This window comes from Cynocephalus volans, chromosome 16 (genome assembly GCF_027409185.1).
Source record: "Cynocephalus volans isolate mCynVol1 chromosome 16, mCynVol1.pri, whole genome shotgun sequence".
Taxonomy (NCBI): Eukaryota; Metazoa; Chordata; class Mammalia; order Dermoptera; family Cynocephalidae; genus Cynocephalus; species Cynocephalus volans.
Genome location: NC_084475.1, coordinates 2,403,130 through 2,645,050, shown reverse-complemented (window position 1 = coordinate 2,645,050; position 241,921 = coordinate 2,403,130). Strand labels below are relative to the sequence as shown.

At 45.1% G+C, this 241,921-nt stretch overlaps 7 protein-coding genes and 1 pseudogene across 18 annotated transcripts; 5 read left to right on the top strand and 3 right to left on the bottom strand.

Annotated features, from left to right (window-relative positions):
- Positions 1-4,057: 4,057 nt before the first annotated feature.
- LOC134365086 (phosphatidylinositol N-acetylglucosaminyltransferase subunit C-like) lies at positions 4,058-5,220 on the bottom strand (annotated as a pseudogene).
- Positions 5,221-8,167: 2,947 nt separating this feature from the next.
- Positions 8,168-108,046, top strand: GPATCH8 (G-patch domain containing 8). 7 transcript variants are annotated; one of them, XM_063080462.1, is made up of 13 exons: positions 8,237-8,252; positions 33,987-34,061; positions 35,088-35,122; positions 40,263-40,280; positions 42,572-42,644; positions 60,076-60,120; positions 62,135-62,202; positions 62,871-62,957; positions 86,144-86,287; positions 89,545-89,581; positions 98,279-98,328; positions 99,487-99,617; positions 101,814-108,046. In XM_063080462.1, exons 7-13 carry the CDS (start codon positions 62,176-62,178, stop codon positions 105,697-105,699), a joined length of 4,362 nt encoding a protein of 1,453 aa, XP_062936532.1. In that variant the 5' UTR covers positions 8,237-8,252; positions 33,987-34,061; positions 35,088-35,122; positions 40,263-40,280; positions 42,572-42,644; positions 60,076-60,120; positions 62,135-62,175; the 3' UTR covers positions 105,700-108,046. The 7 variants fall into 7 exon arrangements, with proteins under 7 accessions (XP_062936528.1, XP_062936529.1, XP_062936532.1 ...); XM_063080461.1 differs by lacking the exon at positions 60,076-60,120 and adding an exon at positions 43,383-43,480; XM_063080460.1 differs by lacking the exon at positions 60,076-60,120.
- Positions 108,047-112,160: 4,114 nt separating this feature from the next.
- Positions 112,161-125,241, top strand: ITGA2B (integrin subunit alpha 2b). Its single transcript, XM_063081273.1, has 31 exons — positions 112,161-112,302; positions 112,479-112,581; positions 114,357-114,553; positions 114,642-114,739; positions 114,848-115,013; positions 115,257-115,306; positions 115,383-115,428; positions 115,522-115,650; positions 116,016-116,063; positions 116,233-116,276; positions 116,375-116,428; positions 116,567-116,619; positions 116,818-117,029; positions 118,399-118,581; positions 118,836-118,881; positions 118,986-119,090; positions 119,175-119,230; positions 119,325-119,476; positions 119,666-119,791; positions 120,186-120,253; positions 120,392-120,539; positions 121,300-121,392; positions 121,829-121,908; positions 122,244-122,324; positions 122,449-122,548; positions 122,646-122,798; positions 122,929-123,048; positions 123,488-123,601; positions 123,821-123,922; positions 124,134-124,250; positions 124,999-125,241. Exons 1-31 carry the CDS (start codon positions 112,161-112,163, stop codon positions 125,053-125,055), a joined length of 3,243 nt encoding a protein of 1,080 aa, XP_062937343.1. The 3' UTR covers positions 125,056-125,241.
- Positions 125,242-128,834: 3,593 nt separating this feature from the next.
- Positions 128,835-138,342, top strand: FAM171A2 (family with sequence similarity 171 member A2). Its single transcript, XM_063080215.1, has 8 exons — positions 128,835-128,952; positions 132,387-132,614; positions 132,836-132,928; positions 135,368-135,526; positions 135,606-135,785; positions 135,891-136,007; positions 136,127-136,253; positions 136,860-138,342. Exons 1-8 carry the CDS (start codon positions 128,835-128,837, stop codon positions 138,340-138,342), a joined length of 2,505 nt encoding a protein of 834 aa, XP_062936285.1.
- A 600-nt stretch (positions 138,343-138,942) lies between these two features.
- GRN (granulin precursor) lies at positions 138,943-146,466 on the bottom strand. Of its 2 annotated transcripts, XM_063080928.1 has the most exons (13): positions 146,409-146,466; positions 142,868-143,012; positions 142,618-142,743; positions 142,420-142,504; positions 141,838-141,950; positions 141,603-141,738; positions 141,376-141,485; positions 141,013-141,136; positions 140,625-140,722; positions 140,289-140,534; positions 139,818-140,051; positions 139,488-139,718; positions 138,943-139,397 (listed from the first exon to the last, which is right to left on the bottom strand). In XM_063080928.1, the coding sequence occupies exons 2-13, from the start codon at positions 143,003-143,005 to the stop codon at positions 139,260-139,262; spliced, it is 1,779 nt and encodes a 592-aa protein (XP_062936998.1). In that variant the 5' UTR covers positions 143,006-143,012; positions 146,409-146,466; the 3' UTR covers positions 138,943-139,259. The 2 variants fall into 2 exon arrangements, with proteins under 2 accessions (XP_062936998.1, XP_062936999.1); XM_063080929.1 differs by lacking the exon at positions 139,818-140,051.
- A 15,561-nt stretch (positions 146,467-162,027) lies between these two features.
- On the top strand, positions 162,028-166,915 carry SLC25A39 (solute carrier family 25 member 39). 3 transcript variants are annotated; one of them, XM_063080633.1, is made up of 12 exons: positions 162,028-162,222; positions 163,620-163,719; positions 163,851-163,910; positions 164,034-164,078; positions 164,327-164,436; positions 164,789-164,856; positions 164,989-165,113; positions 165,315-165,488; positions 165,803-165,912; positions 166,149-166,230; positions 166,311-166,391; positions 166,470-166,915. In XM_063080633.1, exons 2-12 carry the CDS (start codon positions 163,635-163,637, stop codon positions 166,583-166,585), a joined length of 1,056 nt encoding a protein of 351 aa, XP_062936703.1. In that variant the 5' UTR covers positions 162,028-162,222; positions 163,620-163,634; the 3' UTR covers positions 166,586-166,915. The 3 variants fall into 3 exon arrangements, with proteins under 3 accessions (XP_062936703.1, XP_062936702.1, XP_062936704.1); XM_063080632.1 differs by lacking the exon at positions 162,028-162,222 and adding an exon at positions 162,633-162,769; XM_063080634.1 differs by lacking the exons at positions 162,028-162,222; positions 163,620-163,719; positions 163,851-163,910; positions 164,034-164,078; positions 164,789-164,856 and having other exon boundaries at positions 164,348-164,436.
- Positions 166,916-167,919: 1,004 nt separating this feature from the next.
- On the bottom strand, positions 167,920-176,955 carry RUNDC3A (RUN domain containing 3A). 3 transcript variants are annotated; one of them, XM_063080638.1, is made up of 11 exons: positions 176,834-176,955; positions 172,997-173,112; positions 172,486-172,634; positions 172,216-172,301; positions 170,979-171,068; positions 170,797-170,877; positions 170,503-170,668; positions 170,239-170,396; positions 169,337-169,474; positions 169,122-169,228; positions 167,920-168,119 (listed from the first exon to the last, which is right to left on the bottom strand). In XM_063080638.1, exons 1-11 carry the CDS (start codon positions 176,938-176,940, stop codon positions 167,977-167,979), a joined length of 1,341 nt encoding a protein of 446 aa, XP_062936708.1. In that variant the 5' UTR covers positions 176,941-176,955; the 3' UTR covers positions 167,920-167,976. The 3 variants fall into 3 exon arrangements, with proteins under 3 accessions (XP_062936708.1, XP_062936705.1, XP_062936707.1); XM_063080635.1 differs by lacking the exon at positions 167,920-168,119 and adding an exon at positions 168,681-168,700 and having other exon boundaries at positions 176,834-176,940; XM_063080637.1 differs by lacking the exon at positions 167,920-168,119 and adding an exon at positions 168,681-168,700 and having other exon boundaries at positions 172,486-172,619; positions 176,834-176,940.
- Positions 176,956-220,387: 43,432 nt separating this feature from the next.
- Positions 220,388-231,140, top strand: SLC4A1 (solute carrier family 4 member 1 (Diego blood group)). Its single transcript, XM_063081037.1, has 19 exons — positions 220,388-220,402; positions 220,528-220,618; positions 221,654-221,715; positions 222,485-222,665; positions 222,765-222,900; positions 223,330-223,453; positions 223,609-223,693; positions 223,817-223,998; positions 224,527-224,737; positions 224,936-225,148; positions 225,325-225,473; positions 225,566-225,760; positions 226,728-226,901; positions 227,357-227,446; positions 227,970-228,136; positions 228,601-228,854; positions 229,826-229,995; positions 230,080-230,253; positions 231,060-231,140. Exons 1-19 carry the CDS (start codon positions 220,388-220,390, stop codon positions 231,138-231,140), a joined length of 2,754 nt encoding a protein of 917 aa, XP_062937107.1.
- The last annotated feature ends 10,781 nt before the right edge of the window (positions 231,141-241,921 follow it).

Genomic DNA, 241,921 nt, shown 5'->3' with positions numbered 1-241,921 from the left:
AGTTACCTCCTGCTGGAACAGCCCCTCACTTCCTTAGCGAGGCAGGATTTGGGTCACAGACCCAGATAGCAACCCTAAGGGGGCTAAAGGGCATCCAAGGGAGTCACAGGGCCTCTCCTCTCGGGATATTCAGAAGTGCTGCTGTGCTTCTGACAGACTGGACTCCACCTCTTCCAAGCTGAAACATGAGAGACCTTCTTCCCCTTGGCCATACGGCTTCCAAGAAAATGTCAATGTGAATGCCAAGATTAAGCATTAGCCCTGGTCTACATTACCAGGTAGCTGGATTATCCTACCAGTTTGTATGTCCCTCTAACTCCTGTCCCTTCCCTCTTTCCCAATAACACCAGATTAATATTCCCAAAGTGGTGCTTTCATTACTTTGTTCTGCTCAAAAACTCTTCTGCTCATATAAAGTCTATTCATTACCAACACATTAAATTTAAACTTCTCAGCCTGGATGTTAATCTCCCTACAACCTGCTTCTGCCTGGCTCGTAAACCTTCTCTCTTCTTCCTGTCAATCCCATTCTGGCCACTGCTATAATATTCTACTGTCCTCTTTGTTCTCTTCTCCCTAAACCCCATTCTCAACTCTGGTCTTTGGCTCATGCCATTCCATGCCAAGAACATTCTTTCTCTTCTCTGTCAATTCAAACTCTTCCCATCTTCTACGGCTTTAAATTGTACTTCTTCAACAAGCCTTTCCCATTTTTCTAGCCTGCAAGGATCTCTCTTTCCTGAATTCCTTTATTATTACAAGGGTACTTGGAAAACTTCATGGAAAAATATAATTAAAAGATAATATGAACCTTTCCACAAACTTTTTAAAGTACGCTCATATCTGCACCATCACATACATATTGACTTGCCACATTATCCAATTTTTCCTGTTAAGCATTATTTTCTCAATGAGATTAGACTCCTCCAAAGATTAGGGGTTATGTCTTTGTTCCTCAGTTATGCCACTTGAAAATGCCGTGTCTTACCTGCCAGGACCCTGAATGATACAGTCTCCTTTCTTGTCTTACTCTTAAATGTCTTGCTCTCTTTTCCTCTTAATCAGGCACATGAGACCAAAATATATCTTACTGGTTTTTCAGAGAACTGGCTTTTGGATTCATTGATCACTGTCTTGCACTATGTTTTCTCTTTTGTTAATTTTTATTTTTACCTATATTAATTTCCACCTCATAGATTTTTGTTTATTCCTTTGTGGTTGCTCCTCCCCCCACCCCACCTAGGGAGGGGTGCTTGGTTTCTTTCTGGCTTTCTGCTTTAATAATGAAGAAGTTTAATGCATCCTTTTAGTTTCATTATGAGGAGTTCTCTATTACTTTCTACTAGATAGCTTGTAATTGATGCCAGGATTATCTAGGAGTATATTTCTTAATTTTCTTTTCTTTTTTATTACATATAAATTTTAGAGTTATGATCACATGTGTCCTCTAAGATGTTAAAGAGAATCTTTATCTTTTTAAAGTTTTTATTATGATCTTATCATATTTTTGTAAATCTGTAGGTATATGAAAAATGTCTAGTCTCTAGAGAACTCACTGAGTTCTATATATATTAGGAAACCAAGTTTATTAGTTGTATTATTTAATTCCTTTATGTCTTTAATTGTATTTTGTCTACTGGATCTTCCCATTTTTAAAAGATCTAAAGTCTGAGGTTTATAAAATTGCATTTTTATAAAATTCTTCTCACATAATATTCTTTGCTTTATGTTTAACTGTGTGGTATTTACAGGTTTATGACTGTTATAACATTCTTCATAAGTTTTGCCTTTTGATATCCCTCTTATTTACATCCTTTTGATGCTTTAAATCTTACTTTGTTCAATATTACTGTTGTCAGTATTGATTTCTTGTTTGCATTTGCCTTGTATATCATTGCCCATTCCTTATTTTCAATCATCTTTATTATTTGACTGAAGTATATTTCCTGAAAACGTCATATAGCTGGATGTTTGAAAACCCATCTGACAAATTTTCCCTTTAATTGGGAAATTTCAGTTTGTTCAGACTTGGTATAATACTGCATATACTTAATTATATATGTTTCAATTTATTTTATGTTTATTATTTGTTTTCCACTATTGTTTTATCTTTTTTTCCTCATGCTTAGTATTACTGGTTTGTGCAATTGTCACTCATTATATTTGGTTTCTTCCTAATTCACTTTGAAGTTCCAGAAGGGTTTCTCATTCCTGTAATTCTTCCATTCCCTTTCCTCTCATTCACTATCATACTGACATATGACAACTACGACTGGCAACAAAATACTGCTTTATTCCCCCTCAAGATATCCTTTCTCATCAGATACTTTATTTCACCTCATCTCTTCCCCACCACACACACACAATCCCAGGAGGCCGAAACTGTGGGAAAACTCTTACTCCTTTCACCACTTCCCCCGATCTCCAGCTTGAGATTTTTGGAATATCTTTACTTCCCCAAAAATACGTTCCCAAATTTCACAAACAATCAGCTCCCAGGTTTTCCTGAGGTAATTTAATACATATTAGAATTTCTCTTATATCATCTCTCTTCTATCTCAAGAGTTGTTATTTACCACTTAATATTCCATATTCTACAGCAGATTACTTTTGAACATATAGAGAGGAAGGAAGCTTCTGTTCTGGCGTCCCTGCACCTTCACCACCTCAGGAGCACGGACATTTCTGTTTTCCTCCTTCGTGGCCTTTTAAGAGTCATGGAAACTGGGAACACCCTCATGCTGGCCTTTACTGACCTTCATCAGGGTCTTCAGGATTTCAAGTGCCAAGCTCTTTCCAGCCGCTTTCCAGCTCTGTTCCCACGCTCTGACACTTCTCTGGTGTTTCCTAGTCCATGTGGGACAGAGTCCCGTGACCATTTTTCCTCTAGGGCAAAATCAGAGCTCAAGGCTTGACATATCCCTAGCAGCCTGTAGAAAACAGTATGTTCAACTATCAAAATGCAAACAGCCTGGAGATGGTAGGAAAAGGGACATGAGCCATATTCACGTCTTCCTATTGCAGAAGCCCTTCCAAAATTTTGATTAAAGTAAACATAAAAGAACAAGAATAACATTATAGGTAAAGGAAATTTTCTGTTGTCACACAGAATGTTTTAATTCCTGCTAATAGATTCCTCCTCTGTCGAGGTGAATTTGGGATAATTTAATGGAAGAGAACTCCCTGAGGGCCTAGTTCTCAGTGGAAGTCCCCAATTAAATGCCCTATGGTAGCGAGCCCTTTCATCTTGAGTCAGAATTTTCCCAGTTATAAACCAGCTGGGCAAACAAAACAACAGAAGGATAAAGTTGAATCCTCACCCTAGCAACCCATATACAAAGCCAGACTAAAAAACAGTAATCCCCTTCAAAGATCCTATCTTTTCTTCCACGATGAGCTTGGTTACCAATAATAGTCCAGTGGAATCAACACACATTTTCCATACTGTCCTGTCCTACAGCTGGTGTTGACACAGAAATTATTAGATGCCAGGAATACTTTAAGTGATACAGATTAAAAGTCTACAAATTCTTCTCACCACAGAGTTAGCAACATTACTGACATTTGATATACTTTTCTGGCCATTCTACTGGTACTTTGTGGGTACTCAAAAAGAAGTTTGTTGATTTGCAGCAAAAAAAAAAAAAAACAAGTGACAATTAAAAAATGGGCAAAGGAGCTAAATAGGCATTTCTCTTTAAAAAAAATTTTTTTTAAATAAATATAAACCACATTTGTTACAGTGAATAATAAATGAGAGGCAATAATTCAAGAGGGCCACAGAAAGCTTTTTCACCCACAAAATAACAAAGGATAAACACCTTCACCACCAAGCCTTTGGGTAATTTTCTCTTTTTTTTTTTTTTTTTGTCTTTTTGTGACCGGCCGCACTGTGCTCAGCCAGTGAGCAGCGCACCGGCCATCCTTATATAGGATCCGAACCTGCGGGCCGGAGCACTGCTGCGCTCCTAGCACCGCACTCTCCCAAGTGCGCCACGGGGTCAGCCCTTAATTTTCTCTTTTGATCTCTGCTCTCTCACCCACAATAGCATGCTGCTTCCAGAATGGAACTCTGCTTTCAAATTTTATACTAGTTAGAAGAGTAGTCTATCAGCTTTCCTTAATAATATAATGGAGGTCCCTAACTTAGCTAAGGAACCTGAACAAGTCTTCCTTGATTTCAGCTTCATCCCAAAGCCCATGAATGTTTTCTTTAAGGGCTGGCCCCGTGGCTCACTGGGGAGAGTGTGGTGCTGGTAGTGCTGAGGCCGCGGGTTCAGATCCTATTTAGGGATGGCCAGTGCACTCACCGGCTGAGCGTGGTGCAGACAGCACCATGCCGAGGGTTGCCATCCCCTTACCAGTCAAAAAAAAAAAAAAAAAAAAGCTGCAGGCAAATGAGGTAGAAAGGGCAAAGACATGAAATGGAAACCAGCAGAAGGGCAAAGAGTGTAGTTCCCACAGCACTAGTGGACAGCAGGCCTCCCAAGGCTGAGAATGCAAAAGGCAGTGTGACCCCCACACAGCTGCAAGGAGTACATGCCTTCAGTTTCTTCTGCAACATGGGCAACTATCTGGATGGCAAATGTCACCATGATGAAGGCATGCAGGGACGGGGGAAGCCATGAAGCCAGGCAGACAAACAAAGATGGCCATATTCAAGGACAGTGTGCTGGATATAATGGCAGCATTGCACTATAGTCGAAGAAGATGAGGTGGCCAGATAGCATGAAGACTGACACAGCATAGATGGGGTCAGTGCTAACAGACTCTGTCAGGGTCTTTAGCACTGGTGAAACACCATAAGTGAAAGTAATGAAGACTAGGGCACTCTTCAAGTCAGCCCACTGGGTCTACCTGCTCTTCTTCCGCCCTTCACCTCCATCAATGAGATCAAACAAAACATACCCAATCACTGAAGAAGCCAGGCCAGTCCCAAAAGCCAGCGGGGGGCCAGAGACCCTCATCCATATACCATCATATAACCACAAACACACAGATGCTGCACAGCTGCTGTATCACCACACTGGATACAAATACCACAGCCCGATATTGGTATTTCTGGGCACAGGTGGTTGTCCGGAGCTCCTCCAGGAACCTCCGGTCCACGTAGTTATCAGGGAAGGGCTGTCGCTCATACAAGACCTTCTGCCACTTGGCCTCCTTGGTGTTAGTTACAGGTTCGGCACACGTTCCCCTCGCCTTCAAACTCAGGCCAGTTCAACCTCCCTTGAAGAAGTCCATGTGGCTCTCATTCCTCATGAAGTTTTGAAATAAGACCTCTCTGGAAATTCCATGCTGTGCTGCGTTGATATTCTACCAGCCTGTCCTTGTTTTCAAAGGCAGCAGTCCAGGCTAGGCCTGCAATAGATGAGTTTGTTCTTTGAGGCAGGACAACACAGCCACATTCCTCATTTTTTCCACGGAGACCACAATGGGTTTTGCTTCACCAACCAGACACCCTGAGAAGCCCTCTCATTGCAGCAGGGACCCCAGCTCACCATCTCATGGCCACAGCCGGCACTGGAGGACTCGTGGCGCCGAAAAAGGCAACACTCGCCTGCAGGGTCAGGAACAAGGGACGGGGCTGGACGGGGGTAAGTCAGGGTGTCCCCAGCATGCCCTACTCACCCTCCCAGCCTCCCCTGCCCGCCACCGCCCCTCACCCAGGCTTTGGGCTGCCGGGGACAGCTGAGAAGAAGGCCAGGAAACACTGACTCTCACACGGAACCCACCAGCCAGAGAGCTCCCGGGGTGCACAGCTGGGGGAGGGTGGCCGCCTGCCTCCTAAATAGGCATTTCTCAAAGGAAGATATACAAATGGCCAAGAGACACATGAAAAAATGCTCAACCTCACTCAGCATCCGGGAAATGCAAATCAAGACCACTTTGAGATACCATCTCACTCCAGTTAGGATGGCTAACACCCAAAAACTGATGGGGCACCAGGTTCTTCCAATTCCTGAGCTTTCTCATGCCCTTCAGCATTAATTAACATCCTTCCTGTCTTCCCTTACTCCATGACTTAGTTTTCTCCACTGTACTAAAGCTATTTCCATATATCTATAACCTGTAGCTTCCAAAATGTTGTTGACATCTCTTGTCTGCTGTTGTCCCTTCTCCACGTCTCTTTGTTCGTGTGAGTTTATGCCCTTCTAATTCCTTTACTGTCATTTTAGCGGGGTTTTGAGAGGGAGAAGAGGTGTGGTGTATATCCATGTGATTCAATCTGCCACATTTACCCTAAAGTCTCTTTACAATGTTTGAATTGTGTGCCCTGTCTCCCTGTATTAGTCTCTTTTGTGTTGCTATAACAGAATATCTGAGACTGGGTAATTTATAAAGAAAATGAAATTTATTGCTTACAGTTTCTGAGGCTGGGAAGTCCAAAGTCCATGTGGTGGTGGTGACAGTGATTCAGGGATCTCACATTGCAAGATGGTGGAAGCAGATAGAGCAGAGAGAAAGAGAGAGACAGACTCTCTTCCTCTTTTAAAGCCCTCTGAACCATGCCCTTGACCACCATTTTTAATCCATTCACTACTGCACTGTCCTACAATTCAATCACCTCTTTAAGCCTCCACCTTTCAATTACTATAATAGGATTTCCTACCCTTTCAACAGTCACAGTGGGGGCCAAGTTTCTAATACATAAAACTTGGGAACACAATCCAAGCTTCAATGAGTTTGGGGGGGCATAATTCAACGCACTACACTCCCCTTAGTTAGGGAGCTCTTACTGTATTCTGCTTAGGCTAGGGGTAGGGTGGAGGGTAACAAAAGATTAGAAAATACACACCCTTCCTCCAAAAAAGTACACTTCATTTGACTCAGGGTAGGGTAAAGGCTATTTTTCCATTGTGTGATTACTATCACCTACTCTTTTCAAAACCAAGGAAGCCCTGCCACCCTTCCCATGTGTTTTATGTATTTTGGCTAAGGGTGCTGAAGGGTTGGGTGAGGTTCTCAGAAAGGTCATAGGATGACCTTTTTCCATAGGATGGAAAAATTCAAAAAAATTTTTTAATTTAAGTTTTTTGGTTTTTTGGTAGCTGGCCAGTATGCGGATCTGAACCCTTGACCTCAAAAATCTGACTCTGGACCTACACAAAGTCAGTGCTGGGCAGGAGCAGGAGAGATTATTAAATTCAATTTCCTTATTTCATTAAAAGTAAACTGAAGCCCAGGGAGATGTACTTGATTTGGATCAACTTCGGGACAAAGGATTGCTCAAAAATAGGCTCTTTGCAGTCATTGGGCATGTGTCTAACGTTCCCTCTACTCCAAGGCTGTAGGCTTCTTGCTGTGCCTCAGGTCAAAAGTCGTTTTAGGGGCCGGCCCGTGGCTCACTCAGGAGACTGTGGTGCTGATAACACCAAGGCCACGGGTTTGGATCCCATGTAGTAAGGGGATCGCAACCCTTGGCTTGGTGTCCGCACCACGCTCAGCCAGTGAGCGCACCGGCCATCCCTATATAGGATCCGAACCCGCGGTCTCGGCGCTACCAGCGCTGCACTCTCCCTAGTGAGCCCCGGGGCCGACCCCCATTACCGGTGACCTTTTAAAAAAAAAAGTCGTTTTAGAGGTTGTACCTCTCACCCTCACCTGCACCCAGTTTTATTTTTTTGTGGTAGTCGTTAACACTAAAATTATATAATTATTTTATTAGTTATCTGACATCTCCCCTATGAGATAAGGGCCCTTTCCTGTCTCGTTCACCGTTTAATCCGCAGGGTGAACCGAGATTCGATACTAAATAGTCTGGCTGTAAAGTCCGCGTTTTCAAGCACTACATTAGGCTGCTATTTAGCGAATAAAGTAGACGATGGACTTCTGCCTACACAGGGACGCAATGGTGAGAAAGGATCCTGCGCACGGGTTAAGCGAAAAACACGCAGAGCCGTCCACACAGCGGCCCCTCCGGGAGCGCTTGACCCCCCCCTCCGGCGAGTGCGCACGCGCGGCCGCAGGGTTCGCTCTCGGCCGCCCGCGGAGCCGGGACGTGAGGGAGGGTTCCGCCTCCGGGGCTGGAAGGCGCCTGCGCCGGCGGGGTTCCGGTCCTGACGCGCGTTCTCGCTCACTCCCTCCCTTGGCTGCGCGCGCCCGGTGGGCGTGGGAGGAGGCGGGGAACGGGGGAGGGGGCGGCTGTCGCGGGAGGAAAGGAGCGAACCGGAGCGCGTTGTCCTGAGAGGAGCGGAGGAGGCAAAATGGCGGATCGCTTCTCCCGCTTTAACGAGGACCGAGACTTTCAGGTAAACACGGGCGTCGCTGCAGATCCGGGGAAGGCGTTGGCTGAGCCCGGAACTTCCTTGATCCCCGGCTCCCAGCTCTCTTTCCTTCCACGCTCTGCTCCGGCTCGCGAACCGGCTGGCTCTTCTCCCGCCTCGGATTTCTGAGGGGCCTCCCAGCTTGAGGCGAGGCCGCATCTCCTCTCGCCTCTTAACCTCAGGCGGCCGGGCTTGCGGCTGCGGCCTGTTCGGCCTCGCGGTTTGGAAGCCCAGCCTGGGTGCTCGTGAGGGCTGTGCTCTCCTCGGGTCCGCGGCCTGTGCGGGCGTGGGGCTGGCTCCCCGGGGAAAAGAGGGTCGGGCTGGGAGGGCTGGGGCGAGTGTCATTGGGAGGCCGGCGCTTCTGAAGCCCCGGATTTTGCCCGCAGGGACCTTCTTGGGATCCTCCCGCGTTTCCTCACTGTGCTAATCAATGTCCTTTCATCGTCTGTTTTCCCTTTTCCTCACCTGGGGAAAGGGTGCCTTCGTTATCAGACGCCTTTTTGGCTGGTCAAACATGGAGATTTTCCCCGGCATAAATGTTGCTGTTGTTATTAGGCTGTTAACTGGGCTTGGCAAACAGCAAGTTACGGGATGGTGGTCCGACGTAAACTTAACTTCAGATCCTACCTGGAACGAAGGTTTATAAGGAGCCTCATGATACGGGCTTTCCGAGCGTGTGATGACTAGTGTCAAAAGCTCGCTTTTTCTTTCTTCAGTTGCAGATGTTGATGTGCAAAAATGTCTTTGTGATAGCAAGCATTATTGAGGAGTACGTAAAGGCCAACTTAAGTAGCTCCTCTTTCGGCTCTTTAAAATCCCTGGCCGTGGAGCACTGTTACCGCGGAAATCTGGGAGACTGAAAGGGGGTTAGTAGAGATTGGCTATTTCTAGGTAAGATACATCCTCAGAGTCTCAAAGAAACCGCCGCATACTACGGCATCTCCTGGCAACAGCAATTTGGGTCAGCGGATGAACCCTGTTGTTGTCCCGCTGCAGATCTTCCTTAAAGCAACGCGGGACACTCTAGATATGTTTCAGAAGCCAGTTTGAAGAATTTGAATTCCCTGAAGTGATTGGGTTGGTAAACAAACAGGTAAAGCAGTTTAACAGTTTTAAACGAACACTGTTAACAATCTAGTACACAGTATTTATGAGAAGTTTTTGCAGCAGTGAGGCTGTTGAAAAGCCTGTGATCATGCGCCTGCTGTGTGGCTGCAGCACTGTGCAAAATCTCAAGGTGTTTAAAGGGTATAATGCAGACCCACCAAAGTTTGAAACAGTTCATATTAACCATTTGATCCCCGAGAAAGATTGTTTAGCAAGCACCATAAAACTTGAGTAGGCTGTGAAGAGTGTGAGCTTTACTGGTAACCTTTAAAGAGAAATATTGATAAAAACCCTCGAGTGCTTTCTAGAGGAGAGAATTTCAGGGTGACCTAATAAAATTACAAGTAGGTAATATGGATAATTTTGAGGAAAAAATGGCTGTCGACCACAGAATTCCAGCAGGCTTAACAAACAGTATTTGCAGTGACTTGAATGAGGATTTTGAACACTGTGGATAGCAGAATGAATGCTGTCCCCTGAAAAAACTTGAGGTTAGCTTCTACCTTTTCAATACCCGTTTTCTAAGTAAGATGACCCTCTGTTCTGAAGTTTTAGTTGCATTAATGTGAGAACTAATTTCGGTTGCTTGGTAGTCCTTTGAAGATACTACATACATTTCAACTTAATTTTCTGCTTGTGTTGAAATATCCAACTTCTGCTGTATTGGGTCAGCCAGGAAAATGTTGGTTTTTAAGAATTCAGATGTCCTAGCATTTGGGGTAAATAGGGTATTGGGAGTGAAACCTTTTACACAGTTATAAGATGTTACAACTTTTGTAAATTATTGTGTTAACATTTCTAAAAAGCATTTATTTAAAAATACTTTTAGTGGTAATTTTTCTGGATGTTTTAATAAAGGGAAAAATACAGTTGACTTTCATTAATGACTTTCTTTGATTTAAAGTTTTTGGAGAGTGTAATGTAACAGGATGCTCCTGTGAATATTATATCTGAAACATTTTTCAAGCTCAGGTTATTCAGAATTAAATGTGGCCTCCTTTTAAGGTTTAAGTGATAAATGAGGTACGAAGCTACTAACTGCAGTTGAAAAACAAATCCCAAGTAGGTTTCCAGACACAGTGGACAGATCCTGTTGCTTTAAACAGATCATCTTGTAGCACTGGAAATTTCTCTGTTCATCTTCTTTGGTAAGTTCTAGATGACGATCATTTTCCTTGCCTTTAATCTGGCAAGATAATTTGAAATAGTAGAATTTCACTCTTTTTTTTGGCAGCTGGCTGGTACAGGGATCTGATAGAATTTCACTCTTTTGCAGTTTATCACCAAGTGCAGATTTTGGAGAATTTGAGTGTTGTCTCTTGAACTGAGTTTTGAGTCAGAGATTTGGCCTCACTCTTAGAATTTGTGAGCACCTAAAGTTTCCAAGGTGCCTTGTATATAATACAGTGAGAAGCTTAACTGTTGAATGCCACTTGAAGCGTTTATGAATATAGAGAGTAATCATTATCAGGGATATAATATTTTTTAAAGATTCGGTAACTTTATTATAATAATAAATAGGCTTTATGTGTATGCGGGTACTTCAAAAAATTTGTGGAAAGATTTGTATTATTTTTTAATTCTATTTTTCCATGAACTTTTTGAAGTACCCTTGCATTATTTCATAATCTTCACAGTACCCTATGAAGTAGGTACTGTTATTACTTCCATTTTCAGATGAGGCAGCTGAGGCACAGAGTTAAGTAACTTGGCCAGGTACACACATTTGTTAAATGACAGAGCCTGGATTCAGACTGGCTTTTTGACTCCTGAACCTGTGTTTATGACCATTATCTCTGCTGGCAATGATATTTTATATAGCTGTAATCGAGACATCAAATATGGAGGATAAGCTTATAGATTACAAAGAATAAGTGAGCTTTTATTTATTTATTTATTCATTCATTCATTCATTCATTCATTCATTCATTCATTTATTTATTTTAATTTTTTTTTTTTTTTTGTCGTTTTCGTGACCGGCACTCAGCCAGTGAGTGCACCGGCCATTCCTATATAGGATCCGAACCCGCGATGGGAGCGTCGCCGCGCTCCCAGCACCGCACTCTCCCGAGTGCGCCACGGGCTCGGCCCTAAGTGAGCTTTTAGAAAGGTAATATACAGTTATGTTTTTACTCTGTTCTGTCCAGATGTATTTCTTGTTGGTCTCTCTAGGGTTTCTAGGGAGGCTTCTGGCTGTGATAAGTTATGCTGTCCTAGAGGATATGTTGTTAACAGTTTTAGTTTAGACATCCTTTTTTCTAGCCTTTGTAAGTGATATTTTATCTTAGGAAATCTTTGTAATCTAAGCTGAAGTATTTATTTTTTTAAAATGTTTTAAGAGTTTTAACTACTGTTTTAAGAATCTAACCTCAATTTCTGAATGAGACCTTACTTCTGCCTGCATTTACCAGATTAAGACATATTTGTTCACAGATTGAAGTGTTACACAGACTAATGGAAAATACATAATTTAAGATACAGGTGTATTTACACTTTGGATTACAAGTTAAAGTTTTATTTATACAGTGATGTACAGCTATAAGGTGCTACTGACATACAGTGCTTAGTGTTTTATAATTGTGCAGCTATTAATGGTGATGCAGCTGAATGCTAGTGAGGAAATGTTTTTTAGTATGTGTTACCTGCCGAGGACTGATATATATTATATATATTTGGCAGCTGGTGGGTATGGGTATGATCTTGGTGTTACAAGGCTGTGCTCTAACCAGCCAAGCTAACTGGCTCAGTTCTTGTTCTGAATGTTCTCTGCGTTAGGTTTCTCATGAAAAGGAACTAAAATAATAAATAGATCAGTGAGTGATAAGGTGATGAGAGAAACAAGAAATATTATCTAAAGGTCATAATAATATAAAAATTGTCCAAGGACTGTCTACAATCTATATAAGTAATCATAATGGTAAATAACAATAAGCAAGTGATGTATTTTTTTATGTAGTATGTTTATAGGAGTCCTCTTTATGTTTCATATATGATACCAGAATGTGACCCTCAGGAAATTCTTACTTGAGACCATTAAGTGAGGAGATTCATACTTTTAAGATACTTAGGTCACAGAAGCATATTCGTATATTTTCTGTGTGGTACTATGTGATAAAGTTGGCATTCTAATGCAGGCATGCCAGAGATGACACATGGGCGGCGAGTGTTCTAATCTTTGTTTCCTTAGTCTCTCCTGTCATCTGGAAGAAATGCCACAAACTGTGAAAGTCAATGTCAGCTTTGCTTGGGATACGAAAACTTGTGCAAAATTATTACTATTCTCTTTCCCATAGTATGATCGGTGGAAAGGATTGGAACCAAGGCTGTACCAATTTGAAAATATTAATGATGAATTGACATGATTATTAGCAATTGCAAAATGATATTGTTATTTGTTAATATATTTTCAGGGGATCAAGAGTGACTACAGTAAGGTCAGCATAAGGGGAAGTTCCTTGGAGGTGATTTGAAGGGTAAAGGGTATATATTTCAGGCAAAAAGCACCTAAAAAGCGTCAGACATATCAAGGAATAACATCACAGAGAAAGATATTTATGAGTTGCATTGGGGGAGATTGGGGTTGGGAAGAACTGTGATCAGAGGGCTTCATGTGAAGGTCACTTATGTATTTGTTTTCAAAGTGGGCAAGGGAGGCCAAGAAGAAACAGATCTGGATAAATATACTGTGAGGGCACTTCAAAAAGTTTGTGGAAAAATAGAATTAAAAGATAATATGAATCTTTCCATGAACTTTTTGAAGACCTCTTGTAATAAGGCTGATTATTGTTTCAAGGCTGTTTTAATACAGTCAAAATTATAGAAAAACAAGGGTTCTGTTGTATTTTTCCTTTCTTCTATACCTGTCACACAGTTCTCCATTAGAGTACTGCAGAGGGGTTCGGTCATCACATTTTCTCAGGTCTTCATGATAAGTTAGTTATATAATCAAAGCTCTAATTTATGACAAAATTTTAAAAATATGTAATTAGTTATCTTAATTGTTCTGCTTTATAGCTGAGATACATTTTCATGTGATTTCTATTTGGATACATGATAAAAAATTTAAAAGGACAATCTGTTTTCTTGATGTTGTCAAGATTATCATTTTCTGAAAACGAGGTAGTAGAAGTTTATGAGATCTTGAATTATGGGTCTGAAACCTATATAAAGGTTTCATCTTTGTTCTTTGACTTAATCAGTTTATAATATTTTATTAGTGAAAATGGATTCTAGCTTGAGGTAGATATCCAGTGCTTAGATTCTGTTAAAATTCTTTCCCTGAAACAACTTGGTACTTTTGCTTGTATGTCTGGCATTAATTCTCTTTTCATATTAGCATTGCCATTTAGCATTAAGTGAAAGCAGATGCATGGTAATTGCCAAAGGAATTACAAATGACCACCACAAATACTGAAAGAAGTCATTGATTTAATATTGCAGTGAATAGCAGAAGATGTTGTAATGATTTTCCACTTATAAAAAGTGAATTGTTCATTTAACTGTAGAAGTCTAACCAAATGTGCTTAATGAATGTTGTATTAGTTCAAAAAGTTAAATATGCTCAGCTTGAAAGAAGGAGTATACTGTTTTGTCATGCTTATACTAAATTATTTTCTTGGGAGTTAAACAAATATGTTTAGTATTTTATACCTAATTTAGGAATGTGTGGAAGAAAAAATTGCTCTGGCATTGTACACAGGTTGGTAGCGTGTATTGTTTTAGTAAGCACTATACATGCTGAGGAATTAAAGTTGTTAGGGAGCAAAACAGGAGTTTCCTGTTATTTGCCTTACTTTTTCCTTTTTGTGACAATTTTGAGGTAAGATAAATCCTGTGTTGTGTGTTACTCAGACAATCAGAAAGTGTCTTCGTGATACTATATTTGGTTTCATCTTATGAGGTTCCAATTATTTGTTGTCATCCTTGCCACTCTTTGGTAATTACATTGATTTCAAAGAGGGATTCCAATTCGTCTCAGTGGCTTTATAGCACTGAAATTCAAAATGGCTTTCCAGGTTTAAAGTTGTAATAGGAAAATGTCATTGATGGTTTTTTGTGTCTCCCCCACCGTAGCTGGTGGGTGCGGGGATCTGAACCATCGACCTTGGTGTTATAACACTGTGCTCTAACCAACTGAGCTAACCAGTCAGCCTCCATTGATTATGTTTCCTGACTGACATTTTAATAATGATTTTGGAAAAGTCAGTACCTATCTTATGGTCCATGTAACATTATTTTTCCAGAGTTAATGAAGGAAGAGAAACTTAACTTTTTTTTATCCTTTTTGTAGGCAGAACTGATCAAAATCAAGAAATTAATTTGATATTTGGACCAGCCCGTGGCTCACTCGGGAGAGTGTGGTGCTGATAACACCAAGGCCATGGGTTCAAATCTCTATATAGGGATGGCCAGTTAGCTCACTTGGGAGAGCGCGATGCTGACAACACTAAGTCAAGGGTTAAGATCCCCTTACTGGTCATCTTTTAAGAAAAAAAAGAAATTAATTTATTATTCTAGATCTTGACTATAGCAGAAGCTAAAGCTGATGTTTGTGGATTATATGCTATAGTGTCGATAATTTCTGTTCTTGTTATGAGTAAAGCTGTAAGTAAAATTATGAAGTATCTTAAAAGAAAGGGCAATAATGGTTGAAAATTTAATTGGTTTAATATTGTTTTAGGGTATCACCTGTACAGCAGATACCATGGGGTATATTTACCTTGAGAATAGTTCCTAGAATACGGACTCATTTTTGAAAACTTGGTTAAATAAAACAGTACTTGAACAGTGATTGTCCTAAGAAGTGCGTATAAATATGTCTGTGGGGGGAGTTGGTTAAAAAGTGGGTTTTTTTCAAGGAGCTTTTGTTCTACATGGAGAGATAACAAAAGTAACAGTAATGTTTAGTTTGTTACTCAGAAGACCAGCATGATTGTTAGATGAATAGTATAGTCAGTAAATGCAAAAACTCTAGGGAGAGAACCCTTAAAGTGGGATGACTGGGCATACCTTTATGAAGAAGTTAGCATTTAAGCTGGATCTTGAAGGATGGGATTGCCTCCTTGTAAAGGAAAAGAGCGGGAGGACATTCAGTTGGAAAAAATAGCCAGGGCATAAATATAGAAGTGGAACAAGCAGAATTTGTTTGTTTAGGACAATTAACAAACCATTGGGCAAAGGAAAAAGTGAAAGCTGGGGCCACAAGTAAGCTTTATTTTAATGCTTTAAGCAGGAATTCACTAGCTTTTAAGGTACTTAAGCTGAGGGATAGACATCAAAGCAGTCTTTCTTATGGGAAGATTGATTCAGATATAGTTATGTTAGATATGCTATACCCACACAGTTAAAGCTCTGACAATCAGTGTCCGATAGCCAGAGTTACTGTGAATGGGGGCAAGGGAGTAGAGGGTGCATACAAGGGAGTGATTACAATAATGGACTTGTGATTTTAAACTTGGTAAGGAGATAAATGAGGACTTCTGGGGAGAGGGTGGTGGTGGTGGTAAGAGGGTGAAAAGTTGGTAGGATCAATAGATTGTAGATTTGGATGGGGTTTACATTAGAGTGGGAGTACTAATAGGAATGAGCTGGAAAGATAGAAGGTGGTTGTTGGAGAGCACAATGTTTGAAATAGAGAGCATGGAAGGGTTCAGATTATTGTCACTGACCATGAGAGTGAATGGCTCAAGTGGAATGGAGGACAAGATCATTGTAGGAAAGGAAATTAAGGAACAGAGGTACCAAGATGTTGTAAGATCATCTAACCTGGATATGAAAATGATAATGTTGTATGATTGTATGCTGTCATGGTTTAATAAATGCTCTCATATACATTCTTTCCTGATTCTTTTAGTAATTCAGTGAAGTAAACAGAATAGGTAGTAACCCTATTTTATAGATGAAGAAACTGAGGCCCAGATAAATTAAGTGTTTTGCCTGGTGCAGAGCTGAGTTTTGAACTTTCTGGTCGGAAATTTTGATTTCTTTTGTAATGTTCTTTCTTCTGCAGTATACAGACTAGCCTCTATTCAAGGAGATGTGTTGGTATTGTTTCTCTTTAATACATGGCAGCAATTTTTACCAGTTAACTAGCTAGTAGGAAATAGTTGGTATGCTTATCATTAAAGATTATATATTTGTTTCCGAAATATCTCAGTGTTGTATACTTAATCAATCGTTTATATCTTCTTGCTGGTCTTTTCACTGTGTGTAGGTCTTGCAGACAATCCCATTCCATTTCCCAAAGATTATTGAGTGCCCATTTGTTAGCTTGGCATCATAAAAGGATAAGAAAACAAGGAAAAATCAGTCCTTGTTCCAGTAAAAGAGTAGGTTGGAGAGAATGATACTTCTGGATACTGTCAAGTTAAGGTACTATAAACTTATCCTTGACCAATACAACATTAAACGTTCATTGCTGTGATGTCTGGTCAGGATAATATCAGCTACTATTTGTTGATTACATGTTATATGTCAGGCCCAGTGCCAAGCATTTTGGAGATATTTAGCTAATGCATGTAACCCTCTAAAGCAAGAGGTGGTATCCCCCATTTTACAGATGAAAAACCTGAGGTTCAGAGAAATTGAGGCACACAGTTAGTAAACTCAGATTTCAAGCTTGATCTCTCCTGAGATGTGACTTTCCCTATAGTTCCTAATGTCTTAAGTATGAGACCCAAACTCACTAACTTGGCTTATAAAACTCTTAACCATCTGGTGCTGTTGCAACAGCTGTATCTCTTTTCTCATTGTCCTACCATCCTGCAGTTTCTGTTGTTACCTGGACATGCTAGGCTCTTTGATTTTTCTTGCTTTCATGTATGTTCCTACTTTTCTAGAATGCTCTTTTCTCTAGCAAGTTCCTACTCATTCTTCAAGATCCAATTTGATATCACCTCTGACATCTTCTCTAGGCAGAATTAATTGTTTCATTTTCTGTGCTCCCACCGCGCTTTGGTCGTATTTCACTAATAGCACTTTTAGTAATAGTAGCACCCAACACTTAGTACACTTAGCACTTACTCTGTGTTAGTTACTATTATCTCATGTATTCCCCAGTAACCCCATAAAATAGGTTCTGTTATTATCCCCACTTTACAAATGAAAAACTTACCCAAGGTCACAGAGCTAGCAAATCAGAGCTACCTTTCAGGTAGTTTGGATCAGTCTCAGCCTTTTAGCCACTGTGCTGTTCTACCTCTCCTACTGTATACTACCTTCTTATAATTTATCTTATCTCACTGGACTTAGAACTTGAATGCAACGTCTTTCTTTTCTTTTCTTTTTTGGCGGCTGGCTGGTGCAGGATCGGAACTCTTGACCTTGGTCTTCCTTCCTTTCCTTCCTTTTGACCTCAGTGTTATAACACCTCACTCTAACCAACTGAGCTAACCAGTTAGCCCCAAAGACTTTCTTGTTTTATTTATTTTTCTAGTATTGAGTCAGGGTTTGGCACATAGAAGTTGCTTAGATATTTGAATTAATGGTTGAATAAAGGCAGGTCTGTTGGTAAAGAGGCTTAGTACGTCTGAGAAGAACGTCCAGACTTGGAGTCAACTCCCTCTTGTGCTGTGGGTTATCTAGATTGAACTGTTAGTCTCTGTAATACACTATAAAGCTAGTTGAGGGATATTTCAATTATGAAGTTTGTGTTATAGGTAGTTATACTCTTTATTGTGTATAATTACAGCAATAACCTTTTAGTTGTGTTTCCTTTTGTGTGAAACATTGTATATGCACTTGGTTTTCTGTGAACAAGTGCAGAATTGTTGTCAAAACATCAGAATAGAAAGGAATCGGTCATACCAGCCAGTGGTAAGTGAAATAATATGCCGTTACTATGGTTCCAGAGGAATTCTTTTTTTTTTTTTTTTTTTTTTTTAAGGTGACCGGTAAGGGGATCTCATCCCTTGGCTTGGTGTTGTCAGCACCACGCTCAGCCAGTGAGCCAACCGGCCATCCCTATATAGGATCCGAACCTGTGGCCTTGGTGTTATCAGCGTCACACTCTACCGAATGAGCCACAGGCCGGCCTTCCAGAGGAATTCTTAACTATTATTTCCCTACCTTTTTGAATGCCGTAAGAATCATTTGCTGTATTTTGGATGCATTTGTAAAAAAGGTTGCTTACTCCTATGGAGTTTTAAAAAGTTAATAATTTTTCAGTGTAGTGTTTTTTTATGGAAACCAGCCCTTTCTTGTCCTAATCAAATTATTCAGAAAATTTGATATGTCATTATTCAGAAAATTTGATATGTCAAACAGATGTACGTGTATTTTTAGACAAGTGTGTGATATGCTCCTACCCTTGACCCAATGTAATGTGTTTTCAAGTTCCTAGTTATTTTCTGGGATGGATAACCATTGTCTTTCCTACCAATTTACATAAAATTAAATTTACTTAGTAAGTGAAGTTTACTCCTCTGGGTTATTGACTGGCCTCAACAGTGCTTTAAAATAATAATTCATTATTTTATACCTCTTTAAACCTCACAACCTATGCCGTAACGCCATAGTGTATTCTGGATTTTATAGCTGGGGAAACAGTCCTACAAAGAGGTTTGGTAATTTGCCCAAGGTTATAGAGGTAGCAAATGGTAGCATGACAATTAGGTGTCTGGTGTCTCTGGCTTCAGAGAGCTTTGATTTTTATTATAATACAGTGGAAATTGTTGTAAATCAGCCTGTATGATTATAGCAACAACAGTGAAAAATGGGGGTTTATGAGGAATTGACCACAATGATGTTTCTACCTTCTAATTTGAAAAGAATTTTAGATATACTAGTGAGATGCCACCAATAATCCCCAGAATGTCCATTTCCTTCTGGATAGGTTTTTCCTCCTGGGACATTTTCTTTTTAAATTCCATTGTTTTGGCTAATACTAGAATTAGTTTATTTGGAATGTGTACGGGAGAGCAAAACAGAAATGATGTCTCACAGTTATTTATTTGGTGATAGAAGAGGACTGGTTTTGTTCTGAGATGGAATATGAAGCTATCCTGTATGGTACTATCTGCTAAACATACCAGTTTTTGTCCATGGCAGGTGAAATCAGCATCATTATATATTTTGGATTTTGAATTTAGAAAATCCAAATTATAAACAAGTATGTTACTTGAGTTCTGAGGAAAGGCTACAATTATTATATGTACTCAATGATATTAAAAAACCTCTAAGGGAATAATGGTACATACAGTACAAAAGAAATTTTAGTTGGGGCGATTTGGAGCAGGGAGAGACAGGAATGTCTATAATAAGGAGCTTAGTAGCTTGAGCCAGCTGTTAAAAACTAGGGCTAACATGAGTGGTACAATATACTGCCAATGATAAAACTACTTTAAATTTGGTTCAGAGCTAGTGTAGATGGGAACAGTCAGACAGGATTTAAAACTGCTCTGTGTAATCTGCATATTAATAATTTCTTAATCAGAAACTTTGGATCCACTGAATTTGACTACGAATAATATTTTTTATTAAAATTTTAAAAATTATATTAAATTTCAGTACTTACAGGAAGGTGGAAGAGAATAAGATCAGCTCTTTAGAGTTTTGATATTATTATGTTTTGCTATTTGAGATTATAGGCTGTTGGTTGTGATCTTTAAAGAGTTGTCCTGATAATTCCTTTTTCTCCAGCTCTAATTTCTCCTTATATTATCATATAGTTAATCATGGAAAGGGTACAACTGTGGAATTATGTGAATGCCAAAATCAGCACCAGTTAGCAAATAACAAGATTCCACTTATATGGATAAATTTAGGGCAGTCCTTGTCTCTATTTATATTTAAGTGATCACCACAGCTAAATTTGTAATAGAGAAGTTTCCACATTTGTCCGGTGTTTGGAAGCAGAATTCTTGACCTGTGAGGAACTGGAGCTACTGTGTACTTGTATTTTAATGATGTTCAGGGTAGGTCAGCCAGGTTCTGTTCGACTTGTAATTAGACCTGCCACAAAGGTCTAATTTTTCTTGAGAGGAGGCAGTTGAAGGAAAATAAGCTGAGTGTATGTATGTATGTGCAGTTTAACACTTTGTTTTGTAAAAGTGAAATTGCTTCCAGGCTGATCCTTTCTGAATTTAAATTTTTGATCAGCGTTAATGAAAGCTGTGTTTCAACTCTGAAAGTATTTAGAAAGGAATACTTGATTTAGACAATGAAATAAGTATTCCAAGCAATCATCCTTAAAACTAAATTTTTAGGAATGCTCCAACATAGGATTTGTGAATTTTTACTAGGATGACCATATGTTTAACCTTTTTGTCCTGGAATAATTTTTAGCACCCCTTTTTACTCTCAAAGTGCCCTGGTTTGTGCAATACATTATGTGATCATCTATCTCTAATGGGATTTGAGAGATCTAAATGAGGTTTTGAAAGCAAGATAAAGCAGCAGAAATATACTTCTGTTGAAGTCTTGTTGAGGTCTTCAGATAATCAGATGCCATATTGACTTTTTGGAAAGAATTGATTCTAATAAGTCTAAGTTCATCAAAATGACTTTAAAAAATTTGGGGTGATGGGGAGGCAAGAAATAAACTATTTGTGATCACCACCATCATCATCATCATTACTACTACTACTGCTACTACAGTTTGTGTCCTGGGGAATTGAAATCACATTTTATTTTCCTTCCTTTCTCTTTTTGCTTTTCTACTACAACATTCAAAAGGCACAAATGGATTCAGAGTGCAAAGTAAACCACTTAGTTAATCTTCTCAAAGGCAACCACTATTTCTAATTACACGGGGGTTCTTTCACAAAATACATTATGCATATGCAGGCATTCTCCACTGTACTTTCCCAAAGGGTAGCATGGAAGCACATTTTTCAGCACTTTGATTTTTTTTTCCTCTTAATAATGTATTTTGGAGATTATTCCATAACTAGAAGGTTTTTGTTTTTTATTTTAAAATAATTTTAGATTTATAGAATAATTGCAAAAATAGTACAGAAAATTCTGTGTACCCTCACCCATCATCCCTTACTACAGTATCCATACAGTAATCATAGTGCGGTTATCAAAACTAGGAAATTAACACTGGTGCAATATTATTAACTAAACCACAGACCTTATTTGAGTTTTACCACTTTTTTCAATAATGTCTTTTTTCTGTTCAGGTTCCCATCCAGGATTTCATATTGATGGCATTTAGTTATTCCTCCTTTGTCTCCTCTAATCTTAACAGTTCCTCAGGCTTTCCTTGTCTTTTAATGGTAACTGGAAGATTTTGATTAACTCTGTTTTCTATAGAGAATATTGTTTCAGAATTATGGAGGCAAGGTTATTATTTTTCTAAACTTTGGGTCTTATACAGTACAGTGGTGGGAATATGGGACTAAGAATCAGAAGGCTTTGTAGTTTGTGACTTAATATCTATATCAGTTTTCTAATTTGTAAAATGGAGATGATAAGGACTCTGCCAAATCCAACTGATTGCCAGATCCTGCATTATCTCACAACTTGTTAGAATAAGGTTTCTAAAGATATTTTATAAAGCTAAAAGAAGCTGTATCTAGTGTGGAGGGGAGAGTATAACGGTACTGACCTTTCAAAAAGCCTTTTATTTTGGGACAGTTTTAGATTTACAGAGAAATAGCTAAGATAGTAGCAAGAGTTCCTATATACCTCATACACCCTGTACCCAGTTTCTCCTATTATGAACATCTTATATCACTATGGGACATTTGTTACCATACTAATGAAGCAAAATTGATACATTATTATGAACTAAAGTCCGTACTTTGTGTTCCCCTAATGATCTTTTTCTGTTCCAGTATCCTGTACAGGAATACCACATTACATTTAATTGTCATGTTTCTTTAGGCTCCTCTTGGCTGTTTCAGTTTCCAAAAACTTTAAAAAAGCAAATGTTTAGTTAATATTAATGTTGTAATTGTCATGTTAATTTTGGGTCTAATTTAATAATATTTCAATTTATCAGAAATGCTATATATACTCTATAGCATAGTGGGACTCTTAATTTTTATTATCTGTTTTTTTAAGCAAGCACTTTGACTTGTAGGTTTTTGTTTGTAACATTGTTAGACACGGTCATTATTTGGCTGATTTGATAAAGCCTTCATTGGGAGCATGGATCTGAAATTTAACATTGTTTCTACTGGGAAAAAAAAAGATTTGCTTTAGAATGATCTGATTTCCTACTTCCAGGAATGCATTTCAGCGGAAACCAGGGATTGCTCGCTTCTTTGGGTTAATAGAAAGAGGCAGAGTTTCATATGTTTTCCTTGACCACCTTAATGGCCAATAAATATACCCATTCTCAATTCCTTTCTGGGGTTTTTTTTTTTTTTTAAAGATGACCGGTAAGGGGATCTTAACCCTTGACTTGGTGTTGTCAGCACCACGCTCTCCCAGTGAGCCAACCGGCCATCCTGGGATCTGAACCTGTAGCCTTGGTGTTATCAGCACCACACTCTCCTGAGTGAGCCATGGGCTGGCCCTGTTTTTCTTTTTTGAGGATGGAGCTTTCTTAATCTTTAAGATAATTAGTTAATTAATAATTAAAATTTTAAGATAGTTTTTAAGGTAATTTCTTCCAAATCTCTATTGTCTTTGATCTTCTCCAACAATTTTCTCCTTTGTTTTCTGTATATTCAGTCCCTTCACCTTTTTAATCCTAATAAACAGTTTTTAAAAGCAAATCTTATTATACCACTTTCTTAAAGACCTTGAGTAGCTGCACACAGAGTAAATTATAGATCAGACAATAAATCCTGTGCCCTACAAAGGCAGCCTGTACCCTACCATTCTCTTAGTGGGAGAGTCCCACACTCCTCCCCTACCCCCAGCCTAAGATCCAGCTCACCTCCACTTTGAAGTCCTGCCTGACCTCCTAGTCTGTGCTCCGCCAGCTTTCTGTTTACACTTCTAGTGTGACACTTATATTGTAATTCTCTGTTACCTGTCTCCGTCATAGGCATGTTCCTTGGGTCCAAGTACTGTTTCTTCATCAATATGTTCTATACAAGAACAGTTCTAAGTAGATGGCAGAAAATTAGTGAATATTATGTGTTGGGTTAGAATAACATATCCTTTTTGTATAATAAAATGTGAAGCATCTGTCTTATACAGGACTTTTTTTTTTTTAAGTTAACTACTGTAAAGACTCAGTAGTTCCACATCCTTTTTCTTGCCCCTCAATTTTTTCAGTCATTTTGAGGTGATTTGCACTATTTGAATTAATTCCCATTAAGAGCATGTTTTTGGTAAAATGGTTTTCTCCAAACATTTTGGTAGGCTGAACTCATAGGTAGAACTTTTAACATTTTGACATGTTACCTAGTCTGATAGTCTCTTGTAACAGGTGAGGAAACTTTGTGCTAGTAATGTCTTTAATTTTTTTTTTTTTTTAGAACATCATGGCTCCCCTTATTAAAAACAAGTAAAAGTGGATATTATTAAAAGTTTAGACTACATCATAACAAGTGAGAAATTAGAGAAAGCCTTCCTTTCTCTATTTCATTTCTTAGAGGTAACCATTGTTATGAATTTATTACCTTTCCATTTTGTAGTAAAGTTTTAAAATAGACATACTGTTTGGAAGAAATGTGTTAGAAATGTTGAAAATGAGTTTACTCTATTATTATTATTATTTTTTTTTTTTTTTTTTTTTTTTTTTTTTTTTTTTTTTTTTTTGGCAGATGGCTGGTGCAGGATTGAGCCCTTAACCTTGGTGTTACAAGGTGGTGCTCTAACCAACTGAGCTAACCGGTCAGCCTAATTTCCATGTTTTTGTTTACTTTAAAAAAAAATAGACATTTTATTTTTTAAGCAGTTTTAGGTCTACAGCAAAGTTGAGCTGAAAGTGTAGAGTTCCTTCCCATATATCCATTCTCTCCTTTACAGATACAGCCCCCACCATCAACATCCTGCGCGTTTCTTATACCTGTAATACATTTATACATTTGTTACAATTCATGAACCAACACTGACGCATTATTATCAACCAGAGTCCATAGATTGCATTAAGGGTTCAGTCTTGTAGTTCTGTGGGTTTTGACAAATGTATAATGACATGTATCCACCATTATATATCATGGAGAATAGTTTTATTGCCCTAAAACTCTTCTGTGCTTCACCTATTCATCCCTTCTTCCCCCCACACCCCTGGCAGCCACTGATCCTTTTACTCGTTTCTTAATTTTGCCTTTTCCAGAATGTTATGTATTTGGAATCATATAGTATGTAGCCTTTTCAGATCGGCTTCTTTCACTTAGTTTATGTATTCAAGATTCCTCCCTGTCTCTTTGTGGCTTGATAGCTCATTCCTTTTTAGTGCTGAATAATATTCCATTGTCTGAATGTGTCACAATTTATCCATTCACCTACTGAAGGACATCCTGGTTACTACCAGGTTTTGGCAGTTACAAATAAAGCTGCTATAAACATCCGTGTGCAGGTTCTGCGTAGACATAAAATTTCAACTCCTTTGGGTGAATATAAAGGAGAGTGATTGCTGGACTGTATGGTAAAACTGTATTTACTTTTGTAAAAAACCGCCAAACTATCTTGTCTTCTCATTTTCTTGACATTGTCTTTTGCAGAGCCAAAGTTAAATTTTAATGAAGCCAATTTATCAATTCTTTTTTTCATGGATTATGCCTTAGGTATTGTATCTAAAAAGTTAGCACCAAACCAAAAGTCACTTAGTTTTTTGTTTACTTTTACTTATTTTTCACATCATTGTTATGAGGCTATATTTCTTTTGGGGATGAAAAATGTTTTATGCTTCACTACCAAGCATTATTCCCCATTATGGTGAAATTAAGATTTTGTTTTTGAAAAAGAAAAAAGATTTTGCTTTTGTGGGAGTTTATGATCTTTACGTTTTTGTGTTAACAAACTTTAAAGAAATCAAAGCCTTTTTCTGAAGGTAAATTTAATTTAATTCAGTTTAAATTTGGAAATTCATGGCATTTTAGACCAAGAAATAAGAATATCTAATTCAAGTTCTTCATTTTATAAATGAGGGCACAAAGGGCGAGAAATGACATGATTTGCATCAGGTCATACAGTGAATTAGTAACGAAAACAGGACTTAGAATTGGTGATGACTGCTTTAGAGAACTGAGATGAAAGATGTATTGATAGTTTTTCTTGTATGAAAAGTACTTTTTTTGATGATAGGTGTTTATTTCTTATTCTTTGTGACTGTGTTATGATTCCTAATTTTTAAAATGGTAAATTTTAAAACAGGGAAAAATATAAAGTTTTTTTTTTAAAAAAAGATGGCTGGGGCCAAGCCTGTGGCGCACTCGGGAGAGTGCAGCACTGGGAGCGCGGCGACACTCCCGTCGCGGGTTCAGATCCTATATAGGTATGGCCAGTGCACTCACTGGCTGAGTGCCGGTCACGAAAAAGACAAAAAAAAAAAAAAGATGGCTGGTAAGAGGATCTTAACCCTTGACTTGGTGGTGTCAGCACTACGCTGTCCAAGGGAGCTAACCCACCATCCCTGTATAGGGATGCGAACCCATGGCCTTGGTGTTATGAACACCACACTCTCCCAAGTGAGCCATGGGCCGGCCCTTATAAACAGTTTTTATATTTCTTAAATGTTGCAACTAATTGACTGCCTTGTTTATTTTATTTGTTAGGGCAAATCAAACATACTTATGTAAATGTTAAGAAGTAATCTCTCAATTTGCTAAGTTAGTTATGGTCATTTGTGTGGAATATTTCTTTTCAGGCTTTTTGAAGTGAACTGCCATCACTAAAATCAGCAGATACTGGGTTGGCCTGTGGCTCACTTGGGAGAGTGTGGTGCTGATAACGCCAAAGCCACGGGTTTGGATCTCTGTATAGGGATAGCCAGTTAGCTCACTTGGGAAAGCGTGGTGCTGACAACACCAACTCAAGGGTTAAGATCCCCTTACCGGTCATCTTCTAAAAATAAATAAATAAATAAAATAAAATCAGCAGATACTTAAGTTTTTGAAAAACTGTATGTTTGTTAGATGTCTTTCTTCATATACACACACATGTAAATGCACATACACACGTATACATATATGCTTAGTAATGAAACATGGACTTTTTTTCTCTTAAGCTCTAATGCTTATTTTTAATAATTGAGACTATATTTTTTGTTATTTCACTACCCTAACACAGCTCCTGTCAGATTTGCAGACCCACTGCCTAATTCTTGTCCACATAAATAGGCTTGCACAATTGCAATCAGTTAACCACCCTTTCTCCTTCCATTGGATTTAAAATTAATGTATTTCTATATAGTTTTTAACTATTTTGATGACTCCCTAATAGTTTGTTGAATTAATAAAATAGTATTAAACTTTTTCCTATTGGACATTTGTTTCCACTTAAAAAAAGAAAAAAAAAATATATTTACACACACATGCATGAGGGTAGTTCAAAAAGTTTGTGGAAGAATAGAATTAAAAGAATGCAAATCTTTCCATGAATTTTTTGGGTTTTTTGTTTTATTTATTTATTTTAAAATTTTTATTGAATCATAATTGATTATACATATTTTGGGGGTTCAATGTTGACATATGTTGATCAAATCAATATTACTAGCATATATATTGGTTATAAATTGTACTTATTCTTTATGCCCGTTGTCCAATCTCTCCCTATCCCCCTCTCCCTCCCCCTCCCACCACTGATAACCCTAGATTTCTTTTCTCCCTCTGAAAGAGTAATGGTTACTCTGTTGATTTGTTGCCTAGATGATCTGTCCAATGCTGAGAGGTGTGTTCAGGTCCCCCGGTATTATTGTAGAGCAGATTCTTCTTCTGTCACTCCGGAATGGGCTTTATTGAGAGAGACATATTCCTTTCTTTGGTCTCTGTTGGTGACTCTCCTTGTGTCAGTGGACTGCAGTGGCTGGTGGACCATCTGTGTGGTGGTCGTAATGTCTAGCTGCCTTCGCAGCAGCAGTAGTTACTGTGGTGGCTATGGTGGACCACCAACATGGAGGTGATGTTATTGGCATGCTCCTTGGCACTGGCAGTGTGCCTGGTTGTGGGGGGGGGGGTTCGTCTGGTCCCTGGCTCCATACCTCAGGTCCCTGGGCAGGTTCTGAGGTGCTGGTGGTGTGCCTGGTTGTGGGAGGGGGGGTTCTGGCCCCTGGCTTCATGCCTCAGGTTCCCTGGAGGGCCCCTAGGTACTGGTGGTGTGCTTGGGCAGGAATTAATTTTTTCCTTTGCTTCTAAAATGGGGAACTTCCTGTGGGAACCAGTACTTGAGCTCTGTGGTTGAGCTAAATTGCTGCTTTGCTGCTTTTTCCCTAGGGAAGGCTTTTTGTGCAGCTCAGGGTTTAATGGTTGACCTTATAGGTACTTCTGGCTCTCCAGAGAGCCGGTGCACCTGGGTTGTGTAGAAACTCTGATCTGGGCCTGAGTCTTTCATCAAACTACACCCCATGCAATTCTTTATTCTTGACCAGTCTCTTTTCAGTGGTCTTGCACTGACTGGAGGGGGGCGGTGGATGGCTGTCCTTGCTCTGTTCTAGTGTTCTCCTGGTAGGCCTGTCTCCCCGACTTCCCACGCTCCAAATACTCCCCATGGGTCGGGCCATCACCAGTCCCTTGTAGTGACTCACTGGCCTCTGAATGGCTCCTTTTTTTCAGTTGTTGTGGTTTCTTGCTCCTGTGTGTGTCCACGGGAACCCTATTAGTGGTCTTGCTGTTGCCCCCTTCTCCCCTGCCGCCTCCAAGCACCTCCATCAGAAGGGCACAGCTGTGGCTTTTGCCAGCTCCTGCTTGTGTGCCCTGCTGCTCCAGCCTTAAAGCAGCTGTGGCCCAAAACACTCCAAGCAGTTTTTTCTTTCTCTCATTGTGGCTTCTCCCGCCTTCATGAACTCTATAGGTCTCTCCTCCTCTTCCCCTGAGCTCTAGAAGCCCCAGCTTGGCTGCTGTTGCTTTTTTACAGTTGGAAATTGGTTGATTTGTGGGAGAGAGTGACTCCGGGGACCATCTATTCCACCATCTTGACTGAAAGCCTCCATGAATTTTTAAAAGTAACTTCATATTAGAGGAATGCTGCAGTGAATACTGTCTGCATTTTAAATTTATAAAAGCTCTGGAAAATGATGTTCTTTTCCCAGTTTTCTCCCTCACCTTCCCTTGCCTTTTCCTCCTGGAAAAAAAAGAAAGTCACAAAGTAGTATAGTAGAAAGAAAGAGCATGAGCTTTGAAGTTATAAAAGTTTGGGTTTGGAATTTGGGCTTTTTCCACTTACCATTTAAGTAGCTTTGAGCAAATTTCTTAACACCCTCAAGTTCTACATCTGGCAGTGGAAGGAAATAATGAATGATACCTACCTTGTTGGGTCATTGAGAGGACTAATTGAAATGATGATGCCTGTGAAATATGCAGAGCCTAATAGCTATTAATAGGTACTCAAAAGGTAGCTGTTACAAGTGTAGTTTAGCAAGATCGCAGGAGTAAATTGTTAAAATTGAGTTCATCTCTGAGTTTTCTTTTCTAAACAGTCTCTAATTTGGAATGTGAGTTAGTAAAAATGTCAGCAGTGTACTTTTACTTTTTAATGTATAAATTTGATTTCATTGAAAAGATCATTTGGTTAAAAGTTTTTTTTTTTTTTTTTTAAAGATGACCAGTAAGGGGATCTTAACCCTTGATTTGGTGTTGTCAGCACAACGCTCTCCCAAGTGAACCAGCTGGCCATCCCTGTATAGGGATCTGAACCCATGGCTTTGGTGTTATCAGCACCACACTCTCCCAAGTGAGCCACATGCCAACCCTGGGTAAAAGATTTTAATTTCTGAATCCAGATGGTTTGATGTCTCTCATTATTGTTATTTTTCCCCATCCTAATTGATTAATTTTTAAGTTGAAATTTATTAGAGTTGGGATTACATTGTGGTTGATTGGTACACGCCCATTTTTTTAATAGCTATCTTCTCAACAGCAAAAGAATGACTCTGGTCACCCTCTATCACTTTAGGTTTTACATTTAGGTATGCAGTGCATTTTGAGTTAGTTTTTTGTTAGGGTACAAAGAATGGATTGTAGTACTTTTTAAAAGCACCACGTATTGAAAATACTGTCATTTCTCTGCTGAATTGTGTTTGTACCTGGTGTCAATTATTGACATGATTGGCAAGAAAATGAGGTGAGCTTGTGACCTGTTGTAATGTTTAAGCTTAAAAAAAGTTTTAAAATAGTGTCCTAATAGTATGATCTCACTTTGTGTTTATCTTTGAACTTTTAAAAGAAAACTACATATATTTTTGAATCAACACCATTAAACATAAATTTCTGATGGAATATTTTAAAATACAATAAAACCCAGAAGGAAAAAAAATGCAGTTAAAAATAGGGTCTCCCTCTCATCTCTTGTCTCTTAGGAATGCAGTTCTCTCAAACAGTTAACTTCTACTACCAGGTTCTTATATATTCTAGAGCTGTTATATGCATGTATTTTAGTTTGTTTTATTTTTGATTTAAAAAAAAATCATATAGTAGTGTTGACTTTTTGTTTGTTTATTTATTTTGGTGGCTGGCTGGTGTAGGGATCAAACCCTGGACCTTGGTGTTACCAGCACCATGCTCTAACCAACTGAGCTAACTAACCATCCAGCTGACTTATTATTTTTATTTTTTAATTTTTTAAAACATTTTTAAAAATTTATTTTAATTGACATAATTGTACATATTTATGTGGTACAATCTGATGTTTTGATACCTATATATGTTTTATAATAATGGAGTCAGGATAGTTTGTGTATCCATCACCTCATGCATTTATCATTTATTTGTGGCAAGAACATTCCTCTAGCTATTATGTAATATACAAAACTTTTAAGTATTTACTTTTATTTTGGTGTGCAGGTCTATGAATTTTAGCACATGTAAAGATTCACATAACCACAACTGTAATCTGCTTACAGAGCAGGATTTATACTTTTTAAATGTTTAAAAAATATTTTTATGGGGGAGATGTAGAAATAATGCCTTTTCCTGCCCTTTTTTAAAAAACTAAAGTATGATTAAGATATAGTAAAATTTATCCCCTTTAATTTACAGTTTGACTTTTGACAGAACGTGCCATAATGTCACCACCATCACAATCAGTATATAGCCACTGGTAACCACTGATCTTTCTTTTCTTTAGTTTTCCTTTTTCCAGAATGTCATATAAAGGGAAAGCCTTTTGAGTGTGGCTTCTTTTACCTAGCATAATGAATTTGAGATCGTCTGTGTTTATTGCTTGTGTGAATAATTCCTTTTTATTGGTGAGTAATATTCCATTGTATAGGTGTATCATAGTTTTTCAAATCCATTTCCCAGAACAGACATTTGGGTAATTTCCGTTGTACACATAAAGCTATTACAGTATAAACATTCATAGACAGGGTTTTTTGTGAAAATAGGTTTTTGTTTCACTTGGGTAAATACCTAGGGACAGTATTGTTGAGTTATGTGATAACTGTATGATTAATTTATAATAAACTGCCAAATTGTTTTTCAGAGTTGGCTGTATCATTTTACATTCCCACTAGCAATGTATGAGAGTTCTTGTTCTTCAGTTTCATCAGATGTTGGTATTGTCAGTTTTTTTAAAAAAGCCATTTTAATAGGCATGTAGTGGTATTGTCTTGTGGTTTTAGTTTGTATTTCACTAATGATTTATGATGTTGAGTGTACATGTCTTTATTTGCTGTATCATGCACATGTGCTCACGTGCTATATATCTTCTTTGATGAAATGTCTGTTTAAATATTTTGCATACTTTTAAAATTGGGTTGCTTTTTTACTCTGTTTTGTGAGTTCTTTATATATTCTGGACACAAGTGTTTTTTTGTTTTGTTTTGTTCTGTTTTGTTTTGTCTAAATAAGGTAAGAGATTTGTAAAAATTTTCTCCCAGTCCAGTTTATCAGTTTTTGCTCTTATGGGTTGTGCTTTTGGGTTGTGTCTAAGAAATCTTTGTCTAGCCTGAAGCCGGAAAGATTTTCTTATAGAATCTTTATTTTTTAGGCTTTACATTTAGGTATGCAAATACATTTTAATTTTTTATCATTCAAAGTATGGATTGAGGCTTTTTTTTTTTAGCACTATTTATTGAAAATTCTATCTTTTCTGTATTGAATTGTCTTTGCACCTTTGTTGGAGATCAGTTAATCATAAACGTGTGGGTCTTTTTGTGGACTCAAACTATATATGTAGTTGTGTATTTTCTTTTGTTTTTTTGGCAGTTGGCTGGTATGGGGATAATTACCTTTGACCTTGGTGTTATCAACATCGTGCTCTAACCAGTCAAACTATATTAATCCTGATTTATATTGATAGATCCAGAATGATTTGAAACTTTTAATTAGCTATCTGTATTTAGAAACATGTTAAGCATCTTATTTGGAACCTGGTGTTTGCTGATAGTAGTTTGTAATCTACAAAAGGATTTTCTTTTCTTTCTTTTTTTTTTTTTTATGATGACTGGTAAGGGGATATTAACCCTTGACTTGGTGTTGTCAGCACCACGCTCTCCCAAGTGAGAGAACCAGCCATCCCTATATAGGGATCCGAACCTGTGGCCTTGACGTTATCAGCACCGCACTCTCTCAAGTGAGCCAGCACTCTCCCAAGTGAGCCACGGGCCGGCACTTCCATAAGGATTTTCTAAAACAACTTTAAAGTCTAAGATTAAGAGAAGATTTTGGTAGTGGTTCATTATCAGTTTGGAAAAACAAGTAGTGATATTTCATCCAGCAAGGATGAACTGGAATGGCTTTTCCTAGAAGATGCCTCTTTTTTTTTTTTTTGTAGAATTACTTGGTAATTCTCTAATATCTGTAAATGTGCTCTTATTATACATATTTGATAGTGATAAATTTGGGTGCAATTCTCTTTATTTAAAACAATCACATGGTTATCCTAAGTTAAATACTCTAAAGGCTTAATTACTTTAAAAGTGGTATACAATTATTGTTGGTAGGTTGAGATTATTCTTTTATCATTATGGAGCTATTGAGTGAAATTATGTGACTTGGCTGTACGTCAGTTTTCTATTATATTGTGAGGTTTCAGTTAATCTAAGTGTTGGGATGTTTGTTTATTTTTGGCAGCTGGCCAGTATTGCAATCTGAACTCTTGACCTTGATGTTACAAGGCTGTGCTCTAACCCTCTGAGCTAAGGAGCAGCCTGGGATGTTTATTATCTAAGAATTTAGAAGTATTTTGCAATTAACACCTTTTAATTAACTGTTAAATTTTTAAATTTTAAAGTAGAAATTAAAATGCCAAGAAGCAGGTGTTAAATTTTTAATTTTTATGTTTTGTTTTTGTGTTTGGAAAACCCATTCCTATCCCGTTATTCCTTTTTTCTTTTGGATAGACTCTACTATACAATTTAGTTTTCTTATTTTTATTTGGATAAAATACACATAACATAAAATTTATCATTTTAATCATTTTAAAGTGTACAGTTCAGTGGCATTAAGTATATTAACAGTGTTGTACACTGTAATCACCACCACTATCTAGTTCTAGAACTTGTTAATTACTACCACACAATTTTAGCCCCTAATTGTTCTCTGATGTTTAACTACCATATTAAGTGTTTGGGTTGTAAGAGATAAACAAGACTTAGTTCTTTTTCTTAAGGACATCACAGTCTGGTGAGGGGAACCTAATATTTATAATACAATATGGCAGATTACGTGATAGAGCTCTCCATCATCAAGTCTTATTTATTAAACTACAATTTTAATTTTACCTTGAAAAAGCAAAGTAACTTTTTGTTAGGTTAACAATCAAGTTGTCATATCATTCTATACACTGAATTAATTTAGGCTATACTGAAATCTTTAGTCTTTTGACATAGGTCAGTTCAGGACTCAAAAATCCTCCTGCCCTCTACTTTGGAACAAGAAGGGAACCAGGAAATTGATATTTTGATTTAAAGTCAAATTATAAGCTATTCCTTCATACTGTAACAGGAGATCCAAGAAAACCCTGATTGGAGAGAATTTCCTAGTTGTCTGCACCTATCCTTAGTTGAACTGTTTAGCAGTGACAGCTTGCTTGATTATGATCAAACTTGGCATTATACAAGCATGTTTAACTCTCTTGGCAGGTCATCTTGAGGAATAGTTGCAGTTGGAAACTGTGTCAAGAGATTGTATTTTTGTATTATTTGAAAACCTGATGGTAGCAATTGATGATTTAAAGTTTAATGTTTTAGTAGTTTCATTTAAAAGTAATGTTATCAGCATTGAACAGTATTATAATATAGATTTTATTTGCATTTTTCTGATTTTTTTCTTTAGTATTAAAAATTTAATATAATGTTGTTTATGAAAGAAAAACAGCATAGCCCTTTGTTTTTAAGATTCTGCAGTCTTCCTAATATAGTCAATTTAAGAAAGAGCTGATGTTCCAAATGGTTGATACTGTTTTAGTTTACAATTTCAGCACTTATCAGAAGAAGTAGAGTTCAGATTGCCAGGCCTAGACTCCTAGTAAGTTGTTGTTATAGGTTTTTTAAAAATCTGAATTTGCAGTATGAAAAAGAATGGAGAATTAGAAATGCCTAGTTTGGTTAGGCTATTAGTTTTGACATTTATTATTTTTTGAAATATAACTGTAGCCCTCTTTTTTCAGGGTAATCACTTTGATCAGTATGAAGAAGGACACTTGGAAATTGAACAAGCATCACTCGACAAGCCTATAGAATCGGTAAGATAATCAGTGCTGAATTTGGGGTTTTAGCCAGTTAGTTAGGTAATGTTCGTGTGACACTTGATGTGAATGAAGTTAAACTTATTAATAACTGATAGTACAGTTTAGAGCTGTTTTCTTGCATGCCCTACAATAATCAAATAGAGTTTGGGAAGTAATCTAATAATTAATATGTTAGGAAATAAGTCCAAAAAAATCTAGAAACAAATTAGAATTTTGCTGGAAAAATATTATTTTGGCCTATACTGATAGTCTGTTAAAGATAGCAAGTTAAAGTTTAGTGTTTTTATAGATTGAATAAAGGAGTAAAATGTATTTTGATCCTTTAATAGCTTCACCTTTCCTGGGCAGCATAATCATGTGTGAAATGTTCCATTAGAAACAGTTAAAGAGTAATATGTTTTATTCACCAGACTTGTGAAACATGGTAAACTTGGTCTCTGTAGCTTAAGATATATCTGGTTTTTGTCAAAAGTCAATTATTTCTATTACACTCCTTAGTTTCAAACATTCATGATACCAAGCAATAGAAGAAGTAGATGTATTTTCCTGATTCTTAATTTTAAAAAACTTCTTAATTTTTGAACATCATTTTCATTTTGAAAAACCTGCTTTTTTAAAATAACACGGTCCGTTGTTAAACTGTCTAAACTTGTCATTATTGTCAGCATTTAATACTTGTGCTTAAGTGTACATATTTAATGAGGGTTTTAATGAGTTACTGGTAAAACTCAAGTAGGGGAAGAAAATCAAAGAGGGAATCTTAATCTTTATTAGCAGTCAAGACAGGGCCCCTTCCCCCTTTCAGAAACACTTAACTTCTTCTCCCTTGGGAAAATAAGAAGGCAATTTAGAGAGCACATATATTTTAATTTTAGCATTTATTTTAAAAACTGTAACATAGTAAAGGATCAACATATATTTATGTTCCTAATTAGGTTGGTGTTGTGTGTGTTTGTGTGTGTGTTTAGATGTTTACAGAAATTTACACAACTTGGGGTGTTCGACATTTTTCTTCCACAGCAGTTGGCCCATATTAGCTAAGCAGCCATGATCTGGTTTGTATTGCACGGTCTGCCTTTTTTTTAATTTCTTCTCTAGGGTTTCTTTCTCCCCACCTCCCCTTCTTATTTCTGTCCTTTTGGTCCAGTGAACACTGCATATAGTACCTTCTGTCTTAATGTGCTGGCATGATGCTAGACTTAGGCATGGCAGTAATTGATGACGCATGTGATAATGCTGCAGAGGGAGAATTCACATCTGATGTTGTGCTGAAAGTCAAGTCTTGTGTTTTGACGTGAGGGTAAAATGCCAAGCCCACTTTGCCAAGTTAAAAATCACTGAAGTTTGTGCCTTGTTCTATATCATCTTGGGTTTTATCACAAGGCAGAATTTTGTAATGAAATCTGTAGGTTAGACCAGTATTTTATACTTGAAAAATAATTTAATTTTTCAATTTTAATTTAACCATGTTTCTTTGGGTCAAAGTTTAAGAACAGAAAACCATCAGAAGCAAGGCCCCAGTACCGTATACTACAAATGCATGGTTGATTAATATTCTTATATAAGCTATAATTCTGTGGGTACTCTGACTCGACAATAGTAGGAAATTTAATTAGATTAAATTTTCTGCCTAGTATTCATTATTGCTATGCCAAACAAAAATTTTTAGAAAGCACTAAATTAAATGGTATTTAACATTTTTTAAGCCTTCTTTTATGGCTACATTGTAAGATTTTTGGAAAACTCATTCCTGTGGCACGTGAGGTTAATGCTGTTCTACCTCTCACAATGTCCAGAGATTTTTCCAGCATATGTCATAGAGAGAACACTAGCAGAAGACAGTCTGACTGAGTAATCATTGTTGAGTAATCTCAGTGAGTAGTAGCAGAATTGATATATGCCTTATTTATTAAATAGTGTTATCTTCTTCACTTAAAATAGCAAATGGTATAGTGTCCAGACTGGATATTTAATTTTTTAATAAATAAATTTATGTTCAGAGATGTATATTATATTAATAAATTATACTTCAAATGAAAATTTACTCCTGAAACACATAAATAGATGCATTATTTGTGATGTAGTAGTTTAGGTAGTACAGTAGGAGGAGGAGCTTCACAGCCTACATTGTGTTAGATAGAAGTGGGACACACAAGATAGGAGGGATCTTATTTCTGCTTCCTAATCATTTGTGAGTAAAATTTAAAAGTTTTAAAAGAAACTCCTGCAATGATTGACATCAAAGTAGTGCTCCCTCCTCTCCCCCCAAAACAAAAGAAGTGTCCCCTATCACCTACTTGGTGGGAATGCCCACCAAATAATAAGTATATATTAAGTTATCTGGCTGGCTGGCTATATTTAGCTGTTTTGTTCTTAGGGGAAAATGGCATTGCTTCTGACACAGAAAGAGTCTGCTGAATTAAAATCTTTCTCTGCAGCAATATCTATTGAGAGGTGCTGACTGTTTTGCTACAGCATGCAACTCAAGAGTGGCTGGAAATATGCAGTTTTGGGAGTCTACAGATCATTGCAAGAGCTAAAGGTCTAGTCATTTTTCTTTTTATAACAAAGGTGATCTGCAGAAGCTGGTAACCATGGAAGTCTGCACAGGTTTATGCCAAGAATATGCCCGTTTGAAGGGTTATTGTGAGTATAGGATTAAGGTCTTTTTGCTTTGTAATAGGGTAAATTTGATGCAAACCAGTAAGATGAGAAATGAAATACAGAGATGTAATAGTGCATTATGCTTTTATTGAACTTCTGAAGCCTAGACTTTTTAGTGAGATGGTACAGGTATTTCAGTTTCAATAGGCAAATGTTGAAAACACTAAAAAAATCAGCCCTCGTAAAGAATTTAATAATATTTGTTATAAAGTTTTTTTTCCCCTTCTTTATTTTAACCAACCAGATATCTTTTGATGAAATTTCTGGTCAAGAATAAAACACCTTTCTAAGAAAATTATGAAAGAATTGCTAGATAACTTCGTTATTTGAATTAATCAGAAGGTGGAAAGTATTAATGTTTTATTGTTATTATAACAAACTTTTTTGAACTTAAATTTTAAAAGTTATTGTTTTATGAGTTTTTTAGGTCCCAGCCATTATAATTATGACCTCCACAATACCTTAAAGATAAAATATTTAGAAAACAAATAACACTTGATCTAAAGTCATAGCCCAGGCTAGGATTTTATCAGTTATATGAATTAGTTGTTGTGATTTAGGATTTATGGTTGTTTATGACCTTTATCATAGTTAGAAGATGAGAAATCAGTTAAGAGAATGATTTTAAGCTATACAGAAGGCAAAATGCCTGCATCATAGACTTAAAATATGTTGTCATTGGTGCAATTGGAAGTGTAACTGCCCATCAGCCATTAGTTGGTCTTTGCACTACCTGACTGATTAAACTGTCTTTATAGTTGTCAGGTTGACCAACCAGGTTTAAAAAATTAGTATAAGTTTGAAACTCCAGTTACAAGTGTTTAGTTTGCCCATCTAGGGATTTAGAAGTACATGTGTAATTGGGTTTTGTCATGTTTCATATCTGTTTAGATCTGTGGACTCCACTAATTCCAAACTGTAACACTATAAGACTGCTGACTTGACATTTAGCAGTGACCATATGTGGACTGCACTATAAATAATGTGCTTCTTGGAGCTGAATGGTGTAGCATTACTATATGGCTTTTCTCTCTGGTCTTCATTGTGTCATCTATAGTGAGCTATAGATTTTTTTGTTTTGGGATTTTTTACAACTTGTGGTTTGCATGGGTTCACCTAGTAGCATTTGGTTCTTGCTTACAGAGTCTTTAATACACAATCAGCAAAGCTTACAATCCACTCAAGAGACTTAACATTTTTGTCACTGTTGAAAATGGGCTAGATGGTGTAAATTGAATGTGGCTGTCAACTAAAAGAAAATTCAGTGTAGAATTAATATATTCATCCAGTTACTGACATACCTGTAGTATAGTTTTCTTTTGAGAGATGATATTATTTCAGAAACTTGGAGTCAGCCCTATACAATAGGTGAATTTTTATCTGTGTTTTGGCAGGCTCCCATCATACACATTGGTGGTGCTCTTGCTAAAATGATCATTGTTACTGTGGTGGTATACAGCTTCATGGAGCAGAGATAAGTTCCTGGGAACGTTTTCTACTTAATTAATAAATAAAAGTGTAGAGTAAAGGCTGAGACAGTTAATAACGAGTTTTCTGGTTTTTGTTTTTATTGCTGGTATTGTTTTCAGAATATTGGTGGTGGTTAATAATACACATTTCTTGCCTTCAAAGATCTTCCCATTTTAAAAATTACATTCCTCTTTCCCGCATGTATAATAGAGTAGAATGAAGGAGAAGGGTGTAGCATTTTAGTTAGACATTTAAGTTTAGAAATTAAAAAAAAAAAAAAAAGGCCAGCTGAGGTAATCTTGGTGAAAAAATTGCGTTTTTAGTTCAACTTTATGGTTGAACCAGAATTAGAAGAACTTTGTTTCCAACCAAAGAACATGCCATACTGCCACCATTTTGTGGTTTTGAGCGCAGAGCATAATAAACAGGTTGTGTGAACTCTTTATGAATCACTTGGAAAGCCAACTTTTTCCAGTTGCCTTATTAATTACTTTAAAATTAGGATTTCCTCACAATTCTTCCTGTACGTTTAAAGTATGAACAGCCTACCACTTATCATGCATCTTTGTTATTTGAAACCAAACTATTTTAAAGAATTTTTTCTACAATTTATTTTTTGTTCTATGAGATTATAATTAAGCCCCAAATTATATATTTTATTTAAAGAACAAAAACTGAAAGATTTTTAGTCACTGTTACAGGTTGAGCATCCCAAATCTGAAAATCCAGAGTGCTCCAAAATCCAAAACTTTTTGAGCACTGACATGATGCCACAGTGGAAAATTCCACACTGCTTCATACACAAAATTAGTAAAAATATTTTATAAAATTACCTTCAAACTATGTGTATACGGTGTACATGAAACATATATGAATTTCATGTTCAGACTTGGGTCCCATCCCCAAGATATCTCATTATGTATATATGCAAATATTCCAAAATCCATGAAAATGCAAAATCTGAAACACTTTTGGTCCCAAGCATTTCAGATAAGGGATACTCAACCAGTTTAGTGCTTCAAATAGTAAAGAGTTGCTATTTTATTTAAAAAAATTTTTTTCCCTAATAGTTACTATTTTAGAAGTAAATTTTGTCCTCATTGCCCTTGTTCTGTCTAGATTATCTGTTTGAGCTTATAAATTACTAGTGCCAACATACTGTTATAGATAGTATCCATGGGCACAACTGGCAAAGCCACAACCCTAAACAGAGAAAATACATTATTTATTTTCTGCAGGCTGGTGATTGATTGAGTCCCTTGTTCTTTTATAGTGAAAGTTTTGATCATTTCAGAGATAGACTAATCTGCTTTGTTCTACTTTGCTATAAAGTATTTTGGTTTGCCTTCCAGTGTTAACTATCATCCTTTTGGATTTTTGACAGTGTTTATAAAACCTTTTTTCTTTTTTTTGGTAGGAAAAGGGATCATACCGAATACTAGCTCTTTCTGCTGAGTCACAGAGCTGCTTTTTTTCCTCTAAAAGCAGGTAGTTTGAAATGGTAGGAAAGGTTCAGTTTTTTCTGTATTAGTCATTCATTTACTCTAGGAAAGGGAAGAGGTTCTGAGAGATGTGTCCATAGTTCCTGTTGCCTTTGTTATAATTGGAAGGACTTAGAGTGGTTAAATATTTCAATATAGTCCTCAACATTTCATTCTCTATTCATACCTGGGAAAGTAGATTTAATTAAGGAACAGTTTTAACCTAAAGTTTTAAAAAGAAATGCCACTACCATTTTGTATTAATAGCTTTTTTAAGGTGACAGGCATCCTCTTGAGTGGTTTTGTAAAAGTCGTGCTAATGTGTATAACCTAAATTTTTCTTTTTTCTCCCTCTCCCTTTAACATTTGCTTTTCCTTTCACTGTTGTCAGTCACAACACGCTGCTGTTGAATCTCTCAGCTGGTCTTGACTCGTGAATTTACTTATGCTTTCACTCTTCTTTAATAAATACATTACTTGCAAGCAGTGAATTGAAAACAAGACAAAAAAAAAAAAAAAACGACCATTAGTGATTGGACAGTTTCTTACTTTGTGTTACATTTAACTGTTCTTTTGACAGCCCAGTTTTTAAAGCCAGGTTCGTATGGAAATGCTTTCACTCCACTTGCACTGCTTTTGGAAATAGCATACTGCTTCATCTGTCTGTTTATTTAAGTGCATTCATGATATAACACAGTCAGCATAATGTCTCATCTCTGTTTAGCCAAAGATTTGAGTTTTCTCTTAAAAAAAAAAAATGCAACAACAAAAAACAAAATGGGGGGGCAACAATTTTTGTCAGCATTGTTTAATACCCAAATCTTGGTGCCAGGTATAGTTACAACAATAGTCTATTAAGATATCAAACAATAATTTAATCAACTACATACTCTTAGAGTTATTCTGTTATCTTTGTCCTTTCCAGAGTTATTCAGTTGTAGGAATTATTATATGAAATAAGGATTTTATATACAGGTAAGTTTGTTTTCACAGTAGTAAAATAAGGGCCTCATTACCTTTTCCATTTTCTGGTAACAATACTTATATGGAGACTTTTAATCTTTTTTTAATAATAAAGTTATTTATAAATAATTTAACACTGAGTACTGGATAAGGGAATACTTCAACTTACAATTCAGTTGAGAGGGGAGAAGGGAAGACGTCGCAGCAGCAGCAGTAGTACTGTTAGGTTATGTTTTTGTGATGTCTAATAATGTGGAAGTCATCACTTGAGATTATACACTCGATAGCCTTTTCTAATTCTTTCAGTTCTTAGCAAAAATAATTTCTGGTGACCTTTTGTGTACCATAATGATTATTTATATATATACACATATGTTTAAAACAAGAGCCTCTTGCTTTAGAAATAAGTTTTTGATTATAGTTTGCCTCCACTTTTTGTTTTTAAAAAAGTATCCTCATCTTTCCTTCCATAAACAAAATAATCAGCTGCTCAGCCCAGTTTTTCAGTTTGCATTCTGTCATAAATTTATAGAAGGAAATTGTCATTTAAAAAAAAAAAAAGCATTGGGGAAGCTTAATCTTCTTCTAACTTCCTGTCAGAGAAGATAAGAGTAAAATAATGTTTTCTTTCCCACCTCTATGGTTTCAAAGAGCATTTTATCATTGAATATGGAACTGGAAGATACATAATTTAATATGAAATGTTTGGTTTTAATGCAGAGATTTGTGGTTTTGTTAGCTTTATAAATTGATTTCAGGAAATATGAGATTATTTTCAAATGGTGATACCAGATTAATTCCATAAATTACATTTTAATACATATAGAACACTTTGTGTTTATGATTTTTAAATGTTTTCCTTTGGACAAGTACCATCATTTTTTCTGATACAGTCAGTGGTTCTTTTAGCTTTATGTTGGTATTTAACAGTAACTGTAAAAAGCAAAGAATTGGACAAAGTGCTTCAGAAGTTTCTGATACCTTGACCACTTACACAAAAGCTGACACTTAATTGTTGTTTCTGGTGTCTTTTCATACAACTTAATTGAAATACATATTTCACCTTTTCCAGTGTGCACCTAGGAAGATGAGACATTATGTATGTTGGGTTTTTTCCCCCTACATGCACTAATGGTTCTTTACTGTTAACTTATTGCTAGGCCTGTTTCATTCTAACATCTTAGCATTTTTATTAGACTACATGTTGAAATGCATCACTCAGTCTGTGCTTGAGCTCATTTTATTTTTCTGTTTAATCAATTTAATTTCTTGTTTTACTAACCTCACTGTTTTTTCAGTTTAATATTGGCTGCATGCTAGTTAAATATTTATATATTTTATATATATTAAAAAACCAATCAAGTCTAGCCTGGATTTTGCTCTGATTGTTTTTTTTGTTGTTGTTGGGGTTTTTTTGTTTTTTTGTTTTTTTGTTTTTTCATTTCTAGTGGTGGGGCAGTCTTACACTTATAATTTACTTTGTATCATGAAAGCCTGACACATAAATAAAATAACTAAACACAATGTAGATTTTCTTTAAGAAACAAATCTTAAAGTGGTGCTGTCTAGGTGGTGGATATGATTGTTTAAGTACCTTGATTTTATGCTTTTTAATGTTTAAAAGTTCATAAATGCATTCTCCTTTTCCCATCCCCTTTTTCTCCTTTTTAAAGTGTTATGTACAAAAGTTGCCCAGCACACCATCAGAAAGGACCCTTACCCCGTATGTTCTCATATAAAATACTAGCCAGCATTTCTTTTTACATTAATGTCCCTTTTATTGGGCACATTTCCTCTAGTATTAGCACATTTTTGCATGCATATATGTAGTACTATCTCTTGCTCAACACCTGTTTAAGTGTCACTAGGAAGGGAAGAATATATTATTGGAATATTTTTGGTTTGTCTCTCTGTTCTGTCTGTCAGGATAATATTGGACACCGCTTACTCCAGAAACATGGGTGGAAGCTGGGCCAGGGATTGGGAAAATCTCTTCAGGGTAAGTTTTTACAATTTACCAGAAAGAAAGAAAGAAAGAAAACAATGTTTTTGATGCAGATCTTGTACCTGAATATATTTGCTGTCTTTTTAAAAAAGCATTTGGGTTTTTTCCTGCTGCCTTTCCCCCCAAGAAGAGTCTATTTTTCCTATAACTGTATATTAAGTCACTGTTAAGCCTCCATATTTGCTAGTAATTTGCAAGAGTAACTGCTGTGTCATTAAAACTTTCAGTCAAACATACTGTATATAACTCAACCTGTTTTAATTTTTTTTTGGTGGAGGTGATGGGTGGGTGGAATAAAAGGAGTGCCACAGTGTGCTTTCTTTGTGCCATTTAGTAATGTTGTATTGTGGCTTTGGTATTATAAAGAGAATCATCCAGTGGAGTTTAACTTTTGTTCTTCCAAATTCTTCCTGAAGCTGGTGATTGCCTCGTCTCTTTTGGTCTGCATTCAGAATCCACGTACTGGTGGAGTGAAAAATTAACCCTCAAAAAACATAAAATGAGAGTAGAGGTTTCCTAGGGCTCTCTGAGCAGGGCTGTCATTTCCCAGGTTCAGATCAGGCTCTGGAAAATGTATGGCTTAAAAGTTTCCATTGCGTCTGTTTTTCCTTTTAACTATGCTGATCATTTGGATCACGTTTCTGCTTCCGAGTTCTTGCTGGTTGGAAACCAACCAACTGCATTCAATTTTTAGCTTTCTCAGATTCAAGAAATACTGTTTGTTCTTTGCAGATTGTGATGTGAATGCTGCGTCAGAAATGATGGGAATCATTTTGCTTCTACATCTGGTCATGGAGGGGCTCATTGTACAAAGGGATCTTTGGAGAGAGGTGTGCTACTGTTGACTAATTCTTTGAATTTTAGAAATGGATTTTCACAGTTTGAATGTGAAAGTCTATAGCTCAAGTGTGTTAAGAACAAGAAAGAGGACAGGGCATGAAATAGGACATTTCAATCATTAACACCTTTGCTTTTTAAATTCTACTTCTGCAAATTCTTTTCAGTGGTAACACATAGGAGATGCAAATATATTTTGATACAGTATTTATTGCTAAGCACTAACCTGTTCTTTTGAGGACATAGATTTGATTACTATTAAACTTGTTTTTCAAGTGGCACAAGAATTCTTTGCAAACAATACAAAGAATATTCTACAATTAAGAGAAACTTGTATGACATAGACCATAGATTATGAGTCCAGAAGAGAGGTAGGGCAATCAGTACTGAAATAGAAATGCCTTTTTGATAGAATTTGTCCCGGAGGTTTGCATAGTTCTAAGTGTTGGGTTGAATTGAATGGAAGGAAGTGATTGCACATAAGGTCCAGAGACTAGATTTGATCTTTCTCTCCAATTAGAGACATCTCTTCTTCTTCAGGATGCTCAGGATCATTGTTGATTGTTATTCTCTGGCAGATCTGTTTGAATCTCAGAATTTTTCATTTCAAGCATCAGAGACTTTAAAGTACAACTAGAACCTGCAGCAGGGCGGGGTGGGGCAGGGGGCGGGGGGACCCATGGAGAGAGGTTGAGAGAGATAGTTTAAGAATGGATACTCACTTGCTTTAGATGAACCAAAATTATTACATTTTTTGTTTTTAAGAACACTTTAGAATTTTGGTTTTTTTCAAACTTTGAGCCCCTTAAAAAGAATTAGGTTTCATCCATATTTTGCCTACATCTCCATAGTAACAGGCATATAGTAAGTACTCTGTAACTTATAAATATATTATTATTTTTAAAATACAAGGGAAATTTGAAGCCCATTTGAAGTTTGTTTCCTTTTTATTTGTGGGGGGAAAAAAACACAAAATTATCTTAACCATTTTTAAATGTACAGTTTAGGGGTATTAAGTATATTGATATTGTTGGTGCAAAGCCCATCTGTTTTAAATGGCTAGTATAGTGCCTTTACCCTTCAAAAAGAATGAAACCTTATTCTGTTTTCAAAATTAAGGGCTGAGGTTAATTTTTTTGTGAATGACTCCTGTTTCCTAGTGTTAGATTCAGTAGTGTGCAGGCATTATGCTGGTTTCTCACACATAGCTCTTTCTGTAATACCCACATGATTTAACCTAGACTATAACCACATTTGTGGCTTTTTTTTTTTTTTTTTTTTTGTCTTTTTCGTGACCAGTACTCAGCCAGTGAGTGTACCGGCCATTCCTATATAGGATCCGAACCCGCAGCGGGAGCGTCGCTGCAGCGCCGCACTCTCCTGAGTGCGCCACGGGCTCGGCCCCATTTGTGGCATATTGAGGCAATTTATAACGGATTTTTTTCACCATACCAAAGCTTTGCTATAAATACCATTGAAGAAAGCCTTGTTGCTGTAGTGAAAGTGATTAACGCCTCTTTGGTATTGTATAGACCAGTCACTGCATGTCATTTCTAGGCTCACACTTTATAAGTTCTTTGCATTTACTAGTTTATTGTCACCTTTCAGTTCTCTTCTTGAATTTAGGACTCTAATGTATCTAACATGCAACCACCCACTAAAATTTAAACCTGGTATCTTTGGGCTTTTTTGCCAAAGGTTTGAAAGTTATTTTGACCCACTCAGGGCCTTTATAGATAGTGCCAGTCGTTTTGGCTCCAGTGCAGTTATCTTGTCACTGGATAGGTTGGGTGTTGGGAAAATAGGATAGTTTGTCAGGGCCCTCGCCTGGGGTCCAGTTGGGTCTGGTTCAGCATCCTTTGTAAGCAAATTGTGTGTGTGTGTGTGTGTGTGTGCGTGTGCGCGCGCGCGCGCGCGCGTGGAGTTAGTGCACATGTGCACCAGTGTGTATTTCTAGTTTTGTTCCTATTCTTGTGTTCTTCAGATGAGAAAGGAGAGAGAAAGAGAGAGTAGAGAGGAGTCTGGTGAGGTTTTTCTAGACCTGCAGCTTCCAAGGACCATGTGGCCAGTTACCTAGCTCATAGACCTGCGTGAAGGGGTCTGGTGACCCAGCCTGGCCTGGAGTGTGTGGGGTCTGGTGACCCAGCCTAGCATGTGAAGGGTTTGTAAACCAGTCTGTGAATGGGCTAGAGGGGTCTGGGAGCTCCAGACCCAGCCCTAGCTCAACCATCGGCCCAGCTGGTGCAGGATTACCAGCAGGTAAAAGATCCCAACAACCGGCGTGGTTGCCTAGCTTTACAACTGGCGTCACGAACAGGATTAAGAGCTAGACAATTGGCGCTGTGAGCAGGATAGGCGACATCAGCCTTAGCCTTAGCCTCGCAGTAGCCAGACAAATTGGCGACATCTGCAGGATTCTGACAAGAGCCAGAGTGCCAGACATTGGGGAATAGAGCATGCTAACTCTGGAATGAAGTTATCTGTGGCAGGATATAAAATTGTACTTTGTAAACTGGTTTTATTTTTGTATTTTAATTTTCTTATTATTCACCCTTTGTTCTCTCTTAGTATTTATTAAAATATTTCAAAAGTTAAAAAAAAAATTTTTATTGTCCGTGGCAAATAAGTGTTAGTATTAAAAAATTAAAGACCTGTAGAAAGAATATTTTGGCAAGGTTGAAGGAAACAGCACAAAGAAAGCCCTGTTGATGAGAAATATTATAGGAATTGCTTATTGTAGAGGCAGAGGATGTATTTAATATGGAATAAAGCAATAGTGAATGACAGCTGTATTTTGTGGCAGTTGGACAGTATTTGGTTCTGGAAATTGTTTGATAACCTTTTGACAGCTTTGAAATGTAACAGAGTGTAGCTCAAAATCTTTATTTCACTGTGAAGTGTGTTTACTCAGTAGGTGTAGCCCAGAAATGGTGCCTGAACTTCCTCTGTTTCATTGTCTAAGAGCTATTTGATGATTTAGCTGGTTCTTTGGTAACAACCAAAAGTTCAGCTCCTGGGAAAAATGAGTGGGGTCTGATATTTTATATTTCACTCTGTGTAGAAGGTTCAACCAATACATTTAAACAACCCACAGATATTTACCGAGCTAATAACATATTCTAGTTATACCTGTTGTAAGTAGCGTTAAGACATGGACAAAGTAGATAGGACATGGTTTCTGCCCTTCAGGTTTATTTTCCAGTTCTCTAAATGCTACTTTTTAAACTACTGTAGGGCTTTGACGGTTTCTTGAGGAAAGTGACTATGTTTTATACTTCTATGTACTCCTTCCATGCTTAGAATTAAGTGTGTGATCTGTTTGAATATTTGATTGATAAATTACTTCAAGCTCCTTGAGCATAGGGATTCTTATTTATTTTTGCGTAAAAGTACTTGGTGTGGGGTATGATGGCATTGTGTTAATAACATTTGGAAGCATAAGATCTAGGTTTGAGTGTAGCACTGCCATTTCCTGTAGGTAAAGGGACAAGTTACCATCACTGAATTATTTTCCTCAGCAGTAAATGGGAATCAAAATATCTGTCCATCTTCTCATAAAGTAGTTATGGGGACAAAGTAAATTAATGTTAGTAAAGTCACTTTATAAAAACTGTAAAATGCTGTATAAATGCCTATTGTTATTAACACCTCCATTGTATAGTGTATATTCTAACTGAATTAGCGATAATCCATCTTTACGTCTTAATCAGAAACCTAAATGTCATAAAAATCATAAATAGAAACTTCTGTCTTGTTACTCTCTATTTCCCAGAATTAACAACAATAGAGGCTAACATGCTTTACATGTGTTAGATATTGGACTCCAGGATCTGTGCTTTTATATGTAGCACCACACTCTACCCATCTGAGCTAACTGTCAGCTGTGCTTTTAATGTTATATGTTTTTAGGACTCCTAAATTCCTAATTTTGGTTTCTGTTTCACCGTTCCAAGCTCACTCGTCATCTCTACTTCTGAGTCTAATTTACATCATCTAGAGGGAGCCTCAGTAACTCAATAGTGGTGTTGGGACAACTGGGTGGCAACCTAGAAGAAAAAAACTTGGATCCCTATTGTCATATTTTACCCCAAAATAGATTCCAGTTGGATAAAAGATTTAAATGTGTACAAAATTATTAGGATGAACAATAGGAGAATTATTTTTTAAATCATCTTGGAATAAGAAACCTACATGCTACTAAAAAAAGGATAAATTTGGCCATATTTCATCATAAACAAAGTCAACAAACAAGTAAACTGGCGAAAATATCTGTAATATCTCATAGGCAAAGGACCAATTTCCTTCATGTATTTATCAGTATGAAAAAGACATTACCTAAATAGAAAAGGGGAAATGACATGAACACTGTACAGAAAAATAATGCAGATGGCTTTTAAACATATGAAAATATTCTCAACCCTTCTCATAATAAGAGATGTTCATATTAAACTACAACAAGATACCGTTTTTCACTTGGACTAGAAACAGTTAAAAAAAATTATTGAAAACAGATACTTACGTCATAGCTGTGAGAGTATAAATTGGTAAAACTACTACAGAGAGCAATTTGGAATACATAAAGATTAAAATGCATGTATCCTTGAATCTAGCAATTCTTATTTCTAATTGTCTATCCTGAACTTATTCTTGTAATGCACAAAATAAGGTATGATTGAGGTTATTCATTATCTCACTGTATCAACAAAAGATTGGAAACAATCCACCATATTTCATTCATTCTAAGATGCATTTTTTCATATTTTAATAAAACTAAAATCAGATACAGCTTATCAGTGGCATTGTAATTGGCAGCTTTTTAATTTCTTAGTGACATATAAAATAATAATGTGTTTTATGGTTAATGGCATTTTAGATTTGAAGAAATAGAATACTAAAATGGTATAAAGGAAGACTATGTAGCTTTAAAAGGATTAAAGTAGTTTAGTATGTACTCAATATGTGTAGAACAGTTTCAAAGATACAGTAGGTGAAAAAGAAAGGCGCAGAACTGTTTATTATGGAATAGATACATATGTATCTCCTACTTAAAATCATTATTTTGTTCCTGAAAGTCAGATTTCCTGTATGAAAACCCTACCTGGAAACCTATTTCTCATTATAAATGGATTACATGTCAACCCCAGTCTTTAACCAGTTTCTAAAACCTAACTGAAACACAGAAAGCTGACTATTCATGAAATTTTTTAAAAATTTTATGATATATGATTCTTCCTTATTACCAAATGATTAATATGGTGGTTAAACATACAATTGCTTTCTGTACATCCCTTTTATTGATACTGAAGCAGCTTTTCCAAAGTTCTACTAGGCTTATTTGGAATGTATCTCCAGATTTCTCACACATCTTTTTAAAAAGAATGTTGTATTAAGTTTTTGAGATGAAACATAAAAATTTTTACTATATAAAATCATTGGCCAAAAAATGTGTAAAGAGAGGTGAACATCCTTTATAGTTTGGGTATTAAAAATGAGGCATTCTACTGCAGAATATTAAAAGAGTACACTCTATAAGTATACAGGACCATGTCTGTATATTTGTGTTCACATTTGCTTGACCGCAGAGAGAAAAATCTTTGTAAAGGTAGACTCTGGGAAGGGAAACCGAGTTGCTTTTTACTGTTGTGTGTGTGTGTGTGTGTGTGTGTGTGTGTTGCTTTTTACTGTTGTGTGTGTGTGTGTGTGTGTGTGTGTGTGTGTGTGTTTGGAATTTGATAGGTACTTGTATTACTGTTCAAAACAAATTAAGAAAATAATTGTTTTGGAAAAAGATAGAGTGGGGAAACTCAAAGCAGAGTAGGGTTGGGGGTGTTTCAGTTAGGAAATGAATGGCAAATGTAGTAGGGTAAAGCCTGCAATTAGATAAGTCCCAACAATGTTTATACTACATTTTATAACTGAAGGAAAACTATACTTGAATTCAGTACAATAGAATAGAAATAAGTAGTGTTACAATTTAGCCTTTATTGTTAAATTAAATTGTTGATCTTTAAAACTTCACTAACTTCTTAAGAAAAATCCTTCTTTGATTGAGAAAAAATAGTTTTCCCCTAATATAGTGACATAGATACTTTTTTCTGCATAAGGTCTTTGGAAAAGCTAAGTGTCCTTCTACCTTATTTTCCCTTTGAAATTCATGTTTTCCTTTAGAAAAATGAAATAAAGCTTACTTAGTACATATTATGTGCCAAATATTGATCTAAAATCTAAATGTTTTACATTGGCCCACTTAATGAAATGGCTGTTAGTATACTCAATTTTATAAAGTGAAACAGGTTTGGAAAGCTCATACAGCTACTGAGTCTCTGCCATTCAAACATAAACTGACTTTGAAATCAGCGTTTCTACCTTTATAACTTTTCCGTTCTCAGAAAAAAATGGCACTGAAAATAGTAAATTGGGGGAAGACAGCAGACATGTAGTCCCCCAAGTCACAAAGCAAGGTATGGATTGTCAGAGAGACTTAGTTATACATGAAGCTGGTCTAGCCAAGGGAGCATATAGCTATGATGGCCTCTGCTCCCCACTAATTAAGTGGGCCTTGGAATCTTTATGCAGTTGCCAAAGGCAAGCATAATTTTAGTAATTCACAAATTACTAAAATTTAGTAAGGTATAGATTCTATAGAGCCTTTGACCTTAATGGAACTTAGTATATAAACAAAAGAGGTGAAGCCCAGATAGTAAACAGAATTAGTCAGAATTGGCAGTCTGTAGTAATAGGTCTAGGTTTTAGGGCTAAAATAAAAAGGGAGAAGGATTGGGGGAGAGAAGAAGGTAAGGTGGGATGGTGAACTCAGATGCTGTATAGAAAGAGACTACCTGTTTCTCAGTACAGAGACATTTAAAGGATAAATCAGAAGATATTAAATACATGTTAAGTTCATGGCAAAATAACAATCAGAAAAGAAGGGCACAATTTTCAGATAAAGATTTAGAACCGATAAGTGAGGCTATTTTATCGCTCTCGTACCTATTTTATTTATTTATTTATTTCCTTTTTAAAAATTAGTATTTTTTACATTCTACGTTGTCACGGAGCAGTTGGGAGGGAGGGGGAGAGGGTAAAGGAGAAGGAAATGGGATGGAAGAAGGAGGTAGGAGGAAGGGCTGGATTGAGCCTGTGGCACCCCCCTCATTCCCACAGGGGGCTTCCAGCAGTGGCTGGGTCATTGCCAGGCTGGGTACAGATGTCGGGGGTGTAGCAGAAGCCCTCGCCCCCCACCACTCCAGCTCGGGACCTGGGGCCTTTCATCCTGGTGCTCGGTGGTCATCACTGGGCTGGTTGCATGGGGTGGGGGGTTAGGTATGTACCTATTTTTAGTTAGAAAAGATAGAGTGAACCAGTTAGAGAAGCAGATTAGACATTATTAAGGTAGATTACTTTAGAAGTGGCATTCACTGGTAAAGAATTAAATGGAATTAGTTGCATGTTTATTAAATACTTACTATGTCCAAAAGACTACAATAAAGGGGATATATAATAAGATACTGCTCTTACTCAGAGAGTTTGTCGTTATTTTAGGAGGTAAGACTTGAAAATCTTAGGAGTAAAAGGAGGAGGATTTGGGTTGAAGTAGAGTTCTTGGTCTTCAAGAACAGTTTGAAAACCATTAGTAGAAGGCAGTAATGGGAGACTGGTTAGAATAGGCACAAATCTCATACTTAAGTGTTTATTATGTGCAAAATACATAACACATATCTTATTTAATTCTGATAAACAATCCTGTGAGATAATTACTTTATTCCCATTTTGTAGAAGAAACTGAGGCTTAGAGAAGTTTAGTAAGTTGCCCAAGGACAAGCAGCCTGTAAACTACAGAATTAGCATTCAAACCTTGGTCTTTCTGGCTCCAAAATTCGCTCTTAACTACCACACTAGATGTGGAAGTCTTTAATGCTGATCCAATTTGGAATTTTATTTTGTAAGCCAAAGGCAATTTTTGATAGGGGAGAGGTATAGACTTTTATAGCAAGAAGATATATTAAAGATAATTAATCTAAAGTTCATTTTATAGACGAAGAGATTTAGGTTTAGGTTTCCAAAATGTCTTGGTGATAGTGCTGCAACCCAAACCTAAATTCTCTGATTTGTAATCTAATGCTCTTTTCATTATACCAGCCAGACATTTGTGGTATAAGTAAGTACTAGTTTGGACAAAGTATGTTTGAGGATGGAGATGGGAAACCCTTCAGAAAGTTGCCTGGATATGAGTAGATCAGAGCTTGGAATATAGTGATAGCAATGGAAAGGAAGAAATAGATACGAAGGATGATAAAACAAGTCAGCTATGAAGCACAATGTATAATCAGTTCATGCATGTGTCCAAATAGCAAGCCTCTGTTCACTGGGTTTAGGGTTATCCTTTATAATAGCTTACTGAGTGCTTGCATATGGATTATTTAATTTAAATCCTCTTTGAGGTAGATATGATTCCCATTTTGCAGAGGAGGAAATTGACATTCTGAGCAATAATTCGCCCAATATCTTACAGTAGATAAGTGGTAGAATCATGGTGTGCCCAAACCTATGCTTTTAATCAATATTCTATAATGTACCCAGGACTGTAGGTGTTGGTTCACTTCTGTCTCCTGGAGAGAGAGGATGGTGGTAAGAAATACCACTACTACAGAATTGAAATATACAGTAGTTATTCTGGCTGAAAACATTGGAGATAGCTCTGAATATGGTTTTCTCAGGGCATGTGAAGTGGTCATATATATTCTTCATGATTAGGACAAATTCACTAGAAATTTGAGGCTAAATTGATTGGTAAGAATCTTGGCCAGATATTTAGGAATTGTCTCCAGGGAAAAAGAAAATACTGTAACTTATTTCTTCTTATACTTTGTATTTCACTCCTGTGACATTTTAAATATTCTGTCTTGTATAATTTTGTTTATTTATGCATCTCTTTTGCCATCATTAGACTATAAGCTCCCAAAGGATAGTAATTACTATGCATTTATGTATTCTCTGTTGTTGGTTTTCATGTTTCTATTCTGCATATGTTTATTAAATCCTTAGAATGTGCCAGATCTGTACTAACTAATAAATGTAATGCAGTATAATGAGTATTATAATTAGGAGATTTAAAGGGATAGTGGGGGCTTAATAGCAAATTGAACAATTTTAACTTAGAATTACAGTTTATTTCCTTAATGATTTAACAGTGAAAGATACTCAGATTGTGAGAATAAGGAAGCAAATAACTATTTCACATCTTCCCAACCATACTTGCTGTTGATACATGGAGCACAGGTACCTGTGGGTTAGTGGAATCTCTTCATTCTTCCATGAGAATCGCTGGTATTTTAAAGTAGGATGAAATGTGAAAATGACAAGAACACAAAATAAACAGTGTGTTTTATAAGAAATCTATTTTATTTTTTTAAAAAAGCTTTAAAAAGTTTACTAAAAATTACCAAAATTCAAAATAAAGGGACTTATACATTTAGAAAAGAGAACAAAGTAATATTATCTTCCATGTATAAATGTATTTTATTAGTTTTAAATCCAATCTTTCCTCTCTCACTAAATCTTCCCAAGCCTGTAGAGTAGATAGCTACCAAGTGGGAGTTACAGAGAAAATCCAATGGGAGCTCAGGAGGAGGGAGCAAAGAATGTAGACCTTGAAGTAGGAATTGGGTCAGGTGGTAACATGTGCAGTTGAAGCCCTTTAAGTGTGAGACAATAGGAAGTGGTGTGAGCTGTGCCATGTTTAGGGAAAAATAAATGCCACTCAGCTCCTGCTGATTGTTCCTATGTGGGAGTATAGTCTCAGTGTTGCCAGGTCTTCTGAATTTTTTGAAGGAAACTAGAAATCCAGACTTTTCTGTGAAATTTCCTAATTGATAAATGTTGGCTCAAAGTGTAGAATAATGTAGGAAAGACAAAACATATATCAGGCCTGTATTTGACCTACAGGTTACCACTTTGTGACCTCATTTGAAATCTGACCTGGGTTTAAATTCCAGCTTTCCAACTGTAATAAGAAGTGTGACCTTGCTATACCCTCAGTATACTCATTTTTAAAAGATTTGGGGGTTGTTTCAGAAATTAAATATGACGGGCCGAGCCCGTGGCGCACTTGGTAGAGTGCTGCACTGGGAGCGCGGCGACGCTCCCGCCGCGGGTTCGGATCCTATATAGGACTGACCGGTGCACTCACTGGCTGAGTGCCGGTCACGAAAAAACGACAAAAAAAAAAAAAAAAAAAAACCATTTCGTGTCTTGGGCCGGCCCGTGGCTCACTCGGGAGAGTGCGGTGCTGATAACACCAAGGCCCCGGGTTCGGATCCCATATACGGATGGCCGGTTCGCTCACTGGCTGGCTGAGCATGGTGCTCACAACACCAAGTCAAGGGTTAAGATCCCCTTACCGGTCATCTTTTAAAAAAAAAAAAAAAAAAAAAAGAAATTAAATATGATAGTATATGTATTTTATATACATGTGGCAATCTCATTTTCCTCTGTGGTTATACAGTGGGACATAATGTCACTTAAGAGATTGAGGTCAAACAGCTAAGGATAGGAGCTATGTTTACCACACAAATCTTCTGACCTCTACTTCCATTAGATTTATGGTTCTCAGCAGAATCGTCTTGGGTACTTGCTGAAAATATAGATTCCCGACCAGCACAACTCACCAGGTCTGGGGTGGGGTTCAGGAAATTAAATTTTAAATAAGCTGCCCCCAAAATTCTAATGCAAATGGAATGGACTGTAACTGGAAAAACATTGCTTTGGACCATGTGAATGAAATAGGCTTCTAAGAAAATGACTTTCATTACAGCAAGTAGGGTGGCCAGTTGGTTCTTTTACCCAAAATGTGTTAGTGATTTTAGATCTGAAGTAGTATAATATATTTATTTTTATTTTTAGTTGTATCTTTAGCCTGATTTACATTGTTTCCTACCTCATTACTTATAGACTTCTTGCCCTGTTAATTTGCATGATTAAAATGAAACTGGCTTAGTAAGATACTTAGGCAAGAAAGTGGAGTGTCCAAGAAACTTTTTAAAGTGAACAGTATAGAGTGATAGTGGTTTCTTTGTAAGTAGAATAGTCCAGTCAGATGGAAATAGTTCAAAATATAAAAATTTACTAGTTAATCAGTATTTGATAAATAGGAACTAAGAGGAACAAAACTGCTTTCAAAGGTGTATGTAATCATAGAGTTTTTAGAACTGGAAAGGAAAATTTCTGGGGATGACCTAAGATCCCTGGGTGCTTAGCAAAGGAAATAAGGGGAATTGTTTTTTAGTAATTTAAATCTATTTGACTTTCTTAATTTACATACTCTTATATTCTGCATGGACTTCATCTATTACACATTTGATGTACCATGGATTAATATCTTTTGCCACTCACTGCACATACATAAGTGCTATTGTCTCCCTCCAGGTGATGGTAATAGTAAATAATAGGCATTTCAATAATGTTTAATTTATGTTACTTAAATTTATTTCTTAGGTGAGCTGTATTATATGTTTAATTTCAAGAAGGTCTTGCTAAAATTATGCTTTTATAAATTCTTTTGGCACTAATTTGGTTAATGGAATGATACATGGGAAGGACTTTTGGGCAAAACTTGAATTATTGATCCTAGATAATAATTTTGCTCGTCTGTAAGTGGGGTTGTTTCATCACCACCAAATCATATGTGAAACTTTAGCATTTATCACAGCTTCTGTTTTAGAGTATCTTTTATTTTAAGTTCATTTTCAAAACTACCAAGTTTAAAAATAAAAGGAACAATATATTTTATTTTCTGAAGCCTTGAGATAATGGTTGTGTTAGAATTTAACAGTTTTCTGTATAGCGATTTATAGTTTACAAAGCGTCTTCCATTTGTTCTCTCTTTTGATCTATATGCCAGTTCTGAAGTCTTCATTTTGCAGGTTGGCTACTGAGACTTAGGCTCTGGTTGTCAAAAGTCACACAGGTGTTTAGATATTATCTCTTATTGCATAACAGATTTTGTAGCCTAGCTTTTTTTAGGGACAACCTAGGAAAATATAGAAAGAAATTAATTAAAGATGAAATGGCGGCTGTGGGTGCTGGTGGTGGTGGTGGTTACTGTGGAAAGTAAAGGAGAAGCAGTTTAAATGAAGCTGGAAAGTCTTTTGGGGTTATAGAGTGATCCTAGAATAATAAAAAATTCTCAGTGTAGTTATGAAAAACTTAACCAATAGTAAGAGAATACAACTTTAAGAAGGCAGTGGATTGTTGAATTATTACAATACCATAGGATTGGCCACCATCTGTATAAGTGCCCCGGAATATTTTCTATTCCAATATTTTCCACTCTTCAAACTTTAGAATTGAAGTGAACCTTATAGACTATTAAGTCTAACTCCTTTATTTTTGTATCATGAAACTAACGTAACTAATATGTCTCATGTCCAATTAGTGGTAGAACTAGTTCAGATCCCCTGAGTTCCAGGTTACCATTCTTTACCAGCACATTCCTTTGTAATTCTTCAATTAAGAGCTATCCACATAGACAGTAATCCACGAGTAATTTTTGGCCCACCTGCGTATGCATAGGCGTATACTAGGTACTTGAGTTTAGGCAGCAATTAATTTTCTCTTGGAGCTGTTTTTTAAAAAGAGGAAACATGTTTTCAGAATTTCTGATAGACCACTTGCCATAAACGAATTTCCTGCAAAACACCATTATTATGAGGGCTGAAGTGAGGTTTTTTCATCACTTAAACTGGTTATGGCAACTTTCCTGTTTCCCCTCGACTGCTAATGAGTGAGAACTGATAAAAGAAATTGAGTAAGCCTCTAATGAACAGTAATGCAAAACTGAAATATTTCATTATAACAGCTTGCATATTTTTTGATATAGAACACTGTATAAATAGTCATATGCTCTACTTGATAAAATAATTCCTTGATTATGAGAAAGTTATAATATCATCAGTGTCTTGTGGTATTAAGGAGAAAGCACCATGATGACTAAATATTTACACCTGCACAAGTTTTAGATACACTGTGAACATGTTCATTCTCTGAGTCAACACATGCTTTTTAATTAAATGTTATTCTGTCCCACGTACTGTTTGAGGTATTCATAAGTTAAACTCAGGACGCAAAAGTACTACTGCCCCCCTTTTTTAAACTGAAGACCTTTTATTGTTTTCCGTAAGCCCCTTATTATAGCCTACTTTACCCCAAAATTGAATTTATTAAGTTGGTTTTCACATTGAAGAAATAAATTGATCTTATCTTAGCATAGTGGTTAGCATGAGACAGCCTTCAGTGAGTCAATGTAATTTTAGCCAAAATAGTCTTATCCAGGATAAAAGTATTTCCTTTAGGTGATTTTTTTTTTTTAAACACCTCATGAATTCTCTTTATTACCTCTTTCTAAGGATTTAAGGATCTCATGTCATCCCTGGATGAGAAATCCTTTCCAGGGTTAATGTTATGATTCCATAACACTTTTACTAAAGCCTTTTTATCTCACCTTTGTCCCTACTTATCAATATATTAGGTTATATGATTAAAATTGAACTATTTTATCTTAGAAAGCCAGCTCTGCTACTTTAGGAAGTATCAGATGGAGATTCTTTGAGATCAGAGTTAAATTTCTATAATTGAAAATCAAATTAATCTCATTGTTATAGAGGTCACTACGTAGGCTATGGCAAGGATTATAGTTAGCTCTTGTAGTACTGGATAATTTGAACTCTATTTTGAGTAGGAAGTCCTCTTTTGTTTTTAACCTTAAAAATTCTGTGGGGAATAATTAATGTGCTAAATGTTTCCTGTTAGTGTTTTCTGAGAGGTAGCATATATCATACGCATATGTTATAGTTACTAAGAAAAATATCTAAGTGATGCTGAAAGTAGTCATCGTTTTTATGTCACTGAAGACTAGCATTTTCAGGAGAAATTTGCAGAAGTGAAGCTTTGGTTTGAAAATAGATGTACCATTTTTTACTTAGAGTTTCTGAAAATTGTATATGATCACTGTTTTAGCAAATGGAATGATATTTAAATGCACTAATAGCTTATTTTAGAATCCTATTTTGAATACTTTTGCAAATCAGAGAATAGTCATATTCCTAATTTTGTATTATTCTTGATTTTTACATATGTATTTGAGTTGCTTAAAGTAAAAAATAAATAGCTTTAAAGATGTCAGGGTAGGTCCTTGGCCAAGTGGGTTTTGTGACTTTTTTATTTACTTCTGCTTTATTAGGGTCAGTCTATAAAGACAACTTTAGACATCTTTAAAAGATAACTTTAAACATTTTAAAGCTTTTTGAACTGCTTATGCATTAGCTCTACAAATGTTCTGTTTTCTTCCCCTCTCATGCCAGAAGTTCAAGCTGGTTTAAGATTATTTTGCCTAAATATAGGTAATTCATGGGGCACTTTTTTTTTTTTTATATATCAGTGGTATATATCCAATGCCTAGAACTGTGCCCGGTATGTAGTAGGAAATAAATAAGTATTTGTAATAAATATTTGTATTGAATGACTCTCTGTAAGGGAAAAGGCAGCAAAGATAAATAGTGGTGTTCTTATGTCTGTTGACAATCCAGCCAGTGTTTTAATCACTTTAGAAGCTTCTTCATTTCTAATTTATTTCTATAGGGAAGTCATATGTCATCTGTTTCTAAAGTGTGGTTGATTACCATATTGTGGTTGTCCTTTAATATTTTCTGCCCACTTTTTCTATTCCTAGAGTTGTCTCTTTAAAAGTAGTGTTTCTCAAAAAAAAAAAAAAAATCTCCATAGTCAAGTTCTTTGGGCCAGTTTTGTAGATTGGTATATCCTACTGTTTTAAAATCAAACCTGATTCTTGATAGATTGTTCTCAGATAAAGAGTGGCTATAGACAGTAAATGGCTTTTCCTATTTGACCTTATTCTCTTTTTAGTAATATGTCATCATGCCTTCACATTTTAGTAAGACCAGCATATATATTAGAGCATTTAGGAACTTGTATCATTGTAGAAGTAAAACTACTTTTTAAAATATAAGTAATAAAATTCCTGTTGGTTAGTGAAACATTTAAAGTTTTGATTTAGAAAATATGAATATCAGTTTTTTCCATTAGATGAATACATCAATATTGGCACATTCTTATTTGGCATGTGTTTTTTGTTTTTTCCTTTCACTTCTGCAGTTGACCAGACTACAGTCATAGTATCTATTGATCTTTTGCTGAGGAGGACAATTTCTTTTTAGGACAGTGTTTAGTGTTCTGGTTGAAGTTGCCTCCTTTGGAGTGAAGTAAACAACAAAAATGTTCTTAATAATTTAATAGATTTTAAATAATATTTGTCCCACTTTAAAAGAAACCAAGAAATAGAGAACCTAGAAGTTTTTAGTTTAAGAATTTGAGTTTTCCAGAGAACTCATATTAACAGACATTCTGTTGCTTTCTACCTTTTGAAAAGTCATCACTGCAAATTGTTATTCGGGTAGTCTAAGTGGTATATTCTCTCCCTCTCCCCCTCCCCACTCTCCCTCCTTTTTTGTGGCTGGTCAGTACAGAGATTGAACCCTGGACCTTGGTGTTGACAGCACCACTCTCTAACCAACTGAACTAACCAGCCAGCCTCCAAGTCATATTCTTTGTGTTAGGATTTATCATTGATAGCAAATGAATAAATCGAGATTTGTTTTGTTTTGTTTCTTTTTAATGCTGCAAGATTTTCCCGTATATATTGTTTGGCATCTTTTCCCACTGGGGTTTTCCTTGGTCTGTAGCCTCTTTAATAATGTTAAGAAATTACTATATGGCCCAGGCAGTAATGTCACCTTTAGATTATTTTGAAAGTCAATCTGTGGATTTTCTGTGCATTTGGGTGGAATAATTGTCAGTGTGACAGCTCTTTTGATGTCATTTTCTGTGGAGTTTCTCTGGAGCTTTCCTTCAGTGGTTGGCTTTGTTGTGCAGAAAGAAAGATGGTGGGTCTGGAAAGTCTTTATTAACAGGAAGCAATGTTCTGAGGAGAGTTATTTAAAGAGTTTTATTCATTCATAACAGAATTCAGAGGCACAAAGTTCTCCAATCACTAAAGATCTAAGTTTATTTTCTAGACCTCTTAATTATTAGAGCAGTCTGGAGGACCCCACCACCCCACCACCCCTAAAGCTCCTAGAGTTCTTTTAGTGAAACACATGACTTGATCACTGCCCAGTTGATCTGACTGAGTCTTTGATATGATTTCTTTGAGGAAAAGTTCCACCTGGGGACCTGAATACTGATTTACCAGAATGAAATGGTTAAATGAGAGATTGGAAGCAAGAGCAAGTTCTCTCACTTTAAACTGACACCCCAACCTCCCCCACCCCGAGCCCCTGCATTATTGAAGAGGAGGGCGCTCATGTTCTCAAGTAGCAGTACAAAAATCTCACACCTTGGTCCGACCAGTATGAAAACAGCTATGGCAACACAAAATTTCCTTCCTCTATCCCCGTCTAATATTGGGGGAGGGACAAAGCCAAATTGTTACTTTACCCCATCCTGTCTGCCTGCTAGAAGGCCTGTTTCCTACCCTGATGGTATCTGCCTAACAAATGGTGTTTCTTTTTTACAGCATTATGATCCTGGACTTGTTGTGGTGATGGTAAACTTAGCAGTGGTAATTTTTTATTTTCAGACTGAATTACTCCTTTTGTCATCAGTGCACCAATGTTAGGCTTACTTTCTCTGTTGTAGCCTTCATCCTTCTGCTTGGTCTTTTTCATTTTCCTTTCCTTTCCTTATGCAACTTGTCTGATCCTTGTTCATTTAAGGGTAATGTTAAGAAGGGATGTATCTGTTTGTGTTAGAACTGCCAAAAAAATCAGTTAAAACATTAAATTCTAATACTGTCAAAAGTTGATTTCCCCACAATGTAATGGGCACTAGCACTTGCTACTGCATTTTATAAATAAATTAAAACAAACTTTGACTGCCTTAGAAGGCAAAAGAACTAATGCAGAGTTTATAAACAGGGGTTTACAGAGGTAATTAATTTGTACCAAAACTTTCTTGATTCATGCAAAACAAATTCTGACAGATCAAAAAGGATTCCAAAATAAATTCCTTTGATATTTCTTTTCAATTCTTTCATTGGACCATTTGTTTTTTACCAGTAAATCCCTGATGAGACGTTATGAAAGTGATATTGCACCTAGGAAGTCATTTTTATAACCTGTCTTTAATTTGGTCCTTTTGCTAAAGGTTGCAGTCACTGCTTATTTATTATACCATTGGGCATAAGGTAGTAATGCATTTATATTTTGTTTTACTGGCAGTCTTTGATATTATCTAAAAGAAGAAGTATTCTAGAAAAAAATTTTTTCTTTTTTTCTAACATGAGATGTTCTTTGTTTACTTAAACATTTTTTTTTTTTACTATGGTAATTATTTCTAATTATCTTCCTGTTTATTGTTAACAAACAATAATGGGATAATGGTGATAAATAGTTAAACTTCTGAATTTGTTTTTCATTCTGTTTTTAAAAATATATAGAGCAACTGGATAAAAGTGGTTGTTGGTCATTTTGAAAATGGTTTCTTCTTTTATCTGCAGGACCAAAACCAGTCACAATAATGGCATTTAAGAAAAAAAATTTTTTGGTAATACCTCAGATTTAGCCTGAGAAAACTAAATTTTCAGCCCAAAGGTATAATATATATGTGTGTATAACAACAACCAAAAAAACAATTGTTTACACTAGCATAAGTGAGATGATGATGAGGGAAGTAAACATTGTGTTTTTTCACTAAAGGTGTACAACGGATAAGGTAAGTCCTCTTTTCAGTGGGCTTACATCACAATAAACAGCGCAAGTTGTGATGTAAAACAGCTGTGGTAGTAAAGTGCTTGTCCTGCCCCATTTTGCTTTGTTTGGCTGGTTATGAGTGGATTAAATATACATTTATTTTTTAAAAATTTCCAGCATAGATTGATTAGTTTAAAGTCAATTTTCTTCGCAACTAGTCCTTTTCACAGCTTACCGGTTACTACAGTTAAATCCCCTCTGGGAAATGAGACGGCAGAGCACCAGTTTAAAACTATTTGTTGTCCCTAAGGGCAACTAACTGTTGCTTTTTATTTACATTTTTCATAGCCCCATTTAATTGTAAAGCATCTTTGAAAAACAAAAAATAAAAAAACAAAAATAAACATACTGAGTTGTAATTACAGAGTTTTACTGCATCATGCTTGAAAATGTACTTTTTTGACTTAAACATATCAGTTCAGATATTTATTACCAGTTTTAAAAGTATTTGTGGGAGAATATCAGTGGCCAAAGTGAAGTAATTCTTCGTCCAAAGTTATTCTGGGGATCTTTTAAAGAAAAAGGAACTTACGAAGTTTTAAATTTTAAACCTCCTGGTGCCATTGTTTAGAAGTGCTTTGTTTTGCTTACTAATTAATTTTGCCTTAGTAATCCAGAATTATCCCCAACTGGAAAGTCAACCAAGGTAGTTGGTTAGGAAAGGAAGGTTTGGGTGTAAGCTGTGAGAATGGCTTATGTTTGGTTCACTGTAGCTTTCTGGTCTCTGCACTCCAAGGCAAGATCTCTAACCACCCAAACACGATGTGTAAAGTGAGCTGTTGGCTTGGCTTTGCATCTTACCTTGATTATGTGTTCCTGTTACAGGGAGAACAGATCCCATTCCAATTGTTGTCAAGTATGATGTCATGGGCATGGGTCGCATGGAAATGGAGGTAAATGATCAATCATATTAACTCACTCATTTTATTGGGTATTTAAAATTGGTATTAATTCCAAATTCAGATGCCAGTGCATCTGAATACATTTATCAGATGGAATCTAGTTTTAATACTTTCTGGACAATTAAAAATATATTTTACATTCTTATTTAGTGCTACCTTTGAGGCACATAGGGTGTAAATAATGTTCTTGTTTTAACTGGGGCATAAAGAAGTTGAGTGGTTTACCCAGGGTGAAAAAGCAAAACAAGATCAGACTGAGACCCAGGCCCTGGTGCTTGTTTCAGACAACAGTGTTGCTCAACTCTTAAAATATTTGTTGAGGTAGAGGCTTTATGTACAGCTGTCATCTGTGATACCTGCATTTCATTGCCTAAAATATTTTTTTCCATTTACTCTTAGTTCTTTGGCATTGAACATTGAAGTGAAATCTGTTATCATCAGTAAATATACCTGTTGGGAGCCAGCAGCATGAAAGGATTGATTAATGAACTGTCCTTGCATGCTATTTTCTCTGCAGGATGACAAAAAAGCAAGAAGTAGCTAAGCAAAATACAAGTTTTTTTGTTTCCAAACAATACTGTAGTTGTGCAAATGACTTTTTTATAGCTAATATTGGGATATGTTAGGAATTGAGACTAATTACAGGTATTTGTGTCAAGCTTGATTATGCTGAAGATGCTACCGAACGGCGCCGTGTCCTAGAAGTGGAAAAAGAAGACACAGAAGAGCTGAGACAAAAATACAAGGTACTTAAATGAAGCCATTCCTTTTTTTTTTTTAGTTAAAAAGTTTTTTTTATTGAAGCATAATTGATTATACATATTTTGGGGGTACAGTGGATGAAACCATTCTTGTGTAGAGTTTGCTTACACTAAAGAAAAAAAAGAATCTATGTTGATGATAACATTTGTTTGACATTTGGTGGTGATTAGTAGTTGATCTCGGGTTTCTTTTACTTTCCTGTTTATTGCCTTTGTAAAAAGTATAGAGATAATAATACCTATTCATAAGTTTGTTGGGAAGATTACATTAGTGTTTGAAAACACAGTGCTGGATGCACAGTAGGTAGTCAAGTTAGTAGAGCCATAAAAATTGAGTCCTTTGAGAGCTTGACAGCAATTGATAAGGCTTTCCTTTTCTTTTTCTTTCTTTTTTTTTAATTTTAAGAACAAATTGAGAACTTTTTTTTGTTCATAGTTAATTAAATCAGTTCCAAAGCAGAGATTCGTCTTGTCCTATGGAAGTATAAGTTGAACTCTTTCAGTATTTTCCTTTTTTAAGGTGCTAGTTATAGAAAACTGCAATTTAGGACATATTATCAGTTAGCTTTCAAAAAGGCTGACTAGGGGGCTCGCTGGTTAGCTCAGTTGGTTAGGGCACAGCCTTATGACACTAAGGTCACGGGTTTAGATCTCCTTACCAGAGAGCCACCAAAAAAAAAAAAAAAAGACTGACCAAGGAACATGCTTTTTAAGGTGTTGTAGTGTGCCCAGTCTCTACTATAAAATAGCTAAATTTGAAAAAAAGAAACAAGCTTAGTCAAGACTATCATATAGAAACTGATTTTGGTTATGATATTTAAGGTGGGAAAAGAGAAAAGGGTTTTATTTTTAAAAATCTGTTCTCCCATAAGAAAGAGAAGAAACGAAGCCATATCCTTTTGTGCAAGTTACCCAGTGATCTATAAAGGGACCTTATAAAAGTCTCACAATTTGTTTGCACTGCCTATAAATTTAGCCTAAGTATCTTGAATTCCCTAAATTGGTGAGGAAGAGTTAAAGAGGTAATTTTCCAACTTGAAGCCATAAGAATCAGTTGTCATTCTTGGAAATCAAAGATCTGTTATTTCTTTTTGTTGTTAAGATATATAAAACTTCGGTATAAATTAAGGTAACTATCTAAAGACTTGGAGACATTTGCTTCTGTTTTGAATTTTTAGTGCTGTCTAGATCACTTTTAAGTGATTATAGGTGTTGTAGAGGGAGTGAAAATTGAGTTAACTTTACCTATTTCAATATTCTAAATGATTATGAGTGAAGAAGTAGGCATTTTCCGTGCCTCATTGTTATGTCCCAAGCAATGATGGAAAGAAATTGTAGGAAGTAGCAGCTGTGGGATGCAATTTATTTCTTTAATGCAATTAGTAGGCTAGATGCCCTCTCCTTTCTCCCCCACTTTATATGTGATGACTATCTGAGCCTCCTTGTAGCTTTCTGGAACTTTTTTTTCTGACTTTAAATACTGAATTTGAAAACTATGTTAAGAATGGTGTCTTTAGTTATTCAAAGTCTCTTACCCAAGCACAATTTTTTATCATTTAATCCAATCTGTGATTGCTAGGTGTGGCAACATTATTTGCCATTCATTCATTGGATCTTAGAGCTTATTTTAGGTCATTCAGCAACTTGAAACAGTCACCCCAGGTCCTATTATCAAATATCCTTCTTTTCTCACTAGTGAACCAGAGAATTTGCAAAAATATTGATTTTTAGCTGTGGATTAGGTGGGAAAGGTATATATTTTCTAATGCAAAATTGAAAATTGAATTTATTTTTTTAGTTCCTTTTTCATTAGCATCATCATTTTTAGTACCTGTAGATTTTAGTGACAAAGTACATATGAGTTTGAAAACAAGAATTTAACAAAGGGTTACAGTTGAAAATTCTTAAACCATTAAAAATATTTTGGCCAGTCATCTACTGAAAACAGCTAAAAATGTTAGATTAAAAAGAAAAACTTCATAAAAACCTCTAAGAGTGGGCATGATAGGAAAGGGTTAACAGGACAAAATCTAATGAGGTAATCTGAACACTGAAGTCATTTTTTCCCTGAGAGATTGGCATTTTCCAAACCTGGCAAATTTGAGCTTTTACTTTTCGAAGCCTCAGGAGTGATATAGATAAGAGATTGGAGTTCTCTCTAGTAGAGAACCAAAGGGCTACAGTCTTACTGTACAGGTCTGGGACACCAAAGGGCTGTGGTCTTATTGTACAGGTGTACCACGGGTTAACCTGCCTCACCTCCATTTTACTGCAGAAGTACTAGGAGGAAAATTATATTGTCTCTTAAGCAGAACAGGGGTCACAGGACAATTTTTTTGTTTTTGTTTTTGTTTTTTAAGACTTTATAACCACAGGTAGTCCTCACTTTGGGATCTGAGATCCAGATTCACTGGATAGTTAGAAAACCTCAAGTTGTGAATTTAGTTTAAAGTGGTCCCAGACTGGTGTGCTTGATAGAAACAAATGCAGTTGTAAAAGGGAAGTTAAGAAAAATGGAATATAGAATGAAAAGTTCTAATATAAAGACTAGAATTCTAGAAGAAAGGGTAAGAATGAGGCAGAAGCAGTGTTTGAAGATAATGGCTAGGATTTTTCAGCACTAGAAAGATTCCAAAATACAGATGTGAGAAGTCCAAATAATCCCAAGCTGAATAAATTAAAAAAAAAAAAAAAATCCATGTCTAGACACATCCTTTTATAACTACAGGACACTAAAGTCACAGAGATCTTAAAAGCAGTTTAGTGTAAACATGACTTTCTCTAAAGAAATAACAGACTGATGACTTCTCAAAAGCCATCTTCTGAAAGCCAGAAGATAGTGCAATGATGTAGACAGAGAAAGTATTTGCCAACCTAGAATTGTATGCCAATTGAAATGGCTTACAAGAGTGAGGGTGAAATAAAGGTATTTTCAGACAAATAAAAGCAATTAGAACTCACTAAATTTGGTGATATCCTCACTAAAAAGAATGATAAAGGGTGTACATCAGAAGGAAAGTGATCCCAGGAAGAAGGTTTGAGATACAAGAGTGAATGATGAATACAGAAAATGGTAAGTAATTAGGTGGACTTAAAGCATTTAATTTCTTGTGGCATTAAAAAAAAAGATAAGAATTAAAATTCATGTAAGCACCAAGGTCAAGAGTTTGTATCCCTGTACTGACCAGCTGCTGAAAAATAAAATTCACTGAAGCAATAACATGAGTTTGTAAGTGCATAAATGGAGTTAGGTCCTTACATTCTAAGGTCCTTACTGTCTCCAGCAGGAGTGCAGATATTAAACTAGGGCACTGAGAAGATATTTAAGCATGTAGTTATTTCAGGGTAACTGTTACTGCATAACTTTCAAATTGGCAGAGGGAAATAATGAAATGAGAAAAGAATCTCCTGAAAGAAGAAATGAAAGAAAAGGAAATTTATTATACCTGCCATAATTAAAAGCATAAAATGAGATGGTAGATATTAACCCAAATATATCAGTAATTATGATAAATAGAAATAGATTAACACAGTAATTCCCAAACTTATGTGTACATTACAGTCATCTGGAGATGTTTTTTTAAAAAAAATGCCAAAGCCTAGACTACACCGCTGACCAATTAAATTATAATCACCAGTAAATTACAATCTCCAGGAGTGTGACACAGGCATTACTATTTTTTTAAATTTCCCAGGTGATTCCCATGTGTAGACCAGTTTAGAAACCATTGGACTAAATAAATACTCCAGTAAAAGAACAAAGATTGTTGAATTTAAAAAAAAAAAAAAAATCCAACTATATGCTATTTACCAGAGATATACCTAAAACATAAGCTTACAGAGAAGCTGAAAATAAAGAGTGAAAGAATATATACCAGGCAAGTCTAAACAAAGCTGGTTGTAGCTATTGTCAGATAAAATAGACATTTAGGTATATAGTATCACTAGAGTTTACTTCACCAGTAGGATAAACGCTATTAAATTTATATGCACTTAACACTGCCTCAAAATACATAAATCAGAAACTGATAGAATTGCAAGGAAAAATGTTACATCCACCATTATATTGAGAGATGTTAGTATACCCCTCTTAGATGACTGTTAGAAGAAGCAGAGAAAAAAAATCAGCAAAGATATTTAGAAGATTAGAACAAAATAATTAACAAATTTTACCTAATGGTTATGTAGAACTGAGTACCTCATCACTTTGAAAAGAATAAATTTCAAACATGTGGAACAAGGGCTGGCTGGTTAGCTCACTTGGGAGAGTGTGGTGCTCTGTAACACCAAGGTCACTGGTTCAGATCCCTAAACCTGCCAGCTGACCAAAAACAAACAAACAAATATATATGGAACATTTATTTAAACAATTTTAAAAATCATATCCTGGGTCATAAGCCAAGTATCAGCAATTTTCAAAGAACTGAAATCAAGTTAAAGTAATTAATTTTTTTAAAAAAAAGGAAAACCCCTTTGGAAATTAAGACACATTTTTGTATAATCCTTCATTCAAAGAAGAAACCACAGTGGTAACAAAAATATTTGTAAACATTCCTCTCAGAAAGTTAGAAAAAGAATAACAAAATAAACCCAAAAAATGTAAAAGGAAAGAAATAATAAAAGTAAGAATAGAAATGAATGAAACAAAACAAACATACAACAAAGCCAAAAGTTAGTTCTTTGACATACTTGTGATGATACCAAGGGGAGAAAAAATGGAAAACCAATATCAGTAATAGAAAAAGAAGACTTCATTCAGATGTAGCAGGCAATAAAAGGTAAGATGAAAATATTATGAATAACTTTATGGCGTTTAATGCAGAAAGTAGGTTTAAATGGACAAATACCTAAAAATATATAATGTGCTAAAACAGACTCAAGAAGAAATAAAAAACTTGAATAATTCTGTTACTATATAAGTTGAATCTGTAGCTAAAAAAAAAATCTTTCCGTAAAGCCCAAATAACTTCACCAGTGAACCCTATCAAAATTCATTGAAGAAATAAATTCAGTCTTAACCAGCAATTTCTAATTTTCCAGAGAATTGAAAATGAAGAAACACTTTTAGCTCATTTAATGACACTAGTGTGACTTTGATGCTAAAACCTGACAAGGACAATATGAAAAGGATAATTATATGATATTTTCATTAATAACACAGATGCAAATCATAAAACACAAGCAAAACAAAAATCTATTAGGATACATCATGACCACATTGTGCCAAGAATGTAAAATTGACTTGTTAGAAATTAGTTTGATGCCACATTAAAAGATTAAAGGAAAAATTTTTATATAATCACCTCAACAGATGCAACAACCAAAAAAGCATTTTATAAAATTCAGCATTTGTTAGTGATGAAAAAGTCTTGCCCAACTTGAAGAAGAAAGGACCTTCCTTAACTAGATAGAATGCTTACAAAAACCATGTAGGAGACATTATACTTAATATTGAATTGTTTGAAACCTTTCCCTTAGAGATGGGGGGAAGGGGACATAACAAGGATGCCTGCTATCACTGTTTGTATTAAACACTGTGCTGGAGGTCCTAAGCAGCACAGTAAGGTAGACAGGCAGAAAAAAACCAACAAAGATATAATTGATAAAAGAAAGAAACAAAACTATTATCCTTCATAGACGTGATTATGTCCTTAGATATCCAAAAGAACCTGCAGATAAATTACTTTAATAATAGAATCTACCAGGATGCTGGATACAAAAAGAATTATAAGTTTATATTTGTATATCTGTATATTAACAGAAAGGAGTTAGAAAATGAAGTTTAGCAAAATGTCATCATTTGTAATAATATAAAAGTGTAGGAAGCACCCAATGAGATGTGAAAGGCTTATGGCAAAAATTCTAAAACATGATTAAAAACAATTGAATAAAAAGTGAGATTTTAAAAAATTATTTGTTCATGAATTACCAGATTCATTATTGTAAAAATGTCTGTTCCCCCAAATTTTCTGTATATTCAGTGTAATTTAATAAAAAATTCAACAGGATATTGTGTGGAATTAAACAAACTGATTCTAATTTTTTTTCCTTTTTTTGCGGCCGGCTGGATTCTAAAATTTATATAGAACTGCAGAGGGCCAAGAATAGTCAAAACAGTTTTAAAGAACTTTATACATAGAAGGACTTGCTCTGTGAGTTATCAAAATTCTTGTAAAGCTATGGTAATTAAGACAATGTGACCTTAGTGCACGGATAGACTAATGGAACAGAAAAGAAAGCCCAGACACACACCCTTACATATTTGACCACTTGATAAGACAAAAATGGTATTGCAGATAAGTAAAGGAAAGAATGAACTTTTCAATAAAAGCTTCTGAGATGATTGGTTATTCATATGGAAAATAATGGATTTGGACCTCCTACCTCATACCATACAATAATCAATTATAGGTCGGTTAAAGATTTAAGTGTAAAAGGAAAAACCATAAAACTTTCAGAAGATGGTATAGAAGATTCTCTCTTCTAGCTCTTCCTCACTTACTATTTACTTATTTTTCATTTCAGTGATATTCTTCAACATTTTATTATAAAAATTGTCAAACATGCAGAAAAGTTGAAAGAACTGTGCAGTGAATACTTATGTACCTACTGTCTGTATTCTACAATTACAGCTATAAATACTGTTTTATTACATATCAATAACTTTTTTCAAAACAGCTTTCTTGAGGATCAATGCTTTTTTATTAAAATTCAATGTCTGTTTATTTCAATAATGCCATGCTCTTGCTTTTTGATTATTATTCTTGCCTTTTTTCTTTTGAACATTCTAAACGTTATTTTATTTTATTTTATTTTATTTTATTTTATTTTATTTTATTTTATTTTATTTTATTTTATTTTAAAGATGAACAGTAAGGGGATCTTAACCCTTGACTTGGTGTTAGCTCCACGCTTTCCCAAGTGAGCTAACCGACCATCCCTATATAGGGATCCGAACCTGTGGCCTTGGTGTTATCAGCACCACACTTTCCCAAGTGAGCCACGGGCCGACCCTTAAATGTTCTTATTTTATAATTTTAAAAAACCCTTCTATTATGTGTAGTGTTTGATGTGTTTTTATAATCTGTTGTTTCTCCTGACTTTCTCACAGTGGTTTGTTTCCTTGTGTAGTTTGCAATTTTTGATTGTCATCTCATCCTCTGTGAGAATTCCTCACATCCTGGATTTTACAGGGAGTCCTTGTGAGTCAGTTCCATGTGTGTACCTTGCCCAAAGCTTTTGGTCTTTCACTGGATATGGACTGGTTTTAGAATGTAGATACTTAAGCCGAGGGTTTCTGCCAGTGGAATGTGTAAGTTGTTGAGATCCACAAGAGATGATGATGCCAAATTCTAACTTCTTATATGTGACTCTTTCCATCTATATCCTGGTATACAGTGAATTCCTTAATGCTTTCAAGGAGTAGAAGTTAATGACAGTACAGTTTTTCTAGCCTCCCTTTCAAGGAAGGGGTCAACCCTTCATATCTCTGAGCTTTTTGCAGGGAGAACCTAGTTAGCTTTCTACCATGCTAGGTCCTAAAGCGGTGTCTTCAGGCACCTTGGGATTACCCTTTCTTGTTTTTGAACTGAGCTGTATATTTTCCTGTGTTTTACTATATCCAGAGTTATAGTATTGTGAAATTTCTTTCTCCCCTACCCCTTTTTTTTCATTCCCATTTTCTTCTCAATACCCCTCTCTTTATTCACTCTTCAACCCATTTATACTGACTTTAGCACTTTTTACTGAACCACTCTATTCAAAGGCACCAAACACCTCTATTTGCTAGATCCAATAGACCTTTTAAATTTTTATTTTATTTCATATTCTGTTTCTTGGCAGTATTCAATACAACTGAAAACTCTTCTTTTTTTTTTTTTTTTTTTTTTAAAGATGACCGATAAGGGTATCTTAACCCTTGATTTGGTGTTGTCAGCACCACGCTCTTCCAAAGTGAGCTCACCAGCCATCCCTATATAGGGATCCGAACCCGTGGCCTTGGTGTTATCAGCACCACACTCTCCCAAGTAAGCCAAGGGCTGGCCCACAACTCTATCTTCTTTAACACACTTTTTCTTCTCTTAGTTTTGAAGATTTTATACTTTCCTAGATTCCTCCCCCTTATCTCTTGCTGCTTCTGTGTAGATTCTTTTGTTGGCTCCTTCTTTTGCCTGAACTTCAGCTGTTGGAGTTCCTCAGGTTCAGACCTGGGACCTCTGTTTCTGTCTACACTCTCTAGATACAGGAATGGTCATGACACCATGTTTCATCATCTTTCACATGATTGGTTTTTATCCTTTAGATTTTAACTTAAATATTACCTCATTAGAGACCTTACCTAATTTCCCAATTTAAATAATCCTCCATTCTGCCTTTTTTTCCTGCAATACCTGGTTTTATAATTTGTAATTATAAATTGTTGTTAGTTCACTTATTTATGGTCTGCTTACTGTACTGGTCAGGAAGGACGAGAAACTGTCTGTTGGTCTGCCAACATATATCTTGCATGCAGCACAGTGCCTGGCACATAAGTACTCAATAAATATTAGTTGAATGGATAAGTTCTTTGAAATAATGTGAAAAGCTAGATTGATTTGGTGTATTGTTTGAAATGCAGACATTTTAAATAATTCGTTATTATTATCTTTAGAGTAAACATTATACTATAAAGTGAAAAATAAATAAAAGAAACACCTGAGTAATCCATAGCCTCATAAGATTATGTATTTTATTTTAAAGCCCTTTCTTCCTCCTAAAAAATTATTTCTCGTTTGAACTTTTTGAGGTAGCTAGAGCAAGAATTACTTATTCCCATTTTACTGATCAAAATATTTACTCAGAAACCTTGTCAACCCTGAACTATTTCTGTAATCTTAAATATTCTATTATCTAACCACAATCATCTTTTTTTACTTCCTGCTGTCACTCCTTTATTCCACTATATTTTTTTGTCAGTTTCACACGACTTTGGAACTTTGACTTTAGTATCTTAGCCCCTCTTTAATTTGTGCTTCTTTTTTCCTCTCCAGCACCATGGTCATTTTTACCTCTCTCAGCACTTTGATCCCAATTCCCTTCCCTCCTAATTCTTCTGTTATACTTACTTACCAGAAGGCTATCCCTAGTAAGAATAAAATGTAGTACTTGCATTCTTCATTTCTACATCCTTTCTGCCAACTTCACTGGGCCCTCAGAACTGCCAAGTAATCCTTTTATTTGTCATCTCCCTGTTAGTCCCCTCAGCTGCCATTCTCAAACATTGGTTCTTAGCCCTCATCTTTCCTCAACCATTCTTGTCCTATCCCTACAACTTCCTTTACTCATAATAGAAAACTTAACAAAGGAAATTTGTACTATCCGGTTTTTGTTTTTGTTTTTAATTAATTTATTATTTTATTTTTAACATTCTAAGATGATGTTAAAGAGCAGTGGAGGTGGAGGGGGATAGGGGGAGGGGGAGGGGGTGGAAGGAGGAGGTGGGGTGGGCGTGATCAAGGCCCATGGTACTCCCTCACTCTGGCAGGGGAGCCCAGGGGTCTTCTGGTAGTGGCTTGGTAGTGGCTGGGCTAGATGCGGACTTGTGGGGGGTGGGGGGGGTGGCCGAGGCCCTCGATCCCGCCCCACCCTGGGAGCCTGGGTGCTTCTGGCCACAGCTTAGTAGTTGTTGCTGAGCTGGATGTGGACATCAGAGGTTGTGGCTAAGGCCTTCAGCCCCCCACCCCCTGGCTCAGAAGCTCAGGGTGCTTCCCGCAGCAGCTAGGTGGTTGTTGCTGGGCTGGATGTGAACGTTGCAGGGGGCGTTTGTAGCTGAGGCTCTCAGCTCCCCTCCACCCTGGCTTGGGAGCCTGGGGCACTTCCGGTGGCAGCCTGGGGGTTGTTGCTGGGATGGATGTGGATCAGCCCTCTCTCCATGCCAGCTTGGGAGCCCAGGAGCCTGGTCTTTCTAGTTTTTATAGGTGTTCTTTGGTGGTGTTAGACCTTTACTGAGACCTTTGTCTCTAATCTGTGGGTTTTTGTGTTTTCTTTCACTTCTGTGTTGGATTATTAGCTACCGCCACCACTTAAACTCTGCACTGGAACTAATTTGTTTTCCTTTGCTTACTTCTAAAATGGGGGAACTTCTTCTGGGAACCAGCACTTGAGCCCTGTGGTTGAGCTAAATTGCTGCTTTGCTGCTGATTCTCTGGGGAAGGCTTTTTGTGCAGCTCAGGTTTTAATTGTTGACCTTTTAGGGCTGGCCAGTGGCTCATGGGAGAGTGTGGTGCTGACAACACCAAGGCCAAGGGTTTGGATACCTATATAGGGATGGCTGGTTAGCTCACTTGGGAGAGCATGGTGCTGACAATACCAAGTCAAGGGTTAAGATCTCCTTACCAATCATCTTTAAAAAAAAAAAAAAGTCCTTTTAAGTACTTCTTGGCCTTGTGAGGTCTGGTAAACCTGGGTTGTGTGGAAACTCTGGTCTGGGCTTGAGTCTTTTCAGCAAACTGCACCCCCTGCAGTTCTGTATTCCTGACCAGTCTCCACTGAGTGGTCCTGTGCTGATTGGAGGGCAGATCAGCTGTCTGTGCTGTGCCCCAGTGTTCCCCCAGTGGGCCAGCCTCCCCCAACCCTCAACTCCAAACACTTCCCATGGGATGAGCCATGTGCCAGTCCCTTGCAATGACTGACCAGCCTTTGAGTGGCTCCTTTTTTCAGTTGTCTGTGGCCCCTCACTCCTATGTGGTTCCACAGGAACCTTGTTAGTGGTCTTGCTGGCCTGGGGGCCACTTCTCCCCTTCAGCCTCTAAGCAACTTCATATGAAGGGTACAGCAGCGGCTTTTACCATCTCTTGCTGTGTGCTCACCATGGCTAGCCTTGAAGTGGTCAGGACTCAATCTGGTAGGAGTGGTCCTTTTTTTCTCTCATCGTGGTTTCTCCTGCCTTCATGAACTCTGTAGGTGTCTTCTCTTCCCCTGAGCTCTAGTGGCCCCAGGTTGGCAGTCGTTGCTTTTTAATAGTTGTAAATTAGTTAATTGTGGGAGAGGATGACGCTGGGTACTATCTGTTCCTCCATTTTGATCGGAAGTCTGTCCTATCAGGTTGGAGTGCCTTCATCTACCAGAAATATTCTCTACCAACCTTGGATTCATCTACTCCCATCCTTAAATATTTCTCTTGTTTGACCGTCTGTCAAATGATAATTCATATGTACATCTGAATTCTGCATCCTAGCTGTCCCTATCTTATCAGGGACATTCCACTTCTTTCCTGTATTGGCATCATCTTTTCCTATCACCATGTTCACATGCTTGAACATTTCTTGGGGAGAAAAATTCAAAAACATTAAAAAAAAAAAAAAAAAAAGGAAAGAAAGAAAACATTATATTGACTCTCTCTCCATATAGCTGTCATCTTCTCTTTTTTACTCATCTTTAAAACCAAAATTTTTAAAGAGAGTAGTCTCTGAACTCACTTCCTTTTTCATCACCTTTTATTCTTTAATTTTTATTCTTTAATTTTTAAATTTTTATTTTTATCAAAGTTGTTCTCCTGCATAGTCTTAAAGCCAATTACCTCTACCAGGCTTTTAAAACAAAAACTGCAGCCCCATTTGACACCCCTGTTATTTTATTTAATATTGATGAGACATTTTTAAGATATGTATAAGATATAAAGAAAAACTACAGACACTTGTGTTTCTTCCACTCAGTTTAAGAAAAAGATCATAATGAATAACTTTATGATCCCATCCCATTTCTTTCTCCTTTAGAAGTAAGCTCTGTCCTGAATTTAGTGTTTATCATACGCTTGCATTTTTAGGGAGATTTTTGTGCTGTTCTTTGATAAAATTCACATAACATGAAATTCACCATTTTAACTATTTTATAATCATATAATTCAGTGTTGTTGTTGTTGTTTTTAGCATATTCATAGTGTTATGCTGCCATCAACACTAATTCCAGCACATTTACATCACCCTGAGAGGAAACTCTATATCCTTTAGCAGTCATTTTTCCTTTTTCCCTTCCCCATTCTTCTGGTAACCACCAGTTGAGTTTCTATTCCTATAGAGTTGCCTATTCTGTATGGATACTTTATATAAATGGAATCATACAATATGTGGCTTTTTGTATCTGATTTCTTTCACTTAGCACAATGTTTTCACATATCAGTACTTCATTCTTTGCTATGGCCAAATAACATTACATCGTGTGCATATATGACAATTTATTATTCATCAGTTGATGGACTTTGGGGTTCCACTTTTTAGCTATTAGGAATAATGCTGCTGTGAATGTTCTTGTACAAGTTTTTGTATGAATATATTTTTCACTTCTCTTGGTGTATTCCTAAGAGTGGAATTGCTGATCATATGGTAACTCTATGTTTAGCTTTTTGAGGAGCTGCCAGACTCTTCCAAAGCTCCTCTACCATTTTACATTCCTACCAGCAGTGTAAGTAAGATGGTTTCAGTTTCTCCACATCCTCACCAACACTTGTCTGTCTTTTTATTATGTTTTATAGCCATCCTGGTGGGTTTGAAGTGGTATCTCATTGTGGTTTTGATTTGCAGTTCCCTAATTACTAATGATGTCAAACATCTTTTCATGTGCTTATTGGCCATTTGTATATCTTCTTTGGAGAAATGTCTATTCAGATTGTTTGCCCACTTTTTAATTGAATTTTCTTTTTATTGTTGAGTTGTAAGAGTTTTGTGTATATTCTGGACACAAGACACTTGTCAGATATGATTTGCAAATATCTTCTCCCATTCTGTGGTATCTTTCAGTTTCTTGATAATGTCTTTTGGTGCACAAAGGTTTTGAATTTGATGAAGTCTGTTTTATCTATTTTTTTCTTTTGTTGCTTATCTTTTTTTTTTTTTTTTTTTTTGGCGGCTGGCCGGTACAGGCATCCAAACCCTTGACCTGGGTATTATCAACATCATGCTCTAACCAGCTGCTCTAATTGGCCAGCCCATGTTGCTTATCTTTTTGACATCATGTTTAAGAACTTGTTGCGTAATCCAAGGCCATGAAGATTTACACCTTTGTTTCCTTCTAAGAGTTTTTATAGGGTTAGCTCTTATATTTAAGGTCTTTGATCCATTTTGAGTTAATTTTTGTATATCATATGAGGTAAAGGTCTAAATTCATTCTTTTCTATGTGGCTACTCAGTTGTCTCAGCACCATTTGTTGAAAAGACTACTGATCTTTGACAAGGTGCCAAGTCAATTCAATGGAGAAAGAAGTATAGTCTTGGTGCCTTTGAAATTCCTTATGAATTTTTGAATCAGTTTGTCAAGTTTTACAAAGAAGTCAGCTGAGATTCTGATAGAGATTACATTGTATCTGTAGATTAGTTAGGGGAGTATTGCCATTTTAGTGTTAAGTCTTCCAATCCCTGAGTATGGGGTGTTTTTCCATTCATTTAATCTTCAGTTTTGCTCAATACTGTTTGATAGTTTTCAGAATATAAGTTTTGTACTTCTGTTAAATTTAATTCTTTTGCTAGATTTAACCCTAAGTATCTTATTCTTATTTTGTACAGTTGTGAATAGAATTCTTTTTTTTTTTTTTTTTTTTTTTTAATGATGACCAGTAAGGGGATCTTAACCCTTGACTTGGTGTTGTCAGCACCACGCTCACCCAGTGAGCAAACCGGCCATCCCTATATGGGATCTGAACCCGTGGCCTTGGTGTTATCAGCACCACACTCTCCCGAGTGAGCCACAGGCCGGCCCCAGAATTGTTTCTTAATATCATTTTCAGATTATTGATTGCTAGGGTATAGAAGTACAAGTGAATTTTGTATATTGGTCTTGTATCCTACAACCCTGTGGAACTCATTTATTAGCTCTAATAGTTTTTTCATATGAATTCTTTAGGGTTTATTATATTTGACATATTGCCTGTGAATAAAGATAGTTTTACTTCTTCCTTACCAATCTGGATGTCTTTTGTTTTTCATGTCTAATTAGAACATTATAACTTTCAGTTTTAATGTTGAGTTAGAAGTGGCAGGAATGGGCATTCTTGTCTTATTTATGATCTTGGGGAGGAAACTTTTAGTCTTTCACCATTATGATGTTAGCTGGGGGGTTTTCATAGATGCCCTTGTCAGATTGAGGGGGTTCCTTCTATTCCTAGTTTGTCGAGTGTTTTTGCCATGCAAGAGGTTGTTGGATTTTTGTCAAATGCTGTTTTTGCATCTATTAAAATAATCGTGTGTTTTCCCCTCTTTATTCTGTTAATATGGTGTATTTCATTGATTGATTTTTGTATGTGACCCAACCTTAAGTTCCTGGGATAAATTCCACTTCATCAGGTGTATAATCCCTTTTTTTTTTTTGACTGGCTGGTTCAGGGATCAAACCGCAGACCTTGGTGTAATCAGAGCTATATGCTCACCAACTGAGCTAACTGGCCAGCTGAATAGTCCTTTCGGTGTGCTTCTGGATTCAGTTTGCTAGCATTTTGTTGAGCATTTTTGCATCTATACTCAAGAGATATTAGCCTGCAGTTTTCTTGTGAAGTCTTTGTATCAGGGTAACACTAGTCTCATAGAATGAGTTAAGAAGTATTCCTTTCCCTTTTATTTTCCCTTGCTTTTTAACATAGTTTTTCAATGTGTTTTAATGTGTTAAATATGTATAGTTTAGTTTTACATATTTCTGAACTTTATATAAGCAGAATCATATATTTCCTGGTATACATGTATAATTGTTTCTTTCGTGTGTGACTTTTATTTATTTTCACTTTTTTATTGCTCTCAGAAGTTAAGCCTGTGTGTTTTCCCTGAGCACTGCTTTAGCCATAGCTTGTATATACTGATGTATAATGTCTTCATTATCATATTTTCCCTAAAACTCTACAGTTTCAGATTTATAGAAGGGCCTTTTAATTTTTAATTTTTTGGTGGCTGACCAGTACAGGGATCTGAACCCTGGCCCTTGGTGTTGTAACACTGTGCTGTAACCAACTGAGCTAACTAGCCAGCCCTAAATATTTTTAATTCCTAATTTTATTTTACTGTGTTCATATATGTTGTTTATATTACTGCTTCTTTTGGGGATTTATTATGGTTTCCTCTGTAGCCTAATATGGACTTTTTGTGAGTGGGAATGTTCTTAGTACTTTTCAGAAGGTACATGCCCTATTTTCAGGCTCATCCCTTATTAATATATTATTAAGCTGTTCTGTATCCTGTTTATTTTTATCTGTTTGACGAGTCATGAAATGAGAGATGATTTGAGGTCTCCTAGCTTTAATTTGTTCATCTGTTTTAAGTCACTGTGTGGTTTGTTTTTTTCTCGGTGAGAGAGAATTATATTTTTGTGGTACTAGTTACCTTTATAACAATAAAATTACCCATGTTCTCTCTTTCTTTTAGATAGTATACATTATTTCCATTCTATAAACAATGAAAAGTTAGCTTGTTTTCTCTTTTTTCTCCTTCCTTTTCTTTTCATCCACCACCTCATATTAATAAGTAAAATGGTCATTCTTAATGAGTATGCATCTTCATACCATTTAATGTGGTTTTACAGTACTTCTGTTACAGATGCAGCAGTAGGCAAACTCTGATTCCCATTTGCTTCTCCCTACCAATCCTGTTTTCTATTGGCTGTGTCATTTCTGTTTTCTGAGAGCATATAACATGTACATTATGATCTGACATCTAGCAGCCCCATTTCTTTTAACCTCAGTTATACATGTAAACATGTTCAAAGCACAAGTAAATGTAAAAAACAAAGTGTTCAAAGCAGCCTGCCAGTTCTTCTGCTGAGTTTTGCTCTGTCGTTCCTGCAGTTTGCACCCTAGTAACTTCTTTTAAAAGGATTGTGCAAATGATATTTCTTGAATTATTTTTATAGGCTGAAAATGCATATAATCTCATATATTATATATATTTTTAATATATTTATATCTAATTTTGAACCTTTAAAAAAATTCAGGAAATTACATATATAAAAATTATGTTCATATGTACACACACACGTATGTGGATATATACGTGTGTGTGTATCTGTGTGTATGTATCCCTTATATGTGAAAGATACATATAAAATATTTGGTTAATACTTTTTTCTTTAAATATTTTATAGTACTGTCCCACTGTCTTCTGGAATTGAATATATACATATATATATAAAATACTGAATAAATCAGAAGTTGGCCTGATTTCCCCCTTGCTTGTTTTTACCTAGCTGCTCAGAGGAGTCTGTCTTTAAGATTCAGTAACTGCACAGCCTTGTAACACCAAGGTTAAGGATTCAGTTCTGTATACTGGCCAGCTGCCCCCAAAGAAGAAGATTCAGTAACTTTACTAAGATGCTGATTATTACTGACCATATGTTTTGGGACCATTTTCACTGGCACACAATGTGCCCTTTCAACATATATATCAAGGAATGAGGTTGCATTTTCTTGGCCTGTGTTTTTTAATGGACCTTCCTTTACTGGATATTTTTTGATGGCCTTTTCTAAGATCTGCCATAGTTGGGCAGAACTTTACATTTTTCTCTATATATATTCTTTGTACTACACACATATTTCCTCATCCCCTTGTATTAGTAAGGGTTATCCAGAGAGACAGAATCAATAGGATATGTTATAATTATATGAGAGGGATTTATTAGAGGAATTAGCTCACGCAACTGTGAAGAAAAGTCCCATGATAGGCCGTCTATAAACTGGATGCTGGTAGTGTGGCTCAGTCTATGTCCAAAGGCCTCAGAACCAGGGAAGCTGATGGTGTCCTTGGTGTATGTCCTGGAACCCAAAAGCTGAAGAGTCTTGAGCTCTGATGTCCACAGACGGGAGAGAAGAGTGTATCCCAGCTCCAGCAGATCAAGATATTTATCTTTTCCCTCTGTCTTTTGTTCTCTCCAGACCCCCAGTGGGTTGGATGGTTCCCACCTACATTGAGGGTGGGTCTTTCCCAGCCAGTCCACTCAGACTCTCATAGTAATCTCTGCTAGAAACACCCTCACGGACTCGCCTAAAAAGTTAGCTTTACCAGGTTTCTCAGCATTCCTTCATCTAACCAAGTTGACACCTAGAATTAACCTTCACAACCAGCCCTTGTCAACTTGGTATCCATACTATCTCCTTAAGTCACACTTAATTTTCAAATGGTACAGTAACACAGTAGTTTCACCTAACATGATACACTATCCTGCGTACAACCGGAAATGCATTAATCCATTTCCAAGAAGAAAAAGTAAAGTCCTCAGATGATATTTACCCTTCTCCCAATATCCCATACCTCCCAGTTTCTGCTTGTATGAAGTAGAAAATTCATTTAGTTCTTTTGGAGTGTAACAGACCTTCTCATGGGTCACACTATGTACCTCACCTTTAAGGGCCTGCTGGACCTTGAGTCTAGTTATTGGTCTAGAATCAAAGACAGGTGGTGGGGGTGGGTCCTAAGGAGAATCAGCATTATCTTGCCACCACAGAACCAGTCTCTAAGATATTCCAATCTTCCCCTTGTCTTTTGTCTTCTTCTGAGTTCTCCAATCTCCTCCAGCCTCTCCTCAATACCCAGTTCCAAAGCCATTTCCACATTCTCAAGTAACTGTTATAAGCAACACCCCAACTCTCTGGTACCAATTTTCTGTATTAGTCCATTTTATGTTGCTATAGCGGAATACCTGAGACTGGGTAATGTATAAAGAACAGAGGTTTATTTGACTTATGATTCTGGGACAGCTGCATCTGCCACTTTCAGCCATGAATAAGAAGCAGCCTTAGGCCCGCGCCAGATGGACAGAAATGCATTTTTTTAAAAAATGTATCCAGCAACCTTTCATTACTAGTATTAATAAGAGTTTATCGTCTGAAGAATTCGTTGAGTTTTCTACATTTACAATTATATTCTCTGCAAATAATGATGTTTCAGTGTTATCCTTTCCAGTTTTTATTTCTTCTTCTGCTTCTCCCTCCCTCCTTCTCCCTGGTTAGACCATCCAGTACAATGTTGAATTGCAGTGGTGATCGTGAGCTCTCTTGTCTTAGTCAGTTCTCTGTATGCGTGGTTTTCGCATCCACGGATTCAACCAACTGCCAGTTGAAAATATTCAGAGGGGGGAAAACAAAAAATAATACAAATTTTAAAAACCAGTATAAGTATAGTGTTTATTATAATAAATTAAATTTTAAATTATAATAAAAAATAACATTAACATTGTTTTTTGTTTTGTTTTGTATTAGGTATTATAAGTAACTTAGAGATGATTTAAAGTATACAGGAGGATGTATGTAGGTTATATGAAAATAGTATGCCATTTTATATAAGGGACTTGAGTATCCGCTAATTTGGCTATCTGCAGGGTGGGGGTCCTAGATCCAGTCCCCTGAGGATACCAAGGAACAACTGTATATCCTTTATCAGGTTAAGGAAGTTTCTTGTATTCTAACTTTAAGAGGTTGGGTGGGGTTTTTCTGTTTTTTTAATGAATGGATAATGAATTTCAGTAAAGTGTTTTTTCCGCATCTGTCAAGGTGTTGATAAAATTTTTCTCCTTCACTTTGTGCAGTAAATTATACTAATGGATTTTATAATGTTACATCAACCTTCCATTAAGACTATCTTGGACATTGGTATATTATCTGTTTTACACATTGCTAGATTTATATAACTGATATTTTGTTTAGGATTTGAATTTCTGTTCATGAATAAGGATGACCTTCTACTTCCTACCTTGTAATGTTCTTGCTAGGTTTTGATGTCAGGTTTGCTTTAGCCTCATAAAATGTGTTGGGCATTGTTTTTTACCTTTCTCAACTCTACAGTAATTTGGACAAATTTGGAATTATTTCTTCTTTTAAAGACCCTTAAAATTGCCATGACCTAGTATTTTCATTGTTGGGCTTTTTTTGTTTTGTTTTTGGGGAGGGCTTGCTTGCCTCAGATACATGAAAGTGAATTAATCACAGACCTTGGTTTTTGAAATATTGTTATCATTAATTTGTAAATTTACAAATTTACTGGCAGAAAATTGTGCGTCGTATCCTCTCATCTTTTAATCTCTGCACCATCCTAGCTTTATTTCTAAAAGTTTTTGCATCTTTCATCTCTTGATCAGTTTGAACAGAGGTTTGTCAGTTTTATTATTGTCTAAGAAGGAACTTTTGATTTTTTGAGTCTGTCTTTAAAATTTTTTTATTCATTTCTGCTGTTTTACTATACTATTTGTTTTTTCTGCATTTTCTAATTTTTTTTTTTTTTTTTTTTTTTTTTAAAGATGACCGGTAAGGGGATCTTAACCCTTGACTTGGTGTTGTCAGCACCACGCTCAGCCAGTGAGCGAACCGGCCATCCGTATATGGGATCCGAACCCGGGGCCTTGGTGTTATCAGCACCGCACTCTCCCGAGTGAGCCACGGGCCGGCCCTGCATTTTCTAATTTTTAAAGTTACATGTGTAGTACATTCATTTTCAGCTTTTCTTCTTTTCTAATATAATCGTTTAAGGCTATAACTTTCCTTTCATTTCACTATTATTATTTCAGCTACATCTTACAAGTTGAAGTATTTTTAATTTCTGAGTGTGTGGTTGGTATTTTTCCCTAGTTATTGGTTTCTAATTTAATTGTAGTGTGAACAGAGAATAGTAGCAGTCATTTGAAATGTGTTTATTTGGTCAGTTTTTTAAAAACATTCTCTGTTTACTTGAAAAGAATGTGTATCCTCCATTTGTTGAGTGTACTTTTCTACATAGTTCATTTGTTCAAGATTGTTAATTATTTGAATTGGGTATATTCGTAATGAATGATTTTTGTCTTCTTGAACTGTTAATTACTGAATCGGGCATGTTAATATCCCACCTATGGTAGATTTTTCCTTGTAATGTTTTTCTCTCTCTCTCTTTTTTTTTTTTTTTTTTTTTAAGATATCCCAACCTAGAGATCCTTGTATTTTTGTCATTTTCGCTTATATATTTTGAAGCTACATATAACTTCACCACTTTTAGTGGGTTGAACCTATTATTATGAAGTGACATTTTTGCCTTAAAGTTACTTTTGTCTAATATTAAATTTTGACACCTCAGCTCTATTTTGGTTTGTGTATTTCCTGATCTGTGTTTTTCTAGCCTTTTTCTTTTAGCTATTCTGTATGCTTATGTTTTAGAAATTTCTTACAACCAACATTTAATTTTGGATTGTGTGTGGTTTTTTAAATCTAGTCTTTCAATCTTTTGTTCTTAGTGAATTAATTGGAGCACTTAGTCTCAGTATAGATAGTTCCATTTTTTATATATTTGGATTTAAATCTTCCTTCTTATTTTGTCCTCTCTTTTTGTTCTGAGTTTTTTTTTCCTTTGTTCAAACTGATTATTTTTATCATTCTTTTTTCTTCTCCATTAAATTAGCAATAGTTTACTTTCTATTATTTTAGCGGTTGCCTTCGAAATTACAAGCTAGATAATTGTGTACCTATCACATTTTATTTCACCTTTCTTATAGGCAATAGAACATCACAGAATATTTTAATTTCATTTTAACTACCTTCTGTCTTACACCAAATATTCAAGTTTGAGATGTGAATCAGTGGGTGGGTGGGAGGTGGTCTTAGCAAGAGATATAGGTTTGAGAGTTATCAGCATGTAGATGACTCTAAAGTCATTGGAAATGGATTAATTCACCCAGCAAGAAAGTAAAAATACAGTATCAGAGATCAAGAATTCTTTCAGTGAGCTTATCAGCAGACTAAGCACAGCAGAAAACAGAATCAATAAATTTGAAGACAAGCCAATAGAAACTGTCCAAACTGAGCCAGGGACCAGACCCCTGCCCACAACCAGGCACACTGCCAGTGCCTCGGGGGCTGGCAACCAGACCCCCCCACCGCTGCCCACAACCAGGCACACCACCAGTGTCAAGGAGCATGCCAAAATCATCGCCTCCATGTGGGTGGCCCACCACAGTAATCACAACTGCCGCGAAAGTGGCTAGACGTCACAACCACCACACAGATGGCCTGTCAGCCGCCACTGGAGTGCATTGACCCAAGGAGAATCACCAGCAGAGACCAAAGAAAAGAATAGGATATCTCTTTCCACATAACCCATTCCAGAGTGACAGAAGAAGCATCTGCTCTATGATAATATTGGGGGACCTGAACACACCTTTCAGCATTGGACAGATCATCTAGGCAACAAATCAATAGAATAACCATTACTCTTTCAGAGAGAAGAAATCTAGGGTTATCTGTGGTGGGAGGGGAGAGGGAGAGGGGGATAGGGAGAAAATGGACAAGGGGCATCAAGAATAAGTACAGTTTGTAGCAGTATACATACTAGTAAATTGATTTGATCAACATATGTCAAAATTGAATCCCAAAAATATGTATAATCAATTATGATTCAATTAAAAAAAAAAAAAAAGGAGGAAATATGATTCAGAGAAACTGCTCCTGGTATAGCACAAATAAAATGCTGGGGAAAGTATGAAAACCTCTTTTGATGAATGCTTAAACTAAAAGAAAAAAGATTATCTAAACTAAAATTGAAAGAAAAAGTGAAAAAGCAGAACAGAATATTCAATATCCATGGGACAATATTATGCAATCTAATATGCATGTAATTGAAGTCCCACTAGAAGGAGAGAGAAATGGGACAGAGGAAATATTTCAAGAGATAATGGTTGACACTGAGTATGTTTTCAAAGAATGTTTAACCATAGGAGAACGGAGGGTGAGTTCAGGACCGACTGAGGCAACCACAGGATAAAAACTGACAAACAGGGTTGGGGGGAAATTAAATAAATGTTAATCTTATCCAGACACACCCAGAATAATGTTGGACTAAATATCTGGGCACTCTATGGCGCAGTCATGTTGACACATAAAATCAACTATCACATCAATGTATCCAGAACAGGCAAATCACTAGAGACAGAAACCAAGGGATTAGGGGAGAGAAGAATGGGAAGTTATTGCTTAATGGATATAGGGAGATTTAAAAAGTTCCAAAACTAGTGAGAGCTGGTGGTTGCACAACATTGTGAATGCACTAAACACTACTTAATTGTGCACTAAATACTATTGAACTGTATACTTTAAAATGGTTGATTGTATGTTCCATGAATTCCATCTCAAAAATAAAAAAATTTAAAAATTTTTAAAAAATGGTTGGAGTGTGGTGTTAACACCAGGGTCAAGCTGCCAAAATAGCGAGAAAGGGAAAGATGAAGGTTGAGAATTTTCCAAATTAATTAAAATTTAATTGTCAGGGTTTTTTTCTTTTTTTCTTTTTTCTTTTTTCTGGTGGGACATAAAATAATCAGTGACTTTCTGGGGACTGGGGGCAGCTGGCTCATAAGGGGATCCAAGCCCTTGACCTTGGTGTTTTCAGCACCACACTCCATCCAACCAAGTGAGCTAACCAACCAGCCATCAATGACATTTTAAGAGTAAATGAAATACACTAGTTTAAAGTGGTCTCAGACAGATAATGCCCATAGGATGAAGCAAATTCAAACTTCTCTAGAGCAACTTAGGCTTCAAAGAACTCCTAGACAAAGCTCAAAAAAATATGAGACTATATTCAAAATATCATGAACCCAACTGAGGAACTAGACATTATGGGCTAGAGTCGGCAGGGGGAATCAATTAATCCATTCAGACTTAAGATATTGGAATTGTCAGCTTAGATACAGTGTATAAAAGAAGCATATTTAACATGTTTAAAAAAATAAAAGGGATTGAAAACGTTAGCAAAGGGCAAGAGACTGTTTTTATATAGTAATAGTAGATTACATAAAGCTGAATATTAAATTACAGTACTTCTGAAGAAATATGCAGAATGCTGCAGAAGGTGAAGAGAGGGAAGGCAAAGAGAGAGATGAAAAATATATGAAAGAGGTTAAGAGTTAGATAATAACAAGTTCTGAAGCCAAGGATAGGAGTAGGGGATGCCAAAGTATCTAGTCTACCGTATTGCCAAAGGGAAGTAAAATTAAAATCTTTTATTTTGTTTATTTTAAGACAATTCTTAGTACAGCCACACAAATTATCCCATCAAATTGCCAGTTGTGTTTCATCTAGCGTTTATTGGTAACACTAAATTTTATGAAAAGCCCTTTTTTCTCTCCTCAGGTAAGATTTTTTTCTTTATAACGTTCATTTAAAATTCTACTCGTTTCATTTTTTGTTTGTTTGTATTTTGTGGTTCCTACAGGATTATGTTGACAAAGAGAAGGCAATTGCCAAAGCCTTGGAAGACCTCAGAGCGAACTTTTACTGTGAACTCTGCGATAAGCAATATCAGAAACATCAGGAATTTGACAACCATATCAACTCCTATGATCATGCACACAAGCAGGTGAGTTAACTTGCTAACAAAGAAAAAGATACATTTTCTATTGTTATTACTATTGAATTTTATGAAGTGTACCCAAAAACGTTGGTGATTATGGTTTCTTGTGTCTGCCAGTCTTTATCTGAGGTCATCTGACATAACAGTTGTTTCCATGGCAGAAATCCTGACATACACACCTCCTTCCTCTGCCTGCCACCCCCCACCCCAATTATTTTAAGTATAATGAGGAGTTGTGAGTTTCATAAATCTTGTATAGTGTTTTTGGCTCTGAGTGATTTCTAAATTTTTACTTTATTTGGTAATTCAGCTGAGGATCACTAGATAAGTTTTGTTTTCATTTCTTTCCTTTTCTGAATATGTTAGACTTTCAAGAGTTATTCCCTACTGTGGTCTTTTCAACGTTTGTATGTAAGAGTTCATATTTTATTGGCTATTTCCTATCAGTAAGTCATTTTGTTATTTAGTATACCTTGGAGGAAGATAAATCTTGAGAAGGAAAATAAATGAGATGCTGTCTTAACTTTAACAAAAAGCTCTGAAGCTGCATGTTGAAAAGCTGAGAAATGAATTACTTTTTTTGCAGTCTTTTCCCCCCATTGATTTAGAAAAGAAACTTGTACCCAATTAGTTACTATATACAGAAGATGGCAGTAATTACCGTGGGGGATCTTAGGAGGGGGAAATTCATCTTTAGATCTGTAAGATAGTTCTGGCTTTTTTGTTTTTTTCAGAGGCTGACCAGTACAGGGATTGAAGCCTAGACCTTGGTGTTATCAGCACCATGTTCTACCCAGCTGAGCTAACTGCCCAGCCAGTTCTGGCTTATTAAAGAATTTTGAGCCATTTGATCTTGGGTGACTTTATCATAATTTGCTAGGTCTTTGGGGGATGGAGAGATACAGTAGCTGTATTTGTTGTTTGTTAAACTTGTAAGCTTTCTGAGCATTGCCGGAGTGATATCTCTTAAGCTGGACCTGTTGAACCAAGATTTAACTTTTCCTTCATCTTCTGACCAACTATAAGATTTTCAGTGCACAGGTAAAATGCAAGCTTTTTTATTTTTTTCCTTTGGTAAAAGGCAAGCTTTGACCAAGTTTTACTCTTACTGGCACAGAGAGTTTGTAAGCTGGTTATTATACTGTTTTGCAACAATCTCTTCCACATTTAACCACACATAACCAATTTAAGATTCTTCTACTAATAGAGTTGTATTCAAGGCAGCTTTTCAACTTATTACACACCTTTGGACATTGTTTTAATATATTGTCAGCTCTGCTTGATTCCCAGAAATTTAGAGAGCCTATATATGGACAAAATATATTGGCAGTTACCTTTACTTCTTCAAAGAACCATCTTTCAAGAAAGAAAAATGCAGTAGTGAATACTGCTTCTGCACTTTTCCAGTTTTTCATTGTATTTATAATTTCACTATCAGGATATTCTTTTTTTATGGAATTAACAACAAAGACATTTAGATCTAAGTGCATACCCACCTTTTTGGGTTCTTAAGAATTTTTTCAATTAAGAAATGTCTGTAACGTAGTAAAAGAACCCAGGAGATACTTTAGGCACAAAAGAGACATTTAAAACGTTACATTTTTGGGCCGGCCCCGTGGCGCACTCGGGAGAGTGCAGCACTTGGGAGCGCAGCGAGGAATGGCCAGTGCGCTCACTGGCTGAGCACGGTGCAGGCGACACCAAGCCAAGGGTTGCGATCCCCTTACCAGTCACAAAAAGACAAAAAAAAAAAAAGGTTACATTTTTAGTTGATGAGAAGTCTTTTGAGTAAAGTTTCAACCAGAAAAAAACCAAGAAAAGTGTAACTCAGACCTTAATAATGTATAGACTTGCATTTTAAGGGAAAACAATTCTATCAAAGCAAAACTGATTTACAAATTAAATCTGAACAGGAGTACTGAACTAATAAAATTCACATTGACAACATAAATTTTATGCAAAGTATGATAATATTCTATTAATGTTGCTTTCAGCCTGAGTGTAGCAGAAATTGTTACAGCTTTGGTTCATTTGAGTTCGACACGTTTATTCTCCTGCACACCTTGTATTGACTCAGTTCTCTCATCACTTTTCTCTTTTGCAGTGGTTCTCACCTAGGGAGGTTTTGTCCCCTAGGGGGCATGTGGCAATGTGTGGAGACATTTTTGGTTGTCACAGCCAGAGGAATGGTGCTATTGTCTTATAGTGGGTAGAGGCAGGGGTGCTGCTAAACATCCTACAATTCACGGGAAAGCCCCTCGAAACAAAGAATTACCTGGCCCAAAATGGCAATCAGTAGTGCGCTGAAGTTGAAAAACCCTTTTTTATTAGACCTACTGCAAAACTTCCAAATATATATATGACATTGTGATATCATTTGGCCTTTGTTTAGTACAGATTATTATCATTTTACATCCCCAGTTATGCTGTGAACATTTATAAAGAGCTTGTGTAGATGATACAGAATATTCACTTACTACTCTTTTTTAGATTATCATTGAAATGAAAATACAGAATTAAAGATTTCTCAAAGAGAACTCATGGACTACCTATCCATTGATATAGAATATATCTGTGATCCCTGGTCTGGGAAAAATCTTTAGCTGGTATAATAAATACATGTGAGTTTATTTCTTCACCTTGATCAAAAGCTCATCTTAGGTTTTAAAAAAAAGAACAGATGTAGTATGACTTTGTTTTTTGTTGAAGTGTTCTTTATTTGGTTGAAATGTAGGCTTTTCCACCATTCTTCATAGTGCTGTCTTGATGCAAATGATAGAATCTCGAAACAGAGTGTTATAAATACAGGTTGAGTATTCCTATCCGAAATGCTTGAGACCAGAAGTATTTTGGATTTTGGATTTTTTTGAATTTTGGAATATTTGCATTAAACTTACCAGTTTAGCATCCAAAATCCAAAATGCTTCAGTGAGCATTTCCTTTGAGCATCATGTTGGCTCTCAAAATGTTGCAGATTTTGGAGCATTTTGGATTTCAGATTTTTGGATTTGGAATGTTCTACCTGTATATAAAAAAAAAAAAGCATAGTACTAAATTTTTTATTATTTAGTTCTTCCTGGCACTTTGAATTTCTGAGGAACCTTTAATTGACCTTGTTACAACAGAGCTAAATAACCCCCAACAGGTGGTAGAGCATATTTTTTATTCCTCTTTGATGGACATGAACTTGCCATACAAATGGACCTGCCATTTCCCCAAGCTCTTGCTCTGAAATCATAAAGACACCCTGTCTTGTCTTCCAGGAAGGCACACAGGATTATTATGAATCTGAGATAACAGGTAAGTACTTTCAACCCTATATTAGTAATCCCTAGTTTGCATCTTCCATCAAATTTTCACCATTAAAATTTTTTGGAGAAATAATCTATTATGTTAGTGGTAAACCACTAGTAGAGGCAGGATCGTGAATATACCCTTGACTTTATTAAGGACAAATAATCTGTCAAAAAAGAGGTACGTGGTCACCCTTATTCATGGTGATTTCATTTTTGGGGGCGGGGGGAGTTGATGTCCCTCTCCGTATTCACTAGTTTTTCTCAAGTTTTCTAAGGTTTTGTGGAGAGTCGTTAATACAAAAATATGAAGACAGCTTAATCTTCAAAAATATTAAAAATGTTGGGCCAGCTTAATCTTCAAAGATGTAAGAGCTAATTAGACATTTTGGCTCTTTTCAGCAGTATAGTTTTAGTTTTTATGTGATCAATTTTAATACATTTTGAAATCTCCAAGAGTAGGCCTTTCCATTTCTCGGGAGATAATCCAGCCTGCGACTTCTTTTTATCTAAGTCAGTGTTGATGTGCCTGTCTGCTCAGTAAACATCAGCACTAATCGTCTCCTACCTTTGTCGGCTTAGTCAGAAGTTACAGTTAAATTTAAAAATAAAGATGTTCCCATCCCTACCTCCTTGCCTGGCAACTTTAATTATTTTTCATATGCTTTTTAAAAAACATGTTTGCTAATGGATATGACAGTGGAAACCATTTTCTTTAGTTTTTCAGTGAGCCTAAAATTTAAACTCAAAGAATATTTCTTTCCCAGAAGTAAATTTGTAGTAGCACATTAATAGTCAATGCCTAATTTATGTTAACACTTTTTTTTTTTTTTTGCTTGTTTGGTACCTTGTTACCTACTCAGGATTCTCCCAATCTTACCTTCTTCTATTTGTGCCACTAAGGGCCTTTCTAGTACATAAACTGGAAATTACAAATTGTCTCACAGATGTATTTTGTGTGGCCTTCATGGTGTTAGTTTTTCCCCTTTTCGGTTGGTTCCCAATTTTTCAAAATTAGGAGATTTTATGTAATTCAGGCTTTGGCTTGTCTTGAAAAATTGAAATATCTGATGACATTGGGCCTACATTTCAACATAACTAAAGCTTAGTAGTTGCTGTCTCTTTGTTTGCTGTCCCATTAGCTATGGTTTCCACTTCATCTTTTCTTTTACACCAATCTGTGTGACTCATTATGTGCCAAACCCCTCTTAAATATTTGAGTTTATGACCCAGGCATATACCTTTCTTTCCTCCCCACACAGGTTTTCATGGGTTCTGACTGATCCTGGAAAAGTAGCACATTGAGAAGTTACCTTCTTAGTTAATGTTGGGACCAACTTTCTTGCAGTTTCAATCTGTGGTAGTCTGATCCAGTTAGCAAAATCTGGTACTGTAAAGGAGCTTCAGAAATTCCTTTAACTTGTAGTATCTTGGTCAGAGGAACGAATGCTTTCAGTTTACCTCTTCTTTCTGCTAAAAGAGCCTTAGTACGAAAACTCCTATACTTTTTTCATTTTCTGAAGTCTTATTTAATACCAAGATCTGTTTCAGCTGTGAATAAAAGTAGTCGTTTTCTGAGCTTTAAAGAGATGAACTAAAACAGATGAAGCCTGTAGCAGCCACCAGTGACTTCTCTATTCTGTTGTACAGAATAGAATCTGTCAATACGTGATTTAGTTAAACTTGTCTAAACTGTTACAACTGCTTTTTGACAGCATTACTTACCCTTACTTGACTATTTCAGTGTCCAGTAACATATATTACCAAGGAACAGAAATTTTATTGTTTTCTTCATTATTCAAAAATGAAACAGGTTCTGAATTGAAGTATTTTCTGAGAAATTTGTTGATGATGGGAGGAATGATCATTTTTGGACTTTATGAGGACTTCATTGAAGTTTGGAGTGGTCACTTTCCACTCAGTTTCACAATTTACTGTCTGGGTTTTTGCCTCTCAAGATATTTTACAATATTTGATCCTCTGTATGCTTGATACATATGGTATCAGTACAGTTAGCACATCAAAACCAAGTGGACCTCTGCGAAGTCAGTGCAGATTTTGGGTTTTTTTGTTTTTGTTTTTGTTTTTTTAAAAAAGGTGACCAGTAAGGGGATCTTAACCCTTGACTTGGTGTTGTCAGCACCACGCTCTCCCAAGTGAGCTAACTGGCCATCCCTATATAGGGATCCGAACCTGAGGCCTTGGTATTATCAGCACCGCACTCTCCCGAGTGAGCCACAGGCCGGCCCTCAGTGCAGATTTGAAGAAATGAAGACTGGGTTCCTTTTTCAGCTTTGATATTCAGTGGGGGAAAACCCGGCAGTAAATAAAAAGGCAAGGTGAGAGAAGATAATTCTAGTACTAAAATAAAAAGAAAATGATATTTCTAAGAAGTAAAACCACCAAGGTTAGACACCTTTGAAGATTTTCCAGATGTACTCTATATTTTGGGTGTTTACAAAATGTTTATCCTTAGAAAGCCATAAAGTGTTTATAGGCAAAGATTTTTTATCCAAACTACAGTGGGATACCATTTCACACCCACTAGGATGGCCAAAATAAAAAAGACAATAACACATGTTGGAGAGAATATGGAGAAATTGGAATCCTCCTACATTGTTAATGAGATAGTAAAATGGTACAGCCCTTCTGGAAGACAGTTTGACACTTCCTTAAAATGTTAAATATATACCCATGAGAAAAGAAAACATATGTCCATACAAAAATATGTACAAGAATATTCATAGCAGCATTATTCACAATAGCCAAAAAATGGAAACAACCAAAATGTCCATCAACTGATAAATGGATAAAATGTGTTATAGTCATACAGTGGAATATTATTCAGCAATAAAAAGGAATTGTTTACTGGTATACACAACATGCATGAACCTTGAAAATATGCTAAGTGAAAGAAGCCAGTCCAGAAGACCCCATATTGTATGATTTCATTTATATAAAATGTCTACAATTAACAAATGTATACAGACAAAAAGTAGATTAGTGGTTTCCAGGGACTGGGTCGAAAGAGGGAAAGGAGAGTAACTCCTAATGGGCATGGAGTTTCTTTTTGGAGTAATGCAAATGTTCTAAAATAAGTGACAGTGGTTGCACAACTCTAAGAATGTAGTGAAGCCCACTAAATTGGGCACTTTAAATGGGCAGATATTAGGGTATATGAACTATATCTCAATAAAGTTATTGTATAAAACTCATTATACAGCTTATATTTTCATGGTGGTAGTGAAAATATATACTATATATTACATATACATACATGTGTATATATATTCACTTATATATATGTATGTGTGTGTATGGGTGTGAAAATACCTTAAAACAGGCACACCTGGTGCTATTAAAGAATATACCATACTTATAAGGCTTTTTGCTGAATTTCTTTTTTTTTAATTATAAATTGTCAATTTATAAAATTAAAAATTAAAAATATAAAAAACCAAAAAAGTTAACTGCAGTATGAATCTGAAATCTTAAGACCAACTTTCTGTACTCTGTTACATTAAAATCCAAGAATCCATCTTGAAATTTGAAGGATCTTTTTTTTTTCTTTCCAACTTATCAATATACAAATATAGTTGATTTTTGTGTCCCTATACCAATTCCTCTTTTTCCTCCCTTTAATTTCTGAACATAGCAAAGTATTACATGGTAATTATATGACAAATTAATTTGATGTCCACCTAATGATATTACAAGTCATTGTGCTATAAATTGGGCATAAATGGTAGGTATTGTTATAAATGACTAATTAGTACTACTCTTACCCAGCTAAAAGATTTTATGCTTTTCTTTTTTTCTCATTTTTTTCACTATCTGTAATCAGCATTAGTGTATTACCAGATGTTTGATTTTCTCTCTTACTGAATAAAATTAATTTTCATTGCTTACTGATCTCCATGTGCTAAAAGAATTTACATCTGATGTCCAGTAATTTAAATTTCCTTGACCATTCACCTGAAAGCTTCCTTCCCTGGGTAGTTTAATGCTGAGACTTTGTGTATTTACTCCCTGTCTTTTCCCTCACTCACCATGTGGTGATGTCCGGATGGTCTCATTCAGAAGCATCAGACACTGAGGCTTGACTCAGGGTGACCTAGCCAAGCAAAGGCTGCAGCATGACTACTTCAGTTTGGGAGGGGAAAGGAGACCCACACTGATGTTATGTTATGAGAGGGAGACAAAAAAACTGTGGGAAGAAGAGGCCGTAGATTTTTAATATGCAGGGATTGTTGACAAAAGAGGAGAAGGAGTGGTCGAGGTTCAAAGAAGGTCAGATTAGGCTTCACCAAAAAAAGAAGTCGAGGTGCAAACAACCACCCCTTCTTTATTTCCCATCTCCTCTGTTCGTAACTAACAAGTGCATAAAAGTGTGTGTGTGTTTCTTCTCCCAACAGCTCATTTTAAAACTGAAACCAGTTTGGTAAAAGTTTATCGAGCCTCTCTTTTTTGCCATAGACAATGGTGTGTGCATTGCAGGATTACTTGCAAGGGAAGACTCAGCCTCGTCTCTGTGCTGGGAGAGTGGGGTTGCTATCTGGTGAGAAAAACCAGGAGTGATCTTTTCACCCTAAAGAGACAAAACCAGCTTTTCTCTTCAGAGTTGAGTAAATACAGAATATGTAATTTTTAGTGGCAATGGGAAATAACTCTGCTTTAAACTCTACCTGCTTTCTGATTCCTGAAATTCACTTCACATGGGAACAATAGTTTTTATTCTTTAAATTTAGATAATTTGAAATACTTGAGAAAGATAATAATCAGACTTTTTTTTAGTTGACACGTAATAATTGTACATATTTATGGGGTACCAAGTAGTATTTCTATACATGTATATACTGTGTGGTTATCAAATCAGGTTAATTAGCATCTCCATCACCGTAAACATTTATCATTTCTTTGTGATGAGAACATTTGAATTCCTCTCTTTTAGCCATTAGAAAATATACAATAAATTGTTAATTATAGACTCCTAGTACTATTATCAAATACTAGAACTTATTCTTTCTATCTAGATGTAATAATCAGACTTATTTTCAGTAATGTATACTCAATCAAATATGAACTCCTAGTATCAAATTTTGTTTTGATGGGACTAGCCAGTTAGCTCAGTTGGTTAGAGTACAGTGTTATAACACCAAGGTCAAGGATTTATTTGGATCCCCATAGTGGCCAGCCACCAAAAAAAAATTTTTTTTTATTTGTTTTGATAGAAGAGAGAAGGGTAGCACCAAAAGATAACAGAAAAAGATTTTATTAGACTCAGATTCGTACCATCTTTTGTTGTTAGGGAAAATTATGTGTAGAAATAGTTTTGTCTCATTCATTCCCACTCAGACATTATTTAGCAGGAAGAGCGTTGCTCCTCACTATTGACAAAGCAATAACTGTCTTGAAATTTCTAACCACTGTAGAAAGAACCTATATTTTCTGAGGGCCATTTTAAGGATGACCTTCTATAAAGCCTGATTGCCAGTTTCTGTGTTTTAGTAGACACTGTGAAGCAGAATACTTCTGCTCACGAAGTCTACATTTATTTATTTAAATTGATTTATTTTTTAATTGACACATATTGATTGTACATATTTATTAAGTACAGTTACATTTTAATACTTGTTAAAGAGAAGTAGGTGGCTGCTGGATAATCCTTTTCTGCATATTTATTACCTATATTAAGATTTACCAGATTCTTATTTCCCTGGCTTAATTTAATTTGTTCAGAGTTAATAGTGTAGGAGTTTGTGTCCAGAGTGATACACTTTCCTGCCAACCTAATGCTGCTTACGCTGTTTTAAGATTTACAATGTCGTTTGCATTTGAAGTGCTCTTTGACCCAAAGAGTTAATGTGGATGGATATTTCAAGTATTGGATCATTCTTAAAGATCTTTCCTCTCTTCTGGTCTTTTGGGGAAGTTTAATGGAAATCCCACCCATCATGTGATTGAGGATCATTGGGAAATGTTCCTTTCATTCTGTACTATGCCATAATTGTATACTTTTTAAGAAAAATACTATTGATTTTTCAGGAAAATAGGATCTTCAAATCCTTTCCTTTACACAGGGTTCAGTCTCTTCCTTGAATCAAAATATTTTCCAACTAAAAATGTGTTATATGGCTTAAATTTTAATAAGCTATGTAGTTCAATAAAATAAGCTATTAGCAACTCTTCAGAAAGCATATCTTATAATTTTCAGAGTAAAGGTTATAATCGTAGGTTTTGAGCCAGTTGAAACGATTAATTATATTCATTCAAATTAGTCTGTGTCCCAATTTGGAGTCTAACTTGAATTTTTATGTATGGTATGGAATTTGCTCAGCCTTTTACAAGAGTGTTTGGATTGATGACACATTTGCAATTTTGGGTATTGCTCTATCTCTTCTCAAGTAGGCAGGCATGTTGCTCCTCTATTCCCACCTGAAGAAGTTATCTAAAGTTGTGTTCCTGCTTAGAATTTAAGAGGAAAGTTCAAGTACAATAACAGAGAGAATTTCATATCGTCATTCAGTGGCAAATGAGCCAGGCCTGGTAACCTTTTGAAATAAAATGGGCAGTTTTGGAAAATCTGACTCTGCTTAGGGCCTTGTAACTTTAATAAAAATTACTATTTAGATAGGAAATGGGGAAGAATTACTATTTAGATAGGAAATTGAGAAGTTTCTGGTCAGTATCTTTCTTGCCATTTGGCCCAGTTCTATCCAGAAATGTGTTTATAATTTTAGGCCTTTTGTTTCTCTAAATAATGAAATGACTTTATTATCTGAGAGTGATAGCTAGGAAGATCATTTTATATAACTTGAATATGTCCCTAGTGAAGATATGAGAATATTTCATAACAACATTTCCTACAAATGGTAGAAAAATTTACCTGGGGAATAATCAAGGAATTAATGTTTAAACCAAATTATTCACCGGACCTTTAACTGAAGCCTTCTATAGACAGTACTGCTCCATGCACTTCAGGGTTAATTATAAAGATAAGCCATAGTCCCTGCCCACACAAAGTGGAGGCAGTATTGAACAATTGTAAATTATTAAATGCTTTACATGTATTTTGATATTTAATCTTATAAATCTATTGATAGGTAGCCCTGTTTTTCTAATGAGAGAACTGGAGCTCAGAGAGGTTAAATCACTTGACTAGTAATTAATGGATTTGAACCCAGGTCTTTCTTTCTGACTGTGAAGCTTCACATATACTGCCCTTTCTGAAAGACAGAAATAACTTAGTCAAGAGCAAAATATAGTGTTTGCTAGATGAGTGCTATGACAAAGTGCTGTGACCATTCAGAAAGAATAATCCTATCTTCTTATGGGGGATTAATAGAGACTTTGTGAGGGGAATTTACTTTGACCTTGAATAGGAAGGAGAGACTTGGAGTTCGGCATCCATTCTAGGTACGGGAAAATGTAAACCATAAAACCCCTATTTTGGGCTGGCCAGTTAGCTCAGTTGATTAGGGTGTGGTGCTGATAACACCAAGGTCCAGGATTTTGATCCCTGTACCGGCCAGCTGCCAAAAAAAAAAAAAAAAAAGGTTTTGCCATTTTTATCAACCGAATGTCCTCATCTAAGGGAGGCCTCAAATATACATATTGGGTTTGGGAGGGTTTGCTGAGCCCTCTTTTCAAGTTTGGGATTAGAAATCTGGGGTTCCCAATTCTACTTTCAAGACTATAAAATTTGTAAGGTGATGTGCGAGTGTTTGTACACCTTAGAGTGCCAGGATGGGTTTACCCAGAAGGGGCCTGCAACTCAGATTTGCTTTGTTGACCTCATCCCATTTTCTTCCGTGTCTACCTCCAACTATATACCTGTGTTAGGAGTCTGAGGTAGGGTGACGTGACATGGTCTTATTCCTTACCAAGTGGCTGCTGAGTGACAGGAAAGCCTAACTCTGTCTGACTCAGCCTGGAGACTCCAGAATTTGATAAAATGATTGCTCTTTTGGACAATGCCCTGTAATTTGAGAAATGCCTCCTAAAAGTGATGAAATATTTGTAAGAGGGGAGGAAATGACTGGGCATGGGGAGACTTTCCAGGCTTATGAGGTGGCTAGAGAGAAGATGGCAGATATGAAAAAAACATATGTTATATTTAAATCTGGGCTGGAGAGACTGTTAAAGTGTTTGGGGAAGAAGAAAATAGGTTTGTGGTCCAAAGTAATGGTATGATAGGCCTGATGGGCCCTTTCTCTCTGTACCATTCCTCTTAGAAGGAGGAAATTGCAATTCATATTTACTCAAAATATGTTAGTCTCTTTCCTAAAGGGGTTTTTATAAAAATCTTAATTGTGGGCAAGCAGTCTCAGTATCAGTTCTGTCAGCTGTTGGTTACTTGAATTTTCCCAAAATAAAGGTGAATGAAAATAAGACTAACTGCTCTTAAGCAGCAATCATCTTTTCTAAAGTTCTATAACCATTTTTCTGGAAGTACAGATAGTTCCATTTATCTTGGTGGTATTACTGTGTCAGTCTGTGTGTGTGTACACATATATGTGTTGTACAGGTACTTCCCTTCTCCCCAGTCCTTTTAGAGTTAATGGCTCTGTCCCTGATCAGTATTATAGTTTGCGGATTCACTAAGAGAGCTTGTGCAGTAATGGTTGCTTTATTTATTTATTTATTTCTCTTCCACTCTTGTTTTATTTTTTACTTTTTTTTCTTTGTGATGTGACATTTTCAGCTGATGTATTGAAAGCAAATCCTTCTAATTTGGGAGCCCAGATCACAAGAGTGAGTTTTTCTACTAGTGTCTTTAGCTGTATATCTTTTTGTGTATGTGTCTTTCTACCCTTCCCCCCTCCCAATTCAAAAAGATTGAAAACACATTTCATAAGTATTAGGTAAGCAAGTTCCTCTGTCTGTTGAACATCATTCCTTTCTACAAAGCAATGTCCACTTTATATTGGGTTAAATTCCTTTTCCCAATGCTGTTGTAAAAGTATAGGCTAATGTATATGTTTTGTTCATTTGTTTTTTATATTATCTAGTGTGTTGAAAATAATTTTAGTTCTGTCTCCATTGCAGATAGATATGTCTGGACTTTGTCACCAGTGTGACGTGGCATGTTATTTTTTGGTTGTTGTTGTTTCTTTTCTTTTAAGGAAAATTATACAGTAGCTGCTGAGAATAAACAACCCATTTTGGTATCTAGATTTTAAGTAGTAAAATTGTTGACTTATCTTTATTCTCCCTCCTCATCCCCTGGATGTTTCTCTCAGGGTCATGAAAGAACGAAAAGCTGCACATATTACTCTCTAATTTCAGCAGATTGACCAGATGAAAGTGGTCATACTGGTGAGCTCTGACCATGCTAGCATTGGAAGACCTCTCTTGGGTTTGTTTAATAGTTACAGGAAACCTCTGTTCATGCTGAAAAGAAATAACACCTTTTTATGGTGAAATAAGAGTATGCTTTCTGTTTGTTAGTTCTCAACTAATCTCCCATGTAAGCTGTACATTGCTTTTAAGATCTTACACCTGGGCAATTTTCTGTACTAGCCTAACCCCTTTCTGTTCTCTTTGGCCTGTGTTATTACAATTTATCTCATGTTCTATTTGTCTAGTTTTGCATCCTGGAAGAACAGGTGATTAAATAGTCCCTTTTCTTTCCTCCCGGTGTTCTAAATTTGCTTGTTGCTTCTGAAATCATTTTGTTTTGCCCAATAAAGCAAGTGATATGCTATCCTAATTAGAAATGCAGATCCTTCTGGTGTTATACCCAAACTAATCAGCCATTGTGTTTTTAGTTACCATAAGAGAGTATAATAATGTATTCTACACTAGTACCATAACCATTGACTGAGAGTAAATATTCGAAAGTCTTTGTTTTCAGATCCCCAAGTCACTCTAAATCACCTATCCTCTGTTCATTTCTTTCTGTTACCCTAGAGATTAAAAGATCTCAAGCAGAGAGAGTTTGCTCGAAATGTCTCTTCAAGATCCCGCAAGGATGAGAAGAAACAGGAAAAAGCCCTCCGGCGGCTCCATGAGTTGGCAGAGCAAAGAAAACAAGCTGAATGGTGAGGATATCTTTTCTCAAAAGGTTCTACAGATAATTATAATCCATAAGATTAAAGATTATAATTTAAGATTTAAATTAAGATTTAAGAATTATAAGCATTAAGATTTTTAATATATCCTTCTTTCAAACTAAAAGCTTATCTGTACGTGGAGTATAATATACTGATTAAGTGTGTGCACTTTTGAGGCCATATCCTGCTTGCTATTCGTGTGACTTAATCAAGTTATATCTAAGCTCTCTATGCCTCAGTTTCCTTATCTGTAAGATGAGGATAATAACAATTTGCTTATTTAGAGAGAGCCTAGCACATTGAAGATGCTCAATAAATCAATAAATGATGCCATTATTACTATTATTGCTGTTCTCCAACATTCTTCTTATGTAGAAAAGCACAGTATTCTGTTTTACAGCTAAGAAGTACTGGTGCACAGATTCAAGTGTTGTAACAGCCTATTAGAAACTATAGAATTAGTACCAAATACTCTAAAACCTATGGAATTCCATCCATTTATTTTTCTGCAGGTTTTCTGGCTTCTTGAGTGTTCTTTTTAATGTTCCTTCATGGTTCTTGCTGATAATTTTTTGGTTGGTATTTAGCCTTGGGTAGAATTTAAAACTTAGGTCACCTTGTTTGTTTTTAATGGCTGTCCAGGACCAAAGGAAAGAACTGGTTACAGTAGAAAGAGCACTATTATTGTGGCTTTTAAAAGTTTTCAGCCAAGTTGGCATCAGAGTTCCCAAGTTCCTAGACTGACTAGCTTTATTTTGTCTCTGGATCCTTTTTAATTTATTTACTTGTGTTTTGGAGGAAGATGGAAGGGAGAAAGCACATCTAGTGTAAGTTTTCAAACAATTAACCTATGAGCTCCTTCGAGTTAAACTGGCTATAAATTGGTTCCGATTCCTTCTTTGGGAATTCTGTGGTAATCATTCTCCTTGACATGTTGCAAGGGCACCTCCTTAAAATATGTATATCAGGCCACTTTCTAGTTAGGACATATTTTAATACATGTTTTTCTTCAGAGATGACTTTTAGTTTTCAGTTTTATAAATGAGCAGTTAAAAGATGACCGAGTAATCTCAGGAGAATAAAGGAATTTTAATCCATCATCAGGTATTTTACTGTCCTAGGAATAATGTATGACCTCATAGTAAGTATTATTGAAGTAACATGGCAAAGACTAAGCAAAAGATCAGAATGAATCCTCTTTTTATTCAGTTTGAGGTTTTGGGGTTTTTTTTGCTGTGGGGTAGGTTTCATAACACAGTGTTAAGTATTCTTGCTATTCAAATCTAATGGGTTCCCATCTTCCAATAACAGCAGTTCAGATAGCAAAAGATATCACATTATCTGAATATATTTGGTTCCTGAGTTGAGGACAGTAGTAGCTAGAGTTCAAATAACAAGGACTTCATTCATATAGGTATCTAATTCTGTTCAGTTCTTGAGTCTGGAATTCCAGAGATACATACTGTAAAAATTTCAGGCAAGGTAAATGTTTTAAAACACTAGCATTGAGGATCCTCAGTGTTCCTTTTGTCAAAGCTGAAAGAGTTACTTGGTAGCGTTATGATCATTATACTGAATGCCTGGAAAGTATCACAAAACCAAAGCAAATGCTTGGGTGTGGTGGCCAGGAGATAGGCACAGACCTTTTAGTTTCTAAAACAGACATACCACAGACTGCCATAGAGTAGCACAGTGGAGGTTTCTAACTGTTTAACTCAGAATGTGCATATTTTTTAAAAATGAAATTTGAAAGGGGAAATTAGATTTTTTTTCTTTCTCTGAATGAAATACAACTTCTATGAACAGATGTACAACCATATGTTTGATAGCATACTGATGGGTAGGGTGATACAATAAGAAATGAGATCAGAAATAGGTTAGGGTAGACTATCAGATAGTAATTACGGGCTATTTGAGTTGTGAGATAAGCCTTATTTTATGTATTTTAGACAGCTTAAGAACAAACAGCAGTAACTGGCTGGCCCTAGGAATTTGGCCTGGAAGGTTAATGGAATGAGACTTCGCCTAACCTCCACTGAGAAAGTTCCATTCGTTAGCATAGGGTTAACCCTAGTTAGACCTGCCTGTGATGAATGATAGAACATAAGAGATGAATATTTTATAAGATGTGTAAAATGTACCTCTAAATCTTTTTGTTTTTCATTTTTCTAAACCATTGTGTAGTGCACCTGGAAGTGGTCCCATGTTCAGACCAACTACAGTGGCTGTAGATGAAGAAGGTGGAGATGAGGATAAAGATGAATCAGCTGCAAACAGTGGCACAGCTGCCACTGTCACTTGTGGTCTGGGGTCTGAATTCTCCACAGATAAAGGAGGCCCTTTTACTGCGGTACAAATCACTAATACCACTGGACTAGTACAGGGACCTGGGTTAGCCTCCCAAGGCATCAGCTTTGGCATTAAGAATAATCTGGGGACCCCACTGCAAAAATTGGGAGTGTCATTTTCCTTTGCCAAGAAGGCTCCTGTCAAACTTGAATCAATAGCATCGGTTTTCAAGGACCATGCAGAGGAAGGGACCTCTGAAGAGGGAACAAAACCTGATGAGAAGGGTTCTGACCAAGGACTACAGAAGGTGGGAGACTCTGATGGTAGCAGTAATCTTGATGGTAAAAAAGAAGATGAAGACCCTCAGGATGGAGGGTCCCTTGCCTCAACATTATCCAAGTTAAAAAGGATGAAGCGAGAAGAAGGAGCTGGAGCTACAGAGCCAGAGTATTACCACTACATCCCTCCAGCACACTGCAAAGTAAAACCTAATTTTCCCTTCCTACTCTTTATGAGAGCCAGTGAACAAATGGAAGGTGATAATAGTACACACACAAAGAATGCCCTAGAGAGCAAAAAAAGTAGTTCTCCCAAGCCTAAAGGCTGCGTCAAGATGGCAGCAAGCCAAGGAGCAGAAAAGACAGTTAGTGAAGTCTCTGAGCAGCAGAAGGAAACTAGTGTGGCAGAACCCTCAGAGCCTGCAAGCAAAGTTGAGACAAAGAAGGCCTCAGGAGAGGATGTAAGTGATCAGAGCTTAGAGAGTCAGAGTCAGAATGCTTCAGAGATCCAAATGTGTGACTCTAACCCTTCTAAAGAAACCTCTCAAGCCACCCCAGCAGGGAAAGAAAGTCAGGAGGGATCCAAACGTCCTACTGGTCCCTTCTTCTCTGTTTTGAGCAAAGATGAAAGTACTGCCCTCCAGTGGCCATCAGAACTATTGATTTTCACAAAAGCAGAACCCTCCATTTCATACAGTTGTAACCCTTTATACTTTGACTTTAAACTTTCAAGGAACAAAGATGCTAGAGCTAAAGGGACAGAAAAGTCAAAGGATCTAGGAAGCTCGTCAAAGGATCATCTCCAAGGCCTTGATCCTGGTGAGCCAAATAAAAGCAAGGGAGGGGGAGAGAATGTAGTACATCCCTCAGGAAGCAGAATGGATGCACCTGCTTCAGGGGCTGCCTGTAGCAGCCTGCACAAGCAGGAACCTGGGGGGAGCCATGGGTCAGAGACAGAAGAGACAGGGAGAAGCCTTCCTAGCAAGAAAGCACGATCTGGGAAATCACACCGACACAAAAAGAAAAAGAAGCATAAAAAGTCCAGCAAACACAAACGGAAACATAAGGTTGATACAGAAGAGAAAAGCTCTAAGGCAGAGTCTGGGGAGAAATCTAAGAAGCGCAAAAAACGAAAACGAAAGAAGAATAAGTCATCAGCCCCCGCAGATTCTGAACGAGGACCTAAACCAGAACCCCCTGGGAGCGGCAGCCCTGCACCACCAAGAAGAAGGCGGCGAACTCAAGATGACTCCCAGCGGAGATCCCTCCCTGCTGGCGAAGGGAGCAGTGGCAAGAAGGATGAAGGTGGGGGGGCTAGTAGCTCCCAAGATCATGGTGGGAAGAAACACAAAGGTGAACCTCCAACTTCATCCTGCCAGCGAAGAGCTGGTACCAAACGGAGCAGCCGGTCTAGCCATCGGAGCCAACCCAGTAGTGGAGGTGAGGATAGTGATGATGCTTCATCACACCAGCTACACCAGAAGTCTCCATCCCAATACAGTGAGGAGGAGGAAGAGGAAGACTCGGGCAGTGAGCATTCCCATAGCCGCTCACGGTCTGGCCGACGCCATTCCTCACACCGTTCCTCCCGGCGTTCTTACTCAAGTAGCTCAGATGCTTCTTCAGACCAGAGCTGCTATAGTAGACAGCGCAGTTACTCTGATGATAGCTATAGTGACTATAGTGAACGATCACGAAGACACTCTAAGCGCTCCCATGACTCAGATGACTCAGACTATGCCAGTTCCAAGCACCGGTCCAAGCGGCACAAATATTCATCTTCTGATGATGATTACAGCCTCAGTTGCAGCCAGTCCCGAAGCCGATCTCGGAGTCATACCAGGGAGCGCTCAAGATCCCGGGGCCGCAGCCGCAGCAGCAGTTGTAGTCGCAGTCGGAGTAAGCGGAGAAGCCGCAGCACCACAGCCCACAGCTGGCAGCGGAGCAGGAGCTATAGCCGGGATCGCAGCCGCAGCACCAGAAGCCCTTCCCAGAGATCAGGCTCTAGGAAGGGATCATGGGGTCATGAGAGCCCTGAGGAGAGGCGTTCTGGGCGTCGGGACTTCATTCGCTCTAAGATCTACCGCTCTCAGTCCCCCCATTATTTCCGATCAGGCCGGGGAGAAGGTCCTGGGAAGAAAGATGATGGCAGAGGAGATGACAATAAAGGAACAGGCCCACCCTCCCAGAACAGCAACGTTGGCACAGGAAAGGGGTCAGAAAGTGACTTCAGCCCTGAAGACAAGAACTCTGTCACCGCCAAACTGCTACTGGAGAAAATCCAGTCAAGGAAAGTGGAGAGGAAATCCAGTGTGAGTGAGGAGGTGCTGGCCACCCCTAATAAAGCTGGGCTGAAGCTCAAGGACCCCCCACAAGGTTACTTTGGACCCAAGCTCCCTCCTTCTCTTGGCAATAAGCCTGTCCTTCCACTGATAGGGAAGCTCCCAGCTACACGAAAGCCCAGCAACAAGAAATGTGAAGAATCCGGCTTGGAAAGAGGGGAAGAGCAAGAACAGTCAGAGACAGAAGAGGGGCCCCCGGGGAGTAGTGAGGCCCCATTCGGGCATCAGTTCCCCTCAGAAGAAACAGCTGGCCCCTTACCAGACCCACCCCCTGAAGAGCCAAAGTCTGAAGAAGCTACTGCTGATCACCCTGTGGCTCCACTAGGCACCCCAGCACACTCTGACTGCTACCCTGGGGACCCAGCCATTTCCCATAGCTACCTGCCTGACCCCAGTGATGGAGACACCCTAGAGTCCCTGGATAGCAGCAGTCAACCAGGCCCTGTGGAATCCAGCTTGCTGCCTATAGCACCAGACCTTGAGCACTTCCCTAGTTATGCACCTCCCAGTGGGGAACCTAGTATTGAATCAACAGACGGGGCTGAGGATGCTTCACTGGCCCCCTTGGAGAGTCAGCCCATCACATTCACCCCTGAGGAGATGGAGAAGTACAGCAAGCTCCAGCAGGCCGCTCAGCAACACATCCAGCAGCAGCTTCTGGCCAAGCAAGTAAAGGCCTTTCCAGCCTCAGCTGCCCTGGCCCCAGCTACACCAGCCCTGCAGCCCATCCACATCCAGCAGCCAGCTACAGCCTCTGCCACCTCCATCACAACTGTTCAGCATGCCATCCTACAACATCATGCTGCAGCAGCTGCTGCTGCCATTGGCATTCACCCTCACCCTCATCCCCAGCCACTTGCCCAAGTGCATCATATTCCCCAGCCCCATCTGACCCCCATTTCTTTGTCCCACCTCACTCATTCAATTATCCCTGGCCACCCTGCTACCTTTCTCGCTAGCCATCCCATCCACATCATTCCCGCCTCAGCCATTCATCCTGGGCCATTCACCTTCCACCCTGTCCCACATGCTGCCCTCTACCCTACCCTCCTTGCCCCACGGCCTGCTGCAGCAGCTGCCACTGCCCTCCACCTTCACCCACTACTTCATCCCATCTTCTCAGGTCAGGACCTGCAGCACCCCCCCAGCCATGGCACATGAGTTAGGGGATGGGAACCTAGGTGGGGCCAGGGAAGGTGACCCATAAATCTTCCCTTTGGGGTGTTGAGCCATTAATGCCAGTAAGTAGAAGATGGGATGGGCAGTGTCTGACAGCCAAAGAATCGAGTTTTGGCTTGCAGGGATGGGTTTAGATTTGAGGTTTGCTTTGGGTTCACTATCAGGGACTTTTTTTTTTTTTTCCTTTTCTCCTTTCTATCTGTTCCTCCCTCTCCTGTGTTTCTAAGCTAGGGAACACCAGTAAGTGCTATACACGCCTTTGCAGCAACATCTCCAAACTGTCAAGTTTAGATAGTCCCCTCCTCCCTCTACTTTTTATTCTCTGCTCTTCCCTTCTGTAAATTTTAAAACATTTTCTCCCTCTCTGGCTGGTGGGTTGTCACCAAAGCCCTTGCTGTGGGCACATCTGTTCCTTCCTTCTCAGTGCCACAAAGGCGGCCAAGCTGTTTCTCCAGCGGTGAAAGCACCACTTTTGGGCATTGTCTTTGACTATCCCTTGGTAACCTTATGATATCCCAGGTGAGGTGGAAAGGGAGTCTGACCTGGAACCAGATGCAACTCAGGCTGCAGTTCGATCCACTTTCCACAGAAACAGAGACACATATTTGGCACTGTTGTCCTCATGTCCCTCATCCCAGAAGAGGCATCTGCATATCCCAGAAAAGAAGATTCTATCATGAATAGAAACTATGCGGAACATAGAGTCACCCGTGTGCTTCCCCAGAGAGGAGCTCATGTGTCTGAAGGGTATATTTTCTTCTGTCATGTTGATGTTTCCCTCTTAATTTATAGGATTTTTTAATGTAAAAAATTGCACTGAACTCTATAAACATAAATGCTGCTTTTTGTAGCTCATATAAAAAAGGTTCCATATTTGTAGTATACTGCAATAATATTTTTTACATCCAGCTCTTTAAGTGATCCTTGTTCTGGTGGCTTTGTGTAAATATGTTTGCCCTAGTTGAATTAAGAAACTTTAAAGGTTATAAAATGAAAACAAAAAAAAATAAACTATTTGTTTTCTGCTAGATGCAAAAATGAGTAAGCATGTATATTTTATCAAGCTCATGTATTTTTTGAAGTTATGAACTATAAAAATGTTAAAACATTTTTTGCTGGGACAAAATGTTAAGTAATTTGCATTAAATGGTGCCCCCAGCACTGGGATTTTTGAGCTAATGGGCAGCAGACAGCTGGGGGTGTCAGTTTTGACAGTCTTGCTCACGTGCTTTGTTGTTTTATACAGAGAAACAGGTGGATCCCACAGAGGAGGAAGGGGAAATTCAACAGCTTTATTCTCTGGAAGCAGTGAGATGCAGTGATTGGGGGTATTCCTGGGTTTCCCTGGATACCTTGTTCCAGGCAGTCAATTTGCCTTCCTAGTACTTTGCCCCTCTGACAATTTTTTTTAATGTGCCTTTTGGGTTGGCTAGAAACTGAAGTAAAAGTAGACTGGAGGATGATAGAGTTGGGACAGTTTTTTCTCGTTTTGTTGGGAGGTGAGCACATTTATAGATACTTAAAATTATTTTGCTTCATAGTTTCCATGCCTTCTGTCCAGCTCAGTTTAGGCAGTGAAGTTTCCTTTTTTTCTTTCTCCTATGACACTGATCAGAGGAATTACCATCTCAACCCGTCTTCCTCTCTTCTTGCCTTTCACCCAAGCTCTCTAATTAACACATTGACCCAAAGGTGCTTGTATTGCGGGTCCCATCTCCATTGGTGTAGTTAGTTAGCAGTTACCTCTTTGGCATTTCCCTACCTATTCCTATGGCTAGAATTGGTTGGGTGGTCACCTGACAGGAAAAACAAACTATAGTTACCTGGGCCAAGGCTCTGTGGCTGCCTTCTCAAGTTCTCAAAAGAGAAACCTTTTGAGTTTATGAGAAGCAAGTGCTGGGCAAACAACGCTCTAGACTGAGCCCCCCTCCTACCTGTTCAGTGCTCCTCGTCTAATTCAGAAGCATTACTTATTGGATAACTAGCACTGGAAAAATGAAATATCTGTTTGAAGTGAAAGAACTCATTTTTCTTTGCTTTCAGCCCATGTAAATACTTAAATAATACAGTATTAACATTTTTGTGCTGCTTCCCAATAGTTTGTAGATTGAGCCATACTCTGGCCACCTCTCTGCCTTCCTGGGGGCAGTTTTCTTTAACTTCCAGAATAGTAATTTTAAAACAAAAAAAAAAAGGAAAACAAAATAACCTATCCTTACTTACAGGCATAACAGATTGTATTTAACTTTATCACATATGATAGAGATATATATGCTGTAAAATGAGGGAAAGGAACTTTCTAATAAACCAATGATTTGTGGAAACTTAACAGAGTCTGTCGTGATTGCTGCCCCATCCACTCAAGTTGGGAAGGGTTGGAGTTTGGGGTTACGAATAACATCTTGTTTGAAGTTATCAAGGAATAGATTCTTGTGAGCCAGTTTGAGATATGGGAATTGTGCTTCTGAAAGCTCAGGCTGCCCAAGGAGAGGGGAAAGATTATGGCTGTGGGAGGAAGTAATGGTAAAATTTCTCTCAGTCTGGGTGGGCCGGCCCGTGGCTCACTTGGGAGAGTGTGGTGCTGATAACACCAAGGCCACGGGTTCAGATCCCATAGGGGGATGGCCGGTTAGCTCGCTTGGGAGAGCGGGGTACTGACAACACCAAGTCAAGGGTTGGGATCCCCTTACTGGTCATCTTTTAAAAAAATTTTTTTTTCTCTCAGTCTTAGGTAGATGTCTTGGAATGTGGAATGTGCACCTCCTTTCCCTCAAGAATTTTCTTGTATTCTCTTTTTTTAAATTTTAGATGTATAATCTGTGTGTAGTAGAATATATGACATGTAGGTGCTCACTAAATTGCTTTGGAATTTCTGGCTTTGATTTTTAGGATTTTGGATTAATTTAAGGGCAGTGAGATTACAGGAGTCATCTGCTTGGCCTTTGCCCTCCACCTGGGTTCTGTATACCAGGCTCGAATTACTCTCTTCTGCCCTTTAATAGCACTGCAATGTTTGAGTGCCTCTACCTGGTATAAGGAAATATGCCCTAATTGTTACTGAGGAAATAAAATCCCCTACTCTTCCATATCAAAAAATCACAAAAGATAGGGAAAGTTTTAACATGGAAAGCTACCATAGATTTGAAGTGATAAATTCGTTTCCCCCTCTTCTTTACCCTTTCAAGGAGTTGTGCAATTCCTACTTTCCTCCCGTCTGTGATACAACTGTGTTTTCCCCTCGACTACAGAGACGCTATTCAACTTGAACCTAGGGGTGGGTGCTCAGATATGCCTACTTTCCTAAAATAGTAAAGATCCCTTCCTGGAAAGAGAGAATGTTAGAAAATAAAAGGTGAATTTCTTTCCTTTTTTTTTTTTTTTTAAGATGATCGATAAGGTGATCTTAACCCTTGACTTGGTGTTGTCAGCACCACACTCTCCCAAATGAGCCACGGGCTGGCCTTAAAAAGTGATTTTCTGAGAGCATGGAAGGTGAAAGAGACAGATTGGCCCATGTGCTGTGTGAAGTTGCGTGCAGCTGCCTGGTTCTGATAAGGCCTCAGCCACCTCCGCTTGAAACATGGAAGTACTCCTTGTTCTACACTTAATCACTAATTCAAGCCTTGTCAACTATTCCCATTCTTATTTGCGAGAGATACCTTCATCTTACCCTTATCAATTTATGTCTGAATTATTGCATCATTTTCCTGGCTAATCTCCTTGACCTGGGACCTAATTCCCTGTCTTATGTAAACTTACTGGCTTATCAAAATCTGAGTGCAATTTATTCTGTATTCATTGCTCCCCATCCCCAGTAAAAGTGTGAGCTCTGAGAGGACAGGACTGATTCTTATTTTTATTTATTTATTTATTTATTTTTCTTAAACCCCTTAGGATATCTTACATAGAGTTGAGTACATAGTAAACATTTTGATTATATGTTCAGGAAAGATAATGAGCAAAGTAAAATACCGTTGACTGAGGATTATGCATCAAGATTTAGCAAGGAAACATTCAAAAATGATTTTTAAAAATTTCTCTAACCTGCACATCACCTAGCTCAGTGCCAGGCACATAGCAGAAGTTCAATCATTGTTGACTAAATGAAGCCTTAACAGAACTCTGAATTCATTGAGGGATTCTAGGACTCTGGCTGATGGGATAGGAAAGTGGGAACGACGTGTCAGCACTCCCTTGCCCGCTCTTCCAGAAGGGGGATCAACTCAGTTCTGACACCAAAAGAACACAATCCATGTTGAATACCAAACTCTTCCTCCACCTTCCCCCCCAAAACCTGATCCTCCCTCCACCTGTGGTTAATTCTAGTTGGTGGTACTACTGTACCATTAGCAAAATGGTACCAGCCAGGCACCAAAGCTTTGAATTACATTTAACGCCTCCCTCCCACATCCAGTTAGTGATTCTGTAATTTCTGCCCTCTCTTTTATTCTTTCCATTAGTACTCCAGTCAGGCTTCTTCATCACCCTTAACCCAGAGGATTGCAGTCACCACCCATCTGGTATTCCCTAAGTCTTGTCTTTCCAGTTCCGTCTATCCACAGGCAGCCAGTGTGATCTCGCAAATTGGAGCACAATTGATCATTGGATCTCTTATTCCCACACTTAAGAAATCTTTATGTATTTCCATCTCTTATGGATTAAAGTTTAAGTTTTTAATATGGCACTCGAGGACCCCCAATGATTTGACCCCAGCCTGCCTTTCCACCCTCATTCCCCACTCCACCCCTTCAGGCACTATGCTGAGTCAACTACTTGCCTTTCCCTCTAATTGACCTCTGAGTTTTGCTATCCACTAGCTTTGTAAACTTGGACAATTTGCCTAAAATTTTTTTGTGCCACAGTTTTTGAGTTTATAAAATGTACTTAATAGTACCTGTTGCATAGGGTTGTTATGAGGAACAAATGATGTAAGCGACTTTCATAATCTATGTCTTTTTCAAGGCATGCTTTACTGCCCTCTGCTGCAGTTATATGGGTTCATGTCTTAACTCCCTCTGAACCAAGTACACTAAGGATCTTTGAAGGTTATCTTTGTATCCCTTATCAACACAGTGCCTTGAGCTGAGTAAGTACTTAATGAAAATTCGAGTTAAATTTAAGTTGATATTGGACTGTACAGAGTATACTGGTAATACTGATACAGTAACCACTCAGTTGAGGACAATGGGAGGTTGGAGGGTAAGTGGAGGACTGGGTTAAGTATTCATTCAAACAAATGTATTACAGGCCTACCATGAAATTGGCATTGGAAATTCAGCCGTGAAGAAGGCCCTTAGATAAGGCTTTTAGCTGTGTGCTGAGGTGAAGTATGAAGAGGGAGGAACCGAGGGGAGTCCAGAATGGCACAAGGTGGTTGAGCAGGATAAGACATCGGTTAAGTTTGATCAGAAAATAGAGATTAAATGGAGGATGTGGCTATGTTCCTGTACCCCTAGCAGACTGCTTGAATCTCCTTCCTGAGAACCTACTCTTTTGGGAAGGCATACAGTGCCAGTAAGACTTAGCACTCCTGCTCTTTATCCATAGAAAATGACTGCCTTTCTGCTTGAAATTCATCTCTTTCTGCTTTGTCATTCTATGTTTGCATCTTCCATCCTTAGTGCATGCTTCCATTCAGTCTTTCAGCAATACCTGCTACACGGGCTCTTGGCTAGGCCCTGAGACTGCCAAAAGGAACCTTGCTCTCAAGGGATTTATTTACACAATCCAATGAACAGATTATGACTAAACAGTGTGATCAGTGCTGTGCCCATGTATGTTAGCCTAGGTTGCCAGCCTGAGGAGCCAGGGGAAGCTTCCCCAAACCAATGACCCCAATGAGAATCAAGTCTCGATAGTTCAAAAAGAGCTCTGTCACCCAAGGAGGCGTGAGGGGTGCATGATATCAGAGCTTGTGAGCCAGAACATCCTGGAATGATTCCACTTTATCCCCATCGCCTTGCCCCTTTGGCCAAGATCTATTCACCACCCTTTCCTCAGCACCGGCTGCACTGCTGTGGCTACCGTAAGACTTGGCTCAAGATGGAGGAGGAGTGAGGAAGCTGCTGTGCCAGTATGGTTGGTTGAGGCTGCCCGAGGCCCTAGAAGGAGGAAGTTGGATAAGTGCCTTATCCAAAAGGATATGGCAACCTCAGGTCTTATCAGGGAGCAGCAGCTTCCTTACTCCTTCCCCCACCTCTGGCCAAGTCACAAAGTGACACAGCAGTGCAGCCAACTGGATGGGAGAGGGAAGAGCTGTAGAACTGTGGAGTTGTGTGGTGTGGGCCAACTAGTTCATAACTGAACTATCTCAAGCAGAAAGCGATGTTGGCTTTGACTAGCCCACTAGAAGTAATAGAGATGGGATGAAAATTCGAGAGACAGCTGAGAGGCAGAACCAACAGGACTTGGTGATAAACTGCTCTCAGGAAAAGGGAGGAGTCATGGCTCTCAGCCATAAGTCTTCCCCTGCTGCCCCCGCCCCCCATGGCCTCACGTCCTTCATGGCAATCCTAGAGACCATATGGGTCCAGGGACTGGAGCCCTTTGCCCTGCCCACTGCTCAGCAAATTGCTTTGGGTTCCAGTTTGATAAGAAAAGACTTCCTGTGGTGGAAACCGAAGGGAAGTGGAAGGAGCTGGCCCATTCTTTCCTAGGAGGTTGTGAGAGAAGGAAGATGACCAGAGCTTTGTGTCCACTGCATGCTCTCTGGCTTCTGGAGTGGGCCCTGCTGCTCTTGGGACCTGGTGCTACCCCTCTAGCCTGGGCCTTGAACTTGGACCCAGTGCAGCTCACCTTCTATACAGGCCCCAATGGCAGCCACTTTGGGTTTTCATTGGACTTCCACAAGGACAGCCATGGCAGGTGAGCGCTGGGGGAAGTTTGGGTATTAGGAAAGAGAAGTACCCTCCCCCCCATCATTGCTTCTGTGGGTCTCGAGTTCCCCATTTGTGACAGCAGTTGAACAAGGTGACTTCTGGGGTCTATTTGGGTTGAGCTCTTGTCAGGAATGCTGGGGAGGGTTGACTCAGGTGAGGGTGTCAGGGAGGGGCACCAATGGGGGGATGGACAGTAAAACTATAGAAAGAACAAAGGGAAGGCAAAAGCTGATGCCATATTTTTTCCCCCAAGGGTCAGTTGTATGACCCACTGCACCCTCACCCCCTCAAAATAGAGAGGAGCATGTGTCCTAAATTGATTTGCAAAACTAAAATTGTCTACACATCTCCACCTTGCTTTTCTACTTCATTCCTCTCATCCCAGTCAAAATTATAGGTATTTGAAAAGAAGCAATAGATAATTAATGGTTAGTATTGATCAGGCTTTGGAATCGAACTGTCAAGATGAGAGTCCTGGCTTCTTTACAGCTGTGTTATCCTGAGCTATTTATTGTGCTGGACAGTGTGATGCCCAGCTTCAGAGAGTGGCAATGGCAGATAGCCTTCAAGTGTCAGCCACTTGGGGATTTTCTCTGCTGAAGAAAGCTACTTCACTCAAAGTCAAGTTTCTGTCCCAAGGTGGCTGAGATCCAATAACCGAAGGGGGATGGTGAGGTTTAGCGTCCAGCCATCTACCCTCAATTCTAACAATTCTGAAGGATTCTACGTCCAGCGTTCCTGGGGTATTGGCTCACAGCTGTCATTGGACCTGAATCTCAGCTTAATTCCTTCCTCTGCACACTCCTGCTTCTTTCCCCTTGTTTCTACAAGTAGTGGTCCCATGGGCACCACTTAATAAACATCCTGCGTGCTAAAAAATATTATAGCATTTTTTCAAAAGCACTTTTTATGTACTGTATCCGGCTAGGACCGTGCTAAATGTCCCTCATGCATTCATTACATTTACTGCTCCTAACAGCATTGATTGGTTTGTATTATCCCTATTTTACATATGGCAGAATTGTGATTTAAACCTAGATCTGCTAGGGACCTCAGCTCTATCAGCAGAGATGCCCTCATTTGTCACCATTAAAGCCAGCTCTCAGGACGGGATCTGGTAACAGTCTAAGTAGACAGACGTTCTAGGGAGCATGTGAACCCCTGGTTTTTGTTGGGAGTGGGAGGGTGGAGATGGTGTGCAATGCTTAGGTGGTCTTTCTCCTCGAGGATATCAAACCAAATGATTTTTTTTTTTTCAAGAGTTGTAAAGGTGGAGAATTTTTTTTTTTTAATTTTATTTTGTCAATATACAATGTGGTTGATTATTGTGGCCCATTACCAAAACCTCCCTCCCTCCCCCCTCTCCCACCCAACAATGTCCTTTCTGTTTGCTTGTCGTGTCAACTTCAAGGAATTGTAGTTGTTGTGTTTTCTTCTCCCCCCCCCCCGGTTTGTGTGTGTGTGTGTGTGTGTGTGTATTTATTAATTTTTATCTCCCACCAATAAGTGAGAACACGTGGTATTTCTCTTTCTGTGCCTGACTTGTTTCACTTAATATAATTCTCTCAAGGTCCAAAATGGCTATAAACCAGTGGTTGTAGTCCCAGCTTTAATCTCCACTCGCTGGGTCATTCAGGCCCGTGATCTCTCTCGCTGAGAGTCAGTTTCGCTGTCCGTAAAATGAAGAAGCTGGCCTCGATGGTCTGTGAGGTTTCGCTGAGGAAAGCTGGCCCGGTACCCCCCTCCACACCGCCTTTCCAGCAGCGCTGGCAGTCCGGCCCCGGAGCAGGGGATGCGCCTAAACCTGCGCCGCGCTGACTCGGCTTTCCTGCGCAGCGTGGCTATCGTGGTGGGCGCCCCGCGGACCCTGGGCCGCAGCCAGGAGGAGACGGGCGCTGTGTTTCTGTGCCCCTGGAAGGCCGACGGTGGCCAGTGCAACTCTCTGCACTTCGACCTTAGTAAGTCCCAGGCAAAGGGGAGAAGGAAGGGATTAAAGGGACGAGGACGGCCGGGCTTCAGCTCCCCGCCCCTTCTTGTGCACCCCAGGTGATGAGACCCGAAAAGTAGGCTCCCAAACTTTCAAAACCTTCAAGGCCCGGCAAGGCCTGGGAGCGTCGGTCGTCAGCTGGAGCGACGTCATTGTGGTGGGCGTCGCCGGACAGGGCACCGGGAACAGTCGGGGGCAGGGACACGTGGGGAGAGGCGAGCCCCAGTCTCGCGCCTTTCCCCACTCTCCTATGGCTCTGCTCCAGGCCTGCGCCCCTTGGCAGCACTGGAACGTGCTAGAAAATACCGAGGAAGCTGAGAAGACGCCCGTAGGTGGCTGCTTCGTGGCTCAGCTTCAAGACGGCCGGCGCGCGGAGTACTCCCCCTGTCGGGCCAATACCATGGGCGACGTTTACGTACAGTATAAGTTTAGTAAGCTCCGCCCTCCCGGCGCCGTCTAGCCCCGCCCAGCCCCGCCCTTAACCTGTTCCCTCCCCCAGCGATCCCGGGCCTGCTCTCAACCCAGCGTCGCCCAGTGGCCCCGCCCCCGGCCCCGCCCCTCGCGCGCCGATTTCAGGCCCCGCCCCTGCAGGATTCCGCCGGCCCAGGCTCCAGGCTGCAGTGCACGCTCCTTCATCAGCCCCTTTGCTGACCCGTCCTCCTTGTCTCCTCTAGGTGGCGACAGGCGCTACTGCGAAGCGGGATTCAGCTCCGTGATCACCCAGGCAAGTAGGAAGCAAAAGCTGCGTGGGGGCAGCCTCCGAGCAGGGCGCCCTCTCACCTCTAGGGCTTCCCTTTCAGGCCGGGGAGCTGGTGCTTGGAGCCCCTGGCGGCTATTTTTTCTTAGGTACGTACCTATCCGTCCGCCTCCCTCCCTTCTTGCGGCCTGGGGAGACTCCAGGCGTCTGGGCCCCCACACCCCCTGTCCCTCGCGCCCTAGGTCTTCTGGTCCGAGCTCCAATTGCCAATATCGTCTCGAATTACCGGCCGGGCACCCTTTTGTGGCACGTACCCAACCAGCGCTTCACGTTCGACTCCAGCAACCCAGAGTATTTCGACAGCTACCGGGGTAACCCTGGCACCTCCCTTCCAGGCTTCCCAGCACTTAAGCGGCACTGCCCACGCCAGCTGGTCGGGTCCTTGCGGGAACCTCCATGCCAACCCAAGCTGGCCAGCCCCAGCGGCTAAGGCGCCTCTGCCCTTTTTCCTGCAGCGTCCCCCGCGGGCTGCGCTACTCCCATGCGCCCCGCTTCGCCCTTCGCGCCAGGGACTCGCAGAGCAGCTTAGGGCAGGTCTTGGCCTCTTGATGGCCTCAGTTTCACCATCTGCACGATGCAGGGTGGGACTAGGTGGTCTGTGAGTCCCTTCCTTGCTTGCCCTCGGCCTCCCCCTGCTTCGTCCTCCCAGAAAGACTAATGTAAGCAATGTCCTCAGGGTACTCGGTGGCTGTGGGAGAGTTCGACGGGGATCTCAGCACTACAGGCAAGAACTCCATCTAGGGGCGGGAGTTGGGGAGCCCAGCCCGGGGAGCAGCACCTCCCCGAAATCTCCTGTGGGTGCAGAAATCTCCCCAGCACCAACACCTCCCCTGGGTGTGGGCTAAGGGACGAGAGGTCTCAGGACCTCATTTGCTGAGCCCGGCTCTCCCCAGAGTATGTCGTCGGTGCCCCCACGTGGAGCTGGACCCTGGGAGCGGTGAGTGTCCCCCGCCCCCAACTCCTTCCCTTCCTCACCTGGAACGGATGGCCGTGGCAGGAGCAATAATGACGCGCTCCCGTGCGCTGTCGGTGCAGGTGGAAATTATGGACTCCTACTACCAGACGCTGCACCGGCTGCACGGAGAGCAGGTGAGGTTGGGTCGCGGTGCGAGTGGCCAAAGCAGGGGACGGAGACCCCAGAATATCTCGCGGGACGTAATTGCTGCTGTCTCAGAGAGGGTGCTGGGTCTGGAGGCGTGAATTAAGGGGCTCCTCAACTTCTTGCAGATGGCTTCGTATTTTGGGCACTCAGTGGCCGTCACTGACGTCAATGGGGATGGGTGAGGAGGGGGACACCCCACCCCTACCCAGTTGGTTCCCAATTACCACAGGCAGGAGACGCCCTCGGTTTCTCCCTCTCCTAGCCCCCCACTCACGTGACTACCCAGGAAAGCGGAGGGCGAGAGTGGGTGAGATTTGGCTCTAGCACCCAGGATCCCCACAGCCCGCCCCCATGTAACCACCCACCTGGCCCGCAGGAGGCAAGACCTGCTGGTGGGCGCCCCGCTGTACATGGAGAGCTGGGCGGGCCGCAAGCTGGCCGAGGTGGGGCGTGTGTACTTGTTCCTGCAGGCCCGAGGCCCCCACGCACTGGGCACCCCAAGCCTCCTGCTGACAGGCACACATCTCTATGGGCGATTCGGCTCGGCCATCGCGCCCCTGGGCGACCTCGACCGCGATGGCTACAATGGTGAGGGAAAAGAGGATCCTCACTTGCTGCAAAGGGGTTACCAGCCACGCCAGAAAGTATGGACTTGGCCTGAGGGCAAGCAGTGACCTTATTACATATGTAGTTTAGACATGCAGTCTGCTGAGTTAAAAGAGACCAGTTCCAAGAGATAGCGACCACCTGCATGTGGATTTTGGCCGTAGAGTTAGAGATGAGGGTGACTTCACAGGTATTTAGGCCTTAGATTATTAGGACTTGATGAGAGACTGGATGTGGGGCTAAGGGAAAGAGAGGAATTGGGTGGGTGCTGGTGCTCTTCACTGACTGGAACTCAGGCCATGGAGCAGGTCTGGGGTGGAAGGACAGAGATCAGCAGTTCAGTTCTGGACCTGTTGAGCTTAAAGGGCTTGGGAGCATCAGGCAGAAATGACCAGAGAAAACTTGGGTGTTACTTCCCCCACTTCCACGAGAGAGATCTGAATGGCAGGAAGGGGATTGGGGAGGGTAAAAGGAGAAGATGCCCAGGATAGAGTCCTGGGAAGCAAGAATATTTAGGGGACTACTAGAGGAGGCGAGTCTGGGAAGGAAACAGAGAAAGAGTGTCAAGAGAGATAGGAGGGAAGCCAGGAGATCTGATGGCTCAGAACTCAAAGGAAGAGAATGCTTTAAGCAGGAGGAAGTGGGCCGGAGGGCTCAGTGGTTCTTGATGCTGATGAAAGGTACGATTAGGGCTGGAGAAGATTCATGGGCTTTAACAGGAAAGAGGTCATTGGTGACAGTGATAAGAATCGATTCTTACAAAATAGTAAGATTATGGTGATTAACAAATACATTTTCAAAGGTGATCTTAGAGGTTATTGGTGATGGGCTGGCCGGTTAGCTTAGGTGGTTAGAGCACGGTGTTATAATACCAAGGTCAAGGGTTTGGATCCCCTTACCCGCCAGCCATGAAAAAAAAAGTTATTAGTGATAATGAGCCCATGGGTAGCTCTGAATTTGCATGATGGAGGTGGAATGGAGTGAAGGTCCCTAGGGGAAGAGGGGGCCAGTATTTAATAGGTCTCAGTTACTTAATCTTCTGGTACTCAGTTTTCTTATCTAAAATGGGAATAATAAGGCCTAATTTTCAGGATGAAATAAAATCTTGTCAATATGTTTTCCTCAATAAATAGTGAAGACTGTTACTATTTTGTAACAATCCTACTTGAGGGGTCTCCTACCTGATTGTAAATTCCTTGATGGCAGGTCACTTGACTCCTTGACTCAGACTTTGTACCCCTTTCCTGGTCTCCTGGGGTCTTCCCAGAGAAGGAGCTCAGGAAAGTTTTACAGAGTCATCTGGGGGAGACTGAGTAACAAACTTCTACTCCCTTTCTCTTACTCCTTCCAGATGTTGCAGTAGCCGCCCCCTACGGGGGTCCCAGTGGTTGGGGCCAAGTGCTGGTGTTCCTGGGTGGGAATGAGGGGCTGAACTCACGCCCCTCCCAGGTCCTGGACAGCCCCTTCCCCACACGCTCTGGCTTTGGCTTCTCCCTGCGAGGTGCTGTAGACATCGATGACAACGGATACCCAGGTGCCCCTGGACTGCCTCCATCTAAACGAGAAAGACCTTTGGGCATTTGTTGGAAGTGCTGAGAGATACAGCAGGGGCCCATGCCTGACCTGGTGCCCCACTGTGGGCTCTGAGCTGTCTGTACAGCTGGAATGCCAGGGGGGCTAGGTCAAACTTCCAATGGGGGAGGTGGTATAGGAACCCTTAGGAATATGAGATGAGGACCCTATGCCCTCTCTAATTGCCAGTTCTGACCCCTCCCCCATTGTCTATAGACCTGCTGGTGGGAGCTTACGAGGCCAACAAGGTGATTGTGTACAGGTGAGCAGTGGCTCCAGGAGCTGGCTGGGGTGGGGGAGGGCCCACAGCATCAGGGGAGGCTGGACAAGGAGGGGCCACAATGGCAAGCCTCGCCCATCCACCAGAGCTCAGCCGGTGGTGAAGGCCACTGTCCAGCTGCTGGTGCAAGATTCGCTGAATCCTGCTGTGAAGAATTGTGTCCTGCAACAAACCAAGACACCAGTGAGCTGGTGAGGAGGTGAAGGGAATGGGCCAGGCCGGATCTGGGACCTTGGGGAGGCCCTAGTCTCTGAGCCCCACTCATGTCTTTGCAGCTTCAACATCCAAATGTGTGTGGGAGTCACTGGGCACAACATTCCTCAGAAGCTGTGTGAGTGGCATACAAGGGGCAGGAGGGAGGTGGGCCTGGGCTCCCCCCAGAGGCTGGCCAGGGAGATCCTGACCCTTTCTGCTTGCCCTGCCAGATCTAAATGCCGAGCTGCAGCTGGACCGGCAGAAGACCCGCCAGGGCCGGCGGGTGCTACTGCTGAACTCTCAACAGGCGGGCTTCACCCAGAGCCTGGACCTGAGCGGAAAGCACAGCCCCGTCTGCCACACCACCACGGCCTTCCTTCGAGTATGCCCAGGCTAGGGATCAGCAGGGCTGGGTGTGCAGAGTTCACCTACCAGACTTGTTCTTCCAGCCCTGGGGCACTGGGCTAGGTGCTGTGGGTTTAGTAGTGGTCAGTAGGGAATGGTCTATACTGGCTAGGAGAAGGTGTGGTATGCATGGCAGCAAGATGGCCTGACTCTTGTCCCCTCCTAGGACGAGGCGGAATTCCGGGACAAGCTGAGCCCCATTGTGCTCAGCCTCAACGTGTCCCTGCGGCCTGAGAAGGCTGGAACAGCCCCTGCTCTCATGCTACATGGAGACACCCATATCCAGGAGCAGGTGGGGCAGGCAGGGGAGGTGCAGGACCCCTGACAGAAAGTCGGGGTTTGAGTTAGTGCCTAAGTTGTAATGTGGACCCCAAAACCTTGATGTTGCCGCGACTATCTGATGTCACTCTTAACCCTCATGGAACCCCAGAATGTCAATATCCCCTAAATTCTGATACAAACCCGTAAATCCTAATATCACCATCAAAACCCTGACATTATCCCAAACCTTCATATAAACCCCAAAACCCTGATGTCATCTCCAAACTCCTTTTCATTCTTAGATCTCCTCACTCCCTAAGTCCTGATGTAAATCCCCAGTCCGTTGCTGTTTTCCTAACCCCTATGTGATCTCCAAGCCCCACCTGCCCCCAGCTTACCCGCCCGCCCTCATGTGCTTCCTCTAGACGCGCATCGTCCTGGACTGTGGAGAAGATGATGTGTGTGTACCGCAGCTGCAGCTCGCTGTCAACGTGTGAGGGGACCTCCCACTCTATCCTACCCTGGCCCTCTTTGCGCCATTGAGACCCACTCTCCACCTGAGTGCCCTCATCTCCTCCCAGACCCTAGGCCTGGACCCAGCCTCGCTGGCTTCACCCCTTTCCCCCCACAGGACGGGCTCCCCGCTGCTAGTTGGGGCTGATAATGTGCTGGAGCTGCAGATGGATGCAGCCAACGAGGGTGAGGGGGCCTACGAGGCAGAGCTGGCCGTTCACCTGCCCCCAGGTGCCCACTACATGCAGGCCCTCAGCAACATGGAGGTGAGGCCCCCACACTGGTGACATTACCAGAGACCTGGCAGGTACAGGAGCCTTGACTCTTGTCTCTCACCCCAAGAGTTTCCACTTCTCTTATGCTTTGCTTAAAAGATGTAATTTTTATTTCCTTTTAATTTGGAAGAGGAGTCTTGCTAGTGGCACAAAAATTTGAGCAGTCTATTATAGCCTCCCCCCAACCCACCCCAAAAGGCTCAGGAGCCAAATGTTAACAGGAACCTCTGTTAACATTTGGTGGATTTCAGGCCAGCCCGTGGCTCACTCGGTAGAGTGCGGTGCTGATAACACCAAGGCCACGGGTTCGGATCCCTATATAGGGATGGCCGGTTTGCTCACTGGCTGAGCGTGGTGCTGACAACACCAAGCCAAGGGTTAAGATCCCCTTACCGGTCATCTTTTAAAAAAAAAAAAAAAAGATTTGGTGGATTTCCTTCCAGTCATTTTTCCCAACATTGACTGGCACTTACATAGGTATATGTTTATTTTTTAACATAGTCTGTAACAATTGGGTCATATTCTATGTAACGGTTCATGTTTTTTATTTCCAAGATGAAAATTCATTAAAAAATTAATAATGTGCTACCGCAATGCATAAAGTAGAACGTGATGGTCCCTTGAAATCCCACCCCAAGGAACTCCCTTCCCCACTCGGGGCACAAAAGTCTTTTCCAGACTTTCCAAGGGAGCTTAAACACATGTGGGATGCTCTGTAACCACCTTCTTTCTTGCAACTGCCTTTCTGAAGGGCTTTGAGAGGCTCAGCTGTAACCAGAAGAAGGAGAACGAGACCAGGGTGGTTCTGTGTGAGCTGGGCAACCCCATGAAGAAGAGTGCCCGGGTGAGGCTGCCGAGTCGTGGCTGCTGCCTCCGTCCCATCAGGGGCCCCTGGACATCCAGGCTTTAGGGGCTGGGTTTTAGAGGCAGGTAGCTCTGGACTGGAATCCCGGTCCTCACACTCCCTAGCTCCGTATTCTTGGGTAAGTGATTTTCCCTCTGAGTGGGCTTCTGGATAAAATAGAGATAATAGTGACCTTGGAGCAGGAGAACTGGAGGCCACATTCAGAGCAGCGCTATATGTAACAGAACAGATAAATGACTTTGGCTGGCCGGTTAACTCAGTTGATTAGAGCGCCACCTTGTAACACCAAGGTCAAGGGTTCAGAACCCTGTCCCGGCCAGCTACTGAAAAAAAAATCCCTCTGGAACAATATGTAACAAAACAGAGCAGGGCTGCCCAGGGTGGGCGGTGACTTTGGCCCCTCTCTATCTCCCAGATAGGAATCACGATGTTGGTGAGTGTGGGAAACCTGGAAGACGCTGGGGAGTATGTGTCCTTCCAGCTGCAGATCAGGAGGTACTGGACTGGGGAGCCCTCTTACCCAGCACCCTTCCCCTGTCTCTGACCCTGAGGCAGAGACCCTCAGACCCCTTCCATACAGGAGGGTTTTCTGAGATGCCTGCTCTTCAGACCTCCCTGTTCTCTTTCTTCCTCAGAGACTTGTTTCTGAGTCTTGGAGTCCTAGAGGAAGTTCTTTCCCAGGTCTAACTTCAGTGTGGCATGCTGTTTGTAAAATTAGCTCTCTCTTAGCCCTCTAAAATTCTGGCCCCACCCCAGAGAGTCACTGGGCTGGTGTCCCTGACCTGCTTCTCCTCACCTCCCTACCTACCCCCCCACACCCACTCCCCCAGCAAAAACAGCCAGAATCCAAACAGCAAGACTGTGCTGCTGGATGTACCAGTCCGGGCAGAGGCTCAAGTGGAGCTGCGAGGGTGAGAGGCCAGGGGTGGAAAAGGGAGATGGTAGGCAGGGCTCTAAAGTCCAGGGGGCCCTGGGAGAACCCCCACAGCCCAGGCAGGGGATCAAACTGACTCTGAGGCACTTGGGCATCTGCAGGAACTCCTTTCCAGCCTCCCTGGTGGTGGTGGCAGAAGAAGGTGACAGGGAACAGAACAGCTTGAACAGCTGGGGCCCCAAAGTGGAGCACACCTATGAGGTAAGGAGGAGCCTCTGGATGCTGAGCTAGAGTGAGAGGGTCCTAGGAGCTGCAGGCTAGGTGCCATCCTGCCATCATGCCATCCCCTCCCCTCCAGCTCCACAACAATGGCCCTGGTGCTGTGAGTGACCTCCGCCTCAGTATCCACCTCCCCAGCCAGTCCCAGCCCTCTGACCTGCTCTACATCCTGGATGTACAGCCCCAGGGGGGCCTCCAGTGCTCCCCACAGCCCTCTCCCAACCCCCTCAAGGTGAGAGCCTGGGTGGAAGAAAAGGCTGTGGGGGAGCCCCCAGACCAACAACCAGGATACCTCTGCTGGGGACCAGGGGGTGGGGGGAGATGGGCAGACCAGGAGCCTGACTGCTGCTTTGCCTCTGCAGCTGGACTGGGGGCTGCCCACCCCTAGCCCTTCCCCCATGGCCCATCACAGGCGGGAGCGCAGACAGGCATTCCTTCCGGGGCCCAAGCAGCCCTCAAGCCCTCAGGATCCCATTCTTGTGGTGAGCAGGCTCTGTGTTCTCCAACTGGGGCCTCCCTGGGGCCCAGGGGGAGGAGGGCACGGGAGGCAGGGACAGGTGCTGTGATCGATGTGGGCCTGGTGCTGGCCACCGTTAGTCCCATGGAATACTCCAAGTGAACATGAAGGATTATGGCTTGTATCAGGGGTGGGACACTTGCATTTTCTTAAGCATCTCAGTACATTAAAGAAAATGAAACATGCCAAAGCAAGGTTACACAAATTCTGGATATTGAGCACTGTATGATGATCTACCTCTTCCAGTCCTCTCCCTGCATCTCTGGGACTATGTGAGCAGCCTCAGGTAGAGAGGACATGTGAAGCTTGAATCTGAGGCCCTTCCCTGACCCTCTGTGTTGGGTTCTTGGGGTGAGGGGGTGATGGGCATGGAGGGGCTGAGGACTTATGACATCTGCCCTCAGAGCTGCGACTCGGCGCCCTGTACCGTGGTGCAGTGTGAGCTGCAAGAGATGGCGCGTGGGCAGCGGGCCATGGTCACCGTGCTGGCCTTCCTGTGGCTGCCCAGCCTCCGCCAGGTGGGGCTGGATGCAGGGTGGGGCCTTCGGGAGGCGGGGTCCGAGGTGGGAGGCCGGAGTTCAGGGGACGGGAAGAGAGCCAGGGCGAGGTTTCCTTTGGGGGACTGGCGCGGGATTAGACCAGGGACAGGGCTCCCCTGCCCTGAGTCTGGGACTTGGACTCACACAACCAATAGGCCCTGTGTGGTTCTAAATGGCTTTCATCGTCCCCCTGTCTAGAGGCCACTGGAGCAGTTTGTGCTGCAGTCGCACGCTTGGTTCAACGTCTCCTCACTTCCCTATGGCGTGCCCACTTTAAGCCTGCCCAGCGGGGAAGCTCTGGTGAGCGTGGAGGGAGGGTGCAGAGGAGATGAGCCCTGCAGGACCCACTGGGCTTCTTGTGTCAGTGCCCGGCCAAGATGGGGTGGGGCCTCCCTGGGTCTGAGGGATGGTACAGGTGGGTGGCTTGGCTGGGGGTCACCAGCTCCAGGTTTGAGTCTTTATGAAAGGCAGGTGTCAAGGTAACTAAGGAGACACGTGGATTTACCCCCAGGTGCAGACACAGCTGCTTCGAGTCTTCGAGGAGAGGCCCATTCCAATCGGGTGGGTGCTGGTGGGTGTGCTGGGTGGCCTACTGCTGCTCACCCTCCTGGTCCTGGCCATGTGGAAGGTGAGGTGTGAAGGATAGTAGAGTCCCCAGGTGGGCACGAGCTTGGCCCTGCCCTATCTCACAGGGAGGCGGGGAGAGATGTGGCTCAGGTGGGTGATCCAGAGCCCATAGGATCTACGTCCCCACTATAAGAATGTCATTCTCCAGAGGACCTCCTCCAGGGCATATATCTCTGGAAGGGGTGGCAACTGAAATCCTAAGACCTTTAGAAGGCGCGCGCACACACACACGTGCACACAAAGAGTCGGAGGGAATGAGCACCGAAACTCCTGTCTGCCGAGGAGGGTGGGGTTCATCTCTTTCCAGCTCTGACATCTCCCCTGAGTGAGGCAGGAGACCCAGAGACTGTTCCTCCCTCCTCGTGAGGCCCTGGAGGGTCAGTCGCTCCTCTGTACCTGGAGAACAAGTGTTCAAGCCCTAGGAAGACATGGTGCTTTTAGGGAAAACCATACAATGTACCTATAATAAACATATACATATCATCATGTGCTTAAGTCACGTGGAGACACAAGCATCAGTATTTAAGAAAAATTCAGGAAAAAATAACACAAACAAAACCCATCTATTTGTTACATGCATTATCTCTAGATGGGGAAAGGCCTCCATTTGTGTATACAGTGGGTCCGTATTCTGTGCTGGTCCAGGGAGAGACCCTGATGGCTGGCTGGTTCCTAGCATACTTCCTCACTGATGTCTGGGGCCTCAGGATCATCACTGTACCCTGAGCCCAGTCCCTGTGCACCCCCAGGTTGGCTTCTTCAAGCGGAATCGGCCACCCCTGGAAGAAGATGAAGAAGAGGAGTGATGGTGCAGCCCACACTGTCCTAGCAGCGAGGGCGGGCGTAGTGCCTGCTTCCCCCTCCTTCTCCAATGAGTCGCCCCTTAGCTCTGACACCCACGGGTTGGAGCTGTTCCATGGGGGCCTCTTGGTGTCTTTCCCCTCTCAACAGAGCTGGGCCACTCCCTTTCCTGCTGCCTTAATAAACAGGCTGAGCCCCAACCCCCAGCATGCTGCCTCCTTTTGGGGTCAGAGAGGAGAGGACTGAAGGCATATTTGCGGTGGGGACCTAGGGCTGGAGAGGGTTTCTGCCAGGGCAAAGGTTGTAAATCACTCTCTTTGGAGAGTCTCAGGGAGTAGAGAGTGGGAGTGGCAGGCTGAGCAACGAGGGAGATAGGGCCTCCAGGTGAGGCTGGAGGGGGGTGGGTCAGTGGGGGTTGGGAGCAACAGAAAAGGAAGGATGGGTCCCTGGTGGACAGCTTTAAATAGTATGTTTTTCATGATTTGGGGTGGGTAAACCTCATAATGACCTGAAGCTTGGGAAAATAACATGCTCTCTCTGCCTCCCCCCCAGAAAGAACTTTAAAGCTGCGTTTGAAGTGAGGAGGGGCAGAGAGAGCTGGCAAGCCCTCCGCCTGAGGAAGGCAGTGTCATGCCAGGGACAGGAGAGCAGGCATTGCTCCCTGGCCACCCTGCTGCTGCTCTTCCTTCCCCACCAAGGAGAAGGGTTCCATTAAGAAAAAGGGCAAGGAGGGGAAGACAACTCTCTAGCTGTGGTGACTGGAGTTGGGTGACAGGTGTAGGGAGGTCCCCCCTGGAGTCCTGCGGGGTTTATGGACTCGTGTTCAATGAATATTTATTGAGCACCTACATGTACCTGGCACTATTCCAGTGCTGGAACAGAGCAGTGAACAAAGCAAAGTCCTTGCCCTCATGAAATTGACATCCAAGTGGAAGTAAAGAGTAAACAAATAAATAAATGCACGGGTAGTGGTGGTCAGTGCTGTAAGTGGAAAAAAAGGTAAGGAAATAGTGACAGAACATACACGGCTGTTTGGAGGGGGGCTGAAACTTTAGGTTGGGTGGTGAAGGAAAGTCTCTCTGATGAAGTGAGTAGAGAGATGAATGAATGAGCTATGGGGCCACATGGGGATAAAGTGTTCTGGCTAGAAAGAGCAGCCAGTGAAAAGGCAGGAGCAGGCTTAGAGTGTCAAACAAAAGCAAGGAGGCCCATGTGCCTGGAGGCCAGTGGGCTAAGGGTCTGGGAAATTAGGTCGGGGTTGGGGGACAGGTGGCAGACACACCTCGTGGCTGTGGGGAGGCCTTTGGACTTAATGCTAAAGTGTTGGGGGAACCCATTGATGAACCAACTTACCTCACAAGAGCTACTTGTATTTGGTTTTACCCAAAGCGGTAAATGGTAAATTCTGAAAAGAGTAATTTGACATCCATGCAGGGCAAGTTCCAGGGCAGGTTTCTAGGTGAGTGGCTATGAATATTTAAGAAAAGATTAACAGTTGGTTAGAGTGCAGTGTTATAACACCAAGGTCTCAGTTCAGATCTCCATATTGACCAGCCACCAAAAAAAAGAAAAAGATAGAGAGAGAAAGATTAAGCTGTGATCCTTGAACACCAGCCAAATTTCTTCCCCCCACCGTCATTGCAACTGGATGGCCAACTTATCTTGATCCAGCAAAGCATTTGGCATTTGCCCATAGGCAAGACAGAAATGTGAGCTGGATCGTAGAGACTCGGATTTATTCATTTATTTTTATTTATTTATTTTTGGCAGCTGGTGGGTACAGGGACCAGAACCCGAGACCTTGCTGTTAGTAGCACCATGCTCTCCCAAGTGAGCTAACCAGTCAGGCAGAGACTCAGATTTAGACCTGAATAATTCTGATAAAGCTGAAGGAGACCTCTATGGAGGTACCCCGAAGCAGTGTCCCAGCCCTGGGCTGCCTGACATTGTCATGTGTCCCTTGAATAAAGTCAGAAGAAGCCACTCTTCATCCTGTGGATGGCTGCTAGCTGGGAGGGAGTTCCAATACAATGGGTTACTGAAGCAGATTCAAGACAGCCTTGACAGATTGTCAAGCTGGGTTGAAACCAACAAGATGAAATTCACCAGGGATGAGCGCTAGGTCCTGAGTTGAGCTTCCAAAAAATTAGTTACATAAGAATGGGACTGGGAAATCTGGCTAGATGGAAATTTCTGTTAAAAAGAGAAAGAATAAAATAAAAGTCAAGTAAAAAAAAATTCTCATAGTAACTCTGTGGGATGGATAACTAAAATGGACATTCTGTGTCAAGACAGGTGAAATAACTTGCCAACAGCCACACAAGTAGGAAATGGTAGAGCTTTAAGTTTTAACCTAGGCAGTCTGAATCCAGAGGGTGTGCCCATAACCGTGAGTCCTTAATTGACAAATAAAGATGAAATATATTTTAAAAAGAGAGGAAAGGAAGAAAATTTTTAAAAAGAGAGAGAGAAAGGAGGTAGGAAGGGAGAAAGGGAGAAAAAGAAAGAAGGAAACAGGCAAGAAGGAAAGAAAGGGAAAAAGAGAAGAGAGAACGAATCTGGTATTGTCCACAACTCACAAAGAGGTCCCCTTAAGCCGGGAGACCCGGCCAGGAAGGAAGCCCGCTGTCATCTACAGGATGGGGTCCTTGCCCTAGATATCCAGTCCTTTCCTGGGCACCACACTGTGAGAATGGCAGAAAGACACGGTGACAAGCCGGAGAGAACCAGGGGAGGAATGCCAGATTAGCTGAGGACTTGGCAACGCGGAAGCTGATGATGATGGTGACAACCAGAAATATTCAGCTGGAAGGAAAGGGAGCTTGGCTGGGGCGAGGGCAGACCAACAGCTGTCTTCGAATGTGGGGTCAGTGGCTGAGGAAGAAGGAAAGGACGGCTTGTCGTTCACGAAGCCAGAACCCGTGGGACGTCCTGGCGACTCCCAGCGGGAGGGAAAGGCTGCTTCCAGTTCTGGAAGGACGTCCTAACCACTGGGCTGCCCAGCAGTGGCCGCGCTACTTGAGCGGAGGGGAGCCTCCCCCTCCCCCTGGCCAGCCACAGCACCACTGACTGCACCGCTGCCCCTGTCAGGGCTGTGCTGGACCCTTTATATCCTTATCTCAATCGCTACCACAACCGGATGAGGTAGAGATTATACTACAATTCTCATTTTGGAAGAAAACTGAAGCCCAGAAGGCTAAGCGACTTGTCCACGGTTTAATAAAAGGCAGAAGCTAGACCAGAAGCCAGATCTGGCTGCTTTCGAGGGGCCTGCGCTGCTCCCTTCCTAACACGCGCGGGTGTTTGTGCAGAAGGAGCGGGACAGTAGAGCAGGGAGTTCTCACGCTCTTTTTGAGACACTCACGACTCCCTTTGGGAGTGTGTTGTAAGCAGTAGTCATTCTCCCCTCAAAAATTTTGCACTAAATTTCGGGGGCTCTCGAACCCCAAGAACCCCGGTGATTGGACCCCAACTGCTACACTTCCTTGCAGCTCAGCGTCTGAGGGCGCGGGGTGGGGGCTGCGGGCTGAGCAGGGCGGGCGGTGCTGGGGACTCGGGCGGAGCAGGGCCGCGAGGGGGCGGCGCCGGGAGGCCCGCTGTGCGGGACGCCGCCTGCAGGGGGCGCTGGCGGCGGCTCTGGGCTGAGACAATCGCGCTGAGCGGGCGCCGCAGCCGGAGCGGGAGCCTGATCTGCTCCGCGCGGCGCAGAGCTGGGGCTGAGCGGTGCCGGCCGAGCGGGGCCCGGCTGGAGCCATGGACCGCTAGGGCTGGGCCGAGCCCCGCGATGCCGCCGCTCAATGGCCCTAGCGTCCTGGCGCGGCTGCTGCCGCTGCTGGGCTTACTGCTCGGCAGCGCCTCCCGTGCTCCTGGCAAGTCGCCGCCGGAGCCCCCCAGCCCGCAGGGTGAGTCTCAGCCGGGAGGGGCCGCGATCACGGGCCTGCGCCCCCCAGCCGGGCCCCCGCCCGCCGGCCCCCCTTGGCGGCGCTCGTGAATCGGGGGATATTCCGTTCCCTTGATTTGGGTGGGGGGAGCTAGGCGACCTGAGATCGGCGCTCCTGGGGGAAAGTGGAGGGAGGGACAGGGCAACCGTCCGGGGCGGGGGTCTCGGGGAAACACAGTGGGGAGGAGGGGGGTCCCCAGGCTCGGCGCCGCTGCCCCCTCCCGACTTGTTTGTCTCCCTCCTGGTCCTCGAGGCGCTGCTGCCTGAGCCATTGTCTACCGAACACACCCGCCCAGGGGCGGGCTGGGGCGGGAGCCGGCTCCGCAGCCGCCTGCGGGTTTCTCGCTCCCGACCCCGGCTGGGTGGGGGCGCAGGCGTCGGCTGCCACCCCAGGCTGGGACGGGGGCCGGGCGCCTAGAACTGGGTTTGACGGGGGGAGGGGAGTAGGGGGAGTGGGTGAGGCTGTGGGCGGGATTGACTGCTCGAATGCTGTTCTTGGCCCTGGAGCCTGACAGCCCCCAGCCGGCCCCCCAGGTTTGGATTTGGGGTGCACCAAATAAATGCTGATTAGCCCATGATGGAGGAGGAGCGGCAGTCGGGGGGCTCTGAGAAAAGGGGTACATCGTGATTCCCAGCTCAAGGCGCATGGCAGGGCTGCGATCTCGGAGCCATGCTGAGCTGGCTGGCTGTGGGCAGTGCTGGCTGGGAGGGCAGGTGCCTGGGTCCCGGTCCAGGAGACCTCCTGTCACTCCTGCCCACTGCCCAACCCCAGATCGCCCCCTCCTCATCTCACCTCTCCTTCGCGCTGGAGACCCTCCCAGCGCCGCCTCGCCGGGCCCTGGTGGGTGTGTGAGGTGGGGGTGGGGCCGGCTCCTGCCGCGGAAGAGGGTGAGACCTTCACGGCACACCCGGTGCTCGGGCGCTCGGGGGCCTCCAGCCCCTTCAGCCCTGCGCAGCCCTGCGCCGACCTTCCAGCCTCCTGCCCCACCACCCCTTCTGCCCTCGCTTCCCCTGCCCGTGGGCCCCATGCCCGTCTGAAACTGTTCTCCACTCCTCACCCCCCACCCCACCAAGGAGCTGGCAGGAAAAGCGGGGGGTGCGGGGCAGGGGGACCTGGATGAGAGAAATGGGGTCCGGATAAAGGGAGGGGGGTCGGATTTCCTCCTGGAATGAGGCAGGGCTGAAGCCAGGAGAGGTGGATACTGTATGGAATGTCAGGTTTTGAGGAATAGTGAAGGCTCTCTCTCTGCCTCAGTCTCCCCTGCTCTCTGGGGGAGGAGAGGAGGCTTTGCTAGATAGGAAGAGGCCCTCCATCAAGTCACTGCACCCCAGGGGAAGGGACCCAGTGAATTGACTGGAACAGAGCCAGGATAGGGGGATCTCTCAGGCAGCTGGCTGGGAGCCCAGGTTGAGGGAAAAGGGAAGGGAATCTGCTAGGCATCTGCCCCTGCTCCTCCACCCCTAACCTCCAGCTTGGCAGTGATGCCTCCTTCAGGCCTTACCTGCCCACCCCTGTCCTGTTTCCCCAGCCCCCCTCCCCTCTTCGGAGACTCTGGCCCTTGAACCCAAAGCATTCCCTCAAATGACCATATTTCAGACTCCTGGGTCCGCTCTTCCCAGCTGCTCTATCCAGCTGCTCCTAGCCCGGGGTAGGAGTGCGGAATAGCCAGGCCCTTCTAGCTTCTCAGAATTCCTACTGGGTGGTGGAAGCGGGGGGGGGGAGGCTGCCAGCTCCTTGGAGAACCAGAGAGTGGGAGTGGATTGAGTGTGTGCACCCACCCTACAGGGTAGGGCTCTGGCCTGCGAGGGGAGAGGGAGGTGGACTCGGGCAAACAGCCGGATGGGATGCCAGGGGCAGGCGTGGCGCTGGCCCTGAGTTGGAAGCCTGAGACAAGACACCTGTCACCATGAGTGTCAGGATAAAGCCTTCCCCCTTCCCAAAGCCTCCATGACCCCCTGACCTCCCGGTGCCCTGCTGGTCTCAGCTCCAGACTCCCCTAGGTTTGCCTCGAGCACCCAGCCCACTCCCCACCTGTCTCCTGGGCCCCACACTGAGGCCTCTGTACTTTGCCAGGCATGACACTCGTTATTAGCAGCAAGGTAGGGGTCAGCCGTGTTCTTGAGCAAGGGGCATGCTGACTGGGAGGGGTTAGATGGCGCTGTGCATTAGAGAAGTTGCCTGGGAATCCACAGGAACAACTCAAGGCCTAGGCCCTCCCCCATCACCCCATCTGAGCTCAGGACACCTGCAGGCCCAGCCAAGCTGGACTATCTCTTGGGGCTAGGGGCAGAGGCAGTCCTGGAAAGCAGAAGACTTGGGCTTTCCTTCCCAGCTCCCTCCGCACCAGTTTTCTTGGGCCTGGGTCGCCATTCCCTCCCCCCCCAACTCCTTCCCCTTGCCAGGGCCCCAGCTCCCTGCCAGATCTCCTGGGAGGAATGAGGGCGTTGCCATGGTGACTGACTTGTAGCTGACCAGCTGGGAGGGGGTGGGCTATACATGTGAGGGGAGGGGTCAAGAGGTATTTGTTTAAGCTTAGGGGTTGCAGTGAATTCCTAAATCTGAAGGGCAACAAGCTTGTGCAAAGGGTTCTGGGAAAAGGGCAAATGATGGGAATGACCAATTCCCTAGTGTCCCCTTCTCAACTTTTTCCTGAGAACCCAGACTCTGATTTAGCCTCCAACCTCCCTTCCAAACTGCTGAATCTTGACCTCTCTCCTCTCTACCTGCAGGCCCCTGGGTCTCCACTTACTCATCCTTTCTCTGCCCTCCCTTGCCTCTCCTCTCCCCAGAGACTGGTCTCCTAGGGTCCAGTGGTTAAGAATTTATGTTCCAGGGCTGGGTGGATAGCTCAGGCTAGACTGTGGTGCTGATAACACCAAGGTCCAGGGTTCAATCCCTGTACCGGCCAGCTGCCAAAAAAAAATTTATGTTCCAGAAACAGACTTCCAGGTTTGTATCCCAGACCTGCCACTTAACTGTAGTGCAAATATCTGAACTCTTTTAGCCCGTTTCCTTATCTGTGAAATGGGATAAGTGCATATTTTCTCAAATCTAATACACCATTGACTATAAGACATTACCATTATTTCATCTACCAGTCAGAAAGGAAAAAATGCTGCCAATTGTAATTATGACATCATTAATCATAAGCATAGACTGAGTTCAGAAATGTTAAAATGTGAAACAGCACCAGTGTTAGACTTGATAAAATGTGGTAATAGTACCAGCTCACAGGCTGATGTGAGATTTAAATAAGGGCTCTATGAATTCTGGCTCTTATTATAATACCTTCTCTAGCCTCAGTCCCCAAACATCTCCCAACCGACAGCCCCCTCCTCTGACCGTGGGGCTCCCCCAGTTCTCTTACCCCGCTCCTCACCCCATCTTGCCTACAGAGATCCTGATCAAGGTGCAGGTGTATGTGAGCGGGGAGCTGGTGCCCCTGGCCCGGGCCTCCGTGGATGTGTTTGGAAACCGGACCCTGCTGGCTGCTGGTACCACAGACTCAGAGGGTGTGGCCACACTGCCCCTCAGTTACCGCTTGGGCACCTGGGTGCTGGTCACTGCTGCCCGCCCTGGCTTCCTCACCAACTCTGTGCCCTGGCGTGTTGACAAGCTGCCCTGTGAGTGCAGGGGCAGGGGGAGGGGGCAGCAGCGGACCCTCCATTAGCCCCTTCTCAAAATAGTCCTTGGGGGGAGGGGCTGGCTTTCCAGCAGCTGCTGCCTGGGCTGGGGTGTGCAGAGGGGGCTGAGGGAGTATGAAGCCACTGGGCTTCAGATGGAGGGGCTGCCTGGCTGGGGGAGAAGGGTTTTTTCTGGAGCTGACAAGCCACCCCTCCTGCAGTGTATGCGTCTGTCAGCCTCTACTTGCTCCCCGAGCGGCCAGCCACCCTCATCCTCTATGAGGACCTTGTGCACATCCTCCTAGGCTCTCCTGGTAAGGCTCCCTGCTCCCCCATCCCACACCAACTCTCTTCCTTCCCCTGACCTGGGTGTAGAGACCTCCGCCCTTTCACATAGTAGCTGGGTGCCCTTGGGCAAGTCATTTAGCCTCTCTGAGCCATAATTTGTTGGTTTGTGAGACGTGGAAGGATAGCATCGACATCATCAAATTGAGTTAAGGATTAAATAACATCAAGCGTGCAAAAAAACAGCACACAAGTGTTCAATAAATGTGTATAGTCATCGGGGCTTCTTGTGGTTTCTGTTTTTCCTCTATTCCTACCTCCCTGCCACCTTTAACTTCAGTGGATCTACAGATATTTGCTGTGTACCTATTGGGCCTAGCTATGTTAGAAGGCCATGAGGGGTCCTTCCACAGGTATTGAACACCTGTCAAGTGCGAGGCCTGGAGCAGTCCCCCAGCGGTCCTTGCCTACCCACAGGCTTCAGTCTCACCCAAGGAATACTCGCTTCGGGCACTGCGGCTGGTGCCTGGGAACAGTGGTGAGGAAGCATAGGCCCACTCTCTGCCTCGTGGTCACAGACACTATGCAGACAGACAAACAGATCATTGCAAACCCTGAAATAGTCACAGAGCAAGCAGGACAGTGGAGTAGAGGGCAGCTGTGTTCAATGTGGAGCCACCCCTATGCTGCAAACGTAGCCAGGCAGGCAAGAGAATCTGGTGGAGGGAGCAGCAGGACCGCGTGGACTTGGGAGTCGAAGGGGTAGCAAAGGCACCTTCACCGGAGAGGAAGGCCTGGGGGAGTCCCTGAGGTGCAGGTGCAGAGGGGACAGTGAGGGTGCGGGAAACGCTCTGGCGTGGCCATGCAGGTGCTGGGCAGACTCCGTCCGGCTGACACCAGCCACAGGGGTTTTGGAGTGGAATAAACCCCTCCTCAATTTATATTCTCAGCTTGAGCCCTTGTCACCAAATTACTTGTTTGCTCATCTTCATCATTCTCATCCTGAACCAGAAGCTTCTAAATGCCCCCCGGAGGTTTCTAAAATGCCAAATGGACCCTTTGTTGCCCCCTAGCTTAAAGCTCTCCATGGCTCCCACTGCTTTCAGTATAAAGCTGGAACCCCTGCAGAGCTGATGGCACCCCCAGCATCGCCTGCTGTGGCCTTGCCTGCCTCCCCCTCATCACTGCGCTTGCAGGTCCCTGAACTTCAGCGCGCAGCCTCCTGCCTCTGGGTCTTCCTCACGCCAGTCCTCCTGGAAGGCCTTCCCACTTTCCTTCCTGACCTAGGCTGACTCATCCAGCAAGACTCCACAGGGCTTTCCCCGAGCTGAGCGGGCCAGCTCCCCTGATACCCTGCACCCCTCCATTTTAATAGTGAGACAGGATGGAATGGTGGCTGAGAGGATGGGCCCTGGCGCCAACCAGCCTGGGCTTCTACGCAGGCTCAAGGGATGTAACCTCGGGCAAGTTACTGAACTTCTCCTGCCTCCATTTCTGGACCTACAAAATGGGGTTGATAATAAAGGCACCTACCTCAGGAGCTGTTGTGCTAATTACAGGGGTTAATACAGGTTATAGGTAACCTGCTTAAAACAGTGCGTGGCATATCTTAAAGCTCAATTAATGTTAGCTATAACCATTCTGTATTGGAGTAGTCTTACGTCTGTCCCCTCCATGCCAACACACACACCCACACACCACCTAAGCTGTCTAATGCAGTAGCCACTAGCTACTTAAATTGTCTACTTAAATTGTGTCTACTTAAATTGAAATAATTTAAAAATGTATTAAATTCTTAAAAATTAAAAATAAGGGCCGAGCCCGTGGCGCACTCGGGAGAGTGTGGCGCTGGGAGCGCGGCAACGCTCCCGCCGCGGGTTTGGATCCTATATAGGAATGACCGGTGCACTCACTGGCTGAGTGCCGGTCACAAAAAAATTAATTAATTAATTAAAAATAAATCCAGTGCCTCAGTTACACGAGCCACATGCTTAATAGCCATGTGTGTCTAGTGGGTACCATAATGGGCATTATAGATACAGAACATTTCCATCACAGCAGAAAATTGTAATGGATACCATTAGACAGCACTGCACTAGACTGTGAACCTGAAGGCAGGGAATTGTGTCTTATTCATCTTTACATCCTAGTACCTAACCCAGTGCCTGCCACACAGTAGACAATACTGTTTGAGGACCTGAACCTCATTACTTTATAGATTTTAAGGAAACAGTGTTTCAGAGAGAGCAAGTAACTTTCTGAGGGTCACACAGAGATTTCAGGTCCATGTCTCTTCCAGCAATGGTTAATATTCTATGACTGCCCAGTTCTCTCAAGGCACCACCCTCCCCGGTCTTCCCAAGTGGCCTGACCCCGTGGCTCCCCTTCTCCTTAGACACTTGCTTTCTGCTCTGGTCCCTGGGGAACCTTGTCCCTGGCCAGGCTACTGATCCCCTCTCTCCACCCAGGTTCCCGCTCCCAGCCCTGGGTGCAGTTCCAGCGCCGAGCTGCCCGCCTGCCTGTCAGCTCCACCTACAGCCAGCTCTGGGCCTCACTCACACCTGCCAGCACACAGCAAGAAATGCGGGCATTCCCTGCCTTCCTGGGCACTGAGGCCTCCAGCTCAGGTATGCTGGGTGCCAGGCATGGAAGGGGTCTCCCCCACCCCAGGATTTAGCTCTCAGCCCTTGTGACCTCTCCCCTCAGGCAACGGCTCCTGGCTGGAGCTGATGCCCTTGGCTGCCGTAAGCGTGCACCTGTTCACAGGCAATGGGACAGAGGTGCCACTCTCAGGCCCTATTCACCTGTCCCTGCCTGTGCCCTCAGAGACTCGTGCCCTCACTGTGGGCACCAGCATTCCAGCCTGGAGGTTTGACCCCAAGAGTGGTAAGTACCTCAGGGCATTGCATGTGTTGGATTTGGGGAAGGAAAGTGGGACTTAGGTGTGTGGGGGGGGGACATTGAGTTTGATGAAACCTCTGCCTCTCTCAGGGCTGTGGGTGCGCAATGGCACTGGTGTGATCCGCAAGGAAGGCCGGCAGCTCTTCTGGACCTTTGTCTCCCCCCAGCTGGGCTACTGGGTGGCTGCCATGGCCTCCCCCACGGCTGGTGAGAGTGGTGGGTCAGCGAAGGCAGGGGGCAGTGGTGGAAGGGGAAGCTGGGAGAGACGACTCCTGAAAGGCAGGAAGGGCACCCACACCTGAACACTAAGCCCTTACCTGGCACAGGGCTGGTCACCATCACGTCGGGTATCCAGGACATTGGAACCTACCACACCATCTTCCTGCTCACCATCCTGGCTTCTTTGGCCCTGCTGGTGCTCATTCTGCTATGTCTGCTCATCTACTACTGCCGGTGAGTGTGTGGGCCTCCCAACCCACAGCATCCCTGATGCCACCCTCCGCCCTCAACCTCCTGTCCTCTGACTGAGGCCTGCTCTATGCCTGCTCTTATGTTGGGCTCTGGGGCCCCAAAGATGCATAAAACACAATTCTGATCTTGGAAAGAACTACATATGCACATATAAAGAGAATGGGGGCTTAAGACAAGGTGGGGGGTGCAGATAGGAGGCAGGACGTGCAGGCCAGGCCCCTCCAGAGACAACCTGCCGCTGCTCCTACCATCCCAGCTCTCACTCCCAGGGGACGCCAGGTCAGACATGCCCTAGTTGGCTCCGGTGCTCTTCCCAGGTTCTCAGGGCACCTCCTACACGCAAAGGAGTGCAGACTTTGCCCTGAGAAGAACCCGAACACAGCTGCTGGATGTGGGGCTCCTGCAGGCACCTAGACTTTCCACCAACTTCTCCCATGCCCCAGGCTACAACCCGCCCCTCCTGAACGTCCCAGGCGTTCTCCCCACCCCATCCAACTGTATTCATCCTCATCTTGCGACAGCGGGGTCAGGGAGCTACTACGGCCCTCACCCTTTCCTGAGGGTCCCCGTCTGCTCCCTCCTCTCCAGGAGGCGCTGCCTGAAGCCAAGGCAACAGCACCGAAAGCTGCAGCTCTCCGGGCCCTCTGATGGTAACAAACGAGACCAGGCCACCTCGATGTCCCAGCTCCACCTCATCTGTGGAGGACCCCTGGATCCCGCCCCGTCGGGGGACCCCGAGGCTCCGCCTCCAGGCCCCCTGCACTCGGCCTTCTCCAGCTCCCGGGACTTGGCCGCCTCCCGGGACGACTTCTTCCGCGCCAAGCCGCGCTCTGCCGGCCGCCCGGCCGCCGAGCCTTCTGGTGCCCGCGGGGGCGACGGTGCCGGGCTCAAGGGCGCCCGCTCAGTCGAGGGTCCCGGCGGGCTGGAGCCCGGCCTGGAGGAGTACCGGCGGGGGCCCTCGGGGGCCACGTTCCTGCACGAGCCGCCCTCGCCGCCGCCGCCGCCCTTCGACCACTACCTGGGCCACAAGGGGGCGACCGAAAGCAAGACCCCCGACTTCCTGCTGTCGCAGTCGGTGGACCAACTGGCGCGGCCGCCGTCGCTCAGCCAGGCTGGGCAGCTCATCTTCTGCGGCTCCATCGACCACCTCAAAGACAACGTCTACCGGAACGTCATGCCCACCCTGGTGATCCCCGCGCACTACGTGCGCCTCGGCGGCGAGGCCGGCGCCGCGGGGGCGGGAGACGAGCCGGCCCCGCCCGAGGGCGCGGCCCCCGGCCCGGCGCGCCCTTTTCCCCAGCCCGACCCCCAGCGCCCGCTGCTGCAGGGCCACTCGGGCGCGGGGGGCGAGGGCGGCGGCAGTGGCGGCAGCGAGGGCTGGGGCGGCGGGCGCTCGGCGCCCGTCAGCGGCTCCGTCACTATCCCGGTGCTGTTCAACGAGTCCACCATGGCGCAGCTCAACGGGGAGCTGCAGGCGCTGACCGAGAAGAAGCTGCTGGAACTGGGCGTGAAGCCACACCCACGCGCCTGGTTCGTGTCCCTCGACGGGCGCTCCAACTCGCAGGTGCGCCACTCCTACATCGACCTGCAGGCGGGCGGCGGGGGCCGCAGCACCGACGCCAGCCTGGACTCGGGCGTCGACGTGCACGAGGCGCGACCCGCGCGCCGGCGGCCCCCGCGGGAGGAGCGGGAGCGCGCCCCGCCGCCGCCGCCGCCGCCGCCGCCGCCGCCGCCGCCGCCGCCGCCCGCGCCCCCGCGCCTGGCGCTCAGCGAGGACACGGAGCCGAGCAGCAGCGAGAGCCGCACGGGCCTCTGCTCCCCCGAGGACAACTCGCTGACGCCGCTGCTGGACGAGGTGGCGGCGCCCGAGGGCCGGGCGGCCACGGTACCCCGAGGTCGGGGCCGCAGCCGCGGGGACAGTTCCCGCAGCAGCGCCAGCGAGCTGCGGCGCGACTCGCTCACCAGCCCGGAGGACGAGCTGGGGGCGGAGGTGGGCGACGAGGCGGGCGACAAGAAGAGCCCGTGGCAGCGGCGGGAGGAGAGGCCGCTTATGGTGTTCAACGTCAAGTAGCGCCCCCGGCCGGCCCGGCACCGCCTCCGCCCGGGCCCGCCCCCAGGGTGCGCGCCCCCGGGGCCTGCAGCGGCGCTCGCTCTTAGCCCGGAAAGGTGCCAGGGGCCTGCGGAGCTGCTCCGTGGTACGTGCTGGGGAACGTCTTGGGAAGGGACCCTGCGTCTGCCTCCAAGCCGAGGGAGGTGCCGGGGAGGAGGGCTGGGTGGGGGAAGCAGTGCCTGCAAGTAACTGGCTGTACATAGAAAGCTCTACTGTGGGAAGCTGGAGGGGCCACCCGGCCTCAGCTGCTAGTGTGAGGGCTGGGAAGGGAGGGGCCTTCTCCGTGCACCCTGGGAGGGGAGGGGGTGCTCCTTGCTGACTAGCCCACCTCTGGGCTAGATGTCAGGGGCTGGTGGCTGGGGACGAGGGAGGAATGTGATGGGGCCGCTGTGAGCAACAGCAAATATAAAACTGGTGAGGTGAATGTGGCGTGTGTCTTTTTGTGGGGTAGGGGGAATGCTGGCGCTGGATGGGGACTTTGCTCAGGGGTTCCCTGGGGAGGGTAGGCAGGGCGGCCAAATCAGACACTGTTAGGAAAGTGTACAAACTTTATTGGAGCACACACATACATACACACACACACACACACACACACACACACACACAACCCCTGTGGATAGGGGAGAGCACCTGACCACAGGGTCCACAGAAATTGGGGGAGGGGATGGTAGCACATACGTGGCTTTTGCCACAGCCCCCCTTCTGATAGGGAAGTCCCTAGATTGAGACCCCACATCCCATGACTATGGGAAGCACTCAGACTGGGGAGGGGTCAGGGAGAATTTGATGGGGTACAGGTGCTGGGGAGGCCTGAGCAGTGGGCACCCTCTGAGCAGGGTCCCGAGGGCCAAGGAGTGTCTTTAGTCCTCAGTCTCTCCTCACAGCAGCTGTCTCGGGGCTGGGTGCCTCAAAGGGGTGTCCCAGCGCAGGGTCTCCTTGCGGAAACACTTGGTGCCCTTGGCCCCACAGCGGAAGCCACTGGGACAGCAGTGACGCTGATCGGCACAACAGACACCCTAGATGGTTAGAGGGGGGGTGAGAGAGTTGGACAAGGCAGGACCTGGCCTTGCCCATACCCAGCCTCAGGACAGGAGGGTGGCTCTGACCTGGCGGTAGGGACAGCAGGCCCAGCCTCCTCGGCTGTCTTGGCAACAGGTCTGGTTATCATGGCAGTAGTGCCCTGCCCCACACTCCACATCCCTCACACCTATGTGAGGGCCATGAGCCAGGCGGGCAGCAGGATGGGCAGAGTCCACTTCCTTCTCACAGGATTGAGCCTTCACATTGCAGGTGTACCCAGCCGGGCAGCAATGCTGGCGATCCTCACAGCACACAGCCTGACCGGGGCGGAATGGCATTATACTCCTGCACACACCTCCCCTGAACCCCCCACTGGACTTAGCTCCCTATACAGGGACAGGCAGAAGGGCACTCACGTGGGGCAACTGGCAGCAGGCCCAGCCCCTTCTCAGGCTTGGGCAGCAGGTCTGCCCCACTGGGCAGCTGGTGTGCTGGTCACAGCCACTGTCTCTGGGGTAGGACAGGGAAGCCCCGCGGGCAGGAGTCTTCTCTAGTCCAGCCACTATCTTGTTCCCCCTCTGACACTGCCCCTCCACCGTGCACCTGTAGCCCTGGGGGCAGCAGTGCTGGTGATCCGAGCAGCAGACAGCCTGGGGGGTGGGCAGAAAGGGTGGTCTAGGGAGCTACTCCATGGGGCACAGTGCTTAGCCTCTGTCTAAGGCAGCCCCTAGCCTGCCTCTCCTCTTCCAGCTAGGGACAAATCGGATAGAGCTAGCTGCCACCATGGCTAGGCAGAGTGCAGAAGCGCAAAGCAACGGGAGTCTGGGCCACCCTCCTGCCCAGGCCAAGACACTGTACCCCCCAGTCCTGTCCCCTTTCCCATGTACCTCTGGGATAGGACAGCAGCCCCACTCCCCGGACATAAGTTGACAGCAGGTCTGGGAGGGGGGACAGCTGGTGAAGTTATCACAGGGGACATTTCTCTCCATGGCTTGTGCGCCCGGAAGACTAAGGTGGGCTGGGACCTTCTCTATCCAGGGCACCTGGTTGGTCCCCTGTTCACAGGTACTCTTCTCCGTGTCACACCTGTACCCCGCCGGGCAACAGTGTATGTGGTCCTCACAGCACACAGCCTATGGTGGATGGAGAAGGGCCAGTGGGCACAATGGCCTAGCTGGCTGCCACCCTCTGCTCAGCCCAGCCCACCCACCTCTCCTGGGTACCTGGGTAAAAGGGCAGCAGCCCCAAGCTCCCGACTGGAGGCGGCAGCAGGTGTAGCCATCTGGGCAGCTCACTTCTGAGTCGCACTTCACATCCTTCACTGTGAGGTAGGCAAAGAGGACAGGTCAGCAGTGGGACTGGGGACCCTCAGGGGTGCCCACCCTTGTGGGCTTCACACCTGGAACCAGATGTTGAGGGTGGAGAGTACCCATCCTTCTGCCACCCTGCAATGATCCTAAGGCAAGGCCCACTGTGGAAAAAAGGGCTGCATCTGCCTGGCCTCTCCATGTGGCTATCAGCACCCCACCCCATGTCTGTTCCTTGAACAGCTTGGTGTGAGCCCCCCCTTGTGGTAGGGGGAGAATGGAGAGTGTGGCCTGCCTCTGGTACCTGTGTGTGCAGGCAGCTTGGTGAGGAGGTCCGTAGCATTCTCCTTGGAGAGGCACTTACTCTGGATCAGGTCACACACGGTGTCCTGGGGGCAGCAGTGCAGGTGGTCGGAGCAGCAGATGGCCTGGGTGGGGACCCGGGGGGTGGGTCTTTGTGACTTCCAGTCTCAGTTGAGCACAGGGAGTAGCCAGGCTGATGGCTGGCACTGCCCCAATCCCCCACTAGGGGGTGGCACAAGTCCTGAGTCAGCCAGGCTTCCAGCAACCAGCCAGCCAGCCCCATCCCCTGGAGCCCCTACAAAGTAGGTGTCCTGGCCAGAAGGCTGTGGGCACACAGCCAAGCTGGCTACAGCCCCTCACTCACATTGGGCATTGGGCAGCATCCATACTTCCCACTGGGAAGCTCGCAGCAGGTGGAACCATCAGAGCAGAGAGACCGCCCATCAGGGCACAGCACCGAGGTGGGCAAAGCCACTGGAAGAGAAGCAAGGCATTGCGGGTGTAGCCAGGGTGGAGGGAGACTTACTCCCCTCTGGGAATCAGATGAGACCTCAACCCAATCCCCAGCCTGATGCTCTCCCACCTCCTCACCTGCCCTATTAGTTCTTTGTGCAGGGATCTTCTTGGCTAGGGGGTGGGTACCCGTGGATGTGAGGCAGCGGGTATGAGCCAGGTCACAGGTGGCACCATGTGGACAGCAGTGCACCCTGTCTTCACAGCAAGAAGCCTGAGAAGAGATGGTCCTGACTCCATCTTTGCCTCCCACCCCCACCCCTAGCTGTGTCCCTGCCACCCTCCATCTAGCCCCATCACCCCAAACCTGTACCTCGGGCAAGGGGCAGCATCCCCAGGAGCCATCTAGCATAATGCAACACGTAGAGGAGTTGGGGCATTCGAACTGGTTACCAGGGCACATGAGAGCACCCAACAGGTTGTTATCTGTGGACAGAATAATCCAGAATTCCACTAACCCAGTCAGTGAAAGTCATTCCCCCCTCACTCAAGGCCCAGCTACAGGGGACTTGGGGGTTGGCATTACGGCTCAATGACCTCCAAGGCACCCCTAACCCACTCTCCCCACAATCCAGTCCCTGCCTTAGCAAAAGGACATTGGGCAGGGAGTTCATTAACAGAATGTTGGCATTTTAAACCAGACTAGCTTGGCCTATCCCCCTCCCCACAATGCATGGACCTGGGCCTGGAGTCCTGCATTCTCTCCTGCCCTCTCCTATCCCCAGTGCTGCCCCTCTGTCCACAGCAGGGGGTTGCTCAGTTCAGATGCCACATGAATGAGGAACAAGGGCAGGAATCAGGGCTGCCTAGCTGGCTGGGCTTCTGGCTGCTCCAGGCTTCACAGGTTGCCCATCACCTGCCCTCCACCTGCCCTCCACCTGTGCCCCTGCCGCACCTGAACTTTGGAAGCAGGATCGGCCATCGGCAGTACAGTGGAAGCCCCGTGGGCAGCAGTGGTGGCCATCCGCACATGCCACAGCCTGCGGGACAGAGAGGCCTATATTGAAGAGGTGCTTTTACCTGGGGGTGGGAGAGTGCAGGCAAAGAATAAATGCAGATCTAAGCCCTTCCGTCCAGCTCCTGGCACCCTCACCTTTGGGAATGGGCAGCAACTGGAAGTCCCTGAGACAGTGAGGAGGCAGGAGTAGCCAGCAGAACAGTGGGCATCAGTCTGGCAGGGTCTGCCCAGACGCCTGGCCAGTGTTGTGCGCCATTTTTCCTGGAAAGAGAGGAGAGAGGATAAACCAAAAGACCTGTGCCTGGTTTCCGCTTCTGGCCAATCCAAGATGACCCACTGGGGAAACCCAGGCTGCCAGCTCTTGCCTGGGTTGAAGGGCACTCACTGGAATGGGACTGCAGCAGCTGTAGCTGGCTCCTCCTGGGTCCAGGCAGCAGGCCTCGGGGCACAGCTGACCATCAGGGCAGTGTGTGCCAGCCACCAGCCCTGCCGCAAAGGCCATGCAGCTTAGCAGGGTCCACATGGTTCACCTGCAAAACACCAAGGAGTGTTTGGTACCCAGCTTAAGTCCATGCCACCCTCAATTCTGAGGCCATTCCCTCACCCAGCCCTAGGCCAAGGTCCAGGCCTGGGATTACCTGAGTCTCCCCAACAACTCCCTGTTCAGGAAGGCAGAAAAATGTGGAGCTTGAGTCAGCTTCCTCCATGTGTCCTCTGTGTGTGTGTGTCACACATGCACCAACATGGGCACACCCATAAGCATGAATGCTGACATGAGTATATGTGTGGATCTGTATCCGCAACACATGGCCTAACACCTGAGTCTCTGTGAATGAGTGTATAGGTATAGGTTTATGAGAGTTAGAAAGATGTGGTTTTTGTGGGTCTGATCTGTGGGGATGTGGGCCACCTACAGGGACTGGTGGGAGATATCAGTAGCCATGGGAGAGGACAGGGCTGAGATGCATGGAGGGGGTCCTTCCAGGAAAAGCCAAGGTTCCCGTTCTGCAGCTGGCCCCTCCAGATGCCCCCTCGCCTGACACCATGCACTCAGTCCTGCACCCTACTAAGGCCTTGGGGGCATGGGAGCAGTCACATGATGACATGGGAAACCACAAGGTTGAGAAAGTTGTGAAAAAGGAAGCACAGTGGCCAGTAGAATCTGAGCTGCCTTTCCCAACCACTCAAGATTGTCTCATCCTCACCCAGGGAAGGGGACACAGAGGCTGGGTCAGCCTTTGAGATACCTGTGTTGGACTGGCCAAGATGTGTTCTGAGGGTCCCCCAACACCACCAAGGCCCTTTCAGATTTCCCAAACATATCACCCCTCCCTCTCCCCCTACCCTGGAAGCAAAACTCAGCCACATATAGAGAGAGACCACGTGTGCCCACTGGGCTGCCCATCTGAGTCAGCAGGAGGAAACGAGCCTCTCACTTCCTAAACAACTCTTCCCCCAAGCTCAGTTTGCCAAGCTAGCTCAACTGGGGGGGCCCCAAGAGATGTCACCCTGCCTAGAGCAGCAAAACCAGTATGTCTGTGAGCCTCTTAGGAGCCAGTTACAATACTAATACTCTTCATTATTTTATTTCTTTGCAACCACCATCCAAAGTAGTAATTATTACCTTTACTTTCCAAAGGAAGAAATTGAAGCTCAGAGATGTTAAGTACAGTTGGTCTTCTGTGGTCCTGAATGCACAGATTCAACTAAGAGCAAGTCAAAAATATTTGGGAAAGGACTGGCCCGTGGCTCACTCTGGAGAGTGTGGTGCTGACAACACCAAGTCAAGGGTTAAGATCCCCTTACTGGTCTTTAAAAAAAAAAATATATATATATATATATATATATATACATATATATATATATATGTATATATATTTGGGAAAAAAATCTCACAAAATGTTACATTGTTGCTGATGTGTACTACGTAGTTAGGCCCACAGTGGTTGTGTCTGAACTAAACGTGTACAGACTTTTTCTTATCATTATTCCCTAAATACAATATACCAACTTATTTACATAGCATTTACATTCCTTAGGTATTAAAAGTAATCTAGAGATGATTTAAAGTATACGGGAGATATGCATAGGTTATATGTAAATACTATGCAATTTTGTATATGGGACTTGAGCATCTGTGAATTTTGGTATCGACGGGGGGGGGGGGGGGGGGGTCCTGGAACCAGTTGCCCATGGATACTGAAGGATGACAGTAATGTGCTCATAACATACATCAAGTCATGGTCATGACAGGCTTTGATGGCTCCAGAGCATATTGGACCTGGGTTCATATCACACGTGGCACACTGGATAGTGCCTGGGAATGATCCCCAAACCCAAAGGGGATACAGACTTGAGATCCTAGTGGAGGGAGGGGGACAGAAACGTTTCCTGGGCAGGTGGGCCAGGCAGGACAGAAGAGGGGGTACAAGGGCTGTCTGGAAATTGCGCTTGGGTCCTAGTCCTAGAATTGCCATCAACTGATTGTGAGGGCCTCAGAAGTTGCTACCAGGGCTGGCTGGGTACCTCGGTTGGTTAGAGTGTGGTGTTAGAACACCAAGGTAAAGGGTTCGGATCCCTATACCAGCCAGCTGCCAAAAAACAGTTGTTGCTCTCTGCCTGTGTGCCTCAATCCCCCATGAGTCTGTGTGTGGACATTGCTGGGGAGGTGGGGGAAAGGAAATCCTTTCTCCTTCACCTGGTTTTCCTCAAATACCCCCGCCCCTAACTCAAGAACACCCCTGACAGGCCATCTCTTGGCTGGATAAGTATGGAAAGACTGGTCCTGGACCACTGCCCCTTTCACCCTCTCCTCACCCCTAGAGCTCCCAGGCAAAGCATCTACAAGTCATGGGCCAGCCCATGGCTCACTCGGGAGAGTGTGGTGCTGACAACACCAAGTCAAGGGTTAAGATCCCCTTACCGGTCATCTTTAAAAAAAAAAAGCATCTACAAGTCCCCACCTGCTTCTCGGGTGTCCAACCTCAACCCTCAGCAGGCTGTCCCACTACCCTGGCTTAGTCCGGAAAGGCTGCCTGTCTGCACGGGAGTACTGGGCACCCTGGTGATTGATTTGTGTATATTTTCTTTACTGTTTATCCCGAGGTTAGGGAGTATAGTCGATGCAGCTACTGAATACACACGCACGCTCACACAGAGCCAGAGATGGGGACGAGGCCCCCCAGTTCCCCTCAGTAGGGTTTTGAGTGGCGGCCCCTTTCACCCCCACCCTACTTGGCCAAAACAGCCAGAGAGGACAGGAGCCTCTTCAAGCCCCTTCAAGCTCCATCTTCCACTAGGTGGCACCCTCCAACTCTGAGTGCCAAGGGGAGAGGAAATTCCCAAAAGGTGAGCCAGCCCAGCTGTGAATGAGCAAGAAAAAGTGACGGGGAGAGGCGGAAGTTAGCTCGTCCCACCCCCCACCAGAGGAAGTAAGAGACAGCCAGACACAACCCAGGGGTTCAGGCACCACTCCCAAGTCCCTACCACCTTTCAGAAGCCAAAGCCTCAAGCCCCGCTCCGGCCCCTCTCAGCTCCGGGACCAGGGCAGCGCGTCCCTCCCGCTCCAAGCCGCCTCGAGGACCACCCGGCACCACCACCGGAAGGGGCAAGAGCCTGCACCTGCCGACAGGGAGTGGCGCTGGCTCAAGAATGGGGTGGTTCGTACTTTGGGAAAAGGGCTGCAGCCTCCTGGGATGCTGGGGACGGAGCGAGCCCCCTTCTAGTGAAGATCGCTGCAATTAACCGCTTACTCCTCCCGCCCCGATAAAACTCCCTGCAGTGCAGCAGAAACCCCCAAAGGAGTTTCTGTAAGCGGGTCTTCCCTTGTCTCCCGGCTGAGACTCCAGAGGAGCCTCAAGCCCACACGTCCCCGGCTGGGCCCCTGGGCAGGAGCAGGCGGGAGGTCTGCGCGGCCGCTCTCCTACCTGCGTCCGGGTGCGAGCTCCCTGGGTAGCCGCGGTCGCTCCGCTCACCGACTAGCACCCTCGGCACGATGGCCCGCCCACCTCGGCTTCCATTGGCCAGGGCTTCGGGCTGCCGCGCTCCCATTGGCTGCTCTTCGACATAGAGGCGGGGTCATCTTGGAATACTGTTTCTTTCCTACTCGATCTGCTCTCCTCCCCCAGTTCTGTTTCCCCACACCCCATTTCTAAGGATCATGTGATTGGAGAATCATGTGACGCCGTGGCCTGCCTCAGCCAGGCAGCCTGTGCTCGCCTCGCCACCTTGTCCCATGCTGCCGGCGCCTGGGAGAGGTTGCTAGAGATGAGGCAGCGCGTGTCTGGGGACGCTGCCCGCCGAGGGGGCTGCCTGTGGGGGTGTGTTCAGGGGTCTTTACAGGATGACCGCTCCTGGACTGCGGACGTTTGTGCATTCCCTTTCTATTCTATTCAGCGAACTCAGATGAAATGCTAGGCAGCCTGGCAGTTGAGGGACGGTTGTGAGAAGAAATATAAACAGCTCCCAGGCCCTTTCTACGAGGTGCTGGGGTTTGGAGCCGGGGGTTGGTGGGGGTGGGGAGAGACAGGCTCCGACTAAATCTCATTTAAGGTGCACGGTCGTGGGCCAGGTGCTGTAGATGTGTACAGATGTGTAGTAGGTTGGTCCAAGGCGGGAGGAAGAGATTTAATTCCATCATGGGAGACCTCCTTGAGCTGAGTCTGGAAGGATTTTAACTGGCAGGTGGGAAGGGTTCGGAGAAGTGACTAGACAGGGGGTCTCGGGCAGAGCACTGGGAAACCAGATGGGAAGGGCAGCCTTGGGCAGGAATTGAATGCCACGTTCAGTGCAGGTGAGCTTGAGAAGCTGCTGGGTGCCTGGCACAAGGCTGGGCTGGGCGTGGGGGCAGTGAAGTGGCTTCCTAGTTGCAGTTGATCCTGCCTTCGAGGAATTGACATGGCAGGCGAGGAGAGAAAATTTATCACACGGAACAGATTAGCCAGCGACAGGAACCAGACTGCTCAGCACCAGAAGGCCTTGGCCAGGAAGGAGGAGAGGCCCAGGGAAAGCCTGGAGCTGGGCCTCGGAGGTCGGAGGAAGGGCCGTGTTTACGGAGTGGATGGAGAGCACTGAAGGGCAAGCAAAGACCTTGGGCTGAGGGGTAAGGCTGGGGCAGGGGGACAAATAGCCACCCTCAGAGGTGGTGGCGGTCTGCGCAGGGAAGGAGTGACAGAGTTGTGGAATTGTGTGGCAGGGCTCCTTAGCCTGGAGCTAGGGAGGCTACAGAGAGTGGACAAGGCTCCTGCTGAGATTCTAGGGCTGTTCTGCACCCTGGTGACATGTTTGTGCATGTTTTCTTTCCTGCATATCCTGAAGGTAGGGAGTATAGCTTTTGCTTCTGTTGAAACACACACACACACACACACACACACACACACACGATTTTCATGAAATGTTAGGCAAATCAATAAATGAACCTATTAATCAAAACTACACAGAACTAGAAAAAAACGCACGCAGAGAAAAAAAAACCTAAAGTGACTGAAACAAACATCACAAAGTCGAATCTTCAAAACAGTGATTCTCAAACGGGAGATTTTGCCCACTGGGAACATTTGGCAGTGTCTTTAAGATATTCTGGGTTGTCACAACGCTGGGGGGAGGGATACTGGCATTTGGTGGGTAGAGACCAGCCATCCTGCTAAACATCCTACAATGCATAGAACACACAACAAAGAATTATCCTGCCCAGAATGTCAATAGTGCTGAGGTTGAGAAAGCCTGCTCTGAAGGACCACAAACTTTTTCTATGAAAGAGCTCAAAGTTTTCCTCACGTAGAGCCTCTTTTCTCTTATTATGTATGCTTTTTTCTTTTTTCATGTACTTTTAATAAATGTTGTTATCTGACTTCCCAGCAACAGTATATTACAGAAAGATCAGGGAATGTATGCACTGAAGTTTCTAGAAGGAGTTGCTTTGAGTTTAGCCATAGGAAAAATTGCAAAAAGCAGTTTGAAGAACTTAGGAACAAACAGTCTTGGATGCTTAAGGGCATCACTCTTAAAGGACAGTAATTAATAGTCAAGGTATGAGCCTGAACATTCAGAAAAGTTTGAATCATATGCAGTTACTCTTATTACTATGGCAAGAAAGTGTGAAATACAGTCGTACCTCAGTGTCCATGGGAGATCAGTCCCTATATGCCGTACCCTTTCCTGAGCCCTCCCATGTTCTACAATCTGCTCTTTACCCTTAACGATGTGTTTTGGCGATTGTTCCATGTCAGCACAAGTAATTCTGCCAGTTTCTTTAGTTTTCCTTTTTCTTTTTTTTAAGGCCAGTCAAGTGAGACGGGAGTGGAGAAAGAACAAAGAAATCTGTAACTGGTTGTGATCAATTAGTTGTAAACACCACTGCACTCGGACCAACCTCTTTTGTTAAATAACTGCTTTATTGAAATATAATTCACATACTGTAAAATTCATCCTTTTAAAGTGTACGGTTCAATGGCTTTTAGTATATTCACAGAGTTGTGCAACCATCACGACAATCAACTTAAGAACTGTTTTTTTGATGTTGGGTGGCTGGCCGGTATGGGGATCAGAACCTTTGACCTTGGTGTTATCAGCACCACGCTCTCCCAAGTGAGCTGCCAGCCAGCCCCAATTTAAAAACACTTTTATCTGCAAAAGGTAGCCCCATAAGCCTTCAGCAGTCACTCCCTATGCCCCGCAACCAGCCCTAGGCATCCATTAATCTACTTTCTATCTCTATAGATTTGTCTATTTTGGACATTTCATATAAATGAATTTTACAATATGTGATCTTCTGTGACTTGCTTCTTTTACTTAGCATAATGTTTTCAAAATTCATCATGTGGCATGTTTCACTACATCATTCCTTTTTATTGGACGAGATCAGACGCGTTCTGGGGTACGGCTGCAGCTATCATCCCTTTTTATTTCCGCTGTATGGATATGCTGCAATTTCTTTTGTCATTCATTAGTTGATGAACATTTGTGTTGTTTACATTTTTTGGCTATTATGAATAATGCTGCTGTGAACATTATTATACAAGTTTTTGTATAGACATGTTTTCTTTTATCTTGGGCATATGCCCAGGAGTTGAATTATTGGATAATATAATAACTCTATGTTTAAACTTTTTTTTTTTTGTCTTTTTGGGACCGGCCGCACCGCGCTCAGCCAGTGAGCGCACTGGCCGTCCTTATATAGGATCCAAACCCGCGGCGGGAGCACTGCTGCGCTCCCAGAGCCGCGCTCTCCCGAGTGCACCACGGGGTCGGCCCATGTTTAAACTTTTGAGTAACTTCCAGACTGTTTTCCAAGGTGGCTACGCCATTTTACATTCCCACCAGCAGCGTATGAAGATTTAATTTTCTCCTGATCCTCACCAACATTTATCTCCTGTTAACATCTGTCTTTCTCATTACAGGTTAAGTATCCGTTATACGAAATGTTTCAGATTTCAGATCTTTTCAGATTATTCACAGAATACATACCAGTTGAGTACCCCTCATCTGAAAATCTGAAATCCAAAATGCTCCAGTGAGCACTTCCTTTGAGCATCATGTCTGAGCTCAAAAAGTTTTGGATTTTGGAGCATTTCAGAATTTGGAGCATTTTGGATTTAGGATTTTCAGATTAGGGATGGATGCTCCACCTACATGGCCATCCTGAATCTTTAGTGTGGGTTGGCAGGTTCAAGATCCAGGAGAGCTGGTGCTGCAGCTGCAGTCCAAAGGCTGTGAGCTGAAGAAGTCCCTCTTGCTTGGGGAGACCCATCTGTTCGTTCTGTTCAGGGCTTCAGCTGACGCTCATCCATGTTATGGAAGGCCATTTGCTGTACCCAAAGTTCACTGATTTAAATGGGAATCTTATCCAAAAACACCATCTAGGTAGACAGAAATTCAACAACCACATTATCTTTTGCTCATTTTTCTGCAATGTTTGTCTTTCTCTTGTTGAACTGAAGGAGCTGTTTTATATTCTGGATATTAGATATGAGGGCACTTCAAAAAGTTCATGGAAAGATTCACATTATCTTTTAATTCTATTTTTCCACGAACTTTTTTTTTTTTTTTTTCTTTTGCAGCTGCCTGGTACTGGGACCTGAACCTGTGACCTCGGTGTTATAAGGCTGTGCTTTAACCATACATGAACTTTTTGAAGTACCCCTGTATGTTGCAGATATTTCCTCCCAATTTGTGCTACGTTGTCAGAAATCTATTGACCAATCTTGTCTTTTGTAGCTTCTGCTTTTTTTTTTCTCCTGGCTTAAGCCTCCATAAATGTGTATAACTTCTTATACCTCTTGGTCCGTTTCTGTTCTGCTGCAGCCCCAGCTGGACTGGGCATCAGATGCTGACCTTGCCCTGACTGAGACACCACCAGTGACAAGAGGTCCCGCTCAGGAGTTTAGCATGGAGAGGCCCCTGGGGGTGAAATCGCGCCCTCACTCCTGTCCTGTGTGTCCCTCAGGCTGAGTGTCCCCCTGGTCAGCCTGATGGCTGCTTTCAGAGCTAGTGGTCTGAGTAAAAGGTAAGGGATCTTTTTCTCCCACCTCCTTCCACCTGATTCTTCCAATTTGCCCCTTCAGGGTTTTCTTCACTCAGAATTACTACTCCACCCCCATAGAAGAGCCACAGCTGCCACGGGGCAGGGACTTCCTCCCCACCCCCAGAATCTTGAGTTGCCAGATAAAATATAGAATGCGCAGTTAAATTTGAATTTCAGATTAAGTGCATTTTTTTTAGTATGAATGTGTCCCATGCAATATTTGAGGCCTTCCTAGACTTAAACTTGTTTGTTGTGTATCTGAAATTAAAATGTAGGGCTGGCCATGGCTCACCTGGGAGAGTGTGGTGCTGCTAACACCAAGGCCACGGGTTCAGAACCCTATATAGGGATGGCCGGTTAGCTCACTTAGGAGAGCGTGGTGCTGACAACACCAAGTAAAAGGTTAAGATCCCCTTACTGGTCATCTTAAAAAAAAAAAAAAAATGTAATGGGCTCCTTGTATTTTTATTTGCTAAATTTGGCAACCCTAGAAGGCAAGGGTTAGAGTAGGGTACAGAACGGCCGCGCTCCCCACCCCCACCTGCTCTTTCCCCTTCCTGCCTGAGTCACCTTGGCCGTGAGCAATTGTTGCCCCAGTTCCTGAGGCGCCCGCCCTCATCACCAGGCACCTGACCCGCGTGCCTGCCGGGCTCTGCTGGGCCGTCCAGGCTGTCTGCCCCAAGCAGGCATGAGGGGGAGGATGAGTCATTCCCTGAAGGCCTAGCTTGTTAGAGCAGACCCCACCTCCACTGTCTGAGCCCAGGGAGCTACACAGTCACCTGTCCTTTCTGGACTTCTGAAGGATGGGGTAGGGGAGAGGGATGGAGACCAGGAAACCAGGCTGTGAGGGCAGCACTGGGGAGATTTTGGGTGTGGGAGCTTTAAGCTGTTCCAGAAAGCCCACCTGGAAGGGAGGTTGGTGCTTGATGCTCCCACACTTCACAGGAGAGGAAACTGAGGCTCTAGAGAGGCTCACGCCAAGGCCTCCCGGCTTGAGGGCTTCTAAGATCAAAGTAGGCACCCCAGGATTCTGGGTCTGGGCAGGGCCAGCTTCTTGGGCACACAACCTGGGCCCATGCCTAGAAGGGACCTGTGCCTGCTTAATGCTCTGCTGTTGCTGTCTTGAAATTCTTAATAATTTTTGAACAAATGACGTAGCATTTTTATTTGTGCTAGACCCTGCAGATTATATAGCCTGTCCTGGTTCTAGGCCAAGGTCACTGCTATGGATTGAATTGTGTCCCCTGGTACTAGAAACTTAACCCCCACTGTGACAGTGTTAAGAGGGTAGGAGATCCTATTATGGTGATTTAAAAGTGGGGCCTTGAAGAGGTGATTAGATTATGAGCACCATGCCCAGTGAATGGATAAATTCATTGATGGTTTAATGGTGGCCATGGTGTGGTCCTGGTGGCTTTAAAAGGAGAGTGCATGAGAAGCATCCCCCAACCTCAAGCCATTCGCCATGTGATACCCTGTGTTGCTGTGAAGCCACCACCAAGAACAGGGCCCTCGCCAGATGTGCTCCCTGGACTCTGGATTTCCCAGCCTCCAAAAGTGTAAGCAATAAATAGTTTTTTTTTACAAACTACCCAGTTTCAGGTATTTCTGTTATAAGCAACAGAAACGGATTAATACAGTCACTCTCAGCCTCTGTCTCCTCAATTTTTTTTGCGGGGGGCGGTGGGGGGCGCGGCTGGCTGGTACAGCCAGTGTTATAACTGTGGTGTTGTGACACCACACTCTAACCAGCTGAGCTGACCGGCCAGCCCTGTCTCCTCATATTTTAAATGCAATGCAGATTCCCAGAGTTCCTCCCTTGCTATTAAAGATCGAATGGGATTAGGGATAGAAAAATGCGGGCCGGCCCTGTGGCTCACTCGGGAGGGTGCGGCGCTGGCAGCGCCAAGGCCGTGGGTTCGGATCCTATATAGGGACAGCCAGTGCACTCATTGGCTGAGCGTGGTGCAGACCACACCGAGCCGAGGGTTGCAATCCTTTTACCGGTCCAAAAAAAAAAATGCTTTGTCAACCAAAAAATTTCTAAAAGCAGCAGGCAGGGCCGGCCCATGGCTCACTTGGGAGAGCGTGGTGCTGACAACACAAAAGTCAAGGCTTAAGATCTGGTCATCTTTTAAAAATAAATAAATAAATAAATAAAAATAAATAGAAGCAGCAGGCATTTTTTATTTCAAAACAGACCTGGGACTCATGACCAGGTCTGCAGAAGCCCCTCACACTAGACGTGACCCCCTGCCCCCCCGTGGCTCCATCTTTCTGGCCCAGTTCCCACAGGATGGGCAGGTGGAGACAGCGGGAGCAGGCAAGGCTGTGTCCATCCCAAACTATCCCAACCCACAGTTGGGGCTGGAAGTATGTTCCATTTAAGGACAGGATGTCCCTCTTTAAGAAAAAAGGGAAACCAAAGCTGGGGTTGGGGGTTACTGGACTATATAGGTGGGTGATGGGGGAGGGAGGCAGAACAGGCCAGTGCCCAGGCTAGAGGCTGCGGCAGGGTGTTTGGGAACAGAGGTACGCGACGACGTCAGGAGACCTGTGCTCCTGCCCCAGCATAGGCCATGAACTTGCCCAGTGACAGTGGACAAGCGAGTTTCCTGTTTTGTTTCTTACTCAATTACTGCTTTTGACAAAGTGGAAAAACTCAAATAAATTGTAACCAAACTATAACACAAGCAGCACTCTTGTCCTCTCTCCTTTCCCACCTCAGACAGGACAGGAGGCAGGTGCCAGAGTTCAAGAGTCAGCCCTTTTCTGCAAGCCTGGCTGGTGGCCTGGGATCAGAGCAGCCAGACCTCTTCACTGCCTGCTGGGCTCAAACTCCAGCTCTGCTTCTTACCAGCTGGGTGGCTTGGCTTATTTCTTTGACCTTAAATGCCTTCTTCTGTGAAATGGGGTCATCACAGTGCCTGCCCCCCAGGGTATTCAGGAGGACTGAAGAATGTGGTAAAACATCTAAGGAAAGTGCCTGGCACATAGTAGTTCCTCAATAAACTGCCATTTCCTTCTCCATCACTCCTCTGTTTGATTTTTTTTTTTTTTTTTAATGTGGCTGGCTGGTATGGAGATCTGGACCCTTGACCTTGGTATTACAAGGTTGTGCTTTAACCAGCTGAGCTAACTGGCCAGCCCTGAAAGAATTTTGACAAGCAAATTGCATTTCTTCAGGACGAAGCAATTTATTTTGATTAAACTTTACAAAATCAATGGCTTAAAATCTCATCCCAGTAGAGTGGGGAAAAAAATCCCAACCGAACCAAAGACAGGGGCTCAGGTTATCCAAACCCTTCCCAAACTTCTCCACGATATAGCCCCTGGGCCCACATCTAAAGACATCGCGTCTTTCCCCTGGAAGAGGGTGGCCCTGCCTGGTGTTCCAGCCAGTGTCGTGTGTCCCAGTGGGTGTGTGGAGTACTCTTCCCACCCTGGACCCTTTTCTGAACTTGAGGTCCATGGTCCCTCCATTGCTTGTGGACTCTAGGAGTTGGAGCCCAGCTCCTGTCAAGGGTAGCAAGTGGTCAGTTTGCATCGTTGAAATGGAAGGACAGCTTGGGTTGTGGGCGTGGTTGACTCTTTGAGTGTTAGAGCTGGGAGCTAATGAGCTTAGAGAGCCAAAAGCAAGAGTGGAAAGAACAAGAATCAGGACTTTTTTTTTTTTTTTTTTTTTGGCAGCTGGCTGGTGTGGGGATCCAAACCCGTAACCCTAGTGTTATAACACAGGACTACATTTTGAATGCCTACTCTGTACTGCATCCCTCAAGTTCTTAAAACAACACTGCAGAGTATTATCTCCATGTAACAGATGTATGCGATACTAAGGGTCTTATCCAAGGTCACCCAGCTAGGAAGCGGTGGTGTCAGTATCTGAGCCCAAGTGAATCAGATCCCTGAGCGTTTGCCTGCCTCACCAGGCTCCCCTGGATGCTGACCCCAGCTCAGCTTGTTGCCCTGGCCCTCCCTCACAGCCCTTCCAGCCCTCCTGAGCTCCCCTGGCCCTTCTCCAGGCAGGCCCGCAGGAGTCAGGAAATATCTCCTCCAAATGACTTGGATAGGCAACTTAACTCCTCCGAAACTCAGGTTCCTCACCTATCAAATGGGTATACAATAACGCCTGCACGCCCTCTACACAGTCATGTGAGGTTCAAATGGGATGATGGATATGAAGAAATCTTGTAAACTGGCGTATTAAAAACAGGAGGAATTCTTTGTAGGACATCAAAGGGGTTTCTCTTGTTAACCTGGTGACCTATCTCAGAAGCAGTGGGCCAGGGCCTAGGTGAGGAAACCCTCCCCAGACAGCTCAGAGAAGTCAGGTCAGAGTCATCTCCAGGAGCCCAAAGAGGAGCAGAGAAGAGGCAGCTGCAAGGCGTTTGTCAGGGCAGAAGGACCTGCCCCCCAGGGACCCTTTCCCAGTCACAAGCCACCCGCACACGCCTCATCTCACACCTCAGCAGCCCTGGGAAGGAAGGGGGGCCAGGAGTATTACTCTTTCCATTTTAAAGATGAAGAAACTGAGGCCCAGGAAAGAGACAAGGTCCCCCACCAAGTTAGCAGAGAAACCTGTGCTCAGATGCACATCAGAGGACCATAACGCAGTCTTTTAGGACGATTGCTGGTACACTTGATTTCAGTGTTTTTAAAAAGTATGTCCTGGCCCGGGGCATGGAGCCGGGGACCAGACGCCCCCCCCCCCCCCCCCCAACCAGGCACACCACCAGGGCCAAGGAGCACGCCCAAAACATCACCTCCATGTGGTGGCCCACCGCAGCCACCACAGTAACCATGGCTGCCGCAAAAGCAGCTAGATGCCACAGCCACCACGCAGATGGTCCACCAGCCACTGGGGTGCAGTGACACAAGGAGAGTCACGAGCAGAGATAAAGAAAAGAGGATGTCTCTCTCCACAAAGCCCATTCCAGAGTGACAGAAGAAGCATCTGCTCTGTGATAATACTGAGGGACCTGAACACACCTCTCGGCATTGGACAGATCATCTAGGCAACAAATCCACAGAGTAACCGTGACTCTTTCAGAGAGAAGAAATCTAGGGTTATCAGAGGGGGGAGGGGGAGGGAGAGGGGGAGAGGGAGAGATTGGACAACGGGCATAAAGAATAAGTACAATTTGTAATGATATATATACTAGTAATACTGATTTGATCAACATATGTCAACATTGAATCCCCAAAATATGTATAATCAATTATGATTCAATAAAAAATAAAATAAAAAATAATAAAAATAAATAAAAAGTAGGTCCTGAAAATTTGTATTGAGATTTCAGTTGTGCCAGTTTCTGTGCTCAGCTCTCTTTTATTTTTAACATAACACTTTGAGGTAGGTAAAAACTTTATTCCCATCTTATAATGAGAGAACTAGGATTCAGGGAAGTTAAGCAACCTTCCCGAGGTCACACAGCTGGACTGAATCTGGGTCTGCCCAGAGGCTTTGTAACCACCACCACATTTTTTCAATTTCAGTTAATGTGTCATCCCCAACATCTCAGTTGAGTACCTCCCTTCACCCCAGCCTGCTCCACCTTCTCTGGCTCTCACTATGGGTTAATCTCCATCAACGTTCCCAGACCCCCTAGACTCCCTTATTTCTAGCTCATCCCAGGCTCTATCGCGTGACCCTCTCTTATTGCCCTCACAGATGTCCCCGCTGTCTGCAACTGTCTTATGTATTTACTTGTTTGTGTCTCCTGCACTAGAGTGTGAGCCGGGGCACTATGTGGCTTATTCCCTGCCGTATTCCAGTGCCTAAGACAGTATTTCACTCACAGCGCTCAAATATTTTAAAAAGACTGGCCAGCTGCAAAAACGAAACAAACAAAGAAAAAAACCAAAAAAATTTTAAAAGAACAAAAGAAAGAGAAATGTTCAATAATCAAAAAAAGAAAGAGAGAGACACACATGGGCCCACCCTTACGTCCATTCCCAGCTGGGACATCTTCTCCTTCTTTTTGGTCACTGCAACCTGGGCTCAGCCATGGCTTGGCCATGCTGATCTGGTGGCCAATTTACTCCGGGTAGCCCTGGTCATGCTGAGAAGCCAGAACTTGTAACTCCCAGAAGGCATGACACTGAACGGGACTGGATGGTGCTTGGTGAGCTCATGGTCCCTTGTGAGGTTCTTAATAAAATCACAGCCAAAGTCTGCTTTTGAAGGCCGGCCTGTGGCTCACTTGGGAGAATGTGGTGCTGATAACACCAAGGCCATGGGTTCGGATCCCTATATAGGGATTGCCAGTTAGCTCACTTGGGAGAGCGTGGTGCTGACAACACCACATAAAGAGTTAAGATCCCCTTACCAGTCATCTTTTTTTAAAAAAAGAAAGAAAAACAAAGTCGGCTTTTGGTCAGACCTGTTTTGTAGCTCTGCTTTAATATTCAGAAAAGAAATTCATAGACAGCATGATTTTCCTACACACAATGTTTTTAGAAATCTGTATAAAGTTCCTACTGTAATATAGAGGAAAAATAAAAGGAAAGTAATTTGTAATAAAATAATGAATCTATGCACGTAAAAGCTCAGGCTCAACTACACAAGAGAACATAAGCTGAAAAATGCACACAATCACCGGCCATGGAGAGTCCTAAATGCCCACTTGGTGCTGGAGTGTTGATGTTAGCAACTCAGCTCACAGGGGGTCAGGTGGCCATCGGGACAAGATTTTGTGAAATGGTGAACGATCCTTGGTAAAGTTCTAATGAGGACAAAGTCCAGTCTTCCAAAGGATTGCATGGTGATTTTATTCCTGGAGAATTCAATGTGTAGTATATTAAAATTGTTCCAAAAGATGTGGGTAAAATAGAGCTAGCCTCCAGGTCCTATAATTATGAACAGGGTTCTCATGCATGTGATTGTCCAGAAAGAGGAAAATTGAGAGATTTGTCCTTGTCATTGGAAGTCCTTGTTGTGTCAGACTGCCCTACGCTTTACAGGACATTTAGCATCCCTGACCTGTCATCCATCAAACGCCAGAAGCCCCAATCTTGTGACAACCAGAAATGGAAACGGCCTCATAAATTTCAGAAATGTCCCCTAGGGGGCAGTGGAGCTCCTGCTGGGAGCAACTGTACAGCACTCAGCGCCCTGCTGTTTAATTTAACTCTGTCTGTGAGATAGTTTCACATCTTAATAGAAGGATCTGCATCCCTTCCAAAGCTACATGGTATTCATTGTATGGAGATACTGTCTTCACTTACCAGTTCCCTTCGGTGGGACATTCTGCTGTTACAAAGGCTGCAACAAAGAAGGCCAAGTTCAAGGGCAAGTTTGTATGTTGTTTTGCTCTTGTGTGAGCAGATGACTAGAGGAATTCTTAGAAGTGGCCTGGCCAGGTCAGGGGTTTGGGCATTTAGATTTTTGATAGTTATGGCCAAAAACTGCCTTCCGCATAGGTACATTTAATCCAGACTCCCCCAGCGGAGCAGAAGTCTGGGAGCCAGGCTGGGGGCCAATTCTGAAAGGTCTTAGCCAGGACCCTCCCCCTCTCCCCCTCTGGGGGCTGGCCTTCTCAGACCACACCAGGGCCCTCCCGAATGAAGCCTTGGGTGTCCACAAACTCCCCAACCCACCTTCTCAGGACGTGGGGGGAAGGGGAGGTAGGGAGGCCTTTCCCAGCTGGGCTGATCCTATAACTTTTTTTTTTTCATTTCCAAAACAAAGACAGTTTTGCTTTTTCTGATTCTATCAGTAATACACCTGTATTTTGGGGGGATGGATCCCTTTCCCTACCAACTTTTTATTTTGAAAAGTTGCAAGAATGGTACAATGAGCATCCATATACCTTTCACAGTGATTCACTGAGTGTTAACGTTTTGCTACATTGGCTTTATCTCTCTCTCTCTTTTCTTTTTCCGGAACTTATGAGACTAAGTTGCAGACTTCACAACACTTCATTCTCCCCTAAACACTGCAGTGTGCATTTCCTAAGAATAAAGGTGGGTTTTTTGGGGGTTTTTTTGGTGGCTGGCCAGTAGGGCAATCAGAACCTGTGAACTTGGTGTTAAAGGCCATGCTCTAACTAGGGTGTTCTCCTACAAAACCACAGTATAGTTATCATACTCAAGAAATTTAACATTGATAAAGTAATATCTACCACACGGACCTCATTCAATTTACTCCATTTGCCCCAATGAAGTCCTCTGTAGCTCCCCCACCCTTTCCCACTCTCAGGATCCAATCAGAGCTCAGGCTTTGCATTTAGCTATGGACCTGGAATTTGGATTTCTCCTGGGAGGATGGGGGGGGAGTGGGCGGGGTGGTTAAGTGGTTCTGCAACCTAGGCTTTGCCTCTGAGTCTACCCTGGATGGGGACAGCACTGGCCCCTGACTCAGAGGTGCTGGTAGGGTCCCACCTGTGGACCCCCTGAGCCCCTATTGAGTCCCATAAATGTCTTCCTGGCCCCTGGGGGTGCAAGCTGGAGGGAACACTGCCCCTGCCCCAGGGCTTGCCCTGGAAGAATTCAGCCTCAATCAACTAGCTCCTCCAGTGTCAGGCGAGGACTTGTCTATTGGTTTCCACAACCACACCAGCAGCTGAAACTTTTTTCTTCTCTTATAGTTGGAAGGAGTTTCTGTTCTCCCATCTCTACAAGGAGGCTGCTGATGGCCACACGGGGCCACATACTGCCCCTAGAAGGACCAAGGGGTGCGTGGTCAGTATGAACTTTCACTGAGTCAGCCAGGCCAATGGCCACCTCCTCCTCAGGCCTCCAGGCTTGCTCCTCTGGGCAGGCATGTCTGGCCAGGGTTCCAGAGCTTCCTGGGTATCTTAAGGCTCCTGCTCCACCCTGCAGCCACCACAATCCTTGGGAGACTTTATCAGCTCCAGTGGTACCTCATTGCCTATGGGTAACCTCTCTGGTGTGCCCAATCTGCTGCCACCCTACTGGGCTTTGGTTATGCCAGTGAGGTCCCATGGTTTTCTAAGCCTCAAAATATTTACACGCGGGTGGAGGAAGGGACTATGAGCTACTCAGTTCAGGGTCCTTGGCAGGGACCACAGAACCGTTTATTGACTCCTCATGAAACTTTCACGGATGTGATTCTAGCTGAGTCCATAAACTAGGCAGGACAAGTGATATTGTTCTTAGTTTCAGATGAACAACTATGTAGAGACAAATCTCAAAGGTATCCTGTTTAAAATCATTGCAAAAAGAAAACCAGAAAAGTAATGCAAGCCCCTCATTCTACTGTTGAGGAAACTGAGGCCCAGTGGTCACCAGGCTTTATTCCTGGCTATGCTACTTTGCTCTTGGGACCTTCAGTCTGGGTATAAGGAGTTATTATTATCCACAACTGCATACTGGAGGCAGGGGAGGGGCCAGGACCTGGCCACAGGTCCTGAGAATTTTCTGTGCCACAGGTCCTGAGGGCAATCAATAATAATAGTAATAGTTATAACACCAAGGCCAAGTGTTCAAATCCCCATACTGGCCAGATGCAAAAAATTTATATATACAGTCATAGCAGTAGTAATCCTTGCCCGATGCCAGGCAGGGCTCAAAGTACTTCACAGCCATTAACTCATTAAATCCTCACATAATCTCTACCAGGTAAGTGTTATTATCACCAGTAGCTCATTTTATAAATGGGGAAACTAAGGCTTAGAGGCGTTAAGATACTTGCCAAAAGTCGCACAGCTACTTTAAGAGGCATGGGACAGGGTGGGAATCTGGTTGGGTCGGGCAGGTGGGGGTTTGAATTCTGACTCTTGACTAACCTTGAGGCGATTTGACCTCTCGGACCTCCCTTCCCTCGTTTGTAAAATAGATTACGTGGGGGAAATCTGAGTTCTACTCGGCACTGGGAAAGCCATCGCACAGGACCTCCGCCTCCACCTCTGTAAAACGGGGAGAGTCATCTCTCGGCTGAGGTTGTAAAGGACCTTAGCTGAGGCTAGGATATCGCCATAACCAACAGTTTATGAATTGATTTTGTATCATTTCATTTTTATTTATTTATTTTTTCTTTTTGGCGGCTGGCCGGTAAGGGGATGGCGATCCCGTGAAAAGAAGGGGACGCTCTAATCAACAGAGGTAACCCGCCAGCCCTTTTTTCTTTTTCTTTTCCGTTTTCGATGTTGTGTCATTTCTGAACTCAGTTTGAGGTGGAAAGGGAATAGAAAAGGCGCCTTCTCTGGGGCCCTTTTGACCAGGGGCCACTTTACCAGCCGCAGATCGCACTCTCCCGGCTTCCAAGCAGCAGAGAGACGCAAGGCCTTTTCTCAGGGAAAGCTGACGGTTGGCCCCTAGGCATCCACGTGCTAACCCGGTAGGCGCCTGCAGGCTGGGCGGCTCCAGAGCCCGCCGCGACCAGTAGGGGGCCTGAGGGGCGGTGAAGGTAGTGACGTCAAAGTCACGGCCTACCCTTCTTAAAGGCATAGGCTCTCACACCGTGTTCGTTTTTCCGAGTTCGGACAAATACGCGATGCGACCAAAAACTTAAAGGCAAGGCGGGTGGTGGGGTCGCGGGTGCGAGACTAGCCCGGGAGAGAAACGTGTCTCCCTGAGAAGCGGGACCGGAAACGTCAGCGCTGGACTTAAGCCGCCTGTCACCCGGAGAGCAGCCCGGTGCAGGGGAAGAGCACCCGGCCGGATCGAATCCCGGGCTCTACGTTTCGATCTCAGTTTCGTTTCTGTAAAATGGAGTAACCTATTTCAATAATAACCAAGTAAAAAAAGCTTTGAGGGGCCGGCCTGTGGCCCACTCGGGAGAGTGTGGTGTTGATAACACCAAGGCCACGGGTTCGGATCCCATATAGGGATGGCCGGTTCACTCACTGGCTGAGCGTGGTGCTGACAACACCAAGCCAAGGGTTGAGATCCCCTTACCGGTCATCTTTAAATAAAAAAAAAAAGTTTTGAGACTTGGAGGAAGTCACGATGTGAGAGTAACTAATACAAAAACGTCGGTTCCTTCTCCCCAATTCAGTGCTCACACTGTGCGCAGGCGGAATCCGAGGCCCAAAGCGGTGCCCAAGGTCACACGGAGGTGGCGCCCGGGTCTCCCAGTCCGCCCAGGTCTGTCCAGTCCGCCCGGCCCGGGCGACAGCTCATCTAACCCAACCGCCACACTCCCACGGCGCCCCGCCGTTCATAACTTGGGCTCTGGAGCTGCAGGCTCGTTCCACCCTCTGCAAAATGAGGCACGTCGCGGTGAAATGATAAGAACTCAGCCAGGAGACCGGCGGGTAAATGTCTGCTGTTACTGTTTGATCACCTGGCGACCTTGAAGAACGGACTCTCACCGCCACCACCCCGCAGATGAGGAAGCAAGGGGCGGTGGCGCGTTACCTACGCCGTCGGGGAAGTTGGTGGGAGCGCTGGGACTCCCGGTGCAGCGCTCCGCCGGGACGTCGGCGGGGTGGGGCTTATGAGAAAACGCTGTCGAATGCGGTGCTGCCGCCAGGTCAAGCGCAACGTGGAGACGGCGACCTTGGCCCGCAGGCCCCAAGGAGCACGGGGCGGGCGCGCAAGCGACCCACGCAGGCGCGGCGCAGGGGCGGGACCACGGCAGGTGGAGGGAGTGGGCGGGGCCGGCGGCACTCCGGGCGTGCGGCGGGTCGGCCCGCGGGGGCGGGGCCTCGCGGCGCGGCCGAGGGTCGGGGTTGGCTGGGCCACTTTCGGAGTCGGCCTCGCTGCGAAGCGAGCGCGCGCGTACCCGGCAGCGGCCGCGGAGGCGCTATGGGCCCACCTGGCCCCGGGCGCCGCACCGTGCGAGTCCCGGCCTGGAGCCAGGTGGGCGGAGCTGGGTCGAGACTGGGGGCCGGTGGGGGGAGGAGGCGGGAGCCGGATCTCTGGGGGTCCCACGGAGCCTGAGCCGGGGCTGGGGGCCTAGAGTCGCGGACTGTCGGGCCGACGTCGTCTGCCTCACCGCGCGGGCCGCTGCAGGGAGTGTCGCCGAGGGGCCAGGAGAGAGCCTGTTTCCCTGTTCCTGCTTCCCGCCCTCTCGGCTGAGCCCCGGCCTGTATTTTGAGGAGAGAAGGCAGAGGTGGTTCTTCCATCCAGGCCCCGGGGCTGGCCGGTCCGGCTTCGGGAGGGGGAGGCGGGAGGGCCGCCTGCAGTCGCCAGGAGGCGGACGGACTCTTCGCCCTCATCAGATTTGTTTACGCGTTTCTCTCGATGCCCGGCCTCACTTCTCCATGCCCGGTGACTTGGGACTCGTGTGTGCCCGCGCCGGGGCTGGGTGCTGGAGTTGGGGGCAGAGGCGGGCGGCTCAGGTGTATTCATCTTGGGGCCACCGGGGCCAAACCCGGCGCCTGCACTTGGAGGACTTAGAGGTGCACAGCAAACATGTGGTGTGGATGAGGGATGGGCCACGATGCCGGCTTCTTTCCAAATTACTTCCGGCGTGACCTTGGGCAGGTCACCTCACCTCGCTGAGCCTTAGTTTCCTCATTGGCGAAGTGAGACTGACAATAACTGCTTTTAAAGGTTATTGTGAGGATTATTGAGGCAACTAATACTTGGTGAATGACAGGCGGTGAGGGTCGTGTTAAAGTCAAAGTGCTTCTGCCTCGTGTCTGTCCCTCCGAGTCCTGGTTTGTGAGTCAGTCTGTGCTCCATTTGACTAAGGTTTGTTTTTCAGGATTGAAGCCACAAGATGGCTGATCAGGACCCTGGGGGCATTAGCCCCCTCCAACAAATGGTGGCCTCAGGCGCTGGGGCTGTGGTCGCCTCCATCTTCAGTAAGACCTGGGGGAGTGGGAGGCAGGCAGCTGGGAATTGGGGCAGAGCAGAGACTGGAGGCAACTTGGTTCTGGGGGAGGGGGTCAAGGGTGGAGTGCTGATGAGTCTTCAGACCTTCCTCCTCCCCCAGTGACACCCTTAGATGTGGTGAAGGTCCGCTTGCAGTCTCAGCGCCCTTCGGTGGCCAGTGGTGAGTGCCTGGCCCTGGAGCCATTGGGGGGTGGTGCCTGGGCAAAATGAGGATCTCCCTGTGATGGGGTCCCTGGGATGGGTGGGGGGCATGCCTGACTTGAGGGGCTGCCTTGTATTTTAGAGCTGATGCCTCCCTCCAAGCTCTGGAGCCTCTCCTACACCAAATGTAAGTTCCCCAAGCCCCAGGGAGCCTGGGAGGGTCTATGGGAGGGGTGTCTCAGGGTCCCCATGGGCCCCACAGCCATGGACTACCACATACTTCCATGTAACATCAGCCAGCCCTCTGTCCTGCACAAGAACATCCACACAGGGACCCCAACGATGTGGGCCTACTACCTCCCTGCAAGGTTCTAGGGCCCTGTCAGTCTAATGCCCCCTTCCCTTCCCCAGTGCCTTCCTCTCTCCAATCCACAGGGAAGTGCCTCCTGTACTGCAATGGTGTCCTGGAGCCCCTGTACCTGTGCCCAAATGGTACTCGCTGTGCCAACTGGTTTCAGGACCCTACCCGCTTCACTGGCACCATGGTGAGGAGCAGCTGTGCCCTCAGCTGTGTCCATAGGTGATTGTGAGGGATTCAGTCTGGTTGGGCAGCAGACCCAAGGAAGAACAGGTGGTGCGGGGCATGTAGAGGTAGCCAGTTCAGTTTGGGAAGGGCTTCCCAGAGGAGGTAGTGCCTCCATGAGGTTTTGAAGGGTGAATAGGAGTCCACCTGGGGCCAACTGGGAAACTGCATGCATGGAGGCCCTGAGGGGCTGGCTGCCTCCTAGCAGGACCCAGGGCTGAGAGCACCAGGCAAAGGCCCGGGTGGGCCGGCTATATCACAGGCCTTGCTCAGGCCCATCTTCTTTCCCCCTGGGTTGGCACATGCTTGGCCAGGATGCCTTTGTGAAGATTGTGAGGCACGAGGGCACCAGGACCCTGTGGAGCGGCCTCCCAGCCACCCTGTGAGTAGCCCAGTCCTGTGGATTGCCTTCTTCTGGTACCAGCTAATTCCTTGTTTCCTGTTGGCTGGCTGGGGCTCTTGAAATGTTTGGGAACCCTTGAGAGTCCCAGCTAATCTCTGTCCACACCCCCAGGGTGATGACTGTGCCAGCTACCGCCATCTACTTCACTGCTTATGACCAACTCAAGGCTTTCCTGTGTGCTCGAACCCTGACCTCTGATCTCTATGCACCTATGGTGGCTGGCGCGCTGGCCCGCCGTGAGCAAAGCCCTGGACCCTAGATCTCCCGCTGTCCTCACCTGTGCCCATGCCCACTCAGTCCTGGCTACCAGCCCCAACCTCTGCCAGCCTGGGGGTGGGGTGGTGTTCTAGGCCTCCAGATTCTGGGGCAGTAGCTGGGTGCTGCCATGTAAGACCTGTGACCTGACCTCTCCCCATTATCTTCCCTACCCCCTGCAGTGGGCACAGTAACTGTGATCAGTCCCCTGGAGCTTGTGCGTACAAAGCTACAGGCTCAGCATGTTTCATATCGTGAGCTGGGTGCCTGTGTCCGGGCAGCGGTGGCTCAGGGTGGCTGGCGCTCACTGTGGCTGGGCTGGGGCCCTACTGCCCTTCGAGATGTGCCCTTCTCAGGTAAGCACTCAGGGGTGCAGCACATGGGGTAAGGGAGCCCTTAGATGATGCACAAGGGGTTTGCAGCCAAGTGCCGCCTTGTTACTAGTGACTGAAGTTATTTAACTCTTCTGAGCCTTGAATTCTCATCTGTGAGATGGGCCCAGCAAACAGGGTGTTTGCCCAGGTTTTAATGAGATCATTTCTGCAGAAGGCCTATCACAGAGCGTGGCATACAGCTGGGAGGGAGTGGTTGTCAGTGGAAGCTGGGAAGTCTGGGGCCCTTCTCACTGTCATCCCCATCACTAACAAGTATACCCACTCCCCCTCCCAAGCCCTGTACTGGTTCAACTATGAGCTGGTGAAGAGCTGGCTGAATGGGCTCAGGCCAAAGGACCAGACATCCGTGGGTGTCAGCTTTGTGGCTGGTGGTATCTCAGGGACGGTGAGTGGACTGGGTGGGGGTGAGGCCAGTGGAGGTGTCCTTGGGGGCCCGGGGGTTGTTGGTGATGGCCTTGGAGAAGAGTCCCAACATAGTGCATCAGCTGTCTGTCTGGTAGTTTGCTCACTCTCCCTAGCAGACCCCATGTGGCCTTCATCCTTCCCAGCCCTAAGAGCCAGTTGGGATACAGGGTATAGAGGTCTCGGGAATGGGGACAAGCCCTCTCCCCACCTCATCAGGTGGCTGCTGTCCTGACTCTACCCTTTGATGTGGTGAAGACTCAACGCCAGGTCTCGCTGGGAGCGGTGGAGGCTGTGAGAGGTGAGGGCCTGGGCTGGTGTGGGTGGGGGGCAGGCAGGGGAAGGAGTGGGGTCTTACTGAGCCAGACCTCCCATTTGCAGTGACTTCCCCACATATTGACTCCACCTGGCTGCTGCTGCGGAGGATCCAGGCCGAGTCGGGCACCAAGGGACTCTTTGCAGGTGAGCGGGTGTCCGTCAGTGGCCTGGGGGGTGGGGGGGGCCCTCTGGGACCCTGATCCCAACCTCCCTTCCCATCAGGCTTCCTCCCGAGGATCATCAAGGCTGCCCCCTCCTGTGCCATCATGATCAGTACCTATGAGTTCGGCAAAAGCTTCTTCCAGAGGCTCAACCAGGAACGGCCTCTGGGCCACTGAAAGGGGCAAGGAGACGAGGACCCCATCTCATGATGGGGAGAGCAGCCCGAGGAGACTGAGCCAAGTGCCTTTTCCTCAGCACTGAGGGGAGGGGCCTTGCTTCCCTTTCCTCCGGGGCTGCCCCACTGCCCTCTGGGCCTTCCTCAGACACAGCTTTTTTCCTGCTGCTCCCAGTTCCCATCCCCCAAGTTCAAGACCAAATCTGCTAACTGCCCTCTGCCTTTGTGTTTGCTGTAGCTGGGCCTGCCCCCAGGAGTCAAGAAACCCTGGGCCTGGCTTAGTCACCCTTACCCCTGTGAATTCCTTAAGTCTAAAGATGATGAAGTCCTGCCCAGCGCCTGTGACTATGGGGGTCTGGGGTGGGTGGGGAAGGTGGGCCTTGGTGAGTGAATCGAAAGAGGAGGACTGGGAGTGGGTCCAGGGTTGGGGGCAGAAAGACACCTGGTAGTGTGGTCCCTTCAGGGCGGGCCCACTGTTTTAGCATTAGGGTAGAGGGTGGTGAGACCTTTCTACAAGGGCCCACTTAAGTGACACCAGAGGAGGGAGGGTTGCTTAACTGCCAGTCTCTGGCCTAATGGAAGGGAGGGTCTGCTACATCGGGCCAAAACTGAATTGCTCCGGCCAGTGGCAGGGAGATGGTCCTGCGGGGGACCACCTCCTCTCTGCTTGGGCTTGAGCAAGTTAGAATGTGAGGTTGAAGGGGCACTTACATGTCCTGGTCCTGCCCTGGGCAGAGCTAATACTTATGACACTGATACAAAAGCCTCTACTCCCTGAATTATTACGGCCCATCTGCTCCCACAGTGCACAGGTTAGTTCCTGTCTGACCCAGCGGCACCTTGGTTATGGGCCAGGCACTGGCTCCACCGGCTCCTGCTGACCTCAGGATGGGGCCATATCCCAGCCCCCCATAGATGAGGCTGCCCTCAGTCTTCTGCTTTTTATTTGCCTAATCCCCCCAGAGCCTCCACCCTGGGGGCTGAGGAAGGACTGACTCCAGGGGATACACAGGGACAGACAGAGGCATGGGAGGTGGGGTGCTGAGGTGGGGCCACCAGCTCCTGCAGAGGGTGGGGGAAATGAGCAAGAGAGAGTCCAGAAAGAAGCCAGCCAGGCATAAGGGTCGCCAGAAGAATAGAGTAGGCCTCCCAGGGGGCTCCCTATGGCCTTGGTGCCCATGCCTCCTGGCCCAACCAGCTTGCCTTTCCCGCCCCTTCATCCTCAGGCAGGAAGCTAAAACAGGCAGGAGGCAGTGGGTTGTCTTTCCCAAGAGACCTCTGGCTGGGTGGGCAGCCTTCTCTGAAAGGGTGGCCTGGATTAGGGGACTAGAGGAAAGGTGGCAGGTGTCCGTGGCCCCCAGCAGGTGGGTCTGGCACTGCCCCTGCTGCTCCTCAGCTGGGGCTCAGTGCGGGGCTGCCCTCAGGACTGTCGCTCACCAGGCACTCGTTGGATTTGAAGCTCGCCAGGGACTTGCAGCTGGGGATGGAGGCCAGGGAGCCGCAGAGGCCCAGCATGGAGGGCGTGGGGTCCTTCCCTGGGGAGAGAGTGCAGGTGAGGCCGGGCTAACCAGTCTTAAAGTGTGTGAGCTGGGAGACAGGGTGCGCAGGGGGCAGGCAGTGAGATTTTCTTGATCTCTTCTGGAGTGTTTGCCATTTCCTATTAAACCTTTATTAAGCACCTACCTATGCTATGCACAGTGCTGGGGACACTGTATTGTAATCGTCAGCTTATGTCTCTGTCTCCCCCTGAGGTTCATCCTCTCTTTGTCCGTTTATTAAACACAGTGAGCACTTGCTCTGTTCCAAGTACTGGGGATACAGAGAATGGACGAGACACAGCCCCTGCCCTCATGGAGCTCACAGTCTGGTGGTGGAGACAGACACACAGTCATAAACACAGTGTGGTGGGGTACATGTCCATAGCCTGCTTTGTCTCAAAGATTGGAGGTGATCCAATACAGTGTGGTTATAAAAAAGAAAAGACAGGAAATCAGGCACAGGGAAAACTAAGATGGGAAAAACTAAGATGAAGCCAGGGGTGAGGTCAACACAAAATGCATGCATTGAAGTCCTGGGCATTCAGTCGAAGGGAGCCACTAATTTGGCTCTGAGCTTCCTGGCAGCCAAAGAAAAGGGGGAAACAATGGTCAGGCAAGCAGTTCATGGCGTGCATGAGATCAGCGCAAATTAGGCAGAATTCCTGAGAGTTTGTGAGCCCCTTAAGGATGTCATGATACCAAAAACCCACGGAGCCCTCACCAGATGCCCACGCTGGTGATTTTTCTTATTGACACCCCCATTTTACAGATGAGAATGGGGCTCAGGCAGGTGAAGTGATTGGCTAGGCTCACACAGCCAAGGAGGCACAGTGGGATTTGTACTTGTTTCTAACACCCCAAACCGAGCTCTTAACTGCTGTGCTAAGCTCCCAGGAAGCGCTAAGAGAAAGGGAATTGGCCAGGGCAAGACTGTAGGCCCCAAGGCCTCGCCTTGGCCCTTCCTGGAGGGAGGCTGGGTGCTGGGTTGGGGAAGCTCACCCATGGTGCCCCAGGGCTCCTCGTCCCTCTTGCCCTCTCCCAGGCGCTGGGAGTCAGAGCTCAGACTGGCTTCAGCTGACAGTGGCTCCGTGCTCATGAAGCTGTGTCTGTGGCAGAGCAGAGAGCTGGGGTGTGGGCAGAGATCTACAGCCTCCGATGCCTTTCTTCCCAGGGAGGACAGCACTCAGGCCCAGCTGGGCCTGGCTGGGGCTTACCTCCGGTAGAGTTTGGAGTTGTTGGCACCCTCGGCCCCATCGAGCGTTCCCAGTGAGGGCCATTGGTTGACCAGGGGCGTGGTGAGCTCCTTGGAACCATGGGCCAGGGGGGCGTGGTCACCAGGGATCAGACCTGTCCTGGGAGGGGGAGAGGGGATCAGACCTGGCCGGGAGGAGCAGGAGGGGATGGGAGACTCAGCAAGGGGTGGGGGGAGGGGTTAGGAGTGAAACCTGAGTAGCAGAAACAGGAATACAATGTTGGGGTCAGTGGGCAGACGCTGGAAGGCAATGGAGGCGGTACTGGGGTAGGGGTGATGGGGATTGGCGCACTCCTATTGTGAGTTAGAATAAAGGCATGTTGTAGGAGTCAGCTGGGGTGATGGGATGGTCAGTGGAGAATAGTGTGGGAACCCCTGAAGGGTAATGGGGAATCTTAGGGGATCATGCTGGAAGATCCAGGTGATGGATGAAAAGGTTTGAGGAAGAAAAGTTACAGGAATCAGCAGGAGTGAGGTCGGGTGACTGCGGGTCATGACGGTCACTGGGCCGGTGATGCAGAGCAGAGGCGTGGTGAACAATGGGAAGGATGCAATCACGTTGAAGATTGCTGAGTAACATTAGAGGTGCTTGTGAATAATGCCGGGTCTGTGCAGTGATGTTGGATGGCCACTCTAGCTGATGGATGAGTGAGGGTGAAGTGCTGGGGATCACTGGATTTTATGTTGAGGCTAATGTCAGGAGGTCATTGCGGGGGTCTTGGAGTGGAGGTGACCGGGTGAGTGGGTTGGTGCTGGCGAGTTGGATGCTGGTGTCAGGAGGGGAGAAGCTAGAGTCAGTGGGGATGATCACGGGGTTCACCGGGGTGGCGGGGGTGCGGGGTCAAGGCAGGTGGCGGCGCTCACAGCTGCTCCTGCAGCTCCAGGATCACGCCTTCCAGCTCCCGCTTCTCGCGCTGGTTCTGCGCCGCCGCTTCCTCCAGCTGCAGCCGCAGCCGCCGGTTCTCCGCCTCCAGGTCCTTCAGCTGCGACTCGCGCAGACGCACCAGCTCCTCCAGGTAGCCCTGCGGGGCGCCGGCTCAGCCCGGGCGGCGGGAGGAGGCGCCCCCGCCCTGCTGTGCCCTGTGCCCCTCCCGCGCCCCGGGCCCGCCCCCGCCGCGCGTCGCGCACCTTCTGAGCGTAGACGATGCGGAACTTCTGCTCCATCTTATGCCACTTGCTGTACCAGCTGTCCTCGTCGGTGACGAGCGGCAGGTACGGGTGCTCGGGCGAGTTGTCCTCGCTCGTGCTGCTCTCGGCGCTGTGCCGCTCCTCCTCGTCCGTCAGGTAGTCGTAGCTTGAGGGAGGCAGAGTGGGCATGACCGGCCCCTGCCCCGCCCGCGCGTCTCACACCCACTCCCGTGGGCAGTGGGACCGGGTGCCCCCTCCCCCCTCCGCCCCCGCCGCAGTGACGGGGCTGCTCACCTCTGGGTGAACTTTAGGTAGGGCGTGTAATCGATGACCACGGGGGTCTTCCCGTCCAGCACTTCGCCCTTTAGGCAGAAGCTGGGGCAGAGGAGCCACAGGGTTGGGGGCGGGGATGAGGGTGTGGGCACTTGTGGGGGATACAGCGCCCTCCACCACCGCCACCACGACGCAGACCCCACCTGAAGTCGATGGCGCTCAGTCCGATCAGCATTCCCATGAGCACGGTGGCTTCCTCCCGCAGCATGATGGCTCCGGCGTCGTAGAACCGTCTGTGGACAGAAGCGGGGGGCTGACGGCGTAGCATCCCCCAGGCATCCCCGCCCTTCAGGTCTTCTCTTGCTGGCTTCCTACAGACCTTTCCTAGAAGAGGGAGGGATCAGCTTCCTGCTCACCACTCAAGTGTGGATCTTGTCCCCTAGACTGGGGCTCACTGGGCTAGTGCTTGTGTTCTCACCTACTAGAATGGTTGTTCTCTGAGAAGAGAACCCTCCCATCCTCTGAGCTAGCCCTTCCCCACCAACTACTGGTCCCCCAGATGCTTCCAATCAGGAAACAGGTCTTAAACATTAGTTCTTGGCATACTGTAGGTGCTTAAAAACTATGTTGATGTGAACTCTAAAATATGCAGACTAGGGATAGAATGCAATAAAAATATCAGATTAGGTGTGGTCACTTGGGTGGAGGAGGTTTATGCCCCCCATTGTACCCAGACAGCTCCAAACACACCTTCCCACACTGGCACATTCTGCCATGTGACCCCTGCCCCAGAGACCCAACCTCCCTGTAAACCCAGTGCAGGGACTGAAGCTCTGCACATTGGGATTCTGTGTCCATGGGTAACAAGTACAGAACTACTGCCATTGTTTGGAGAGCTGGTAGGGCTGTGTGTTGCAGGTCATGATGCCAGACCAACAGGTAAAATGGTACATGGCTGAGGCTTGTTCAGAGGTGTGTCCAGGGGTAGAGTTGTGCGTGGTGGAATCGGTGCTGGGCAACGATGGTGGATAATGGGCACTAGAATTTGACTGGAAGGAATGGTGGTGGTGCTGAAAGTGTGTTCCAGGACTTCAGGCCAGGCTGCCCCGTAGACTGGAAGATGGAAACTAGCAGTGCATGCTGGGACCTGTAGTCCAGGTGCTGAAGGTTGCCACAAGAAGTTAAGGGTGGGCCGGCCCGTGGCTCACTCAGGAGAGTGCGGTGTTGATAACACCAAGGCCCCGGGTTCGGATCCCATATATGGATGGCCGGTTCGCTCACTGGCTGAGCGTGGTGCTGCCAACACCAAGTCAAGGGTTAAGATCCCCTTACCGGTCATCTTTAAAAAAAAAAAAAAAAAAAAGAAGTTAAGGGTAACTGTGTTTAGACAGTGAATATGCACATTGGGAGCTGTGGTCCGAGCTGCCTGACAGGTCTGACCTGGTGGTCCGCATGTCCCGCAGAGCCGTGTTGATGTATTCCGACATGCGCTTCTCCATCAGTGCCACCCGGATCCATGCCCGGCCCTGGAAAGCATGCTCACCTTTACTTGCTGCCCTTGAGCGACTCGTGTCCAGCATCTGGTGTGGCCCTCCTGTGGCCCTTCTCTCCAGTGCCATGGGCATGGGGTGAGGACCAAGAAGCAGGCAGGCCCCCTGTGTCCACAGCAGGGAGCAGTTGCCCTGGCCCTGCCCGCCCCAGGCCCCTCACCTTGGCTCGGGCTGTGCTGATGTTCTCCATATTCTCGATGCTGCTCACACAGTTGTTGGGCACTTTGCTGCAGGCCAGTCGGATATAGTCCCAGAAGCCCCGCTGCCCGTCTGAGCTGAACCAGCTCACTGGACCTGCTGGGGCACAGGCTGAGCCAGGGCAGGGAGGGGGCTCAGCAAGACCAGGAGTTTGGAGAGTCCACGTAATGGGGCACTTACATGCATAAGTATAAGCAGCCATGCACACGCAGCACCTCCCCCAAACATGCACACACGTGTGTATGCAAAGGGCACACCAGCATATAGCTGCATGCCCGTGGATGGGCCTTGTGGGCAGAAGACCCCTCCCTCTTCCCAGCTCTGTACATGAGCTTCTGTGCATAGCTCATGGTGAAGGCCAAGGTCAATGAGGGGGTTCAGAAAGCCATGGAGTATATCAGAGTGGGGTGACTGGAAGCTAAAGGCTGGGAGTTGCGAGGGCTGAGTGATGAGGGGCAGGAACCTGGGCCCACCTTTGAAACGGTGGCTGAGGATCTGCTCTAAAATGGCTGCGAAATTAACAAACTCCTCAGATGAGTCATCGATGGGCTCCCCTGTGTACTTCTCCAGCAGTGTTTTCACAGAGAACCTGGGTGGGGGGGTAGGCAGACGGGGCAGTGGGGTATCAGGTGAGAAGATGGGGTGATGGTGGTAGAGGAAGGGTGTCAGGCAAAGAGAGGGAGTGGTGAACAGAAAAGAAGTCATGAAGGGCATGGATGTGGTGGGAAGGCAGAGGGAAAGTGGGAGACAGGTGAGACAATAGTGACCACAGAGGTGCCATGTCATGGGGAGTAAGAGGGTGGGGGGGGAGGGATGATGATAGGTGGGAGACTGGTTGACAGAGTTGGTGACAAGAGAGGTGACAGCCAGTGAAAGGAAGCTTCAGGAACAAGGTCTGAGAGGGGATGAGACAATAGGTAGAAAGATGAGGCACCAAGAGCCAGGGGCTGTCGCTGTCCCAGAATCCCTTCCTCCTTGACCACTGTCAGCTGCACTCTCTATGTGTGTGAGTTGGGTGTGAACTAGGAGTCAGAAGCTGGTTTGTGCCCCTGTCCTGAGCTGTCTTCTGCTATTACTGGAACAACTTTCAGTCTCTTCTGGGGATGGGGGACCACCTGTGCCAGGGCATGTGAGTTGGCCCTGTGCACACGGAGCGTGGGCATGCACGGGTGGCCAGGTGGGCTCTCAGCACACGGGTTCCCCCCTTCCCCCTTTTCCTTCCTGGCTTGGCCCCCCACACACCAGCTGCCCAGAACCAGGCAGTGCAGAGCACGGTGGGGGGAGGTGCGGGGTGTGGGTCTCACACACATACTGGGTGGGAGGGGGCATTAGCAGCAGATCCCTGGAAGGGGCTTGGGGGCCCAGATACCTGGCTTCTTGGGGAGGAAGGGAGCCAAGGGAAGGCGGTGGGGCTGAAGGACTGGAGCCAAGCAGCCCCCATCCTTCTCTCTAATCCTGCTGAAAGCCTCAGACCCCCTCTGCAGTCCCTACCCCTGCAATCTCCATGTGCCGTCCCTGCAGTGGGATGGAGCAGGGATGAGGACACAGCTCCTCACATCCCATTATTGCCCTGTTGTGGGTGGCAGAGCAGGGGCGGGTGTCCACAGATATGCGAGCTGCTTGGAATTGACCTTTGTTTGTTTCTATGTTTATCAAGCCCTATAACAAGCCAAGCATGATACTTTGCATGTACTCCCTCATATATCCTTACCACAGCCCTAGGAGGTAGGTCCTCTTGTTATCACCATCATCCCCATTTTACAGATAAGGAAACTGAGGGTCCAAGAGGTGGACTGATCTATTCAGAGTCACATAGCTCATGAAGAGTCAGGCAGGTATGTCTTACTCAAAAGCCCTTGCTCCTTCTGCTACATCTTGTGGCCTCCTGGCAGCTGTCACAATTACCAAGGCCCTGAGCAGCCTCCTCCAGCTCTGGAGCACTGGCCTCTGAGGCTCTCAGGCCAATGGCACAGCTGAGCCCATGGCCCCTCCCTTTGGGCTTAGAGTTGGTCTGGCCTGAGATGAGAGCCAGGTTAGTGTTGGGGTTGCACTAGGGGGAGGTAGCCTGCTGGATTCAAATCCTGTTTCCTTGTGACACTTACATGGCCTTGGGCCCCTCTTCCCAGATGCAAACAGGTATAATAATACTTGCCTCATTAAATTTTAGTTCATATCATACGCAGGGGTGGGAGAAGGTGAGCGTGTACAAGCTACTGGGCAGGGGTGGTGAGGAGCTGGGCCATTAATGGGAAGGCCTGCTCTGCCTGGTAAAGCCTGTGTTTAGGGCATTATGTACCCTGTCCTCCTCAACGTGATGATTTATTCTGGTCATCTGGGTTAGATCTCGAATGGGAGACTGGGGCTGGTTCAGTGTGGCAGCCATCTGCCATCTGGTCTCGGGTGCTGCAGAGCTGGTCATCACCCCCAAGAACCCCATAGTGTGCTCCCTGATAGAAGGTGCAGTAGCTGCTGCTGGTTACCATGGAGACAGGAAGGCCAGGGCCCAGGGGAGCCCATGGCCTGCTAAAGGGAGCTGTTCTGGGAGCTGGAGGTGAACCATGTGACAGTGATGAGGCAGCAGGGGCCCGAGGGGTTTCTGAGCTTTTGTCATGTCCCCGATCCCCCAAAACTATCGCTCACCCCTGAGCTCTAAGCTACCTCCAATCCACCAGAACCTCTGCTTCTCCAACTTAGGCCAAGGAGAATTCCCTCCTTCCTCCCCACACTCAAGAGGCTCAGCTATCCTGGCAGGCAAGAGAAATAAGAGGAACCTAGGAGGTCAGGAGTGCAGTGAGGGGCAGGAAGGGTGTCATCAGGACAGAGCCATTTCTGTGTGCCAGGCACCAAGCTAGGCTCTTACATGGATTATGTCATTACCATTCTTTGGTATGGCTGTCACATATAAAATGGGGATGATAAAGCATCTAAGGCCCAGAGTGATTAGGAGACTTCCCGAAGGTCGCACAGCTAATAACTAATGAAGTAAGAGTTTGACCCTAGGGCCATCTGGCCCCAAAGACAGGAATCTTTATTTTACACCACACTGGCAGTGCTTGGGGGGTTGAGGATAGAGGTGGTGGCCTGCACTTTGGGCTGGGCCATGGCTGCACTCAACCTTCCATAACATCCCGGGCGTTTTTACAGAGGTCTGATGTGCGCAGCGCTGTGCTAGGCACTAGGGGGGAAATGGTGTGAGAAAGGCGCAGTATGGTGTATGTCCAGGAGCCTGTAAGGAGCTATAGGAGACAGGAGCCAGGGCATTATGTGGACGCTGGTTCCTGCGAGAAGAAGCTAGGCTGAGGCCTATGTACAGGCAGATGGGGCTGGCAAGGGAGGACAATTGAGCCCCGCACCGAGAGCACCCTGCCCCGGGAGGGCAACACCTGGTGGGAATGGGGGGCACGGGAGATTGCTAGTGGAGAAGGCAGCTGACATGGGGACCCCAGAGGGAGAGGCGAGTGCAGGTAGAGGCTACAGGGAGAGTGGCTGAGCAGCTGGCTGTTTCCTGGCTTCAGGGCAGGACAGGGAGGGTGAATCACTGCAGGGTTGAAGTGGGAAGGATCACTTCCTGGGCCCCAAGAAAGCAGGCAAATCTTCCCAACCCTGTGACAGCCTCTCAGGGACCAGTGACCCTGCCCTCCAAATCTCCTCCCCTTGAACCCATGAGACAGACGCAGGCTTCTGGTGCTAGGTCTTTTGTCCTTCCTACAGCATGGGCGGTGAATGACCCTCACCCTTCCCTGCGTGGATTCAGCGGCTTTGCCCACATGCGCAATTGATCCTGCCACAGGCTGCAGCTGCCCAGAGATGGAACAGGACACCATTCCTGCTCCAGGATTTGAGCATCAGAAAGTCTCCCAGGAAAGCCCCACCCCAGAGAGGCCAGGCTGATAGGGTTTGGTAATGAGGGTATGCTTGGAGGGCGTTCACCCCCCTCACCCCCATGGGTTCCCTCTGCCCACCCAGCCTGCTCCCTACAAGGAAGCCAGCCATCCCCCTCACCCCCTCCACGCACAATGTCACTTCCTGGTTCTCACAGGAAGCTGCAGTGCCAATTAAACACCCCTTACCCCCCAGGCCCCAAGCCCGGCATAGGCCTGGCTTGGCCTACAAGGGTAAGGACCAGACTTCAACCCCCTCCCGGTTCTGGGTCGGGGAGGGACAGCGACGCGCTCTTTTAAACCCTTTGCTTCCCTTCCTTTTCTCCGCAGCTGCTGGGCATCCTCCCGGGGCCCGCTCAGGCCAGGTTTCCGCAGCCCGCCCCAACCCCTCTCCCTGCCCACCGCACCCCGCCCGCCAGCGGCGCCCACCTGCACACCGTCATCAGGTTCCTGCGCTCCACGGCCACGTTGCGGAAAGACGCTTTCTTGGAGGACAACCCCAGAGCCATGGTGGTCTGGACAAAGCTCGATTCCATCCAGATGTGCGGCCGCTGCTGCCGCCGCTGCTGCCCCCCACCCCACCCGGCGCCCCGGCCCCTTCGCTGGATCAGGGCTGGGCCCTCTGTCCGCCGGGCCTCCTCCACCCTTCCGCGGCCATCCCCCTGCCTCTGCGCCCGGTGCCCGGCCCCCTCGCTCCCTCCCCCGGCGGTGATTCCGGAGCAAAACAAGGCCGGGGAGGGAGCTCTCCGAGGTGCTGAGCCGGGGCCCGTCACCCCCCGCCAGCCTCCCTCCCCCCAACCAGTGACGTCAGGGCCCTCGGGCCCCGCCCCCCGGCAGGCCGGGGACCAATCCGCAGAGGGTGTGGGTTCTGTGCGGAGGGGGAACGGCTGGGGCCCCGGGGAGGGTGGGGGAGGTCCCCGCGAGAGGCGGAGATTGGAAGCAGGTGGAGGGGGTCTGTCCGCCACCCGCGCACTCAGGGTCCGGACCTCCTCGCCTGGCGTCTGTGAGCTCCGACGCCTCTACTCCCTTGTTTGTGACCTGCAGTCGGTGGTGTCTATCTCTGGTGTCCTCCCGCTGCCTGGGGAATGGAGTCCTCACCGCCTGCACCCCCATCCCCGCCCCCACCCTCAGTCTTGGCATTCTCGGCGAGGCGGGGGCTGAGTTCAGAGAGTGCAGGTGGCCCTTGGCTGCTAACCCAGGAGGCTGAGGAGCAGCCAGAGAGACTGCGTGTCTGTCTGTCTGTGCTCGGGCTTGACTTGTCTGCACCAGCCTGGAGGAACCAACCTCTTCTGGGGTGGAGGATGGGAATCCAGAATAAGCCATAGGAGCCGAGCCCAGCGCCTGGAACCATTCAGGACAGAGTGGGGATCAGACTGGCAATGAAGGACCCTGGGCTCTGTGGTGGCTCCCAGCGGTAGAGCTGGTGCCCACAGTGGTGCCAAGGCAACAGGAGAGAGTGGCAGCCATCCCCCTCACACCATCCCAGTGCTAGCTGGCCTAAGGGTTAAACCGTTGGCTGCCCGCATTGCTGCATGGTACCATCAACCCTCTCTGAATGGGGTCACTGATCCTGTGCGAGGCCAGGAGGGCCCTGCAAAATTGGTTGCAGCTTTTACCCGGCAGTGGAGGAAATGAGGCATAGTCTGGCTTCTCCATTGCCCTTGGCCTCTTTTTGCTTTATCACATCTCTGCTCCCACCTGCTCCATTCCTCTATTCAGCCTCTTCCAGGATTCTCAGCTGGGTCTCCTTTTACTTATTGAAATCCCCAGCTTCCACAGAAATCCTTTCTATGTTGATTAAAGGCACTCCACCCAATTTCTCCCTCTGCCCTCAGGAATGTCCATCCCAGGGTTCAGCTCTTACCTATTCACCAACGCTGCCTACCCACTCAGTTCACCTTCTGCCCTGCTAGTGGATGGACAATGTCTCTGCATTGATTCAGATGTGCACTCACATCTGAACATGACCAAAAGACAGGGACCCTCTGTTAGCACAAAAGGAGGAAGAGATAAAAGAACCATAGAAGTCCCTGACCCTGGTCTGACTCCCCAGGGGCTGCCAAGAAGGTCCTGACTCCCAGCATGGGAATCTTATGCATACACAGCCTCAGCCTTGGTCTTTTCAGTCTCTCCTCTCTCTTCCTCCTCTTGCCTCACCTCTTATCCTCCTGCGTCCAGACCTGCAGCCAGTAGCAATCATGGTGTTCTTTGGGGGCTTTTTTTTTTTTTTTCCATTTATTTCTTATGGTGGTAAAATGCCCATAACATAAAATTTACCATCTTAACATTTTTAAGTGTACAGTTCACTGGTATTAAATGCATTCACAATGTGCAACCGTGACCACCATCCATCACCAGAACACTTCATCTTGGAAAACTGAAACTCTGAGCCTATTAAACAATAACTCCTTATTCCCCCTTCCCCCAGCCCCTGGCAACTACCATTCTACTTTCTGTCTCTATGATTTTGACTATTCCGAGTGCCTCATATAAGTGAAATCTTATATGGAATCTTACAAGACAGTATTTGTCTTTTTTGTGACCGGCTTATTTTTACTTAGAATAATGTCCTCAAGGTTCGTTCATGTTGTAGATACTGCAGAACTTCTCTCCCTTTTAAGGCTGAGTAATATTTCATTGTATGGATATACCACATTTTGCTTATGCATTCATGCATCAATGGACACTTGGGTTGCCTCCACATTTTAGCTATTGCAAATAATGCTGTGATGAACATGGGCATAAAAATATCCCTTGGGACCCCATTTTCACCTCTTGGTTATATACCCAGAAGTGGAATTGCTGAATCACATGGTAATTCTACTTTTAATTTTTTGAGGAACCACCATTCTGTTTTCCATAGTGGCCATACCATTCTACATTTCCACTGACAGTGCTCAAGTGTTCCCATTTCTCCACATCCTTGTCAACACTTGTTATTTTCTGGATTTTTTTTTTTTTTTTGATAGTAGCCATCCTTACAAGTGTGAGGTGGTGTCTCATTGTAGTTTTGATTTGCATTTCCCTAATGATTAGTGAAGTTGAGCATCTTTTCATGTGTTTATTGGCTATTTGTATATCTTCTCTGGAGAAATGTCTAAGTTCTTTGCCCATTTTTAAATTGTGTTGCTTGTTTTTGTTATTGAGTTCGAGGACTTCTCTATATATTCTGGATCTCAATCCCTTCTCAGATATATGATCTACAAATATTTTCTTTCCTTTCTGTGGGTTGCCTTTTTTTTTTTTTTTTTTTTTGTCGTTTTTGTGAACGGCACTCAGCCAGTGAGTGCACTGGCCATTCCTATATAGGATCCGAACCTGCAGCGGGAGCGTTGCTGCACTCCCAGCGCCGCACTCTCCCGAGTGCGCCACGGGCTCGGCCCCTGTGGGTTACCTTTTTACGTTGCTGATATTGTCTTTTGATGCACAAAATTTTTAAATTTTTTAGTACAAATTGTCTATTTTTTGTTGTTGCCTGTGCCTTTGGTGTCATATCCAAGGAATCATTGCCAAGTCAAATATTGTGAAGTTTTTGCCCTGTGTTTTTTTCTAAGAGTTTTAAAATTTTAGGTCTTTGATCTATTTTGAGTTAATTTTGAGTTATGGTATCAAATAAGGGTCCAAATTAATTTTTTTGCATGTGGATATCCAGTTTTCCCAGCACCATTTGTTGAAAAGATTGTCCTTTCCCCATTGAATGGTCTTGGCACTCTTGTCAAAAATCATTTGATCATATACATAAGAGTTTATTTCTGGACTCTCAATTCTATTCCCTTTGTCTGTATATCTGTCTTTATGCCAGTACACTTTTTTTTTTTTTTTCTAATTTGGTATTGTTTCTTTAGGCTTGCATTCTTCTAGAAGAAAGTTATTCAGTGTTGTCCATGACTCCATATAGGCAGTAACAGTTCAGAGAAAGTGACATGTTCTAAATATGAGTCTAAATAATACAGCTTAAACATTAACTCAGAGAGTCTTTGGGAGTAAATAGTTCTCAGAAGGTATCTGCTCTCTCCCACTGAGGCAGTAAAGATCCTCTGCAGTGGGCTTGAGCAGATTTGGTGCACTAGAGCGTCAGGCATGAGCACCATTTTCATGCTTAAACTCAAACTCCACATGGTGGCAAGTTCTTCAATAGTCCCTCATTCCACAAAACATGACAGCAAATTCATTTTCTAAAAGGTTTTTTATTTTTTGCTTTTTTTTTACCCACTCAACAGGAAAAAAAAATTAGACACACAGTAAAATTTATAATTGGCAGTATCATCTATTACACTGTCTGTACTATCAGATCCTACATTTAAAGCTCAGCATTATTGAGTACCACACTATTTTGATAACTGTAGCTTTGTAGTAAGTTTTGAAATCAGAAAATTTGAGTCCTCCAGCTTTGTTCTTTTTCATATTCTGACTTTTATGATAATCATTTTCTTGTTTTTCCTTATAGTTTTATGACCTAGGTGTGCATCAATACAAAATATACTTTGATTTGCCAGTGTTTAAGCCTTATAGAAATAGAGTCATACTACATGAATTTCAGGTGTTTCATTACTATATTGGGGAGATTCAATATTATATTTGGGAGCTTCATTTTCCTTATATACTATGCCAATTATGTCTATACTACAATTTATTCCGATGGCAATTTTGTGTATCAGATAGGGCTGAGTCAGGAAAATAGAAACCACATTATGTCTTTCAAATAGTGAGAACTTAATACAGGAAATTGGTCACACAGGAATTGGAGGACTGAAAGAGCAAAAAAAGGGAACACTGAGACTAAGCAGAACTGGTAATCACAGCAAGCAGCAATGGCCAAGGAAACAAAAGGGAAGAGGTGGGGTTACCGTGACCTAGGAGCCCAGAGGTGGGCCCTGCAGAGTTGAGAGGCTCAGAGTCCAAGAAGAGCCAACTGGTTCTTGGAATGTGGAATAAAGGTGAAGGCTGGAGCCAACTTCCAATGATACAGTGACTCTGAACAAAACCAAAAAAAATGGGAAGCTAGTCTCTTCTTCCTTCCTCCTGCCTTCCAGTCTCTCTCTAGTGCCTCCTGTTAGCAGAACCTAATGGAAAGACAGTTAGTGATGGAGTCCAGGAAACTAGTTTGCAGAGTCCCAGCTTCACCCAGTACAGAGAAAATGAGAATGGATTTGGCACTGAAAGATGCTGTCACCATCTACCCCTTTTTCTACTCAGCACCTACACACCTTTCTATACATGTTTGAACAATAACAACTTCATGCCTTTGGCCAACAAGGCGCAACTGTCCTTTGCACAACAGTGCAACACTGGTGGCATCCATCTCTGTGTGATGTTAATACCTCTCCTAGTTCAGCCATGTTTCCTCTACAGTGTTCTGTAATCTAAAGACAATAAAGTTCACTTCCAATTACAATTCTCATAGGAAATAATAAGGGAAAAGGAGAGGAAAATTAATATTTAAAGAGAGTATGTAATACAAACAAGCGAGAGAAAACATTCCCATAGCTTCTACAATCCTCATTTCTATAACTGGCCAGAAGCAGATATTTACAACTTTCCTCTTCTATTGCTTATTTCATATTTGCTTTGCTCCTAGCCAACAGCTCAATTTGTTGTTGTTGTTTTAACTGGGTCGTGTGACCAAATCTTCATTCTTGAAGAATCTGAGTCCTCCGAATTAGCTTGTTATAAATTTTCTCTTACACTGTTGGACACGGAAGTAGGAAGAGGCACACCAGAGAATCCCCAGTGCTCTGGACGTAGCCCTCCCCACCTTCACTGTGTAGTTGCGTCCCGATTTCCCCCTGGTATCAGTCACCTCTGACAGTAACTCTCTTCTTGGCCCTGAGCCCAGGCGATTTCCAATTTAGTGGAATGGTGGTTGTATCTCCAGGTGAAAGGATTTCTCCCCTGGTATAGTAGGTGCTGTCAATTCCTTTCCCATATTCCCTAAACACTTGAGCGCACTGGATGAATTCCAACTGCCAGAACCTGCCACTCTTTACCTAAGGGCTCTCTCTGGCTACTGGAGCCTGCTGGGCAGGCTGAAAGTTCTGAGGATTTACACTCCCATCCATAGCAACCTTCAGCCAGTAACAGATGGGGACTGGTGGATAAATACCCCAGCTCCCTCATCCCTCAGGTGGATGGTTCCGCAGCTCACATTATTACTGGCTCCCTGAGTTCTCCCACGGGATTAAGATCCCATTGCCCACATCTTTTAACTTACTAACACACCCTTTATGAGCCTCCTTTCCTTCCTGTGTTGCTTTCCCACCCGCTTGCTGGTGGTTCCTAGCATCACTCCTCAAATAAACACTTGCCTTTGAATTCTTAGCTCAGGTTCTTCTTCTGGAGGGAGACCAAACCAATACAGTTGGTATCCAAAGTGGTCCTATGAAGCACATTCCCAGGATAGGATTCTGGAATTGGTTCTCTTATCATCCAGATGTCAGCAAAGATTCCATTGCTGCGGTAAGTTGTGCTCATACCCCCTGGAGTGCTGTGCCACCCCGATTACTAAAACTCTCACCATGGTGAAGTGGGGTGGTATACAGAAGTGAACTGCCTATGCAATAACTCTAGTACTCGAGTTATATGAAGGAAATAGTCATTATAAGGATTGTGGAGTTAATTGGTTGCAGTTAAATGCCATCCAAGTGCCAAAAGAAAAAAAAAAAAGACTCACGTCAGCCAACTATCAACTCAGCATACAGTGTAAAAGCCAGAAGGCCTCCACGGCTGCATTCAAGGAAACTCTCGTCTGCTGCAGCCTGTGCAGGGCAGACCGTGCTGAAAATCAGTTCCATAATCTGGTCGGGAGAGTGGCAGGGTTATATACTTAAAGCCCCAGCAGGTCAGGGCCCTGATAGGGAAGATGTAGGACCCTGAGACCTGGTATGGAAACATCCCTCCTGCAACCCTCGGGTTATGTTTTGGGCCAACAGAAGCAGCCTCGCTCTCCTGGTGGAAGAGCGCAGCCTCCCCTTGCCTGGATAACGTGTAAAGTCCTGCCCTGGGGCAGATGCCTCACAAAATGACACTCGCTCTCTTTAGACCTAACCCTGGCTCCCCTTCGTGATTCTAGACCGATAGCTATGGTCAAGACTCATCATGCACCAAGTGGGGAAATACTGTCCCAGCTGTGGAAAGAAAGGGATTGTTCACCAAAAGAGCTGCAGGAGCTGGCTAACATGTACCAGCAGAAACTGGGAGAACATGCTTGGGAACAGATCTTGAGCCTGCTAGACTGGGGTCAGGGGGTTGATATAAGGCTGAATATAAGAATAAGTATAGAATAAGGCAGAGTTTATCAATATGGGATACTCTACCATGACTAAGGATTTAACCTTTTAAAGCTTGGCAAGGACATCTGAAGCCAGTTGCAATATGTCACTGGGATAGATCTTCAAAATTTGGGAAAATCTATGGTTACAGCAAATAAGGTGGAGAAATCTGAATTTCCTTGGGGAAGGGGTCAAAAGGTTCGGAGAGGTGAGCATGCCAGATGAAATTATTATGTAAGACCAGAGAATGCTCCAACCTCATGTTCCTCATGAGGGCCCAGAAATACTCCCTTCAGTAAAGTGATAAGAAATGTGAGTTGGTGGAGGACCACTGGCCTTTGCAGCTAAGTGGTGGATGCTCTGCAGGCCAGCATTGTTAGTGGAAGCTGCTGTAGAACTGGGCTTCCTAGAGACAATGGGTATGACAGAAGTCCAGAACAGAGGCTAGGTGACAGCACTTGGTTAAAGTGGACATGTTACCATAGTGGGCAGAAAGACCAGAATGATAAGCAGGGATCTATTGTGATGACCAAGAGACCACGGTGTTCCTAGATAAGTGGATAGCTAAGGAAGACTTTTGTTGGGTTTTTTGGGTTTTTTTCAGGCAGCTGGCCGGTACAAGGATCTGAATCCGTGACCTCGGTGTTATAAGGCTGTGCTCTAACCAGCTGAGCTAACCAGCCAGCCAGTTAAGGAAGGTGTTTCTTGACTTATATAAGCAAAAAGGAGAATGAGAGAGCAGAAATTTCGCCGATGTCTGCTCTGCAAAGGAAAATCACAACCCCTCGTCCAATTTCCAGACGCAAACCACTTTTCAGATATAGAGCCCATTGACTGAAGGGGAGACTAGCCCCCATCAGGAAGAATCTTGCAGTGGCACAGCAAGTTTATATTGCAGTAGTTCTCCCGCTCTTCCCCCAAAGGTCCTTATAGCTGTTTATCAGAGCAACTGTACACTGGAGAAAGCGGAATACTCATCTTTCAAGGCCTTTGGATACAGAATCTGAGCTGACACTGATACTAGGAGACCAAAATGCCATCATGGACACATATTAGAGTTGGGTACACAGAGGCCAGGTGATAAAAGGAGACCTGGCCCCTAGACCCACCTGGTGGATATTTCCCTGGCCCCTGAATACATCATCAGAATAGATGTACTTAGCAGCTAGCAGAACTCTCACATTGGTGTCCAGAAATAAGAGCCACTAGAGTAGGAAAGCCAAGTGGGAACTGTCTCCTCCTTCTACCAAGACAGTAAATCAGAAGCAACTCCCCATCCCAGGTGGCATGGCAGTGATGACAGTCACTCACAAAGGATACAGGAGTGGCGGTTACCATTATATCTCCATTTAATTCACCAATCTGCCTTTTACAAAAACCGGATGTATCACTGTTGATGAGGGTGAACATAACCAAGTGGTAGCCTCAGTGGAGCTGCTGTGCCAGATGTGATAGCTTTCTTGAAACAGGTCAACATAGCCCCTTGCCATTTAGTATGTGGCTGTTAATTTCGTGAAGGAAGGAAGATTTGAAGCAGTTGCTTCCCCTAGGGACAGACAGCAGTACACATTCACGGTCACTCCCCAGGGCTATGTTAACTCTCCTGCTTTCTGTCACAATATAGTCAGAAGGGACACTGATCATGTCGGTATTCCACAGAACATCACACTGACCCTCTATACTGATGATGTTGAGTTAATTGAACCTGGTGAGCAGGACGTAGCAAGTATTCTGGATGCTCTGGTAAGGCCCTGATTGTCAGAGGGTGGAATATAAGTCCTACAAAGACTTGGATCTTTGTGAAATTCACAGGGGTCCAGTGGTCTGACAGCACCATAACCTCCTACTACTGAGAAAGAGGCACAGAGTTTGGTAGGCCCCTTCAGATTCTGGAGATAGCATATGGCACACTTGAAAATACTGCTCCACCTTATTTATCAGGTAACTCAGAAGGCTGCTGGTTTTGAGTGGGGCCCAAACCAAGAAAGATTCCTCAGACCCAGGCCAAGATGCAAACTTCCCTGCCTCTTGGGCCCATATAACCCAGCAGGTGCCATTTATCTGTGATGCACAAGGATGTTTTGGGGAGTCTTTGGCAAGCCCAAAAGGCTCTGGAGCAATGCCATACCACCTGCAGCAGAGGACTGTTTACAATTTAAAAAAAAGACTCCTGATATGCTACTGAGACCTGACCATTAGACAGGTGTGATTAGGTGGCGGAAGCTGCCCATCGTGAGCTGGGTGTTGTCAGATACACCAGGTCCTAAGGTTGGGTAGGCACAGCAATAGTCCACCATGTGATGGAAACAGTGCGTTCACCATCAAGGCTAAGTCCAAAGGGCACAGTGAGTTCCATGAGCAGGTAGCCAGACCCACAGGTCACCTACTTCTGTTGCACTGGTGCCTCTCCTCAGCCACACCTTTGGCCTCATGGGGGTTTCCCTACCACCAACTGACAGAGGAGGGGGAAAGCCTCGGCCTGATTCACAGATTTTTATCTCATATGTTGGTGTGGACTAAGAATGAACTGCAGCCACATTACAGCCACAATCAAGGGTGGCCCTGACAGGGCGGGCAAATCCCTTTGAGGACAGGGCTTTGAGCATTAACACCTGGTGACCAGCATGGAGTGCAGGGGAAACAGATCTGAGCTGTGGATGGTATGTAGACTACTAGGCAGTAGCCGGTGGCTTGTCTGATAGGTCAGATACCTAGAGGAGCAAGGTTGGAAGATCAGAGACCGGTTTTTGGGGGGGAGAGGGAACATGGATGAATTTATTAGAGCAAGCCCAAAGTTTGCAGATCTTTGTGTCTCATGTCAATGCCCACTGGAGAGCATCCTCTGCAGAAGGGGCACTAAACAACCAGGTGGACAAGATAGCTTGGCCAGTAGTTGTCATCCAGCTTCTAGTCTCAGCCACCCCAGTGCTAACTCAGCATGCCCAGGAACAGAGTAGCTGTGGGATGGAAGATGGAGGATTTGCACGGGTTCAACAGCAGGAGTTTCTCTCACTAAAATTGGTCTAGTATTGCTGCTAGAATGTCCAGCTTGTGAGATGCAGAGACAACTCTGAGCCCTTCACGTGGTCCCTTTTCTCAAGGAGACCAACCATATCCAGATCTCTCCATTCTGGATGGGGGAATAAATTGCTCTTCTGGAATTAGAATGTAACCTGATTATGGGTTTGCCTTTCCTGCCTACAGTATCTGAGCTAACACCACTGTCCACAAGTTCATAGAGTGTCTGATTTATCAATGTGGGATCCTTCGTTAACATCACTGTGGATTAAAGAACTCACTATATAACAAACAAGATTGGGCAGTGGGCACATAACCACAGGACACACTGGTCCTGCCTTATACCACATCACCTGGAATCTACTGTCTTGGAGTTGGGATGCTGTCCTTAAAGATGCAGTTTCTACTTTGAAATGGTCATTATAGGGTGCTATGTCCACAATAACCAGAATATATGAGTCTAGGAACCAAGCAATAGAAGTTGAAGTGGCCCCCCTCACTGTCATTACCAGGGACGCACTGGGAATTTGTGTTTCCCACCCCCACAACTTTATACTTTGGTGGACGAGCAATCAAGACTCCCACAGGTGGGTGGAGGGAATGCTCCTACCAGGACGCTCAGTAAGGATTCCACTAAACCTAAAGCTATGGCTGCCTCACGATCATTCTCAGCTCCTTGTGCCAGTAGGCCAGCAAACAAGGAAGTTACTCTACTGGCAGGACTCTGGTCATCATGAAGGCATAGGATCGATGCCATATGATGGGGGCAGGGAAGAATACATCTGGACCTCAGGTGACGAACTGGGACCTCTCCTGCTGATTCCATGCCGATGATGAATGAAGGGGAGATTGCAGCAAAATCGTAACCTGAGTGGGCATGGAAACCAGGAACTCAGGCCCTTCAGAAATACTCCACTGGGAAAATATCTTTAACTTATCACAGTCTATAGGTAACATTACAGCAGGTCACCTATGATATAAGACGCCTACAGTTCACAGCAGCATTATTCACTATAGCCAAAAAGTAGAAACAACCCAAAAGTCCAACAACTGGTGAGTGGACAAACAAAGTGTATACTACCCATACAATGAAATATTATTCAGTAATAAAAAGTAATGAACTACTGATGCACGCTACAACTTGGATAAACTTTAAAAATATTATGCTAAGTGAAAGAATACAGTCACAAAAAAGACCCTATCTTGTATGATTCCATTTATATGAAATGTCCAGAACAGGCAAATCTAGAAACAGAAAGTAGATTACTGGTTGCCTCGGGCTGGAAGTGAGGGAGTGACTGTTAATGGGTATAGAGTTTCTTTCTGGAGGAGTGGGAATGTTCTAAACTTAGATAGTGGTGGTTGCAGAATTCTGTAAATATTAGAAGCCATGGGATTGTGCATTTTCAATAGGTGACTTTTATGGTCTGTGAATTATATCTCAATAAAGGTATTAAAAAATAACCTTACAACAGTTTAATTCCATTTCCTCTCTCCCTGACTTTGAAAATCGTTGGTAGATATTTTGCTTTAGTTGGTATTCCCATGCTTATTAATGAGATCAAGTATTTTTTTCAAATGCTTATTGGTCATTTGAATTTTCTCTTCCATGAAGTTCCTCTTCAAAGTATTTTGGTCATAGGGCCGGCCCGTGGCTCACTCGGGAGAGTGCGGTGCTGATAGCGCCGAGGCCGCGGGTTCGGATCCCATATAGAGATGGCCAGTCTGCTCACTGGGTGAGCGTGGTGCTGACACCACCAAGTCAAGGGTTGAGATCCCCTTACTGCTCATCTTTAAAAAAAAAAAAAAGTATTTTGGTCATTTTCTACTGTATCGTTTTTTGCTTCTTAATTGCTTTATAGTTCTTTTTTTTTTTTTTTTTTTTTTTTTAAAAGATGACCGGTAAGGGGATCTTAACCCTTGACTTGGTGTTGTCAGCACCACACTCAGCCAGTGAGCAAACCGGCCATCCGTATATGGGATCCGAACCCGGGGCCTTGGTGTTATCAGCACCGCACTCTACCGAGTGAGCCACGGGCCGGCCCTATAGTTCTTTATATATTCCAGATATGAATCTTTGTATATGTGCTACAAATATCTTCTCACATTCTGTGGCTCACATTTAGTCCTTTCTACAGTGTAATTTCATAAACAAAAATTCTTAATTTTAATATAATCAAATACAGCCATGTTTTTTTCTTTATGTGTTTTTTTTTCTCTTGTTTAAGAAATTTTTCCTACCTTAAGGTTATAAAGTATTTTTATAACCTTATTTTTATACATTATGTTACAAAAGTTTTACAGTAGTGTTTTCCTTTAAAGTCTATGATTCGTCTGGAGTTAATTTTGTATGTGTGAAAAGGAAAAGAGGCAGAAAGAACTGAAGTGATTCCATGTTCAAACTTTAAGTGACTTCTTCCTGATGGCTTGAGAAACTGACCTTTTACTTGAATTTATATTGACATTGGGAAACCCATTGATTAGACAAAGATAGGTAACATTTGACTTGGTACCATAAACAAAAGTAACTTTGTTCTATACATCAAAATTGTCCTAAAAACCCAATGTAATCACTTACCTGTTATGTTTTAAAACAATATTTGGAATCTTTACTGCTTATACTTTTCTGTACTTTTACTATAAAAACCTCTTGCATTTTACTGTTTAAGTGGGCAGACTTTCGCCTCCTCTTGAGACGTAGTCTTCCCCAGTTTGCAAACCTTATCAACACCTCCTTAAAATTTCCTTACAGACTGAAGTGTTTTGCTTCAACATGTGTGGGGTCCAATTTCATTTTGGTCCAGCAACATTTTTTTTTTTTTTTTTGGCAGCTGGCAGGTAAGGGGATCTGAACCCTTGACCTTGGTGTTATAACCAGCACCATTTTTTAAAAGTACTTTTCCCCCTGCCTCTCAGTGACCTCTCTCTCGTAATCAAGTATCCATACTTGTGTGGGTTTGTTCATGGGCGCTGTATTGTGCTGCGGTGTATTGTCTATCCCTGCACCAAATCACACTGTCTTAATTATTAAAGCATATATTAATCATGACAACTGGTAGAGCAAGTCCCTCCTATCTTAATTCTTCTTCCGTAGTGTCTTGGGTTCTTTTGGCCCCTTGCACTTCCTTAATATTTTTTAAATCAGCTTATAACTGCAACAAAAACAAACCAACTGTATTAGGGTTTATTTTGGAATTGTGATTGTATTAAATCTGTAGCTTAATTTGGGTAGAATTGACATCTTCCAATCTTTGAATCTTTTTTTTTTTTTTTTTTTTTTTTGGCGGCAGGCTGGTAACAGGGATGAAACCCTTGACCTTGGTATTATCAACACCACACTCTAACCAACTGAGCTAACCAGCCAGCCCAGCATCTTCCAATCTTTGGATATAGTATATCTCTCTTTTTATTTAGCTTGTCTTTAAAATCTATCAATAAAATTTTATTTTCTCCAAAGAGATTTTATACATATTTTATTAGACTAGGTTATTCATAAGTTTTATGCTATTTTATTTATTTATTATTATTTTTTTTAAAGATGACCGGTAAGGGGATCTTAACCCTTGACTTGGTGTTGTCAGCACCACACTCTCCCAAGTGAGCTAACCGGCCATCCCTATATGGGATCCGAACCCATGGCCTTGGTGTTATCAGCACCGCACTCTCCCGAGTGAGCCACGGGCTGGCCCTTTATTTTTTTATGCTACTTTAAATGATACCATGTTAAAATTTTATTTTCTAACTGTTGCTGCTATACACAAGCAATTAAATTTTTATAGTGTGAAAATATAAAATTGGCCATTTTGACCATTTTTAATTGTACAATTTAGTGGCATTAATCGCATTCACAATGTTGTACAACCATCACCACTATCTATTTCTAAAATGTTTTTATCACCCTTCGTCATGCTGCTATGAACATTCATGCACCAGAGTCTGTGTGAGTCCCTGTTTTCACTTCTTTTAAATTGCTGGGTCACATAGTAATTCTGTGCTTCTCTTTCTGAGGAACAGCCAAGCCGCTTCCTACCCATCTACGTTTCACCAGGAACGTACCAGGGTTCCCATTTCTCCACAGCCTCACTGACGCTTCGCTATTTTTCTTTCTTTCTTTCCTCTAGCAGCCATCCTAGCAGGTGTGAAGCGGTGTCTCGTTGTGGCTTTGGTTTGCATTTCCCTAATGACTCGTGATGTTGAGCATTTTTTCCATGTGCTTCTTGGCCATTTGTATATCTTCTTCAGAGAAGCTCTGTCAAGTCTTGTGGCCATTTTTAAATCAGGTTGTTCGTCTTTTTCTGCAGTCGATTTATAAACTGATTTTGCTAATTTACTAAACATTTCTGTAAATTCAAGTAATTAATCTGAAGCTGCTTTTGGATTTTCTTCCTACACAACTGGGTCATTTGCAAATAACAGATTTGTTTCTTCCTCCCCAATGTCAGGTATCCTTGTCCTTTCTGACTGCAAAGGAAAGATTTCACTACTAAGTGTGATGTTTGCTAAAGGTTTTTATAGTTACCCTGTATAAGTCAGTTTCTGTTGCTAATAACAGAATATCTGAAACTGGGTAATGCATAAAGAAACAAGGTTTGTTGCTTACGGTTTCAGAGGCGGGCAAGTCCAAAGTCCAGGGAGCACATCTGGTGAGGGTCTTCTCTGGTGATGACTCTACAGTGACACCGAGTGTCACATGGCAAGAATGGATGGAGCAAGAGCTTCTCACTTGCTGTCCTTTTAAAGCCATTAGGACCACACTCATTACTCCACGAAAGTATCAGTCTATTCACAAGGTCATAGTCCTCACAATCTAATCCCCTCTTCAAAGCCCCATCTTCCAATTAGCATAATAAGATTTCCCACTCTCTTAACAGTTACAGTGGGGATTAAGCTTCAATGAATTTTTTGTGGGAGGACATTCAATCCACAGCATACACCGTGTCAGGTTATAGAAGTTCCCTTCTATCCTTAGTTTGTTCAAAGTGTTAATTTTTAATGGATGGCAAATTTTATGAAACACTTTCTCTGTTTCTGAGACGAGTATATGGTTGTTATTTTTTGTTCATGTTCATGTGGAGAGTTCCATTAATGGATTTTTCTAATGTTATCAAATTCCATTCCTGGGATAACCCCAATTTGGTCATGATGTATTCTTTTTTGTATATTACTTGCTTCAGTTTGCTAATGTTTAATTTATCTAGAATTTTTTTTTTTTTTAAGATGACCTGTAAGGGGATCTTAACCCTTGACTTGATGTCGTCAGCACCACGCTCAGCCAGTGAGCGAACCGGCCATCCCTATATGGGATCCGAACCCGTGGCCTTGGTGTTATCAGCACCGCACTCTCCTGAGTGAGCCATGGGCCAGCCCCTATCTAGAATTTTTAAGGTATGTTCATGAGTGAGACTGATCTGTTGTTTTCCTACCTGTGCTATCCCTGCCAGGTTTTGGTATTAAGATTATGCTGTTAAACAAGTTAACAATGCCCCCTCTTTTTTCTATGCTCTGGAATAACTTGTGAATGTTTGGCAGTATTTCCTTCTTGATTAAAGTCAATGATAAAGCTATCTGGTTATGGAACTTGCTTTGTGGAACGTCTTTGACTACTGGTCCAATTACTTTAATTGTTGTAGGCTATTCAGGTATTCTATTTCTTTTTTATTTCTAGTTTTTAATTTTGATTTTGCCAATTGCTTTCTCCATTTTTAAAAATCAATATTATTGAAGTGTAATTTACATACAATGAATATGCCCATGTTAGTTGTACTGGATGAGTTTTGACAAATGTATGAACCCACAATCGAGATTTGGAATATTTTCATCATCCCAGAAAGTTCCTCAGTGCCTCCTTCCAGTCAATCCCCCACCCCACCCCTAACCTCAGGCAACCATTCATCTACTTTCTGTCCCTGTAGACTAGTCTTTTTCAGAATTTTGTTAAATGGAATCTTATAGGATGTACTATTTTTGTCTGGCTTCTTCCACTCAACATAACATTTTGGAAAATTATCTAAGTTGTTGCAAATATAGTCAGTTCATTCCTTGTTATTGCTGTGTAATATTCCATAATATGGATGTGCCACAATTTATTTGTCCATTCACTTATGGATTGTTTCAGTTCTTTTTACTATTATGACTAAAGGTGCTATGAATGGTATACACTTTTGCATAATCAAGTTTTTCATTTCTCTTGTGTAAATAACTAAAAGTGGAATTGCTGGATCATATGGCAAGTATATGTTTAACTTCTAAGAAACCGCCAAACTTCCAAAGTGGTTGTACCATTTTACATTCCAACCATCAATGCATGAGAGGTCCATTTGCTACACATACTCACCAACACAGTACTTTTATTCTTTTTAATTTTAGCCATTCCAGTGGGCGTGCAGTTCCTTTTTATTGAGGTGTAGTTTATACATAGCAAAATGTCTAGATTTTTTTTTTTTTTAAGATGACCAGTAAGGGGATCTTAACCCTTGACTTGGTGTTGTCAGCACCACGCTCTCCCAAGTGAGCGAACCGGCCATTCCTATATAGGGATCTGAACCCACGGCCTTGGTGCTATCAGCACCACACTCTCCCAAGTGAGCCACGGGGCCGGCCCCTCAAAATATCTAGATTTTAAGTGTGCCATTCAATAATTTAAGAGATGTGCACACTCATGTATTCCACACACAAGTTAAGATAGAGAACATTTTTATCACCCCAAGAAGTTCTCTCACACCACTGCCCAGTCAATTCCCACCACCAGCAGGAGCAACCACTGATCTAATTTCTAGAACCATAAATTAGTTTTGCCTGTTCTAGCATTTTACATAAATTAAATCAGACTAAATACTCTTTAGCATATGGCTTTTCTTCATTCAGTATAATGTTTCTGAGACTTATTGATGTGGTAGCATACATAGCAGTTTGTTTCTTTTTACTGGCAAGTATACCACAGTTTGTCTACTCACTCTCCTGTTGATAGATATTTGAGCTGTTTCCAGTTTTTGAATGTTATGAATAAAGTTTCCATGAACATTCTAATTCAGGGTTTCTGTGGACATATTCTCTCGGATAAATCCCTAGGAGTGCCATGACTGAATCATTGGATACGTATATGATTAACTTTTTAAGAAACTACCAAACTGTTTTCCAAAGTGGCTGTACCATTTGTACTATGCGTAAATGTATAAGACTTTCACTGTTTCACTTCTTTTCCACCACCTGGTGTTGTCAGTCTTTTTGCACATTAGCCGTTTAGTGCATATGTAGTGGTACCTCACTAGGGATTTAATTTGCATTTCTCTGATGACTAATAATGTTGAGCTTTTTCGTGGGTTTATTAGTCATTTGTATACTTTCTTTTGTGAAGTGTCTGTTGAAGTCTCTTGCCCATTTTTTGTTGGGTTGTTTGTCTTTTTAATTACTCAGTTGCATGAGTTCTTTATATATTATAGATACAAGTCTTTTGTCAGATATATGTTACAAACATTTTCTTCCAGACTTAGGCTTGTCTATTTATTTTCTTAATGGTGTCTACAGATGAGCAGATGTTTTTAGTTTTTTATGAAGTCCAGTTAACTTTTTTCTTTTATAGTTCATGAATTTTGTGTCTTCTGTAAGAAATTATTGCTACCCTAAAGTAAAAAAAAAGTTCTCCTATGTTTTCTTTTAGAATTTTTATGGTTTTAGCTTTTACACTTAGATATATGATCTATTTTGAGTTAATTTTCATATATGGTGTGAGGTAAGGGTCAAGGTCATTTTGCTCCAGCATCATTTGTTGAAAAGACTATCCTTTTCCTATTTAATTACCTTTGTATCTTTTTTTTTTTTTTTTTTTTTTTTTTTTGTGACCGGCACTCAGCCAGTGAGTGCACCAGTCATTCCTATATAGGATCTGAACCCGCGGTGGGAGCGTTGCTGCGCTCCTAGCGCAGCACGCTACCGAGTGCGCCACGGGCTCGGCCCATTACCTTTGTATCTTTGATAAAAAATCAATTAAGTATATGTATGTAGGTCTATTTCTGGACTCCTTATTCTGTTCCATTGATCTATTTGTGGATTCTTTTTTTTTTTGAAAGATGACTGGTAAGGGGATCTTAACCCTTGACTCGGTGTTGTCAGCACCACGCTCTCCCAAGTGAGTGAACTGGCCATCCCTATACAGGGATCCAAACCCGTGGCCTTGGTGTTATCAGCACCACACTCTCCCAAGTGAGCAATGGGCCAGCCCTATGGGACAGCTGCATTTGGCATGGGCCTTAGGCTGCTTCTACTCATGGTGGAAAGTGGCAGGCAGCCGATAGGTACAAGCAGATCACATGGCAAGAGGAAGCAAAAGAGAGGGGGGAGGTGCCAGGGTCTTTTAAACAACCAGCTCTTGTGGGAACTGATAGAGCGAGAACTCACTCATTACTCCTCCCACCTAGGGAGAGCATTATCCATTCATTAGGGATCCGCTCCCATGACTCAGTCAGTTTCGAACATTGCCACATTGGGGATCAAATTTCCACATGAGTTTTGGGGGACAACACACCCAAACTCTATCAGTATCACATCGCGAAATGATGGAGCAGAGAGAGACTGACCTCTCATGTGCTCTTCTTTTAAAGCCCTCAGAACCACGCCCCTGACCACCATTATTAATCCATTCACTTTGGCATGGTGCTACAATCCAATCACCTCTTCAAGGCCCCACATTTCAATTACCATAATGGAATTTCCCACTCTCAAAAGTTACAGTGGGAATTAAGCTTCTAATGTATGAACTTTGGGGATGCAATTCAATAAATCCACGACAATGCTGTTTACATTTCTATTAAAATTTTAGTTTTGCATTGTCGATTTCTACCAAAAAAATAATCTGAGGGTATTTTGATTTGGATTGCATTGAATCTATAGATCAGTTTGGGGAGATCTGCCATCTTTTTTTTTTTTTTTTTTTTTTTTAAAGATGACCAGTAAGGGGATCTTAACCCTTGACTTGGTGTTGTCAGCACCACACTCAGCCAGTGAGCGAACCGGCCATCCGTATATGGGATCCGAACCCGGGGCCTTGGTGTTATCAGCACCACACTCTCCCGAGTGAGCCACGGGCCGGCCCCTGCCATCTTAACAATACTGATTTTTCCAGTACATGAACACAATATACCTCTCCATTTATTTAGGTCTTTTAAATTTTCTCTCAGAAATGTTTTGTATTTTTAGTGCATAGATCTTACATATATTTTGTTAAACTTATCTAAAAGTATTTCATGTTTTTGGATGATATTAGAAACAGCATTTAAAATTTTTCATTTTTTAGTCATTTGTTACTGATATATAGAAATGTTGATTTTTGTGTTTGACCTTGTATCCTATAACTTGGCTAGATTTATTTATTAGTTCTGGTAGCACTTCTGTAGATTCTTTATGATGGTCTAATACATCATTATGTAATCTGAAAATACAGTTTTCTTCTTGTTTCCAATCTGTATTCATTTATTTCTTTTTCTTCCTATTGCCCTGGCTATGGCTGATATTAACCTGTTGAACCGAAGTGATGAGAGTGTACATCCTTGCCTTGTTCCCAATTTTCAGGGTAAAGCATTAGATCTTTCACCACTAACTATGATGCTAGTTGCAGGCTTTTCATAGATGCTCTTTATCAGGTAGAGAACATTTCCTTCTCTTCCTACTTGCTGAGAATTTTTATTATAAATTGATTTTGTCAAATGCTTTTCCCACATTTATTGATATAACAATAGGGTGTGTGTGTGTGTGTGTGTTTCTCTGTTAATATGGTGAATTATATTGATTGGTTTTCAAATGTTAAACCAATTTTGCATTCCTGGGATAAAATTCACTTGATTGTGGTGTATTATAATTTTTACATTTTGCAGGGAAAAAAAAAAAAATTTCAAAGGCCCAGATTTTGGTGTCATTGATTTTCTCTATTTTTTCATTTTCTGTTTTTATCTTTTCTTTTTTTTTTTTTTTAAAGATGACCAGTAAGGGGATCTTAGCCCTTGACTTGGTGCTGTCAGCACCACGCTCAGCCAGTGAGCCATGGGCCGGCCCTTCTGTTTTTATCTTTATTTCCAGCTTTTTATTTACCTTGAGTTTAATTTGCTCTTCTTTGTCTTGCTTCTTACATTGTTAGCTTAGATATTTGTTGTTTGAGATTGTTCTTTTCTATATTTTTTTAAATTAATTAATTTTTTTTTTTTTACATTCTAAGATGTTATGAAGCAGTTGTAGGGGAGGGGAAAAGGGAAAGGGGGAGAGGGTGTTATTTTCTCATATAAGCTTTTCAAGTTATCAATTTCCAAGTTATCAATAAACCACTGCTTTAGCTGCTTCCCACAAATTTGATAAATAGATACTCATTCTTATCTTTGTATCTCTGTATGTAACATGACTTTTGCCCTCTCTGGCTGCTTTTAAATTTTTCTTAATTTTTTTTTTTTTTTTTTTTAGCAATTTGATTATGATGCACCTTGGTGTGTGTATTAGTCCATTTTCTGTTGCTTACAACAGAATACCTGAAACTGGGTAATTTATAAAGAAATGAAGTTTATTTCAGTTTCAGTTTTGGAGGCTGGGAAGTCCACAGTCCATGGTCCATGGGGTGTATCTGGGGAAGGCCTTCTTCTGGCTACAGAGAACTCTCTGCAGAGTCCTGTGGTGACACAGGCAATCATATGGCAAGGATGGCAAGAGCTCTTTCATGTGCCCTCTTTATAAAGTCACCAGTCTACACCCATGATAACCCATTAAACCGTTAACCCATTACTCCATGAATGGATTAATCTATTCACGAGGGCATTATCATCATGATCCAATCACCTCTTAAAGGCCCCACTTTTCAAATACCATAATCGGATTTCCCACCCTCTTAACACTGTCACATTGGGGATCAAGTTACAATGAGTTTTGGAGGGACATTCAATCCACAGCAGTCTGGTTTTATTCTCTTATAGTTTTCTTGAGCTTCTTGGATATGTGAATTTATAATTTTAAACAAATTTGGAACATTTTCTGCTATGATCTCTTTAAATGCTTTTTTTCTACTCGATTTTTTTCCTCTACTCCCTTTTGGACTACAATTGCTATTTAGTTAGACCAGATATTGTCCCACAGGTCTCTGAAGTCCTGCTATTGCATAAAATCAGTGTTGTTGGGGCTTCTGGTCAAGATGTCAGAATAGATGGTCCCCAGCATCACTCTTCCCCACAGATCAACCAATTTACAGCTATTAAAAAGCAATGACAGCCAAGCTGGGGCCACTAGAGCTCAGGGGAGAGGAGAGACCTATGGAGTGCATAAAGGCAGGAGAAGCCACAATGAGAGAAAGAAAGGACCACTCCTACCATTTCAAATCCCAGCTGCTTCCAGGCTGGAGCTGCTGAGCTCATGGAGCAGGAGCTGGCAAAAGCTGCAGCTGTGCCTTTTGGATAAAGTTGCTTGGAGACTGCAGGGGAGAGGAGGGTCATGGTGGCCCCCAGGCCAGCAAGACCACTAATAGGGTTCCCATGGACCCACATAGGAGCGAGGATCCACAACAACTGAAAAAAAAGAAGCCACTCAGAGGCCAGTGAGTCATCACAAGGGATTGCTGCATGGCCCGTCCCATGGGAAGTGTTTGGAGCACTGGAGGTGGTGGAGATGGGCCCACTGGGGGAACACTGGGGCACAGGAAAGACAGCTGATCTGCCCCCCAATCAGCGCAGAACCATTCAGAGGAGACTAGTCAGGAATATAGAACTGCAGCAGGTACAGCTTGCTGGAAAGACCCATACCCAGATCAGAGTTTCTACACAACCCAGGTGCACCGGATCTCAAGAGTGCTTGGAAGTACCTATAAAGTCAGCCATTAAACCCTGAGCTGCACAAAAAGCCTTCCCCAGGGAATCAGCAGCAAAGCAGCAATTAAGCTCAACCACAGGGTTCAAGTGCTGGTTCCCACAGGAAGTTCCCCCATTTTAGAAGTAAGCAAAGAACAACAAATTAGTTCCAGTGTAGTTTAAGTGGTGGGAACAGCAAATAATCCAACACAGAACTGAAAGAAAAAACAAAATACCCACAGACCAGAGACAAAGTTTGATATTAACAAGTACAGGTCTCACATCACCAAAGAACACCTATAAAACCTAGAAGGACCAGAAGTCCCCCCAGGAAAAGGGGAGGGCTGGGGGTCTCAGCCATGCCCCCTGACACTGCAACCAGTCCCTAGGGTTGGAGTTGGAGGGCCTCAGCCATGCCCCCCCAACACCTGCAACTAGCCCAGCATTGACCACCCAGCTGCTGCAGGAAGCGCCCAGCGTTCTCCCCAGCAGGAGTGGTGGGGGTCTGAGGGCTTCAGCCACACCCCTCTGTCATCTGCATCCAGCTCAGCAATGACCAAGCCACTGCTGGAAGCTCCCTGGTCTCCTATGCAGGATTGAGGGGGGTGCCACAGGCCTCAACCCTGCCTCTCCTCCTTCCTCCTTCTTCCACCCTGTTTCCTTCCCCTTGCCCCTTCCCCCTCCCTCTCAACTGCTCTGCAACAATGTCATAGAATGTAAAAAAAGTAATAATAAATACATATACTTAATTTAAAAAATCAGTGGTTTTTTTCTCTTTTCAGTTTGGATAGTTTCTGTTGCTATGTTTTCAAGATCACTGATTTTTTCTTCTTTTGTGTGTAATATGCTGTTAATGCATCCACTCAAATTTTCTTTTTAAATATTGTATTTTCCAGCTATATATATTTCATTTGGTTCTTTTTTATATTTGCCATTTCTCTCCCCCATTATGTTCATGTTTTCATTTACATTTTTAAATGTATTTATAATAGCTCTTTTAAAGTTCTCATCTGCTAATTTCACCATCCCTGTCAACTCTTGGACTGTTTTCTTTTAAATAATTTTTCTCCTGGTTATGGGTCACATTTTCCTGGTCCTTGGCATACTTAGTAATTTTTACTGGATGCTGGCTATTATAAGTTTTATGTTGCTGTGTGCTGGATTCTGTTGTTTTCATGTATAGATAGCTGGACTTTGTTCTAACATGCAATTAGTTAACTTATTCATAGAACAACTTGATTCTTTTGAGGCTTGTTTTTAGGGTGTTTGGGAAGGTCTAAATTTTCTTTTACTCTAGGGTTAAAGTAGCTCTACTACTGAAGTGTTACCTTTCTGGGGTCTCTACTGAATGTCCTGACGTTTTAACAAGGATTCTCCACACTGGGTGGTCAGAACTTGACTATGTCCTAGCCTTCTGTAAGCTCCGAAATTCTTTGGCTTATGGCACCCAGTCTGCTCGGATGTGTAGAGTTTCACACTCATGTGCTTTGCTTGGTATTTAACAACAGTTTCAAGGGCACGCTGATGCATATTCTTTAACTCTGTCTTTGTGTAGCTCCGATTTCTTTGTATTCCACCTTCAAATTCCAGATGTTGCAGTCTCCCCAAACTCCTATCCCTCTCCTCGACCCAGAAAACCCACTGCCTTGGGACACCTTCCCAGCACTGTGGTCTAGAAAGTGCCCCCTGGGAGAAGCTGGGGCACTCATAGGGCTCACTTTGTTCCCCTTCAGTTAGGATGACAGCCCTGCACTGTCTATCATCCTATGCCTAAAATACTGGTTTCATATATTTTGTCTAGTTTTCTAGTTGTTTACAGACAAATAGCAGGTCCAGTCCCTGTAATTCCATAGTGGTGAGATAGAATTCTCCTATTTCTTCTTGGGTTGGTTCTAGGACTTTGTTCATTTTATCTAAAATTTTAATTTGGGGAGCATAAAATAAATTTATCCATAATAATAGGAGGTTATATTTTTTAATGTCTTTAAAATTGGTAGTAAAGTTCACCTTTTCATTTCTGATATTTGCACTGTGTGATTTTCTTAATGATAAATTATGAAAAAAGAAGATAATTTTATTAATGTTAAAGAACTAACTTTGTCTTTGATTCCCTCTATTAATGTTGTATTTTCTATTTTATGTATTTTTATTCAATTATTTTTCTTCTTTCTACTTTTAAGGGATTCATTTTGTTCTTCTTTTAATAAATTATAGAAATGGGTACTTAGCTTTTTCATTTTACTTTTCTTATTTTCCAATACATATATTTATTTACATTGGTGGCTGGCCAGTACAGGGATCTGAACCCTCGACCTGGGTGTGACAGCAGCATGCTATAACCAACTAAGCTGACTGGCCAGCCCCCCAATATATACATTTAAGGCTATAAAATTTTCTCTGAGTATTGCATTAGCCATATTCCACAAATACTTTTTCATTCAGTTCAAAACATTTTATCGTTTCTATTATGATTTCTTCTTTCACTGGTGAGTTATTTTTTCCCTAATTTTTAAATATACTGGTATATTCTAGTTATCTTTTCCCCACCCCCGTCCTCATAGCATTTAATCATAGAAAGTGCTCTTTACACCTTCTTTAGAATAACAAAAACAAAGCCAAGAAACTTGTTGAGACTGGCTTTCTGGCCTGCTGTATATTTAATACGCAGGGTTTTTTTTCTTTGCTTGTTTGTTTTTTTAAAAGATGACCGGTAAGGGGATCTCAACCCTTGGCTTGGTGTTGTCAGCACCACACTCAGCCAGTGAGCGCACCGGCCATCCCTATATAGGATCCGAGTGCGCCACGGGATCGTCCCTTGAATTGAACTTTTAATCTTTATGAAGTAACCTCTTTCTCTCTAGTAAAGCTCTTTGCTTTAAAGTCTGTTCTTTCTGGCTGGCCGGTTAGCTCAATTGGTTAGAGCACAGGGATGGTAACACCAAGATCCAGGGTTGGATCCCTGTACCAGCCAGCTGCCAAAAAATATAATAAATAAAGTCTATTCTTTCTGATAGTTGTAAGCTTCAATCAGCTTTACCTTGGTTAGTATTTGAGAGATATATATACATATACATATATACGCAGAAAAATTAAGATAGCACGGATAGTGTCCATACACTTTGCATTTATTAACATCTTACATTAGTGTGGTACATTTGTTAGAATTAATGAATCAACATTGATACTTTATTATTAACTAAAGTTTATGCTTTATTCACATTTCCTTATTTTCCCCCTAACGCCCTTTTTCTGTTCCAAGACCCCATCCAGCATACAATATTACATTTAGTTGTCATGTCTCCTTAGGCTGCTGTTGGCTGTGACAGTTTCAAGGAATTTCCTTGTTTTTGGTGACCTTGACAGTTTTATGGAGCACCAGTCAGGCAGAATACCCCAAGTATCATCTACCACCAGTAGGATGGATGCATAGATGATAGATATCAAATACTTCAGAGAAATCCAGCTGGGGAGTTGGGAAGGGCGTGTCCATTAAATTTGCCAGCTAATAGGTTATTCACAGAAAAGGGAGACACAAGAGAAGCTGGGCTGCCTTGTACACAGAAGGGAATCAGAGGTGAGGAAGAGGAAAGTGTTATTCTCTGATCTCTACAGCTTGCTATCTCTGAAACAGGACACCCATATCTGTCATCTGTCCTTCCAATCTATCTGTCTATCTAGATGTACTGCTTTATTGCCGAGGAATTGGGTGCTTAGGCAAGTCCAAAATCTACAGGGCATGGGGCTGGCTGGGTAGGTCGCTTGGTTAGAACGTGGTGTTGGGCCGGCCGCGTGGCTCACTCTGGAGAGTGCGGCACTGGGAGCACCGAGGCCATGGGTTCGGATCCTATGTAGGGGTGGCCGGTTTGCTCACTGGCTGACCGTGGTGTGGACGACACCGAGCCAAGGGTTGCGATCCCCTTACCGGTCAAAAAAAAAAAAAAAAAAAGAACGTGGTGTTGGTAACAACACCAAGGTCAAAGGTTTGGATCCCCACACCGACCAGCAGCAGCCTCCAAAAACAAAATCTATAGCGCAGGCAGGCAAGCTGGAAGCCCTCAGGCGGGAGCTGCTGCTGCAGTCCACAGGCAGAATTTCTTCCTCACAGAAAGCTCAGTTTTGTTTTTAAGGCTTCAACTGATTGCACAAGGACCATCCAGAATCCCGAGGATAATCTCCTTTACTTAGAGTCAATTGACTGTAGATGTTAATCACATGTACAAAATACCTTCACCGTAACTGGGGCCTATAAATTAGCCAAGTTGATGCATAAAACTAACCATCACACTGCTCTATGGGAATGTGTCTGATGCTTTTCTCATGATTAGACTGTGATTGCATGTTCTGGAAAGGAAGATCACAGAGTCCTTTATTTATCTATCATCTATTTATTTATTTATTTTTGGCAGCTGGCTGGTACTGAGATCTGAACCCTTGACCTTGGGTGTTACAACACTGCGTTCTAATCAACTGAGCTAACTTGCCGGCCAGAGTCCTATTTTTATGCCATCGTATCAAGAGTACATATTATCTATAGAATTTGTGACAGATGATATTGACCTTGCTCATTGGCTGAGGTGGTGTTTGTCAGGGTACCCCACTGTAAAGTTGTTCCACTGCCCGCAGCCCACTTTTCAGACTGCACTCTATGGGCGGCCCATCCGTAGAGTGGGGAATTACGCTCCCCCTCTTGATGGTGGAATATCTATATACAGTATTTGAATTCTCCTGCATGGGAGATTTTTCTCTTCTCTCCTATTTTTTAAATTTTTCCAGTCATTTAAATACACCAGTGTGGGCTCATGGATATTTATTTTATATTTTGGGTTTTAATCCCATACTAGTTTGCTAATTTTGTCGCTCAAATTGTTCTAGCTTTGGCCATTGAGAACTGCACGGTATATGTTTCCTGTCTTCTTACCATTACCATTTAGCATGCACATTCAACAACTATCAATGAGCACCTACTGTGTGCTAATCATTTAGGATCTACCTGGAGTCTAGTACAGTGTGCGAAGTAGGGGGAGGGATTGAAGAGGAAGAATGAAACGAGGTTAGACAGAAGCTACCAGAATTGACCATGAGCATAGGGACATTAGCAGGAAGTGACAAGCTCCGACTTGGGCTTTCCAGGGTCATCCCTTTATAGGAAAGCCAGTGGATGGCTCCCTGGTGATTGGCCGGATAGAGCGGAAGTGTCGCGGTGGCTGCCAGGTTTCTGGCTTGAGCAATGGCCGGGCTAGGGTGTAATTGGCTGAGACAGGGCACCTTGGAAGAAGGCCACGTTGTGAGCGTATGCAGAGTGGACGAAGAAGATAACTCAGGAAAGATGAACTTTGGAAAGCACCGACATGGGGCAGATGATAGGAGGAAGACGAGCTAGCCAGGAAGATAGAGAGGGGCCATCAAAGAGATGGGGGGAGCCGGAGAGCAGACATTTCCAGGAAGGGAGAGGCTGCAAATGACAGAGGCTGCTGGGGAGTGGGGTGCATGCACCAGATTTGGCAACCAACAGGTGATTCACGGAAAAGGGGGAGGGGAGAGCGGCTCCGCCTCGGGCAGAGGAGGGAATGAAGGGTGAGGAAGAGGAGGGTGCTATTCCCTGAGGAGGTGAGCGGTGGAGGGGAGGACAGCAATAGGGCCATGGCTCTAGGGTTAAGAGAAGATCGTGTGAATGGGGTAGCCTTGAGCTCAGGCACGGGCTGTGGGGAAGCAGCAGGCGGAAGGACAGTGGCTGCCAGGACAGGAGGGGGTGACTGAGGGCGGGAAGGCCTGAGCGGGGGTGTTGGGTAGAGAGAGGCGGAACCAGGCATTGAACAGCCTGAGGACGGTGGTGTCACTACAGGCAAGTGTAAGGAATTGGGGGAGGGGAGATTTCCCACATCCCTCAATGTCCAAAGGCCTTTACTGAGGGACAGAAATCCTCACTGCTACCTAGACTGGTTCTGTGTCCAGTTTACTAACCTTATGAATTTATTGAATAATCAATATCTCTTTAAACTATCAACATCTGTCTTATATTCACCCAGGCAGAAGTTAACATTTCAGAATTTGGGCCGGCCCGTGGCTCACTCGGGAGAGTGCGGTGCTGACAACACCAAGGCCACGGGTTCGGATCCCATGTAGGGATGGCCGGTTGGCTCACTTGGGAGAGTGCGGTGCTGACAACACCAAGGCCACGGGTTCGGATCCCCTTACCGGTCATCTTTAAAAAGAATTCGACAAAATATTTCCAAACATTTTAAACATGAATTGCCCAAACAATGACAATAAAAATATCAAATTGTATTTACCATGTGCCAGGCGCTGTTTGAAGTGCCTTATGTGCATTCTTTACTTAGTCTTCATGACAATCCTATGAAGAACGTACTATTATTATCACCCAGTTCCCATTTTGCAGCCAAGGAGATTGAAGCCCAGAGAGGTGAAGTAATTTGCCAAAGGTCACACAGTTGGTTAGTGCTAGACTTGGGATTTGAACTCAGTCACGTGGGCCCTGGAGACTCTACTTCAATTATACACTGTAAGAAATACTGGCTGATTTTTCTGAACACTTTAAACAAGTGGCAAAACATACACAAATAAAATTATTTATAAATTTTTTATCTGGTTATCAGGCAAACTGGGGTTTCTTTGTGGTGGCTAATTTCCAATTATCTAGTCTCTTTAAAGAAGAAGAGACCTTAATGCCACCAGGTAGAGGCGTCTCTTCCGTCCTTGCTCGTGTTTTTGCCTTCATCTCAGGCCTTGGGCATGACGATGGCCACTGCTCCTGCAGAGGCCTGTCCGTGGTGACAAGCACATTTTCGCTCTGGACCTCCTGTTTGTATGGTCCTGCTGCTTTTCACACCTGTTTATTTCAGGCTAGCCTAATTATCCTTCTCTTCCCGATGCTCAAACTGTCTCTGCCCAATGGATGGGCTTGTCAGCAGTGCCCCTCACATCCTTGAAGGTTTTCTTCTGGGGATCAACCAGATATTCAAGTCCTATCCTGGCTCTCTTTTTCCTACTCTATTGTCCTGGGAATCTTATTTCCTTTGAATGGGAATATATTAGAGATCAATATCTGGGTGTTGGGCCACATTTAGTCTGAGCAAAGGCCTCCAGTAGCAAAGGGTCCTGGTGTGAGCAGACATACCTGCAGTGGGGTCCTGAAAGTTTTGGGGTCTGCTGGGCAGATGATGTCTATACATTGCAAGTACTGGCAGTCCTTCTTGGCGACTGCCCTCCAGGCTGTACCATCTGAGATAGAGAAGGGATGGCGGGAGCCACCAACCTGCCAGCTCACTCCTTCATTGGCACACCTGCTACAGTGCTTTCAGTACATCTGTTTACCCCTCTGCTCAATCACAGGAGGGAATCCCTGCTCAATCCTGGGGTTTGGTGGCCAAAATGATGTGTCACTTGGTGCATGGGAGACTCCCACGGGCTCTAGGTGCCTGCCTTTCTCTGCACAGACCCGGGACTGTGTGTGTTTACTCTCTCCCAGATTTGGGGGCTTCCAGGCCTCTCCACCTGGGTTTCAGGCTTTTGTATCTCCTAGTGCCTAGAACCAGGCCTGACACGTTAGCGGGTGCAAAACAGATGTTTGTGGATTGACTCCCTGAATGAATAAATGGTATAACTCCCCCATCTTCTCAAAGTGGAGGCTAGGGAACCCCATTCCTTCTATTTCCAAAGGATAAACTGAGGCACAGACTGGAAACCCCTCCCCCACCCTCCTCTCCCAAGGCTGATATATCAGACCCAGTATTTTTTCTGTAAGCCAAGATGGGTTAATGTTGTTCCTGCACAAACCTCCCAGCTGACAGCACTGGGTTCTGAGATAGGGGCCTGGGCCCATCAGACACCACTCTTTACTCCCTCCCCCACCCCACCCCTTCAGCACCACCACTGGCCAGGAGCCAGGTGAAATTTACCAGTGCGGGGATAGGACTGAGACTCTGGGTCCTGACTGGCTGCTCTAAGCTCTGCTCAAAAAAAAACAAAGAGCTGAAGGGAGGGAAGGCTTGGACTTGGGGGCTCCCTCCCCTCCTCTAGGCCCTTGGAGGGACAGTTGAGTTAATGCTGGAGTCTGATTGGCCTCTCACACACAGGGAAACTGAGGCACAGGGGGGAATAGCGGTTTCTGAGGTTTCCCCTACCAGGTCTCCCCAGAGGTCAGCCTTCCTGCTAGGATTGGAGTGTGGGCAGTTCAAGGCCCCCTGTTTGGGACAGTGCACAAAGGAGGAGAAGCCAGGGTCAGGGGTTTTTGGACCTAGAGGCCTTGATCCTCCCCTTCCCTTCAGCCAGGCCTTTGGGCATCAATCCTCCTACTGGGAGCATCGTGAAAGTGGCAGGAGCAACTGGTCTCAGGGTCCTCCAGCACATGGAAGGCTCCTGCAACAGACATCCATGCTGATTGGGGATTTCTCCTAAAAGTGGCAATAACTACTATTGATCAAGCTTTACTGCGTGCCTGGAGCTGTGCTAAGGGCTTCCTGTGCAATATCATTCTACCTGCACAACATCTCTGGGAGGCTGATTTTACAGATAAGACTTTAGAGACCTTTGGGAACATATTCAAGGTCATGCAGTTACAGCTAGTAAGAGGCCAGACTCACTCAAAACCATTGGCTTAACAACAACCACTCCTCTCCCCGCAAACACACACGCATGTGCATGCACATGCATACAAGCACACGCGCGCGCACGCGCACACACACACACACACACACACACACACACACACACACACACACACACACACGGTGGGGGACACACCCATAGGTCCTGGCCTGTGACAGACCCTGCCCTCAGCTGTCAGATAGAGGCCTCAAACATCTGGCTCAGCAGATAGCAGGAAACAAGAAGGGCTGGAGCTGTTCCCGAAGGGAGGGGCTGTCCCTGAAGTCAGAGCTTGGCCCTTTTCTGGGGGAACCCTCTGTCCCCTCCTCTAGGACAGGCAGAGAAAGAGTTTCCCCTGCAAGGAAGGGGCCCTCATGGGCTGGCAGTGGAGGCCCCGACTGACAGGGAGACCTACCTGCCCTGAGGAGGGGTGGGGTGGTCAGCCACAGAGAGGGAACCCAGGGGATTCATGGAAGACACAAGACAGGGTGAGACAGAGGGAAGACGGAAGCTGATGGCCCACCACTCCCTCCCTTACCCTCAGGTGCACCAGCAGCTGTCCCGCCATACAGACACTCAGCAGGAAGCAGACGCACCAGGCCGAGGTTCTCCTGAAATCATCCATTTACCCTCTCCCACCCCTTCTCCTCCTTCAATCGCCCAGCCCAGGCCCAGCCAGGGAGTGGGGGTGGTCCACTCACTTACTGCTGTTAAGGTCTGACGCGCAATCACAGCTGCAGTGATACACATTTCCACAGTGCTTGGTTGGTTGGTTTTCAATAAAGTGCATGGACGTGGGGCCGTGGGGGAGGAGGTAGGGGGAGAGCAGTCCTGAGTATTGCAAAGGGTCAGGCCTCGTGGGGCGTCAGCTTCCCGTAGGGGGGTTGGTGGCTCCTGCCACAACTAGTTCTGAGCACCTACCATGTGCCACCCGCCCAGAAGGCAGAGGGTGACTGAGTCACAGGTGGGCCCTCGGGACCTAGAGGAAGGGGAGGAAGGTTGTGCTGAAGGTCCCCGGCCGGCTTCAACGGGCCCAGACCCAGAGAGGAGGGCAGGTAATCCATGCTGGGCCAAGTCACAGAAGGGGAGGTGCTGGACTGCAGAAGGGACTGAGTTCAATTTTAAAGTTAACCAGGTGAAGGGACAGCAGAGGGACAAGGACCAGGAGGGCAGGACTGGGGATCAAGAGCAAGTTTACAGCCAGGGTGCCAGGCCAGGAGGAGGAATTTGCACTTTATCCTAAGGCTGCAAAGAGCAGCTGGGAGGACCAGGGTGGGAGGGAGCCCAGAGTGCAGGGTCTGTTGCACCCCAAGCCCCAGGCGCTCGCCCATGTGTGACCCCCGACATGGCCTCCGCACAGCCAGGAGGGGAAGGAAGGAAGAGGGAGCGATCCCGCACAGGCCCTCCTCCACAGGGCTCCCCATGCATGGGTCCCCTCTCTCATTCCCTCCCCCAGTGCAGAGGCTCCCAGGTCCAGGTCCTCTCCCCATCCACAGGTTCTCCTCCCCAGCCCCCCGCAAGTTTTCTGCCCTCCATGCAGGTCCTCTGCCCCTCCCACCGCAAACCTGCATCCCAGGCCACTCGGGCCCTAAGTGGGTAGAGCTGGAGTCTTCAGCCTCAAGCTCCAACCTAGTGAATCCATGCAGGGAACCAAGGGGCCACCCCGCCCTGCCCAGCCAGCCCTCCAGGCCATGGTCAGTCTAGCGGGCTGCAGCTTCCAGTCTGCTGCAGCCCCATCCGAGAGTCCTACGTGTGCCTGGCTTCCTCCAGCCAGTTTGACCTTGAGCTCTCGCCGACTGAGAAGAGCCATTTCCTGAATTGTTTTCCCTCCCTGCCCCCATCCCAGGCTTTGGGCCCCTGCTACCTGCCAGCGACTCCAGCTCCAGCTCCAGCTCAGCTGCTCCTGAGCTGTGTGATCTCAGGTAAGTTACTTCACCTCTCTGGTGACTCACTTTCTTTACGTACTGTGAGGATTAACTGAGAACAGGCTTCTAAGACAAGTCACTTCATTGTGGGTGGGCTTTGTGCCCTGTGATTAAGTCTTTCATTTTGGAGGAGGAAGCTGAAGGTCAGAGGTTGCTAGTTCACAGAAAAGAGACAGCTGGAGAGAGCTGGGGTTTCAGCCTCTAGTCCTGGGCTGGGGCTTTTTCCAAGACTAAACTTTCCTCGATGACCCTTGTGTGAGCTCCACAAGTGGAGGAGCTGTTTCAACGGTGCCCTGCACACAGTAAGTATCGAAGAAATAAGTGAAGAAACAGTAACTGCTGGTTGACTGTCATTTTGAAGCCCTGCAGTCTCTTGGGACTTGTGAGCCATCCTACAGCTGCTCTATCTACCTGTGATCTGTGCTTCCTGCCCTGGCTAGATGGTGGGATTAGTAGTGATGGATGAGATGGTACTGAAAAGGACGGGGAGTTGCAAGCAATGGCAGGCCAGGCTGGAAAATGGAGGTGACCTTGGAGGTTAACACTGTCAAATTTTCTACACCAAAAGGTCCCACCCATCCTTTAAAACACCTCCTCCTTGAAGCCTTCCTTCCCTGACCATTTCACTTTCTTACCCAGAATTCCTGGGGCAAGAGAGGCTGCAGTTCACCCTTGATGAGTTGAGTGTGCCCTCTACTGCATGTGACAAGGGCCAACCATCTACGCAGCATCAAGTCATTTCTAGAGAGCTTTCTGACATATTAGTTCATTTAATCCTCCTAACAGCCATGGAGGGAGGAGCTATATGTTTACAACCTCAGGTCTATGGTCCAGAGAAGTTTGAATGTCCTGTTCACACAAGCATTGGCTGAGACTCAAATCCAGAGTCCCTGGTTCCAAATCACATACTGTTCATTTGTGAACAGTGATTCTGTTCACTACAGCACTTTACCTGAGGTTGGGGGCTGCCTCTGCGTGCTTAAACTCTAAGTTTCCTAGCAGCCAAAGTAATAAGGGATACCTGATGAGTTAGACAGTTCTCCTTTGTCCAAAACAGAGAGATCTACCAGGTCATCTGGAATTCCAGACCTCGTCCAGTGCTTAATTCCATAGGAACTTATTTCATAGATTCTATGTGACATCTTCACCCACCGATTTGCAGGAAGGTTACAGAGTCTGTCACCAAACAACTGCGTATTATGCTGATCCCATTAGAGCCTATAGGCATGACGTAAGTGAGAACTTGGGGTGGAATTTCCCAGGGAAGTGGCACTGACACCAGGTGATTGTTTCCTGGCTTCTCACTTGATCCAGGATAAGATTGAGAGATCAGAGGAGCCAGTATGTGAAGGAGAATGTGGGAGTCACAGAGAACAAAGTTTGAATCTCGGCCCTATTGCCAACTGTGTGGCCTTAGGCAAGTTACTTAATCTCTCTGGGCATCATTTTCCCCTTTTGTAAACCAGGAATAAGAATGCATCCCTCAATTCATTTTTGTGAGGAGTCATTCAATCATTCATTCAGTAAAAATCCAGAGCCTATTTTGCTAGGCACTGCGCCTAGGTACTGGAGATACAATGATGGACAAACATGGCGAGGAACCTGCCCTCATGAAGCTTATGTTCTACTGGCAAGAGACGATAATAAATAATTAGATAAGAAACTATCAGCTGGTAGGTAAAAGATAATTTAGCAAGTGATATGATTCTGCCTAAGATTGCTAGATATCCTCTAATTTCCATTCTCTTCTTCCTTTGTGATAGAACCCTGGACATGACTTCCCAAAACAAAGGCTATCTTTCCCAGGCTCTCTTGAAGCTAACTGTAGCCAAGTAATTAAGTCCTGACCAATGGGATGTAAGCAGAAACAACCATCAAGAAGGGGCACATTCCTCTTTATCCCTTCTACCTGCCTGCTGGCTGGAATGCAGAGGTGATGGCTGACACTCTAGCAGCCGCAGTGGACCATGAGGAGAAAGCCACCTGCTGAAGATGCCACAAGACAGAAGGTACCTGGCTAGAGTCCCTGATACTGCAGAGCACCATAGCAGCCTGGGACCTACTACTTCCAGACTTTTTACATCAGAGAGAAATAAACTACCTTGCGTAAACCCCTAAGATTTTGGGTTTTTTCTCATGCAAAGCCCAAGCTCATTTTCCTTGACACAGTGATAGAGTGGCTGGGGGGTTATGTCCAAGCGGGTGGTCAAGAGGGCCTTTTGCAGGGTAATGTTTGAACTGAGACTTGAATGGGAAGAAGGAGCCAGGCATGGGGAGATTGGGAAGGAGCATCCAGGCAGGAATGGCCCTGGTACGTTCGAGGAGCAGAAAGAGGGGGACGAGCAGAGGACAGGAGTAGCCTGGAGCAGGGAATGGGCGTTTCTCCATATGTGGGTAAGTTACAAAGCATTTTACGCACAGGCGTGAGATCATCTAATTTATGTTTCTAAAGGGTCACTCTGACTGCTGTGGGCAACTGCATTGTAGGGGCCCCAGGGAAGGCAGGAGGCCAGGTGGGGAAGTCCTGGAGCGATCCAGGAGAGGGATGGTGGGCCTAGGGCAGGGCAGTGGAAATGGAGAGAAAAGGAAGGAAGCTTGGGGATAGACCGGACAGAGTGAGCCGTGACAGAGTGAGCTGTGACAGAGTGAGCCGTGACAGAGTGAGCCATCTCGACAGAGTGAGCCGTGATCGAGAAAAATCAAGGAGGCAGCGGGGTTTGGAGGTTAGAGGAACCACGTGGATGCAGAGGACTAGAGGAGGCCTAGGTTTGTTTCTTTGCTTGTGTTTAGGGAAATGATCAGAGTTAAATGAGACTGTTAATGTGTCATTCGAATGGCCAGCCTTTCTCAAAGATTAGTGCTCACCTATACTTTTGGCAGTGGAGTGAGGGATCCATTCAAATCAGCCAACACAGGGCCGGCCTGTGGCTCACTTGGGAGAGTGCAGTGCTGAGAACACCAAGGCCACGGGTTCGGATCCTATGTAGGGATGGCTGGTTAGCTCGCTTGGGAGAGCGTGGTGCTGACAACACCAAGTCAAGGGTTAACATCCCCTTACTGGTCATCTTTAAAAAAAAAAAAAAAAAACACAAATCAGCCAACACACATGAACTATCAACTACCAGCAGAGCCCTGGGCCAAGCTTGAGGGCCTGAGTGATGGTCCCTGTCCTCAGGGATCACGGCCGTGGAGGAGACAGGACCATGTTCCATCCTGGCAGAGCATGGATGGGTAAGGACGCAGGTGGGATCTGGGCTGAGCGCTCTCAGTCTCCAGGAGAGAGATGCTCGAGCGGAGGAGGCTTCACAGAGTCAGGAATACAAGTCCTGAGCCTTGAAGGTCAAAGTTTCAGTCCAGCAGGTTTGGAAAGGAAGGTGTCTCAGGACAAGGGAACAGCACACATGCGTGTCAACACCCAGAAGCCAAGAGAACAGAGAACATTCAGGGCAGGGCAAGTGTCAAAACTCAGCGCTCACAGCCCCGCCCTGGGCCTGGTGCAGACCCTGCAGTGCGGGACACGCCGCTGGCTGAGCTCTCTGAAGAGCCAGTCTGACCTCTCAGCTCTCCAGACCTGCCCTTCAACCTCCTTCTCTCCTTTTGGGGAGCCCCACCCATCCTTGCAGGCCCTGCTGCCACTCCCCGTCCCCCTCTTCCTCCTTCCCAGCTCTCAGGGGACTCTGCAGAACTCCCAGTTTGTGTTCTGGAAGGATGCTCAGGGAGAGTTCTCTGCACAGGTCTGGCCTGGCTGCCCCTAAAGGGGGAGTTCTCCCTCTTCTCAGGATCCCCCAAAGCCCAGCTGAGCGGGCTGGTGATGGGGGTAATGGGGACAGAACTGGGGGGAGAAGGCCGGACTGCCTCATCCCTGAGGAACTTTCCATCCCAGTCTCATGTCCCTGCTCCCCTGCCCCCACCCCCCACCCCCGGGCTATACTGATGACTGGTCCATTCGTAAGGTGTGAGCCCCCTGCCCCCTTCCATTCACCCAGACGGTGCTGTGTCTAGACCTCACACCTCTGGTCCCTCCACCGGAGAGGACCTGCTCTCTCTTCTCCTGAAGAACTTCTTCAAGGCTCAGCTCAGATGACCCCTCGGGGTCATCTTCTCTCACTTCCCAAGTTACTTGTCTCTCAGCTCCTTTCTTGGTTCACATTCCTTGTCATCACACTGCAGTCATTATGTGCTGCCACCTGCTCCCCACAGGACATGAACTCCTTGCAGATGGACGCTGAGTGTCCCCTAGCCCTGGCTGCCATGGCCCAGCAGGCCACCTGATACACAGGAGAGGCTCAGTCCCCGTGGCGCCTTCTCTCCATTCACAGCTCAGCCCCTCACCTGCATCTAGAGAAGATGACATGTTTAAGTTCCTTCCCATCCATCACCCCTTTTGGTCACAACAGCCCAGAGAGGAAAAGAAAGACAAGAGAGAGGATGTAGCCAGCTCAAGGTCACAGCCCAGTAGCAGAGCTTTCTGCCCCAAAAGTTCCATGAAGCCCTAATGTCCCAGCTGTGGGACACTTCCCTTTAATGCAGAATCCCAGGGGTCAGAGTCCTTGGTCCATGAGGGCACAGGAAACTAGACCCTGTCCCCTGGGCCAGCCTCCTGGCTCTACCTGCCACACCCCTTCACTGGGTCCCCCCATGCCATCTGGGTACTAACTCACCTTAGCCGCCACTGCAAACCATGGCCTGCTTTGCCCCAAATGTGGGCTCAAACACTCCCTTCCATCCCCATGGGGTAGCTGAGGCAGCTGCTCCTGGGTGTTGCTGAGGCTTGGGGAGAGCAGCTGGGAATGACCTCTGGGCATCGGAGAGCAGATGTGAGATTATGACATGGGTCTGCCCTCAACGGTCACAGGATGAAGCTGATACCCCATTGCCAAGTCTATTGCCAGGAACAGCTCACTTAACTGACACTAACCCCCTCTCTCCTGCCTACTCCCAGCTTCTGCTCTTGGGCCAGTAGAGAGAAAGCAGCCCCCTTCCAAGGCCCACTGCCACGTCCTCACTCCTCATGAGGGCTGACTGCGTCCAGGATGATTGAAAATGAGAAAGTCTTGTCCCTTCAGGAGAGCTCCACCCCTGCCCACAGGGCCTCCCTCTGGGACAACCTGTCCCAACCGTGGTCTGGGCTGTGTGGTCTAGAACAATATCGTACAGAGGCCACCCTCAGCTGCCACTGTTCCTGTGGACATCTGGCCTTGGCTCCCAACCTTCTGTAAGCACGAAGTTGGACAAGGGCACCCATGGACCTTGGGGAGGGGGACTTGGTAGGTTCCTCCATTAGTGCTCTAGAAACTGGCGAGGTGGGGGCCGCGAGAGGGACTCCAAGGGTATGAGGTGTTTGACCCTGGAGGGCCAGTCAGGACACCCTCTCAATTTCCCCAAATGCCGAGCTTTCTGACATGTCCTTCCAGCCCAGGGCCATGGCTAGAGGGAGGCAAGCTCTCTCCTCCCTCGTTTCCCCAGTGCCCAGCCTAGTGCCAGGCACATGAGGGCCTTTGGATGAATTGAACTGACCCAAGTCCAGATTGGAATAAAATGAGTACAAGGGGCCTTCACTTCTTCCTGGAAAAGCATAAACATGGAAATGTGATGTTGGGCAGATTTGGAGAAACATCCACATTCAGTCAAGGCAACAAAAATGACCTAGAACATGTGGTGTGAGCAGAAAGGACCAGTTGCCAAGCTGCGGTGCCTCTGCCTGGGTGTCTGGTGGGCTGCCGGGGGCGGTGCCTGCAGAGCAGCCAAACAGCTGGTCTCATTCTCCTCTGAAGCCAGATATTCCCAGTGCTGACAGCCAGCCACCAGTGCTTTCCCGGCCCCGGGAGGGGTGCTCTGTTGCCGCCCCTTGCTTCTTCTCGGCTCCTGGGGCAGGCTGAGGGGCAAGGGGACTGCGACCACTGTGCTGGAGCAGGGAGGCAAGGCCTTCACCTGGCACTCACTGCCACAGGCCACAGGAAGCCAGCCCAATTTGGGCCCAGGGCTTGAGACAGATCCCACCAGCTAGGAGAGCAAGCACCCACCCTGGAGCCCCCTGCAGCCAGGGCCTCTCTCTGCCCCTGACTGGCATGAAGGGTGAGGGTGGCAGAGGGCCCAGCAGCAGGCAGAATGCCAGCTTTGCGGGCAGATTGCCAGGCCTGAGCGCCAGCTCCAGCTTTGCCAGCCCAGAGGCCTCGGGCGAGTCGCCTGACTCCACCCTCACGGCCTCATCTGTAAGAGGGGAATAAACAATAATAGACAGTCCTCACAGGGCCTGCAGTGCGCGGTGCAGTGACGCACGTGAAGACTTGGCACAGTGCCCTGCTCAGGGCAGGTGCTGGTCCCGTCTCCTCACCAGGGGAGTCCCTTAACACCTCGCTGTTGCTTTAGTTTCCTCCTCTGTAGAATTGGAGGGGGGCATTTGTGAGAATTAATTGTGACCGCCAGGTGAAGGCCCCAGCATGGGCCATGGAACAGAGCTCGTCCCTAAACAGGAGGACAGGGCTCGGGGTCCGAGGCACTGCCCTCCTGTCTCGCTGCCAGGACTCAGCCCAGTGCAGTCCTGTGGGTGAGACCAGTAAATTGTTGTAGAATTGCCGGACATGCTCTGTCCCGGCCTCTGAGTTTCTGTTGTTAGAGTCTGAACTAGGGAACCTTCCGGCTGGCGGCCACAGAACCAACACTCACTTTACAGACGAGGAAACTGAAGCCCTCAGAGGGCCAGGGACTGCCCAGGTTCCCACGGCCAGTCAGTGCTGGAGCTGGGGCGAGGAAGGTTTGGCTTAAAATCTCTCTTCTTTCTCGCCGATCTGAACTTACCTTTCAGTCTCTGCCTCCTTATCAACCAGAGACTAGGAGCAGCGGCTAGGCCCTGGCCACCCCCCAGGAGATGAGAGGCTGCCCCACTAGGGGGGTGTACGGGGAGGGGCACAGCGGGGGACGAGCACGCAGGCTGCTCTGGCCCGGGGGCCTGGACTTGGCCGCCGACAGAGGAATCAGTGTGCCCAGACATTGGGGCTTTGTGAGCTTGGAGAAGCTTGGTGTGGGGACGGTTGTTTTTGTTGACCTGACATTGTTTCAGGTTGACGAGTATCAGCATCTTAGTGCCCAGGGGCCAGCTCTTCGGAGCCAGCCAGGGTCTTGGGGAGAGGGTGACTAGGGTGCCCTAGTCTGGGGCAAGAAGTGTACGGGGCTGCCTGGGTCCTGTGAGCACTGAGCAGGTCCCCATGGGGAAACCTGCAGAGGAAGAATGAGTCCAGAGAGGACACCAGGAGAGGAGAGAAGGTGCCAGAGAGGATGATGGACAGAGGCGGCACAGGGACCCAGCAGCTGGTGTGTTCTTGCTGTGGAGCTGGGAGCCCTGAGAACCCAGCCACCAGCCTCAGTCCACGAAGGAAGACCTGGGAGAATCCTAGGGGCCAGGAGGGCCACAGGAGGACTTGGGGGCTGGCCAGGCTGGGGTGGGGTGGGCCAGATGTCCAGATGTGGGTGAGAGATAACTCCGCTTACGTGGCACCCGGTGAGAGTGGAGTGGGGGGGGAAGGGGCTCCTGGGGCCCATGGGGCGGGCAGATTAGGAGGCGGGGGCATGAGTCAAGGGTTTGTGAGCTGCCCCCGGGGGCGCTGGAGTAAAGACCTGGTGCTGTTAGAGCGGGTGTGAGCTCAGCTGATCTCAGAGGGCACCAGAGGCTGCAGGACTTCACCAAGGGACCCCAGGCTCGTGAGCAGGTAGGCAGGGTTGGGAGGGGCAGGGGGTGGTCCTTCTGTGTCTGCCCTGAGGGCTTCTACAGGTGCCCAGCCTGAGTCTGTGCCCAGATGAGCACAGGCACCCCAACCTCCAAGGGGGTGCAGGTGGGTGGGATGAGAATGTTACCATGTGTGTGTTGCCCTTAATGGCACAGGCTCCTTGGCACCTGCACCTGGGGACAGTGGGACAGTAGGAGACTCATGGCAGCAGAGAGGTGTGTGGCGGGTGTGTGTGTGTGGGGGTAAATCTGACCCCCTCCAGGTGTGGGTTCTTGTCAGGCTCCTATTTACCAGCCGCTTGGATCCCACAGACTCAGGTCTCACCCACTCCAGATCCCTCTTTCCTCCATGTGTGGGGTCCCCAGGTCACTCCCTCTTTCACCTAGGAGGCAAGATGTCAGCTGACATTGCTTCCCATTTGGGACATGACCTGGAAAACCTGGCACTGTCCTGATCCTGGAGAGTGTTTGGAGGGGAAAGAAGAGACTCCCACTACCTGAGGGTCTCAAAACACACAGCTCAAGCTAATTCCATGGGACTCGAAGGCAAATCAGAGGAGAATGAAGAGAGCAAGTGTGACCTTGACCCCGCCAGTGGAGGGGATAATGACAACAGACGTTTACATAGAGCTCTTTATGTGCTAGGCTCCGTTCTAAGTGATGTGCATACATATAGATATCAATATCATTATTATCACCCCATTTAACAGATGAGAAAACTAAAGCACAGCGAGGTTGAGTCACTTGCCCAAGGTCACACAGTAAATGGCAGGACTGGGATTTGAACCCAAGCAGTCTGACTGCAGAGTCCATGCTTTTATCCATGAACTTTAAACCAGCTAATAGCTACTCTCTTTTCTGGGAAGTGGCTTGGCATAGTGGTTAGAGATGTGGCTGGAGTCAGACAGGCCAGGGTTTAATCCCATCTGTGATACCTACCTACTGGGCGATCACAGCAGGAAAACATCTCTGAACCTCAGCTCTCTCATCTGTAAGACAGGGCTAATGCCATTACCCACTTCACAGAGTGTTTTGGGGATTATAAGAGATAAGGCGGTACAGCTCTCTGTGCAGCATGGAGTGATTACACAAAGGTGGGGTGCTGCACCACCAGGGAGCTGTCCCTATCATCTGGTCACCTCTGCCCTCTTCCCAGCTGTGCTTCACTGCCTGTGCTCCAGATGCCCCGCCCTCCCCTTATCTGGCCTGGCCCTGGGTGGCTGGCTGGCTGGCTGGCTGGCCGGCTGGCCAGGTGTTTGGTGAGCTTCCAAAGACAGGGCAGTGATCGATCTGGGACCAGGCTGTTATCAGCGCCAGGCAGAACAAGGCCTGCAGCTGGGGGATGGCTGGGCTGGGCAGAGGCAGCAATCTGAGTCATGGATGCACCTTCTAAGGCCCCAGCTGGGCTCAAGTCACCTCTGTTTTCCCCTTTCCTCTCTCTCCAATGTCTCAGATCCCCAGTGGGAAGGTCCTCTGGACCAGATTAGGTGACTGAGGCCTAGAGAGAGGCTGGGAGCTGCCCAAGGTTGATCAGCCAGTGAGTGGCACAGAGGCAGGACGGATCTCTGGATTCTCTGGCTCAGGAGGGCCCCTCTGACCATCTCACCCCTCAGATGGGAAACCAAAGCCACAGTCCCAGCTCCACAGGTGGGACATTAGCATCTAAGGCTTAGACACCCTTGAGGCTGCTCAGGATCTGAGGCCCAGGAGGACATAGGAGCAAGTCCAGGGAACGAAGAAAGAGAATAAGGATGGGAGAAGAGGAAGGGAGGGGAACTTGGGTAGCAGAGGAGAAGGAGGGAGAGAAGAGGAGAGAAAAGGCGTGTGACCAGGGTCCTCAAGGAGAAAAGCCCCTGCAGTAAGGTGGCTGTCGCCTGCCGCGCCACCATCCCAAGGCGGGGCCCCTCCCTCTTCTCAGTTTGGTGGGGCTCAGTCATGTCCTTCCCCTATCTCCCAGCACTGCAGGACCACCTTCCTTCAGAAGGGAAGTACCCTGCACAGTCCTCCTGTGCACAGTCCTGCCCTACACCCTCCCAAGGCACCCAGCCCCGCCGTGCACAGTGCTACCTTTGCCCGCCATTCCTCATACCTGGGCGGCTTTCCCCACCCCCAGCCCTTCCATCCCACCTGTGCATCCAGTGACTCCCCTCCAGGGTCACCCCAGCCCCACCCGTGGGTCCACCAATGGGCCATGCTGACCCTTGGCACCCAGCACATTCGGCCTCATGACTTGTGTTGTTTGGGGCACCTGTCATCTCTGGAAGCACTCAGGCTATTCCTGGTTTGCCTCCCAGTCTGGACAAAGAGCTTCCTGAGAGCAGGGATGTGCCTTGCACAGCTCAGCCTCCAGGCTCAGCACGATGCCAGGCACAGAGTGGACACATTTGTTGACCCAACCCAAATCCCTGTCACCACAATGCCCTGTGCTACAGTGAGTGAGAGGGGAAAAGGAGGTCCAGACCCAGTCTGGAGTCACCTTAGGTGACTGTTGTCCTCCCTTTGGACCGTCCTCGCATTCGTGGGGTAGACATACCTTTCTCTCTGCTAGGGACAACTGAGAAGACTGAGGCCTGGGACCCGGTGGCCTCCTGGCTGGGTCCTAGTCATCCTGACTCCCCAGTCCTAGAGCCCCAACCCTGCAATGGGGAGACGTTCTTACAGTCGTTCAACAAATGCTTACTGAACACATATTATGTGGCAGCCACGCTGCTAGGAGTGGGGGATTCCATGGGGACTGACACAGGCGGTGGCTTTACACTCGTGTGGCTCCCCTTCCAGAGGCATCTTCAAAGAATATGTATACAAATCAACCAAGGAACCAGGAAATGACAGACTGGGTTAGTGAGTGGAGCGTACGGGTGGTCAGGGAGAGCCTCTGAAGAGGTGACATTCCAGCTGAGATGTGAGAAGGGCTGAGTGGAGGGAGGGGCATCCAGGTTGTGGATGACTGGTTGTGCTACGGCCCTGGCGCAGGAAAGGACTGGGGAGTTCTGGGAACCCCAAGGAGGTCAATGGATGAGGTGGGGAGACAGCAAGAGAAACAGGTTCAAAATGGGGGCAGAGAGACAAGCAGGGTCACATCATGCAGGGCCTGTGGGCCACTCCCGAGGATGCTGCAGCCCCATGCCCGGAGGGAAGCAGTCATTTCTGGGAGAAGAGGTGTATTGTGGACACCTTCAGGGGAGTTAAGCCCTCTGAAGAGGGGACAGGTCATGTCCCTGGTGTTGGCTGATTCCTGGGAATGGGCAGGAAAAGAAGCCAGGTGAGGACTCGTGAACAGAGAAGGGAGACAGACTTGAAGGACACCTCCACCCTCCCCCAAACTCCCTTAGATTGATGCCAGCCAAGCCTCCTCTTGCCCACACTGCCCCGTCTCCCGGTCCCTGCACACCTGTCCACTTACCTACAACCCAGCTCTTCCCCACCCCACCCCTACTTCCTGCCTCTGATCCCCACTATGTCCCAACACTGGGGTCTCCCTTCCCTGAAATGCAGCCCCTTCTGGGGGAGGACCAGGAGACCCCAGGATGCCCTGTGCCTCACTCAGCCTATGCCCCTCCTCTACAGGGACCCACCGTGCAGGTTATGCTGGGGGCTCGGATCCCAGGGGACAATTGAACAGTCAAGACAGCGCCATGGGGGACTTGCAGGTAGGTCTTTCCTGGCATCTGCAGGGCTCCTGCCTGGGGGCTCTGGGGACCCAGCCCTGGACTCCTAGCTTCACGGAGGCTGGAGGAGGCCCTCACAGCCCAGCCTTGGTGGCCGCTTCCCACAGGAGGATTTCGAAGACGTGCTGGAAGAGATTCTAGAGCCAGAAGAATATGAAGACCCCGGTGACCCCGTGCTCCAGGTGGAGGAGCCAGAAGGTGAGCTTTTTCTCTCTCCCTCTGCCGGGATGAGCTGCTGAGCCCCAGACAGGGCCAGCAGGTAGGGGAACTTGTCCTTTCCCCTTCTCCACCATGGCCACCCCCAGCCCCAGTGCCAGTTCTCCCCACAATCCTGGCTGATCGAAGGATAAACAGAGTTTTGTTTAAAATGATCACAGGAGGTGAGTGGGGGTGGGGGCAGCAGGGCCAGTCACCCATCCAGTGCCCCTTCAATGTGTGAGAGGGCAGCCAGGCCCATTTGGGACAAGGGCATGAGCCCATCCCTGCCCATCCAACGCCAACTTCTAGGCCAGGCACTGGGCCTGTTCTGGGAACATCATTCTGTCTTGGGGGCCTGAGAAATGGGGGGCCTTTGGGGACCCCCCTGGGCAGAGAGACCTCAGGAACTGGCACCACATTCCTTGGCCTGTCCAAGGTCTTAGATGGGGAGCCCCAGGCAGGGGCCTGTTTACTGTCAACAGGACTTAAGTGCCAGCAATTGCTATTGAAGTAGAGGTGCCTCTGGGACATGAGGGCTGGGGGCGGGGAATATAAGCAGCGCATCCCACCCTGGTGCCCGCGCCTGGAGCTCGACTTGGAGGCACTGAGAAGCTACCGGGCTGGCGGGCTTGTTGAGGCAGGTGGGAAGAGAAGGGATCCAGTCCCAGAACGGACAGGGGAGGAAGGAGACCCTGGGGTGCTCCTGAAAATTGCTATTCAGGACTCTCCAGTCACCTTGGAGAAGCCCCTTCCCTTCACCATGGAGGGGCTAGGCCTCCCTGGCTGAGTCTCAGGGGTCCTCAGTAGGGCTCAAATGGGAGTGACAGAGCCAGGCGTGGCCCAGAACAGGCATGTGGAGCCACATGCCACTGAGTGGCAGGGTGGCATACGGGCACCAGGACCCCAGCCCAGGGGCGATGTGTGGGCACCCCCTCACCTGGGTCTCTGACACTCACAGTGGGTGGTGCAGAAGGGCCTCGGCGGCGGGGGGTGGTGTCATCAGGGGACAACACTAACCAGCCTTCGGGTTTTCAGCTCACCACACCGAGCCAACAGCCACAGACTACCACGCCACATCGTACCCAGGCACTCACGAGGTGAGGACCCCAGCCTCCCCCAATTCTCTTTTCCACACTGCCTCTGGGACCCACCATTCTACCAGGGAAGGAGGAGCAAAGGGACAGAGGCGGCTTAGGTGGGGGAGACCCCACAATGAGGCAGAGGAGCGGGAGACCTGGGAAACAAGAGGAAGGGAAGAGGACGCCCCCACTGTGGGGGAGACCGGGGCTCTCTTCTGGGAGCTCCTTGGGCTCCTGGGGTCTGAGTGTCCAAGACTTCACGCCCTGGTGGCCTGTCAGGTATTCAGTGGAGAAGCACAGAATTAAATACACACTCTCCTCTGCCCAGGCCTCCCAGGTCTCTGCTGGATGCCAAGCTGGTTAGGAACTTGGGCCTGCCCTCTGCTGTGGCCCCGGGAGTGACCACCTGGGCCCAAGGCCATGAGCCACACACCCAGTCAACAGTCTTGGAAGCAGGAGACAGACCCAATGACTCCAGTCCCCAACTTTCCCCTCCTTTCCCTCCCAAGAGGCACTCCAGAACCCCTTTTAGCCCAGAGGTTCTCCAAACACCTTCTGAAATGGGGTGAGGACCTGGTCAGGAAGTTGGGGGATGGAGTCGGTGGTGTGGGCCATACCTACACGACTCTCGAGCATCTCCCTGTGCTCTGAGCTCAGGGCCCAGGGCCCTGGGCCTTTTACAAGCATGTCTTGAGACCTGCAGGGTGCCCACTAGGCCCCGGGATTCCCACGTCCCCATGGCCCTGCCCAGGGCCTGATGGGCTAACTCAGACCTGGGGCGCTGCAGGTCTACGTGGAGCTGCAGGAACTGGTGATGGACGAGAAGAACCAGGAGCTGCAATGGATGGAAGCGGCACGCTGGGTGCGACTAGAGGAGAACCTGGGGGAGGACGGGGCCTGGGGCCGCCCGCACCTGTCTTACCTCACCTTCTGGAGCCTCCTGGAGCTGCAGAGAGTCTTTGCCAAGGGTGAGTCCCGCTGGGTCCCTCATATGGGTGACCCCTGCATGGGAGGCTCTTTGGAGGGGCCCAGTCCAGCCGCCTAGCTGACCCCTCCACTGCTTGCAGGTACTGTCCTTCTGGACCTGTCAGAGACCTCCCTGGCTGGGGTGGCCAACCAGCTGCTGGACAGGTTTATCTACGAGGAGCAGATCCGGCCCGAGGACCGAGATGAGCTGCTCCGGGCCCTGCTGCTCAAACACAGGTACCCCTGCCAGCCGGGGACTGGACTCCACTCCCAACGGGCCCACCTGCTTCATGGTCTCCCCTGGGGTCCAGATGGCCCCTCCCCCACCAAGAGGGGGCCCACTTTTCCTCTGCTATGGCTCCCACCTCTGATGCCTCTCAAGGGGTGACCATGTCTCATGCTCATCGGAAAAACCCTTGAGGCCCTTTCCTCCATCCATTATTTTGATCCCACCTGGTCATTCCAGACAGAGGCCACCCACTTAACCTCCACAGAGTCCGGTGAGAGGAGGCTCTGATTCTCCTTCCACCGCACGGTCTCTCTGGTCTGGTTTCTGGCAAGTCCCACTCGAGGTCTCCCCTTGATCCCTCCCACCACTTGTCTCCATTATGCTGACAGTCCAGCCTGAACAACTTACTCAGCCCGTGTCCCCTGTGTGTCCTGCAGCCACGCTGGAGACCTGGAGGCCCTGGGGGCTGTGAAGCCCACAGTCATGGCGCGCTCTGGGGATCCTTCACAGCCTCTGCTTCCCCAAAGCCCCTCACTGGAGACACAGCTCTTCTGTGTGCAGGTGAGGCTGCGCCAGGGGCGTGTAGGGACAGCTGGAAAGTCCCCAACCCCCACACGGTTAGGAGCGAGAAGGGGAAGGGGAGGAAGGGGCTGGATGCTGAGGTCCCCCAAGTCCAGAGGGGCCTGAGGACTCCCCTGCCACCCTCCTTCCCACAGGGAGAGGGGGGCTCGGAAGAGCGCTCAACATCTGGAATTCAGGAGAAGATTCCCCCGGATTCAGAGGCCACGCTGGTGCTAGTGGGTAAGAGCTGGTGTCTCCACCCCCTCACCCCTGCACTCTCTCCACTTCTGGCCCAGCCTGCCTTTCCCTCAGCCTGGACCCCAGTGTCCCCTCTCTTGGCCTGACCCCCTCATCCCGCCACAGGCCGCGCTGCCTTCCTGGAGCGGCTGGTTCTGGGCTTCGTGCGGCTGAAGGAGCCAGCAGCGCTGGAGGCCCTGGAGCTGCCCCTGCCTGTGCGCTTCCTCTTCGTGTTGCTGGGACCCGAGGCCCCCCACACCGACTACACCCAGCTTGGTCGGGCTGCTGCCACCCTCATGTCAGAGAGGGTGAGGAGGGCTGGCAAGGGCTGGGGGAGCCAGGGAGCCGGGTGGCAGCAGGTGGGAGCTGAGGCCCATTCCCCGTCTGGACTGGCCCAGGTTACTTTAGGTTCACTAGTTTGACCCATTCAGTCTAATCCAGCTGCTTCTGTCTGGCCAGGGGTGGTCCAGGTGCGTGTAGTCTGACCTAGCTCTGTTGGATCTGGCTAGTCTCGATGGCTCTGGCCTGGCTGGTCTAGTCTGGCTCGCTCTTACCTGGTTAGGTCTGGCTTGGTCTGGCCTAGTCTGCTCTAGTTCCAACTGACCTGCCTAACCCACCGAGTTTGCTTCAGCTCCTCCTCCTTTCCCCACCCAGGGCCCCTGTCTGTCTCCCCAGAGCCACTTCTTAGTAGGAGTCGGGTGGGAGGGGCAGGAAAAGCAGTCTCTAGCAGCGGGAGCTGGACGAGAGGGTTCTCGTCCCTGGAGGCCCTGACTGTGGCTCCTGGGTCCTTTCGCTCAGCAGGTTCAGGGAGCCCTGACCCTCTCTCCTGCCCCCAGGTGTTCCGCACAGATGCCTACCTAGCGCAGAGCCGGGGAGAGCTAGTGCGCTCCCTGGAGGGCTTTCTGGACAGCAGCCTGGTGCTGCCCCCCACAGACGTCCCCTCTGAGCAGGCCCTGCTCAGTCTGGTGCCCGTGCAAAGGGAGCTGCTTCGGAGGCGCTACCTGCCCAGCCCTGCCAAGCCAGACCCCACCTTCTACAAGGGCCTAGGTACCTGCCCTGCCCGAGCCACGGTTTTCTGAGCCCCCAGTAACCCTCAGACACCCCAATAAACCTCCCCTCTTCCCATCAAATACCCCTCTGTCACCTCTCCTTGTGCCCATGCCTCCCAGCCTCCTTGGCCACCCCATTCCCATCAGATGATAACCCCCTCACCCCCTCTGACCATGGTCCTATCCTCCACCACAGATTTGAATGGGGGCCCAGGGAGCCCTGGTGTTCCAGATGACCCTCTGCAGCGAACAGGCAGGCTCTTTGGAGGCCTCGTACGTGACGTCCGGCGCCGCTACCGCCACTACCTGAGTGACATCACTGACGCGTTCAGCCCCCAGGTCCTGGCTGCCGTCATCTTCATCTACTTTGCTGCCCTGTCACCTGCCATTACTTTTGGTGGCCTCCTGGGTCAGTGCCATGCCTGTCCCTCTAACTCTCACCCTTGACCCTCGGGCTTCTGCCTCGGCCCTGACTTTTGACTCGATCCGACCCTCTGGACATCTGTATCAGCCTGCCCATGTCTTGCTCTGTTGGCCCCTGGAAAAGATCTCCTAACCTTGACTCACCGTGTCTTCTACCCGCAGGAGAAAAGACCGGGAACCAGATGGGGGTGTCAGAGCTGCTCATCTCTACTGCAGTGCAGGGCGTCCTCTTCACACTGCTGGGGGCTCAGCCGTTGCTCGTGGTTGGCTTCTCAGGACCGCTGCTGGTGTTTGAGGAAGCCTTCTTCTCGGTAGCTCTGACCCTGACCCCGCCCTGACCCTGACCCCGCGCCTGACCCCCAGCCCCGCCTGTCTGACCTCACCCCCTCGGACGGCCCTGCAGTTCTGCGAGACACACCAGCTGGAGTACATCGTGGGCCGCGCGTGGATCGGCTTCTGGCTCATCCTGCTGGTGGCGCTGGTGGTGGCCTTTGAGGGCAGTCTCCTGGTCCGCTTCATCTCCCGCTACACCCAGGAGATCTTCTCCTTCCTCATCTCCCTCATCTTCATCTATGAGACCTTCTCCAAGCTGATAAAGGTGAGGGCCCGTGGGACGTTAATGCACGTGTGAGACTGTGTACAAGACCACGTGACTGCATGTGTCATTGTACACGTGTCTGTGCAGCATTTGTGTGGCTGAGTTTCCACCTGTGTACATAACCGTGTGACTGTGCAGCTGTATGGACTGTGACCACACACGTGTTGACACCTGCTGCCTGTGGCCCAGCATTCTTGCCATGATGTGCAGAGTGACTGCGCATGAGAGGGCACCTCTGTGTGCACTTGTCCGTGTTCATGACCAGAAAATGATGTGAATAAGGCAACTATGTGTTTGAGACTGAGCGTGGGAAACTGAATGCATGGTGAGGGCAGTGGGGGCTCGGGAGGTTCTGCAGATCCGCACTCTCTGTCCTGTACTTGATCTCAAGGACTCCAGGGCCTGCCGATGGAGCGCCCTGCCTCCTTAGCTTGTCTCCTGTCATCTTAGTTTATGCCTGTCTCTGCATCTGCATTTTGGATGGATAAAGCGTAGACACTGTATTCGTATGTCTTCCCTTGGTTCTGCTGGTTGGTAGGTCTTTCTGTCTTAAGATCATTTAAGCCATTTTTAGAAAGCTCCTTGGCAATCGTGTCTTCCCCTCCAGCCTTCTCACGCCTTTCAGGCCCTGGCTGCACATGTGTGCACACACATCTACTCACTGCCTCCGTGGCCCTCCTCCGCCAAGCTTCATGTGGTCTTCATTCCAGAAAACCAGTGTAGAATCCCATTGCCCCTGTTACCATGTCAGTGGAGGAAGAATATGGATAGTCACATGGACGGATGAGGGATGAATGGAGAATGGATGGATGGATAGATGGATGGACGATGGGTGATAGATCGATGGATGGGTGGATGGATGGATGAATGGTGGACGGACGGATGATAGTGCTCGGTAGGTTTAACTGATACTTTCCAGCCAAGCCAAGGCTGAAAGAGAACAGGATGCCTTGGTTTTCTGCTGCAGATCTTCCAGGACCATCCACTGCAGAAACATTATGACTCCAATGTGATGATTACATCCAAACCTCAGGCCCCCCTGCCCAACACAGCCCTCCTCTCCCTCGTGCTCATGGCTGGCACCTTCTTCTTCGCCATGATGTTGCGCAAGTTCAAAAACAGCTCCTACTTCCCCGGAAAGGTTAGCCCACCCTCCCCGCCTGTCTTTGCCTACACTGCTCTATCCCAGTCCAAAACCCCCACCCGCCACTCGCTTCCCCAGTGCCCTTAGCTTGGTTCTTATCCTGGATTCCTATTCCTAATTCCCAAGCCTCTCTGACCCGCTCCTCACCCAGGGCTTCCCTCTGCAGGTAAGCCCATCTCCCTTAGCATGTCCAGCCTGAGAAGCCAGTGTGGAACCAGGGAGAGTTCTTGAGCCAGGGCAGAGAAGCTGTGGGGCCAGGGGTGGGGCTGGGCCAGGGGAAGATAAAAAGAGGCAGGTATAGTGGAGGTACAGGACAGTGCATTAGATGCTGATGGCTTTCCTGGAACGAGCAGGGCCCCCTAGGTGAGCGTGGGGCAGGAGGGGGAACAAGTGGGTGGCGGGAGGTGAGGAGCAACTGGACACTGACCACCGGTCCCTTCACTTGCCCCCAGCTGCGTCGGATCATCGGGGACTTCGGGGTCCCCATCTCCATCTTGATCATGGTCCTAGTGGATTTCTCCATCCAGACCACCTACACCCAGGTGACCCCTCCTTCCAGCCTTCAAAACCCCATGACACCCCCCCACCCTGCCACAGGTTCTCACTTCCTTCCCCCAGGAAGCTCCCTCCCCACAACAGCTCCCTCCAACCTGAAGCCAGCTAGAAGTACCTCTACCCCATCCTGGCCACCCCCGGGAGCCCCACAGCTTCACAGGACCCCTCTAGCCAAAGCGAGGGGCTAGGTCAGGCTGCCCCCTTTACTCCTTAAGCCATAGCCGTAGGAAGGAGTCTGCTCTGGAGTCAGGTAGATTTGGGTATGAATGTCAGCTCTGCCACCAAATAGCTGTGTGATGTGGGGCAAGCTACATAACTTCTCTGATTCTGTTTCCTCATCTGTAAAGTTGGGGATGAGAAGTTGCATGGCAAGGGGTTAGTGCAGTGACTGGGCACAGAGCAGGTACTGAATATAAGAAAGTCTCCAAGTGCCCCCAGCCCAACTCCCTGAGCCCCAGGACCTAGCTCCCCCTGCCCCTGGCGTTCACAACCGGCTGCCCCCTCCCATAGAAACTCTCCGTGCCGGATGGCCTCAAGGTGTCCAACTCCTCAGCCCGGGGCTGGGTCATCCACCCACTCGGCTTGTATAAAGACTTCCCTATCTGGATGATGTTTGCCTCCGCCCTGCCAGCTCTGCTGGTCTTCATCCTCATATTCCTGGAGTCTCAGATCACCACGTAAGAGCCAGGGTGGGGACTGGGCCAGGGAGGGCCCGAGGCAGGGAGGAGAGGCGGGCGCGTGCACGTGCTCAGCTGCTCAGCGGGACCTGTAGCACTGCCGCCTAGCAGGACAGATCCATGGTCAGGGCAGATCTGGGTTTTGTGGGACCTGAAGTTGTATCATTTGGAGAGCCCTTTTAAAGAAAAATAATGCAAAATGAAGACTATCAGATTATGTACTGGGTCTTGGAAGGGGCCTGTACAAGCAAAGTCCCCTAAGGCTTAAGCTTCATTTGCTGTGGAGGTTCTGGAGACATTTCTGCTCTTTGGGTCTGGATTCTCAAGATGGGGTGGCAGGGAGGGCAGCAAGGAACTCAAAAGGGGATGGGCACAGAAGGCAAAACTGAGGGGGGACGAAGGAGGGGACAGAGGGGTGGGGTGCGGGAGAGCCCTGCTTACCCCAGACCTGCCCCCGCCCCCAGGCTGATTGTCAGCAAACCTGAGCGCAAGCTGATCAAGGGCTCCGGCTTCCACCTGGACCTGCTGCTGGTGGTGGGCATGGGCGGGGTGGCTGCGCTCTTTGGGATGCCCTGGCTCAGTGCCACCACCGTGCGTTCTGTCACCCACACCAACGCCCTCACTGTCATGGGCAAGGCCAGCACCCCAGGGGCTGCAGCCCAGATCCAGGGTGTCAAGGAGCAGCGGATCAGTGGGCTCCTGGTCTCTGTACTCGTGGGTGAGTGAGCACTGGCCACGCTCTCCTCCACCCTCCTGCCCCTGCCCTGCCCCTGCCCCTCAGGATCCAGTGTCCCCTCCAGTCTCCCCCCACAGGATCCAGGTGCCCACACACCCACTGCCCACAGCTCCCTAGCATCAGTTATGCACAGGAGGGACTCCTAGAGGAAACGCCAAGGCAGTAGGGTGGGCATCAGAAGTTCAATGAACCGTGGGTTCCAGGGCAGCCCTGCTGCTAACTTGGTACCCTCCTTGTCTCTGAGCCTCAGTTTCCCTGTTTGCACAGATAGAAAGCTTATTAGCTGTCCCAAGTTCTCTTCCAGCCCAGCTGCTCTCAGAATGATGTAAGGTTACGCTCCAGGCACAGTCTGGGGGGTGGGGCGTAGACAGAGGGTCACTGGGGTCAGCTGGAGCTCTGGAGCAGCCGAGAGTGCAGCTGTGTTCGCGGTGGGCAGAGCCATGGTCACTGATGGAGAGGTCAGGGAAGTTTCTTAAAGGAAGCAAAGTTGATGTTACTTGGAGAAAGGCTAGGATTTGGATAGGTGGAAGGTGATGGAAGCCTTCTGGGCTGGAGTGAGGAGAAAGGTGGGTTTCTCTGACCCGTGACCCCGACTAGGTTAAGGAAGTGGGCTTAAGCCAGGCAGGCAGAAGTTTGACTTCCTGCTAGCTGTGTGGCCTTAGGCAGGTTATTCACCTCTCTGAGCCTGTTTCCTCATCCGTAAAATGGGGCTAACCCATAGTCTGGCCGGTTAATTCTCCTGGTTAGAGTGCAGCCTTATAACACCAAGGTCATGGGTTCGGATCCTCATATTGGCTAGCCACCAAAAAAAAAGAAAAAGAAAAAGAGGACCCATAGAAAAGGCTCCATATGTCACCTGTGGTTTCATTCCCCAGCCCTAGATATGGGCCTGGCCCCTGCTGGCGCTGATCCCCCGGGTGACCGGAAGCTGAGAGTGTGCATTTCTCCCGCAGGCCTGTCTATCCTCATGGAGCCCATCCTGTCCCGCATCCCCCTGGCTGTGCTGTTTGGCATCTTCCTCTACATGGGGGTCACATCCCTCAGTGGCATCCAGCTCTTTGACCGCATCTTGCTTCTGTTCAAGCCACCCAAGTTCCACCCGGATGTGCCCTACGTCAAGCGGGTACAGGACCCTCCCAGCTGCCTAGCCCCAGGGGGGGTGGGGGTGCTGGGGCAGGGCAGGCACTGACCCCAGCTCTGCCTGCAGGTGAAGACCTGGCGCATGCACCTGTTCACATGCATCCAGATCATTTGCCTGGTAGTGCTGTGGGTGGTGAAGTCCACGCCTGCCTCACTGGCCCTGCCCTTTATCCTCATCCTCACTGTGCCCCTGCGACGCTTCCTGCTGCCACTCATCTTCAGGAAACTGGAGCTCCAGTGTGTGAGTGGCTGCCTAGGCCTGGGCCAGGAGGGAGGGCACAGAGAGGGCAGCCTGCAGAGGGGAGAGCCTAGGGGCAGGACCCCAGAGCTGGGGGCAGGGAGGGGGCATCAGAAGAGCTGGGAGGATGTGGGGATGGGTCTCAGAACCAGGGAAGGCAGGAGAGCGTGGTCGCTAAGGTCTGGGTCTCTGGTCCAAATCCTGGCCTGCCGTGTCCCAGCATGTGATATGGAGCAAGTGGCTTCATTTCTCTGTGCCTCCATTTTCCTCACCTGTAGAGGTAGGGAGAATGACAGGGCTGGTGAAAACATCAAGAGGCACACAGGATGTGCTCCACATGAGCTGTCCCCACCCCTGAGTGGCTTGTCCTGTGCTCTTCCAAATCATTTTGGACAGAGTTGCTCCTCTAATAAAATTCTTCTTCAACAGGACACAGGTCACTGTGGGGCTGCCCTGGTTAAGGGGTCCCCTGCTCACCCTGGGTAGGCCCTCCTCTGGGGAGTCCCAGCTCCCCACCCAGGGGCTCCTCACCTCTTGAAAGCTGCTCTTTTTTTTTTCTTTTGGCGGCTGCCCCATAGTGCAGGAATTCTTGACCTTGGTGTTATAACACCGAGCTCTGACCAACTGAATTAATCCGCCAGCTTGAAAGCCACTCATGTTGACCAACCTTAGAGGCTGGGGGGACAGGACAGGACTTGTCCGAGGTTCAGACCCTCTTCTAACTCTCTGGAGCAGAGGCCCCTCCAAGCACAGGAGATGGGGGTTTCATCTGGCCCTGAAGTCTCTCACTCCCTCTCCTTCCTGTCCAGCTGGATGCCGATGATGTCAAGGTGACCCTTGATGAGGAGGAAGGTCGGGATGAATATGATGAAGTGCCTATGCCTGTGTGAGGGGTGTGCCCCACCCCACCCCACCCCCACTCCACTTCCCCACCCTTCCGGGAAAAGCAGAAGTTCATGGGCACCTCACAGACTCCCAGGCCCCTCCTGGGGCAGCAGCTGCGGCCCCAGGGCTGTGGGTTGGGAACAAAGGGGTATCTAGAAAAGGAGTGTTCCACAAAGGGTGGGCTGGCTTTTCTGGCTGGAGATGGCCAATGGGGCCCACTTTAGGGGATTGGCTCACAGTCCCTCCTGCTGTCACATTGCCACGTGGGGATCTGTGCTGGAAGGCCAAGATCTGAGCCCACCTCTTCATGGCACAGACGTGAGCAAGAAGCAAAGGTGTGTGGGGGGGTTCAAGTTCCTGCTTGCTGTGTGACCTTGGGCAAGTCCCTTGACCTCTCCAGCCTCTGTTTCCTCTTCTGTAAAATTGGTATATTGATAACAATACCCTCTTTACAGGATGGCTTCTGAGGACCAAAGATAAATGTGAAAAAGGTCTTTATAAACTCTGAAAGGACTATTCCACAGTAGTCCTCATCTCTTTCTGGCCTGCCCAAGGTCACACAGCTCCTGAACCATACAGTTGGAATTTGAACCAGGCCTTTGAGGCCAGAGTTCTGTCCCCTGTCAGTCATCCACCTTCCTAGACTGACTCAGAAATGTCCCCACTGACTCCTTCCTTTCCTCCTCTGCTCCCAAACCCTACCTTGAGACCCTCTTCTCTGGGCCAGAAGGAGGTGTCCTGGTGAGGGCAAGTGCAGGTGAGGATACAACAGGGACTGGGACCCAGGGCTCCTAACTGCTTGCTCCCTCCCTGCAAGCGCTCCTTCATTCCACAGATATTTACTGAAGGCCCTGGACCCTGTGGACACAGAGGGGACTGAGACAAGAGCCTGCCCTGGGGTGGGGGTGGGGGGCAACTGCACAGTCTGTTCTAGTTGGATGGGGATGGGAGGAGGGTGGGAAGGTAGGTTTGTAATTTATTAATTGTGTATTTTCTAACAGCTCCCACTTGCTTTTTTACTTTGGCTTCATAAACACTCCCAGGCCCTCCATTAGAGACCACCGTTCCCATCCCATCCAAACCGAATCTTAGGGAGAACCCAGATTTAAACAATTGGGATAGGAGACAGCAGGCTCTCCAGAACATGGGCAAAATCTATTTTCTTACAAATCAAAAATATGAAAAGAGTTGAAAGAGCTGCAAGTGGTAAGAGATGGGAGAAGCTGAGAATCCCCGAGTGCCAGAAAGGAAAGGAGAAAACAAACAAAATTTAAAAATTTAAAATTTTTTTTAAAAAGAGAGGACACTGTGGGTTCCTGATGGGAGAAGGAAGCTCTCAGGGCATCCCTGAAGGTTGACACCCACCTCCCTCCACTTACTTCACTGTTCTATGCCTCAGTTTCCTCATCTATAAAATGGGGACGATAATGGTACCTACCTCGTAGGGTTGTTGTAAGGATTAAATGAGACTGGGAGAGCAAAGCCCTTGCTTAGCGCAGAGCCTGCTTTGGAGGGGGAGCTGCTGGAATCGTCATTCTGATTGCGATGTCCCTGTCTCTCCCTCCCCCTGCTCCTTGAACATTGCTAAGGAAAGTGAAAAAAAGTCACCCACTCTGCTAGCGCTCTTCCACCTAATGCTTGGGAATAGGTTTTGCCAATAAATGTGTCTGTGTTGGAGTGCCTGCCTTGCTTAATTTCCCCTTCCCAGAGTTGGTGGTCAAAGAGGTCTTGGCTGGACCGGGTGTGCACTGCGTGCACTGTGTGGGGCCAGTGCAAGGCAGCAGCCACAGGGGCCAAGGAGGGCCAGGCTGGGGGTGGCCCTGAGCCCTAGGGTGGAGGGGTCCAGCACCCACGAGTGCATGGGAGAGCCAGAGGAGATGAGTTTATGCTCCGGACACCTCCTTTCTCTCTCGAACAAGCAAGGCCCGTGGGGATGGGGAGAGGAGCTGTAAGGGGACCTTGTCCCCTGCCTCTTGTATTTGTGGACTCTCAAGTCCATTTGGACGAGTCAGCCCCTTACCCTGGACTCAACAAGCTAGACAGCGCCTTTGAGAGAGATCACCAGAGAAGGGAGGCCCAGAGAAGGAACATGACTTGCCCTAGGTCACACAGGAACAGCATCTCTTGACCAGCTTTCTACTTGTCCTCACCCCGGTCCCCTTTGTTGACTCCGTCCTCTGTTCCCAACCACTTTCAGCAATTCTAGGGAGCTGATGGGCCAAGTGTCATCCACTCTTGGAGAAGAGGGTGCCAGGATGTCATCCCTCCCCACCCTCTGCAGCCGTTTAGCAAGAGGTCAGCACAGGGCTAGGCTGCCTGGCTTCCTTCCCTGGATCTATATTTACTTACTGCCTGTCCCCAGCTGACCCTTCCTAGGCTGGCGGGGCAGCTGCCAAAGGGTGGGAGAGCTACTTGGCCCCAGGGAGAGTGGTCCCAGTGTCCACCTTCTTGGCCCCAGGGAGAGTGGTCCCAGTGCCCACCTCCCACACACAGCAGCTGCTGTGTCCCCACAGAATTGGCCCTGTCCCCAGGGCTTGCTAGACCGCCATTCCCCACCTCCATGCACCGGAAGCCAGGCTATGAGACAGGCCTGCAGAGGGCTCAGGCCAAGGGTGTGCCAGCGCCCTCCCACAGGCAGGCTGTGTGGCCCTGGACAAGCCAGTCACTCCCTGGACCTCAGTTTCCTGCTGGGCCCATTCTTCCTTGCAGATCCTTCCCCTCTCCTGAGGGAGAAAACAGCGCATCGTATCTGGACTTAAGGAAACAAGTGCTGCCTTGATCTGGGGGACAGGTTCCTGCCCCTACTAAGGCTTAAGCCCCCTCTGCAAGTTTTTATCTCAATTCTGAGACAGGACCTGGAACTCAAGCAGCAGGCAAAGCTGGGACCCTGGCCAGAATCCTTAGCGCATTGCTCCTCAGTGTGGCTCGAGGACCAGTAGCGTCACCATTACTAGGGAGCTTGCTAGAAATGCAGAATCTCAGGCCCTGCCCCAGAACTGATCGATAAGAATCTGCATTTTAATCACACTCCCCAGGTGATCTGTATGCACGAAGCAGTTGTGGGAAGCTTGGCCTTAGGTCAAGAGAGGACTAGGGGAGGGGGTCGAGGGTGTGTAGACCTCAGACCTCTGCCTCGCCCATTCCACCCCTCCCACCCACTTAGAGAAGATTCTGAGGCCTTCTTGATGCCGTGGAGGGGGGCCTGGTGATCGGGACAGGGTATCTGGGCAAGAGGGGGCTGCTGGACTGCTGCCTGCCTAATTTCTCTTGCACCTCAGACCTCAAACAGCTTGAACCAGGAAGGCATTAGAAAAATGGGCATCCACCAGGATCCAACCTCCTGCCTGGTCGGAGGCCTCACTCCCCCTCACTTCCTGCCCCTCATACATGCCCTGCCCCTGCCCAATCTCCAACACGCACTACTTCACAGTCCCTGAGGTTTGAATTCCTGGTTATTTGTTCATGAAAACTACCTCAATGTGAATTAGCTGCTGTAATATGGTCCACCCTTGTGTGTGAACACAAAGTAACCCCACCCTGGTAAGGGAATAATTCAAAGGAATCAGAAAGCTCTGTCCCTGAACATACTTTGCAGGGCTATCTATGAAAGCAAAAATCTAGAAAGAGCCTAAATACTCAGAAATAGGACAGCAGTTAGTAAATTACAGTAAATTACCCTAAGTCAATATAAAGGACCACTAGGCCAGCCTTTAAAAGGATATTTTTGGGGGCCGGCCCGTGGCTCACTCGGGAGAGTGTGGGGCTGATAACACCAAGGCCACGGGTTCGGATCCTATATAGAGATGGCCGGTTCACTCACTGGGTGAGTGTGGTGCTGACAACACCAAGCCAAGGGTTGAGATCCCCTTACCGGTCATCTTAAAAATAAATAAATAAATAAATAAATAAAAGGATATTTTTGAAGAAGCTATCGGATCAACTTGGTGCCATCACATGATCCTGGGCCATAAAGGCCAAGGTATTTGGAACACCAGCTTTGTGAGTCAGGCAAATATCCTAACCTTTGGGCTCGGTTAAACATGTCTGTAAGATGGAGATAATGATACTTACCTCTCACAGTGTTCCTGCGAGGATAAAATAACATCACGTACCTCAAGGTCCTAGTCGGGTGCTGGCATTTAGTAGGCAAAAATTCATTACTGTTCCTTAATCAAGCAAGGCACAAAGTGATGTATCCGTCATGGTGACAGCCATGCAGGTACGTATGGCATGCACAGAAATAAGGTTTCAAGGCTGGGGCAGAAAAAATAAAATTCCACAGTGGTAGAGCTATAGGGGATATCAAAATACTCTTTTTTCTTCTTTTCGTGGCCTTCGGGACAGAGGGTTAAGTGAATCATTCTCCTGAGTGCAAGGCAGACGATCATTACCCCTTCTCCCTCCCTCACTCCCTCCTTCCATCTGTTCCTTCCTTTCTCCCTTCTCCTTTGTCCTCATTGCCTGCTCCTATTTTATTCAACCACTCTAACTTGTTTAGTGTGTATCTTTTTATCTGAACATGTTCTTGAAAATATGTATCATTACTGTTTTAAATTTTATTAGATAAATTTTAATACACACACAAAAGTAGGGACAATAGAACAAATGAATCTCAATATACTCACCTCTCAGATTCAAAAACTGTCAAGATTTTGCCTTGAAATCTTGCATAAATCTTTGCCTGAAATACATTTGCTTTATTTTCTCCTTTTTTCTTTGCTGAACGAAATACTTTTAAAGGAAATCCCAGACTTCACGCCATTTCACCCCTATATTCCTTAGCTATGTAGCCCCCCGACATTAAACATTTTTCTTACCTAGCCACAATGCCTTCTTTTTTTTTTTTTTTTTTTTTTTTTAAAGATGACCGGTAAGGGGATCTTAACCCTTGACTTGGTGTTGTCAGCACCACGCTCTTCCAAGTGAGCTAACCGGCCATCCCTATATAGGGATCCGAACCCGTGGCCTTGGTGTTGTCAGCACCGCACTCTCCCAAGTGAGCCACGGGCCGGCCTCACAATGCCATCTTAACACGCAATAAAATCAGCAGTAATACCTTGGCATCATCTACTATCTAATCCATTAGTCAAATTTCCTAAGTTATCTCAAAATATCTCTTTACATGTGGTTTGTTGGGTGTATATATTTCTATACACAGTCAGCATTATGTTCTTTTGGTTCCTCTTTTCACTGTGGCTTTTTTTTTTTTTTTGCCAGCTGGCTGGTATGGGGATCCAAACCCTTGACCTTGGTGTTAAAACACCCCGCTGTGACCAACTGAGACACTGTGGCTTTAAGGTCCATCTGTTGCTCTGAGAACGCTGAGTTGCTGGAACTGCTGCTTGTGCTCCACGGGGCACCCCCACCTTTTGCCTCTCCACTCCCTTAGTGAGGGGCCCTGATCGCGCCCCACTCCCCTCCCTCAAGCGATGCTGCAGTGCCTGTCCTCAGACGTGTCCCCTTATGGTTCCGTATGAGCATCTCTTTGAATTATATACCAAGGAGCCAGGAATGGAATTCCTGGGTCATAGGATATATATGTCTGTCTCAATTTGACTAACGTGACACTGTGAAACATATATTTGGGCCTGATCCCCGTTTACAACTCCTAAAAGCCTTGGAATTTCTAAAGTAACAGAGGTCTTTTTGTATGCTAACGAGTTGACTGATGGCTGGCAGCCCTGAGATAGCTTCAGGATGGGGCCTGGTCCCTGGAAAGACCAAGGCAGATCGGAGGGTTGGGACTTTCAGCCCCATCCCGCAACCTCCTGGATGGAGAAAGGCGCTGAAGGTTAGGCTGACCACCAATGGCCAGAGATTGAGTCAATCAGGCCTATGTAATGAAGCCTGCATAAAACCCACGAAGGACTGGGTTCGGAGAGCTTCCGATAGCTGAACAGAAGGAGGCTCCTGGAGGGCGGTGCACCCAGAGAGCGCATGGGGGCTCCGCACCCTCTCCCGCATCCCTTGCCCTATGCATCTCTTCCATCTGTATCCTTTGTAATGTCCTTTAGAAGAGACCAGTAATTGTACTTAAGTGTTTCCCCAAGTTCTGTGAGTCATCCTAGTAAATCAATTGAACATAAGGGAGGGGTCATGGAAACCCCTATTTATAGCCAATTGGACAAAAGAATAGGTGACAACCTATCACTTATGATTGTTACCTGAAGTGTGATGTAGTCTTGCAGGGTGAGCCCTCAACCTGTGGGACCTAACACTATCTCCAGGTAGATAGTGTCAGAACTGAATTGAATTGAATTGAATTAGAGGACATCCAGCTGCCTGCTGAAGAATCCACCAGAAAATTGGTGGCTGGTGGGGAGAAATTCCCACACATATTTTGGTGACCAGAGGTCACAGAAGTGATTTGTGTTGTGAGAGTATAGCGGAAGAGACTGAATGTGTTATTCCCATATTCTAAATATAGCCATATTTTCCCCCATGATGACTGAACCGCAATGGCAGTCCACATTCCCACCAGCAGTGCCGGAGGTTCCTATATCCTCGTATGCTTGACATTATCCAGCTGTCTAATTTTTGCTAGTCCGAAGGAGCTATTATCTCATTGTTGTTTTTATTTGCATTTTTCTGGTGTATTAGTTAGTTTTCTGTTGTTTATAACAGAATAACTAAAACAGGGTGATTTATAAAGAAACAGAATTAATTTTTTACAGTTCTGGAGGCTGGGAAGTCCAAGGTCAAGGGTTGCATATAGTGAGGGGTTTCTTCTTGGTGGGGAGTCTCTAGAGCCCCGAAGCAGCACAGGAAATCACATGGTGAGAGGGCAAGAGCTAGAGTGGGTTCACTTGCTCTCCTTATGAAGCCACCAGTGCCACTCCCATGATAATCCATTTATCCATTAGCCCATTAATTCATGAATAGTTAATTCATTCATGAGGGCTCCAATCAACTTCCAAAGGCCCCACCTTTCAAATACCATAGTCAGATTTCCCACCCTCTTAACCTTGTTATAATGGGAATTAAGTTTCCAACATGTAACCTATTTTTTTTTTTAAAGATGACCGACCGGTAGGGGGATCTTAACCCTTGACTTGGTGTTGTCAGCACCACGCTCACCCAAGCGAGCTAACCGGCCATCCCTATATAGGGATCCAAACCCGTGGCCTTGGTGTTACCAGCACCACACTCTCCCAAGTGAGCCACGGGCTGGCCCCAACATGTAAACTTTTGAGGGACACATTCAAACCATAGCATCTGGTCACTAATGAGTTTGAGGATATCTGCATTTGCTGATTAATCTTTAAGGTTTCCTTTTGTATAAATAGTTTTTTCATATCATTTGGTCCTATTTCTATTGAGGTTACTGCTTTTTGGATGTTGATTTGCAAGAGAGCCTGCTATTTTCTATCCTTTGTTGGTTTTAGACCTCACAAAGATATTCTCCCAGGGCTGGCTAGTTAGCTCAGTTAGCTAGAGCACAGTGTTATAACATCAAGGTCCAGGGTTCGATCCCCATACTGCCCAGCTGCCAAAAAATCACAAGCAAAATGAAAATATTCTCCATTCTGTCATCTCTCAAATTTGTCCACCTCATTGAACAGACATCTTTAATTTTGATGTCATAAAATGTATTTTTTTATTTTGAGGATTTTTTGTCATTGTTTTGTTTTGGTGGCTGGCCAGTGCATGGATCAAACCCTAGACCCTGGTGTTACTAGCACCACACTCTAACCAACTGAGCTAACCAGCCAGCCCCTATGAAGTTATTTTTAATAAAATTGTCCCTGCCCCTTAGTGGCAAAAATATGTTTCTGCTTTTTTTTGTTATTAGCTTTATAGTTAAACCTATCACATTTAGGTCTTTAATCCATTTGGAATCTGCTTTTGTATGTTGTGATAACAGATTAAGTTTTATTTTTCTTCATTTAGTCAACCAGTTTTCCCAACCCACTAATAAATTATGCATCTTTTCCCTAATGATTTGTGGAAGCCATATTTAACGTACATTAAGCTCTCACACACGGACTCCTATCTTTGTGCTGTCCATTGAATTTCTGTGGTCTATTTCATAGCTTTATTGTTATTTATTTATTTTTTTTGGTGGCTGATCAGTATAGGGATCCAAACTCTTGACATTAGTTTTTTCAACACTGCACTCTAGCCAACTGAGCTATCACTGCTCTTTTATTGTTATAGTTTTGTAGATTGTCTTAAAATCTAGTAGATCAACTCCCCCTTGTATTAGGATAGGGTAGGTTGTCTCGTGGTGATAACCCCAAAGCTCAATGGCTTAATCCATGAATGTTTATTTCCCACTTACACAAGGTTCACTGCATCTCTCCTGGGCAGCTTCCTTTCACGAGAGGCTCATAGATCCAGGCTGGTTATATCAGTAGCTAAATGGAAATACATGACTCCCAAGTCACTTTGGCAGAAGAAGGGGCAGGAGGATGCACACAAAAGATTAAATGCTTTAGCTGGGCAATGATATGGTCACTCTGCTCACAGCCCATTGGCCAGAACTAGTCATGTGGCCCCACCTAACTCCAAAGAGGCCCTGAAATTGGAAGAGCACATGGATGTTCAGAATGGACTAAAATGTCTCCACCAGGGCCGAGCCTGTGGCGCACTCGGGAGGGTGCTGCGCTGGGAGCGCGGCAACGCTCCCAGCGGCTGCGGGTTCGGATCCTATATAGGAATGGCCGGTGCACTCACTGGCTGAGTGCCGGTCACGAAAAAAGAAAAAAAATAAAATAAAATGTCTCCACCAAACTCCTCTTTACTCTCGTTTTTTTATTTTTATTTTATTTATTTATTTTTTTTAAAGATGACCGGTAAGGGGATCTTAACCCTTGACTTGGTGTTGTCAGCACCACGCTCTCCCAAGTGAGCAAACCAGCCATCCCTATATGGGATCCGAACCCGTGGCCTTGGTGTTGTCAGCACCGCACTCTCCCGAGTGAGCCACGGCCGGCCCTTCTTGTTTTTTAAAAAGTTGATTTGTCGGGCAAGCCTGTGGCGCACTCGGTAGAGTGCTGCGCTGGGAGCGCAGCAACGCTCCCGCCGCGGGTTCGGATCCTATATAGGAAAGACCAGTGCACTCACTGGCTGAGTGCCGGTCACGAGAAAAAAAAAAAAAAGTTGATTTGTCTATAATGAAGGCCTTTATTCTTACCCTTATCATGGTCTTCCAAAAAATTCAGTTGGAGATTTAATTGAGATTGCTTAAAAGTTTTTAATGCTGTTGGAGCACCTTTTTATTTTAGTGAGAAAAACCAACTATCCTACCAAGTCCAAGTGCTGAGACTGATACGCTGCCTCTTTCATAAAGTCCCCCTTATGTCCCTGAAGGCTTCCACTACTGGACTCCTGGGCCCTAGGTTTATAGTCATTGTTATGGTTTGCAGCACTCTCTATTTTGAATATTGTTGTTTGTGTATGTCTAATGTCTTGCAATTGAGTGGAAGGTTCTGGAAGCAGGGACTTTAGCTTGGGTGTTTCTTCCCTCCTCACACCTACACCCCAGTCCCCTGTTCCTAGCACAGTTTATGGAACGAATGCATCCTTGAGTCAAGTTGGGGAGGAGGGATGCTTGGGAGAGTCCTTGAAGGGTGAGAACCAGGAATAGGAACGCCGCCCCACCTTGTCGGGAGGAGGCAGAGCCTAGAAATGGAAAACTTTGCTCTTTGGTCTTCTAGGCCTCCTGCCCCTGGTCCCTATGGAGTTGTTGGGGCAGGGAGTGTTGTCACTCCTGGGTTGGATAATAAGCCTTTTTCCCCTCTGGTCACACTGCTGACAAGGTGTGCCATCTTTGAGAGGTTTATTTCTGTCTCTTTGTAAAATGAGGGGTCTGGGCTTTCATGTTTTCTGACCTTCTGGAACAGTTCCAGGGCAGTCTGACACATTGCAAGCTAGGGTTGGTAGGCTGCAGGGAAACGAGCCATGGACATTGAGAGGATGGAGATCAAAACAGACTGAAGGAATAGCTCTTATCATTTGCTGAGCACTCACTCTGTGCCAGGCACACTTCCAGGTGCTTTCCACATTCTTCCTCTTAACCTTCTCAAGAACCCTATGAGGTAGGTTCTAACTCACTTTATTGATGAGGAAACTAAAGCACAGAAAAGATAAGGAACGTCTCCTAGGACATATGGCTTCTAAGAGGCAGTGCAGCATTCAAAGACACATCTGTTTGGCTGTGGAGCCTGGTCTCCACTACGGCCCCATCAAGCACATGTAGTCCAGACAGGAGGCTGTGGAGAAGAGGAACTAGGTTTGGAACAGTGGATAGAATTCAAGTTGGTCTTGGGCCGGCCCGTGGCTCACTTGGGAGAGTGTGGTGCTGATAACACCAAGGCCACGGGTTCAGATCCCATATAGGGATGGCCGGTTAGCTCACTGGGTGAGCGTGGTGCTGACAACACCAAGTCAAGGGTTAAGGTCCCCTTACCGGTCACTTTAAAAAAAAAATAATAATAATAATAATTCAAGTTGGTCTTGAGCGTCAGGGAGAGTAGAGGGTGAGGTAACTTCCAGGTAGGTAGGGGAATGGTCCGGCCAAGGGCAGGGAGGTGGGACTGGTGTCACAGGATCACAGGGAAGCCTTGACTGCAGAGGTGGGTGCTTCTCAGAGGACAGGTCAAGGAGACCAAAGTCAGGTTTGAAGAACTCTGAATGCCAAGAGGAAGAGTTTGAACTTGATTCAGTAGGCACTAGGGAGTCATCGAAGGTTCTTGGGAACATCGAAGACATCGAAGGTTCATAGGGAATGACATGATTAATGTGATTCACCTGGAAGCTACATACAGGAGGAATTGGTTGTAAG

Bases quoted from the DNA above. Each gene is read 5' to 3' on its own strand.
- ITGA2B (XM_063081273.1), top strand. From the start codon at position 112,161: ATGGCTCTCAGCCATAAGTCTTCCCCTGCTGCCCCCGCCCCCCATGGC. The intron at 114,554-114,641 runs GTAAGTCCCAGG...TGTGCACCCCAG, and splicing joins CTCTCTGCACTTCGACCTTA to GTGATGAGACCCGAAAAGTA. The intron at 118,882-118,985 runs GTGAGCAGTGGC...CCCATCCACCAG, and splicing joins AACAAGGTGATTGTGTACAG to AGCTCAGCCGGTGGTGAAGG.
- FAM171A2 (XM_063080215.1), top strand. From the start codon at position 128,835: ATGCCGCCGCTCAATGGCCCTAGCGTCCTGGCGCGGCTGCTGCCGCTG. The intron at 132,615-132,835 runs GTGAGTGCAGGG...CCCCTCCTGCAG, and splicing joins GCGTGTTGACAAGCTGCCCT to TGTATGCGTCTGTCAGCCTC. The intron at 136,008-136,126 runs GTGAGAGTGGTG...TACCTGGCACAG, and splicing joins CATGGCCTCCCCCACGGCTG to GGCTGGTCACCATCACGTCG.
- SLC4A1 (XM_063081037.1), top strand. The intron at 220,619-221,653 runs GTGAGCTTTTTC...TCGGGTTTTCAG, and splicing joins CCAGGTGGAGGAGCCAGAAG to CTCACCACACCGAGCCAACA. The intron at 222,901-223,329 runs GTACCCCTGCCA...TGTGTCCTGCAG, and splicing joins GCCCTGCTGCTCAAACACAG to CCACGCTGGAGACCTGGAGG.
- RUNDC3A (XM_063080638.1), bottom strand. From the start codon at position 176,940: ATGGAATCGAGCTTTGTCCAGACCACCATGGCTCTGGGGTTGTCCTCC. The intron at 173,113-176,833 runs GTGGGCGCCGCT...CCCCCCACCCAG, and splicing joins AACCTGATGACGGTGTGCAG to GTTCTCTGTGAAAACACTGC. The intron at 169,229-169,336 runs GTAAGCCCCAGC...GCTCTGCCACAG, and splicing joins AACTCCAAACTCTACCGGAG to ACACAGCTTCATGAGCACGG.
- GRN (XM_063080928.1), bottom strand. From the start codon at position 143,005: ATGTGGACCCTGCTAAGCTGCATGGCCTTTGCGGCAGGGCTGGTGGCT. The intron at 142,744-142,867 runs GTGAGTGCCCTT...CTCTCTTTCCAG, and splicing joins GCTGCTGCAGTCCCATTCCA to GAAAAATGGCGCACAACACT. The intron at 141,486-141,602 runs GTGAGGAGGTGG...CTTCTCTTCCAG, and splicing joins ACAAAGAACTAATAGGGCAG to TGGCTTTGCCCACCTCGGTG.
- SLC25A39 (XM_063080633.1), top strand. From the start codon at position 163,635: ATGGCTGATCAGGACCCTGGGGGCATTAGCCCCCTCCAACAAATGGTG. The intron at 165,913-166,148 runs GTGAGTGGACTG...CCACCTCATCAG, and splicing joins CTGGTGGTATCTCAGGGACG to GTGGCTGCTGTCCTGACTCT. The intron at 166,392-166,469 runs GTGAGCGGGTGT...CCTTCCCATCAG, and splicing joins CACCAAGGGACTCTTTGCAG to GCTTCCTCCCGAGGATCATC.
- GPATCH8 (XM_063080458.1), top strand. From the start codon at position 8,208: ATGGCGGATCGCTTCTCCCGCTTTAACGAGGACCGAGACTTTCAG. The intron at 34,062-42,571 runs GTAAGATAATCA...TCTGTCTGTCAG, and splicing joins TCGACAAGCCTATAGAATCG to GATAATATTGGACACCGCTT. The intron at 62,958-86,143 runs GTACTTAAATGA...TGGTTCCTACAG, and splicing joins AGCTGAGACAAAAATACAAG to GATTATGTTGACAAAGAGAA.